The following is a 247,287-nucleotide window of genomic DNA, read 5'->3' on the forward strand; positions in this document are numbered from 1 at the left end:
AGGTTTCACTTAGAAAATGTCCGTATGATCAAATAATCCATAACATTTTTTTATACTTTTGTCTACAGAATTAATAGGTAAATATACTTGCATGTTTTATTGGTCCAATAATTGAGTTGAGGTTGTATTGCCAATAATAACCCTTCTTGCAGCAGAATCCTAGCTGATAATGGTAAAGGGATCAGGTAGATAGGTCAGGGTTTGCACCTTGCATAAGAATGGGATTATATTAACTACGTGTACCAAGGAATAGTTCTACAATTAGAGACGTACAGAGAGAACAAGTTAAGACTTGGATCTCATGATGCATGATAACACTAATACCTTGGGAATATTGTGGGTTTGATTCCAGATCACTGCAATAAAGTGAATATTTCAATGAAGAAAGCCACATGATTTTTTGGTTTCTCAGTGCATTTAAAAATAATGTTTATAGTATACAATATTTTATTAAGTGTGTAATAGCAATATTTCTAAAAAAAGTTATACCTTTGTTTTAAACTATTTCATTATTAAAAAATGCTAGTCAACATCTGTATATTTAGCAAATAATAATCTTTATGCTGTTGGGATGTCTTGCCTTCATGCTAATGCCTGCTAACTGATCAGTGTTGTGGTTGCTGAGGGTGGCTATGGGAATTCTTTAAAATAAGACAACACAGAAGTTAGCCACATTGATCAGCTTTTCCTTTTACAAAAATTTTCTCTGTGTCATGCAATGATACTTGACGGTATTTTACCCACAATAAAATTTCTTTCAAAACTGGTGTCAATCTTCTCAAAACCTGCTGCTGCTTTATCAACTAAGTTTATATAATATTCTAAATCATTTGTTGTCATTCCAATCATCTTCACAGCATCTTTATCAGGAGAAAATAACATCTCAAGAAACCACTTTCTTTGTTCACCCATAAGACATCACTCCTCATCCATTAAAGTTTTACCATAAGACTACAAAATTTCACTCACTTCTTCAGGCCTCACTTCTTCTTTTTTTTTTTCTCTTCTATGGCCACACCCATGGTATATGGAAGTTCCCAGTCTAGGGGGTCTAATTGGAGTTGTAGCTGCCAGCCTATGCCAGAGCCACAACAACATAGGATCTGAGTGTGTCTGCAACCTACACCACAGCCCATGGCAAAGCCAGATCCTTAACCTACTGAGCAAGGCCAGGGATCAAACCCACAACCTCATGGTTTCTTGTCAGATTTGTTAACCACCGAGCCATGATGAGAACTCCCCAGGCCTCACTTCTAATTCTAGTTCTCTTGCTATTTCCTCCACGTCTGCAGTTATTGCATCCACTGACATCTTTAATTTCTCAACATCATCTATGAAGTTTAGAATCAACTTCTTTCAGACTCCTGTTAATGTTGATGTTTTGACCTCTTCATGTGAATCACAAATATCCTTAATGGTATCAAGAACAATGAATCCTTTCCAGAGTTTTTCAATTTATTTTGTACATATCCATCAGATGAATCACTGTCTATGGAGCTATAGCCTTACCAAAATTTAAAGTAATAAGACCTGAAATTCTAAATGACTCCTTAATCTCTGGGCTACAGAATAGATATTGCATTAGCAGGCATGGAGACAACATGAATCTCATTGTCAATCTCCATAAAAGCTTTTGGATGACCAGGTGCATTATCAATTAACAGTAATATTTTGAAGGGAATCTTTGTTTTTGAGCAATGTCTCAACACTATCCTTAAAATATTCAGTAAACCATTACGTAAATTTTAAAATGTGCTGTCATCGTTTCTGTGTATAGAGCAAAGTTGGTTTAGCATAATAATTCTTAAGGGCCATAGGATTTTCAGAATGGTAAAGAAGCCTTGGCTTCAACCTAAAGTCACCATCTACATTATCTTCCAACAAAGAGTCAACTTGTCCTTTGAAGCTTTGAAGTCAGACATTTGATTTCTCCTCTCTACCTATGAAAATCCTATATGCCATATTCACTATCTTCTTCCAGTATAAAACTGTTTTGTCTACATTAAAAATATGTTAGAGTAGCCACATTTATTAATTATCTTCTGGGGAACTTGATGCAACTTCACACACACACACACACACACACACACACACACACACACATATGTATATATGTATACACACATATATATATAATGATTTCTAATTTTTTTCCATTATAGCTGGTTTACAGTGTTCTGTCAATTTTCTAATGTACAGCATGGTGACACAGTTACACATACATGTATACATTCTTTTTTCTCACATTATCATGCTCCATCAAAAGTGGCCACACATAGTTCCCCGTGCTACACAACGGGATCTCATTGCTGCTTCACCTTGCACTGTTAATGATTATGGAGATGGATTCTTTCCTTAAACTTTAAATCTGAAACTTCCTCACCTATCTCACCTTCATAGAATTGAAGAGAGTTAGGGCCTTGTTCTGAATTACATTTTGGTTTAAGAGAATATTGTGTCTGGTTTAGAACACTAAAACTTTTTTCTTATCAGCAACAAGGCTGTTTCATTTTCTTATCACTCATTGTTCACTGGAGTATCACTTTCACATTCCTTCAAGAACTTCTCCTTTGCATTCATGACTTGGCTAACTTTTTGGCACAAGAGGTTAGCTTCCATCCTATCTCAACTTTCAATATCCCTTTCTCAATAAACAATGTTTTCTAGCTTAAAATGAGAGATATGTGACTCTTCCCTCCACTTAAACACTTAGAGACCATCATAGGCTTAATACCTAACCTAATCTTAATATTTTTGTGCCTCAGGGGATAGGGAGAGCCAAGGAGAGGGAGAGAGGAGGGGAGGGCTGGTCAGTAGAGCAATCAGAACAGATTGATTGTTTGTCCTCTTATATGGGTGCAGTTTATGGCACCCTAAATCGCAACATAACATCAAAGGTCACTAATCACAGATCACCATAAGTATAACAACGAAAATTTTTGAAATATTTTGAGAATTACAAAAATGTGAGACAAAGTGAGCAAATGTTGTTGGGAAAATGGCTGATAGACTTGATCAAAGTAGGATTGCCACAAACCTGCAATTTGTAAAAAATGCAATATCTGTGAAGTGCAATAAAATAAGATATGCCTATATATCACTGAGCATTTAGTTGGACATGGCTGGGTTGTTACATAGGGGAGGAGTTTGAGAAGAGGATCTTGACCAAACACTATGAAAAACCAGTGACAAATGTGTTGATGTAGACTCTTTATAAAAAGTCTCACTTGTTTGGCAGGAAAAAGAAAATGTGTTTTAACCAAGCAGGACCCTGTGGCTCCCTCCCAGAACAGATCTCACCCATCACCACCATGGCCTCCACCTGCGTCTTGTCTATATGAAAACTTTAGCCTCTTAGGCCTTACTGGGTTCCAGAGGGTAAATTTAATCAGAGAAATGAGAAAATTCGGAAAGAAGAAAAATTCAAGCAGGACAAAATAATAGTATAGCTATTAAAGAAAGCTAAGGACCATTAGTTCTTCCTCAAGGGCTATAGTTAGTATTCTGAACCATACCCTTTAAACTTTTTCAGATACAGAAATCCCTACCAGGTGGAAGAAGTTAACCTTCCACCCACAGTCACTTAGACCCCAGAAATGTTAGAACCAGAAGGTTGGTGATGTTGACTCCAGATTGCCCCACTGCCAACCAATCAGAAGAGCACCCAAAAGTTGATCATGCACTGTATACACACACCCCACCTCCTTCACTCTGATCTTTAAAAAAGATCTTTCCCTGAACAATCTTTTCCTGCAAAACTTCAGGGAGGTTGGACCTTTTAAGCACTAGCTACATGGACTCCTTGCTTGGTGTCCTGCAATAAAGACTATATTTTTCTTCACAACAATGTAGTGTCAGCAGATTGGCTTTACTTCCTGTAGGTAAATAGACCCAAGTTTGGTTTGGTAACAGTGTGACTCTCTTACCATTATTGACTAGGTATAGTAGCATAATCACTGGGATACTTAGAAACTAATTAACCCCCTTACAACTATTCTATCTCCCAGAGTTATTAGGTGATGTTTCCCTTGGATTGGTATTCCATAAAGGTAGGAGAGCCATAGACCACAATGATTATAGGCTGTTATTTGGAGAGGTTTTACTGGCTAAGACTCTCACACTTACCTTGATCTTGGCTGGTACCTACCTACTGGCTGATCCAGCCCAGATGAAATATGTATCAATTTTATAAGTGATCAGTAATATTCTTCCTACCTGTAAACCAGTGACTATTAGTAAGATGGCTATAAAACCCTTCTATTTCTTGGCAATATTCTATTTCTTTATTTGAAAATTATCAGCGTAATATGGTAGAAATGTATACTCACAAAAAGAAAAGCCAATGCTACATTATAGTGAGTGTGTGTGTGTGTGTGTGTGTGTGTTTACAATTTCCATTCCTTTAACAAAGATAGGAGTAAAAGGTACTGGTGCTCTAAAAAAATAAGAATCTGCAATGCCCAATGCAATAGTCAAGATTTAGATGAAATTTCAGCCACTCAAGATGAGACAGGAAACCAGCAAAACATCAATGTTTAAGAGGAAATAGGAAAACATGAACAGTTTAAAATGACATTTAAAGACCCAAATGCAACACCATCACAAGTACTTTGAAGAACTCTGTGATATTCAGATACTAAGAATAAACACACCAAAGAGGCAAGTAAACAGAACTCAAAATAAACATTCACCTCAAAATCCAATTTTGTTGTGAGGAATTGAAATTTCAGAAGAAAATAAAGTGACCGGACACAGAGAACCATTTTTTATGCATTACTCAAGTGCTAAAGATGACAAGAATTCTTATTTACACAATTTATGAAAATATTCAACATTTAAATGCCAGTACCACATTATTCCTTACCTTCAAATGACACTAACACAGTTATTTACAGTGCATGGTATACTGGGTTATATTATGTCATTGTTTTATGTAATAGCAATAGAAAGGCAAGAAGGCACTTATTGATGTACCAATTTCCACAGTAAAGAAATTGTGACATTAATTCTTCATTGTGAAAGATAGATTTTGAGATTGCAAATATGAATGCACTTTCAAAATGTAATTTGATTTTCCTACCAAATGCACAGGTAAAAAGATACTTTTCACAATCATTTTGAAGAAAAAAATCTTCTTTGGGTGTAACACATGAGTATATGACAGTGGAAAGTAACATTGCTTGTGTGTTCTCATGTTGTTCATATTTCCTTTTGTTTCTTTGGAAGACATAAATGAAATTTTTGAATACATTGTGAAGAACACAGAAGATTTAGATGATCTGATGGATTACGTTAAGAAAGCGTATATCCATGGGAGGCATGGCAGAGGGAGAAGACCAGAAACTTCAAGATTTCCACCAGAAATTTGCAATGTTTTCCATCAGTACTTAAACAATGATCACAGGATGAATGATGTGGTGGAAGACTAGAATAGCAAATTTCAAAAGCTTATTACCCCTCAATTTGGAGATTTACTGAGGTGTTAAAATGTGAATAACAAAGTGATGAATAAGTTATCACCAATATTCTTGGTGGTCACATTCAAATACAGCCATCAACTTCAGAGATATCAACAGAATCAAATATGTATAACCAAAAATTTTGTCATTTATGACAAAGCCAATAATTACGTTGACATAAAATTGAGAACACCTCCATATCAACTTAAGACTAACGCTGAGGAACTTCATGATGAGAAGGAACAAGAATACATGTGATTTCCAAGATTCAACATTTATTACAATAAAATTTACAGTGTAAATATAATTTCAACAAAGTTAAAGATTTGTCTTATTTAATGAATAATGGACAAAATATCTCAATAGGTGTTTTGGACAGGACTAAAATTTCAAAGACCTTTCTGGTGTAAAAAAAAGGTCTTAGGACTAAATTTCAAGGACCACTTGTCATGGGCCAAATGTCTCAATGGATGTTTTGAATAAGACCAAATGTTCTCCAAGACTGCATGTGAAAGAATGAAATTGTACTCTTATACCATGAGCAAATTTTAACTCAAAATGGGCAAAGACCTAAAAGTAAAACCTTAATTTATAAAAACTTTAGAAACATAGGGAACAACTTAATAACATTTGATTTGGAGATTATTTTATTGGATATGACACCAACAGCACAGGTAACAAAACAAATAGATAAATTTGACTACATCAAAATTTAAAAATTTTGTGCATCGAAGTAAACTACCAATAAATCCAAGCTACAGAATGGGAGAGAGTATTTGCAAACATGAATCTGATTATTGGTTAATAGTTATAACATAAAAGAAGTCATCCAGCTCAACAAAAAGCAAAAAAATATAATTGAAAATGGCCAAAGGACTTGACTAGGTATTTCTCCAAGAAGATATGCAAATCTCCAACAAGCATATAAAAAGACATTTCAATATCACTACTTAATTAAGGGAAAGCAAGTAAAACCACAATGAGATATCACTTTACACCCATTGGGATGGCTATTATAAAAAGTACAGAAAATAACAAACCTTAGTGAGGATATGGAGAAATTAGAACAATTTTCCCCTATTGGTGGAAATGCAAAATGGTGCAGACACTAAGGAAAACAGCATGGTGAATCCTCAAAAAACTGACTAGAACAACCATATAGTTTTGCAATTCTACTTCTGGATATATACCCAAAATAACTGAAAATAGGGACACAAACAGATACAGCAATATTTATAGCAGTAGTGTTCACAAAGCCAAGAAGTAGAAGGAACCCTAATGTCTATGATGGATGAATGGATAAACACAATGTGGTCTACATGTACCATGGAATATTATTCAACCTTAAAAAAATATTCTGACACATGCTACAACATGAATGAAATGTGAAGACATTATGATAACTAAAATAAGCCAGTAACAACATGATTAATATGGTATGATTTCACTTATATGAGGTACCTAGAGTGGTCAAATTCATGAAGACAGAAAGTGGCATGGTGTTTTCCAAGAGGTGAGATGGCAGAGAACAGGAAGTTAGTGTTTAACAGTTAAAGAGTTTCAGTTGTTGAAGATGAAAAATTTCTAGAGATGGATAGTGTTGATGGTTGCACAACAATGTGAATGTACTTAAGTCTACCGGATTTTACACTAATAAATAATCAAAATTGTAAATTTTATGTTATGCACATTTTATTGGGGTGCAAGTTTGGAATTTGCTCACTCGAAGATGGTACTACCAGAAAACAGATCTCAAGAAGCACCTAGATAAATTTGAAGAGTCCATAACTAGTTACTTAGTGAAATTAAGAAGAGTTGAAACTGTTAGCAGCAGACTGAAGCTGATACTCTATAAGACATTTTACTGCCAAGGCTGCCATAATGGAATACCACAGACTAGGTGACTTAAGCAACAGAAATATATTTTCTGTTTTGGAAGCTAGAAATCCAAGATCAGGTGTATATATATATATATATAATTATATATATATATATATACAGAGTTGGTTCATGATGAGACTTCTCTCCCTGATGTGCAGACAACTCCCTTCTCACTGTGTCCTTACATGGCTTTTCCTTTTTGCATGCATATTCCTGGTATCTCTTTTTATAAGACCACAGTCCTACTGGATTAGGTCCCCATCCATATGACCTTGTTTATCCCTAATTAGCTCCTTAAAGGCCCTTTCTCAAATAAGTCAAATTGAGGTTAGTGTTTCCACACATGAATTTTGAGAGAACATAACAAACCCGTATATATTTAATAAACCACTCCATGGCACCATCTTCCCAAATTGCTGACAATTCTATATAACAATTCTTATGCTATCAACCTTACAAAATAATTTCTTATTAGGTAATATCCATGATACGTTGCCAACTAAATAGAAGTTTTCAAGATAGAAAATTAATTGAAAATTCAGTGTATGGTTGTTCTCTTGGGAAAATGCAAATTCAATTTTTTTTTGTAAGAAATCAAGGAGCATCCTACACTTTGCATAGTACCACACCCATCAGACCAGATAAATGCATTTTCATCTATCATTTAGTAAGTCAAAATAAAATTGACATAACAAAAATAGCAATGTGGAGTGCTTTCAAACAAAATAGTTCATTTCAATAAATGTCTTGTCTGCTATGATTTTATCTTACAATGCAATAACTTTTTCTGTTACATATTCTATCCCTTTTACATTATCTGTTAATTCATATTTAAGAACAATTGATTAGATAGACAAAATAGAGCTTCTTAAACCCATAGACTGTATGCTTCAAGCCTAATTTTAGTCTTTGTCAGTTTTTTATTGTTCTGTTTCCAAAAAAATTTAGGTCATAAATCATTGCTATTTATTGTACTTCATCTAAGGTTCATAGAAACTATTTCACTCTTGTCACTTAGGGCCTATTCAGGATTTTTAAGTCCATTCCAAATAGTCAAAGATCCTAAAGCTATTAGTCATCATATCTGAAATGAAAATCTGGATTTTATAGTTGAAGTTAGCCAAACATTTATATTACTATAGCTAAATTTTTAAAATGCATTAAGGGGAGTAAATACAGAAAATAATACATTTCACAATTGACTTCTAATTACTGCATCAAAATAAAGATAATTCTTTCTGGATGATTAAATTTTTTAGGAAATTTTTTAATGTTTTACGTGTTTATCTTATTTAAGATTACTTTGCAAATAAAATTGACATTACAACTAATAAAATATTGTTCTTTTATTGAATTTTAGAGTACTGATAACAGGTGCTTATTGGTGAAATAGTTCATTCACTTGGTTCATAATAATACATGCCTATTACAATAGTGAGGGAATTAAAATTTTATAGATAATAATAATTATAATAAAAATAATTATTATATTTCTCTGTGATTAAAATCCAAGTAAAAATTATTTTTATATAAAAATGGATCCAGGAACCCCCTAGTGGCACAGCAGGTTAAAGAGTTGGCATTGTCACTGTTGTGGCTCTGGTCACTGCTGAGTGCATGTTCAACCCCAAGCCCAGGAACTTCCATATGCCATAGGCATGGCAAAAAAGAAAAAAAAAAGGATACAATTACTGTTTTCAATCAGCAATCCCTCAACATACAATTATTGACTGCCTGCTATGTGCAGCTCTCAGCAATAATCTCTGATAATGAATAGTGCATCAAACAAAAGCTTTGGAAATGGTTAATACAAAAACAAGAATTTTTTTTCTGTTGGAACCCTATTTGCCCACATACAACGTAAATCCAATTTGTATGATTTATAGCATAATACTTTGAGTAGGATTTTTTCCTTCAGTACCACTGCCAACATAAAATTATTACTAATATTTTTTCTTTCTCATGTTGTTTCATCAGTGTTAGAAAATGCTAAAGACATGAAGAGATCTTTCCTTGATTTCTTGAAAGTTCTTGAATCTGGTTCACTATTTTTCATCTATTCTTCCAGCACTTCCTAAAAGAGAAAAATAGAATATAAAGTTAGGAAAATGTTGTGTTCATTTGACTCTTTTTAGCACACTGCCATTTCACATACATTAAAATAAAAAAAGAAGAAGGAGAAAGAGAAACACAGAGAAAAGAAAAATGATGAGATAAAGAAAGAAAACCCACTGTGGTAGCTCAGTTTTAAAAGTATAAGATCAGTCAGCTCTGTCATAGTTTTTCTTTGAGAAATTGCAGTGGGAAAAAGGAATGTCCAAATGGAAAAACTCTCCACTTAATTTTATGTTTTGTAAATGGATCTCCTTAAAGATTTTTCAACTTTCCTATAGGAAAGAATCAGAGTTCATTGATTCAAATAATCATGTCTTCCCATGGGAATAAAAATCAGATAAATCTAGATCTTTATCTTGTCTAAAAAACTCAAAAAAAGGAGAAGAGGTATGATGGTGGTTGACTACAGATGAAAGTTTGATTCACAGCTTTTCGGTAGTTCAATGAAGAAAAAAATTTTTTTTCTGTTATGATTCCTTCAAACCCAGCACTGTATCATATTAACAGGCTAAAAATATCTTCAGGCATGCTAAAATATATAAATGAATGTTTCTATTAGAATCAAAATGCTCTGTTTTAAATTATTTGATGTCAATGTACTTGGCTATAATTATATACATCAATTTATCAATTTGGAGATTAATTAATTTCAAGTAAAATAAAATATCATTAAATTACTAAAAAATATTTCTTTGGTTGGTTGAAGTGAACAATACAACATAATTTGAAAATGAAATACAGAGGCTGTCTTATGCAATTTCATACAAACCAACTTAAGAGTTTTGTTTTGAGTATTATAAAACTGACTAAATCAGGAAGCTACAAATTTTTCTATGAACAATTGTGTCTATGTACTTGAATCTATTATTGTTAATCTTTGAAAAATGAATATGAAGCTTAATTCAGGTGATTGTACATACCAACTTTGAAGTTGATAATCCTAAGTATATTCAGTATGAAACCTTTGCCTCAAGACTTGGCTAAGTCTCCACTGGATGGCTTCTCATTAATTTCAATCTTGCATTACAGTGCCCAGGAACCCATGCTCTAAAGATCTTATTTTGTTTTATTCCCACTTATCTTTTTCACTTATATTTTTGACAAATTCTATGAATTGACTTATTTATACCTTCTATAAAACAGAAACAATATTTGTTCCTTTCTTTGTTCCCAAAGCATAAAACTGAAGCATAAATGTGGAAAGTCCCCACAAATACTTTAAAAAAATCAATAAGACTTTTCCCTGGGCACAAAAATTATCCCCCTTTAAAATAGTAAACATAAATTTTATTTAGCAAGGAAAAAGTTGAAGTAGAAGGACCTGAGCATGCCTCTTCTTATGAAAACACCAAAATCACAACTAACGGCTGAACAACCATTGACAAAATAGACTGGAAACTACCCAAAAAGATATTCTACACACAAAAATCAAAGAAGAAACCACAACAACACAGTATAAGGGGCACTACACAATATAAGTAAATCTCATCCCTGCCTGGGTGGGCAGCCCACAAACTGGAAAATAACATCACAGAGGATCTCCCAAAGGAGGGAGAGCTCCAAAACTCATGTCAGGTCCCCAGTTACACCTCTGGGAAAAGGAGCCTCCAGAGCATTTGCAGGATTTTATCTGTATTTTCTACTTTTCATTGATATGCATATATACAATAGTTTTTTGGTTTTAATGAAGTATAGTTGATTTATAGTGTGATCTTTTCTGCTCGAAAACCAAGTGATACAGTTATACATACACAAACATCTTTTTCAGAATTTTTTCTCATACAGATTTTCACAGAATATTGGTCAGACTTCGCTGTGCTATGTAGCAGTACCCCATTGGCCAATCATCCCATATACTACAATGTGCATAAGCCAATCCCAAACCCCCAGTCCTTCCCCCTCTCCACCTGTCCCCTTTGGTAACCATCAGTTTGTTTTCAAAGTCTGTGAATCTGTTTCTGCTCTGCAAGTAAGCTAATTTTACTCTTTTTTATGTTCTACATATAAGTGATATATGATATTTGTCTTTCTCTGAATCACTTCACTCAATATGATAATCCCTAGGACTATTTATGTTGCTGAAAATGGCATTATCTCATTCTTTTTATGGCTTAGTAATATTCCATCACATATATGTACCCTGTACATTATCCATTCCTTATCCATTCCTCTGTTGATGGACATTTAGGTTTCTCCCAAGGCTTGGACCTTATAAATAACCCTGAAATTGACACTGAGATACATCTAGCTTTTTGATTTATAGCTTCCTCTGTATAGATGCCTGTGAGTAGTGTTGCTGGATCATATGATAGTTCTATTTTTAATTTTCTGAGGAATCTCCATACTGTTTTCCATAGTGGTCAAACCAATTTGCACTCCAACAAAAAGTGTAGGAGGATTCCCTTTGCTCTCACCCTCTATAGCATTTGTTTTTGGTAAACTTTTTTTTTTGGTCTTTTTGCCTTTTTCTAGGGCTGCTTCCCACAGCATATGGAGGTTTGCAGGTTATGGGTCTAATTGGAGTTATAGATGCTGGTCTATGCCAGAACTACAGCAACATGGGACCTGAGCTGCATCTGTGACCTACACCACAGCTCATGGCAATGCCAGATCCTTAACCCAATGAGCAAGGCCAGGGATCAAACCCACAACCTCATGGTTCCTAATCAGATTCGTTAACCACTGCACCACCACAGGAACTTCCATATTTTTGGTAAACTTTTTGATGATGGCCATTCTGGCTGGTGTAAGGTGACACCTTGTTGTAATTTTAATTTGCATTTCTCTAATAATTTGAGACATTGAACTTTTTTCATGTGTTTTTGGGCCATCTGTATTCTTTGGGAAAAAATGTCAATTTAGATCTGCCTATTGCTTAATTGGGTTGTACAGCTCCCAGGGCATTTGGCATTGAAGGCCAGTGGGGCTTGAGCATGGGAGCTCCACAGGACTTGGGGAAACAGAGACCCTACTCTTTAAGGCTGCACACAAGTATTCATGTGAGCTGGGTCCCAGGGAAAAGCAGGGACTCCATAAGAATATGGGTCAAAATTACCTGCAGGTCTTGGAGGGTCTGCTGGGAAAGCAGGAGTTGGCTGTGGATCACTGTGTGGACAAAGCACTGGAGGCAGACATCCCAGAGAATAATCATCAGTGTGAACTCCCCTGAAGGCTGTCATTTTGGAAAAATTGGGTCCCTCCCAACAAAAGCCTGCTGACAAGAGTACTCAGAAGCCCTAAGCCAAACAACCAACAGGGTGGGAATACAATCCCACCCATCAGAAGACGGGGTTCATAAAGTCTTTTCCTAGGCACACAGCTGCCTTTAATCATACTCTTAGACTTGGCACTGCCCCCAAGAAGGAGGAGACTCAGCTCACCCACCAGTGAGCAGGTACCAGTTCCTCCCATAGGAAGCTTTCACAAACCCTAATATCAAATTCACCTACCAAGAAGCAATCACCAGAAGAGGAGCTACAACCCTGCCACATGTAGAAAGGAGACCTAGAATGCAGAGAGCTGAACAAAATGAAATAGCAGAGAAATATACTCAACAAGAAAGAACAAGACAAAAACCCTAACAACTAAGTGAAGTGGAGATACGCAACTTTCATGTAGGTGAAAGTTGAAAAACACTTCATTCTATAAGTTATCTTTTTGTTTTCTTTTTGGTTTCCTTTGCTGTGCAAAAGCTTATCAGTGTGAGTAGGTCCCAGTGATTTATTTTTGCTCTGATTTCTGTTGCTTCGGGAGACTGACCTGAGAAAATATTCATAAGGTTGATGTCAGAGAATATTTTGCTTATGTTCTCTTCCAGGAGTTTGATGGTGTCTTCACTTATATTTAAATCTTTCAGCCATTTTGAGTTTATTTTCATGCATGGTGGGACGGCATGTTCTAGTTTCATTGATTTGCATGCAGCTGTCCAGGTTTCCAAGCAATGCTTGCTGAAAAGACTCTTTTTCCCATTTTATGTTCTTGCCTCCCTTGTCAAAGATTAATTGACCATAGATGTCTGAGTTTATTTATGTGTTCTCTGTTCTGTTCCATTGCTCTATATGTCTGTTTTGGTACAAGTACCACACTGTCTTAATGACTGTGGCTTTGTAATATTTTTTTAAGTCTGGGAGAGTTATGCCTCCAGCTTGGTTTTTGTTTCTCAGGATTGCTTTGGCGATTCTGGGTCTTTTGTTGTTCCATATAAATGTTTGGATTGTTTGTTCTAGTTCTGTGAAGAATGTCATGGGTAATTTGATAGGGATTGCATTGAATCTGTAGATTGCTTTGGGAGTATGGCCACTTTTATAATATTGATTTTTCCAATCCAGGAGCATGGAATATCTTTCCTCTTCTTTATGTCTTCTTTAATTTCCTTGATTAATGTTTTATAATTCTCAGCATATACATCCTTTGCCTCCTTGGTGAGGTGTATTCCCAGGTATTTTATTTTTTGAGGTGCAATTTTAAAAGGTATTGTATTTTGGTATTCCTTTTCTCATATATCATTGTTAGTATTCAGAAATGTGACTGATTTCTGAATGTGCATCTTATATCCTGCTACTTTGCTGAATTTTTTGATCAGTTCAAGTAGTTTAGGGGTTGAGTCCTTAGGGTTTTCTATATAGAGTATCATGTCATCTGCATAGAGCAATGATTTTTACCTCTTCTCTTCCTATTTGGATGCCTTTTATGTTTTGTGTGTCTGATTACTGTGGCTAGGACTTCCAGTACTATACTGAATAACAGTGGTGAGAGTGGACTTCCTTGCCTTACAGAATGCGAGAAAATAGTTCAAATGATGCAATTGACAAGGGCTTAATCTCTAGAATATACAAGCAACTTATACAACTCAATAGCAAAAAAGCCAACAACCCAATTCAAAAAATGGGCAAAAGTCCTGAATAGACATTTCTCCAAGGAAGATGTACAAATGGCCAATAAGCACATGAAAAAATGCTCAACAGCCCTGATTATTAGAGAAATGCAAATCAAAACTACCATGAGATACCACCTCACACCAGTCAGAATGGCCATCATTAATAAGTCCACAAAGAACAAATGCTGAAGAAGGTGTGGAGAAGAGGGAACCCTCCTGTACTGTTGGTGGGAATGTAAGCTGGTACAACTACTATAGAGATCAGTATGGAGATACCTTAGAAAACTATACATAGAACTATCATATGGCAAAGCATTCCCACTCTTGGGCACATATCCAGACAAACTTTCCTTAAAAAAAGACACATGCACCCGCATGTTCATTGCAGCTCTATTCACAATAGCCAAGACATAGATACAACCCAAATGTCCATCAACAGATGACTGGATTAGGAAGAAGTGGTATATATACACAAGGGAATACTACTCAGCCATAAAAAAGAACAAAATAATGCCATTTTTAGCAACATGGATGGAACCAGAGACTCTTGCAGTGAGTGAAGTAAGTCAGAAAGAGAAGGACAAATATCATATGATATCGCTTATATCTGGAATCTAATAAAAAGTGCAAATGAACTTTTCCAAAGAAAAGAAAATCAGACTTGCAGAATAGACTTGTGGTTTCCAAGGAGGAGGCAGAGGGAGTGGGTTGGATTGGGAGCTTGGGGTTAATAGATGCAAACTATTACCTTTAAAATGATTAGCAATGAGATCCTGCTGTGTAGCACTGGGAACTATGTCTAGTCACTTATGATGGAGCATGATAATGTGTGAAAATAGAATGTGTACATGTATGTGTAACTGGGTCACCATGCTGTATAACAGAAAAAAATATTGGGGAAGTAACTACTAAAAAATAATAATAATAATAATAATAATCAAAACACTTCAAAATAATGATAGTAAGGAAGATACAAGTTCTCAGGGGGAAAAATGGGGCAAAGATCAAGAAACTAAAAGAAATATTTAAGAAAGTAATAGAAGTTTTAAAAAACAGAGATTGGAGTCCCCTTTGTGGCTCAGCAGTTAATGATCCCAACTAGGATCCATGAGAATGCAGGTTCAATCCCTGGCATTGCTCAGTAGGTTAAGGATCTGGCACTACTGTGAACTGTGGTATAGGTTGCAGACACAGCTCAGATCCCATGTTGCTGTGGCTGTGGCATAGGCCAGCAGCTGTAGCTCTGATTCAACCTCTTGCCTGGGAACCTTAATATGCTGCTGGTGTGGCCCTACAAAGCAAAAAAAAAAAGTAATAATAAAGTGAAAAGAAAGAACAAACAGAGATAAGTAACTGAAATGAAAATACATTTGAAGGAATCAATAGCAGAATACATGAGGCAGAGGAACAAATAAGTGAGATGAAGACAGACTGAAGTCACTGATGCAGAACAGAATAAAGAAAAAAAAAGAGATAAGGACAGTGTAAGAGGACTTTGGGACAACATTAAATGCGGTAATATTTGCATCACAGCAGTCCCAGAAGGAGAAGAGAGAGAGAAAGCACCAGAGAAAATTCTGAAGATATGATAACTGAAGACTTCCCTAACATGGGAAGTACAAGTGCATGGGAATTGCAAGTACAGGAAGCATAGTGAATACCATATAGGATAAACCCAAGAAGGAACATACTGTGACACATATTAATCAAATTTACCAAAATTAAAGACAAAGAGAAATATTAAAAGAAAATAGGCAAAAACAACAAAGAACATATAAGGGAACCTCCACAGAATTACCAGCAGATTCTTCAGCAAAAACACTTCAGGCCAGATAGGAATGACATGATAATCTTAAATTTATGAAAAGCAAAAATCTACAACCAAAAATAATCTACCTATGAATATTCTTTAGTTCAGATTCAATGGAGAAATCAAAAGCTTGACAGACAAACAAAAGTTTAGGGGCCTCTGAACCACCAAACCAACTTTGCAAAAATGCTAAATAAATTTCTCAAGGCAGAAAAGAAGATTCCACAACTAAAAACAATAAAATTACAAATGATAAAGCTCACCAGTAAAGCCAAACATATAGTTAAGGTATGAAATCATCCACAAAAAAAATATGATATCAAAACCAGCAATCATGAGAAGAGGAGAGTGTCAAAGACAAATATTGGAAAGGACTAACAATCTTGTATAGGAGGTTGCTCTGTGGCAGAGTGGGTTAATAATATGGCTTGTCTCTGGTAGCATCAGTTTGGTCCCCAGCCCAGTGCAGTGAGATAAGGATCCAGAGTTGCTACAGCTATGGTGTAAATTGCAGATCTGGTTGAGATTCAATCCCTGACCCAGGAACTTCCATATGCCATGAGTGCAGCCGAAAATGGAAAAATAAATAAATAACAACTTTTAAAATCTTCAATATAAATAAGTACCGCTATATTAAAACCTCAGGATAATCACAAAGCAAAATTTAAATAGATATACAAAAGAAAAAGCAATTTAAACACAACACTAAAGATAATCATTGGACCACGAAAGAAGACTACAAAAGAGGAAGGGAAAAAAAGGACTAAAATAATAAATTCAAAACAATTAACAAAATAACAGTAAGTACATATACATTGACAATTACACTGAATGTAAATGGGTTAAATGCTCCAAACAAAAGACATGGACATTTGTCTGCATATGAAAACAATGCTATCTACAAAAGACCCACTTCAGACCTAAGGACACATATGGACTGTAAAAAGGTATTACATGCAAATGGAAATTAAAAGAAAGCTATAGTAGAAATACTCACAACAGACAAAATAAACTTTAAGATATAGTTGCAATAGAGAAAGAAGGACACTACATAATAACAAAAGGATCAATTCGAGAAGAAGATAAAACAATTGCAAATATATATGCACCCAACATAGGAGGAGCTCAATAGACAAGATAACTGTTAACAACCAAAAAAGGAAAAATTAACAATAACACAATAATAGTGGGGGACTTTAACACCCCACTTATATGTATGGGAAGATCATCCAGACAGAAAAGCAGTAAGGAAATACAGGTCTAAAATGATGAATTAAACCACTTGTACTTAATTGATGTTTATGAAACAGTCCACCTGAAAGCAGCAGAATACACATTTTTTTCAAGTGCACATGGAATATTCTACAGGATAGAACACAGCTTAAGCCACAAATCTTAGGTCTCAGTAAATTTAAGAAACTTCAAATCCCATTGAGCATATTTTCTGGACCACAATGCTATAAGACTAGAAATCAACTGCAGGAATAAAAAAAACTGCAAAAAACACTAACTCACATGAAGACCAAAAATATGCTACTAAGGAAGCGATGGTTCAATGAGGAAATCAAATAATACCTAGAGACAAATGAAAATGAAAACAAAATGATTCAGCAAAAGCAGTACTAGAGGGAAGTTTATGGCAATAAAATATTGTCCCAGGAAATAAGAAAAATCTCAAAAAACAGCCTAAACTTATACCTAGAGAAGAACAAAGAAAATTCAAAATTAATGTTAAGTAAGGGAATCATAAAGATCAGAGCAGGAAGAAATGAAAGACAAAACAATATAAAAGATAAATGAAACTAATAGGTGGTACTTTGAGAAGATCAAGAAAATTTATAAACCTTAATGTTCATCAAGAAAAAAAGAGAGGACTCAAATCAATAAAATTAGAAATGAAAAAGAAGTTAAATCTGATGCTATGGAAACACAAAAGATCATAAGAAACTACTACAAGCAACTATAAAGCAATAAAACGAACAACCAGAAGAAATGGTCAAAGTCTTATAAAAGTACAATCTTCTAAGACTGAATAAGTAAAAATAGAAAAATATGAACAGACCTATCACAAGAACTGAAATTGAAACTGCTGTTTAAAAACCTTCCAACAAACAAAAGTCCAGGACCAGATGGCTTCACAAGTGAATTCTAGCAAATATTCAGAGTAGAGTTAATATCTATGTTTCTCAAACCATTCCAATAAGTTGCAGATGAAGGAATACTCCCAAGCTCATTCTATAAGGCCACCATCATCCTAATTACCGAAACCAAAGATACCACAAAAAAGAAATAAAGTCCAATATCACTGATGAATATAGATGCAATAATCCTCACCAAAATACTAGCAAACTGAATACACCAATACACTAAAAGGATAATATACTATGATCAAGTGGGATTTATCTGTTATGCAAGGATTTTTCAATATCTGCAAATTAACCAGTGTGATACACTACATTAACAAATTGAAGAACAAAAACCATATGATCATCTTAATAGAGGCAGAAAAATTTTTGACAAAATCCAATCCCCATTTCTGATAAAAATCCTCCAGAAAAATGAGCATAGAAAGAACCTACCTTAATATAATAAAGGCTATGTATGACAAACCCAGTACTAACATAATTCTCAATGGTGAAAAGCTGAAAGAATTTCCACTAAGACAAGGAACAAGACAAGGATATCTATCCTCAGCCCTTTTATTCCACATAGTTTTGGAAGTCCTAGCTATGGCAATCAGAGAAGAAAAACAAAATAAAAGTAATCCCAATTGGAAAAGAAGTCAAACTGTCACTATTTGCAGATGACATGATAGTATACATAGAAAATCCTAAAGATACTATTGGAAAAACCACTATAGCTAATCAATGAATTCAAAAAAGTTGCAGGATACAAAATTAATACACATGGAGTTCCCATTGTGGCTCAGTGGTTAACAAATCCAACTAGGAACCATGAAGTTGAGGGTTCGATCCCTGGCCTTGCTCAGTGGGTTAAGGATCTGGCATTGCCATGACCTGTGGTGTAGGTTTCATTTGCATACATGGCTCAGATCCCATGTTGCTGTGGCTCTGGCATAGGCCAGTGGCTACAGCTCTGATTGGAACCCTAGCCTGGGAACCTCCATATGCCTCAAGTGTGGCCCTATAAAGAAAATAATAATAATAAAATTACTACACAGGAATCTCTCCCATTTCTAGACGTTATCAACAAAATCTCAGAAAAAGAAATTAAGGAAGCAATCCCATTTACCATCACAACAAAAATAATAAAATACCTAGGTATAAACTTACCTAATGAGGCAAAAATCTTTACTTTGAAAACTGTAAGATGCTGGAGAACAAAATTGAAGATGACACTAACAGATGGAAAGATATACCATGTTCTTGGATTGGAAGAATCAATATTGTCAAAATGACTACAGACTCAAAGCAGTCTATAGATTCAATACAATCACTATCAAATCACCAATGGCATTTTTCAAAGAACTTGAACAGAAAAATAAAAAATTTGTATGGAAACACAAAAGTCCCCTAAAAGCCAAGCACTTATAAGAAAGAAAAATGGAGCTGGAGGAATCATGCTCCCTAACTTCAGACTATACTACAAAGCTACAATCTTCAAAATAATATAGTACTGGCACAAAAACAGAAACATAGCTCAGGAGAACAGGATAGACAGCCCAGAAATAAACTCATGCACCTATGGTCAACAAATCTAATACAAAGGATGCAAGAATATAAAATGGAGAAAAACAGTCTCTTCAATAAGTCATTCTGGGAAAACTTGACAGCTACATATAAAGAATGAAATTAAAACACTCTCTAATACCATACACAAAAGTAAATCAAAATGAATTAAAGACCTAAATTTAAGACCAGATACTGTAAAACTCTTAGAGGAAACGATAGGCAGAACACTCTTTGACATAAATTGCAGCAATGTTTTCACATCTACCTCCTGGAATAATGAAAATATTTAAAAAGGGACCTAAAGTTTTTGCAAGCAAAGGAAACCATATGAAAAGATGACCCACTGAATGGGAGGAAAACCTTTGTAAAAGAAGCAGCTCTCAAGGGATTAATCCTAAAAATATAGAAACAACTCACAGACCTCAATATCAAATAAACAACACAATAAAAAAATAACAGAAGATCTAAACTGTTATTTCTCCAAAAACCCCGATGGCCAAAAAACACATGATAATATGCTTAATATCACTAATTATCAGAGAAATGCAAATCAAAAATACAAGGAGGGTCCCACCTTATACCAGTCAGAATGGCCATCATCAAAATGACTGCAAACAGTAAATGCTGGAGAGTGTGTGGAGAAAATGGAACCCTCTTATATTACTGGTAGGGACGTAAGTTGGTACAAGTACAATGGAAAACGATAGGGAGATTCCTCAAAAAACTAAAAATAGAACTACAATAGATCCAGCAATCCCACTCCTGGACATCTGTCCAGAGAAAACCATATTTCTAAATGATACATGCAGCCCAATGTTCACTGCAGCACAATTTACAACAGCCAAAACATGTAAGCAATCTAAATGTCTATCAGAAGGAATGGATAAAGAAGATGTGGTGCATATATACAATAGAATCAATATCACTTAGCCATTTTTATGAAATAATGGCATTTGCAACAACATACATGGCTCTGGAAACTATCACACTAAGTTAATCAGATAGTTAAAGACAAACATCATATAATATCACTTATATGTGGAATCTAAAAAGAAAAGTATACAAACGAACTTATTTGCAGACCAGAAACAGACTCACAGACTTCAAAAACAAAATTATGGTTACAAAGGAGAAAGGTAGAGGGAGAAGTGATGTAGTGAGGGTTTGAGATTGGCATATGCACACTATTGTATAAGGAATGGGAATGGGAATCTGCTGTAAAGCACAGGAAACCTTACTCAATATTTTAATAACCTATATGGGAAAAGAAACTAAAACAATGAATATATGTATATCTATAACTGAATCACTTTGTTGTATAGGAGAAATTACCTCAACATTGTGAATTAACTATAATTCATTAAAACTTACAAAAAACTGTAAGCATAAATTGTAAAATCGCCCATCATAAAACAAATATTAATTGAGCACTTTATCTCAGGCATTGTGATCAAAGACATAAAAATGAATAAGGCAGGGAGGTCTTTTCTCAAAATTTTACCACTTAGCAATGGAAATCTACAAATGTAAAGTGGTAAAAATTTTTTATCTACAGTAAGGCCCTCAAAGTGATATTGTCAGCTTAATCTGACCTTACTGAGAAAGAATTTGGTAAGAACTATGTTTAAGTAGGGTCTTGAAGGACAGTTCTTCAAGCTCATTCACAAAAATATGAGGAGGAATGCCGTGTGCAAAGACACAGTGACATGGAGTGGAGTGTGTGAATGTGGTGCTCTACAGCTGAACATGAAATGCTACTGCTCAATCAATATTTGTTAAATAAGTGAATGAGAGAATGGCAAGCCAGCATCTTAAATGATTGCTCTATAGCCCAACTCAACTATGTGGATCAGAGTTGGAGGATTTTAAGTGTTTTCAAAGAAGAATCTTTTGAAACTTAGGGAGTGGAATGAAAAGGCATAAGCAATTTTAGTCTCTTTATTGCTTTAGAAACATTTTTCAAACATCTTTATGAAGACAATTCTCACAAAATTTTTTCAGGTTTTAATAATACTGTTCCCTGTTACATAGTTCTCAGAAAGAGGCACTGAACCAGAATATGGTTTTAGCCATTGTAGGGCACAAGGCACCCTCTCTAAGTTCTGTGGACTCTGATCTCTTGTGAATTGTTCGGTAAAGTCATGGACTTAAGGATTAGGTCCACTTAGGTGTAGATGTTCCCCTAAGTTTTCATGTGAGGGTTGAATGATTTCTACTTTTAAAAAAGTTTATTCTTTTCATTTTTATCCTACACAAATATTATTGGTTGTCATTTATTTGTCCAAAACATGTCCTTTAAAGTATTTACCCTGGCTCTTCAATATATTTCAATGTAATATCAGGCTATATCTTTGTTTAGACAAAATGACCCACTTACTGATTTTCTTTAGGTATCATGACCATGGACAAGAGAATTTCTTATTTAATTTTTAAAAATAACAATATAAAACAGTAGTTTCTTGATATAATCTATTTAATATCTATAATCTTCAATACAAAACCAACATTAACTAAAATTATGAATATATTTTCCAACTTTAGGGAAAAACTCATGTACGCATTTTAGAAATATTGGTCAATTTGGATTAAATGAAATTTATAGACCAGGCTATCTAAATATCTCATTTAGTTAGTGTATGCAAAGTAAGTTGATTCAGTTGAATTAACCACAAGCTCAAGCTAACTCTTTTTGCATCCTTATTAATCAGGTTAGGATTCCTGTTTTATGAATACAAGCAAAAAAATTGAGCAATTTTGCTAGAGGCTTGTTTCAGGGCATGAGAATTAAGTGGAAAGTCATCCTTCATTCCCTTGATGGACTAAAAACAGCCTGCAGTCCTCAATACTGAGTTTTAGATAATGTGGAATTGCTGTATTCACAGAGCATATACTTTCTGAGGAAAAATGAAGGTCATTTATTATAGGATTGTCAGCCAAGTGCACAATGTTTCTTTGATTAGAGAAAAGTGGTTTTGCATGTTACGCCTTGGGATATTTCTTTACTTTTTTTTTTTTTCCCTCCAAGAGGATTTTGTGGATTGTTGCTAATACTTCACATGCTGATTTTCAGTATGAAATTTGTTACATGATGTTCCAAAGGTGATGCACAAGATAGCTTAAGTTAATTTAGAAAGTTTGTATTTTTCTCTAATGGAGAAAATACTACATAACTTTAGAAGCCCTTGTAAAAGATAGCAGTGAGGAAATAGCCAAAAGCAAAGTTCTTTACTCCTAAGGTTTTAGAATGTAACCATTTTGAAAAAAATGCAATATAGTGGGTGAGGTTTTGCATTTTAAATGTCTGCTACCCCAGTCCCTATATACCACAAACCCATCTTGCTCTTAGATACATCAAGATACCCATGATTGCCTCTTCACTGTGGTGAATATAAGACTTTCTATGAACCAACCAAAAGGATTTCAGGTGAAAACACTCCTCGGCTCTAAATCTGTACAATAGGTTTAGACAATTTATTTCACTGGGTCAAATAATTAAGTGCAGCAACTAAGAAATAATGGAATGTGGTTCACTTCTAATTTCTACAACTTTATCCAATTTTCTGATATTCTGGTTATTTGGCAGATCATGGGATGGAGAAACTATACCTAAGCTTGAAGTACTTGAAGTACTCATTAGTTCATTATTTTACTTGTTCTACCACTGAACAAATGTGCATTGGGCCCTTCTTTAAGCTAGTCCTATACTAGTGAACATATTTTTCCCAAAGGCCTCAGGGATGATCTTTTCTGGGAGCTCTCAGCTCCCTCTATTTTTACCAAAGCAAGCCTCTCTGGTATTCTCGACAGTATAAGGACAACCCAGCAGGGACAGTTTCCTCTCTTTAGTGGCAATGGACTGTCTTATCACTACGGATATATTGGTCACCCATTTGCCCTTCTAGATCCCAGAATAACTCCCACAACTGAACAAAAAGACATCCCCCTTGCCTAAAGAAATCTGTGGAGTCTTATGTATTTACATGGACTATCCCATGAAGCCAACGATGTGTTCAACAAAAGTTAGATCCTTTCCCTTCACCACCTTCTAAAGAACATTTATTTGCTAACACTCTAGCTTATGCTAGAACACACCACCAGCAAACAACTATTGGCCTCCGAGGATGGAACTGCCACTGTTGAGATAACAAAGACAGAAAGTAAAACTTCTGCCCTAGAGGGGGTTTTTGGATGGCTCAGCTGCTGCTATGCTAGCTACTATTGTCACTGCTGCTACGCCACCTATCACTGCCACTGCTTTACACCCTCTCACAGACGTAGTTCTAGCGCCTCCTAATGTTCTGACTGGCACTGCCACTTGGGATTTTTTAAGCTCAACTGATCACTGGAATTTGGACGCTTTATTCCGAGGGGAGCAGATCTGATCCCAGACACTTTGGCACACATATTGGCTATACAAGGGAGATCCCTGCATGACTGGCACTAAGGAACCTGGATAACTGGCTTGATTTTCATGGACCCTAGGAGTGGCAGGTAATACGAGGCTGAGGATGGGTCATCTGTATCAACCTTCTATCAGAGCAAGTCTGGACTACCCACTTATTCAGTGCTTACCAGGAGCCAGACTCGGTACCAGGAATTTAGTATTCATTAGTACTAATCTACACTAACAAATTCTTTTACAGCATAGGGACAGAGAAGATTTCATCACCCAAGGACCCAAAGCCAAAATTCCAACCTCTTCAGCTTTTTAGCTTTGGTACTAATTCCCTGATGGGGTTGATGTGCTAGCCTGAAAACAGCCCATTCAATTAGTACTGTTTTAATACGCCTGGTTCTTTCCAATACCTTTTTTCAAGACATAAACCTGTTTGCCAATATCCCAAGACATTCTCAAAGACTGTTTTATTTGGTAGATTTTATTTGGACAGACTCTGTGGGCCCTGTTGCTAAAATTTAGCTGGCTGAAAACATCATCATCATCTGGAAACTGCTGCTAACTCCACCCACCAGGTCTAATTCCTTGGATGATGGTGTGAGTGATATGGCAACTATCCGTTTTTAAAGTATCAGACTCTTTGCATTTAGTAAGTAATTTATTGCTCACAAAAATTCTACGGTATTGAATTTTCATCTTTGGTTTACAAATGAGGCCCAGAAAATTTAAGCCATTTACCCAAGATCTGTTACTAGAAACCAGATTAAAGCTCAGTGTAGCTTATTCCAAATTCCATATTCAGACCCTTAGAAAATATTGTGATATAGGATTCCATTTAGAGGATCAACTTCTCTGATTTAGGGTGACCAATCATCCTAATTCTCCTGGGACTATCCTAGTTTTAACTGAGACTTGCCTCTTGCAAAAACCCCTAGTCTTGGGAAAGCCAGTGGTATTGGTCCCTAGCCTGTGTCAGAAGGCTTAACTCTGGCTCCTCCTCTCTTCTTTATGATACAATATGGCCAGGCCTGCAATAGACCCAGTGTACCTGCAGATGCTTTGTAGTGAAGGCCAAAGAGACTCCTTGCTGGTATAACCAGGAAAGATTAGAGTCTTCCAGCCCTCTGACCTTGAGAGTTACCCAGTTTTGAGACTGCTTTTTTTTTTTTTTTTTTAATTTTTTTTTTTTGTCTTTTTGCTATTTCTTTGGGCCGTTCCCACGGCATTTGGAGGTACCCAGGCTAGGGGTTGAATCGGAGCTGTAGCCACTGGCCTACGCCAGAGCCATAGCAACGCGGGATCCGAGCTGCGTCTGCAACCAGCTCACGGCAACGCAGGATCGTTAACCCACTGAGCAAGGGCAGGGACCGAACCCGCAACCTCATGGTTCCTAGTCGGATTCGTTAACCACTGCGCCACGACGGGAACTCCGAGACTGCTTTTGAGGTATCCTGGTAAAAAAGTAGGGGGGCATTGGGAAACATGTCCTTTACTCATGCTTTTTTTTTTCTTTGCACTGCAGGTTTGTTTCTCAGTAGTGAACAAAAGAGACAATCATCTTCAGGTGAGCCTAAGTCATCACTCTTGCCAGTCTTCAAATCTGAACAAGTCTTTGGTAAAATGGCCTAACTTACCTTCCCTGGCCTCTCTCCCTGGCCTCTCTCCCTGCCCCATACAAGGCTGAGGTTTGGGAATGTTTCGCCATGGAAGCCATCTACAGCTTCAGAGTCCACGTGCTCTTGGGATTGCTCATGGTTGGATTCCTCAAGTGAGCATCAGAGGTCCATTTACTATGAAGATATTGAAGCTTAAGCTTGATATCTTTGAAAGAATTTTTTCAAAGTCCCTGAGAAAGACTACAACAATGTGTTCACATGATGGAACTTTTTTTTAAATAACAATTTCAAAAGTAGTATATTTTAATCTCAATTGATTAAAACTGGTATTGCTTTTCATTCCTACTATGCTTCCATACATTTTACCTTTGTGGTTGGCTTTAATATAGCTATGACTGTATTTTAGGATCTGGCTAAGGAAAAGGTAAGCTAGGACCACACCAAAGTATATGAAATTTAGAAGGATGTTTTAGAAAGTTGCAATTAAACAAATGGAAATTACAGATAATTGATTTGACTTTGTTTTAAAATTCTCCTATTAAGTATTTTTATAAATTTGGATGAAAAATTAACAAGGTAGGAAACAGAATCAAAAATATATACAAGGAAATCAAGAAAGCAGATCTACAATGAGAAGTAAATTGCAGCACAGTAAAGTCTTACATAATATCAAAATCAATAATTCTTCATATTAGGGGATCATTTCAAATAGAAATAATGAATAAGCACTTGGTTTATTTGACTATCCAATTAATGAAAAGAAGTAAATCATATTAACACATATGAAGAAAAGATTTAAATTACCTGCTGATTTAACCAATATTAACAATGAGAAAGATAATAAAATACTCAGAATACTACCTTACAACAAGAATATCAGTGACAAACTGATTAATGACAATTGTCAATTCAAAGACCATTTGAGAGTAGTCATTGCACAAAAAACCTTGAAATTCCCTGAAATGAGAGAACTAATATATTAAAGAAATTTTAATAGAGGTTTTCACAACTTTGGAAACCATCCCAAATGTCTACATGACATTACTAATACCCAATTATAAATCTAAAATGTTTTCCAAATTACCAACACAAGAATACAGATTTTAATTAACCATGATAAAGGAAATAATGAATTTTCTATGTTTAAAAATTTATATGACATGGAATTTCCAGTAGTGGCTCAGCAGGTTAAGAACTCAATGCTTTGTGAGGATGTGGATTCAATCTCTGGCCTCACTCCGCGGGTTAAGGATCTGGAGTTGCTACAAGCTGCAGTATAGGTCACAGATGAGGGTTGGATCTGGAATTGCTATAGCTGTGGCATATGGACCCCTGGCCCAGGAATTTCCATATGCGGCAGGTGTAGCCTATAAAAAGAAAAAAAAAATGCATAATTGCTGTCATTTTAAGTGGTGATTAAAGATATATGCAGGGGAAAATATTTTTTAAAATATTATGGAAGTGGATCTAGATGATAATTACTTTAAAATAATATTATTTTTCTAAGTTTCTGGGTATTTGTAGTATTTAGTTTTGTTATATTTTTAAAAAATGTGACTTTTAAATTATTTCCTCATTCTAAATAAATACTTATTTTTATAAATAATTTCTTAATCTTTTTCTGAATTTGAGAGGGCACTTCCAATAGTGTCAGCTCCACATCCCATGACGCATAGACCTGCTTGCTTGTTACTCACAATGCCTGAGGGCAGTTGATTCAATCAAGCATGCCACCCGGCTATTTCTGCATGCAGAGTCAAAACCCAATTAACATAACTAGAACTTCTACTTCTTTCTTTAGGCACTAGCTTGAGAACTGAAACTTCTCAAAACTTTCCCATCTTAAGCACAGAAGCTAGTGATTCTCCAAAAAACATCTTAGGAGTATTTTTAATAGGATACAAGAGTGTCCACAACACTTATTTCCTCTAGTACACTTTAGAGTCTGTTTTTTTACTTCATAAAATTTTGGTCTAAATACTACGGAGCACAAAAAATGTTCAATCATGTATTAATCATTTGTGTGCAGTTAGAAGATTTGACAATAAATAGTTTTATAAATTTAGTCAGAAAAACTTAGTAGAATCAGTTGGTTTTGCTTTATTTATTGTCACTATGTTATTGTAGTTGATCCAGCCAACAGCACTAGAACTGAAAAAAAACCTAAACAAAAGATATCAAATATGCTCAACAGGACTACTCCACCCTATCCACCTCAGACCATCTGGTCCTTCACATAGTTTTGATTCTACTCATTTACCTTTAGCATCAAGGAATCTGGCAAAACTAGATCCTATCATATAAAAATGTAAGGCAAATTAAATGCACCATAAACCAATTTACCTAAAATAATGTGAGAAAATAGAATGTATGTGTAACTGGGTCACCACGCTGTACAGTAGAAAAAAAATGTATTGAGGAAATAACAATTAAAAAAAATAATGATTTTGACCTTTTAAGGACTTTGTAGTTATTTACTACTCATGTGAACAATCAAGTTTATTTGAAATATCTTACCTTATGTATTAGAAACAGCACAGGTCCCATGACAGAAGTTTGCTCAAATTATGATTAAAATCCTGATTTTATTCCAAATGTATAACTTATGATTACGGAATATCAGAGCAATAGAATAAAAACAGTACAAGAGTCACAACAGAGCTTCTGAGAATAAATATCTTGGCCCATAAAATGTTTACCAGGAAATAAGACTAAAATAAAATATTTAAAGCAATCATTGGTCTTAAGGCAGCTGAATTTAGACTTTGTGAACACTGGGTTAGGCGTCAGACAGAATTGGGTTTAAAAGCTATCTGACATGAGTAAGTTATTAAATTAACAGAGAAGCCTAACTTCTCTGGTGTGTAAACACAGCACAATAATACTGACCTTCCGAGGCTATTGAGATAAAAGAGAAAGATGTAAATAATAGACAACAATAAAAGGGTGATTATCTTTAACCCTGTTTTAAAATTAGGCAATAAAAAATAAAATAAAATAAAAACAAATAAAATTTAGATAGTGATTTTTTTAAAAATAAGAGTATTGTCCATATGCAAAATATCTTCAATGTTTATTATACTTTGTTTGCCAATGTACAATATTTAAATAATTAGGAACAAAATTCATGTGAGGGGGATATTTCAAAATATATTTGTCAAGGAGGAATCTCAATCTTCTAGAAGAAGGAAGGGAACAAATTTGCTACCATTCCAAAGATGTCAAATGCAGATGAAAAAATTTATCACTCTCAGCAGAGCACACAGCAGAGACATCAGCATAGCAGTGCCAGATCCCGGGTCCCCAAGTCCCATGGGCAATATTATGGACTCAGATGGATGCCTAGAGCCAAGGGACCTGCAATCCTTGTGCAAGCAGCAAACAAGTCGGCCCACCTCCACTAGGGAATGAGGTCATCATATGGTCATCTGGATCTGCTTAGTGTCCCATGTGGCTAACTATGAATCAGGAGATGAATACACCTTGCAGTTTATTCATGTGGCAAGAATATGTAGGGACACTCAGGGCCCCTGGCAATTACTTCCCCTGCAAAGTTATTTTCAAGAAACAACTATCTTCCTTTGACATTAAACACTAATTGGAGATGCTATTGTTTACAGAATCTGATTCTGATTCAAGGATTTTAACTGCTCCAAAATCTAAGACATTTAATATTTTTTACAAATTAAAGTTTTGTAAAATGATGAACTTATTTCTTTGGTGCCTACCTATCTAGATGATTAGATTTACAAATTTGTGCAATATTTCAAACTAGCATGACATTATAAAATGCTCTTGTAAAATAAACCAACCATTTCATTTTGGCTATTAATGTTACTCTTTCTCATCTACACATGTCTTTCCCAGGTCAGTTTCTGCCTCCATCTTCTGCTCAGCCAAAAGAGGATGTGGTTAACAGATAATATAAAAACGCAAAAATACAACAACAACCCACAAAGCATTAGCAGTTAAAAAACAAATAGGTTGATTTTAGATTCTCTCATTGTCCCTCATTCTATACCTTGTTACTGGAAGTCTCTGAACAATTTTAACTTCTACAAAGCAAAAGACGAAAAGGGTATGTAAGATTATGATAAATACCATTTAACACCATAGATTTTCAAATGATCAACTGCCTGATATGATGTTAAATATAGTTGAATGTGGTCCCACATCTCTGCACCACTTTGCCAAGTTTCCGTCGGATGTGATTTGCAACAAGCAACATATTAAACCCCCATAAATAGTCATTATAATGTAAACACTGAACATTCCTTATTGTAGCAGTGAAAGCAGCCTCTCCAAAATATATAAAACAGAAAACAAATCCTTGAATTTCATCTCAGGGCAGAAGGTGGATTTGAATTTGAAGACATGCCAAATGTTAATTTTGGGCACAAATATTTCAGACAAAGCTGATCTATTATGAGTAATAACAGCATATGTTAGTTTCTAAGTCAGTTCGCATATGTCAGCGGAAGCACACCCAATTAGTGCATGAGGCCATTTACACTTTATCAAAGTTATTAACAGTAAATCATAACGAAGTAGGTATAATCAAATTATACATTCTGTTCTAAATATACATAAAATATGACACAAAAGTACCAATACAGAGAAAAATTGAATCTTAAGTAAATTAACTTTCTTTCTTTCTTTCTTTTTCTTTCTTTCTTTCTTTCTTTCTTTCTTTCTTTCTTTCTTTCTTTCTTTCTTTCTTTCTTATTATTAGTATTATTATTTTATTTTCAAATAACCAGCTGCTATGGCTCTTGACAGTTTCTTTTTAGCTGGCTAAGCCTCAGAGGATTAAAGAAGACATTTGGCCTTTATGGTTTTCTGTGTCTGAATGTGTATGTCCCGAGGAGAAAAGGAGCTGTGTGAGAAGCTATTAAGCCCCAATGAGCAAGCACGGATGTGGAAGATCTGAGTTATGTTCACTGAAACAGATGGCGTGTCCCAGAATTCCCTGAGGTGCCTCAGGCTTTTGCTGGTGTCAACCCTGTGGTAAATGGGTTTTCATAATGAATTTACTGTTAATTTTCACACACACACAACCATTAGAATCACATTAAAGGACTGACTAAATGCCACCAAGACTCCAAGCATGACTGTCATTTGTGCATTTGGAAGAAGCTCTAAAGAATCCAGAATCTCAAATCAATCATTCATCCTAGTTTGTGGAGATTAGCAGGCCTTGCTGTGGCTGGAGAGGGACAAATCCTTTTGAGGAGGTTCCTGAATCCCACCCACTAGAGCAAGGCTCCTACTTTTTTCAAAATAATCACAGTAATGATTATTGCTCTTAATACCAAATATAGGGTGTTTTTTCTTTAAGTGTTTTGGTAAATAAATAAAGCAAAAAACTTTGATTGGAGTAAACAATGCAACTGCATTTAACAAATTTATATTCCAAAGGGCCTACCAACTGTGTATGGACTATCTAGAAGGTATAACAGCTTAATATTGATGCTCTGAAGGTAAGAATAAAAAACAACTGGGGGAGTCACAGAGACTGGCTGACAGAAAGACAGACAGGTAAGGGCATTATCAAAAGGAGACTCAAAATGAGATCTGTTTTTCAGAAAATGGCAAAGTTATTAGTACTGCTAAAAATAATAACTATAACAACAATCTCTTCTGTTGAGTACCCATTATCTTTCAAACAATAGTCTAGATGGTTTTCATATGCATCGTATTTCTTCCTCAGAAAAATGTCAAGAATAGAAACTAAAAGCATTTGTAAATGCTTTTTCCATGCCAAGCTCTGTTCTCAACCCCACACCACCAACCCCCATGCCATACTGTTGTCCTTTAAGCATTTTAACACTTGAGGTCATTCTTGCTGTTGAGTTTTCCACTTTTGGAGTCCTTTTATGTCAGTTTTCCCTGTCCTAACCTTGCTTTATGTTTGGGTGTCTTCCTCTTCTCCATAACTTCTCACTTAAAAATCATCTCCTCTGACTGTCTCACCCAATCCTTCCTCTCCCCTCCTCCTTCCTAATTGTATTTTTCTCTACCATGATGCTGTCTTGTTTAGTTTTTCAGGGTACTTTCTCAATGTATAAGTATTTATTTGAGTTTTTATTTGCCTTATTTTTGCCTTTTCCTTACTACAATAAAGCATCACAATGTCAGGTTCTAACTCTTTCTCAGTCACCAATCAATACACTGTATAAAACAAGGAACTGGTGCATTAAACATTCATTAAATTAAAGAAGGTTCTAAATATCTTGCATTAATTCTCTCATTTAATGAATGATCTTTCTGTGAGCTTACTGAGGACTTGTTTTTGTTGCTCTTTTTTCTTCTCTTCTTCTCTTGTTCTCTCCTTTTGTGGTTTGATGACTATCTTTAGTGTTGTATTTGTGTTGATTTTTCTTCTTTGTGTGTGTATCAATTGTAGATTTTTGGTTTGCAGTTACCCTGAAGTTTTGATATAGGCGCCTACATACACAAGATTGTTTCAAGGTGTCGATCTCTTAATTGCAAGTGCATCTCCAGTGTCCTGCATTTGTACCCACCTCTTCTCACGATTTCTGATTTTGGTAGCACATTTGTGCATGGATGATTTCCTACCTTTTCTGTATATATGCCTTTACTGTTGAGCCTTGTCATTTGTGGAATTTTTGTTTCTAGTTGTGGCCTTTTCTTTTCTGCCTAGAGAAATTCCTTTAGTATTTGTTGTAAAGCTGGTTAAGTGGTGCTGAATTCTCTTAGCTTTTGCTTGTCTGTAAAGCTTTTGATTTCTCCTCCAAATCTGAATGAGAGCCTTGCTGGGTAAAGGAATCTTGGTTGGAGGTTTTTTCCTTTCATCACATTAAGTATATCATGCCACTGCCTTCTGACCTGCAGAGGTCCTGCTGAATAATCTTCCCATAACCATATTGGGGTTCCCTTGTATGTTATTTGTTTCTTTCCCCTAGCTGCTTTCAATATTTTCTCTGTCTTTAATTTTGATCAGTTTGATTAATATGTGTCTCAGGATGTTCCTCCTTGGGTTTATTTTATATGGTACTCATTGTGCTTCCTGGATTTGAGTGAGTGGTTCCTTTCCCATGTTAGGGAAGTTTTCATCTATTATCTCTTTGAATATTTTTTCTGTCTCTTTCTGTCTCTCTTCTCCTTCTGGAACCCCTATATATGGTGCGTTTAACCTTGTTCCAAAGATCTCTTAGATTGTCTTCATTTCTTTTCAATCTTTTTTCTCTTTTCTGTTCCACATCAGTGATTTCCACTAGTGTGGTCTCCACCTCACTTATTCATTCTTCTGCCTCTGTATTCTGCTGTTGGCTGCTTCTAATGATTTTTTTAATTTCAGTTATTATATTTTATATTGCTGCTTGCTTAATCCTTAAATCTTATATTTCTTTGTTCAGTGTTTCCTGTTGATTATCCATCTTTGCCTCCAGTTTATTTCCAGTGTTTAGCATCATCTTCACCATCATCAGTCTAAAGTCTTTTCCTAGAGGCTGATAATCTCGAGATCAATTAACTGTTTTTTTCTAGCATTTTTTCTTGCTCCCCTATCTGAGTTATATAGTTCTCTGCCTTTTCATTTTTATAGATTTTTGGTGTGGCCTCCTTTTTCAGACAATAGAGTTGTAGCCTCTCTTACTTCTGATGTCTGCCCCCTTTGTGGCTGAAGTTGGTATGGGGGCTTGTTGTAGGCTTTCTGATAGGACGGACCAGTGCCTGCTCACTGGTAGTGGGGCTGATTCCTATCCCTCTGGTAGGTGGGACATTGTCTCTGTGTGACATTAGAGGCAGCTGTTGGTCTCGGGGGTCTTTTGGCAGCCTGTTTACTTGGTAGGTGGGGCTGATCCCATCTGAGTTATTGTTTTGTCTGGGGCTTCTCAGTGTTGATGTGTGGGACTAGATTTTCCCAAAATGGCCACCTTTTGAGGCACCATGCAGATGAATATTCCTGAGATATTTGCCTCCAATGTCTTTACATCACAATGAGCCACAGTCACCCCCTGTTTTTCCAGGATGGCCTCCAAAAATTGCAGTCATGTCCAATTCAGAGTCTCATGGAAACTCTGCTTTGCCCTGGTGCCCAGCACACATGAAATCCTGTGTGCACCTTTCAAGAATGGGATCTTCATTTCCCCCACTCCTGTGGTGCGCCTACATACAAGCCCCACTGTCCTTCAATGCCAGATGCTCTGGGCACTCTTTATCCCAATTCCAGTCCTATGCATGGGGACCTAGTGTGGGGTTCAGAACTCTCACTCCTGTATGTGACTCTCTGGGATACAGTTACTTTCTAGTCTGTGGGCTTCCCACAAGGCAGGCATGGGGTTGCTTATATCACATACTCGCCCTTCCTACCCTCTTGATGTGTCCTCCTTTGTCTTCTGGAGTAGATCTTTTTGAAATTTTCCATCCCATTTGCTTTAAGGTTTTTAAGCAATTGTAATTCTGTTGTTTTTATGAGAGATGGTCCATATCAGGTAGTCTTGAAAGTGCCATTTGGTTTTGTTTTTAGCTCTATCTTGTAAGATGCAGGAAGCAAGAGGTGAGGAAGAGAGAAATTTCCAATTTGAAATCAGAATGTAAAGGAAATACAGAAAAGCTAAGAGTTTCTTGGTTGAAATATAAAACGGATTTTCATTACCACCCTGTAGAAGATTCTCAGTGTAAGAAATGATCTTAAACAAATATCTATTTTAATATATTTAAATATATAAAATCCTTTGCTAAGATCCCAGAAAGACTTCAGATGATGGTTAGTTGACCTCTACTCAGTCAAAAAGGCCTCCAGGGGGAGGGAGTGGTATGGACTGGGATTCTGGGGTTAATAGATGCAAACTATTGCATTTGGAGTGGATAAGCAATGAGATCCTGCTGTATAGCACAGGGAACTATATCTGGTCACTTATGATGGAGGATAATGTGAGAAAAATTATACATATATATATATATATATATATATCTCACTGGGTCACTTTGCTGTACACTAGAAATTGACAGAACACTGTAAACCAACTATACTGGAAAAAATAAAAATCATTAAATAAACAAATAAGTAAAACCTGAAAAAAAATGCTTCCAAAAAATCAAAAGTGTGTTTTCTCTTATATGTTCAAAATAGTTATCTGTTCAAAAAAGAATTATGTTTATTACTTTGGGGGCAATGGCATCAACCCCAACTAAAATTCATAACAATTTGAAGAGAATGGTACTGATGCAAACACTGCCTTCTTGGACCAAAGAAACAAGAGATTTGGGAAAAAACAGCCTCTGGGACTTCCAGAAAGCAGGCTGAGACAGTAACTTAACTACAAAATCAGTTATTTCTATTAAAAAAAGAAGACTTCTTGGAGAGCAGGAAAAAAAGCCCCAAGCTGAAGCCAAGGTCCAAGAGCAATGGATTCCAGAATCATTCCCAGACTGCAGAACTTGACCCTGTTAAGGAAACTGCCTTGCCCCCAGAGGAGGGAAAGCTGGCAACATGTACCAAATTGTTTTTCAAAATTACTATAAAATCATGACTGTTGTGTGCTTACCACTCTTAGTCTTTTTTTTTAATTTAAATTTTTTTTTTAATTTTTGAGTAGTTTCTTATATTGTTTATTTGGGTTCTTTCTCTCCTCTTCTTGATGAGTCTAGCCAGAGGTTTGTCAATTTTGTTTATCCTTTCAAAAAACAAGCTACTGGTTTTATTGATTTTTTTCTATCATTTTTTGAATCTCTATGTTATTGATTTCCTCTCTGATCTTTATGATTTCCTTCCTTCTCCTGACTTTACATTTTGTTTGTTCTTCTTTTTCTAATTCTTTGAGGTGGTGGGTTGTCAATCTGAGATTTTTCTTCTTATTTGAGGAAGGCCTATATTGCTATGAACTTCCCAATAAGCACTGCTTTTGCAGCAACCTGCTGTATAGCATAGGGAATTATATCTAGTCACTTGTGATGGAACATGATGGAGGATAATGTGAGAAGATTATATGACTGGGTCACTTTGCTATACAGTACAAATTGACAGATCACTGAAAATAAACTCTAATGGAAAAATTAAAAATCATAAAAAATAAGAAACAAAAATATTTAGTTTTATATTAACTGAAAAGATGAAAAATTAATAAAGTTCCAATATACTCCACTTTCACTTTCCCAAACTATTATTATACACTACCATGAAGCATTTGTCACAAGTAATGAACCAATATTGTAATTATAATATTGTAATTATATTACTAGTAATCAAACTTCACTGTTTATTTAGATTTCACTATTTCTCCTTAATGTCCTAATGTTTGTTTCAGAATATTCTGCAACATACCACAGTGCATTCAGTCATTCTCTCTCTTTAGTTTCCTCTGATAGTATCTTAATCTTGTCATTTGATGATCTTGACAATGTTGAGGTGTGCTGACCAGGAATTTTGAAGACAAGCTAGAGGTCTTTGACCATCAGCTTAAGTTTTTCAGTTGTTTTAATGGTTATTCTGCTCCAGCCCTAGAACTCGCCATTTCTTCATGGAGCTCTGGTTCTTTCTATTGTTTAATGGTTTTAGAAAGCAAGATCTGGGTGTTGGATGTGCTCATTGCTCCATTTTTGCGTTTTTTAATGGGAATGTCTATTTCAGTTATTCTGCCCCTCTCTCACCATTGTATACTGACTGTGTTACTGGAAGATCACTTGTGTTTTCTAGTTCCTGTCTCTTAGTATCAAAAGCTACACCTAAGGAACTGGCCCTGAAGAGCTTAATTCATACTGAACCAGACACTGGTCAAGAAATCCTGGACTCAAAGCCTAATGTTATAATTGAGGTGAGAAATTGGAGTCCTTGGATGGGAATGAGCATATTTTTCACGCCAAATGAATGCAAATAATTTGTGTGACCAGAAGTAGGCTCTGATGGATTGTGTGATGGCTAAAACACTATGCATAATGCTTTGCAATGTGCCCCTACTACTTCTTCCATGCAGAGATGGAGTGTATTTCTCCATTCCCTAAAAACTGGGCTAGACTTATTGTGGAAGAAATGTAGGGGAAGTGACATTTTTAGAATTCCTGAGCATCAGCCTCAAGAGGTTTCACAGCTCCTGCCTTCAATCTCTTGGAATCCTAGGACTTCCAGAATGTAAAGAAGCCAAATTTAAAGCCCAGCCTTCTACCCAATCCCAGAGGCGTCCAGGCCCAAGCTATGTCACCAGCTGATTACAGCAAAATGAGTGAACTCAGGGGAGACCAGCAGAATCATGAGAAATGATAAATCACTATGTTTAAAAACATTTTTAAGAAGAAATGAATAATTAACACTACAACTAACAGCTAAAAATATTATTTTCCTACTGATCCAAAATCTATTGCCCTATAAGTTCCATTTACTCAAGTCAGAGTTTCCTAAAGGCAGTAAAATATAGTCAGTTGTAATGGTGAGTTAATAGCTTGATTTTCTCTTTTCATATTACAGTATTTTTTACTGATGATATATGGATTTCATACTTTACTGAAAAAGTGAGTTTTATCAGTAGAAATTTTGAGAGCTGTCACAAATTGGCAAGGTATTTGGAGATTGAAACTTAAGATTCCCTCTTAGATGGCATCTTTCAGATACCTCCTTACTCCACCTGAAAGTACAGATTAGTTATCTGAGAGTCAAGGTTAGGACACTGCAGTATAATTATGACTGGAAATGGCAAGCTTACATTGTTCAATAGAGACAGCAAATTTTTCATGAAGAAAGTTTTATTTACCTCTACAGGTTTACTTCAAGTCACTGGTCTTGTTTATTCTGTCCAAAACACTCAGGCTTCTGGAGGCCCTTGAAGATAGATGACAATCTGTTTTCTTTAGTTGGTTCCTAGGTTTTTAATACCTTTAATAGTTTGGATTTTGACTGACTGATCATTTTACTCATCCATTCAATAAACACATATTAAACATAACATTTAGTGATCCAGGAATACAACAATGATTACTGTTACCTTTAAAAGCATATAAATGAATAATTATGATGAAATGTTGTCAGTTTAACCTTAGAGGAAGGAATGGGTAGGCGTCTAATGTAAACTGGTGAATTGTAATAAAGACACTAACTCCGTTTTTTGACTCACAGCTTTTAAGTCAAACTCCTCTCTTTTCACCTTCTGTATGACATCTGGCTCAACTGATAAGAAAGCTTGGGGAGTATCTCCTCCTTTGTTGTGGGACGTTCAAACCATTTCAAGAACACTTTCCTAGAACACACCCCTTAGCCACCACAGAAATCTCAAGCTAGCCTCCCCTTGATCTCTCAAATCATTTTTTTTACCAGCTTAGGAAGCCTGCTCTGCTCTCCCCAGAATGCTATTTAAGCAGCAAATCTTTTCAAATCTTCTTGGTGCCTATGTGGCATCATCAGTCGCAAGCCAAATTTCGAGTAAGGGTAGCCACCTTGATTCTAAAGAGAGACCATAAAACAAGCGATCACAAAAGTATCTGAATGACATCTTAAACTGTGGGTACTTAGAATGTAGGATTATAATTCTCTTTCTACCTACCTCGCCCAGAAGTATCTGTAATCCTTGAAGGCAAGAAATAATTCTTGTATCCAGATTAAACAGCATGGTACCTGGAATGTACCATGAATGATTTTCAGATGCTAAGAGAAAGTATGATTTTAAGAAAGAGAGAGAAGGCAAAAGGGATCAATAAGACGAATATTAAAAGGTAACCACTGAGTTTGGGAATTTGGAAGTGATCAATTGCCTGTTCCAGAGTGTTATGGGGTCAAAATCAGACTGCAAGGGCCTGAGATGGCCAAGATGAGACTTCAAATATTGAGTATACTTTCAACAAATTCGAATAGAGATTATTCAGGTGAGACTGAGGATAAGCAGAAAGCAGAGCTAGAAAAGAAAGCATGGCCAGATGAGGATTTTTTTTTTTTTTTTTGAGGGAAGTGAATAAGATAACAGAAGACTCAAGTGTTTTTTTTTTTTTAAATAAATTACGGTTACATACAGCCAAGTAACAGAGATTAAGACACTAGAAGGAAGAATTAATTGATAGAGCAGTGCCTCGAAAGGCATGATGGGAATTGTGGATTTAAAAAATGAAGCTAAACTAACAAAGGAAGGTGGTGAGGGGAAAACTCCACATGGCAGATTTGATCTTTCTTGATTAGAATAAAGTACAATTCAACCTATGAGGTTCAAATACCACAAGTACATACTGATTTGAATGTGTATAATTTTAAGTGGCTAGAATCAGTAGGAAATTGAGGGAGAAAATACATAAGAGTTTCCTAAAGGTGCAGGCAAGGTTATCTGTGGAAGACCCCAAGGAATGGGATTTAGAAGTGCAATTAAGGGTGTGGGATGGTTTAAAATATGGAAAAGTAGGAATGACAGAATCATTGAGCACAAAGAAATGAAAGCATTGACAAACATCACTAAAGACCCACCTTGAGGCAGGGACTAGGAATTTTCAGGGTCACTAATCTGCAGAAATGTGATCATCCTCAAGCCACCTCATTTGGATACCAAACAATCTAGCAGTCTGTATGTATCACAAGAGTTGGGATCCAGGATCTCAAGACCATGCATATCAGGTACCCCTCCATTTTTACTGAGACTGCAAGTAATTTTTCTAACAATTATTATGTCCTATTTTGCTTTACCCTCTCTCTTCTTCACCTTGGTATTAACCTGGATGGTTTGCCCTGGGCAAGCAAGGCATGTGAAGATGTGTAGTGAGATGCCCCTCATAGCTCCTGTGGGACTTGCATTGCAGAGCATTGCTGTATAACATTCACTTTAGAACAATTTCTGACTTCTTAAAAAAAGAAATTTAAAAAAGGATTGTGAGATAAAGTTCAAATATATATTTTATTAATTTTTGGATCTTCTTAAAATTTAATGCAATTAAATCCATTACCCATAGAAGGAGATCACTTAAAAATGGGTGGAGAATATACTACAGTATTCCAGAAAAATGAAACCCGAAGGCATATATACATTCATACATATGGCAGCGATTCAGAATTAAATATTATTTTCTCTGTGGTTATGATGGCTTACATCAGCCTCAATCCCCAAACTAAAAGTAGCTGAGTAATATTACTGGCACTATCACTGTATCCTGCTACATTCATGTGGAATAAAAGGTTTTAACTATAATTCACTCTGGTGGCATTACACAAGGAATTTCAATAAAGGTGCTGAAAGAAAATAATTATCACTGGAACCTTAGGGTGGAAAGGAAATCTCTCTCTCTCCTTCTCTCCCCCCACTCTCTCTCTTATATTGTTTCTGATATGTGTGAGGAGCAACTAGAAGATGAGACCTTTTCCTCATATGACTACATTAGTATCTTTCAGGAAAAATGTAAATTCGTGAAACAAGGAGACTGAAATTTCCCATATTTAAAGATATTAAATACAAATTCCAATCTTAGGGAATTCACCAAGGCATATTTGAATAGGGATAGTATGTTTCAGATACTTTCTGACTATGACAAACTCATACTGGTCAAAAGGTGTGCTGAGTTTGACATGGCCCTTTGCCATGTTACACTCACAGTTATACATCCAGTTTTGGTTACTGGAGAATAACAGTGTAGATCCTCTATATATATATATACACACTATATATATATATATATATATACACTATATACACACTGTGACTGAGATACAAGCCCAAATAAAGCAAGTAATGAACATATACTAAGAATGAGAGTATAGGGCTTTTTTCAAATACTAGACTGAAAAAAATGGTGACTATGATTCCAAACTTCAGGGCATAAAACTAAAGGGTTTAAAAATTATTTAAAAATCCTTTTTCACAAGTTCATCCCAAAGAAATTCTGACCCGCTAGGTTTGGGTAGGGTGCTTGAATCTGCATATTTAGAAAATATGCATGGTGATTCTGGTGCAGATATTATAAGAATCACATCTTAACTAAGATTTAGGAGAGAGCTGACACCATCATTTGATTGGTTTTAATTGATTAAGCTTCTACTATCACTACTTCAATCTTTTCATTGGCAGAGCGAGGGGAAAAATAGAAAAAAATAAGGTTTACACAAGACAAGAATTGTATGTCAATCCCAGCTTTGGCTGTTCACATTGCTATTCTCAAATTTTAATACCAGAGCCAAAGCAAAAAAGCATAAGTCCAAGCACCAGGAAAAGCTGATGTGTGGGAAGAATTGTGTTAGGCTTCATAAATACCAGTTCCACTATGTCTGTGTCTTTGGGGTAGGGGAGTGAGGAGACCCTGGTTATCCAAGCCTGCCTGAGGCACACCACTCAGCCTACCTCCCAAAACCACACCACACCACCATTCTCATCCCTAACCTTAACAGCACACTGGACTCCAAAAGAGATTTCTAACCAGGCTTCCTCACCAAAATTTATTTTGTGCTTTGTTTTCTTTGATCCTTGATGGCAATGTCATAAGCTGATGAGATAACTAGTTCTTCTTAACACAGTGCAAGGCAATGGCTTACATGTATTCTTTCTTTCTTATAATATTTACTCCAGCCTAAATAAGCAGATTATGCTGAGAACCTCAGGCCCTTTGGAAGACTAATGAAGTATATATTTGGATTCAGGAGACTTCTTGATATTCCTAAAATCAGATCATGATAGAGTAAATCATACCAACCAAGCTCTTCCTCATCTACTCACTACCTTCTGTAAAACTGCCCTTATCTTCAGTCTTTCTTCTGCCTCCCAAAACCATCCAGTGCCCAGGCACTTTCTCAGGCTCCATTAGCTTAAGAAAAGGCACTTTTATGTAAACAAGAGATCCCTTACTACAAATTTAAATAAAAAATAGGGAGTGTATAAGCTTGGGAGCTCTCCAGGATATAAATTAAGGTTTAAGGAAATGTAGAAGCAAAGATGTTAAATACAAAGTTGATTTGGAAAATTCTTTGCAATCTAAAAGAGTCTTGTCTTTCCTCACTTTTCTGATCTCACAAAGCCAGAAAATACTTCAAAACCAAGAAAATAAGGCAGCTCTATAAATAAAAGAAATAAAGACACAATTCTAGTTTCATTTTATTTTATTACTGAAGTATTTTATTTTTTAATGCAACAACCATTTTTATGGTATAAATTCTTACCAGACTTATTCATGAGCCAATTTCTAAATGTGGCCATAAAATCAAGAGGCTCCAAGAAGAAAAAAATACTACGCAGGTTTCTATACTTAGTAGAGAGAGTGATCTTTATTATTTAGGACAGAAAAGAAATGTTTGACCAAAATGACCTTCCCATTGATGAATCAACATAAAATGAGTGAAGATGTTTATATAATGAACACTCTGAAAGACATAATTTCAGCCCACTTAGCTAATTTGTAGTAACCTAGTATTGTCCTTAAAAAACAACCAACCAAAAAGAAACCAAAAATGTAGAAAGCTTTCACTACAGTTAGCATTAGGACTCTGTTTTGCACCTGTCTCTGTGACAATTGGTAGAATTAAGCATGTCTCTGTGTTATTTTCTTTAAAACAATCAGATAAAGGAAAGCAAACTATCCTCTTAACTGGATGACTAATCATTAGAACCTATCACTGGAATATGATGTCTCAGCTTCTGAATAACTATGGTATACTGCAAACCCATTCCTGACCACTTCACTATGTGTCATGGCCAGAATTTCAACTGAGTAGCCAGGTATGGCTGGTAATGTCTATGCTAACCTACTGTCCCTAGAGAGGTCACAATTAAAATGTCTTTTTTTTGTCTTTTTGCCATTTCTTGGGCCGCTCCCACATCATATGGAGGTTCCCAGTCTAGGGGTCGAATCCAAACTGTAACCGCTTGCCTACACCAGAGCCACAGCAAAGCCGGATCCTTAACCCATTGAGCAAGGCCAGGGATCAAATCCACAACCTCATGGTTCCTAGTTGGATTCATTAACCACTAAGCCATGACAGGAACTCCTATCAAGTTTTTGATGCAAAATATGTGTTAAACATAAATAAAATTATTTATTATGTTAAATATAAATAAAATTCCAGTAAACCTATTTTTCAGAAATAAAAAAGGCACTTTTTTAGTGTATAAGAAATTTGTGACCCCCTACTACAGACTTGTGGCTCCCTAAAATTCATTCACTAAAGCCCTAACACCCCAATGTGTCTGTATTTGGAGACTGAGTGTATAGGGAAGAAATTAAAGTTAAATAAGGTCATAAAGGTGAAGCCCTAAGCTTATAGGATTATAGGATCCTTTAGAAGAGATACCAGAATGCACTCTCACTCTTTGCACCATGTGAAGACACAGGAAGAAAGCAACTGTCTACAAGCTGGAAAAAAGCTCTCAACAGAAACTGAATCAGCTGCCACCTTGATTTCCCAGCCTATAAAACTTTGAGAAACATAAATGTCTATTGTGTAAGCTCTCCAGTCAGTGGTATTTTATTAGGGTAGCCTGAACTTACTAAGACATCCTCATTGGCCACCATTCCTGCCATCCTTTCTTGGGACACAACACCTAATTTCTTCCATATTTTTATCCTCTTTCCTTAATTTATTCCTATTCTTAGCACATATTATCATTTAACTTATAATAAATATATTTAAAATTTATCCCATTTATTTTGTCTTCCCTTGCTAGAACGTAAGCTCCATGAGGGCAGAGACTTTTTTTTCTTTATTCACTGCTATACCTCCAACACCTAGAAGAGCACCTTGTGTTCTTGTCCCTGGAGCAGTAACCTTTTAAATGCTGGAGAAAGTTGAACTCAGCCTAGAAACTCAGGGAAGACAAACCACAGTGTATAAATGAAGAACCCATATAAAAAACTTAAATTACATATTAAGATTAGAACAAAAAGTATTTAAACCTGATGAAAAGGGACTGCAAATGTAGTCTTTCAAGCACAAAGTCCCCTTATTAACCTCCCATAAATTGAAAACAATACCTCACAATTTTATGTTGAAATTTTGTAAAAACAGGTTACAAAGAGTATTAGACACTTCCAGGAATTTTCATCACATAATATTCTGTGGCCAATCTAAAAAGTAGTGTTATTTGCTTTATATGAGAGTAAATACTTTGAAATAATGGACACAAATCCATTTAAACATAGTAGTTATCATACTTCAGTTTATTTCCATGTAAATTGGTTGTTATATGCTGAGTCAATACAAAGGATTACTTAAAAGATAATTAAAAGCATTGAAAAGTATAAAAATATAAGTGTGGCCTCTTAGACTATATAATTTTTAAATAAAAGTCTTTGGATTGTGCAAGCCTCACTTAAGTCCCTATTTAAAATCTGGCATCAAAATCATTGACAAAGAAAAATTCTGTACTGAATTAGACCATCATCTCACAGAATCCAGAATGTGCATTTTTAGGCATTTCAAAAACATACTAATATATTTTGGGAACTACTAAATGTCAAACATCATCCATACAGGGTATTAACATATTAGTGTTTTCACTGAAATAGAGAGATCTCTTTCCTCATTACATTATGTATTTATACAACAGACATCTGCCAAATAAATTATTACAAAGTAGTTCAAGTTAGACTTCATAACACTTGCATATAATCAGGGACAAATAACCTTTAAAATGAAAGACAAATGGTAAAATTTAAGGACATTTAATTTGAATAAATGTAATGTTAACAGTATTTTCCTGGAGATTTATTGTTAATGATCTATGGTTAATTTGTATATGCCACTCTATTAAGTCCTTAACACTCTTATAGGTCAGTTTTAATAATTCCCAATTTTATTTTACCATAGTAACATGGAAATAGTTTATCATATACAAAAATAAGGTAATCTCATTAAAATAATTCATCATGACTAGAAACATTCTACCATCAGGACTCTGTTATAGTTTTGTGTTAATATCTGCTTTGAAATAAACATTCGTGCTTTAGAATTTGTGTATCTGAAACGCATATTCAGCTATTGAGCCCCTCAGAACTCAATTCCAGGGAGCTCCTCCAGATCAACAATCATTGCAACCTTAGTATTCAGAATAAAGGGAGGAAACCCTAGAACTGAGGATTACTTTGGTACATGTTTTGGTCTTCCTTTACATTGAAAATAATGGTAGCATTTGACGTTAAATTTATTGGCTTTGAAGTTTTATCCATTAAACTTCTACTATAAACACTGAAATGCATTTAAATACATCTTCTTAGACAACTGTGTCAGCTTTGATAATAAAATCAAAGAAACTATCCATTTATTAACTGTAGTGATTTTAATGCCATCTACAGTTCATAATCTCTAACAAATTAGAAAATGTCTACAGTGCATGAATTTAACAATAGGCCAAAGCTGTGCAGTGATACACAAATTTATACATAGCAAAATATATATTCTCTTTCTTAACTTCCCTTGACTCATGTTTATGTGCCAATGGCCGGTGGATTAGAGATGATAAATGTTGCCCCATCCACCATGGGAATAATTTAATCAGACAAGGTAGAGTTAAATTCCTTTCTTTAAGGAAATTTTACTTCCAATTATTACCTCTGCCTTTTCTTGGAACAGTATTTGATGGGAATGAAGGTTGGCCTCACTCATTTTAATACAAATTAATGATGAAGAGCTTGAGGCCTCCTGTGAAAAAAACACTTTTTTTTTTTTTTTGAGTTCATACAATCGAAATCGAAATGACTAAATAAGTTGTGAGAATTTGAAATATTTCTTATTCCCCTTTCATTTTATTACACTGTTTAGCTAAAATTTAATGGTAAAAATAAAGGTTATATGAATGTCTACCACACATTTGCTAGGGACTCTTACATCACTTGGCAAACATTAGAATTTACTCATACAGATGTCCAAAAAACACATAAATTACCAGTCTTTTAATTTTGTTTTCAAACTATTCCTAAACTCACTTTAAAGTACTTGGCTTTTTGTTAACTGGTAATTTCTAGAACAGTTAAAATGCCTTAAAACAAAACATGTATCTATACCTAAATGGGATTTGATCATAGGTTTGTTTGAGATTTTCAAATTGCTAGATGAAAATATGAAACTGCATAATCATATGCGATTGAAAATATATGTAAAAACATGAAAACAATAACTTACACAAGTCAGCCTGCCTGTGGAGCTTGCCAAATACCATGTTGTTTCATGGATTTACAGATAATCACTTATCCAAGATCTCCTCTAACAAAAGAAAAATTAAAGCATACTATGGAGATCTATCTATCTATAGAGATCTATCTATCTATATAGAGATAAATATGCTATATTAACTATCTGTCTGAAATAGGAAAGTATCAAACTACTACAGTTAATCCTATATTTGAATATCACAAAGCTCTTCTGCTGGTGATATTTTTTCATGTAAATATCATATTTCTGAAAAATTATAAAATGTGCAACTTCCACATTCTCTGGTTCCAACAAAACTTAAGCTGAAAACAGAGATTTCTATAGGATGGTGATGTGGAAATTAGGGTTACAAGATCTGAAGATCCTAAGCATTTTTAGTATTCACACCAAAGCAGACTAATGTCAAAATCTTGGTTTCTCTGGGGATACCTTAAAAACATTCCTGAAGACTTCCATACATGGAAAGGTATGGAGAACAATGGTTTCTAGTTTATCATTTGTTTTTGACTTATTTTCTGTAAATTACTTATCTTATTGCATGAAATAACATTTAATCTTATTGATGTTTAATGGCTTTCTTGGTAGAGGACTGGCACACTTGCTAAGTTGTTTTTATATATTAGTTACAGATGATTCTGGATTTTTACAAGTGGCTTGCAAATGTTCTAAATATCTTATTACATGATAAAGTATTTCTCAGTTTTACAAATTAACTTACAAAAAAACTGAATCAAAACAACAGAAGATAAAGTGGTATTAAAAAGGAAATAAATTCATGTTTAACTTTCAGTACGCTAAAACTAAATGATACTGATTTTTATAAAATAACAATGTAATAACCTATAAAGTGAATGTGCTCACTAACGAAGATTAGATAAAATTGTTGGCAAACCTTGACCAGTGATTATGTGTTTACTAAATTGCATCACACTTGTCATAGAGGTCATTTGTAGAATTTAAACAACAAAAAAGGTTGTTATGCAAAATGCTTGGGTGTGGCCTCTTCTGGGCAGTTGCTAAAGAAAATAGCTGTACTGCAGCAAAAGAGTCTCAGATTTCACTGTGGTCACTGAATTTGCTCAAATTCTGAAATAGAAGGGGAAGAAATTAGCACTGACTTGACTCTTAAGTTGATACCATAGTCAGAGAACAGTAGTAACTGAAGCACGCTGTCCAGCCAAGCCAAGAAAATGGACACTATCTGAGTCATCAAGCATAGAAGTTTAAAACTCTACATCCAAGGTCAGACTGCTGACTTTGGCTCTACCGCTTACAAATGGTGTAACTCCCCTGGACCTCAGTTTCCTCATTTCTAAAAATAGGTTAAATGATACCCTCTACCTCATAATGTTGTAGCAAATTTAGTGAAGTAATATACGTAAAGCTCTTAGCATATTCTTGGAACAAAATGAGCACTCAATGAATGTTAGGTATATAATAGTGGTAGTAATAATAAAAATAGTATCATTATTATTATTCTATAAATACATACTGTTCTGATTGCACATTTTAGGGGTGACCTAGGGAAGCAACAAATGCTGTGGTGGATATAAGGAAAGGTGAAACAATTCAAAGTCCAAGAAAAATTGCGGGAAATAAAAGCTCTAGGAACAGTTCTCAAACTAAAAGTATTGGAAGATAACTCTGACACTTCAGATCATGGGAGTGCTTGGCTCTGCAAATAGCATTTCCAAAGATGTCAATATGAGCTTAGAGTATCCATCAAAACAGAAAAAAACTCTAAAGTTTGATGTAGAGTTTTTGCATTTGACAGAGGTAGATTCGAATTCCCAAGATACTGGATCCTCTAAGACATATTTATTTTATAAGCAACCAGTTTGCACCTAATAGTTGATCACCAAATCCTCTAAGCAGTGATATTGTTAGAAGATCCAAATTATTAAACAATATTCATAACTTGTCCAAAAAAAAGGAGTGGAAAAATTCTTTACTTGTAGTAGGGGCCCCATTTTAATAGGTTTTTAGATGTCAGTGGCTAATATAAAAAATGCAAAGCCCTTGATTCTACATTCCAATTTTCTTATAATTCCTGCAGGCCAAATTGTTCAACTCACCTTATTTGAGCAAATGTTACTTACTGCAGTAGATACTGATTCAAAAAAAATTGGTTTCTCTGAATCTAGGTTTCCACAGTATTTCATTGCTTTAATCAAGGAAGCTACAAGAAAGCAAGCACATGTGATATAAGGATACATGGAACAGCAGAAGGATCATGTTCAATGTTAGCCAACGATACTTCCTTACCTGTGCAATGGACTAATAATACATCCACACTCTTGCTCTTACAGTCCATATAAACCTGAAAGAATGAAAACAGTAGACCCGTAGTTATTTCAGGGTAGCTGACAGGAAGACAGAATTTTTATTAAAAAAAAAAAAAAAAAAGCTAATGATTATGATGTCAGACCACCAGGGGGAGGCATTGTAACACAGTCAGGAATACTCCTGCCTGCTTCTAAAAGTGAAGGTCTTAGCAAAGGAAGATGAAAGCAGCAGGGCATTTACATTTTTATGTAACTAAGTTTGGCTGCTTCTTACATTTTTCACTTAATTTAATAAAAATAACAACATCACCTTCCCTTCCGTATAAGAATGATATAAAATTGCTCAAAAGTCTTTTATTGGAAGTCAATTTGTGAATATGATGAAATTTGCAAACCTATTGCTTACTTTAATATTTGGCAACAATTTGTATGTATTCACAGATTCTCTAAACCCCATCCATGGGCCTTATAAGAACTTCACTAAATTGAAGACAATCCATCTTTCATTTTTAAAGTCCATCAAGATGAGAGATCCTAACTAATTTTCTTGGTTTACGCAAGGTCTTGCCTGGTTTAAATTCTAGAAAATCGCAAATGGTAACAACCATACTGAAGGCCCTCATCTTAAATTTGCCCAGACCAAGGTGAGTAAAAGCAAATCTAGAAGTTTTAGTAATAATAGGATAGATTTGGTTACATAATAGTTATTCATCTTACACATAAAGTTGAGAAAGCTGCATTTTCAAACATTCTAAGAGTATGCATTGCTGTATCCAAAAATGTCCCTTACATTTTTTCCAGCAATGAGGAGTTCTCTCTATGGTAGAAGAACTATGGAATAATAGAAGATGTATCACTCTGGACATAAATAAACAAGCAAATCAATAAACAGAATAACTAATACATGGACTGAGACTTTGCCATTGAATAAATGGTTCCTGTTTTTGTAAGTCAAGATGACAATTCAAAATAATCTGTCAGTGCTTTACTTTTTAAGCTCTGTGAAGCATAAACATATTGCTAAAGGTGGTTTGTTGATGCTGATAAACATGTTCTATATCCCTGACCTCTCCAGTGTCCTAAGTAGACGAATAAATAGAACTCACTCCTTTTTCTTCAACATATAAGTCTTAGGAGAGTGTTCCTTATACCAAAGGGACTAAGAAAATAACCCAGGTGTTACTAGGAAGCAGGAAGACATTCATGGCCGAAGAGACTCTGTGACTCTTTACTCTGGTCCTCTTTCATGGTGACAGGAACTAAGAAATAGTATTCTTTACAATGATATTATTTTAAGAAATGACTTTCACAAAATGAGAATAATATAAGCTAGCATTATTGACTACTTACTAACTTCTAAAAACTCAGTAATGTGCTTCACAACAACTTGATGGACTATTTCTGCTCCCAATTTATAGGAAAACAAACAAATACTTAAGTCCAGATCCCAGAGTTAGTTATATAGCTAAGATTTAGATCCAGGTTTGGTTTATCTTTAAAGTCTATGTTCTTAACATATCATTTACTGTAACCAAGATGAAATAAATGAAATAGTAATAAGGAAATTAAAAGAGCAAATTGATACAAAACAACTACTTTGTATATACAGATGAAAAACACCAGGGCAAAGGCAAACGCCACTTTCTACTAAATTAAAAATAAAATGCAGGAGTTCCCATCATAGCTCAGCAAAAATGAATCTGACTAGTAGTCGCGAAGACACAGGTTTGATCCCTGGCCTTGCTCAGTGGGTTTAAGAATCCAGAGTTATGAACTTATTAATGATAGCTATTCTGACTGGTGTGAGGTGGTATCTCATGGTAGTTTCGATTTGCATTTCTCTAACAATCAGTGATGCTGAGCATTTTTTCATGTGCTTGTTGGCCATCTGTACATCTTCCTTAGAAAAATGTCTATTTGCCCATTTTTCAATTTGGTTGTTGGCTTTTTTGCTGTTGAGTTGTATAAGTTGCTTGTATATTCTAGAGATTAAGCCCTTGTCCATTGCATAATTTGAAACTATTTTCTCCCATTCTGTAAATTGTCTTTTTGTTTTCTTTTTGGTTTCCTTTGCTGTGCAAAAGCTTGTCAGTTTGATGAGGTCCCATGGGTTTATTTTTGCTCTAATTTCTATTGCTTTGGGAGACTGACCTGAGAAAATATTCATAAGGTTGATGTTAGAGAATGTTTTGCATATGTTCTCTTGCAGAAGTTTGATGGTGTCTTGTCTTATATTTAAGTCTTCCAGCCATTTTGAGTTTATTTTCGTGCATAGTGTGAGGGTGTGTTCTAGTTTCTTTGATTTGCATGCAGTTGTCCAGGTTTCCCAGCAATTCTTGCTGAATAAAGTGTCTTTTTCACATTTTATGCTCTCGCCTCCTTTGTCAAGGATTAATTGACCATAAGTGTCTGGGTTTATTTCTGGGTTCTTTATTCTGTTCCATTGGTCTATGTGTCTGTTTTGGTACCAGTACCACACTGTCTTGATGACTGTGGCTTTGTAATATTGCCTAAAGTCTGGGAGAGTTATGCCTCCTGCTTGGTTTTTGTTCTTCAGAATTATTTTGGTAATTCTGGGTCTTTTGTGGTTCCATATAAATTTTTAATAAGTCCACAAATAGCAAATGCTGAAGAAGATGTGGAGAAAAGGGAACTCTCCTGCACTGTTGGTGGGAATGTAAGCTGGTACAACCACTATGGAGAACGGTATGGAGGTACATTAGAAATCTATACATATAACTACCATATGACCCAGCAGTCCCACTCTTGGGCATATATCCAGAAAAAACTTTCCTTAAAAAAAGACACATGCACCCGCATGTTCATTGCAGCACTATTCACAATGGCCAAGACATGGAAACAACCCAAATGTCCATCGACAGATGACTGGATTAGGAAGAAGTGGTATATGTACACAATGGAATACTACTCAGCCATAACAGAGCACAAAATAATGCCATTTTTAACAACAAGGATGGAACTAGAGACTCTCACAGTGAGTGAAGTAAGTCAGAAAGAGAAAGACAAATACCATATGATACCACTTATATCTGGAATCTAATAAAAGGCACAAAGGAATATTTGCACAGAAAAGAAAATCATGCACTTGGAGAATAGACCTGTGGTTGCCAAGGGGGAGGGAGAGGTGGAGGGAGTGGGGTAGATTGGGAGCTTGTGGTTAATAGATGCAAACTATTACCTTTGGAATGGATTAGCAATGAGATCCTACTGTAGCCCTGGGAACTATGTCTACTCACTTATGATGGAGCATGATAACGTGAGAAAATGGAATGTGTACATGTATGTGTAACTGGGTCACCATGCTGTACAGTAGAACAAAAAATTGTATTGGGGAAATAACGATTAAAAAAATAAAATAATGGTATACACAGAGTACAAACAAGTACATGGGAAATAAGTCCTAATATGTTAAAAAAATACCTCTTAAATATTATTTGTAATGATTTAACTTTACAAATATTTGTTTTTTAAAAATCTCTAAAATAACATATGCAAGATTTTAAAATAATGTTTTGTAGTTATTAAATAGTAGTTTATCTACTTACGTGTTCACTGTTCACTGTAATTATTTTTGAGACAAAGCACATTTATTTAATAAAATATTACAGAAAAAATAATTTTTATTAAAAAAAAAAATCCAGCATTGCCATGAGCTGTGGTATAGGTCTTAGACATGGCTCTGATCCAGCATTGCTGTGGCTCTGCCATATAGGTTAGCGGCTATAGCTCTGAATGGACCCCTAGCCTGGGAACTTCAATATGCCACAGGTGTGGCCATAAAAAGACGAAAGTAAAAACTAAATTAAAATAAAAAATAAAAATAAAATGCACCATCTGACATATTCCTTCATTCTATTGCAGAGTATTTTAAGACCATTAAGATGAATTTTTTAAAGTTCTTTTACAGCATTCCCAATACCTAAATTATTTGAATTCCTCAGACTTTTCAACCTTAAGTCCTAAACTTAGTGGGAATAGGTAAACACTTCCTCCTCTTTGCTAACTCTAAGTCCTGTCTTGCAATAGCTAGAGAGTGCAGCTAATAAATACCAGAGTATGTTCAAAAACAAAATTTAACTACAATTAAATAAAAATATGCATGCTGGCTTTTCTCAGTAAAAGGGCACTCCTAGTATAGTGTTTCTCAAAACATGATTCTTGGACAATCTATGGTTGTCTAAAATGAAGATTCCTGGGCCAGAACCAGGACTCAGAAGACTGCATTTTTTTTCTTCCAGTTTTAGTGAGTTATAATTGAGAGTACTGTACAATTTCTCAGTTTACAGCATAAGGATTTGACTTACATGCATCATGAAATGGATATCACAATAAGTTTGGTGAAAATCTATCATCTAATATAGATACAAAATTAAAGAAGTAAAAAAAAGTTATTTATTTATCTTACAAACAGAAGTTTATGCATTTTGACTGCCTTCATCTATTTCCCCCTCCCCTCAGCTCCCCCACCAGCCCCCCATCTCTATAACCATAAATCTGATTTATTTTGATATGAGGTTTTTTCTTTGTTTCGTTTTGGAGTATAATTGACCTACAACACTATGTTCCTATTACACAACATAGTGGTTCAATATTTCTATACATTTCAAAATGATCACCATAAGTCTAGTTACCATCAAAAGACTGCATTTTAAATAAGCTCCAGGGAAGCGGGGAGTGAGTGGGATGGACTGGGAGTTTGGGGTTGGTAAATGCAAACTATTATATTTAGAATGGATAAGCGATGAGGTCCTGTTGTATAGCACAGGGAACTATATCCATTCTCTTGGGGTAGAACATGATGGAAGACAGTATGAGAAAAGGAATGTATGTAGGTATGACTGGATCACTATAACACAACACTGTAAATTAACTACACTCTAATTTTTAAAGAAAACCCTAAATTAAAAAAATAAATAAATAAACAAATGAATAACTAAGCAAGCTCCCCAGGTAATCCTTATATACACAAATTTAATAGCACTCTTCGAGATCTCCACAATATGGTCAATAACAGTGTCAACACAAGAATTGTTCTATTTCTTGTGGAGACCTCATGGAGATCATGATATAGAGATGTAAACACCATCATAGGAGAGATTGGAGAAAAGCCCCCACACTGGGCATTACTTCAGAGACAGAAAATGGTTTCAGATCTAATTATACCCATCCATGATGTGAAAGAAAATGTCTTGCTATCACCAGGCCACTTGCTCATGGAAGGGACTTTTCTCCCTTTTTCTAGAAGCCCAGGAACTGACTGCCCAGCATGTGCTATGCCCACTGCACCTCAAGTCTATGTTTTGTTCTAGCTACCCATGGGACTACCCTCTCCTACTGCCCACCCCCCTACATACCCAGAAACTTGATCTCATGGGATCTCCTGAAAACAAATCTACCATAGTGGGAGGCATAAAGTTCCACGTCCTTTGGGGAGAATGGGTACAATGAGTACTGAAGATAGCAGGGTTAAGACCCCAGAGCTGAGAGAGAGCCTTCCCTGCTACAAACAAAAACGGAAGGAATTAGTCCAAACACAAGTATTGCAAATACCTCAACAAGCATGGAAACTCCAGAATAGTCAGAAAAGGTCAATCCACTGCAATCCAGGATTAAAGAACACTTATTCAGGCAGGGCTGTGTAGTTTCTTCTGTAGGAGAAACAGAAAGTTGAGTTAGGGAGAATTCTTAGAGATTATCACTGCTAATTTTGTTGAACTTTGAGAAGATTAACAGTGGCCTCATGTTTAACCAATTCTAAAGATTTTCTAATTTTTACATTTTTCACTTAATTACTAATTATTTTTGAACTCTGATTTTTGACTATTCACAGTTATTTCAGGTAATTATTACATAACTCAGATAGGAAGAAGTATAGGTTAATTACCAGTATTGTGTCATGGATAAACAAACTGGAGCTCAGCAAGTTTAGATGATCCTGAAAGGATACCTGGCAAGTTAGCACCAACCATGGATTAGACTCAAGGCCTCTAGAAAGTACTCTTCTATATCACAGTTTCCCTCTGGGGTATGCCCAGAGGTAGAGTCCTGTATTGTGGTGCCTGAAGTTTGTACAATTTTTGAGTCCTATGAAGGAAAAGATTCATGCCTGGAGCTTATCCCTCTGACTTAGAAGGGTTCTGTGTGAGCAGCCCTAAAAATTAAGCTTATTTAGTTCATGGTAAATCTGCCTCTGAATGTACCTGACAGGTTGTTTTTTTTTTTGTTGTTGTTGTTGTTGTTTTTCTTAGGAGTTCATGACTTCTTTTTCACTGTTGTTCTCAGGGCCACAGTTCCCTAGGATGAAATGACATATTTCTAAACAGTGACAGGCCACCACATCTGAGTTCCCCCTAAGGAGTGGTATGGCTCTGAGAGTAGATCATGTGGGCTAAGATTCCCCACAATTAGTAGAGGAATTCAAATAAATATCAATTCATTAATTATTATGAAATTGTCTGAAAATATACATTTTTATATTTAAATTTAGTTTTGCCTTTTAAAAATGTCCATGGTGTTCCTCTCTAGTGGCTATAGAAAAATGGAAATATGGTTGTATCTCAATTAGCATTGAAGGGAAGTATGAGGGAAAATTGAATATTTTAAAAAACTACTGCTTAGAGTTAAAAATACAGAATATTTGTTGTTAGGAAAAGGAGAAAATACAGAATAAATGTTGTTAGTAAAAGGAGAAATGCTACAAAGTAAATTTTTAATGTACTTTAAAAGTGGTATTCAGGTATAGGATTTGTATCCAAGTTTCATCTTTTGATCTATATTCATATTTATTAATTGAAATAATAACTGTAGCACATGAGTACATTCAAGAAATTTTTGAAATGTAGTGAATGATATAAATGTGCAAGATCCTATTCCTTTCTTCTAGGAGCCTATCCTTAATTACCAAGGATGGGACTGGTAAATAACATATGATTAAAGATGAAAAAGAATGGAGATTTATAAGAAAGAAGTCTCTATGGAACAATTAGGGGTGGCTTCATGCAAAAGTAGTCTTAAAAGATATATGTAATCCCAAAAGACAGAAATGATACAGGTTGTTAGCATTCCAATCATATGGATAGCTTTACTTAAAACACTAATGATAGTTTGAGATCTCAAACCCCTCCTGCTCCCATTCAACCAATATTTATTGAATGCTAGGTACTCCAGTAGTGTCATCTGTTTCCCTTTTTCTCCCATGAGAAGGAGGACTAAGATTCAAGATAGAACCTACCTCAATCTATGAAGGGCTTTTATTTTTAGCCTTAGATAAAAATGTGTCCTTGCTAATTGTCAGAGATTGTGGGAGAGGGTTTAAGGTAACAGGAAAAATAAAAATATGTATCCTGAGCAAAGATGAACAGTGGAATGTTGATTGATATTTATTCCTTTTATCTCATATTCTTATTAACACACACACACAGAGGTTGGCACTACATTAATAAGTTTATAGATCTTTTCATTCCATTTTGTTTTGAGTTACAGAGACTGAATTACTAGGTCAATATTAAAAGAGTTGCCAAGACATTTGGCTCATTATTTGTTTGTGGCAGGTATTTCCTTGAAAAGCTTTTATGACACTTCAGCACATTTTAATACGGTTTTGGAAACATCTTATTGAATGTTCAGAGTATAAGAATCTCTCTAAAAAATATCAGATAAGCTTTCTTACAAAAGTTTAATAATTCATACATAAAAATATAATGGATTAGATATTTTCTTACAAAGTTGTACATAAAAAGTTTTAGTAGGACCCTAATCATATTTGCAATGTGCTATTGAGTTCAAAATTGGAAGGTTCCTATGCAGATGTTTTTGAATATATCTGTTTTATAAAATAAAATGTATATAATGTTTTAAAAAGACAGCTCAGACCAGTTCTTTTGACACCTTTTTGGCATGTCAACTGTGTATGTATAAGCCTTATTCTTTATTCCCTAGGAAACATAATTGTCATTAGTAATAGTCAATATAGTTCAATATATATTCAGAACAATTTGAAAATATTAGCAATTGTCCTATTTATAAAGCGTCAATGCACTGCTTTTTATGAAAGAATCTACATAAATTATTACCTATGACTATGACTTTATGGCATGAGTTCTATCATCCCCATTCCTTAGTCAGCCAGACATGGCTAAAAAAATCATGGTCCTTTTTTCACTTAGGTTAAAGAAGACCTTACAGTTTTTATCGATTCAGCACTTCAGGAAAGCCACTCCTAGTTCATAAGAAACTTAATTGTTGATCTGAGCTTACTTCCAGTGAAAAAACAATTGTATGTTTTTAATCAAAGAGATTGATAATTGGGTCATTTAGGAAATGATAGTAAAAGGGTACAGAACATTATTTACAAAACAAGTTATTTTTTTTCCATCCTATCGCACATTTATTTCACTTGTAAGTTATACTTGCCATTCTCTATATTTTCTTGTCATTATTTTATAATTTGTGATAATATATTGTTAACTACGAAAATATTTGGGTTTAATCAATAGCAAAACAAAAATTTTCTTCCATTGTTTCAGAGTGTGCTTGTTTTGTCTTTCATTTTTACATCCGAGTTTCCTCTTTTCTGTTTCTTTAATCAAAATATATGCACATTTTCAGACCAAAATACAATAAAGCAAAACAAAAGAATTGTGCCATGCAGTTATGGAAAATAATATAAGTAACCTTTTTGAAGAGAAGCAATTCATGATGCTTTTGTAATTTAAAAAAGACGTCCTTAATGATAAAGTTGTCAATTCGCTCAAATGAAAATTTAAATACCATGGACATTTCTAAAATCTATCCAAAAATAAGAAGTTTTCTTTCATATAGTCTCTTCTCAGTTCTGCCATTGTACTGATTTTATGGTTATAACCTTGTTTCTAAGCTTCTAAGTAAATCAACCAGTGCAATAAAAATCACTTTGTTGTAGAAAAGAGTGAAGTGAATTCACAGCTAATATCTTGCCTTAAGCAAAATGAGGTAAGCTTGGAACATGTGCAAAGGAGACAACTAATCTATACCCATGTGGAATGTGGTAAATGATAGGCTTTATCTACAAAAAAAAAACATTTCAGAAAGAAATTAACCATCAGGTGTGGGTGGGCAATTAACTCCAGACTGTGCAAGCCAGTTCCTTCCTGTGGAATATTCATTAACTCCTTTAATTAAAAAGTATTCATAGTTGCATAATTTAGGAGTGCTTCTTTTACACTTCAAAAGGTTCTTGACAGTCTATGAGTCACTCATAATTTTTTAAAAGAAGGCACTTTCTGTTGATATGAAGTAACTATTGAGAGACAGATTTATATCTCTAACTTCTCATGAAGACAAGGAGATTAGAAATACTTAGGCAAACCAAAACACGATCTTTGAAAAATATGTGCATATATCATTGAGCATCTCTCTCATTCATTCACTCATTCAAGCGGTCAGTCAATATAGACATATTGGGTGCTTACTCTAAGCACTGCCCTAAGAAACACAGGTAGAATGATGAACAAAAGAGATAATGATCCCTATCTTCAACAGACTCACAATCAAACTGGGAAACCAGTCACTTGAACTGGTAGTCTTAAGTATTACAGAGACTAGAAAAGTTATGCAGAAAGTGCTATGGTGGTACAGGAGTGACCTGGTATGGTAGACAGAAAAATGGCCCCCAATCATGTCCATGTCGTAATCCTTATAATCTGTGGAATATGTTGCCTTGCATGGCAAAAGGAATTTTTTGTATTTGATTGAATTAAGGATTTTGAGATGGAGTGATTACCCTGGTTTTTTGGTGCTGGTGGAGGATGTCTCCCTCTTTATGGGAGGGAGACAGGAGAGTCAGAGTCAGAGAAGGAAATGTGGGGATGGAAGAAGATGTCAGAGAGAGATTTGAAAATGCCATCACTGCTGGTCTGACAATGGAGGAAGGGGCCATGAGCCGCAGAATGTGGATGGCCCCTTTTAGAAACTGAAAATGGCGAGGAATACAAAGGGTCTACCATAGAGCCTCCAGGAAAAAAATACAGCCCTGCCAAAACCTTGATCTTCTCCTGCAAGTTTCATTTCAGTCTTTGTCCTCCAAAACTATAAGATAATAAATCTGTATTGTTTTCAACCACTAAGTTTGCACCAGTTTGTTATAGCAGCAATAGGAAACCAATACACTTGCTTATTTAGGGAATGGGATGGAGGTGGGAAGAGGTGAAGGTGAGGAGTGTATTTTAGACTTCAAGATCCATGCTGACAGAAACTATGCCTGCTTTCTTCATCCTTGAATATACTACACCTGTCATTGCACCTAGGACTTATTAGATTTTCAGCAAATATAAGAAATGTTTGCTGAATTGAACAAGAACATTCATTGATTAATACACAAATGAAAGGAACAAAAGGACATGTAAGCTGAGATCTAGAAGATAATTTGAATTTAAGCAGATGAGACAGTGGTGGAGATGAATCTGAAAAATTGTAACACTAAGAGAGACATTGACTAAAGTGTTCTGGAACACAACCTACTAAATATGGTAATGGAATATTTCTTCACATTTGAGCAGTTTTTGTTTTCATTCAGAGAAATATGATTACTTCTATCTTATTATTTGTACAGTGTATACACATATTTTGATTTTTAATCAAATATTCCTCTTCTGTTAAGACCGTTGGGGAGGAGGTATTTTTCTAGTTCTCTTTCCTCTTTCTTATTCCGTGGCTTAGCTAATATCTCTCCTTGCTGTAGGGACTTCCAGATCTATTCAGTGGTTCCTAAAACCCATAGAAGTCTCCTGGATGGTCTCTCAGTATCTTTTTTCTTTCTTTTTATGGCCGCCCTGTGATATATGGAAGTTCCAGGACTAGGGGTGAAATCGGAGCTATAGCTGCAGGCCTGCATCACAGTCACAGCAACACTGGATCTAAGCGATATCTACAAACTACATCACAGGTAATGGCAACACCAGATCCTTAACCCACTAAGTGAGGCCAGGGATCAAACCCATATCCTCACAGATACTATGTTGGGTTCTTAACCCACTGTGCCACAACAGGAATGCCTGTCTCTCAGTATCTTAAATTCATCATCCTTCATAATAAACTTCCCTTTCCTTTCGGCAACCCACTGGATTCCCTATTATCCCAATTTGAGAGTTTTAAAGCTTCAAATCATTGTTTATATTTCTCTCTCCATTCCCTCAACACTCAAACAGTGCTAGCTGTGTTAATTACATGCTGAAACCTCTTTTAAGTCCATCTTCTGTCTCCATTTTCAGAAGCTTGCAACCAAAGCAGAGGAAGGTGGCACTGTCTCTCACCTCCTTTTCTCTGGGTTAGCACCAATCCACCCTCTTGCCTGTCTCTTTGCAGACTATATCTGGCTCAGAATTCCCAAATCATGGCATTAAGTATACCTTCCTGTATATGTCTGCCTTCAACAGGGATTCAAGTTCCTCTTCTGTCCCTAACTAACTGCGAGATCTTGAGCAAGTTACTTATCTATGGCCACAACTTCTTCTTCAATAGACTATCTTATTACCTATTTGAAAATGGAAGTAGAGGTACCAATTATCTATTTCAGTTATTGAGAAGAATGTCCTTCGAAAACTTGGAAGTGCTATACAAATATTAGCACTGTAATTTTCATTCATTGAACAAATGTTCACTGGACAATGACGGATAATACAATGGAAATGAAAAGCACTTGCTTCTCTTAAAAATCTAGTTGTGAAGAAAATATACACAAATAAAACAACTTTATAACCATATGAGGCAACGTGTGATGGAGTGAAGCCGGTGGTAGTCTCTCCATGTTACTGAGATTTCCATTCTACAGCTGAAGATGCTAAATTCGAGGCAGAACTTGAGTGTATATTCTACCACCTGGATCTGGTTGTCTTCTGTTTCTACCTAATGAGATTGCCAAAGAGTGTTATCCCTTCAACTTACCTTATTCTCTATTAAACCTTAAATAAAGTATAATATTTGGATTGGCAAAAAAAGAAAAAGATGGTTCTAGAAGGAAGAATAAAACTAAAGACTCATAGTCAAGGATGATTAAGTCAGATGAAGGGGGCCATGAACTGATTCATCTGACTTGGATAGAGAACTTGTGGTGAAATGTGTAGTAAAAGGAAAATTAGTTTTGAGAATAAAGGATTTTAGATGCCAAGCTGAGAAGTGGGCACTGGATCCTTTGAAATGAGTCTTTATAATCTTTTAAGCATATGAAAGGGGTTTTTTTTGGGGGTGATTTAAGATTAATTTGTCATTACATCAGAGAATAGAATAAAGCTGGGATGGTAAATACATCTCAGCTTGTGTGTCAACACCAACCATTCACAGTAGTTTCTTGCAGCCCCCTCTGAAGAAGATTCTCAGGTTACTTTGGCTAAGAATGGCAGCAAGTGACTTGATGGATTAGTTCTGTCTGATGTAAGCACAGGAAACAGTATTTTTCTATCTATGGAGTAAGACTATAATGTAGCAATGTCTCATAGCAGAAAAAAAACATGAAAGTCATACTAATTCATTTTGAATACAGTTAGAGACAGAATCAGAATCACAAAAGTGAAAATGTAAAGGCAATAAAACCAATAATTATTGGTCTTAGTAATTAAATTGAGAGAAGGAAATAAAGAACATGAGCAGTAAGCATAACCTTAGTATTTAAAACATAGGGAGGTGAGACCAGGATGGTGACCCTGGACAAGAGGGAGAGATAAGAGAACCCAAGACCCTTTGAGCATTAAAAGAGAGAAGAGAAAGAGGATGCCAGAAAAATATTCTGGTCAAACAGTCCTGACTACTATAAAAAGGCCACTGGGTGCCAAAGTTTTCACAAGGATATAGCAAAGGTGACCACACCCATCAGCTACTCTTCTGGACATAGCAGGCCTGATCTAGTGATGTAGTAGTGAGAACGCCCATAAAAGTTTCCAGATTAGCAGAAGAGTAAGACCCTCAAGAAATGATCTTTAAATAAGTACTATACCAGCATTATACTAATGTTCTTTGGGACCGCAAGGTAGGAGGAAGTAAATTTGCCACAAAAAAATCAGGTAAGACCAGAGGAGCTAATATCTGAAGTGCATCCATGTTGGCATGGGTCATGCAATTAATTCATATATTTATATAGCATTTATTTTATTCTATCATATAATTCTATATGTTGTGCATTTATTTAGAATACATTACATAAAATAACATAATAGATTTAACATGTATTTATTATAATACATATCTATATAAACACTCCACATGTTCTTTATCCACTCTACTGTTGTTCTTGTTTTGTTTTGTTTTTTTCTTTGTAGGGCTGCACCTGCAGCATATGGAAGCTTCTAGGCAAAGGCTCAAATTAGAGCTGCAGATTTCTGCCTATGACACAGCCACAGCAAGGCAGGATCCAAGCTGCATCTATGACCTACACCACAGTTCATAGCAATGCAGGATCCCTAACCCAGTGAGCTGAAGCCAGGGATTGAACTAGCATCCTCATGGATACTAGCTGGGTCCATAACCCTCTGAACCACAAGGGGAACTCCTCCACTCTACTGTTAATAGATATTTTAGTGGTTTCTGCATTTGGGGGAGTTATAAATAAAGCTACTATGAACAATCTTGTATATGTTTCCAAATACAAATATTGAGAGATTCTTTTTAATTGTCTTTAGAAGTAAAAAAATAAATATGTCAGCTTTTGCTGTGTTTTTATGTTTATATAATGGAATCTGAATTTTACAATATGTTTTCCTTTTTCTTTTTATTTTTGCCCAATTATGTTTATGACTCATCTAATTTTTATTATTGTATAAGTATCCATATAATAAATATATCAAATAAAAATTTAAACGTATAAATATGCCAAAGTTATACTTACCTGCTACTTGTCTTTTGAAATATGAGCTGTTTCTAGGTTTAAATAGCTACAAACAATTTTATGTGAACATGATTGTTTACGTAACTTGCTAGGATGTATAACTAGGTGTGGAATTGCTGTCCATAGGGTATAGGTAGCTTCAACTTTATACAATATTGCCAAACTGTTTTCCAAGGTGCTTGTAACAGTTTTCACTCCAACTAGTATTGTGAGAGACTTCTCCTTGCTGTATATCCTCACCAACCCTTGGTATTGTCACACTTTAAAAAGTATCAATTTATATATATATATATATATATATATATATATATATATATAAATTATATATACACACACACATTATATTTTGTTATTTATTTTGGATTTAATCTACCTTTTACCAATAATTATTATGAATAACAGCAGTGAATTTAGCCATATTCTCATATGTTTGAAAAATGTCTCTATTTGTTCATGTCTTTTGACCATTTTTCTAAAGTGATTTTCCTTTTTTCAATCCTTGATGTGCTTAGGAGTACTATTCTTTCTCTATTTTATATGCCACATCTGTCTTCTTTTACTCTGGCTTATCTTTTCATGCTTTATATGCTGCCTTTTGGTAAACAAAAACTCTTGATAATAATCTAGTAAGGTTGAATCTTAATTTTCTGCATTTCTTGTACATATTATCCTATATTCTTTTCTAAATTTGTATTTTGTCTAACACCCTTAGAACTTTGATCTACCTGGTATTGATTTAGGGTATGGTATGGGATAGAGATCTAATTTCATTTATTATAGATACATGATTGTCTCATCATTGTATATTAACAAGACTAGTTTTTCCTCATTGCTCTGCAGTACCACATTTCTCACAAATCAAATACCAATGTATATATTTTTTCCTCACCTCTGTGCTCTCTACTCTGTCTGTTGATCTGTTCATTTATCTCTGGACCAGTACCACACTGCACTGAATATTAGAGCTTTATAATACATTAATATATACATAAGAAAACATGCTCTCCCTCTGTTCATATATTTCAGTTTTGCCTATTCTTGGACACTTGAGTTTCTGTACAAAATTTAAAATGAACTTGTCAATTGCTGTTAAGATGTACCATTGGAATTTTAATTGTGATTAAATTTATATCTATAAATAAATTTGAGAACTGATATCTTTTCAATGTGCATCTAATCAATGTACATTATTTCCTTCTATTTTAAATACATATCATTAATCTAAGTGTTTCAGGTATTTGTAATGCCTCATAGTAAAGTTTTACAACTTCCTTTGTAGTTTATACACCTTAAATTCACATCTGAAAGAGATTAGGAGGATGAGGGGGAGCAAGAAGAGAAGAAGGAGGAGGAGAGAGTAACAGGGAAAAGAGAGAAAAAAAGGAGGAAGAGAGGGGAAAGAGGAGAGGAGAATGAGGCAGGGAAGGGAGGAGGGGGACGAGGGGAAAGAGTTGGAGGAGGGAGGAAGAAGAGTTGGAGAACAGAGGGAGAGGTAGATGAGGGAGGGGGAGGAAGGCAGAGGTAGGAGGTAGAGAGGGAGAAGAAGGAGAAGGAAGATTCATTCGCAAGTCTATACTCAAGCCAGAACACTTAAATTATTTTTTTTTTAAATCTAACTCACCATTGCAATTGCCATTGGATAAAGAATTGAGCAATGTGTTTTGTTCACACTGAAATGAAAACAAATACAGAATAGCATTATAAACATTCATTTCTGTCCCTGAAAAAACCACATCATTCTTTTCTTTTAAAGAGCAAAAACTAGTCTTCAATAATTATTTTACCCTAGATTTTTTTCATAATGATAAATACAAATTTAAATAATAATAAAATGATAAATTGTTCTAAATGTATATTAACTCAGTAGATACTTTAAGTTATCGAGTCAGACTATCTGTAGAAAATTTTCTACAAAGCTAAGCTTATTTTCATTTTTGATTGGAAATTAAACATTTGCATGTGTTTTTCATGTAGCATATCCATAGCATATCCAATCAAAAATTAACCTAATTAACACAGCACCTTCAAAGAGAAAGCACCAACCATACATTTCATATTACACAAAAGTTAGTTGTTCATCTGAAGCTCCATGAAAACATCTGAGAATGTTCTTGATTTATGGAAATGCTGGAGAATGAAAATGACCCTATATATTACAATTACATTTATTGAAATTAAAAATAGTTGATGCTACTAAAATTATAACATGTTATTTAATTTCCCCAAAAATTATCATAGTTATTATTTTAAATGGTGATGACAATTGCTATTTCTTGAATATTTACTATATACCAAGAACTTTGCATTAATTACTTAATACCTAGACTACTCCTGTGAAGCTACTGATCTCATTTTTCATGTGAAAACTGAACAATTTCTAAATTTGGATGACTTCTAAAGACTGAAATGGTTACAAACTTTGACCAAAGTCACAAAGCTAGTAAGAACCTGAGTTAAAACCTGAGCTTATGCCTTTCCACTCAGTACATTATGTTTCAAACTGCTACCTTATACTGATTCTCCCATGAAATCAGCTTTCAACTAGGATGCCTACAGAACATCTATTTTCCCTTCTTAATACCCAGTTGTGTAGCGTATATACTTTGTCTGATTCTTACAATTATCAAATAATTTCCACCAGGTTATTTTACATTTCTAAGTCTCAACCTTCCTTTTTTGTAACATTCAGGTAATGACTCGTATCATGGGGCTGACAACAATTAAGTTATATAGCCTAACTAAGGGGACAGGCCCCTGAGAGACATTCAATGAATGCGAGTTTTCTTTCCCTCCTCTTAAAAAATATCTTTTCTGAAATCTCCCATGCAGAAGAATTTCACATCATTTACGTAGATACTCCACTCTAGAGTAAGCGGAGCATGACTCCACACTACTTAAGTATGGGCCGTACCTAGTGAATTGCTTCCAAAGAGTACAGCATGGAAAGGTGGGAAGTAGATAACTTTACCGTGAAAAAACTGGCAAATACTCCCTCATCCAGGTGAGCAAGTTTAATACAAACAGTGATAAATCATGTTGATATTATGTACACTTGATATGATGTGATGAAAATGGCACTTCACTTCTACAATTTTCCTCCTGTATCCCCAGTCCTATCATGAGAAAAAGAATAGCTAATTCCACTAGCAGGGCATTCTACAATGTAACTGACCAATACTACTCAAAACTGTTAAGGTCATCAAAAAAGGAAAGTCTGTGAAACTCTCACAGCAAGAGGAACATAAGGAAACAACTAAATGTAATGTGATATCCTGGATGGTATTCTGGAGCAGAAAATGGACATTAGGTAAAACACCTAAGTAAATCTGAATAAAGATAGACTTTAATCAATAATAATGTATCCATATTGGTTGATTGATTATAATAAATATGTCACACTGAGGCAAGATGTTAATAATGGAGGAAACTGTGTGTGGTGTGGGGTATATGGGAACTTGCTATATTAACTTGCATTTTTTTTCCTGTAAATCTAATTCTGTTCCCCCCCAAAAAAATAAAGTCTCTTTAAAAAAAAAAATCCTTGCCTGAGTAAAATAAATTTTTTGATAAGTAACAGATTGAAACTTCTCTTACAAAATGAGACCACAAAATGGTGATTAATATCATTCATGACATCTGTAGCCTATACAATAATGAGCATGAATCCATCAAACACTAGCAGCCTAAGATCCTTCTAAGTTTCTGCATTCAGGGATATATTTAATGGTGATATACAGGAAGTATATCATCACAGAAGTATACCATCACATAACGTAATGGTTTATGTTTTGAATAGGATGTGAATCTCCTTGCTCTGGAGTGTTTTAAATGCCCTTACATCACCACCATCTGTTGAAAATGCGGCTGTCAGAGGAAAGAAAATCGAGGCCCTGGCAGAGTACTCAGTTCAAGGCAAAACTATCCACTATCACTGTACTATGTGCAGCCCAATAAAAGGAGGCAAAGCAGCAGTAAAAGTTAATTGATGTGGACTTATAACTCTAAAACTGAATTTAGAATCTAAGTACATAGTCCTTAAAACAAGAGGTAAATATCCTAGAAAGATAGTGTGAGATGATAATATGAGATGCCCAAAAGGGCATCCATACTCAGAACTATCCTTTTAACCATTCTGAACAAAGGTTTAGCCCAGGGCTTCCAAATTGTTATCTGAATCCTTGGTGTGTCTTTTAAAATTCACAGTATATGGATATACATTGATATTTGCATTATTGTCATTATAGTGGAACTCAGATTCAACAAACGTCTTCTCACCATCATAAAGTTCTGAGAATCCTTTTGGGTGTTATTATCTATCAATAACTTAGATCAATTAACTCTATTTGATTTTTAGACTCGAATTTCTTAAGTCGGAAGTAGGTAAAGTCATACATGTTGGAATCTCATCACAGAAGGCTGTGTTAATATTTGTTTCTAAGATATGCTACAATATAAACATATGCTTATTCACAATTTCTGAAAACAAGTTAGAGCAACCTTAAAACTGCAGGAAAAATATTTTAAAGAAAACACTACTGACTGTGGATAAATAATTAGTTATAAGAATTCCCATTTCAGATACTCTACTACATATGATAAAGCCCACCAAGTAGGATATTATTTCAAGAAATAAATTTCCATTTTTGTTAAAATAAGACCATAAATTTCTTGTGGGTTAATTAGGTTATTTGAAGTTCTAGACAGATTTTTCCCACAATACTGTTATGCAAGGTGGTTGAGTGTAACATCAGTCACAAGAACCTATTTCTCTCATAATACAATTTAACACCGCTACAAAATATAGAATGGCTCTGTGAGTAAAATAGGCCTCACATACAACTCAAACAATGAGGAATACATCACCCTCTTTGGCATAAGAGCAAGTTCTTCTTGACCCAAAATCACTGGTGGTATTTCCTAACATTCCAGTGAAAGTGACAACCTAAAGAGGACAGCGGCGGGTAAGAAGGTCTGGAGATATATAGACAGAGCCAGCTTCATGAATTTGAGCCCTATGTAGTCACAGAGCAACTCATGCTTAGATAGGTCTCCCTTTTAGTTTAATGCTCTGTTGTCAACATCTTGAAATGCTTAACAGTTATTGAAAAGGAAATTCACATTTTCGTTTTGAACTGCCCATGCTTTTAACATTGCAGAGGGCTGAAGGATTCAAATGACTGAAGACAGCTCATTTGCATCGAATCAGCCTGATGTACATCTGATTTGCTATCTCTGTTGAGATAATTTATGGAGATAAAGAATGATGGCATTTTAAAATAACATTATCCTAGAGTTCCCATTGTGGCTCAGTGGGTTTGTGAGCCTGTCCACATAGTGGGTCCATGAGCCTGTCCACATAGTGTCCATGAAGATGTGGGGCTGATCCCTGGCCTTGCTCAGTGGGTTAAGCATCCGGTGTTGCCTAGAGCTGTGGTGCCAGTTACAGATGTGGCTTAGATCTGGTGTTGCTCTGGCTGTGGTGTAGGCTGGCAGCTGCAGCTCTGATTTTACCCCTAGCCCAGGAACTTCCATATGCTGCAGGTGCAGCCATAAAATTAAAATAAAATGAAATGAAATAAAATGAAATAAGATAAAATAAAATAAAATAAAATAAAATAAAATAAAATAAAATAAAATATCCTATGACAGCAATGGTTTATGCTTCTCTGAGTCATTGGCCATATTCTCTTTTGGATATAGATTTAATTCTTCTTTCTCTTGGTAAAATGATCCTTTAAATGATTTGTCTTATTTATTTTTCTTTGGGTTAGAACACCTAACACATGTCTATTAGATATATGCTGAATGAATGAATGATAGTGATTACCTAAAAGCTAACTTTAAGACCCAAAAAAGAGTTAAATACAATATAAGGTTTTACTGAGGGAAGAAGTCTCTAAACACTTTATAAGGTATTTTATTTACATGATACTTTTGCTGAATATCATGATAAAGTTACCTGTAGCATGACATAATAATCATGAAAGAGTTGATTCTACCTTGCTGATTTCATCAAGTGGCTGATTGCTGGCATTTTCCTTTTCGATTATGTTCATTAGATCAGTATAAAACTTCTTTGCATTCAGGAAAACAAGTGGGTTGTTTATTGAGATAATTTTCACTTGCTGCAGGGTTTCCTTTTGGAGGAAAAAAAAGGAAGAAATTCAGAGTTCTGAATGCAAGAAAAGAGGTTAATTCTATCCAATGAATCTAAATCCTACAAGTCCAAATATTACTCAATCATGGAAGCAATCTCCTGGCTGATATTTTCATTATTAAAGTCTATTTGGAGAACTTAATATACTATAACACTCCTCAGGGATATTATGTACTTACTTTTTATTAAGAAATATTAATAACCATGAGATAAGTCTGCAGCTTTCCAGAAAATGGCCCTTAGTTCTGCTAATTGGGTTTTGGGGAGGCACCAGCCTATGATATCCAAAGAGTACCATGAAGACTTATTCTCCTAAAAGTATCTCTTTCACTTAATCTATAAATTTAAAGTTCCTTTACCTAGGCATCAGTATTTTTAAAAATGAAAATATGTCTTAAAGTGTCAACTGTCAGTCATTTACCTCATAATGACTTAGCTTTCCTTAGGCTGGAATATAACTTTACAAGTGACTAGTGATAGTTCTAACTTTACTGGTGAGAGTTCTAGTTGGGAGAAAGAAACAAAGAGGTGTTATAAGGAATGTAATTTCACTTTGGGCAGGTCTAGATTACACTGGATTGCCAGGATGTAGGCAAGACATGAAGAAATGGTGAAGGAAAAACTTGAATAATGAAAGGTGTTTGCTTTGGTCATTTGCCCAGGTCTTCCTGGCCATATCATCTTCTCCATGATCTTTGGGGCAGGAGTTTGTCTTAGAAACTGAGATAATGATAAGTTGTATGAAAGGATAACTCCTACCAACTCAGTAAAGGAATACTCCTTCAGACATTAGTACTCAGAGGAGGAGATGCATACAGGCAAATATAGAAAGATAAAAAGAAAATATTAGGTATGTGAATTTGGACAATTCATTTAACCTCTCTTAGTTTCCTCATTTTTTAAAGTTGGTAAATTTTTAAACTATATAATCTCAAAAAGTTTCTATAGCTATACAACTGTTAAACTCTATAAAGGGAGGGGATTTGCTACAAATAAACTATTCAAGAAAACAAAAACGTTTTAGTTACCAAATTAACTTCTAATCAAAAAGAAGTCTCTTACAGCCAAAAATAAAACAATTATTCGCTCATCCTATTTAATTATGACAAAGCCCCATCTCTTAGTCTGACTCACCAATCACACCACGTGTGCCAATAGGCTTTAAGTTAAAATAATATACTATTTAAAGATAGATATTTATTGAGAAATAGAGATTCAAATTGGTCTGGAAAACATATTTTCAATAGAGTTGAATTCACTGAGTTCACTGAACGAGAACTTCCAAATCACGAATGAATGTTTAGCAGGAGAAGGGGTGGGAGAATAAATGCATGGAGAAGAGGAAGACTTTACGTTGGTCAAAAATTCCTTCTCATATTCAAATCTTTGTCTTAGTTTTTTTTTTCTCTCTCTTATCTTTGATACAAAAACTTAAGGAACTAGTGGGGTGTTATATTTTGATAAAATTAAGATTCCCATGTGGTAACACAGTTACTGTTCAGGTAGGTGACTAGACTGGAACCAATTAAGTTTTAAAGACATGGAAAAAATCTGGCATTTTCATCTTCCTACAAATCCCCTCATTCACTTCCTCACATATTTAGCCTGAGAAGAAGGACAGATTAGGTGAGAATTTATTAACCAGTAATCTTTTTTTTTTTTTTTTCTTTTTAGGGCCACACCTGCAGCATATGGAAATTCTCAGGCTAGAGGGGCGAATCGGAGCTACATCTTCCAGCCTAAACTTCAGCCACAGCAACACTGGATCCAACCCACGTCTGTGACCTACACCACAGCTCAGGGCAATGCCAGATTGAGCGGGCCAAGAATTAAACCTGCATCCTCACGGTCCTAGTCAGATTCATTTCCCATGCACCACATACGGAACTCATATTAACCAGTAATCTTGAAACTGAAAAATAGTCAAACTCAATTTCTGTATCAAAGCTAAGCATGCCAAGGCTACTGTATGCAGCTGTATGTGTCAGGTGGATACACAGAGGACTTTGGGAGCCCAAGAGTCAGTCTGGGATTTTGTACAAGCACTAAATTCCCATGGAAAATTTAAAGGAAAAAAAAAGAAATAAATATGAAAAAAAAGAAAAGAAAAGAAAAAGATATATGAAAGAAAAGAACAGTAGGGCTTGTGAAAAACTTGAACTTGAGCCTGGAACACCTTTAATGTCTTTGAGCTCAGGGAGCTTTCTATGAACCAAATCTTTCCATATTTATTAAACACACAAGCCGTTTCCCTGAGTATCACAGAAGGACTTCTGGTGCTACTTCCTATTGCCAGTCTACTCAGCAATACCCTGACACTGACCAATTCTTTGTGAGGGCAATCATGAGGTACTAAAATGAGATGAAAATAATAAAAAAAAAAAAGGCTTAGCCAAACAAAGCAGGTTTAAAACGAGGCGAATTTTTTTAATTGGCAAATTTTTTTTCCTTTACCTTAAACTTGATTTGGTCATCATTCAGAACAAGAAACTAGGACTCAAACACAATTCGTCTGCCTAAACATGGATTGGGAAAGATAATTTATATAATTCGTTTCTTTAAAAAAAAAGTATTCACTGTGCAAGAAAGCTATCCTATTGGTACAAATTACCCTCTGCTAATAACACAGACTCATCAATTGTGTTAAAAAATACCATGAATTCATGGTATTAGTTTTATTCCCCTCCCTAGCACCCCCACCATCATTTAATTTGGAATTAATTATTATTTTAGTTTGACTGTTTTATGTCAACTTAGTAATGGAAAAGAGGTTTCCAAATGCTTGAACTAATCTGAACCATGATTCTACCACAAACTGTACTTGTATGACCCATGTTACCCTCTTATCTGAATGCTGATACAAGATTTCTGTTGTTCTATTGATTTACTGCATGTTGATTGCCATATATATGGTAGTCATATATGTCATTGAAAGTTCACACTAATCAAAAATAGAATTATCATTTTAAAGTAGTAATTTATCTGCTTCTTGTAATGTCTTAAAACTATCTGACAAAAATTATTAATTGCACAAAGGAAAAGGAAACTAAACTTACGTCATCCATTTCTGTCTTCACTTTAAATTCGGTTTCTTTCATATTTTTAATACTCAGAGTCTTTTCTCTAGAATTAAGGCAGATATAAAAGAAAATCTCATTTCCTAATTACATTACATTAAGAAGTAAAAAACATAAGTCATTTTAATGTAACAAAATTTGTTCATAAGACACTGGTTAAGTGTGTATCTCTCCTGGATCCTCAGAAATAGAGTAAAAACAAAAACATCTAAATAGAGATTTTAAAATGCAATTTATCTCATCTGGGCCCCCAGCTACCAAATCTTCAATCTATAAAGGAGAGCAATAAAGGAGAAGGCTAGTATTTGAGAAAATGCTTTTTTAGGGGAAAGGAAGTAAAGAGGGAATGAATGGAGAGATAGGACAAGATAACAATGAATCTACATATATATGTAGATTCACATTCATATATGAATTATAATATATACACTTTGTATATATACTTCATAAAGATAAAATATACTTCATAAAGGTAGTATACATATATATACTTCATAAAGATAGAATCTATAGAGGTAAAACTTAAAATTTTTAAGAACATGTTGTCTCACAAGGAGTTTCAAGGAAAGGATGAGTCATGAATAGAATCATTATCAGAGGATAAATACTGGGAAAACAGGAAAAAAATTGATCAAAATAGGGGAATGGTTTCAGATGTTCAGAAAGAAAGAAGGAAAGAAGGAGGGAGGGAAGGAAGGAAGGAAGGGAGGGAGGGAGGGAGGAAGGAAGGAAGGAAAGAAAGAAAGAAAGAAAAAGAAAGAAAGAAACAAAGAAAGAAAGAAAGAAAGAGAGTGAGAGAAAAAGAGAGAAAGAAAGAAGGAATTCTTTATCTACGAAAAACTAGAGAGATTAACTCAACTTCTGAAAAATTAAATTTGTGGAGGGTATTTGACTTTTCAAGTGATTACATCATTTATTTTGTGCCTTATTGGATACTATGTCCCTTCACTTAACTTTTATTTTTGTCTCTAATTCAAAATAAAACATGAGGTTGTAGTACTATCTATTCCACAGAAATAAAAGTAACTGACAACAGTATATTCTTTGCTGCTGGGCCAGGATAAACAGCATTTAAATAAGATCTTACCTTGGGAAGCGACCAATCACAATAGCTATAGTACACACAACACCAAACAGTAGCCCCACATTGGCAGCAAAACATATTGTAAATATGTATGTACTGACCCATATGCCCTGAAAGAGAAACAGGAAACAGATGATGTGGGGCCTTTGGTTTTCTCATCTCTTTTGTGATAGCTAAATTCCTCACAATCTTGTTCTACATTCCTGTGAAGAAATCGCTCAGCAAGAATATATTATTCAAGAAGTGGTAAACAAAAGCCCAGGAACATAGAAACAAATCCAGGCCCCATCAGACTTCCAGTGGCAGAGGTAAAGGGAAAGACACACTCTTTTATATGTACATGCTGTCAACCCTTAGTTCAGTCCCCAACAAACACTCTATTTAAGATCTGTAAATAGTTGGTTGATGTGTTCAGTTCAAAAGCATGCCATTATTTCCCACTTTCTCCCATTTAATGTTGTAATATTATTATTACAACAATTCTACAGTTGTTTCTTATAGAAAGAAAACAATATATAGAAAGACTGCTATAGAAAGAAAACAGACTGCTATAGAAAGAAAACAGACTGCTATAGAAAGGACTAAGCTAGCTTATTACTACATAAGACTCTCAAAGCCTAAAATTAAATGACAGCTCTTATGACACAACCAAAGCCACTTTTAGAATAACCACTATAAATATGGTTATAATTTTATTTGTAAGGAGTCACTTCTTGTGAAATTGTGGAAGCTAAAATTCAAGACCAACTTAGTTCTTGGGAATATTTCAAATGATTGTGAGAAAATTCTATTTCTCCTTTAGTTGGGATTCCGACGTTATTGCAGTTTTGTCTACCACCTGAAATTACAATTTGCAATAAGATACTGTGTTATAGTTGGCAATTCTAAGTTTATTACTGGGGGACAAAAAGCTTTAAAAGCAAAATAATTTGTGGAAATTAGAAGGTTATATTTTCTAAACATAAAAATTCTGCATTTGGAGTTCCCACTGTGGCACAGTGAGATTGACAGCATCTTGGGAGCACTGGGACACAAGTTTGACCCTTGGCCTAGCACAGTGGGTTAAGGATCCAGCATTGCTGCAGCTATAGCTGATGCTTAGGTTGTGACTGCAGGTTGGATCTGATTCCTGGCCCAGGAACTCCATATGCTGTGGGCCAGCCAAAAACAAACAAACAAACAAACAAACAAACAAACAAAAAATAAATTCTGCATTCATCAAATAGTAGACCAACAAACCAACAAAAATTTCAAACTCTCTCTTTTCACCCAAATCATCTGCATCACATTATCTAGGCATGTAGTTCCTAGTTCATTTCTTTCTTTGCCAATAGCTCTATTACCACTTTAAAACAGCATCAGCAATATAATTCAATTCCATTCACCAATGAAAGGGTTAAAAACTTCTTCATAATCTGAAAACAGCACATATTCTTGCAGGAGCATAGCTGTTTTATTTGTTTGTTTTTTCCAGACAAGTTTGAAACAAATGTTTCTAAAGGGTATTTTTTACTTAAAATTCTCCTTTGTATTATTTACCTACACTGAGCATGAGTGCCTCTGAACACTGGATTACTTTCAAAAGCTAAACTCTTAGAAGCAAGTAGATTTTTATCTGTAAAATTCCTTTTTTATATAGAATAAACAAAATTCAAGAATAAAGGATAAAATATATTTTAAGTGTTCTCATGTTAAGATCCACCACCTACAAATGTCATACTAAATTAGTACTTATTATTAAATTATCCTAAACCTATTATCTAATAGGTTAGACATTGAGATGTTTTTCCTCTATTTAGATGAATGAACAGTCATTTGAATCTTCTACTTACACACAGTATGTTTTTTCCTTCCTAATGTATTATACCAAACTTGATCTTATACAAGATAAGGCTGCAAGTTTTTGATCATTACTTAAAATTGCCATGATTGCTGTTTCTCTCTCATCCCCTAATGCTTGCTGAACCTGCCTGGGTATGGCAGAATATGACCTCACCAAAAGTTCTATAAGTCCTATTCCTCCTGGCCAACCTCCATCATTCAGTATGCATCAGGAACTGAAGATCCTAATCCTGCCATTTAAAAACTACAGAGTTTAGAGGCCATAATTCATCAGAGTAACCAAAAACATTACTACCTGGTTCTATTTTTAAAGCATATTTATTCTCCCACAACATCATCTATTGTAAATTGGGTTTACAATGCTTAGTTATTTCCCAGTGATACATTTATTACTTTGAAAAAAATATCAAATGGAAATTAGTAACATAGACATGCAAATAGTTCCATTGGTTAGATAAACCCTGACAATATTCTGTAACAATTCCTAGTAAGGATCCAAACGCTGGATGTCACAGCTATAAGGAATGAGCTTTGAACCCCTATTTTTTGCATTATATGCTCTTACTTGATCCCTTTCCTATTTGGAACTCATAGCCCTTAAACTCAAGATAACCCAAAGTTAACCTAAAGTAGGCAACACATAAACCCTTGTTCCTTATAGAAAATGTATCAGTGTAAGAGTTCCCCAAATGGCTTCAGCAGTGATGAACCCGACTAGTATATATGAGGACGAGGGTTCAATTCCTGGCCTCTCTCAATGGGTTCAGGATCCGGGGTTGCTGTGAGCTGCAGTGCATGTCACAGATGAGGCTCAGATCTGGTATTGCTGTGGCTGTGGCATAAGTGAGCAGCTACAGCTCCAATTGGACCCCTAGCCTGGGAACTTCCATATGCCACTGTGTGGCCCTAAAAAGACAAAAAGAAAAAGAAAAAGAAAGAAAAGAAAAATAAAATGTATCAGAGTAAAGCACAGTAAAGCACAGTTTAGCAGCTACCCAGTCACTTCACTTCTTTCTTCTCCATCTGTTATTCCATCTTTTTTGGTGACTAATCCATATTTTTAAATTTCTGTATATCTGAATTCTATCTCTACTGTTCTGTTACTTAAACTCAGTTCCAAGCCCATGAGACAGGCTTCTATTTTGGATCCTTATTTCTCATTACCTCAAAAAAGGTTTTGACCTACAACTCAAAGTAGAATCATTATTAAACTGCAAAAAATTTAAAGAAACAAAAAATTATTTTATCTCAAGTGATTGCATGTTTTCTTAAACTTTAAGCTTTCAAATTATTTTACACATACATATAGCTTTGGTAACTTTACTTCCATGACTATCTATTGAGTTATCTGGACATATTCTATCTACTGGGTAATCTAGCCTATATCCACAGTCTATGCAATATTATTACTATAGATACTATGCCCAGATCACATCCCAATAACCCATGGCTTATCGCTGTTGAATTAGAAGCTAGGAATACCTGCCTACTTCAACCATAGAAGGCCATTGTCAAGCTAAATACAATATCCCATATAGTTACCATGCATCTGCTATATTCATGTCACTTTTCTCAACCTTATTTTTTTCCCAAACCACACTGCCTACTTAGTTCACGTTTTCAACTACCACCTCTAAACAGGAGACTCTCAATTCTGAGCCATTAAAACAGTTTTTGAACTAAATAATGCATCCAAATGTAAACTCATTAACTTCAAACCCTAAGTCTGCCCTTATTCCAATGTTCTTTTTCATTTATACCACTAATATTCTTCAAGAAACTACAAACAAAAATCTTGGAATAACATATTTACTATATCTCCTTTTCCATCTACTTGTCCAATCATTTCCAAGTTCTATCAATTACTAATAACAAAAAAGTCTCATATAATATCCTCTTCTCAATTAACTGGTAACACCCAAGTTCACAGTTTGCTATTGTTTCCTATCGTCCCATTAAACTATTCTGTCTCCTACTTAAGTACCAGCTTTTGTTATCTTCATTGTAAAGCATCTGCCATACTGCTGCATACTACCCTTACCTTTCTAAGTGTAGATTTGGATATCAGATTTAGGTTGTACATTAAAATCATTTTTACTTTATTCTTCTCTATTAAAATCCACTCAAAAATAACACAAAAATGGGTATTTTAAGAGGAAAATCATTCTTCAATGAAAGAACATAGTCACAACTTCTAACTATAAAATATGATGTAGACTTGCAAAATTTGTGAGATATCAAGGAGGACACTGGAACCAACAGATTTATCTTAAAGTTCAATAAATTACAGATTTCTCCATGAATGCCATAGCTTTGAAAATTCTACACAGCAACGTTCTGAGAAGAGCTTTAAGTTCTAGGGTCAATGGTGGACCACCTGAGAAGGAAGAAATGTACCCATACGGTATCTATTTGATACCACAGAAAGAAGATTAGTAAGATGAAATGCCATTCGTATCACTTACAACATAGCTTTCTAACCACAGAGAGACTCATGGAGGTGAAGCAAGGTGAAGAAAGTAGAGAAGATATCCAGTATCAGATCACCAGAGAGTCTGTGATTTGTGAGGTTTTATTTCAACCAGGAACAAATCTTCAGATGACATCCCTAAATCAGAGCTGTGGGGTGGGTTCTCCACCTCACTTACTAACTCCTGCCCTCCTCATATTATTTTTCAGCAAATGGCTAGGTCCACTAAAAATACCTCATAATCAACAGATAATTGGATTAGGAAGATGTCGTATACATACACAAAGGAATACCACTCAGCCATAAAAAAAGAACAAACTAATGACATTTGCAGCAACATGGCTGGAACTAGAGACTCTCATACTGAGTGAAGTAAGTCAGAAAGAGAAAGACAAATACCATATGATATCACTTATATGTGGAATCTAACATATGGCACAAATGAACCTTTACACAGAAAAGAAAATCAGGGACTTGGAGAAAAGATTTGTGGTTGCCAAGGGGGAGGGAGTGGGATGGATGGGGTGCTTGAGGTTAATTGATGCAGACTGTTGCCTTTGGAATGGATTAGCAATGAGATCCTGCTGTGTAGCACTGGGAACTATGTCTAGTCACTTATGATGGAGCATGATAATATGAGATAAAAGAATGTATACGTGTATGTGTAACTGGGTCACCAGGCTGTACAGTAGTAAACTGACAGAACACTGTAAACCAGCTATAAATGGAAAAAATAAAAATCTTTATATATGAGGAAAAAAATACATTATAACCATAAAGGAACCATCAAGGAACCAATTTGAAAAAGAAATAAAGTAATTAAATAGAGACAGAGGGTAAGTTTAGAAAGGTAATAGGCAATATAACCTCAGGGGAAAAACCTTCAAAAATAGATATGAAGAGTCAGAAGAAAAAGTACATTTAAAAAAAAGAAAAACAAGGTGATAAAAAATGGAAAATAATTGGATGGAAGTAAAAATATTACAGAGACAAAAGCTATATTTAAAATTTAAAAACAGGATAATAACAACTAGAAATACATAATCAGAGAGCTATACATGCACATACATGCATACTTCAAAATAATCATGGAAAATGTACATATTTTAAGACAAAATAAAATTAAAAATACACAATTAATTATGATAATTGAATATATATATTTGAAAAAATATTAAAATACTTATTAGAGGAAAAATTTTGTATATCATCCTTGATTCTGAGATCACAAAGAAATGTCACTTTCAAATGAATTTGGTACTGGGTGTTCAACCACTAGAAATATTCTGATAATATTACCAAAATTTATGGGCAAGAAAGAACCTCACTGAGCATCCATTTAGGAAAATAAACTCACATAAAATACCAAAAAATTATTTTGCCCTGTGATTTCTCTGCCTTATTTCTCAATACCTGAAGATAATTCAAGTTTTAGAAGTCTTGGGAGAAAACGTTTTAGACTCAGCCAAAAACTCCTGGTATTTAAAAAAAAAAAAAAAAAGTAGATATTTTCATCATGCAATAACTTTGGAAATATAAAATATGTGAGCCCTTCTTGGAAAAGTGCTTGGTGATAACATACAGAATACAAAGGGAGGAACTGGAATAAAGAACTCAGGAATGAGAATCTGCATTTTTTAAAAGACTAAAGGCAAACACTAAATGCATTTAAATAATCTTCCATGTTCTATAACTCAATGAATGACATCTTCCTCAAGTGACGTTCCTAACTGGAGACTTAGAAGCCACTCCAGATTGATACACTTCATGTAAATAATTGCTGTTGACAGCTAACTAATGAAACCTCTGTACAATTTTTCAACTCTATTCCTTCTTTTTGAATCTTGAGTCTTAGTTGTGGTCTAGGCCTTCCTCATTTACTTGCCTGAAATACTGAAGGAGTGTCCCAATTGCTGCATACTACGTAAGTTCAATTCATCTTCCTCAAATTACTCAAATGACCTTTCTAATACATAAATCTTGTTCCTATTTCTCCATTTGGTGATACCTCACTGCTTTCATGATGAAGCTCAATCTTTGTACAACATGAGCAGCCTTTCCCAGTCCAACCCATTCTTAATATTTCCAAGCCCATCTGTTACTACTCCCAACTGCACATTACATTTTCTACCCATCATTTATTGGAAGAAACTTTCCCTGACATCTTTTCCCTTCCAACATGGTAATGAGATCCCCCTTTGGTGATTAATGAGTTAACAATAATTTGTTAGCTAAGTTTGCATTGCCTCATTTTTTCTATTTCCACATGCCACCTCACATATATCACCTTAAAAAAGTCATGACCCTACATCAGCCTGGTTAACTTTGGCCTTTTGGACTGCCCACCATATCCTCACATTCCAGGTATAAGTTTTCCATATTAACCCAGTTAAAATTAAATGCCCTGCTTCTATTTCTCCAGTGATAAGTTTTTACTTTTGCTTCCAGGTTATGCTTTACCATACACAACATAATAAGTTACTATTTCTGTGTCTGCATCCTGAATAAACATTAGTGTCTGAAAAGGACAAGTACTTCTTTATTCATCTCTGCATTCCACATAGCACTCAGTACTGTACTTCAGTAGAAGCTCAGTAATATTGAGACTTAGGAGGATTCTCAGTAAAGTATTCACCAGCATAAATAACCACCCCAAGCCTCTCAGAGCAAAGGATCTGAAGGCAGAGGATGTATAGATAATTGAACTTCAATATGGTGAATGCCATAAAAAGTAGAACAGTGGGTACTCATGAAATAGTTCATCCATGAAGGAAAGGGAGAGAATTTTGGGTGTTCTTGCATAGATACACTTCTTTAGAACAAGTATGCTAAACATTTATCTTAGCAGAAGCCATGCTTTATTATTGTTCAGATTTATTCAATCTGTTCCTAGCAATATATCCTATTAACATAATGCTCCTCTCAATGTAACCCAGTCAAAAAACAATTCATGAAGCTTTTTGTATTTTCCCTATTAATATGTTTACTATTATGGTCACTACTAATATGCTTAACCCATATTAATTCAGCACATATTTCTTAGAAATTAATGCTGGCTTTTCAAATATGTTATATTTCTATTAGTCATATTTCTATTAGTTATTCTTTGATGAGCTTCACTTTCAGAATCAATTCATAATGCAAACTGGGAATCCGCAATCCTCTCAAGTTAAATAGCATTTCTTTAAAAGGTCTTAAACACATCAATCAAAATTTGACAAAATTCCATTTCTGTTTCTTATAAAGACATTTTACATTATAACACTCCTATTAACAGTTGAAAAAATAAATAATAGTTCATAATGTGTAAATCTTAAATGGCTACAACTATTTTCTGCAAATAGAACTATTAAAACTTATTTTGTAACATGTGTTTAAGCCAATGAGGGTAATTTTAGGTTAAATGTCTACTTACCCAATCAATTTTATCCACATTCCAATATTTCTTTAAATCCCGAAACTGAATTAGCATTCCCTTAAGTCCCACGACAATAATACTTGCAAGAACACACTAAAAATAAGACACAAGTTGAGGAAAAAATAAGATAAAGATTTTAACATAAATTTAAAAGAATCAAGATTTTTTATTCCTTTCTTCGTTTTTGAAGTACTTACTAGAGAAAACCAATCACCATTTAGAGACTAAAGTAATATATAGTTTGTTTATAAATAATCTAGTATGGTGCTTTAGGAATAAAATATCAATTCTAGAAAACCACAGGGTAAATATTATGCCATTCTAAAAAAGAAAGAAAGAAAAAGTCGTGAATTATAAGGGTGAATATTATAAGGCCAAATGACCTCTTAACTTTATAATAACTATTCACTGACATTTGTTTGAAATTTGTTTGTTGTAAACATTAAATATTTATATCATTTCTGTATAATTATCTTGAGTATCAATCATCTGGTTTCATCTGCAGATATTTATAACTTCTCTTGAAAAGTGAACTTGATTATTCAAACATCCTCTTATGAAAATGATTTATTCTTACTATATGAATAAAGAATTAGAACAAGAAAGGACCAAGACTGTCTCTGGATCTTTGCACACTACGATCTTACTCGCATCTCTTCACTTGCCCCAAGCTTGTAAAAAGCAAGATAAACATGGATACTAATAGTCTGAGTCATCTTGTATAAAGAAGAACCAAGGGTAGCAAGATGTATTTTGTTCCCTACTTTCTTGCCCAGCATTCATTTTCTAAGAAACCAAGTTTTGATAAAAAATTCTTCCCAAGTCTACTTCTTATAACAGAAATTGGCTAGTTCCACCTTCCAAGTGAGTTCAGAATTAGTCTAATTCCACAACTGCATTCTTTTTTTTTTTTCCTTTTTTTTTCACAACTGCATTCTTATACAAAAACTTAAGAATTAGATAACAGCCATGGTAATCCTCCCATACTCTCCCCATCAAATGTGGTCTTTTTCCACTTCTCCTCATTCAACTATAGCTTACGTCATAGGTTCAGATTTAGGATCACTGAGGTTTTCTTAGAAGAAAATTTAAAATACAATGATTCTCACTAAGAGTAAAGTTTAGAAGTTCCTGTCATGGTTCAGGAGTAACGAAACTAACTAGTATCCATGAGGACGTGGGTTTGATCCCTGGCCTTGCTCAGCGGGTTAAGGATCTAGTGTTGCTGTAAGCTGTGATGTAGGTTGCAGACACAGTTCAGATCCTGCATTGCTGTGGCTGTGATGTAGGCTGGCAGCTACAGCCCTGATTCAACCCCTGGCTTGGGAACTTCCATATGCTGTGGTTGCAGCCATAAAAAAAAAAGGCAAAAAAAGAGTAAAGTTTAAAAGTAAATATTAAAAAGCATTACATACCATGGGGAGCCAGTAAAGCAAAGGTCCTATTACATAGATGACTATCAGGACGAAAATGCAAGATATTAGACAAGCCACCTATAAGATACAAGACAGACAGAAAAGAAAACCTTAAACTTTCTAATTATTCCAAAACTATAAGGGGAAAAAGATAATTCATAGTCTTTCTTGATTAGAAGAAACAAATGTTGGCACATGATTGTTAAATTACAGACTGTCATTATCTATATTTCATAGCTGAAGGAATTCAAATGTGACAGCCAACAAACTGGTGCAATCAAATTAAGTCAATGATGAGAGAAAAGCAATTCTACACAAAGAAATAAGACACCATCAGCATTTATCACACATCAGAACAATAGCTTTCTTTGTTCAATAGTAAAAATGACATTTCAATTAAAAGTCCTTTAGTTATTGTGTTCAGCCTGACTCCTATCCTCATTTTCCAGGGAGTTGTTTGGGTAATAACAGAATATGCAGCTTAAGGTTTCTCTGTGCTGATGACAAATTTCTATGCAGTCCTTTACTCTCCTCTTTGGAATCCTCTGTTACCATAAAACAGTTACATGGGATTAGAGAAGTCTCTGCAGTGAAACAGACTTAATTGTATTAATTCTGAAAAGTCATTACTATTGTGTTCTAACCAACACAACTTGCTGACAAAAGGCAATTCAAACCACCTCACTCCACTGTGCTCCACTTGATAGAGAATCTGATTTCACATAAGCAAACATTCATGTCTTAATAGAAATAGTTAGCCTAACTGTTAACCTAACAAGAAGAAAGAGGGTTTTCACAGGACCGAAAAGATACCTAAAATATTATTATGGAAAAATAAAACAGAATAAAAATAAATACATAAACAAATAACAAATAGCAAGGGCTGGCAAGGGCTCAGAGTAACTAGAGTTTTCAGACATTGCTAGTGGGAATTCAATATGGTACAACCACTGTAAAAATAGTTTGGAAGTTTCTTATGAAGTTATGTAAGATCCAGTACTACCTAAGAGAAATGAAAACATATGACTATGCAAATATATGTAAATATCAATAGCAGTTTTATTTGTAAATATAAAAAAGCAAAAATAACTGCATTGTCCATCAATTGGTGAATAACAAATTTTGGTACTTCCAAATACAATAGAATACTACTCAGTAATAAAAAAGAACAGACTATTGATACATGAAACAGCATGGATTAAACTCAAAACCATTAAATTAAGTAAAAGAAGCTAGATACAAGTTCCTTCCATATTTAGTGGAACTCATCTATAACATCCCCCATAGTATAAAGGGGAAAAAGTCATTCTGAGGGAAATAAGTCACTAGAGAACCAAAGAGTGCCCATAAAGGACATTGTAGTTCACCAAATTGTCACTAAAATGATCATTTAAGAGTAACTGTGGAGAAACAAGATGGCAGAAAAGGAGGAAGTGAATTTCACCTCTTCCCACAAATACATAATAAATATTTCTACAAATGGACTAATCCTCACAGAACATCTACTGAGCACTAGCAGAAAAAACTCCACACCAGAAAGGAGGGATCTCCACAAAACTGGGTATTTCTTCAAAAAAAAAAAAAAGAAAAAAAAGAAAGAAAGAAAAAGGTAGAAGCAGGTTGGGCCCTGTGCCCTAGGGAGGGAGCTAAAGGAAAGGAGAGGTTGCCATACCTGGGAGTCACTAGTGGGGAGACCAGCTGGGACAGGAAAGGAGCTTTGGAAGCTTGGAGGAAAACACAGTTGCTGGTCTGTGGCAAGCAGAACAGAATGAGACATACACAGAGGACTCACAGAACTGCCCTGTGCCCCCAAGCCTGAGACATGAGTCTGAAGATAAGAGCAGGGGCTCAGTGCTGGATCATGGGGTTTAGAGAGCATTCCTAAGGATAGGATGGCTGTTGGCTGTTTGAGACATCCTGGGGGAGTAGAAGGGTGGAGTGCCATAACCAGGAATATTCAGAAAGATGGCCCAGGCCATGGAGGCTAAGCATCTTGTTAGGTGGCCTGCAAGGGACAGGGCCACCATTACAACCTCCTTTCCCACCCAGGCCCCACCTCTGCAAGCTCTTGAAAAGGCTTCCACCTGAGCTGGGCTACACCCCCATCACAGCCCCACACACCTCTCACCTAGGGAAGGCCTTTGCCTCCCTGATCTCAGCCTCACCCCATCTCCCTGCAAGAATCCACTGCTACTCCATCCTCTGCCTCCAAAGTAGTTGCAGGCTCCCTGGAGCCCTATATGCCTGATGCCTTTGGAGCAATCACACATAAAATTGGGTTGCTCACACATAAAAGTGGAGCTGAAACCATAACTGAGACTCAGGGAACCTGCCACTAAGGAAGAAGAGCTGAAACATTTCATCCGAGCTATACAAAGTTCAGGATTACACCTCCACTGCTAACCTTATAAAGTAAATGCTGATGAAACATCTGAATGATGAGTGCTCCTACAGCTGAAAGGGGTCTGGCTTTAGTAGTTGTGGGCTTTGTGGATGACTACACATGAGGCTTGGACCTTTCCAGAGTCTGAGCTGACTCCATAGCATCCACAGTGGGCCTAGAAGCACAAGTACTGCAGCCCTGGGTCCTGATCTTAGTGGATCAGCATTGGTGGCCAGATGTAAACAACACCTGAGAGGCACCAGGACCAAAAACCAACATACCCATGGGAAAGGTGGGACTGAAGGCAGTACCCACCAACGGTGTACTTTGTGAGCCCACCAATGGGTGAAAAGTGACACAACAGAGCACACTCAAAGATGAATAGTTCCAGTGGAAGAATACTGCAATACTTTCCCAGTGGAAATGTTACAATCTTTCCTACCTCGTAACACCACAAATCAGAAACATAGCTCACGAATAGATCTGAACAAGTAGGGAGCAGACAGTATGCCTTATAGGACTGTGATAACAATAGAGCAAATGGAAGGCCCTGCTCGAAATCTAGTGAGGGCTGTAGTCACTACAACATCCATCACATCTCCTACCAAGAGGCTAATGACAAGCATACACTAAGGAAAGAGGTAGCAAGCATGCAAATTAAAAACACCAAAACAATATTGAACCCAGATAGGCTGCCTAGAGTCATACTGAGCCAAAAGCCACCTGATCTAGCTCCACACACAGGTGGGAAGACACCAGTTCCTCCAACCAGGAAGCCTGCACAAATGCCTCAACCAATGGTAAACAGCAGGTGGCAGACACCAGAAGCAAGAGAAACTAAAACCCTGCAGGCAGGAGACCATGAACACAGAAAAATAGACAAAGTGAGATGACACAGAAATATGTTTCAAAATAACAATATAAAAACAACTAAAACAACAAAAACAACTAAATAAAGAGGAAAGGGGAACTCTACCTGAAAAAGAATTCGGAGTAATGAGTAAGGATGATCCAAGATCTTGGAAAAGGAATGTATGGAAAGATTGAGAAGTTACAAGAAATGTTTAATAAAAGGCTAGAATATTTAAAGAGTAAACATGCAAAGATGAATAACATAATATCCAAAATGAAAAACATATTAGAAGGAATCAACAGCCAAATAACTGAGGTAGAAGAATGAATTAGTGAGGTGAAAGACAGAGTAGGAAAATCACTGCCATGGAAAAGAATAAAGAAAAAAGAATGAAAAGAAATTAAGACAGTCGAAGAGACCTGGGGGACAGTATCAAACATAACAACATTCACATCATTGGGATACCAGAAGGAGAGAGAGGGAAATGACCTGAGAAAATATGCAAAAAGATTATAGCTGGAGTTCCCATTGTGGCTCAGTGGTTAACGAATCCGACTAGTAACCATAAGGTTGTGGGTTCAATCCCTGGCCTTGCTCAGTGGATTAAGGATCCAGCATTGCCATTAGCTGTGGTGTAGGTTGCAATGTGGCTTGGATCTGGGGTTGCTGTGGCTCTGGTGTGGGCCAGTGGCTACAGCTCCGATTAGACCCCAGCCTGGGAACCTCCATATGCTGTGGGAGTTGCCCTAGAAAAGGCAAAAAGAAAAAAATAGATTATAGCTGAAACCTTTCCTATTACAGGAAAGGAAAAAAGTAGAAGAAGCATAAAGAGTACTACACAGTATAAACCCAAGGACAAACATGTCAAGACACATATTAATAAAATTTTTAAAAGTTTCTCTACAAAGAAAAAATATTGACAGCCAAAGGGATAACCAACAAATAACATACAAGGGAACCCCAATAAGGTTACCAGCTGATTTTTCAGCAGAAATTCTACAGGCAAAAAAGGAGAAGCAAGATATATTTAAAGTGATGAAAGAGAAGTTCCCATTGTGGCTCAGTGGTTAATGAACACAAGTAGTACCCATGAGGATGTGGGTTTGATCCCTAGCCTTGCTCAGTGGGTTAAGGATCTGGCATTGCCATGAGCTGTGGTGTAGGTCACAGATGCAGCTTGGATCCCACATTGCCGTGCCTGTGGTGTAGGCCAGTGGCTATAGCTCTGATTTGATCCCTAGCCTGGGAACCTCCATATGCCACCTGTGCAGCTCTAAATAGACAAAAAAAAAGTGATGAAAGAAAAAAACCTTCAATGAAGAATATTCTACCCAATGAGATTCTCATTCAGATTTGATGTAGAAATCAAAAGCTTTACAGACAAGCAAAACTAAGAGAGTTTGGCAACACCAAACCAGTTCTTCAACAAATGCTAAAGGAACTTCCCCAGACTGGAAAGAAAAGCTACAATGAAAAACAAGAAAATTACAAATGGGAAAGCTCAGTAATAAAGGCAAACATAAAATAAAAATAGGAAATAATCCATAGCCAAATATGATATCTAAACTAGCAATCATGGGAAAAGGAGAGGACAAATGCAGAATATTGAAAAATGCATTTCTTTTTTTTTAATTTTTTTTTGGTCTTTTTGCCATTTCTTGGGCCACTCCTGTGGCATATGGAGGTTCCCAGGCTAGGGGTCTAATCGGAGCTGAGCTGCCAGCCTATGCCAGAGCCACAGCAACATGGGATCCGAGCCGCGTCTGCAACCCACACCACAGCTCACGGCAATGCCAGATCATTAACCCACTGAGCAAGGGCAGGGATCGAACCCACAACCTCATGGTTCCTAGTCGGATTCGTTAACCACTGTGCCATGATGGGAACTCCTGAAAAATGCATTTCAAATTGAGACTAGCAAATTAAAACAATATATATATTTTTGTCTTTTTAGGGCCATACCCACAGCATATGGAGGTTTCCAGGCAAGGGGTCGAATAGGAGCTATAGCTGTCAGCCTACACCACAGCCACAGCAATGTGGGATCCAAGTCACCTCTGTGACCTACACCACAGATCACAGCAACGCCAGGTCCTTAATCCACTGATTGAGCCCAGGGACCGAACCTGCATCCTCATGGATACTAGTCAGATTCACTTCCACTGACCCATGACAGTAACTCCAAAACACTATTTTATATACATAGATTATTATATCAAAACCTTGTGGGAACAACAAACCAAAAAATAATAGGTACATACATAGAAAAGAAAAGCCAATTCGTATACAACCAAAAGGATAGTCATCAAATCACAAGAAAGAAGAAAAAAAGAAAGAAAAAAGCCCAACAGTAACAAATCTAAAACAATTAAGAAAATGGCAGTAAGTAAATAATATCAACAATTACCTTTTTATAAATCAATGAATTTTATTATATTTATAGTTGCACAGAAATCATCACAAACTAATTTTAGAACATTTACATCCCAAATCCCCAGTACACCCCTCTCTATCCCCCACCTGTCCCATTTGGTAAAACCATAAGATTTTCAAAATCTGTGAGCCTATTTGTGTTCTGTAAATCAGTTCATTTGCATACCTTTTTTTAGATTCAACATCTAACTGATATAGGATGTTTGTCCCTCACTGTCTAATGTCACTTAGTATGATAATTTCTGGGTCTATCCATGTTGCTGCAAATGCCATTATTTTATTGTTTTTATGACTGAGTAATATTCCATTGTATACATGTACCACATCTTCTTTATTTATTCCTCTGTCAATGGACATTTTGTTGCTTCCATGTTTTCGCTATTGTATATGGGGCTCTTATGAATATTTCTGTACATATACATTTTAGAATCACGTTTTTCTTCAGATAAATGCCCAGGAATGGAATTTCTGTATCTTGTGGTAGTTCTATTGTTAGTTGAGGAACCTCCATACTGTTTTCCACAGTGGTTGTACAAAATCACATTCCCACCAACAGTGTAAGTGGGTTCCCTTTTCTCCAAACCCTCTCCAACGTTGACAGTGTGTAGATTTTTTGATGATGACCATTATAGTTGGTGTAAGTTTATACCTGAAGGTAGCTTTGATTTGCATTTATCTAATATTCAGCGATGTTGAGCATCATGTGTCTTTTGGCCATCTGTATTTCTTCTTTGAAAAAATGTCTACTCAGATCTGCTCTTTTTTTTTGATGGGATTGTTTGTTTTCTTGATATTGAGCTTCAGGAGGTGTTTATATATTCTGGAGATTAATACCTTGGTAGTCACTTCATTTGCAAATATCTTCTCCCATTCTTTGGCTTGTCTTTTCCTTTTTTTTAGGGCTTCCTTTGCCATGGTAAAAAATTAAAGTTTAATTATGTCCCATTTTCTAATTTTTGTTTTAATTTTTATAACTCTAGGAGGTAGACTTAGTAAGATATTGCTGAGGTTTATGTCAGAGAGAGTTCAGCCTATGTTTTCCTCTAAGAGCTTTACAGTATCTGGTCTTATATTTGGGTCTTTAATCCATTTTGAGTTTATTTTTGTGTATAGTGTTAGAGAGTGATCTAATTTCATTCTTTTACAGGTAGCTGTCCAGTTTTCTCATCACAGTTTATTGAAAAGGGGATCTTTTCCCTATGTATATTCTTGCCTCCTTTGCCATAGATTATTTGACCATAGGTGTGTGGGTTTATTTCTGGGCTTTCTATGCTATTTCACTGATCTATATTTCTGTTTTGTGCCAGTGCCATGTTGTTATAATGATTTTAGCTTTGTCGGAAGTCAGGGAGCCTGATTCCTCTGGCTTTGTTTTTCTTTCTCAGGATTGCTTTGGCTATTTGAGGACTTTTGTGCTTCCATACAAATTTTTAAAAATTATTTTGTTCTATTTCTGTGAAAAATGCCATTGGAAATTTGATAGGAATTGCACTGAATCCGTAGATTGCCTTGGATAGTACATTTACTTTGACAGTATTGATTTGTCCAAGCCAAGAGCATGGTATACCTTTCCATCTATTTATATCATCTTTGATTTCTTTCATCAGTGTCTTACAGTATTCAAAGTACAGGTCTTTTGTCTCTTTAAATAGGTTCATTCGTAGATATTTTATCCTTTTTGATGTGATGGTAAATGGAATTATTTCCCTAATTTTTCTTTCTAAACTTCTATTGTTAGTATATAGAAATAGTTGATTTCTGTGTACTAATTTTGTATCCTGCAACTGTACCAAATTCACTGATGAGATCTAACTGTTACCTGATAGCTTTAGGATTTTCTATGTATAATATCATGTCATCTGCAAAAAGTGATTGTTGTACTTCTTCCTTTCCAATTTGGATTCCATTTATTTATTTTACTTCTCTGATTGTCATGCCTAGGACCTCCAAAACTATGTTGAACAAAAGTGGCTGTAGAGGACATCCTTGTTTTATTCCTGATCTTAGCAGGAATTATTTAAGAATATCACTATTGGGGATGATGTTAGCTGTGGGTTTGTCATATAAGGCCTTTATTATGTTGAGGTTGGTTACCTTTATGCCTAGTTTCTGGAGGGTTTTTATCAGGAATCAGTGTTGGGTTTTGTCAAAAGCTTTTCCTGCACCTATTGAACTGATCATATGTTTTTTATTCTTCAGTTTGTTCATGTGATATATCACACTGACTGATTTAAGAATATTGAAAAATCCTTACATCCCTAGGATAAACCCAACTTTAACATGATATATTATCCCTTTCATGTATTGCTAGATTTGGTTTGCTAATATTTTGCTGAGTATTTTTGCATCTATGTTCATCTGTTGTATTGGCCTATAATTTTCTTTTTTATGTTATCATTGTCTGGTTTTGTTAACAGGGTGATGGTGGCCTCAAGAATGAGTTTGGGTGTGTTCCTTCCTCTGCAATTTTTTTGGAAAAATTTCATAAGGATACATGTTAACTCTTAAAATGTTTGATAGAATTCACCTGTGACACCATCTGGTCTTAAACTTTTGTTTTTTGATGTCTTTAAATCACAATTTCAATTTCAGTACTTATGATTAGTCCATGAATATTCTCTATTTTTTTCGATGGACGAGTGTATCTTTCTTGATTTTTTTTTTCATTTCGTCAAGGTGTTCCATTTCATTGACATAGAGTTGCTTGTAATAGTCTTTTATGATCCTTTGCAGGTCTGTGATGTCTGCTGTAACTTCTCTTCTTCATTTATAATTTTATTGATTTGAACCCTCTCCCTTTTTTTCTTGATGAGTCTGCCTAAGAGTTTATCATTTTTGTTGATATTTTCAAAGAAGCAGCTCTTAGTTTCATTGGTTTTTCTACCGTTTTCTTTGTATCTGTTTCATTTATTTCTACTCTGATCTTTATGATTTCTCTCCTTCTATTCACTTTGAGTTTTGTTTGTTCTTTGTCTAGTTGCTTTAGGTGTAAAGTTAGGTTGTTTATTTGAGCTTTTTCTTGTTTCCTGAGGTAGGCTTGTATTGCTATAATTTTCTCTCTTAGAACTGCTTTTGCTGTATCCCATAGGTTTTGGATCATTTTGTCTTCATTGTCATTTGTCACTAGGAATAAACCAACATAAAGACCTCTGCTCTGAAAAGTAGAAGACACTGATGAAGGAAATAAAAGATGTTACAAAAATGGAAAAATTTAACATGCTCTTGGATTGAAAGAATGAACATTGTCAAAATGACTGTACTACCCAAGGAAAATGATAGATTTAGTAAAATCCCTATCAAACTACCAATGGCATTTTTCACAGAACTAGAATAAAACATTTTAAAATATTTTTGGAGAGGAGAGGACAAGATGGTGGAGGAGTAGGGGGACACATTCGCCCTCTCCCACAAACACAACAAAAAAAGCACATCTACAGAATAAATGACTCGCACAGAACAGCAACCAATCGCTGGCAGCGGAACCTAAACTCCAATAACGGCAAGAAGTTCGTGACATTATTGGGCAGAACGGGAGAAAAGAGGAGAGTGAGAGAAGGTGAATCCGAGCGGGACGGGCGCTCCCGAAAGGGAATTGCGGAGGAGAAAGGGATCCCACACCCTGGAAAGTCACCTACCGGGGGAAAGATCAAACGAACCGGAGGAATCCCCAGACGCAGAAAAGAGTGTAGCAGTAAGTCAGAATACGGAAAAACCGATCAAGAACCCAGCGGACCATCTGAACTATGGGCACAGTCACCAAAAATTGAGATGCCTGGGTGGGGGCTGGGCACCGAATTCTCGGCTCCAGAGGTTAGTCCCCGGGAAAGGGCCGGGGGACGCCTGGGTGGGGGCTGGGCACCGAGACCTTGCCTCTGAAGGTTGATCCCTGAGAAAGGGCCGGGGGACGCCTGGGTGGGGGCTGGGCACCGAGACCTCACCTCCGAAGGTTAGTCCCCAAGAAAGGGCCGGGGGACGCCTGGGGGGGGGCTGGGCACCGAGACCTCGGCTCCAGAGATTAGTCCCCAGGCTAGGGGGGCGGGGCAGAGAGGAAACTGCTTGGGAGGTCTCTAAACCATTTGACGGGGCAGAGACTGCCTGGGAGATTAGAAAACAAAGCTGTCGCAGAGGAAGGGAGCAATACTCTAGGGGCCGGGAAGTGGAAAGCCGCCTCAGAGGGAACCTGGGAGAAGAGCCTGGTCTGCGCCCTGCTGGGGAGGGGAGAGAAGAAGCGGTGGGTCCCCATAGAATACCCCCCACGCCACAGCAAGCTTACAGGCCCGCTAGCTAGCTGAAAGCTGTGCTTCCCAGTGCATCCCCCTCCCCCCACCCCCGCCACCCCCTACGCTCTCGCCAAACCTGGGGCTGCCTGCCATCCAGGAGGGCTGGCCTCAACAATTGCCTGAAGCCTACCACCGCAGGGGCTCTCCCTGCACAGGCCTGCTTGCCCTTTGGAGGGGCTACACTTCCGCAGAGCAGCACCAAACACCACCAGTCCCCTAGAAAAGGCCTGCAGCCCAGAAAAGCTAGAACAAGCCTAGCCAGGCCGTGAATAGATTGGCCTAATTCTCCAACAGTTTTTCTGAGACGGGCTGCCCCGGGGAGGAGCCTCTTGAGTCTCCAAGGGCCCTGCTACCCGCCCAAGCCCCCAGGGGGTGCTGAGAACTAGTGGACCAGCTGCATAGGACTGCCAGCTCCAGGCAGGACCCCCTGCAGCCCAGAAAAGCTGCAACAAGCCTGGCCGAGTCGGGAAAAGATCTCAGACGGTGTTTCTGAGTCAGGCTGCCCTGGGGAGGAGCCTTTTGGGTCTCCAAGGGCCCTGCTACCCGCCCAAGCTCCCAGGGGGTGCTCCACTCCCGTGAAATAACTGCTCAGCACCACCAGCCCCCTGGAAGAGCCCCTGCAGCCCAGAGAAGCTGCAACAAGCTCGGCCAGACTGTGAAAAGATCAGCCTACATTCTCAGGCTGTCCTTCTGAGTTGGGCTGCCCTAGGGAAGAGCCTCTTAGGTTCTCAGTGACCCAGATAGCTGCTCCAGCCCCCAGGGGGTGATGCACCCCTGAAGAGCAGCTGCCCAACACCACCAACTCCCTGCAAGAACCCCACAGCCTAAAAACACCAGAGCAAGCTCTGCATGACCAAGTGAAATCTGCTACCATCGTGGGGTGGACCTCCCAGTCCTGTCTGCCCTCAGGAAGTCCTCCTTTGCTTCAAAGAAACACTGTTAGTTCCATCAACACTCCAGAAAAGCCACACTGCCTCAAAAAAGACTGACCAACAACGCCAGCCCTCAGGAAATATTCCACGGCAGTGACAAGGCAAACACTACCCGATAACGGAGAGTACAACTCCCTCAGGAGAAAGGAAACAACAAGCAAGATGAAGAAGCTGAGAAACCACCCCCAGTCAAACCAACAGGAGAACTCACCTAAAACAGTCAACAATGAAACAGATCTCTGTAGTCAGACAGACCTGGAGTTCAAAAGAGAAATACTGAAAAGACTGAAGGAATTAAGAGAAGATATGAACAGTAATGCAGATACCCACAGAAAGGAGCTAGAAAATATAAGGAGGAGCCAAGAAAAACTAGAACATTCATTTGCAGAGATGCAAACTGAACTAGGGGCAGTAAAAACCAGAATGAATAATCCAGAAGAACGAATCAGTGATATGGAAGATAGAATAATGGAAATCACTCAATCTGGTCAACAGACAGAAAACCGAATCAAAAAACTGGAAAGCAATATAAGAGACCTATGGGATAATATAAAGCGGGCCAATCTACGCATAATAGGAATTCCAGAAGGAGTAGAAAAAGATAAGGGAATGGAAAATATAGTTGAAGAAATTATCGATGGAAACTTCCCAAATCTAAAGGATACTGGATTCAAGATACAAGAAGCACAGAGGGCCCCAAACAAACTGAACCCAAACAGACCCACACCAAGACACATCATAATAAAAATGGCAAAAGTTAGTGATAAGGGTAGGATCCTGAAGGCAGCAAGAGAAAAACAGAATGTTACCTACAAGGGAACCCCCATAAGAATATCAGCTGATTTTTCTACAGAAACACTACAGGCCAGGAGGGAATGGCAAAAGATATTTAAAGTGCTAAAAGGAAAAAATATGCAACCTAGAATACTTTATCCAGCAAGAATATCATTTAAAATAGAAGGGGAAATAAAAATTTATCCCAACAAACAAAAACTTAAAGAATACAGCAACACAAAACCCAGGTTAAAGGAAATATTGAAAGGGCTTCTCTAAACCAAAAAGAAAGGAAGGAAAGGGAAGAAAAAAGAAAAGAAAAAAAAAAGAAGAAGAAGAAGAAGAGGAAGAACTAGGACTGAGGAAACTGCAATCAGAGAGCAGTCACTCAAATAAGCCAGCATACAGATTTAATCATGAACATGCTTCAAACAAAATAAAATTAAAAAGAAAAAAATAAAAGAGTCATCAAAACCATAAAATGTGGGCAAGGGATGTTAGGAGGTAAATAACCCTTTTTGTTTGTATGTATGTCTCTCTTCTTAATTTTAATATAATAATGAAGTGTTTGAACTTACAGGACCATCAGGCTAAAACACACAATTATGGGAAGGGGTTAGCATACTTAAAAAACAGGGCAACCACAAGCCAAAACCAAATATTGCATTTGCAAAAAATGAAAAAAAAGAAAGACACTCAAGCAGATAATAACATGAGACCATCCAACCAAAAAAAAAAAAAAAAAGAAAGGAAGAATGGAGAACCATAGAATCAACTGGAACACGAGGTTCAAATGGCAATAAATAATCATCTAGCAATTATCACCTTAAATGTCAATGGACTGAATGCCCCAATCAAAAGACACAGAATGGCTGAGTGGATAAAAAGGCAAAAACCTTCAATATGCTGCCTACAAGAAACTCACCTCAGGACAAAAGATACATATAGATTGAAAGTGAAAGGGTGGGGAAAAGTATTTCACGCCATAGACATGACAGAAAAGCAGGAGTCCCAACGCTCATATCAGACAAAATAGACTTTAAAACAAAAGACATAAAGAAAGACAAAGAAGGACACTATTTAATGATTAAGGGATCCATCCAAGGAGAGGATGTTACTATCATCATCATATATGCCCCAAACATAGGAGCACCCAGATACATACAACAAATATTAACAGACATAAAGGGAGATATTGATGAGAATACAATCATAGTAGGAGACCTAAATACCCCCCTCACATCAATGGACAGATCCTCTAGACAGAAAACCAATAAAGCAACAGAGATCCTAAAGGAAACAATAGAAAAGTTAGACTTAATTGATATCTTCAGGACACTACATCCAAAAAACTCAGAATACACATTCTTCTCAAATGCTCATGGAACATTCTCAAGAATCGACCACATATTGGGACACTAAGCTAACCTCAATAAATTTAGGAGCATAGAAATTATCTCAAGTATCTTCTCTGACCACAATGCCATGAAATAAGAAATCAACCATGGGAAAAGCAAAGAGAAAAAACCTACTACAGGGAGACTAAAAAACATGCTACTAAAAAACCAATGGGTCAATGAGGAAATCAAGAAGGAAATTAAAAACTACCTTGAAACAAATGATAATGAAGACACAACCTCTCAAAATCTATGCGATGCTGCGAAAGCAGTGCTCAGAGGGAAATTTATAGCAATACAGGCCTTTCTCAAAAAAGAAGAAAGATCCCAAATTGACAACTTAACCCTCCACCTAAACGAAATAGAAAAAGAAGAACAAAAAAGACCTAAAGTCAGTAGATGGAAGGAAATTATAAAGATCAAAGAAGAAATCAATAAAATAGAGACTCAAAAAACAATAGAGAAAATTAATAAAACCAAGAGCTGGTTCTTTGAAAACGTAAACAAAATTGACAAGCCCCTGGCCAGACTCACTAAAAAGAGGAGAGAAAGAACCCAAATAACCAAAATTATAAATGAAAAAGGAGACATCACAAAGGATACAGCAGAAATACAAAAAACCATAAAAGAATACTATGAACAACTATACAGCAACAAGTTTGACAATCTGGAAGAAATGGATGATTTTCTAGAATCTTACAGCCTGTCAAAACTGAATCAAGCAGAAACAGACCAACTGAACAGACCAATCATTACAAATGAAATTGAAGAGGTCATAAAATCACTCCCTACAAACAAAAGTCCAGGACCAGATGGCTTCACAGGTGAATTCTATCAAACATATAAAGAGGAATTGGTGCCCGTCCTCCTTAAACTCTTTCAAAAGGTTGAAGAAGAAGGAATACTCCCAAAGACATTCTATGAGGCCACCATCACGCTCACTCCAAAACCAGACAGAGACACCACCAAAAAAGAAAACTATTGGCCAATATCATTGATGAATATAGATGCAAAAATTCTCATCAAAATCTTAGCCAACCGAATCCAACAACATACCAAAAAAATTATACACCATGACCAGGTTGGGTTCATCCCAGGTTCACAAGGATGGTTCAACATACACAAATCAATCAGCATCATACACCACATTAACAAAAAAAAAGTCAAAAATCATATGATCACCTCCATAGATGCAGAAAAAGCATTTGACAAAGTTCAACATCCATTCATGATCAAGACCCTCGCCAAAGTGGGTATAGAGGGAACATTCCTGAACATAATCAAAGCCATTTATGATAAACCCACAGCAAATATAATCCTCAATGGGGAAAAACTGAAAGCCTTCTCACTCAAATCTGGAACAAGACAGGGATGCCCACTCTCACCACTGCTCTTCAACATCGTTTTGGAAGTCCTGGCCACAGCAATTAGACAAACAAAAGAAATAAAAGGCATCCATATAGGAAGAGAAGAGATCAAACTGTCACTGTATGCAGATGACATGATACTATACATAGAAAACCCTAAGGACTCAACCCCAAAACTACTTGAACCGATCAACAAATTAAGCAAAGTAGCAGGATATAAGATTAACATTCAGAAGTCAGTTGCATTTCTGTATACCAGCAATGAAACATTAGAAAAGGAATACAAAAATACGATACCTTTTAAAATTGTACCACACAAAATCAAATACCTCGGAATACACCTGACCAAAGAGGTAAAGGACCTATATGCCGAGAACTATAAAACCTTAATCAAAGAGATCAAAGAAGATGTAAAGAAATGGAAAGATATTCCATGTTCCTGGATTGGAAAAATCAATATTGTAAAAATGGCCATACTACCCAAAGCAATCTACAGATTCAATGCAATCCCTATCAAATTACCCATGACATTTTTCACAGAACTAGAACAAACAATCCAAACATTTATATGGAACCACAAAAGACCCAGAATCGCCAAAGCAATCCTGAGAAACAAAAACCAAGCAGGAGGCATAACTCTCCCAGACTTCAAGAAATACTACAAAGCCACAGTCATCAAAACAGTGTGGTACTGGTATCAAAACAGACAGACAGACCAATGGAACAGAATAGAGAATCCGGAAATTAACCCTGACACCTATGGTCAATTAATCTTTGACAAGGGAGGCAAGAATATAAAATGGGAAAAGGAAAGTCTATTCAGCAAGCATTGCTGGGAAACCTGGACAGCTGCATGCAAAGCAATGAAACTAGAACACACCCTCACACCATGCACAAAAATAAACTCCAAATGGCTGAAAGACTTAAATATACGACAGGACACCATCAAACTCCTAGAAGAAAACATAGGCAAAACACTCTCTGACATCAACATCATGAATATTTTCTCAGGTCAGTCTCCCAAAGCAATAGAAATTAGAGCAAAAATAAACCCATGGGACCTCATCAAACTGACAAGCTTTTGCACAGCAAAGGAAACCAAAAAGAAAACAAAAAGACAACTTACAGAATGGGAGAAAAGAATTTCAAATGACGCAACCGACTAGGGCTTAATCTCTAGAATATATAAACAACTTATACAACCCAACAGCAAAAAAGCCAATCAATCAATGGAAAAATGGGCAAAAGACCTGAATAGACATTTCTCCAAAGAAGATACACAGATGGCCAACAAACACATGAGAAAATGCTCAACATTGCTGATTATAAGAGAAATGCAAATCAAAACTACCATGAGATACCACCTCACACCAGTCAGAATGGCCATCATTAATAAATCCACTAATAACAAGTGCTGGAGGGGCTGTGGAGAAAAGGGAACCCTCCTGCACTGCTGGTGGGAATGTAAACTGGTACAGCCACTATGGAGAATAGTTTGGAGATACCTTAGAAGTCTATACATAGAACTTCCATATGACCCTGCAATCCCACTCTTGGGTATCTATCAGGAGAAAGCTCTACTTAAAAGAGACACATGCACCCGCATGTTCATTGCAGCACTCTTCACAATAGCCAAGACATGGAAACAACCCAAATGTCCATCGACAGATGATTGGATTCAGAAGAAGTGGTATATATACACAATGGAATATTACTCAGCCATAAAAAAGGATGACATAGTGCCATTTGCAGCAACATGGATGGAACTACAGAATCTCACCCTGAGTGAAATGAGCCAGAAAGACAAAGACAAACACCATATGATATCACTTATAACTGGAATCTAATATCCAGCACAAATGAACATCTCCTCAGAAAAGAAAATCATGGACTTGGAGAAGAGTCTTGTGGTTGCCTGATGGGAGGGGGAGGGAGTGGGAGGGATCGGGAGCTTGGGCTTATCAGACACAACCTAGAATAGATTTACAAGGAGATCCCGCTGAATAGCATTGAGAACTTTGTCTGGATACTCATGTTGCAACAGAAGAATGGGTGGGGGAAAAACTGTAATTGCAATGTATACATGTAAGGATAACCTGACCCTCTTGCTGTACAGTGGGAAAATTAAAAAAAATATATTTTTGGAAGTTCAAAAGACCCAGAATAGCCAAAGCCATCCTAAGAAAGAAAAGTGGAGCTGGAGGAATCAGGATCCCTGACTTCAGACCATACTACAAAATCATAGTCATCAAAAAAGTATGATTCTGGAACAAAAACAGAAATATAAGTGAGTGGAACAGCATAGAAAGCCCAGAAATAAACCCACACATCTATGGTTAATTAATCTACAACAAAAGAGGCAAGAATATATAATGGAGAAAACATAGCCTCTTCAATAAGTGGTGCTGGGAAAACTGGACAGCTACGTGTAAAAGTGAAGCTAGAACGCTCTTTAACACCAAACACAAAAACATAAACTCAAAATGGATTAAAGATCTAAATAAAAGACCAGATACTATTCTTAGAGGAAAACAAAGGCAGAACACTCTTTGACATAAATTGCAGCAATACCTTTTTTGGCCTACTTGCTAGATTAATGAAAATAAAAGCAAAAATAAACAAATGGGATATAATTAAGCTTAAAAGCTTTTGCATAGCAAAGAAAATAATAAAACAAAAAGACAACACACAGAATGGAGAAGATCTTTGCAAATGACATGACCAACAAAGGACTGATCTCCAAAATATAAAATATCTCATATAGATTTATACCAAAAAGAAACCAGATAACCCAATTAAAAAATGGCAACAGACATTTCTCCAAAAAAAACCACATAAAAGACACTCAATATCACTAAATATTAGAGAAAAACAAATCAAAACTATAATGAAGTATCACTTCACAACAGACAGAATAGCCATCATCAAAAAGTATACAACAATAAATGCTAGAGATGTTATAGAGAACCCTCCTACAATGTTGGTGGAAATATAAGATGTTGCATCCACTATGGAGAACAGTATGGAGGTTCCTGAAAGAAATGAAATATAAAACTACCATATGATCCAGTAATCCCATTCCTGGGCATATATCTGGAGAAAACCATAATTCAAAAATATACATATACTCCAATTTTCATCACAGCACTATTTCAAATAGTTAAGACATGGAAGCAAAATAAATGTCCATCAACAGAGGACAGGATAAAGAAGATGTTGTACATATATAAATGGAATATTACTCAGCCATAACATGAATTAAATAATGGCATTTGCAGCAAGATGGATAGATCTAGAAATGATCATACTAAAGGAAGTGAGTCAGACAGAGAAAGGCAAATATCATGAGGTTACTAATATTTGGAATCAAATAATATGCACACTGTGGTATACAGAATGATTGGCCAATGGGAAACTGCTGTTTAACATAGGGAGCTATACCCAATATTCTGTGATAATATATATGGGGAAAGAATCTGAAAAAGATTAGATCTATGTATAACTGAACCACTTTGTTTTACAGCAGAAATTATCACAATATTGTAAATCAACTATACTTCAATAAAACTTTTGAAACTAAAAAAAAAAAAAGATACAAAAGAACTTACCAAAGAGAAATAGACTCAAAAGATTTTGAGGAGTTCCCATTGAGGCTCAGTGGTTAACGAATCCGACTAAGAACCATGAGGTTGCAGATTCGATCCCTGGCCTTGCTCAGTGGATTAAGGATCCGGCATTGCTGTGAGCTGTGGTGTAGGTCGCAGACATAGCTCAGATCCCACGGTGATGTGGCTCTAGCGTAGGCCAGTGGCTACAGTTCCGATTCAACCCCTAGCCTGGGAACCTCCATATGCCGCAGGAGCGGCCCAAGAAATGGCAAAAAAGACAAAAAAAAAAAAAAAAAAGATTTTGAAACCAAATTTATGATTACCAAAGAGGAAATGTGGATGGGGAGGAGTTTAGGGTTGACACATACACGCTATTATATGCATATTATAGGTAAGCAATAAGGACCCTCTGTATAGCACAGGGTAATCTGTTCAATTAATCTGTCAATAACCTATATGGGAGAAGAATCTGAAAAGGAATGGATATATGTATATTTAAAACTAATATACTTTGCTGTACACATCAATCTTAACCTAACATATATTCAGGTATTATAATTTCAATGTATAATCAATATATAAATCACTCAAGAGTTTTTCTTCCTTTCATTTTTTTAAGTTAATAGTTTTTTAACTGAAGTATAGTTGATTTACCATATTTTAATTTCTTCTGTACAGCAAATGATTCTTTTTTTATATATGCACACACAAACACACACAATTTTTTTACAGTCACACCTGCAGCATATGAAAATTCTTGCGCCAGGCATTGAATGTGAGCTACAGCTACAACCTACTCTGCAGCTGCAGCAATGCCAGATCCTTTAATCCACTGGGACAAGCTGGGGATTGATACTGCGCCTCTGTAGCAAACTGAGCCACTACAGTCAGATTCTTAACCCACTGTGCCATAGCATGAACTCCTTTTTTAATGTTCTTTGCCATGATGATTTATCATAGGGCACTGAATATAGTTCTCTGTGCTACACAGTAGGAACTTTTTGTTTATCCTTTCCATGCATAATAGCTTACATCTACAAACCCCAACCTCCCACTCCATCCCTCCCTCAACTTTCCTTCCCTTGGCAACCACAAGTTTGTTCTCTATGTCAGGGAGTCTGTTTCTCTTTCATAGATAGTTTCATTTATATCATATTTTTAGATTCCACATATAAGTGATGGTATTACTCTTTTGGACTTACTTCACTGAGTATGAGGATCTCTAGTTGCAGTGAATGGCATTATTTCATTCTTTTCATGGCTTAGTTGTATTCCATTGAATGTATGTATGATATCTTCTTTATCTATTAATCTGTCAATGGACATTTAAGTTGTTGCCCTGTCTTGGCTATTGTGAATAGAGATGCAGTGAACATAAGGGTGCATGTATGTTTTTGAATTATAGTTTTGTCCGGATATGTGTCCAGGAGTGGGATTACCAAATCATATGGTAGTTCTATATTTAGTTTCCTGAGGAACCTCCATATTGTTTTCCATAGTAGCTGTACCAACTTACATTCCCACCAACAATGTGGGAGGGTTCCCCTGCCTACACAGCCTCTCCAGGATAACAAATCCTGAATATCCTTTGTTGTCTTCAGGATAGCAAATAACAAAGGGAACCATTCTGACTGGTGTGATCAAATCATTATAGTTTTGATTTGTATTTCTCTAAAAAGTTGAGCATTTTTTTCATGGGCCTATGGCCATCTGTATATCTTCTTTGAAGAAATGTCTATTTAGGTCTTCCGTCCATTTTTCAGTTTGGTTGTTTGTTGTTTGTTGTTGTTTTATTTTTGTTTTTGTTTCCATTGCCTTGGAGGACTGACCAAGAAAACATTTGTATGATTTATGTCAGAGAATATTTTGTCTATGATCTCTTCTAGGTGCTTTCTGGTGTCATTGCTTATTTTCAAGTCTTCAAGCCATTTTGAGTTTATTTTTGTGGATGGTGAGAGGATGTGTTCTAACTTCATTGCTTTTCATGTAGCTGTCCAATCTTTCCCAACACCACTTGCTGGAAAGACTTTCCCATTGTATATTCTTGCCTCCTTTGTGGAAGATTAATTGACTGAGGTGTCTGGATTTATTTCTGGGATCTTTCTTCAGTTCCATTGATCCATATGTCTGTTTTTGTGACAATACCACACTGTTTTGATTAGTGTAGTTTTGTAGGATTGTCTGAAGTCAAGGAGGGTTATGTGCCTCCTTCTTTGTTCTTTTTCCTCAGGATAGTTTTTGTATATCTGGGTCTTTTATGGTTTAATATAAACTTTAAGATTATTTGTTCTAGTTCCATGAAAAATTTATTGGGTGATTTGATAGGGATAGCATTAAATCTATAGATTGCTCTGAGTAGTATGGCTATTTTAAAAATATTAATTCTTCCAATCAAGGAGCATGACGTATCTTTCCATTCTTTAAAATCATCTTAAATTTCCTTTACTAAAGTTTTTTATTTCTCAGCATATAAGCATTTCACCTGCTTGGTCACGTTTATTCCTAATTATTTTCTTTTTGGGAGGTGCAATTTTAAAAGGTATTATTTTTTTACATTCCCTTTCTGATATTTCATTGTTACTATAAAGAAATATGACTGATTTCTGTATGTGAATTTTGTATCCTGCTACCTTGCTGAATTCATTTATCTCTTCTGTGCAGAGTCTTTTGGTTTTCTATATATATATCATCTACGTGTAATGAGAATTTTACCTCTTCTCTTCCAATCTGGATATATTTTATTTCTTTCTCTTGTCTGATTGCTGTGGCTAAGACTTCCAGTACTATGTTGAATAGAAGAGGTGAGAGTGAGCATCCTTGCCTTGTTCTGGAATTTAGCAGGAAGGTTTTCAGCTTTTCTCATAGCTATATTGGCTGTGAGTTTTTCACAAATATCATTTATTATGTTGAGATATGTTCCCTCTATACCCACTTTGGTAAGAGTTTTTTGTGATAAATGAATGTTGGATTTTGTCAAATGTTTTTTTCTTCATCTATTGAGATGATCATTTGTTTTTTTTGTCTTTTAATTATGTGATGTATCAAACTGATGGATTTGCATATGTTGAACCATCCTTGTGAACTTGGGATGAATCCTACTTGATCATGGTGTATGATCTTTTTTATTTATTGTTGGACTTGGTTCGCTAATATTTTGTTGAGAATTTTTGCATCTATATTCATTAAAGATATTGGCCTATAATTTTCTTTTTTGGTAGTCGTTTTGGTCTTGAAATCAGGATTATGATGGCTTCATAGAATGTCATTGGGAATGTTATTACCATTTTAGTCTTATTGTCAAAATAAATCAAGAGTTAAACTTGACTTACTTGCAAAAGGAGACAAACGATGGGTGAAAAGGATCATTTGTTTACTTTAGATGGTAAGTCATATAATGAGATAGCAAATGGTTTATATAAGCTCCTTTAATGCATTACCTCATTGTTATTGATGATGCTCTAGGTTAAAAGACAAGTGCATCTAATTATACAAGAAATCCTTATGAGTTCTGCTCAGTGTATCCACTCTGCAGGCATAGAAATTAATAATATAATAGTTTCTTCCTTCAAAACTCTCAAAATACTTACAGTCTTTGTCTCTATAAATAAGAGATCCAGATGCTAACATTTGAATTTGGAAAAAAAATCTCTGAAAGCATTCAGTCCCAGCCATCACTCCATAGATGACCAGATCATAACTACACAAAGAAGTAAAACAAAGATCAGATATTTCTAGTGCTACAACAGTCTTCTCTGACTTCAGGTTTATAAAATAGCTCGGTTAAGCTACATTTTCAAGTATCACACACATTCTGAATATCTATAAATTCGTATATGAAGTGCTAGTTTCTTATATTTCTGATTTACCTAGAGGAAAAAAATTATCCTGCTGTATAGCACTGAGAACTATATCTAGTCACTTACGATGGAGCATGATGGAGGATAATGTGAGAAAAAGAATGTATATATGTATATGTGACTGGGTCACTTTGCTTTACAGTAGAAAACTGACAAAACTCTGTAAACCACCTATAATGGAAAAAGTAAAAATCATTTTAAAAAATAAAAGAAATAAAAGAGAAAAATTAAAGGCAAGTTACAACCATAAGAGATAAACTTATTTCCCTTTTTTAAACTTAGAAAACAAGCAAAGTGCCCACCTTCTTAGTAAGTTTCAGGTTAGCTTGCATTGTAACTAGCAAAGAAAAATGTTCACACCCCTTAAATTAACCAAATATGTTCTAGGTATTTTACTTTTATTCAACTCTTTCCATTTCGTACTAACTAAATGTCCAAAGATATTTTTTCTAAAATCATAACTACTCACATATGCATTAACTCTGCATACAGGATAATGAAATAATCTGTATTTTCTTTTTGTTATACCTCAATCAAATATGTGTGTTACAGGTTGCTTACAGAGAGGACTTTGCTAATATTAGTGTAACCCATACCTATTGATATGGCTGGAGAGAGAGTGAGATGTCAGCCATTTTCTTCCAAAGCATTTGTCAAGGAATGAAGAAAAGGTCAAGACCTCACTCTTTGAGCAGCTTTGTGGAAAGCAATGGACTGGCGAAAAGAGACTGGAAGGGAAAGAAAGAGACAAAGAAAGAGAGGATACTGGGTAACTAAGGCTAGATTAAAAAGGATTTAAACAAAGTTGGGAGCAATAAGCCAAATTCTGAAGGAATAAAGGAATGTAGTTTGGCAAATTAAAACCTAGAGGCAATCTCAGTGTCACAGAAAAACATGCCAGCTGTTGTTTTCACTATGGCTGAGCTTTGCCTTCAGCACATGCTGTCTCTCATCCTTCATGGTTCAGTTGTGCCTCCCAAACTGCCCAAGAGCAGTAGTGTAGCTACTCTGTTGGAAGCAAAAAGTAACATGCAAGGGAAAGAGCAGGGGCCGTGGTGGGGGGTTGGTACAGTGCTTCCTCCATAATTAACATTCTTTAAAGGTAAGGATCTACAAGACCCACAGCACTTATTCATGCTATATGTTTAAGCAGACCCACAACTTTCTTATTCTTAGACAACCATGCTCTGCATGTCATATTTGAAGGAATTTACTGCAAAAAAATTTCCTGACATGTGGAGAATAGAAATGTCTTCAAGCCTTACTTGGTATTCGATGATGAGTATCTTTGGTTATTTCAATTCAAACATTTGAATTTGAATTTATAAAGAACTGAAAGGCTTTACCATCAACTGATTTGTATGTAAAAGGGTCCTTAATGTACCGTCTAATACAGCTACACATAGACCTTAAGCATTTGAAATCTAGCTTGTGGGTATTAATATATGCTGTAAATGTAAAATACACAGCAGATTTTGAAGCCTTAAAAAAAAGAATATAAAAACATCACTAATAGTTTTCATATAGTCTACTTGTTGAAATAATATTTGCATATATTAAGCAAATTAAAATATAGTATTCAAATTAATATTACCCATTTCTTCTACATTTAAAAATATCACTACTAGAAAATTTCAGTTACCTATGTCGCTCACATTATGTTTCTATTAAATTGCTTCTAGGAGTTCCCATCATGGCTCAGCAGTAGCAAATATGACTGGGATCCATGAGGATGTGGGTTTGATCCCTGGCCTTGCTCAGTGGGTTAAGGACCCAACGTTGCTGTGAACTGTGGTGTAGGTCGCAGACAGAGCTCAGATCCTGCGTTGCTGTGGCTGAGGCCAGCAACTGTAGCTCTGATTTGACCCCTAGCCTGGGAACCTCCATATGCTCATATGCTGATGGGAGCCCCAAAAAGCAAAAAAAAAAAAAAAGTCTTTCTCTAAAGTCTATCATCCTAAGTCTACTTTCAAATGGAACTTTCCTAACTTCAAATGTGCCATATTAAGTCACAATGAAAGCTCTTGCCTGGCTGGACCTGTTCCTTCTTCCCTATCAGGAAAATTGACTAGTTTTATAATTGTAAGATACTTTCATTTTTCATTCATTCTTTCCACACATAGTTATTGAACATGTTCTATGTGCTAGGTCTTGGGCTGGACACTGAGGATATGCTGAACCACAACAGACAAGGGCCTTATTCTGTAGAAACCTAAGAATAGAAAACAAAAAGACAACTTACAGAATGGGAGAAAAGAGATTCAAATGATGCAGCTGACAAGGGCTTAATCTCTAGAATATACAAGCAACTTATATGACTCAACAGCAAAAAAGCCAACCACCCAATTGAAAAATGGGCAAAGAGCTGAATAGCTATCTCCAAGGAAGATATACATTTGGCCAACAAGCACATGAAAAAATGCTCAACATCCCTCATTATTAGAGAAATAAATGCAAATCAAAACTACAATGAAATACCACCTCACACCAGTCAGAAGGGCCATCACTAATAAATCCACAAATAACAAATACTGAAGAAGGTGTGGAGAAAAGGGAACCCTCCTGCACTGTTGGTGGGAATGTAAGCTGGTACAACCACTATGGAGAATGGTATGGAGGTACCTTAGAAATCTATACATAGAACTACCATATGACCCAGAAATCCCACTCTTGGGCATATATCCAGAAAAAACTTTCCTTAAAAAAGACACATGTACCCACATGTTCATTGCAGCACTATTCACAATAGCCAAGACATGGAAACAACCCAAATGTCCATCAGCAGATGATTGGATGAGGAAGATGTGGTATATATACACAATGGAATACTACTCAGCCATAACAAAGAACAAAATAATGCCATTTTTAGCAACATGGATGGAACTAGAGACTCTCATAGTGAGTGAAGTAAATCAGAAAGAGAAAGACAAATACCATATGATATCACTTATATGTGGAATCTAACATATGGCACAAATGAACCTTTCCACAGAAAAGAAAATCATGGACTTGGAGAATAGACTTGTGGTTGCAAGGGGGAGGAGGAGGGAGTGAGATGGATGGGGTGCTTGGGGTTATTAGATACAAACTATTGCCTTTGGAATGGATAAGCAATGAGATCCTGCTGTGTAGCACTGGGAAATATGTCTGGTCACTTACCATGGAGAATGATAATGTGAGAAAAAAGAATGTATACATATATATGTAAGTGAGTCACCATGCTGTACAGTAGAAAACTGACAAAGCACTGTAAACCAGATATAATGGAAAAAAAATAAAAATCACTACATATAAAAAAAAAGGAATAGAAGGCAGACATCAATAATATAATCACACTGATGAGTGTTTAATGTCCAATAGGGCTAAGATCTCTGAAGAAAAGAGTACAGTTGACCCAGAAGTGTCAGTGAGATCTGAAGGATGGAAGGAGCTAACATAGAGGGGAGAGAAGGCAGCCAGAGACAAAAGGAACAGGCACTGGAGCCCAGGAGGAAGGCAGAGCTGTGACTGAAGAGCTGAGAATAAGGTGGAAAACAGTCCAAGATGAGGCTGTAGAGGGAAACACTCGGTTTTGGCAGCATAAAGATTTGAATCCTTTATGTTTCTAAAAGTTGAGAGGTTTTAAGTCTTCTAAATTAATATACTGGGTTTAAGTCTAGTACCTAAGAGAGACAGAGCTATTTAAGGGATTTCTTTGTGAAGTTTTGTCACATAGAGAACTGGTTTCACAAATAACCTATTTAGAACAAAACTTTTAAGACATGGCTACATCCAAAAAAAATCAGAATACACATTCTTCTCAAATGCTTATGGAACATTCTCAAGAATCGACCACATATGGGGACACAAAGCTAACCTCAATAAATTTAGGAGCACAGAAATTATTTCAAGTATCTTCTCTGATCACAATGCCATGAAATTAGAAATCAACCATGGGAAAAGCAAAGAGAAAAAACCTACTACAGGGAGACTAAACAACATGCTACTAAAAAACCAATGGGTCAATGAGGAAATCAAGAAGGAAATTACAAACTACCTTGAAACAAATGATAATGAAGACACAACCTCTCAAAATCTATGGGATGCTGCGAAAGCAGTGCTCAGAGGGAAATTTATAGCAATACAGGCCTTTCTCAAAAAAGAAGAAAGATCCCAAATTGACAACTTAACCCTCCACCTAAACGAAATAGAAAAAGAAGAACAAAAAAGACCTAAAGTCAGTAGATGGAAGGAAATTATAAAGATCAAAGAAGAAATCAATAAAATAGAGACTCAAAAAACAATAGAGAAAATTAATAAAACCAAGAGCTGGTTCTTTGAAAACGTAAACAAAATTGACAAGCCCCTGGCCAGACTCACTAAAAAGAGGAGAGAAAGAACCCAAATAACCAAAATTATAAATGAAAAAGGAGACATCACAAAGGATACAGCAGAAATACAAAAAACCATAAAAGAATACTATGAACAACTATACAGCAACAAGTTTGACAATCTGGAAGAAATGGATGATTTTCTAGAATCTTACAGCCTGTCAAAACTGAATCAAGCAGAAACAGACCAACTGAACAGACCAATCACTACAAATGAAATTGAAGAGGTCATAAAATCACTCCCTACAAACAAAAGTCCAGGACCAGATGGCTTCACAGGTGAATTCTATCAAACATATAAAGAGGAATTGGTGCCCGTCCTCCTTAAACTCTTTCAAAAGGTTGAAGAAGAAGGAATACTCCCAAAGACATTCTATGAGGCCACCATCACGCTCATTCCAAAACCAGACAGAGACACCACCAAAAAAGAAAACTATTGGCCAATATCATTGATGAATATAGATGCAAAAATTCTCATCAAAATCTTAGCCAACCGAATCCAACAACATACCAAAAAAATTATACACCATGACCAGGTTGGGTTCATCCCAGGTTCACAAGGATGGTTCAACATACACAAATCAATCAGCATCATACACCACATTAACAAAAAAAAAGTCAAAAATCATATGATCACCTCCATAGATGCAGAAAAAGCATTTGACAAAGTTCAACATCCATTCATGATCAAGACCCTCGCCAAAGTGGGTATAGAGGGAACATTCCTGAACATAATCAAAGCCATTTATGATAAACCCACAGCAAATATAATCCTCAATGGGGAAAAACTGAAAGCCTTCTCACTCAAATCTGGAACAAGACAGGGATGCCCACTCTCACCACTGCTCTTCAACATCGTTTTGGAAGTCCTGGCCACAGCAATTAGACAAACAAAAGAAATAAAAGGCATCCATATAGGAAGAGAAGAGATCAAACTGTCACTGTATGCAGATGACATGATTCTATACCTAGAAAACCCTAAGGACTCAACCCCAAAACTACTTGAACCGATCAACAAATTAAGCAAAGTAGCAGGATATAAGATTAACATTCAGAAGTCAGTTGCATTTCTGTATACCAGCAATGAAACATTAGAAAAGGAATACAAAAATACGATACCTTTTAAAATTGTACCACACAAAATCAAATACCTCGGAATACACCTGACCAAAGAGGTAAAGGACCTATATGCCGAGAACTATAAAACCTTAATCAAAGAGATCAAAGAAGATGTAAAGAAATGGAAAGATATTCCATGTTCCTGGATTGGAAAAATCAATATTGTAAAAATGGCCATACTACCCAAAGCAATCTACAGATTCAATGCAATCCCTATCAAATTACCCATGACATTTTTCACAGAACTAGAACAAACAATCCAAACATTTATATGGAACCACAAAAGACCCAGAATCGCCAAAGCATCCTGAGAAACAAAAGCCAAGCTGGAGGCATAACTCTCCCAGACTTCAAGAAATACTACAAAGCCACAGTCATCAAAACAGTGTGGTGCTGGTATCAAAACAGGTAGACAGACCAATGGAACAGAATAGGGAACCCGGAAATAAACCCTGACACCTATGGTCAATTAATCTTTGACAAGGGAGGCAAGAACATCAAATGGGAAAAAGAAAGTCTATTCAGCAAGCATTGCTGGGAAACCTGGACAGCTGCATGCAAAGCAATGAAACTAGAACACACCCTCACACCATGCACAAAAATAAACTCCAAATGGCTGAAAGACTTAAATATACGACAGGACACCATCAAACTCCTAGAAGAAAACATAGGCAAAACACTCTCTGACATCAACATCATGAATATTTTCTCAGGTCAGTCTCCCAAAGCAATAGAAATTAGAGCAAAAATAAACCCATGGGACCTCATCAAACTGACAAGCTTTTGCACAGCAAAGGAAACCAAAAAGAAAACAAAAAGACAACTTACAGAATGGGAGAAAAGAATTTCAAATGACGCAACCGACTAGGGCTTAATCTCTAGAATATATAAACAACTTATACAACCCAACAGCAAAAAAGCCAATCAATCAATGGAAAAATGGGCAAAAGACCTGAATAGACATTTCTCCAAAGAAGATACACAGTTGTCCGGCAAACACATGAGAAAATGCTCAACATCGCTGATTATAAGAGAAATGTAAATCAAAACTACCGTGAGATACCACCTCACACCAGTCAGAATGGCCATCATTAATAAATCCACTAATAACAAGTGCTGGAGGGGGTGTGGAGAAAAGGGAACCCTCCTGCACTGTTGGTGGGAATGTAAACTGGTACACCCATTATGGAGAACAGTTTGGAGATACCTTAGAAATCTATACATAGAACTTCCATATGACCCTGCAATCCCACTCTTGGGCATCTATCCGGACATAACTCTACTTAAAAGAGACACATGCACCCGCATGTTCATTGCAGCACTCTTCACAATAGCCAAGACATGGAAACAACCCAAATGTCCATCGACAGATGATTGGATTCAGAAGAAGTGGTATATATACACAATGGAATATTACTCAGCCATAAAAAAGGATGACATAGTGCCATTTGCAGCAACATGGATGGAACTACAGAATCTCACCCTGAGTGAAATGAGCCAGAAAGACAAAGACAAACACCATATGATATCACTTATAACTGGAATCTAATATCCAGCACAAATGAACATCTCCTCAGAAGAGAAAATCATGGACTTGGAGAAGAGACTTGTGGCTGCCTGATGGGAGGGAGAGGGAGTGGGAGGGATCGGGAGCTTGGGCATATCAGACACAACTTAGAATAGGTTTACAAGGAGATCCTGCTGAGTAGCATTGAGAACTTTGTCTGGATACTCATGTTGCAACAGAACAAAGGGTGGGGGAAAAAATGTAATTGTAATGTATACATGTAAGGATAACTTGATCCCCTTGCTGTACAGTGGGAAAATAAATAAATAAATAAATAAATAAATAAATAAAAGACATGGCTTACACAATGTCTTCTTCAAATCATATCAGCTCTAAGTTATGCCCACATAAACCTAATTCTTGCAATGCTACAATGACTACCATGGGAAATCATCCTCGATTTGGGTATGCACATTAATCAGATTCCTTCTCTGTGCAATTTAGTGGGAATTGAACAGATCTGCAACAATCTCAACAAGCAGGAGCTTTGGTTCCCTGATCTAGTGTTTTGTTAGCTACCTTTCATTTCTTCTGAAGTCTGACGAATAGAATACCATAAAGAAAATAACTCTTAAATGAAAAGTTCTTAGAAAAGACCTGTTCTAATCATTCAAACAAGCACGTAGCCTCCAGAGTAGAGAAAAGAAGGGTGCCTTTCCATATCTACCCTATTAGGTGAAGAAATTTATAATCAGCACAAATGAAAAAAATCTCAGATTTAAAAATAACTGTGTGTTTCCTCAATGTATTCTCTCTTTTAGATAGTCAAGAGTGAACATTAAAAAGCTAAATCAGATGGTTTTGTTATTACTAAAATAGTATTAGCAGTGATTAGATGAGCCCAAGGAAACACCACAGATGAACAACATTCAAGATGAAACACCTCATGGATTCTATTCCAAATTTCTCAGTCCATGTTATAGATGAAGACACTACCTTGCTGAAGATCACCAACAAGTTAGAAAGTCATCTTGGACTAGAAACTGCCTTGCTGCATCCCAATCAAGCCAGGATGTTTTAAAATTAAATGTTAACCAGAAAGTTCTGAAAATAATTAATTATGAAAATGCTTAATAAAATCTGTAAGCATTATCATTGGAGATACATTTATGGTGTTCAGACATTGTGCTAAATAAGCAGGTATCAATTCAATCTTTATAACAAATACTTTAATAGCCAAGTCCATTTAGGCTAGAAAGGTCAAGTTACTTGTGAAAAGTCACCCAATCACTAGTGTTGGAGCTAGAACAAAAATCCAGGCTCTGAATCCATGCCCTTAAGACTCATTATCCTTATCTGGCCTGAACATGATGAGAGGACATCTAATACACTCATCTTTGTAAGAAACTAAATGGAAACTACTATAGAATCCTAGATTTTTATAGATAGAAGAGTCTTCAGATTAAAGGATGATGCTTGAGTACACTATGAATTAAACATTTAGATTTAGATTGCAACTATTTGAGTTTGCAAAAATGTTTCTGCCAATACACATGATGAATCTATACTTTAAATCACTGAGGAAAAATCAATCAAACTGCCATGTAAAATGATGCTGAATGAAAATTTCACATCTTAGCTAATGAGTTGTGGCAATTTTTTGTCAAATTATTATACATTCAAAATTCCATGGTACACTCATGAATAGTTTTATTAGTTAGTTTTATGCTATATTTTAATGGCTATTTGCCCATCTTTCTGTTGCCACTTTCCCCCAAGGTCAAGAACTATATCTTTTTCAAATTTATTCTTCTGCAACACCTGCGCCAAAAGGACATAATACAAGGTAGTCTCCTTATAAATGTTTAATTATCACATAAAATGTCTTACGAATTTTCATTCAATTCTAATTTTAAATAAATGTGAATTGTTTTAATTTCTTAAATTGATATATACATAAATTTTCTTGTATAGAACAGTGGTTAAGACTGCAAGATTTGGAATAAATTTATCTGGGTTCAAATCCCAGCTCTGCCTCTCATTAGCTCTGTGGCCTAAGTAAGTTAGTTTAACCCACTCTTCCTCAATTTTGTCATGTGGGAATTTAGGGTAATAATTATATCTGCTTCATAGAATTGTCTAAAAGATTAAATGAGTACATTTATATAAAAAATATGACAGACAATGTGTGGCTATAACTCAATATATGCTTCCACCAATACCACCACCATCACCATCATCACGGAGACATCTTCATTACCATCATTATCATCTTTCAAGTACCTAGCATAATACTTGGTATACAGCAGGCTCTCAAAAGTCAAATTGCTTTCAGTTCCTAAAAATATATAATTGTGTCTTTAAACCAAAATGTGCACAGATATCTCATTATTCATTTACATACCTGTAAATTTATGTAGACATAAATGTCAGTGCCAAGGACTGATTTTGCATATAGCTGATTTCATTTTATTTAAAGGAAGCAAATAAAAATTTTTAAATTTCAAATTGTCTGGTTAGAGTAGCAAAAAGTGCAGAGGTACCACTAGAGGGAGCTTCGGTTCAAAGCTTTACAATAAAGCTGCCATTAATACCAGATTTTTTTTTTTTTTTTTTTTTTTTTTTTTTTTTTTTTTTTTTTTTTTTTTTTGTCATTCAGCTTCTGGAAGGATCATTCATAAGAAAGAAAAGAGATACACTCCTTGAAACTAGTTTAAAAAACTGTAGAAGCAGGAATATTCTCAGGACTTTAGAGAGTAACTTATTCTTCCAATTCTTCAAGACGGAGCGCAAAGGCCCATCAATTCTTTTGATCCTGCTGAATAGCAAAGTTACCTGTGTCTTTGCTCCCGTGCTATACAGGCCAGCAGTCCTTCCCATGGCAGCAGCACTCGGTATGCAGAAGAAAAATGAAGGAATCACATTGCTGAGACCATGAGCCAAAAACTCCTACAGGATTGATAACAGGAGAATATATGATTTCTTAAGCAAAATTAACTTTTAGAGACCAAGGTAAAATGTCATAGGATGAGACTTATTTGTATTCTATTTCAGTTCTCTCCATTGGTTGTAATTTAATCATTATTTTTAAAATAGCTAGTATTTATTGAGGGCTTACAATGAGCCAGAAATTGTTCTAGGCACTTTATTCATTTAATCCTTATAACAACCTTATAGGGAAGTACAAGGTATTTATTGTATCTGTTGCCAAATTCCCTTTTAAATCACTACAATCAAGGCTTTTGTTCCCACCATTCCACCAATGACCTCCGAAATGCTAAATCCAATTACCTGAACTGAAAGTGGCATTTGACACAGTTGCTCATTTCCTCTTCCTTAAAGGCTCTTTCTAGCCCCTGCTAGGTCCTCTCACCCTTTTGGTATTCTCCTGCCTCCCTAGCCACCACTTCCCACTATCCTTTGTGGCTCCTCCTCAAACAACACAAATATTGGACCACTTCTCCCTCTAATCTTGGCTACCCAAATACACCCTGACAGCTCCCGAATTAATGTCTCCAGCCTAGACCACTCTTCTGAGCTTCAGACTGAACCTGCTACTCAGCATTTTCATTTGGATGGTTAACAAGTATCCCAAACTTAACTAATCAGGTTATTGCTTTACACATTCTCACCTTGGTCCTCCTACATCCTTCCCCATCTCAAGTTCCTGTTGTTTTGGCTGCAAGTTTTAGAGATGGTCTTAACTTCCCCTTTTCCCGTATGGCATTCACATCCAATCCAGAATCTATCCACTTCTCAACTCCTTCATTACTGCATCCTGGTCCAAGTCATCAACTGTCACTTGGATTATTAAAAAGCCTCCTAGTATTTTTCTGCTTCTGCTATTACCAGTAAATAACAGACAAATATCCCTGCCTTCACAGACTGGTGTTCTAGGGAGATAATGCTGACAATAAACAAGAGTAATATGGAAAGTAAAGCAGAGAAGGCAGTGGAAAATTTTGGAGTTTAGGATTTTAGCTTACCAAGCCTCTCTGAGAAGGGAACATCTGAATAAAGAAGGCATGGAGCTACCTAGGGGTACAAATTTCCTGGAAAAGGGAACAGCAAGTGTAAATATTCTGAGCCAGAACCACAGTTAGGTGGCTCAAGGAAAAACAAAGCAGTAAGTTCAGCCACAACAAAATATAAAATAAATATAAGAACATAGAGGAAAAGGGCTGGTGCCAAGGTGGGGTAGGGCCTTACAAGCCTTTGTAAAAGGATTTTAACCTGTGTATTTTGGGAAGACAGTGGGAGGATGTGAGATAAGGAAAGACATGTCTAGCATATAGTATTGTATCTATTGTTCCTAGACCAGTGCCTGGTATACAGTAGGGCTCAGTACATATCTGTTGAGTGAATAAATCTGCCTTTTTACAGAACTCAAAACTGGGGCAAATAAATAATTTTAGATATAAAAAATATATTATATCTAATAATATATTTATTTAGATATAAATAATTATATATTATATAATTATATCTAATAATATATTTATTTAGATATAAATAATTTGGCATTCTGTTTTTTTTGTTTGTTTGATGTTTATTTTGTTTTTGTTTTTGTTTTTTTAGGGCTGCACCTGTAGCATATGGAGGTTCCCAGTCTAGGGGTTGGATCAGAGCTGTAGCTGCCATCCTACACCACAGACACAGCAACGCAGGATCCAGGGTGCATTTGCGACCTACACCATGGCTCACAGTAATGCTGGATCCTTAACCTATAAGCGAGACCAGGGACTGAACACACATCTTCATGGAATGGGAACTCCTACTTTTGCATCCTTTCATTTTTCTAAGAGTAACATTAGAATTCCTTGTATTTTGAAATCCATAATTTTTAAACGTCAGCATTCAGTGATAAATATATTTAGATTCTCTCCTAAAAACAAATCAAAGAGAACAAGATGTCCTCCTCTAAAAATAAGTGTATTATAAACTAATTCATGAAATTCAGATTTCCACATTTCTATGAATGACTTGTAGACTTTGTTTTGTTCTACCCATTCTTGTTATATACCTAGGAAAGTTTTATTTATCATAATTTCAACACTTTTGGGATCTGAGAGTACACTATACAATTACGCAATAGCTGTGGAGAAGTGTGGAGAGGGGTTGGGGTATACTCTACCTGATTGTCATCAATTGAATATTTGAATTTTTTGGCAGATCCTTGGGCAAGAGCCAGTGAGGCCACATAACCTACAAGTGCCACTCCAAAAGCTTCAGTGATTACTGCAGAGAGGACATTCATTGGAGGAGCTTTAGGTGGAGGAATTCTATGGAAAGAAAGACCATACTGAAGTCATCAAATTTCATGTAATTTTTGTGAAAACTTGCAGTGAATTCAATTGTGGTAACTACAAGAGTTTACACAGAATATGTGAAACACCCCCGAGAAAACCAAGTTGCCTTGTCTTTAGAAGCCTTTTGTTTTCAATGTTATTTGGCAGAACAGCAAATCAAAGAATACCACAGGGATAGCTCCATGCATTTAACTGGTATTTACTCCCAGGGAATTCAGGTTACAGCACAGAAACTCTGACTCAACAAAAATGTCCTGTATCAGAATAAAAGCAAATCTGGAGCATTCTGTCATTTGAATCTTTTCCAAACGTTTATTTGGCTGGTATTAAAAACTGTGTTTCCTGCCTTGAATACCACAGTATTGTATGCAAACACTAGTTTATTGTGAGCTACAATTCCCGAGCTAATCCTGAAACTTGCCATTAAGTCCATAATCTTAATTATGTTTTTACTTGATCCTTTCACAGTACACTTAACTATTGTTAAAACAGAGACAACAGGAGTTCCCGTCGTGGCACAGTGGAAATGAATCCAACTAGGAATCGTGAGGTTGCGGGTTCAATCCCTGGCCTTGATAAGTGGGTTAAGGATCCAGAGTTGCTGTGAGCTGTGGTGTGGGTCACAGACATGGCTTGGATCTGTGGGTGTGGAGTAGGCTGGCAGCTGTAGTTCTGATTAGACCCCTGGCCTGGAAACCTCCATATACAGCAGGTGCAGCCCTCAAAGGACAAAAGTCAAAAAAAAAAAAAAAAAAAAAAAAAAGAGAGACAACAGACCCTAAATGGAGTCATTTGTGCTAAGCCTCATGTAAGCAAATAAGCAAATGAAAATTAACACCTAATTACTGTAGTTTCAACCTCCCCCAGGAATGTAACTTTAACCAATCAATCTAGAATTACCTGGTCAGCACTAGTGACGTAATTTGCCCTTCTGTCCCCCATAGGAAGATGACGTTGCCTGAAACAATCCACTCTTTGTTGAAAACTTCCTTTTCCTGCCCTCTTCTGACCATAAAAGCCTTTTATTTTCTACAGCTCTTCAGAACTCCATTTGATCTGCTAAGTGGGATGCTGCTCAATTCAGGATTCATTGAAGAAAGCCAATAAGACCTTAAAAAATGGGAATTCCCATTGGCTCAGCAGTAATGAACCCAACTATGTCTATGAGGAGGCAGGTGTGATCCCTTGCTTCATTCAGTGGGTTAAGAACCCGGCATTGCTGTGAGCTGTGGTGTATGTCACAGATGCTCTCAGACCCCACATTGCTGTGGCTGGGGCATAGGACAACAGCTGCAGCTCAAATTTGACCCCTGGCCTGGGAACCTCTATTTTGGGCTTTGACCCTATTCATCATATGTTAGGAAATAGATATATAAAGGCTCCATCTACCCTCTGTTGTGAAAATAGGACCACAGTTAGCTGTCTCTCAATTTAAAATATTTCTTTCAACTAATATCAGCCATTGTCTTATTATCTGTTGAAAACCACTTGAGCCAAAGTACCATTTTTATTTATTCCTGATGATGCTTTGTGACACTGAAACTCCCATCTTAAAAAAACCTTTCTGGGCAAAAATGGGAAGACAATTCATGTTGATTTAATATTGAGCATATAAATTGAATGCTCAGCACTTTCACTGTTGTAGTATTATTTAATTCTCCCCACAATCCCCATACCAAGGGCCATTAATGCATTGTACGGAAGAGAAAACATTTTGAGAAAGTTACATAATGTATCTAAATCACAAACTGAGTATCTAAAAGTAATATTATATATATATAAATATATATATATATATTTGACTTAACTTTGCTGTTTGCCTAAAATTAACACAGATTTGTAAGTCAACTATATTCCAATAATTTTTAAAAAATAACAAAGTAAGTGGTAGAGCTGGAATTCTACCTCAGCTCCATTTCTTTTCAGTGCTATGCTCTTTCTATAATTCTTTAAGAGGATGAATCTGGAAAGGTTACTCAAAATAAAGAGGAATTAGACTGGATGGAGGAGAAACATGATTTTCTTTACCCACTTACCTAAGTTTATCCTCAAGTCAAATTGATTTGTACCATTACAAGCTCTAAGATATATGATATATAAAAGTGCTACCATTTCAAAGGATAAGAACTTTTGTTTCATGAAATTGAGCATGTCTAATTATTAATAATGATCAACTAACCTAGAGAAAAAACAACAATAACAACAGACTTTCAAAGGTGGGAAAGTAGACAAAGCTTTAGAAAACTCAAGTTGATTCAGGTAATCACTCTTACCCTATATCTGCATTAAAGGCTAAAGATAGGATTTTTTTTTTTTTTTTCCTATTTCTTTGGGCCGCTCCCGCGGCATATGGAGGTTCCCAGGCTAGGGGTCAAATCGGAGCTGTAGCCACTGGCCTACGCCAGAGCCACAGCAATGCAGGATCCGAGCCGTGTCTGCAACCTACACCACAGCTCACGGCAACGCCAGATCATTAACCCACTGAGCAAGGGCAGGGACCGAACCCGCAACCTCATGCTTCCTAGTCGGATTCGTTAACCACTGCACCACGACGGGAACTCCCGAGATAGGAATTTTTTAAATTATCTTTTCAATTATCTGAGAATTTTTCAAACCTTGGGACAGGAAGATAAAAATATATAGGACTCAACAGCTCTAAATTTGCTCCAAATTTATAAATATTGATGTATAGTACAGGCCATTAAAAGGGAATAACCCGGAGTTCCTGTTGCGGCTCAGTGGTTAATGAACCTGACTAGGATCCATTAGAATACAGGTTTGATCCCTGGTCTCACTCAATGTGTTAGGTATCTGGCGTTGCTATGAGCTGTGGTGTAGGCTGCAGAGGTGGCTTGGATCCAGCATTGCTGTGGCTGTGGCATAGGCCAGAAGCTACAGCTCTGATTCAACACCTAGCTGCAGGTGAGGCCCCCAAAAAGAAAAAAAAAGTCCTAAAGGAGTTTCCATTGTGGCTCAACAGGTTAAGAACCCCACTGTTGTCTCTGTGAGGATGCAGGTTTGATCCCTGTCCTTGCTCAGTGTCAAGGATTCAGCATTGCCACAAGTTGCAATGTAGGTCAACCCCTGGCCTGGGAACTTCCAAATACTGCAGGTGTGGCTGTAAAAAGAAAGAAAAAAAAAATAGTCCCAAGAATATGTGAGTATAATAGGGAAGACTAAATCCTAGAGCATGACTCTAATTTGGAAATCCAAACTCTCCTTTGTTTTTCAAATAATATACATGTAGTTTCCAAATCTTTTGCCTGAGGCTATGCTAGATAAAATAGTTACCAACATCCAAGTAATAGGTATGCAGGGTTTTTTTATCGTAAATTGTTTGTTCCTATCATTGTAAAATAGAAATTAATTGGAATTTTGTCCCATACAGAGACTTTGGAAGAAATGAAATCCATACCCATCTACCCCCAGTCACTTTCTTCATCAAAAACAAACACACAAGAAGGAAGGAAGGAAGGAAGGAAGGAAGGAAACAAGTCAATAAGAAATCAGAAAAACAAGAAATCAGAAAAACAAGAAATCAGAAAGAAAGAAAGAAAGAGAGAGAGAGGGAGGGAGGGAGGGAGGGAGGAAGGAAGAGAGAGAGAGAAAGAGAGGGAGGGAGAAAAGGAAGAAAGACGAAAAAAGAAAGGACTACATTACCCTTTTGGAATATGACCAACTACTTCTAATCCATATATGTTTTCCATATTGGTACAATAACAAGTAAATGATGCAGTGATAATCTGTGTGGTTCCATTTAAAAAAAGAAAAAAGAAAAAAGAAAATTATTCCTGGTCTTTCAAACATCTTAAAACTATTTTTAAAAGTAAACATTGTTCACATGTCCCATTATTATCGAGTAATATAGCAACTGACAGATTTCTTTTAAACTAAGAAAATTTTTAGAATAAAAATCTCTCTGAGATTTGAGAGCACTTAATTTGCAGTCTCAAAAATTAAATGGCATTCCAATAATATGACTTTCTTTATATCCTTCCCAATTGTGTCAACCCAATTATGTTTGATTTTGAAAGGGAGCAGAACAGACGTGTGTGTGTGTGTGTGTTTGTACAGATACCACAGTCCAATCTAAATACTTTTATCTTGTGACATAAAAGAATGTTTTATAACACAGCAGGTTTTCCCTCCATGGCAGCAACCACCCAAGAGTTTAAGATATTGCATCAATATTCCTAATGTAGGTTAGTGATCAATGATGATTTATAGTTTCCTTGAATAATTTTGAATTTTGAGGTTTTACTATTTCTTGAAGTAAAATACTCTAGTTAATAACATGCTAAACTCAATACTTTTGAAATTACCGTCCTGAACTCTCAGGTGCCTGATCCTCTTTTTTATATGATACATAAATGTTATATATAACAACAAGACCATGTGTTCTATGCAAGTATCTTTAAAATGTATGTTCAGAATTCAGCTTAGCATTTGTTTTATTAGCCAAACCATCTTCATGTTTTCCATCCATTTTCACATTCTCTTTTCACTCTTCTGATAATTTAATAGGTACTGGAAATTTCACACAGTTATTGTATCAGTTTGGAACTGTTTATATACTATAATTTTTGTTAAAAAGGGACATACTAAACACCTATTTAAAGTAAAGTTTTACCATATACATGGTCAGAAAAAAGATATGACAAAATAACACTAGCAAAATAAGGAATAGCTAACAATTAGTGCCCAATAATCCTATTTTGAATGGATTTTTTCCTGTGATTTCTGTTCTCTGTGATGATATTTAACTGAATTTATAGATTTTTTTAAACATCAAATAGACTTAAAAGGCAAAAGAGCCTTTGAGGATTTTTTAAGGCAACAAAACTGTTAAAATTTATGAGTATTATTATATAATATTATTTTCTAGACAGCAGTAGTTAGAATTTTCAGAAGTATTAATGTATTCAAAAATTTCTAAGTCTCTCTCTCTCTCTCTCTCTCTCTCTCTCTCTCTCTATATATATATATATATATATATATATATATATATATTTGCCTTCTCAGGGCCACAGCCACAGCATATGGAAGTTCCCAGGCGAGGGGTCGAATCAGAGCTATAGTCGCTGTCTAGCCCACAGACACAGCAACGAAAGATCTGAGCCGCATCTATGACCTATACCGCAGCTCACGCAATGTCAGGTACCTAAACCACCCATGTCAAACCTGCGTCCTCATGGATACTAGTCAGGTTCCTTACTGTTGAGCCACAATAGGCACCCCAATAAATTTTAATTGTTAACAATTTTCATGACACATTTTTTAATCAGTCAGAAAAAAAACTGTGAGCTATAAAAGGTAAAATACTATAGCCAGAAGATGCTAGATCCTCTTTGAAAATGAAAGAATTTGTGTTGTTCAGTATACATGGCCAATATTAAAATTATGTAACCTAAGTCACTACCCTGGTCTTTCAGAAGGTGTCTTACTTCCTCATTGTATTTCTGTCACATAATTAAGCTTCCTTTATCAGTCAAAAAGATTAGTCCCACTTCAATATTATTTCAATACTATATGTGTATTATGCTGGCACTGCCCCTAGCCTTGGGAGAGGAGACCCAGGCTCAGACAAGCCCAGGGCATTAGAGGGTTATAATCTGGCCCTCATCCAACAGTAACTCTCCCCACAAAATGAGTTTGGTACCCAACTCAAACCTGTGCCCTTATTTCTGGACCACACCCTGAACCCTTAAGAATCTATAATTTCCTGCCCAAATGGCTCCAAATCCACTTCCAGAATACATCCTTCCAATGTGACACAAGGGAAGGCCAAAGGACAGTTATGTTGGTAGAAAAGTGGGGATGTGTTTGGAGCTTGGACACTGGGACAAGGGTATTCACATATATACATATGAATCCTTTTGTAGGTGGGATAGTGCTGGAGTAGGACAAGACAAGTCAGGCCCAGGGACCAGCTTTCCCCTTACTGCCACATTCTGGCAGAACTCAAAGGAACAAGAGAATTCTCTATTTCAACCTGCCTTTCAAGGTTATCACTAAGGTGTTTTAGTCAATCTAGGGAAAACGGAACCTGTTTTATTTAACATTTTTGATCTATAACTCTTAAGTATTTGGGCCCACATTAGTACTTTTGCCTTGGGTCTTGCAAATATCAGGGAAACACTCCATATCCCTTTTGGAGTTTCCATTATGGCTCAGTGGTTAATGAACCTGACAAGTATCCATGAGGATGCAGGTTCAATCCCTGGCCTCACTCAGTGTGTTAAGTATCTGGCATTGCCATGAGCTGTGGTATAGGTCACAGATATGCCTCAAATCCTGTGTTGCTGTGGCTCTGGTGCAGTCCTAACCCCTAGCCTGGCAATTTCCATATGCTGCAGGTGTGGCCCTTAAAAAAAAAGAAGAAGAAGGACTACCTTTTATTTTTTGGTACGGGCAATTTTCACTATTTTTGCACTGAATAAGTAACTTTTATTCAGTATTGAATAAAACAAGTTCAAGTTCAAACACAAACACACATATTATATAAATCACGTTATATCTATCTATATATAGATATGGATATCTATTATGCAGAAACAATTCATATACCTCAGAGACAGTTTTCAATATGCTAGCCTTGTACATCTATATAAACCTACACTATTTCAACAGTAGGAAGGGATATTTCACTAGGTGAAATTATTTGGATACAACTTGTCATATACATGTATAACCTAAAGACCATTAAAAACTAAAGCTAATTAATAATAAGTTAGTTAGTAGACTGTGGTTGTCTTAACATTTCACTTTCAATATAAGGCTTTGTTTAGTTAAGAGTTCTCAATTGAGCCTCTTAAAATTTCAAAATGCATTTATTAATTCCATAAGCCTTAGGAGCAAAGTACAATTTATTGCTTTGCCAACTATGACAACAACAAAATTTCTTAAAAGAATCAGCCCTGGTCAGTGAAAATCATGAGTTTCCTTTCAGTAAAAGCAAAATTAGGTCAGTAAAAAAATGTTAATAAATCTACCAATTAGGACATTTGTCAATTGATAATATTTCTATGCATCATACAGATGCCATATCAGTAAGATGTGGTATCAATTTTTTTTGCTTTAAGGAGAATCATGCCAGGTATCTTTTGAGACTCATCCTTAGAAATGTCTCTTATTTAAAATCTTAGTCTATATGTTCTTTTATATAGCTAAAAAAAAATACAAGCATATGAGAAATGTTGTGAAAACTGAAAACACGTGTGCCTCCTTTTTTAAATTATTGACTCAAAATATTTCCTGTTTTTACATTAGTGTATAGCCACGCAAATTAGCCCTGCTTTAATGAGAGACAGAAACAGCTGTGGGTTACTGTAGACAACATAGCCTCTGCAGGTTACCCACAACTGCAAGAGTTGCAGGGCAGAATGCTATATGCTGATTTCAAACTTACCAAAACTAAGTCAACAGGAAGGACAATTTTAATTTTTCTTTTAAACTGTTCATTCAGCTCTTTAACCAGAACAAGCACCACGATGCTCAGCAAGGATAAGAGCAGTGCTTCCAGTCTCACAGATTTGATGTTTTCAAAGACATATGCATAAATCTATAGTAATGAGGAAAAATAAAAACAAAATTCAGGGTCACCCAAAATCAAAATCTGGCCCACAGATGAACTCAGTGATGTTTTGCAAAATATAGCTGAAGGGGTGGGAAATGGAATGGTGGGATGTAGAAGGGCATTTAGGTGCAAGCTATAATCCATTTACACTAGTACAAAATTGCTTTGCCCTTGATTCTGACATCAAACTTGATGTTTTCTCTGCCCTATGTAAGGATACTACTACACTTCCAGTTCCTTCTCAGACGCTTCAGTGGGCAGAGATGCTAAAACTCATTAGCTCCATGCAAAGTCATGATTAAGAGCAGTGAAGGAACCACAGATTCCCCTGAACCCTACTCTTCCTCAAACCCCAGAATCAAATGTATACACATACTTTAAATACCTATGGCTATATCTGGAAGTTAACAGATCTGGGTAAAGGGATGTTTGTGTTTATCTGTATCTTTCAAATTTTCTTTTCCAAAGATATATCATTTGTGTAATTTTAAAAGATCTTAAATAGGCCTTAAATGCTTATCTTCAAAATGTCCCTTAAGTCCTCCATCTCTTGGAACATCTGATTTTTATAAACTCATTTCTATTTATCCACAGCAAATTTATTAAGTCTAGTTTCAAGTGATAAAAACTAGTTTTTACTTTAGCACACAGGCTATTGTTGCAGTAGCTAAACTTGTTGACATTCTTTGTCCTCTCTTTTAGCACCTCAAAGATAATTTGACCACAACTAAATAACTAGGTTAAAATACTATAAGACAATGGATCAAAATAACTTATATAGATTATGTTCCTTATCATCTTGTAAAATTCTGCTCAGTAAGTTTTCCTCAGGGATCAGATGCATATTTGGTATAGATAAGGTGCATCAGGCTTTCCAAACATGGATTCTATATGGTGAACATTATCATCAGCTCTGTAACTCTTTTAAACAAAGGCACCATACTCAGTTTAAAACGCAGCCTTGTTGGGTGAAAGGGATCAGGGTAATGTAAAATTCAGAATCTCCTCTGTACACAGAGTTTAGGAAAAAAAAAAAAACTGGTTGTGTAATCAGACACATTAAGGAATAATTGGGGTCAGATAGCTTTATTTGTTACCTTTTTCACAGCATTCTATTTTGTTCCACACTACCTGGAAAGAAAACCAGATACCACAATATTGTGGTTATCTGAGGTGCAGACATTTTTCCTCTCTGTCTCTCTCTGTTATGGATAATAGGTTTTCACAGAATTCCTGGAGCAAGTTAGGAAGCAGGTTCTACTTTTCATAGCTATGCTCTCAAGGCCCAGGACAAAAATCCAAAATGCTACTCAATGAAATATATTCCATAGGGGATAAGGTTAGAGGGATGTCAAGAAAACTTTGTCCAAATACATAGCTTTCTGATGATTTATCATACTTCCAAATAAAATTGAGAATACCACTCAGATTTGTCAAGAACAACAACAACAACAACAAATCCAAACATTTTAAAACATTTAGAGGATTATTTCTTCTGTTTTATCCATGGTATTGAAAGTATGCCAGGACAGAGGCCACTCCCTAGTGCCTCATAGTTGCTGCTGCCATGGCTAGTCAGTCACAGGGCATCCAGCAGCTGCTCCAGGCAGAGAAGCCAGCTGCCAAGAAGGTGTCCGAGGCCCGCAAGCGAAATAACCGAAGGCTGAAGTAGGCCAAAGAAGAAGCCCAGGCTAAAATTGAACAGTACTGCCTGCAGTGGGAGAAGGAGTTCAAGGCCATGGAAGCTGCGGCTCTGGGATCCCACAGTAGCTGCAGCACCAAAGTGGAGAAGGATACCCAGGAAAAGACGACCATCCTCCAGACCTAATTCCAGCAGAACAGGGATGAAGTCCTTGATAACCTCTTGGCCTTTGTCTGTGGCATTCTGCTGGAAATCCATGAAAACTACCATATAAATGGATAGGGGAAGAAGGAAAAAGCCTGTTCCATGAATTGGCATTTTAGATGCCTTCATGGAATATGAGGCTTTCATAAGGCTTGAGTTATATTCTTGTGAAAAGGCATTAAATTATTTCTGTATAATATATCATAGGGCACTTCACTTTTTGCAGATAACAAATCTAACTTCTTCATACAAACTTAGAGCTTATCCAAATATTTATCATTTTACTCCATATTTTTAGGAAATTTAATGTGTATACGCTGTCTGTTTTCATATGCCTTTTCACTCAAGCAGCATATATATATCAATACTGACTTTTTCTTTCTTATAGTTTTTTTTTTAATTTTCTTAAGAAAGGAAGGGATTTAAAATTTTCCCCCTAAATCTTCCTTGAAGGTCAGGGGCTTTTATCTATGAAAAAGTAGGAAATAGTTATTTGCAACCTATGTGAAGCAGCAGCCAGCCTTAAAATTGTCTTTTCTGGCTAAGGGTTAGAACAATGGGTACTAGTATAATTGGGCTGCTTTTGGTTTTTCTTAATCAAAATTACTAGATAATAGAATTAAAGAACTTGTTACATACTATTACTTGGTGTACCAATACTATACTGATAAAAGTAGTCACTTATGATGGAGCATGATGATGTGAGAAAAAAGAATGTATACATGCATATGTAACTGGGTCACCATGTTGTACAGCAGAAAAAAATGTACTGCAGAAATAATAATTGATTACAATTTAAAAATTAATAAATAAAATTAGTAATATTAAAAAAAAGTAAAAAGAAAAAGTATGCCATGACAGTGTCTATATAAGAAAGGGGAGAAATATGAAAAATTCCCAAGCCATACCAAATTTGCTGTCATGTGCATTTTGAGAACATGTGTTTTTAGTAATAAAAATGACCACCCCAGAATGAAAGGAATGAGAAATGCCCCCAGGGTTTTTATTAAACTGTCTGTATTAAACTACAATTTGTAGAGCAAAGTATGTCTCACAAGACGCTCCAGAAGAACATGGGAGTGGGCAGGGGCTTGTTACAACAGCATGAAGAACACAATAGAAAAGTTGGTTGATGGGGAGTCATCCTAATGACTATCATGTGGACCCACGTGGAGAAGTCACAGCTAAAGCTGGCTTGTAGATGGGTGGCATATGGAAACAGAGACAGGGATAGGGACGTGAACACACACATGCACACATTTACATATGCTCACTTAATGTAGGTCTAGGCATCCTAAACACACTTTGACATTTCTCATTTCTAGTATAAATCCAGTCATTTGAGTATGCTATCACACACTGCACTTCAGTAGGTAAAAATTCCTGTTGAAGATCATCATTCACTTCCCAGACCTCAGAGAACCAAAGATGGTTTACATGGGTACAGATAAATAAGTCAACTATTACACCAGAACTGACCAATCTCTTTAATAGAATAGGAATCTAGCTCTTTTTGAGACTATACCGTTAATAATTCTTTAAACTGACTATTTTTATAATGATATAAAATGAAAAAATCAATGTGTATAAACAAATCCATTGTAAGATATTTCAAGGAATGAAAATAGCCTTTCTATCATATACATATATTACTTTTTATACATTTCTTTAGAGAGGATACTTTTTCTTAAAGGTGTAATTAAGTTAAAACGAGAGCCATTAGGGTGAGCCCTAATCCGATCTGACTGGTATCTTTACAAAAAGAAGAAATTAAAACATACAGGGAGACACCAGGGACGCGCATGCACAGGGCCTACCATGTAAAGAGGCACGAGGATGGTTACCTAGAAGCCAAGCAGAAAGGCCTCAGAGGAAACCCTCCTGCTGGCACTTTGATCTTTGACTTTCAGCCTTCAGAACTGAGAAAATAAATTTCTGTTTCTTAAGCCACCCAATCTAGAGCAGTTTGTCATGGCAATCCTAGCAATACAGAGGATGAAGGGACTCAGAGCTTTTGCCTTTGAAATTCCCCATATACTCTAGTACATTCCTTCTTCTTCAAGTTAACCAAGGTAGAAATATTTTTAAAACACAAAATGAAACTAAAAAGAAAGCTTTTAGAAACAGTGGCTAAATAAGTAGTACCATTAAGATACCAACTGATTAAGCATCCATCACAGATAAATAGGCAATATGGATAGCTATGCTAAGAATTTCAACTACAATGCCTAATGAAGGCAATATTTATTTATTCATTTATTTATTTTGTCTTTTTAGGACCACATTCGTGGCATATGGAGGTTCCCATGCCTTCATAGGGGTCGAATCAGAGCTGTAGCTGTTGGCCTACACCAGAGTCACAGCAATGCTGGATCCTTAGTCCACTGAGCGAGGCCAGGGATCAAACCTGCATCCTCATGGATACTAATCAGATTTGTTTCTTCTGAGCCATAACAGGAACTCTGAAGGCAATACCTAGAAGACATTTGTCAGAGCTAGAAAGGCCTTAGAAATCAACCAGTTGAATGTACTCATTCTATAGATGTCTAAACCAAGGCTCCACAGATTAGTAACTTATCTTAGGTGACCTGGCTTGTGAGTGACAGAGTCAAGACTGTGACACAGATTCTCTGAACCCTAGACTAACACATTCACCATTTTACCAGTACGTCACACAATATTCTCTTCTTTCAGTCCAGCAAATGATTTTCCCAAATTTCCCTGATGTTTCCTTTTCCACTTGGGATATATGGAGGGAAGATGCCACCGCTTTGAAGGGGAGACTATCATGGAGGATGGATTCTTTGATTTTGGTTGTTGGTGGGATTTGATGGCATCTGACTGCTTTTCAGACAAACAAGTTCTTTTCCCACACTCAGCCTTGGTCTATTTAACATCAGCAGCAGAATCACATCAATCCAAGGGAAGCAATAAAGCCTCCCAACTTGATTATAAAAAAACTGTGAGAACAGGGACCATGACTGTTCTCACAGTTTGGTAAAATTCTACTTGTATCTACACAGTATATTCATCCTAATTCCTTCTTTTCACCTCAAACGGAAAGGAATTTTTAAACTGTTCCTACCACAAACATATGGCAGGAGGGCAGACTGTGGTGGAAAAAGTGGTGGCGGTTGTTTAAACTTCATCATTTCCTAGAAGAGTGGAGGACTTAATATTTATGGGCACTCGGCTAGCCATCTTGTATGCGTGACTCATTTAATTTCCCAGTTACTGCAGGGTGAGCATTATCACTTCTCTTTCACTCTATCATACAAACTGCCTTCGATCACACTGACCAGTTTCCTTCATTAACACTGAGATTATACTCTTCACTAATTTGTTTGTCTCCTCCCATCCTACTTCACATCCCTCCTCAGCATTTCAGTAAAACTCCGTGGGAACAAGGATGTTATTTCTCAACTACAGGCTCAATGCCTATGAAGTAATTAAGTAATATTTGTTGAGTAAATCCATCATAGTGATTCTTGAATCAAGGATGTGTACTGATCTTTTCCCATTCAAATGCAGATTATTCTGTTGAATATTTCTCATTTTGAAACCTCATGTTTAGTTCAACTCACTCACTTTGCAGGTGAGGAGATAAAGTCTGCTGTGGGCCCGGCCTTTTGTTTTTAAGATAGCTTTCACATCCTTGGAGACTTTAAATAGGACCGCAATTGCCCAGGCATACACTTTCCCTGCCCCCGCATACAATTTCCCTGCCCCAACTTGCTTTCAACTTGATTATATTTGAATTCTGCCTCTAAGCAGATCTATATTCCTGCTTAGGGACTGCTAATAACATCTCTGATAATTCAAAAATTGATACTGATGCAAGTTCTCTCACATTTATAATATAATGATATGTACAGGTATGTCTCCTATAAACTTTGCCTACATATCATTATACCATTAAACATTTTAGAATGAGTACTGTTAAGACCAAGCTCCCCTAATCCTTTTACATTCCAAAGTAGCACACACAACCAGAAAAACAAGACTTCTATTAAATTTAAAGTTCAATCCAAGTCTGTTGGGCTCATGAGTACAGACACAGCCCCAAAAGGAAGAAAAAATTACATTCTATTATTTTTACATCATTATATGCAAATTTCTGAGCAATAACTACTTCTCACACTGAAATTTTTCTTTACTTTAAGGGATAAATTAAGTCTCCAACCAAAATGGGATCAAGGGGAAGTGCAGTAAGCTAACTTGCTAGAGTCAACATGGGTGCACAAAACTCACTTGGACTAAACTTACAACCAAGCATGCCAAGGCCCAAGTGGCATCCAGCCATCCCTTGTTTAGAAAACCAAGTTGAATTTGAGTTACTTCAGCAACTGGATTTTGTGGTGATGCATTTTTCAGTGAATTGTGGGGGACAGAGAGCTTGGCCCATGATAATTGAGTTGCTAAAATATTTGCCCTCTGATTTAGAATATTAAAATAACCTTTATTACAAATTCCCATATAATTGTTCTGTATCCAAATTAAACCCTCCACATTTTCTATCCCCTGTATCACTGATTGATTCCAGCTGCAGATGAACATTCCTTTTTTCTCCCCTTCAATTTATTCTGTCCATTTTTTAGGGTGTATTGAATGTCCCTACAATTCACAATAGAAATGTCAAAATAAATGCGGAGAAAATGTGGGCTTTCATAAACCACTAAAGCATGTTCTTGATTCAGAAATCTCAGAGGACCTATGCCTTCAGAGTGGATATGTTCTCCACATAGAAACCTTATTTGCACTTATTTAATTGTGATCTCATTCTCTATAAAAGAAAATGTTTCATTGGCTCTGACTTCCTTCTGACGTTTCTATCCCATTTTATTAACATTCTTGGTTCCTACTTCATAGCCTTCAGGGCTGTCCAAACTAGAAAAGTGCTGTGCTGGTACTTTAGGGATGTGAGTGGTAATGAAATTTCTTTAGAGTTCTGAAACTCAATTTTAAGGAAGGAAAGAAAAACTTCTGCAAAAGGTAGTTGAATATATTGCCAAACTTGCCTTGTGCTCTTGGGTTTAATGTATATCACTAGACATAATTATTTAGAAGAGTACTCATATAAAGCCATGCCAGTGAAAATAGCTTTGCCAAATTTATCATAGGCTGCTACAGGCTGAGACACTGGCACCATCTCAAAGAAACCCACATGTGCTAATATGAACTAGGAATTTTTGTAAGTTTTATTGTGCCTTTTGAAGAAAACATCCTTTCTAATAAAAAGATACATCATCATTTCTCAATGTTAAATACCATTTTTTTTTTTTTTTTGGTCTTTTTGCCTTTTCTAGGGCTGCTCTCACGGCATATGGAGGTTCCCAGGCTAGAGGTCTAATTGGAGCTGTAGCTGCTGCTGGTCTATGCCAGAGCCACAGCAATGCAGGATATGAGCTGCGTCTGCAACCTACACCACAGCTCATGTCAAGGCCAGATCCTTAATCTACTGAGCAAGGCCAGGGACCGAACCCACAACCTCATGGTTCCTCATCGGATTCATTAACCACTGCACCATGAAGGGAACTCCAAATACCAGTTTTTAATTGTGGAAAAGAATTAGCCTTTTCCCTCTTATCTGTGTGGGGAAGCAACTATCAGTCAAAAATGTCAGTTAGATAAAAGCTTTATTTGGTCTTGACCTGCTATCTTCCTTCTCTCTGGCTGCCCTCTCCAGCAGCTTTTAGGCCTCAAAAATTCTCGTAGTTAGACTTTTTCTCTAAATTTTGGTTTTATCAATCAGAGAATTTGCCATCTAATGAGTATTACAATAAATTTCAAGCTTTTTTTTTTTCTTTTTAAAAAAAATCTCTCAAAAAGGAACCCTTATACAGTGTTGGTGGGAATGTAAATTGATGCAGCCATAATGAAAAATAGTATGTAGGTTTCTCAAAAAACTAAAAATATAGCTACCATATGACCCAGCAATTCTAATCCTGGGTATTTATCCAAAAAAAAAAATGAAAATACTAATTTGAAAAGATACACCTACTTCAATTTCACAGAAGCACAGTTTAAATAGCCAAGATATGAAAGCAACCTACGTGTTCACCAATTTAGGTTGAATGGATAAAAGAAGATGTGATACCGTGGAATACTACTCAGCCATAAAAAATAACAAAAATTTGCCATTTGCAACAACATGGATTGACTTTGAGGATATTGTACTAAGTGAAATAAGTCAGAGAAAGACAAATACTGTATGATACCACTTATATATGGCATCTTAAAAAAAAAGCTAGTTAATATAACAAAATAGAAAAAAATTAATTTAAGAACAAGGGATAAAATGATTTGGAGTTCACTTTGTGGCTCAGCGGGTTAAGGACCCAACTAGGGTCCATGAGGATGAGGTTCCATTCCTGTCCTCACTCAGTGGGTTAAGGATCTGGTGTTGCCTTTAGCTATGGTGTATGTTCCAAACGTGGCTCAGATCCTGTGTGGCTATGACTGTGGCATCACAGGCAAACAGCTGCAGCTCTGATTCAACCCCTAGCCTGGGAACTTCCATATGCAGTAGGTTCAACTCCAAAAAGCAAAAAAATAATTATTTAACTAGTGAGCCAGGGTCCCAAGACAGAAGTGACTTGTAATATTATTGCTTCTGCTTATTTTTAAATTTATTTCAGAACTGTTTATAATTTATTAAATGAGTTGTATAACTGCTGGGAGGAGCAACTGAGCTGAATAGATGGACATATCTTAAAATAATCTAAAAAACATAGCATTTCTTTATTTCTGGTGACTAATCCTTACATTTATTTTTTAAAGTTTTATAAATTTTGGAATCATCTTTATTTATACTTTGTAAAACATATTTATACTTATTTATACATCTTTATTTATACTTTGTAAAAAGAGATATAACTTTGTTTTATTATTTAGATTTAATTGATTAAGTCCTCTAGAGAGGAAAAGCATTAGTATGTATTACTTACACAGTACTTGTTTAAAAACTCTTTAATTTGTTATATCCAACTATTCATTAGTAGTACAAAGATGATCACTTCTATTAAATGAACACTTATTATGTTCTAGGCATTTCATTTGGGGAAAGAATCCCAATACATATTTTTTATTTATAATGATTTTTATTTTTTCCATTAAAGCTGGTTTACAGTGTTCTGTCAATTTTCTACTTTACAGTAAGGTGACCCAGTTACACATACATGTATACATTCTTTTTTCTCAGTTATCATATTATTATAACCACTTTATAGAGCAGGTCACATAAAGATATTTGATTATTTAGTCTGAATTTGGGCATCTCTGATTCTAAAGTTCCTTTCTCTGTTGCCTCTTTCTAGGGAAAAAAAGAAGACAGAAAAATTGTCTACCTGATTGCATGGGCTATAATAAAATCACTAGAGCTAAAATTTCACTGAGAAAAAACTAATATTTACCCAATATATAACAGAAGAAGAATGTGCACAGAATATTCTGTGATAATATATATGGGAAAAGAATCTGAAAAAGAATGGATGTGTGTACACATATAACTGAATCACTTGTATAGCAGAAATTATCACAACACTTTAAATTAATAATAAAACTTTTTTAAAAAGAATGTGCAATACTTTGAATGCATTATGAAATATCCATAATTTTAAAAGAAATTTTTATTCAAAGTATATGAATTTAGAGACAAAATTTGAAGAACAAAGGGAAAAGTAAAACATTATATGTAAAGGAATTTAGGAAGACTAAATAAAAAGATGTATTAGACCTAATTCTATTCACTTTTTTTTTTAGAAATATAGGGAAGGTCGGGCATGATAGTATTCCAGCAGCTCCCTTTGCATATGAAGATCCCAGAAATGCTGGGGAAGACACTCAAAAGACCAGCAGAAAGCTTTAGTAGAGTTTAAAACTTCTAGGAGAACACCTCACACGAGGAAACTGGTTAATGGTTTTCAGCAAGAAGAGGAAGGGTGGCCTAAACACCTGTGCCTACTGGAGTTGGTAGCATGTGCTCTGCATTTCAGATGTAGAAAAGAGAGAAGTCTTTTTACCACTCAAAAAGTACGAAGAAAGACAAATATCACATGATAGTGGATATTAGTCTTTGGAATCTTATAAAATGACACAAATGAACTTATTTACAAACATAGAAAACAAACTTGTGGTTACCAAAGAGGGAAGGGAGCTGCCTTTACTTTGTCTTGTTCTGTCTCTATGCTGCCTTCAGCTCTCCTCTTTCACTTCCCACATAAATGACCCAGGGGAAAGTTCAGATTTACACTATCATCATCAGATTCTTTTTCAGCCTAGCTATACCAAAACACACCTTGCAAATGCCCCAGTGTAACCTATGCATGATGCAAAATTATTTCTTAATCTAATGCTCAGATTGCAATTTTTGACTTTGCAATATCAGCATTAATTTTGAAACCTTGGCAAAGAACCAACACACCATTCCAATCCAGGGACCAAACAGTACAGGGCTTTGTGATGTTGAAAAGCAAGGCGAGGTGTTCCTGTTGTTGCTCAGTGGTGATGAATCTGAGTGGTATCCATGGAGATACAAGTTCATCTCTGGCCTTGCTCGGTGGGTTGGGGATTCATCGCTGCAATGATGATGTGTGTGTTGCAGATCTGGCATTGCTATGGCTGTGGCATGGGCCAGGAGCAGTAGCTCCAATTCGACTCCTAGCATGGGAATTTCCATGTGCCATAGGTGCAGCCCTAAAAAGCAAAAAAAAGAAAAAAAGAAAAGTAAGGACAACTTTTCTTTGTTTTCCATCTCTATAAAGCACAGCAACTTCTACCCAGTAATGTGAATTCAGTCAACCATCTAAAAATATTTCTAAATCTGATTCCACTTCAGTATGAAAACTTACAAAAGATCCCTCCCCCAAAAAACAGTGTCCGACCTACAAGGCAAAGAAAAAGTAGCTTGCAATTTATCTTCCAGGAAAACAAAATTAAAAAAAATCATACACAAAGCACTTCTATGTAGCTTCTTATGCATATTGACATCAGAGAAACAGGCTGAAAGACCAAATGTCATTCCCATATCAGATAACCCAGCTTTTTTTTTTTTTTAACACAACTAGTGAAAGAAAGAATGATTATTTGCGTAACATGAATGTGACTGAAGTGGCTGATTTGTAAACTGCACGCATTTCTTTACACTGCACTTGTACAGACAAGCATGTTGTTCCCAGCCACAGAGGTCAAGACAGAATCCAGTACTGATCTGGTTCCATTGGTGCACACCTGGCATCACGAAAAGTCTTAACTCAGCCAGTCACCTGATAATTTACAGCTACTTTGGTCAGCTTTTGTTTTATCTGGAGCTTGGAATTAAGTTGCTTCCATTTCCAGTAGCTGAAGTGTTCTTGTTTTAGTTTAAGCTTTCTCATGATGAATCAATAGCTGGGTATGATATTACTTAAATAACAAAAATTCAGAACCAACTTCCAGCTCCATGTTGCCTATTACTATTGTTATTAACTCCTTAACCAACTAATCAGATAAACCCACATTTAAACAGATGAGTTATATTATTTTTATATATCAAAATGGCAAATTTTTAAAATGGTAATAGAATTGACAATGATAAGAATAAATTATTTGATACTTTTCTGACAAAAATATTACTCACTTTTGATCTAGTGATTCCATAACTAAGAATTTATCTTTTTAAATTTTTTATTATAGTTGATTTACAATGTCCTGTCAAATTCTTCTGTACAGCAAAGTGACCTTTTTTCTCTTTTTCTCACATTACTCTCCATCATGTTCCATCACAAGTGATTAAATATAGTTCCCTGTACTATACGGCAGGATCTCATTGCTTATCCACTCCGAATGCAATGGTTTTGCATTTACTAACGCCAAACTCCTAGTCCATCCCACTCCCTTCTGAAGGGAACCACAAGTCTGTTCTCCATGCCCATGAGTTTGTCTCTTTTCTATAGATCGGTTCATTTGTGCCATATATTAGATTCCACATATAAGTGATATCATATAGGCCAGTATCTTTGTTGTGAGCCACTCGGGAAGTCCAAAATATAAGCCAATATCTTTGATGAATATAGATGCAAAAATTGTCAACAAATTTTAGCCAACTTAAGCCAACAACGTATAAAAAATATCATACATCACAACTAAGTGAGATTCATCCTAGGTTCACAGGGATGGTTCAACATACACAAATCAACTGTCATACACTACATTAACAAAATAAAAGTCAAAAACCACATGATCATCTCAATAGATACAGGAATTTATTTTAGTGAAGTCATCAGGGATGCAAACAACAACATACAAATAAAACTTCATCGAGGTGAAACACCATTAATCACCTCAATAACAGGAATTAGATGAATAAGTTATTGAACTTCCAAAGCTTGAGCTACTATTCAGCCATTTCTTAAGAGTAAGAAAATTAAGAATAGGAATACTCTCATTATAAAACCTTAATGTTATTTAATATATAGCATTACACTGTAGGAGACCAGCATATGCCACTCCAAAGTATGTCTCTTTGGTATAAAAATTATTCTTAGCTTATTATTTTGAGAAACAGCAGACACAGGGAAGCTCTGAAAACAGTATTAATTATCCTTTTGTAAGGGAAATTTATTTTTATAAAGGAAATCTCTTTTTGCAAGGGTGTCTTCCTCTCACCACCAGGAAGAAAAAGATGACTGTAAATCACAATGGAGATTGTCACCCACCCATGTTTACTATACTTTTCATGATCACATTATCATAACTTGCTTCCCCCACACTTTTATATCTTTATTTTAACTGAAGATGGTATTTAAGTTCAATATCTAGCCACTTCTTTTGAGTTACTTATCCCTGAGTTTCTTCCATGTGTATATGAAATATACATGCTAATAGATTTGGGGTTGTTTTTCTCTTATTAATTTGTCTTTTGCTACAGGGCTCCCAACTCCTCAAGGGTAGAAGGAAAAGTAAACTTTCCTCCTCTATAAATCAAATTAAATAAAATGAAGTTTGGTTGCCCTCAACTTCATTAACAAAACATTATTTTCTTATTTAGTGCCAATAGGATGTGACTTCTTGAGCAGTAACAGGTTTTGGATCAGCTCCAGAAAGAGATCAAGGATGTTATGGATAATACATTGAAACCAGACAGATGTTCCATTCTCAGGTTCAAGTGACTTTTAATAACCGATTGTCTGCTGTTGGGTCTCCAGGTTCCAATTTTGACCAGACCTCTGATTTCATCTATTACAGAGTTCACAATACTGGAAGAATGTGGTAGGGTGTATTGCTAAACTGGGCCACATAAGTGGTCAAAAAATTCAAGTTATTTGTTTCTAACTATGTCCCTAAATTACATTTAATTATTTCTTAAAAAGAATTACTTCCCAAATTAGTAGGTTTCGCTCAATAAACTAGTTTCTTGCACTCAATAACATTTAAAAATCCTAAAAGATTTTATTTAAGCCCAAGTTGCTTTAATATAGAAAAATCTCAGGATTACAATTAATTAAATTGTACTTTGTGAAACATACATGCACAAGATATATGAGCAAAGACATGGAAGACTCACGTAAAAGAATCCAAGTGGTCCAGATATATATGGCATTTTTATTCCCAAGAGATATTTGACTTGTGAAGTCACAACGTGGGTGGCAGCCCCAGTTGTCATTGCACTGATCACAGGCTCAGTAAGCAGGAACGTGGCACTGCCCAGTTGTAGCACAAACATGGCCACCTAAGAAGACAAAGGATGATGTAATTTCCCAATATTTCTAGAGGGGTTAATATTTGACACAATTTCATTTTCACTGCACAGACAGAGGGAACTGATATGAAATGTGCTTCTTAAATTGTATATATTTAATAGCTAGAGTTTTCTTGAGAACATTACTAGGTTCTACAACTTTCCAAATGTTTTTGGGCACAATTATAAGTTCTCCAATTAAAGTCAAAAAAATTTTTTCTGAATATTGACTTTTCTTTTTTTTCTCTTTTCTTAATCATACATGTTACAAAAAAAGGAAATATATTCAAATCAGTTAATATATGGGACTCTGTGGGAGAAAATCAAATTTACATTATCATATCTATATCTTCTAAAATCCAAAAGACATGATTCAGTAATTTACAGCCAGTAAGCTTAAAACCACAAAAGTGTTGAGGAGAAAAAGCCATTTCTTAAGTTTTCTCAGGTTCTGTGCAATGGAAACACCCTGTTTTGGCTAGATATTCTGTCAAAAACTGTGAAGGGCCAATATTAAGAAGACATCAGGTTGGATGTGTATATGGAGAAGAGAAAAAGGGAGATAGTTTACAGGGATATGTCTTAAGAAACCCTGGAATCAGTAGGAAAGTCATTTTATTTAAATATTTCCTTTCTGCTCCTAACATCATGTTGCACTGGAAAACTATTCCATGGCCAGACAAAATCATCTCATCTAAATAGAAGCTGTGCATTGAGCTCTGCTGGGCAAAAGATGACATCAAAAATCAAATGTCCTTTCTCAGTTAATACTGCAATGATTATTTCTGAGAGAAAAATTTGAGGAAATGGCAACTCTCTGACTAAATACAACTATATAAACTCAGTCACAGAAATTAACATAGAAATTTTGAAAGTAATATTAAATTACATTCACAAGTATCCACACTGGAAAAGGAACACAAAGTGGGGCATGCTGATATATCTTCTCAATGTGTTAATTATAATATTTAGGCCAGTTCTTAAAATTCTTGTTGAAAAGTAAGATTAATTATTAAAGAAATCAAAGGAAAGAATAGCAATGAGATATCCTTTGATCAAGAGGTCACAGTGATTAAAACAGGAAATATGAAGTGCTAAGTACCACCAGAGTATAACACTGCAAAACATTTCCATCATATCACAATGCCCCTTGGCCAAAAGCAATAATACTCCAAATTAATATTAGCGCTGAGTTTCCTAGGCTTAAATCTGAATACTTAAGTTCTGATCCTGGTGACATAGGTGTAAGTGGAACACAATGACTTGGCAACACTTGATTCACAGTCTGTTGAATTTTCATCCTGAAAACACAATCGTTAAGAAAAAACCTTGAATCTATGTTTCTGAAGCATCTATCTACTAGTTAGTTCCAATTTGTGACTCTTATAGGCCATGATGATGAAATTAGCATATTATTGGGGTAAGATGAACATGAGCATAGAAGGAGGTCTAAGGTGGCAGAGTAGCAGGATGTAAATCTCATCTACTCTCACAAATACATTGAAAATACAACAATATGTGGAACAAATCACACAGAAAAATTGCCCAAAAACTGACAAAAAACCTCAAGATAATGATAGAAAAAGAAAAACATTCCAAACCAGATAGGACATAAGAAAGAAGAAAGAAGAACAAGAGAAAAAGGAGTGAAAGGGACCTGCTCTCCCAGGAGGGAGCTGGAAAGGGGAACAGCTCCTGCATCTCAGGAAGTTCCCCCACCAGCCATGATATCATCCAAAAATGGAGGCAGAGCATCTGAAGCAGTTAAAAAGGAGACCGTCCTCCATAAACAGTCAGTGTGACAGGCAACTATAGGCAGGTGCCAGCAGGTGTTAGGAACTAAAGCTTTGACCTTAGAGATAAGACCAAAAGAGGGAACTGGGGCCCGCTACGTGGGGGAAAAAGCAAGGTTAGCCATGCAGAAACAGCCTGGAGGGACTAGAGTATAGGATGATCACAATGGAGAGCATCTAAGCGGAGGCATCCCAGTTGGGCTTAGAGACCAGATGTCATTGTTTGGAGGTGCTGGAAGGAAGGGGCAGGATCCACCACTACAGCCTTGTTCCCTATGCCCACTTTCTCAAGCTTCAGGACACTTCCTGCCTCAGCTCAGGAACCACTTGGCCTTAGCAGCTGCCTAGCAATGCCTGGGAAGTAGCCGGACCCTTAAGGCTACAAACTTCTTGGAGCAGGTGAAATAACTGCCTGGAGGAGCAAAACAAGTTCCAGGTTCCTGCCAGCAGGGTGCCCAAGCTAGTGGAGCCCAACCTGTTCCGAAAGAGCTGCCAGCAGTGGTGGTGCACATTCCCCCCCCAACTCCCAGAGATCAGGGAAAACACAGGTGTTTTGGCACCATCTGGAGAATCTGCAGAGGCTCTGACCAGCAGGGCATGCTCCATAAAAGCTGCTGGCAGCGGTGCCCACTTCCTGCAAAAGCAGTGACCTACTTGAGCAGGGAAAACACAGGTGTCTCAGCTCCACCCAGAGAGCGTGCCCATTCCTGTGAGAGGGACACCAGTGCCTGCTCCCTACCAATCCAGGAAAACAGAGGTGCCTTGGATCTAGCCAGAGAATCTACAGTGGTTCATGCCAGCAGAGGAGCACCATAAAAACTGCTGGGGGCAGCACCCACTTCCTGCAAAAGCAGTGACCTACCTGAGCAGAGAAAACACAGGCAAATACTGGCATCTCAGCTCTGCCCAGAGAATCTGCAAAGGCTCGTGCCAGCACAAGAGCACCCATTCCCATAAGAGGGCTGTAGACACCCACTCTCCGTCAATGAAGGTAAACACAGGTGCCTTGACTCTGCCCAGAGAATCTGCAGAAGCTCATGACAGCAAAGCAGTGCCCAGAAAACTTCTGGTGGTAGTGCCCATTCCCACGAGAGGGCTGCGAGTGCCTGCTCTCTGACCAAGCTATAGGCTGCCTAACTAGCAAATAGCATAAGATACAGTACCCCTGCCAGTGGCCCTGTAAAGGCTCATGTCAGTGGCACTCTTCCCACACCAGGAGAGCCAGGGGAAGCCCATTAACCCACATTCCAATCTGCAGGGCTACGGAGAGCACTGCTACCAGCAGCAAGGCAGGGGGATGGACTGCCAGAAACACACATCCTGCAGTTACAGAGCGAGCCCATGTGCCCCTGAAGATTTAGAGAGAGATCTCTAGAGTGGCCAAGCAAGGAGAGTGCTGGCAGAAGAGCAGCACCTGCTCCTAAATCTACAGTGAGCAGTCCCTAGAGCCAATCCAGCAAAAAGGTATACATGAACCACTACCACCCCCGAGAACTCCAGGACTGGGCACCTGCTTCAACATCTACATCTGTCAGGGGGATGATAAACAGAAACAACCAATAAGCAGCTTTCAGACAAGGGAGCAAGACAAAAACACACAAAACCACTAAATGATGATAAGATAGGCAATTTACCTGAAAATTCAGAGTAATGATAGTAAAGATGATCCAAGATCTTAAAAAAGAATGGAGACAAATATTGAAAATTAAAAAGTATGTTTAACAAAGAGATAGAGGATTTAAAGAGCAAAATAAATAGTGCAATAGCTGAAACGAAAAATAATCTAGATGGACCAATAGCAGGTTAACAGAGGCAGAACGAATAAGTGAGGTGGAAGACAGAGTAGTATAAATCACTGCTTCAGAAAAGAATAAAGAAAAGAAATGAAAAAAAAAAACAGAGGATGGATTCAGAGACTTCTGGAACAACATTAAATGTACCAAAATTCGCATAATAGGGGTTCCAGAAGGAGAAGAGAGAGATAAAGGACCAAAGAAAATATTTGAAGAGATTATAACTGAAAATATGGAAAAGGAAACACTCAAGTGAAAAAAGCACAGAGAATTTCATACAAAATAAACCCAAGAATAAATACAGCAAGACACATACTAATCAGACTGACAAAAATTAAGTTCAAAGAAAAAATATTAGAGCCACAAGGGAGAAGCAACGAATCACATATAAGGGAATTCCCATAATGATAACAGCTGATTTTTCACTAGAAACTCTACAAGCCAGAAGGGAGTGGCAAAATGTATTTGAGGTTATGAAGAGGAGGAGCCTAGAGCCAAGAATACTCTACCTAGCCAAGTTCTCATTCAGATTTGATGGAGAGATCAGAAGCTTCACAGACAAGCAAAAGCTAAGTATTCAGAACTCCCAAATCAGTTCTACATCAACTACTAAAGGAACTTCTCTAAGCAAAGAAGGAAAAGCCACAATTGGAAACAAGAATATTAAAAATGAAGAAGCCCACTGGAAAAAGGAAAGATAATTTAAAAGCAGGAAATTACCCACTGATAAATATGATATTGAAACTAGCAAGTAAGAGAAGAGGAAAGAACAAATGCAGAACATTGAAAATGCATTTGAAATTAAGGAGATCACCAAGACAAAACAATTCTGCACTTAGATAGATGGATATATCAAAATAGAAGGGCACCCGCTAATCAAATAACTATAATGGTCACACACATAAAAAAGAAAAAGCAAGCTAAACATAACATGGTCAGCAAATCGCAAGGGAAAAAAAAAAGAGGAAGGGAAGAAACAAATACCCAAAATAGAAACTCCCCCAAAATTAAATAAATAACAATAAATACATATGAATCCATAATTACATTGAATTAAATGGATTAAATGCTCCAACTAAAAGAAAAATACTAGCTAAATGGATTCAAAACCAAGACCCATATAATGCTGTCTACAGGAGACCCACTTCAGATCTAAGGACACATATAGACTTAAAATGAGGGGATGGAATAAAATATTACATGGAAATGGAAATTGTAGGCAAGTTGGAGTAGCAATACTCATATCAGACAAAATAGGTTTTAAAATAAAGAAGACAAGAGACAAAGAAGGACATTACATAATGATCAAAGTATCAATACAAGAAGAAATAACAATTTTAAAAATATATGCACCCAACATAGGAGCAACACAATAAATAAGGCATGAAAGGGTAAATTAACAGTAACACAATAATAGGGGGGAATTTAACACCCTACTTACAGCAATGGACAGATCATCCAAACAGAAAATCAGCAAGGAAACACAAGCCTTAAAAGATAACACTAGACCAAATACACTTGACTGATATCTATAGAACTTTTCACCCCAAAGCAGCAGAATATTCTTCCTTCCGAAGTGCACACAGAGAATTCTCCAGGTTAGATCACATCCTGGGACAGAGATCAAGCCTTGATAAATTTTTAAAAATTGAAATTATTTCAAGCATTTTCTCTGATCATAATGATATGACTAGAAATAAACTACAAGAAAAAAAAGCAAAAAACACAAACTCTTGGAAGTTAAAACAATATGCTACCAAACAACAAAAGGATAATTGAAGAAATCAAAGAGGAAATTAAAAGACCCCTGCATGTAAGAGAATGAAATTAGAACACTGCCTAACACCATACACAAAAACAAACTCAAAATGGATTCAATACCTAATGCATGACCAGACACCATAAAATTCCTAGAGGAAAATATAGACAGAATGCTCTTTGATCTAAATCACAGCAACATCTTGTTTGACCCACCTCCTAGAATAATGACAATGAAGACAAATAAACCAATGGGACATAATTAACCTTCTGTACAGCAAAGAAAACCATTAAAACAACAAAAATACAACCCAGAGAATGGGAGAAAGTTTTTTCAAATGACTCAACTGACAAAATATATAAACAACTCATACAACCCAACAACAAGAAAATGACTCAATTGAAAAATGGCAGAAAATCTAAATAGACATTTCTCCAAAGAAAACATGCAGATGGCCAGCAGGCACATGAAAAAATGCTCAACATCACTAATTATTAGAGAAATGAAAATCAAACTACAATGATGTATCACCTCAAACCAGTTAGAGTTGCCATCATTAACAAGTCAACAAATAACAAATGCTGCAGAGGATGTGGAGAAAGGGGAACCCTCCTCCATTGTTGGTAGGAATGGCACTGGCACAATCCCTATGGAAACAGTACGGAAATACCTCAGAAAACTAAATATAGAAGTACCATATGACTCAGCAATCCCACTCCTGGGCATACATCCAGACAAAAATTTCATTGAAAAAGATACATGCACCTATATGTTCATCGCAGCATTACTCACAATAGCCAAGACATGGAAACAACCTAATGCCCATCAGGAAGATGTGGTATATATAAACAATGGAATAGTACTCAGCCATAAAAAGGGATGAAACCATGCCATTTGCAGCAACATGGATGGAACTAGAGACTTTCATACTGAGTAAAGTAAGTCAGAAAGAGAAAGATACCATATGATATCACATACGTGGAGTCTAAAATATGTCACAAACTATAGATCACAGACATGGTCGACAGACTTTTCTTTGCCAGGGGAGGGGAGGGAGTGGGATGGACTGGGAGTTTGGCATTAGTAGATGAAAACTATGATATTTGGAGTGGATAAGCAATGAAATCCTGCCGTATAACACAAGAAACTATATCCAATCACTTATGATGGCAGATGCTGGAGCATAATGTGATAAAAAAGAATGTGTATGTATGATAGCTGTGTCACTTCTCTGTACAGCAGAAATTAAGAGAACAGTGTAAATCAATCATAATAATTTTTTTAAAAAGATTAACATGAACACCAGAGATGTGGATTTTTTTTCTTTTTCTGACCACACCCGTGGCATATGGAAGTTCTTAGGAGGGATCAAATCCAACTTATGCCACAGCTGCAGCAAAGCCAGATCCTTAAACCAGTGTGCCAGGCTGGGGATTGAACCAGAGCCTCCAGAGAGACAAGTCAGATCATTAACCCTCTGTGCCAAAGTGGGAAGTCCAGAGAAGTGGATTTTCATTTGAGCTAAAGGGATCATACGAGCAGTTCACTCTTTGAAATTGTGAAAATTTTTTGTATATATGGAATTTTATCCATACATTGAATGTTAGAAACTTCTTATCTATGTACCAAGAAATTTTATCTTCATTTATTTTGAGAAGCAAACTGCTTTGTGAGGCCTTGTATATATCATCACCATTTTACCTTCCGGTTTTTATTTGTTTCCTAATTTCCAGCACCTAATAGAGGGGTTAATGATTTTTCATGCATGAGAAGCAAAGGTCACCTAACCTGAAGTGATTCACCAACGACTGCCAACTAATCAACATCTTCTAGTAGCAGTTTCTTTGTCATTTCCACAACCTGGATATTAGACCCACAACCTGAGTGTTATAGATGGAAGAATACAGGAAAAGTATAAGATATAAAAAGAGTTTATACATTTCAAATGTTGAAAATATATGTTCCTACCATATAATATAAACCATAAAAGATGGGATATCTTCCTTTAAAACTTATCCAAAGCCTCAAGGTATTTATGTAACACTCTACTTGTACATATTTTCTTTTTCTTTTTTGGCCATACCCATGGCATATGGAAGTTCCCTGGTGAGGGATCAAATCTGAGCCCCAGCTGCAACCTGTGCCCTAGCTGCAGCAATGCACTGGGCCAACGATCAAAACTGTACCTCAGCAACAATCCAAGCTGCCACAGAGACAATGTCAGATCCTTAACCTGCTTTGCCACAGAGGTAACTCTTACTTGTACATATTTTTATGCTTAAAAAAAAATCTTCCCAGCAAGGGATAAATCCCAAAAATGGAGAATTCTTGACTGTGAAAGTTCAATAAGCCCCTTAATACTGCATTTCTCAACAACCCATTATGTATGTAAGTGATGATTGCAAATATATAAGATTTAACTAAAGAGAATTACTTTTTTCTAGAAGATGACATTCTCTATAACTCGGATGGCAGACATTTTAAGAAGGACAGACAGGAAGAGGAGGAGGAGGGATTAGACAAGGAGGAGAAAGAGAAGGAAAAATTTAAGGACTTCCCTTTCCCTACCACCCAAACTTCAACAGTTAATTCACATCAAAATTAGGGATCTAGCATACAGAGGCCAAAGTACACATCTTAAAGGCAGCAAGTACCTGGGCAACAGGGTCTCTTTAAGAGGTATCCACAGATGGAACAGTGCTTTCCAAGATTATCCTGGAACTTAAGTATGTAAAATGAGGAACCTTTTAGAATGTTTCAATTTTAAACAAATATTTTAAAAACTTTAAGCCAATGATTTAATAAACAGTCACATCAGCTCCTTTTACTAATCATGTGGATACTGATAATTCTAATCTGGCTAGCCATCTCCCAAAATTTGCTCATGCAACATTTTAGAAGAAAATAAATTTCATGCAATATGTTTCAGTTATTACAGTAATGTCGATGTTCTGGGTTAATGCTGAAAGCCTCTGACACACTCATTAAGGTTCACTAGCATGATACTCTTTGATAATACTTTTATAAACACCATTTTTCTACATATATTGAATATATCTCAGATTTTACACCATTTTTTGTAAGTGGACTTTAAGTGATGAAAAAAGAAGAGTGCATGGCCAACAACTATACTACCAAGTGGGTGGAATATTGCACACAGCTCAGGATTTATCAGTTTGTCTACAATCTGGCTCTTACATTATACCAAATCACTTGTTTGTTCAATGAATATTTATTTAACACCTACTAGGTGCAAGGCACAATATTGTTGCAGAACACAGAGATAAAGATACACTTCATACTTTAAAAGATCTCAGGAAGAGCAACAAAATGTTGATGTTGAGAGCAGGGAATGTTAACCAGGAGCTTAAAGAACTTGTAAGGTAGGTGTTTCTAAGATGGTAAAGTCTGAGAAGTTGTCTTAGTGGAGCTTAAAACCTAAAAGCCCTTTATTCTCTACTGAGCATAGCATGCAGGCTTGGGGAAGAGAGCTAAATTGCTCATGATAATAGAACAATTGAGCACTGCATATGTATATAGCAGAAAAATCCTCTGTGTGATCAGATTACCTGAGAGAATAAAATGTCGAATGGATAACTACGAAGTTGTTATATGCTGTGGAATTCAGAATATAAAGCCCTTTTCCATATTATTCAGTAATCAAAAGCAATAGTCTATCAAGCCATGCAAAGACATGGGTGAATATTAAATCAATATTGGAAGTAAATGAAGACAGTTTGAAAAAGCTACATACTATATTTTTCCATTTATATGACATTCTAGAAAAAGCAAAACTATAGAGAGTAAGCTGATCAGAAGTTGCCAGGGGCTTGAGAATGGAAGAGTATGTAACAGGTGAAACACAGGGAATTTTTTTTAGGATGGTGAAATTATTGCATATACTACTGTAATGGTGGATACATGACACTAAGCATTTGCCAAAACCCATAGATCTTTACAGCACAAGAGTAAACCTTAATGTCTACAAATTTTTTAAAAATTCATTTGGAGGTCAGGAGACCCCAGGATGAAAGGCAGAATGTGATAAAGAATATAACTGACAGCTACTGCTGTATTTACCTTCTCTATATGTTCTGCCTTTTCCAGAGTGTCATTTAAATGGAAGCATACACTATATAGATTTTTCAGACTGGCTAAATGTATGGGGGAAAAAAAACTACTGAAAGAAGTGCAAAAAAATGTGTTCATGTGAATTAGTAAATGATGTAAAACAAAAACCAGTGAATGTTCATGTGAATGAGTAAAGTATGTAAAACAAAAACCAAAATAAAACACTGTACTTGAGTTGATAAAGTTATTCCCATGGGAGTAGAGGTTAATAATTCTGAAACCACTATAAATTGAACCCTGGAATTGAAAAATTAAGTAAATGGATAGTGGATGGTGGGAGTCTGGTTTCTCACCATTGAAAAAGTTACAGACAAACAAGGGGAAAAGGCTAAATGTTCAATATGGGAAGGGATAAGAGTTGGAAACATCTGTAGGAAACCATTTTCAGTTTAATATAAATATGGATCGATGCATATAGAAATATATAGAGAGACATGTTTACATACATTGGTTGATATGCACTCATAATTTCCTTGTTGTGTCTGATGAAACTGGCTTAAAAGCAATAACGTCCCAGTGGCAATGAGTACACCTAGCACCCAGATCTTGACCTGTAATACCATTCTCCAGTAAAAGAAACCAGGTGTTCTAAGAAAAATGACTGATTTTAGGACTAGAGTAGGATATATATGCTATAAACCTGGATAATCTTGTAGTGCCAAAAAGTAAGAAGGTGCTCCAAAGATAAGTAACAAACGAATAAATAAATGGGAGTATGTCACAAAAAACAGAGAAGCCAACTATAAAATCTTCCAATACTCAAAGCTAGAACAATATGAAGAACAATATAAAGTAGTACTGAATTATAACACAAAGGCTAAAATAAATATCCTTGAGTCCATACTGATATAAAAGAAAATCATGGACTTGGAGAATAGACCTGTGGTGGCCAAGGGGGATGGAGAGGGAGTGGGATGGATTGGCAGCTTGGGGTTAATAGATGCAAACTATTGCTTTTGGAATGGATTAGCAATGATATCCTGCTGTGTAGCACTGGGAACTATGTCTAGCCACTTATGACGGAGCATGATAATGTGAGAAAAAAGAATGCATACATGTATGTGTAACTGGGTCACCATGCTGTACAGTAGAAAAAAATTGTATTGGGGAAATAACAATTCAAAAAAATAAAAAATAAATAAAATCCAATATTTTTCTTAAAAAATTGATTAAATTTTAAAATGAGGAGTTCCCATTGAGGCTCAGCAGGTTAAGAAACTAACATAATCTCTGTGAGGATAAGGGTTCTATCCTTGGCCTTGCTCAGTGGGTTAAGGATCCATCCAGCACTTCTGCAAGCTGCCACGTAAATCACAGATGCAGCTTGGATCCAGTGTTGCTGTGGCTGTGGCATAGACCACAGCTAAAGCTCTGATTTGACCCCTAGCTTAGGAACTACCATATGCCACAGATGTGGCCATCAAAAGAGAAAAAAATTAACTTCAAAATGAGAGGTTGAAAAATCTCCTATTCAGAAAAATTTCAATAATTTCTGTAGATACTCCCCACTCTGTATCGTAATTCCTCCTTTACACATCCCCTACACCTTAAGAATGAGCTGTGTATATTGAATTCTTTCCAAAGAATACAGTACAGAAAAAGGGGAAAATAGAGTAACTTAGAGAAACCTGACAAACAAACACTAGTACAACTAGGTGATCCAGGTTAATATCAAGATTGGTAAGCTATATTGTTAGTCTATACTCTTAATAAAATATGATAAGAATATCACTCTATCTCCCTCCCCAAAACCCACAACCCCAGTTTAACCATGAGAAAAGTATCAGACAAATCCTAGTTTAGGGATATTCTAGACAATGTTGACCAGTAGTCCTCAAAACTGTCAAGATCATCAAAAACAAGAAAAGCCTCAGACATTTTCATAGTTAAAAGAAGCCTACAGGGAGACAAGACAACCAAATGTAATGTATTATACCATATGGGATCCTGGAACAGAAAAAGAACATTAGGTAAAATTTAAGGAAATCTGAAGGTAACATATGGACTTTACTTAACTGCAATATATCAATTGGATTTATTGTGACTAATATACTGTACAACAGGGGAAACTCATGGTTGGTGGGGTATGTGGCAGCTCTATGTACTATCTTTGCAAGTTTATTGAAAATCTAAAATTATTCTAAAGTAAGTTTTTTAAGAATGAAGTTTCTGTGTTTTATTTTTGTTTTTGTTTTTGTTTTTGTTTTTTGTCTTTTTAGGACCACACCCACAGCATGTGGAGGTTTCCAGGCTAAGGGTTGAATCAGAGATGTACCTGCCAGCCTACGCCAGAGCCAAGCAATGCAGGATCCAAGGCGCATCTGTGACCTACACCACAGCTCATGGCAACACTGGATCCTTAACCCACTGAATGAGGCCAGGGATCAAACCCATGAACTCATGAATCCTACTCAGGATCATTAACCATTGAGCCACGAAGGGAACTCCAAGAAAGAAGTTTAGGAAGGGGTTCTTTGAGTACATTCTAAATTAAGAGATCATTAACTTTTTATATATGAACCTCATGGTGACCACAAAACCAAAACATATACACACTCAATAAAAGAAAGGAATCCAACAGTTACACTAAAAATAGTCATCAAATCACAAGGGAAAAGAACGAAAGAAGAAAGGAACAAAAAAAGCCTACAGTCAGAAAACAATTAGCAAAATGGAAATAAGTAGATAACTATCAACAATTACTTTAAAAGTTAACAGACTGAATGCTCCAGTCAAAACTCTACTCCACATAGAGTGGTTGAACAGATAAAAAACAAAAGACTCTATACAGCAGAAATTGGCACAACATTTTAAATCAACCATACTTTAATAAAAAATTTAAAAAACAAAAGATTCATCTCAGAAATAGACACCCACAAGCTGAAAGTGAGGGGGTAAAAATGAAAATGTAAAGTGAGGTGTCCATATTTACAGGACAAAATATACTTTAAAACAAAGACTATAATGAGAGACAAAGATGGACATTACATAATGATCAAGGAATTAATCCAAGAAGAAGATATAACAATTGCAAATATATAAGTACCTAATGAGAAACACCTAAATATATAAAGCAAATATTAACAGACATAAAGGGAGAGATTAACAGAAACACAATAATAGTGGGAGACTTTAACACCCCCCTTTATCTCAATGGACAGATGATTCAAACAGGAAATTAATAAACATTGGCCTTAAATAACATATTAGACTATATGAATTTAGTAGATGCATATAAAACGTTCCATCCAAAAGTAGAAGAATATACACTCTTTTCAAGTGCACATGGAACATTCTCCAAAATAGATCACATGCTAAGCCACAAAATATATCTTGTTAAATTTAAGATTGAAATCATATCAAATATCTTTTCTGGTCACAATGGTATGAGACATCAACAACAAGAAAAACATGCAAAAATACAAACATGTGGAGGCTAAACAATATGCTACTAAAAAATCAATTAGTCAAAAAATAAATCAAAGAGGTGATTATAAAATACATGGACATAAATTTAAAAGGAAAAACATTGGTTCAAAATCTATGGAATACCACAAAAACAGCTTTTATAAGGTTGTTTATAGAAATAAAAGCCTACCTCAGGAAACAAGGAAAATATCCAAAAGAAAAAAGAAAAAATCTTATCTATACCTAAAGGAACTAGAAAAAGAAAAAACCATGCCCAAAATTAGTAGAAAGGAAAAGAATCATAAAATGTCAAAGCAGAAATAAATGAAACAGGATAAACAAAACAAAAACTTTTAGCCAGACTCACCAAGAAAAAAGAGAAATGGCTTAAATAAAAATAGTGAGAAAAGAGGTGAAGTTACAATCAACACTACAGAAATACGAAAGATTGTAAGAGACTACCATGAACCATAGATTACTATGCCCATAAAATGGACAACCTAGAAGAAATGAATAAGTTCTATAAATGTACAATCTACCAACTCTGAATCAGGAAGAAATGGAAAATACCCATTACCAGTATTGAAATGGAATCAGTAATTTAAAAAAAAAAGCAAAAGTCCAGAATCAGAGAGCTTCATAGGTGAATTTTATCAAACATTTAAAGAAGCGTTAACACCTATAATTCCGAAACTATTCCAAAAAATTGTAGAGGAATGTATGCTTCCAAACTCATTCTACAAAGCCAAGCTTACCTTGATACAAAATCTATACAAAGAAGGTTTTTACATCATAAAAAAAATTTACGGGATGATATCACTAGTGAGCAATGATGTAAAAATTCTCAACAAAATAATAGAAAAGCAAATTCAACAATACAGTAAAATAATTATATACCACGATTAAGTGGGATTTGTCCCACAGATGTAAGGATGGTTCAATATCCACAAATAAATCAATGTAATACACCACATTAACAAAGTGAAGAACAAAGATCATACGATCATCTCAGTAGATGCAAAGAAAGCTTTTCACAAAATGCAACATCCATTTATAAAAACACTCAACAAATTGGGTATAGAGGGAACATACTTCAACATAATGAAGACCATGTATACCCTACAGCTAACATCATATTCAATGGTGAAAAGCTGAAAGCACTTACTCTAAGATCAGAAATAACACATGGATTCCCACTCTTGCCACTATTATTCAACATGGTATAGAAAGGCCTAGGAGAGCAGTCAGACAAGAAATAAAAGCAATACAAATTAGAATGGAAGAAGTTGCAAATTACATGACACTACATATAGAAAATCCTAAAGACACCACCAAAAACTGTTAGAACTAATATAGGAATTCAGTAAAGTTACTAGTAGAAAATTAATATATAGAAATCTGCTATTCTTATACACTAAAAATTGAACAATCAACAAGAGAAATTAACAAACAATCCCATTTACAATCACATCAAAAAACAATATAATACCTGGGAGTATATCTAACCAAAGTGGTGAAAGAACTGTTCTCTCAAAGCTATAAGACTAAGATGAAAAAATTGAAGATGGCACATAAAATTGGAGAGACATACTGCATTCATATATTGGAAGAACTAATATCATTAAAATGATCAAACTACCAAAAACAATCTACAAATTCAGTGTAATACTTATCAAAGCACTAATGGCATTTTTCAGAGAGCAGGAACAACTAATTCTAAAAATTTCACAAAAACATGAACGACCCCAATTTTGATAAGGAAAAACAAAGCTGGAGGTATTTTGATCCCTGATTTGAAATTATACCACAAAGCTGTAGAATCAAAACAGTATTATATTGACACAAAAACAACACATATAGATCAATGAAATAGAATAGAGAACCCAGGACCACATACTTACATGGTCAATTAATCTACAACAAAGGAAGGAAGACCATATAATAGGGAAAAGCTTCTTCAATAAATGATGAGAAAAATTGCATAGCTAAATGCAAAAGAATCAATCTGGACAGCTTTCTCACAGCATACACAAAATGGAATTGTGTAAAGATTTTTTTTTTTGTCTTTTTGTCTTTTTGCTATTTCTTTGGGCCACTCCCACGGCATATGGAGGTTCCCAGGCTAGGGGTCCAATCGGAGCTATAGCCATTGGCCTACGCCAGAGCCACAGCAACGCAGGATCCGAGCCGCATCTGCAACCTACACCACAGCTCACGGCAACGCCAGATCATTAACCCACTGAGCAAGGGCAGGGACTGAACCCGCAACCTCATGGTTCCTAGTCGGATTCGTTAACCACTGCGCCACGACGGGAACTCCGGAATTGTGTAAAGATTTAAATGTAAAACTTGAAACCACAAAACTCCTAGAAGAGAACATAGGCAGTATGTTCTCTAACATAAGTGAGCAGCATTTTTTTTAATATGTCACCACAAGCAAGGGAAATACAAAAGCAAAAATGAACAGACGAGACTACATCAAATTAAAGGCTTTCGCATAGTGAAATAAACTATCAACGAAGCAAAAAGACAGCTTATTTAATGGGAAATGATACATCTGATAAGGGTTAATATCCAAAACACATAAAGAACTCATACAACTCAACAGCAATAAACAAACCACCCAATTAAAAAAGTGGGCAGATGATCTGAAACGGTATTTTTCCAAAGATGACAAATATGTCTCCAATACATGAAAAGATGTTCAACATCACATCATTGATCATCAGGAAAATGGAAAGCAAAACTACAATGAGATATCACCCCACACCTATCAGAGTGACTACCACCAAAAAGACAACAAATAACAAGTATTTCCCAGGGTGTGGAGAAAAGAGATCCATGTGAAATGGTTGGAAGTTAATTGGTGCAGCTACCATGGAAAGCATTAGGGATGATACTTAAAAAATTAAAAATAAATTACTACATAGTCCATCAATTTCACCTCTGGGTATTTACCTGAAGAAAACAAAAATGCTAATTCCAAAATATATATTCACATTAATGTACTTTGCAATATTGTTTAAAATAGCCAAGATGGGGGAGGATCAAGATAACAGAAGAGTAAGACGTCACACTCACCTGCTCCCAAACACATCAAAAAAATACATCTACATGTAGAATGATTTGCCCAGAACATCTACTGAACACTGGCAGAAGAACTTAAATCTCCAAAAAGGGCAAGAAACTCTCAACATAACTGGGCAGAACAAAAGAAAAAAGAGAGAGAGAGAGGCAGGGAAAAAAAAGGAATCAGAACAGGACTAACATTCATGAGAGGGAGCTGTGAAAGAGAAAAGGAACCCACACCCTGGGAAGCCACCTAACTGATGGGGAGATTAGTCGAGATGGAGGGACCTCAAAGTTGCTGAGAAAATTGCAGCAACTGGACTGATGAGGGCAAAGTAGAGTAAGAGCCACACAAATCATCTGTACCACCACCCCAGACACCACAGCCATGGGCTGTGCAACTCAGGCATGGGCTGGGCACTGAGACTCAGGCTTCAGAGGTCAGCTTTGGGGAGAGGACTAGGATTGGCCATGTGGAAACATCCTGAGGGAATAAGAAGTGGTGTGCCATAGGCTAGGGAGAAAAATGCCACAGCTGAGGTAACCTGGGAGGAGGTCTGGGCCCACAAGGCACCACTGTTGGGGAGAGCAAAAGGAGGAAGGACAGACTGCCATAGGAATCTCTTTCCCTGCACTGGCTCAGGCTATCTGAGGGTGGGGCACCTCTGGAGCAGACTATGGGTGGTGAAAGCCCACTTTCTCCATCTATGGGAGACCAGGCGCTTCTTGTGTTGGCTACGGGTGGCCAGGCACTTCTTGTGTGGGCTAATGGCAGTGGGAGGCTAGTGCAACATGGTGCCTCTTGCATGGTCCACAGGTGGCAGGGACAAACCACAGCAGTCATCTTAGAAACCAGAGTGAAGCTTGGCCTGCCACTACTAGGGGTCTGGGAAGAGGCTCCACCTGTGGCCCCAGTCACCTCAGAGGTCAGCAAAAATAGGGCACTATAACGGACCACCATCCATTGCTGCTCTCACTCCACTGGTGACACATCCACCCTGCTGCTGCCACCACTGCCAAATGTTCTGGGTAGCATGCACATGTTCGATCACTGTTGTTCACAGGACCCTGCAACTAGGAGCAGCCTGTACAGCACCTCCTGTGTGGGCTCAGTGGGACAGAGTGTTTCTTGTATGGTCTATAGGTGGTGGGGCCAAGCTGCTGCAGTTATCTCTAGCTCCAGAGGTGGGTATGGCCTGCCACCACTGGGAGTCTGTGAACAGGCAATACTTGTGGCCCAAATCATCTCAGAGGGTGTTGCAACTAAACACCACTTGTTGTTGCTCTCAGTCCTCTGGGAACTCACAAACCCAGCTCCTGCACTGCCAAATGTTCTGGGCACCTCCTAAATCTTCCTGAGGCTCATTACCACTTCCCAGAGCCCTGCAACCAGGAGGAGCCTGCACCACCTTCCTGCAGGTCATTGTTACTATCAAGAGACCAGCAAACAGGCACTGACTACTAGCCCTACCCATTGCCTCCTTCTCCCTGGAAACACACTCAGTACTCTGGAGATAAAAGCCTGCTCATGCTGAAGAAAGAGACAGCAAATATCCAAACTCCCATGCCAAAAATAAATAGTAACCACCCACAAAATACAAAAGGGTGCTCTTGCATAGAAGTAACCCTCCAAGACTAGTTTGCTTTCCCTAAACTCACAGAAAAATAAAAACAAAAGCAAGATGAAGATGCTCAGAAACCATTCCCAGTTAAAAGAACAGGAGAATTCACCTGAAGCAGCAAACAATGAAACAGACCTCTGGATTCTGAGAGACACTGAGTTCAAAAGGGAGATGCTGAAGGAATTAAGAGTGAATATGCTGAAGGAATTAAGAGTGAACATGCAGGAATTACGAGCAGATATAAACAGTAATGCAGATTGTGTTACAAAAGAACTAGAAAATATAAGGAGGGACCAAGAAAAATTAGAAAATTCATTTGAAGAGATGCAAACTGAGCTAAAGCACTAAAGAGCACAACTAATAATGCAGAGGAATGAATTAGTGACTTAGAGGATAGAATAATGGAAATCACCTAATCAGAACAGCAGACAGAAATCCAAATGAAAAAAAACATAGAGCATGGGATAATGTATGTGGGTAAATTGATTCATAATAGGGATTCAATAAGGAGAAGAAAAAGAAAATGGTATCAAATATATTTGAAAAAATTGTGGCTGAAAACTTTCCAAATCTAGGAAAGGAAACAGATATCAAGCACACAGAGTCCCAAACATGTTGAACCCAAACAAGTCCACATCAGGATGTAATATAATAAAAACTGCAAAATTTAAAGATAGAGCATTCTAAAGGCAGCAAGAGAAAAACAATGATCTAATTATATATAAGGGTACCCCCATAAATCTCTCAGCTGATTTATTTACAGAAACACTATAGAACAGAAGAAGGTGGCAAGATATATTCAAAGTTCTAAAAAGGGAAAAATTCACAGCCTAGAATAATCTACCCAGCAAGAATATCATTTAAAATAGAAGAATTAAAGAATTTTTCTAACAAACAAATACTAAAATCATATAGCAATACTAAACACATTCTAAAAGAAATGCTGAAAGAGCTTCTCTAAATAAAAAAGTAAGAAGAAATAGGATGGAGGAAATCAAAACTGGAAAGCAATCACTTAAATAAGCCAATATACAGATCTAAAAAGAGGAAAACAATTCCATTGTAAAAGTGTCAAAAAACACAGGGAACAGCAAAAGGACAAACATTAAGATGTTGAAAAAGGACTTCAAAATCATAAAATGTGTGGAAGGGACATAGGAAAATACAGACTTTTTTCTTAGAATATTTTGGAACCTACGTGTCTTACCAGGCTAAATGAAGCAGATATAGCAAGGGGTTAACATACTTAAAAAAAAAAAAAAAAGCGGGGCAACCACAAATCAAAACCAAACATTACATTCACAAAAACTAAAAAGAAAAGGACACAAGCATAAAATAAATGGAAATCATCCAACAAAAAAAAAGAACAAAGGAAAAATACAGAATCAACTGGAAAACAAGGTTTAAAATGGCAATAAATACATATCTATCAATAATCACCTTAAATGTCAATGGACTGAATGCTCCAATCAAAAGATAAAGAGTGGCAGATTGGATAACAAAGCAAAAGCCTATTATATGCTGTCTACAAGAGACTCACATGAGGGCAAAGGACGCATATAGACTGAAAGTGAAAAGGCAATAAAAGATAATTCATGCCAATGGACAAGACAGGAAAGCAGGAGTTGCAATACTCATATCAGACAAAATAGACTTTAAAACAAAGGCCATAAAGAAAGACAAATAAAGACACTATTTAAGGTAACAGGATCCATTCAGAAGAGGATATTACAATTGTCAACACACATGCCCCTTATATAGGAGCATACAGATACATAAAACAAATACTAACAGACATAAAAGGAGAAATTGATGGGAATACAGTAATAGTAGAAGAATTTAACACCCCACACACATCAATGGACAGATCCTCTAGACAGAAAGCCAATAAAGTAACAGAGATCCTAAATGACATAATAGAAAAGTTAGTCCAGGACACTCCAAATTGGAATATACCTTCTTCTAAAGTGCACATGGAATATTTTCAAGGATTGACCACATACTGGGGCACAAAGCTAACATCAACAAATTTAAGAGTGCAGAAATTACTTCAAGTATCTTCTCTGACTACAATGGCACAAAACTAAAAATCAGTCACAGGAAAAGAAATGAGAAAAAACTAACTACATGGAGACTAAACAACATGCTACTAAAAAACCAAGGGGTCAATGAGGAAATCAGAAAGGAAATTAAAAAATACCTTGAGACAAATGATAATGAAGACACAGCCTCTCAAAATCTATGGGATGCCACAAACGCAGTGCTCAGAGGGAAATTCATAGCAATACAGGCCTTCCTCAAAAAAGAAGAAAAATCTCAAATCAAAAAATTAACCCATCACCTAAGTGAATTAGAAAAAAAAAGAACAAACAAAACCTAATGTCAGCAGAAGAAAGGAAATAATAAAGATCAAAGAAGAAATCAATAAAATAGAGATTAAAAAACCATAGAAAAAAATCAATAAAACAAAGAGCTGGTTCTTTGAAAAGGTAAACAAAATTGACAAACCTCTGGCCAGACTCTCCAAGAAGAGGAGAGAAAAAAACCCAAAATAAACTAAATAAGAAATGAAAAAGGAGAAATCACAATGGATACAGCAGAAATACAAAAAAGAATAAGAGAATACTATGAACAAATAAATATACCAACAAATATACCAACAATATATACCAACAAATATATACTAACAAATATACCAACAAATTCAACAATCTAGAAGAGATGGACAACTTTCTAGAGAATTAACAGCCTGCCAAAACTGAACCAAGAAGAAATAGATCAAATGAACAAACCAATCACTAAAAATGAAATTGAATATGTCATAGAAGAACTCTCTACAAATAAAAGTCCAGGACCAGATGGCTTCACAAGCAAATTCTACCAAACATACAAAGAAGGTCTTATACAAAGATCCTCTCAACAAAATTTTAGCCAACCAAATCCAACAATATATAAAAAAGATCATACACCACAACCAAGTGGAATTCATCCTAAGTTCACAAGGATGGCTTGACATACACACACCACATTAACAAAAGAAAAGTCAAAAACCACATGATCATCTCAATAATGCAGAAAAAGCATTTGACAAAGACCAACATCTATTCATGATAAAAAAAAAAAAAACTCTTACCAGGAGTTCCTGTCATGACTCAGGAGTTAACAACCCGACTAGTAACCATGAGGTAGTGGATTCGATCCCCAGCCCCACTCAGTGGGTTAGGGATCTGGTATTGCCATGAGCTGCGGTGTAGATCACAGATGTGGCTCAGAATCTGTGTCGCTGTGGCTGTGACATAGCCTGGCAGCTGTAGCTCCGATTCAGTTGCTAGCCTGGGCACCTCCATATGCCACAGGTGCAGCCCTAAAAAGACAAAAGACAAAAAAAAAAATTCATACCAAAGTTGGTATAGAGGGAAAATACCTTAACTTAATAAAAGGCATTTATGACAAACCCACAGCAAATGTTAATACTCAATGGAGGAAAAGTAAAAGCCTTCCCACTAAAATCTGGAACTAGAATGCCCACTCTCACTACTGTTATTCAACATAGGATTGGAAGTCCTAGCCACAGCAATCAGATAAACAAAAGAAATAAAAGCTATCCAAATGGAAGCAAAGGGGTAAAACTGTCACTGTATGCAGATGACATGATATTATATATGTAAAACCCTTAGGACTCAACCCAAAAAACTACCTGAACTGGTCAACAAATTCAGCAAAGTAGCTGGATAGAAGACTAACATTCAGAAATCAGTCGCATTTCTGTATACTAACAATGAAATATTAGAAAAGGAATTCAAAAATACAAAACCTTTTAAAATTGCTCACAAAAAATTAAATACCTGGGAATAAACCTGACCAAGGAGGTGAAAGACTTATATGTCAAGAACTATAAAACATTAATCAAGGAAATTAAAGAGGATTCAAAGAAATAGAAAGATATTCCATGCTCCTAGGTTAGAAAAACTAATATCATAAAAATGGCCATACTACCCAAAGCAATCTACAGATTCAAAGCAATCCCTATCAAATTACCAATGACATTTTTCACAGAACTACAACAAACAATCTGATTATTTATATGGATCCATCAAAGACCCAGAAGTGCCAAAATAATCCTGAGGAACAAAAACCAAGCAGGAGGCATAACTCTCCCACACTTCAAGCAATATTACAAAGCTACAGTAATCAAGACAGTGTGGTACCAGTACCAAAACAGACAAATAGACAAATGGAACAGAACAGAGAACCCAGAAATAAACTCAGTCACCTAGTCAATTAATCTTTGACAAAGGAGGGAAGAGCATATAATATGGGAAAAACGAGACAGTCTTTTCAGCAAGTTGTGCTGGAAAAACTGTACAGCCACATGTAAATCAGTGAAACTAGAACACACCCTCACACCATCCACCAAAATAAACTCAAAATGGCTTAAAAATTTAAGCATAAGACAAGACACCATCAAACTCCTGGAAGAGAAGATAGGCAAAACATTCTATTACATCAACCTTACAAATGTTTTCTCAGGTCAGTCCCCCAAAGCATCAGAAATAAGAGCAAAAATAAACCTATGGGACGTAATCAAACTGACAAGCTTTTGCACAGCAAAGGAAACCATAAAAAAAAAAAACTTACAGAATGGGAGAAAATAATTTCAAATGATTCAACCGACAAGGGCTTAATCTCTAAAATACACAAACAACTTATACAACTCAACAGCAAAAAAAAAACAACAATCCAATTTCAAAATGGGCAAAAGACCTGAATAGACATTTTTCAAAGAAGACATATGGATGGTGTACAAGCACACAAAAAAACGCTCAACATCACTGATTGTTACAATAACGCAAATCAAAACTACTGTGAGGTAACACCTCACACCAGTCAGAATGGCCATCATCAGTAAGTCCACAAATAACAATTGCTGGAGAGGGTGTGGAGAAAACGGAGCTCTCCTGCACTGTTGGTGGGAATGTAAACTGGTACAGCCACTATGGAAAACAGTATGGAGATATGTCAGAAAACTAAATATAGAACTTCCATATGACCCAGCAATCCCACTCTTGGGCATATATCTGGACAAAACTTTCCTTGAAAGAGACGCATGCACCGGTTTGTTCATCACAGCACTCTTCACAATAGTTAAGACATGGAAACAACACAAATGTCCATTCACAGATGAATGGATTAAGAAGATGTGGTATATATACACAATGGAATACTACTCAGCCATAAAAAAGAATGACATAATGCCATTTGCAGCAACATGGATGGAACCAGAGACTCTCATACTGAGTGAAGTAAGTCAGGAAGAGAAAGACAAATACCACATGATGTCACTTATATCTGGAATCTAATCAACCTTTCCACAGCAAAGAAACCCAAGGACTTGGAGAATAGACTTTTGGTTGCCAAGGGAGAGGGGGAGGGAGTGGGATGGACTGGGAGTCTGAGTTTAATAAATGCAGACTATTGCCTTTGGAATATATAAGCAATGAGATCCTGCTGTATAGCACTGGGAACTATATCTAGTCACTTACAATGGAGCATGATGGAGTATAATGTGAGAAAAAGAATGTATATATGTTTGTGTGACTGGGTCACTTTGCTGTACAGGAGAAAACTGACAGAACAGTGTAAACCAACTATAATGGAAAAAATAAAAATCATTTTAAAAAAAGAAAATAAAATAGCCAAGATATGAAAGTAACTTGAGTATCCATCAACAGATGAATGAATAAAGAAGAAGATGATGATGATGATGATGATGATGATGATGATAGATAGATAGATAGATAGATAGATAGATAGATAGATAGATAGATAGATAATAGATGGACATACATATATGCATACATACATACATACAATGGAATATTACTAAGCCATAAAAGAATTATGTCTGCCATTTGTGACAACATAGATGGATCTAGCGGGTATAACTCTACGTGAAATAAGTCAGAGAAAGACACATATTGCAAGGTCTCACTTATATGTGGAATCTCCAAAACAAAACAAACAAAATTAAAACAGACTTATAAATACAGAGAACATATGTATAGTTGCTAGAATTAAGGTGGGGTAAGAGATAGGGGCAAAATAGTTTAAGGTGATTAAGAGGTACTAACCTCCAGTTATACATTAAATAAGTCACAGGGATACTATGTAAGAAACCTTGTTAATAATACTGCAATAACTTTGCATGGGGACAGATGGACTAGACTAATGGTGTTATCGTTTCATAATGGATACATATGTCAAATCATATATACAAAGATTTGATGTTTTATGTCAACTATGCTTTGATTTTAAAAAAGAATAAGATACACCATTACCAAATAGGATTTATCTGAGGAATATAAGGTTGGTTTGATATTAAGGAATCCATTAAAATATTAGAGCATATAAGAGATTTAAGAAATTCTAGATCTAATTTCTATTAAAACCCGCAAATATAAGACAATAAATAATTTCTTAATAAAAAATATAGACATTATTTTTAAGGCCAGCACTTTTTTTCATATTTTTACTTTGTTTTGTTCATGTTTACCTGAAGCAAGAGTAAAATCAGATTGAAGTGGTGTAAAACACTTGGATTCTCTTTGACCCTACCTTTAATTGGTTTAGTGACCCAAAACAATTCAGTAAGTTGAATTGGAAGTTTTAGCTAATGACTATTAGATCTTTTCACCCTCTAAAATAGTATAGGCTTATGAAGAGTATCTGGGGGGATAAAATGGCTAGCAGAAAAATCTGGGGTGAGTTCTTTCCACCAATGAGTACTCCTGACTTCCCTCATGTCTGAATTTGCCCCATTCCACCATGACCACTTCTTCAGTAACTTCCGATTCTTATTTCTCTACTGCAAGGCCAGCATCTTAACTGGGATGCTAATGGCACTTTGAGCAAGCTTAAGAAAAACACAAGAATGCCCACTGTTTCCACGATTATTTAACATAATAATAACAGTATCACCTAAGGCAATTGGACAAGGGAAATTACAAATTATATGAAATTGTAAAAACATAAAAACATCTCTATAAAAAACTAGAAAATCAATGAACAATAAAATAAATTTAAAGAATGAACTCAATAAGGTATTAAGATATATAACATACAAAAATAATTAGCTTTCAGAGACATAAACGATAACTAGCTAGATCACGAAATGATAAAGAAAGCCCCATTTATAGTAGCAACAAAGATAATTAAACACCTAGGAGTAATCCTGACAAAAATGTGTAAAGACTATAAGAGGAAACACTACTGAAAGAGAATTAGAGTTGAACAAAAGGAAAGACACCCCTGTTATTGGATAAGACAACTCAACATCATAAATATACTAACATTATTCCAATAAAAATATCAACAAACTTTTTTAATGGAGCTAGACAAGTTGATGCTAAAGTTTATAAGGAAAAACTAACATAGGAATAGCTAGGAGCACACTAAGAAATTAGAACTACAAAGGTGGATTAGTGCTATAAGATGTTAAACCATACTATGTCTCCATATCTAACACAGGGTAGTACTGCCACAAGAATTAGAGGTGCAAACCACTAGAATAGAAAGTCCTGAGCTAAGTCCAAATAAAAGGTGACATCTTAAAACACAGAAGCAAAGATAAGCTTCATAATAAATGCTGCTGGCACAACTGGACAGCAACTTAGAAAAAAGAAATGGCTAGATCCATATCTCACACCATACACAAGAATAAACTCCACACTTAGCATGTAACTAAATGTAAAAGAAAATTAGATATAAACATACATATCATGGAAAATAATTTAATAAATTAATGTAAAAAAATGGTGAATTCCTCCACAAACTCAATGTAGGAAAAAGACTTCTCATGCTGATTCAAAACATTTGTAGCATATATCACAGATAAAGAATTAATATACATAATATACAAAGATCTTTCAGATTTGAGAGATAAAAGACCAAAACTTTGATAGAAAAATGGAAAAGATATGTGAACAAACAATTCACAAAACTGATATAAATTGTCTTAAACAAATGAAAATTGTCAAATGTCTTATAATTTAAGAAACACAAATTACCTTCGAATATGATTTCTCACCTACCTTACTGGCTATAATTAAAAAGCCTGTGAGTTCCCGTGTGGCTCAGTGGTAATGAATCCGACTAGTATCCATAAGGACGTGGGTTCCATCCCTGGCCCTGCTCAGTGTGTTAAAGGATCCGGCCTTTCTGTGAGCTGTGGTGGCTCAGATCTGGCATTGCTGGGGTTACAGCATACACCAGCGGCTATAGCTCTGATTCAACCCCTAACCTGGGAACTTACATATGCCCAACTGTAGCCCTGAAAAAGGAAAAAAAAAAGTCTGATAAAACATTCTGTTGGTGAGGCTAAGGGTCCTCTCATACACATCTGTGGAAATGCCAACTGCCACAACACCTCTGGAAGGGAATTTGACTAATATCTAACAAAAGAACACACAACTGATTTTTGGATCCAGAAATTCCATTCTAGGAATTAACTTTGAACTGACACCGTGAATAATATGAAAATTCATATGCACATACACACTAGCATTGTTTACAATTGAAAAATATTAGAATCAATAAAAATTCCCAAATATATGGAGTTCCCGTCGTGGCACAGTGGTTAACGAATCCAACTGGGAACCATGAGGTTGCGGGTTCGGTCCCTGCCCTTGCTCAGTGGGTTAAGGATCTGGCGTTGCCCTGAGCTGGGGTGTAGGTCGCAGACGCGGCTCGGATCCCACATTGCTATGGCTCTGGCATAGGCCGGTGGCTACAGCTCCGATTAGACCCCTAGCCTGGGAACCTCCATATGCCACGAGAGTGGCCCTAGAAAAAGCAAAAAGACAAAAAAAAATCCCAAATATAGATGTGTTAAATCACTTATGATATAGCCACATAATTAAGCATTATGAAGCAATATAAAAGCATAAAGGACCTTTCTATGAGCTAACATGGAATGTTGTAAAATAGGTATATTGTTAAATAAAGCAAAATATAAATGAATACTACCTTTCATAAAAACAAAAAGTGACAAACAAGAAAATATGCAGTATTTTCTCATTTTTCAATAAGAAATACTGTAAGTATAAACCAGGAATGAATGAGATGGGTTACCCCAATAAAGTGGGTGAGACATGGGTAGAAACAATGAGGATATGAGTGGAGAAGGGTGGGAAGAGTGACAATATGGGTGCGCTTTTTTTTAAGTGCCCCCTTCATAAAATAATCATTAAAATCAACAAATGTCAGGCTCAATTATTTTTTTAATCACAAAATTATTACCTGGCATAATATTCGCTATTCCTTGGGTTTTAGTTTCCTGAAATAGGCATATTTTGTTTTACTGCACTTTGCAAATACTGTTTTTGTTTTGTTTTGCTTTGTTTTTCACAAATTGAAGGTTTGTGGCAAGCCTTTAATTACAAGAGCATTTTGCTCACTTGTCTCTGTGTCAAATTTTGATAATTCTCTCAATATTTCAAATTATTTCATTATTATTATATATGCTATGGTGACCTATGATCAGGGATCTTTGATGTTACTGTTACAAGTCACTGAAAGCCCAGATGATGGTTAGTATTATTTAATTAAGGTGTCTACATTGTTTTCCTAGACATAATACTATAGAATACTTAATGGATTACAATATGCTGTAAACATAACATATATGCACTTAGAAACCAAAACTTTATGACTTGTTTTATTGCAATATTCACTTGAGAAGCTGGACCCAAAAGATCTAACAGACCATAGGGTTTTGGTTGACAGTGGACAGATGAGTTTGGAGGTCAAATAAAGTCCAGCCATCTGTTTAAAAATTGGCTAAAACATAGGTCACATGTCCAGGATCAGAACTAATGACAAAGGAAAGCAGATGTTTGATGAAGTTATGAGGCAAAATATATAACTCTCTGGATCAGATCTTACATGTCATAAAAGACCGTGAAAACCAAATTATTTTTATTATCTTTGATAATATCTTGTTTTAATCTTGTGATTCTAGGGAGTTTCATTCTGGGAAATGAGATACTTATTTTTACATTATTCGAATTCTGGCTTTTACTTTTATAGTTTATTATCATTTAAATTCTTAATCCAAATATTCCTGATAATAACAAATACCTGGTAATTAAATTGATGGACAATGATTAAAATAAGGATAAGCAAAAGTTGCTAGATCTTATTGCTAGTTATATATGCTCTTACACTTTTAAAAAATACTAATATACACCTAAAACTTTGCTCCATGCTGAATTGAATAAGAGAAGCTTCAAACCTAGGAAAAATCATAAATTTGAAGAGAAATATGAATGGAAAATATTGGGGACCAGGAAAAGTGTGTTAAAAAGCTATGCTAACCCAAAGATTTTTCTTTTAATGGAACAGAACTAAGGAATATCTGTACCAAATCTATGGCAACATATCCAAGTCTGAATCACCAGTTCATCTGGCTGATTACTTCTGAGATGGACACAGATGATAGACTCACGAGAAAACCTCACACAGGCTAAGCTAGGAGGAAAAGGCCACTAACCCTGCTTCTGCAATTCTCAGGATAGCTGACATTATTCATGTTAAAAATATATAGCAAAGGTTATAAGGTATCCAGGCAACAGGTTTGTACTTCATGAAAGCACAGATTCAGCCATAGAAAACACCTATTGGCCTTCTAGTCTGATATTCTCCTAGGTAAAGCTGCCACTCAGATGATGTGTTTTCTGAGGAAATGTGAACACTGGAGTTCTTATTCATCTTACACCCTTAATTTTCCATCCTTTTTACATAGCTAGAAGGCAATAAAACTCTAAGAATTTTAAAGTTTCCTGCCCTCTAGGTTATATCTTTTCTTCCTACCATCCAATTACAAGCAGTCATCAACTATTTTTCTCCCTTCTTGGCATTTACCATCGTTGACAATGTAAATACTATTATACTGTAAAAGAGCCTCGACCAACACAGAAAACAACCACCAAGGATGTTAATGTATTCCTAAGTCAGTTTCAAATGAGAGAGTAAGCCAAAATGGTTATCAAATAGGCATCCCATATCAAATAGTTAGTACTTGTCTACATTTATTTTATTTTCACTTCTGAGTTATCTAATTTTTACAACTGATTAGAAACAGCAAATTACATAGTCTGATATTTTGAAGAAACAGACAGACTAAAGCAAATCTGGCAACACCACACATGCCTGATGCTGAAAGGGGCAAAGACTGATATAGATCTGAATAGTAAGCCTTCACACCAGCCAAGGATATGGCACAAACTAAATACCATTTGCTACTGATGTAGAAAATAAAATCTTAAAATTGGGAAGGATTCTAGAAATGTAGTCTTGTGTCCTTCCCATTGTAGGAATCCTATAGTTATGATCTTATTTCTGTGTGACTACAAGAACTACCTCATTGCCCTACAAGGAAGCCCACTGCCTTTTCTGAAACACTTTTTAGAAAGCTTGTTCTTGAAAAGTCAAGAACTACTTCCCTCTATTTCTATTTATTTATTCTAGTTCATTTATTTAATCATCACTTATAAAGTAACTATTCTATATAGTAGACAGTATTTTCAAAAAGATAAAACACATCTGCTCTTTTTCCATCTGGAGAGACAAACCCATACAAGAATAAAAATAAAGCACCAGAGGGAGTAGGCAAGATGGGGGAGTAGGGAGACCCTAAGCTCACCTCCTCTCATGGGTACACCAAAATCACAACTAATTACGGAACAACTATTGATGAGAAAGACTGGAAGACTATCAGAAAAAATCTTCTACAACAAAAGCTATAACGAAGGAACCACAATGAGATGGGAAGGAGGGGAAGAGACACAGTACAGTTAAGACTCATAACCCCCACTGAGCAGCCCACAGATGAAGAGGACAAGTAAAACTGGAGATATCCTCCCCAAGGAGTGAAGGGTCTGAGCCTCCTATCAGGTTCCCCAGCCTGGGTGTCCTGCACCAGAAAGAAGAGCACCCTGAATGGGTGGCTTTGAAGGATAGGGGAGCCTACTTTCAGGAGAGTCAGCAGACTGTGGAAATAGAGTCTCCACTCTTAAAGGACACACACAAAATCCCACATGCTCTGGAACCTATGGCAGAAGCAGTAGTCCGAATGAAGTCTGACCCTGGAGAGCCTCCTGGAGAGGCAGGAAGTAATAGGAGCTGACCCTGGGGAGCTTGCCTGTAGCAATTTTAGGGAACTTTGGTACAAGGACACTGGTGCTGACAAAGGCCATTTTGGAATCCTCCCTCTAGCTTATTAGCACTGGGACTCAGTTCAACCCAGAAGCTTACAGGCACCAGTACTGGGATGTCTCAAGCAAATAGTAAGGCATGGATACAGTACCAACCACCAGGAGCTCTGCTGTGTTAAGATCCCCCATGGTCACCTTGGGACCAGGCCCTATCCACCAAAGGGCTCACACTCCAGTGAACCCATACAAGCCTGAGATCCCTCAGGGCCCCACAGTCAGAGATAGGAACACAGCCCCACCCACCAACTCTGGAACTATCAGGATCCTGAAGCCAGAGATGCTGGGACCCAGCTCTACCTACCACTGGGCTGGTACTAGCCTTAGGACAGCCTCACTCCCCAGTGGGAAGGCACCAGCCCCAGGACCAACACAACCCTGGCACCAATGATAAGTGGGCCAGTGCATCAATGTAGATACCAGGAATCCTGCCACCAGAGACCCTGGGACACAGCTCCACCTACCAGTGGGCCCACACTAACCTCAGGAGTTGGCCTCACCCACCAGTGAGTAGACACTAGCCCAAGGACCACTATGACCCTTATCAGGACCCAGTCCACCCACCATAAGACCAACACTAGCATTGAAACACCATGAGCCCTCAGCTTTGGAACACCCTGGACTCCTAGCCAGCTGTGTCAGGAACAAGCCCTGCCTAGTAGTAAGAAAACTCCATCTACAGGACCCCCAAGGCTCTGCAGCTAGAGACCCTAGGACCTGATTTCACCCACCAGAAGGCTAACACCAGTCCTGGGAACCCCCAAGCCTAGCCCCTCATGCCAACAAACCAACACCAGCACTGAGATTCCCTGGACTCCTCAGCCAGAAGCCCTGGTCCCAGTCCGACTCACCAACAGACACCAACTTTGGGAAACTCTAGACACTGACCCCATTCATCAGCAGGAAACACTACATATGGGATTACTGAGCACACAACCACCCACCCTAGAACACACCTCCATACGCCAGTAGGCCAGCACTAGCCCTGGGACCACCCAGGACTCTGCAAACTGATATATCATGACCAGGCCCTGCCCACATGTAGCAGGCAATTTTCTCATAAAGCAAAGCCTAGCAACCAACTGGACTAGGGGCCAGCCTAGTAGACCACTTACAGTAGTCAACCCCCCAAAATAGAACGACATATACAGCCCCAATAGGGGGAAACCTAGAGTGTGTTGCTGGAATGGATAGGACATTTCCTATGAAAGGCAACTTCTCCAAAGTCAGGAAATACAGCCAACCTATCAAATAATAGAAATAAAAACAACAAATTAGGAAAATAGAACAGAGGAATATATTCCAAATGAAGGAAAAAGTGGGGGGGGGAAGCAGGAGAAAAACAATGTGGAGATAGTCAATCTACCCAATAAAGGTTCAAGGTAATTATCATAAAGGTGCTCAGAAAATGCAGGAGAAGACTGGATGAGCAGAGCAAGAAGGCAGAAGTTTTCTTAACAAAGATTTAGAAAACATAAAGAACTAGACAGAGATGAAGAATACTGTAACTTAAATATAAAATACATTAGAAGAAATCAACAGTAATTAGAGGGATGGATTAGCAAATTGGATGACAGAATAGTGGAATTCATGGAAGATGAACTGAAAAAAGAAAATAGTAAAAAGAAATGAGGGCAGTTTGAGAGACCTCTGAGACAACATCAAGCATATTAACATTTGCATTTTAAGGTTCTCAAAAGTGAAAGAAAGGGGCAGATAACATATCTGAAGAAATAAAAGGCTGAAATTTTCCTTAATTTGGGAAAGAAAACAGATATCCAGGTCCAGGAAACAGAGTTCCAAGCAACAATGGCAAAAATTAAAGAGAAAGAGATAAATTATTATAGACTTACTATAGTGATCATTTTGAAATGTATAGAAATTTTAAATCACTATATTATGTAATTTTAAAATAAGTAAGTATAACATGATAAATATAATTAACATTGCTATATGTTATATAAGGAAGTTGTTAAGAGAGTAAATCCTAAGAGTTCTCAACACAAGAAAAATACTTTTTTTCTATTTAATTTTATATCTATATGAGATAATGGATATAAATTAAACTTACTGTAATAACAATTTCATGATGTTTGTATGTCAAATCATACTGTATACCTTAAACTTACATAGTGCAGTGTGACATTTATATCTCAATAAAACTGGAATAAAAATTCAATTGATAAAAAAGTTTAATATAATAAAGCACCAATTTTCTTTCCTTTACCACATCCCCCTTTCTTTATTCCCAAGATTCAGATACTTACCTGAATCACACCTCCCAAGAAGGAAACAGCTGCAGCAATACCAATTCTTTGCATCTCAAAGTCAGATAAGCCCAGCACACTTGTGTTACTCTGTGTGGTAAGATTCCGGCTGCTCATAGGGACAAGCCGTTCTACTGCATTAGCAGATATTAAGGATGTCAAAGCAAAGGTGCCTAAAAGGGATGATGGAATCTTCTATTAATAACAGATTCAATAAACATTCTTGGGTTCCACCATGAAAGTTGAATCCATGATGTAAAACCAAAACAGATCTATTAGAAGCACGGTCCCTTGCACCCCATTCCTCCACTCTTCACTCTACGCCATGGAATAAACAGAAATTCACCTATACATACAATATTTCTTCCACATACAGCCACACCATCCACTTGCTGTTCCCTCCCATATATTTTCCACCTCTCTGCAGATCTACATAGAGAATGTCTCAGGACAGGTATTAAGATAATGGTCTGGACTTGAATCCAGTTCCTCCATTTATCACTATCACAAATTAAAGCACATTACTCTGGATCTAAATTGCCTCATCCAAAGTGAGGGTAATAATGTCTACATTTTAGAGTTTGAAGAGGATATAAATGAGATGATGGCTATGAAGACCTCAATAGGTTCAGTGGATATGTGTGACTCATTGCTGAATCTGGGGCTCTTTGCCTGAAACACTTGTTCCTCTAAACTACCTGTGAAACACTCTTGTCTTTCCGGTCTGGTTCAAATGCCATATTCAACAGAGATCCATCTCCGATCCTCCAGGCCAGGTTTAATATTTCTACTCCCTGTGTTCTCATAGCAGAGTACCTTTATCATAGTATAACAATACTATGCTGTGTCCCATAAAATGAATAAACATATCATTTCTGTCTACTGTACCTGGATAAGATTCAAAGGTGTTTCCTGGCTTCACACAAATGCAGGACCATTTTCAGTGTGTTCCCCTTTTCTTGCAAAGAGTTCTGAGGCCTCTCATCTTGGCACAGTATGTCTGAGGATGCAGCCACACTGGCAGGGAAATGCCAGTTCCCACAGGGAGAGTTCAGCAATTTTGGATTAAAGGGACAAACTGCAGTATTGTGAAACATTCCCCCAACTCATTACTTAAAGACATTACTTTGCCCCAGGTCATAAGTGACATGATCTGTCAAACATATAGAGATATTTGTCATCTCTATTTGTGAAAAAGGGGCTGCAGCAAGATGTAAACATCTCAACAAATGGTATGTGGCCTCAGAGGTCAAGAGAGACAAGTCAAATAGGAACAGGTATCAGTGGGAACCCAACACAGACAATCCTTTGGTTTTACAGAATAAGTGAAGCAGTGTGTGCTGTGATTCAGAACAGTGTGGTGTTTGTAGCCTCCAATAAATCTCACCTTCAATCCCAGCACTGCCATCTCAATCCTATCAACAGATAATATGCCTCACCCATTTGGCTTAAATGAAATAATGTAATATAATCATATTTCACAGTATATGTCATGTAGTTACCACCTGAAAAAGATAACTCTTAATACAATTAAAATCCAAATGCTCTGTTATGGTCTGTTAGTCCATGTTCACTGTTCTATTGAATTGATGGTACATAAATACATAGAAGAAATTGAATATAGGTCGCTTAGGGAGCTAAGTCATTCTCAATAAATCATCAATAAATATCAATCATCACTGTTCTCATCCTAAGGTACTAAATTAAGAACACATCAAGGAATAAATATATCTAATAATTAAAAATAAGATTCTGTCACGCAGGATGGCAATATCAAATAAAGAACATTTGCCATGGAATCTGCTCTTGATAAGACTTTTTTCAAGATATGTTACAATAGAGTTTTTCAGTCTGATATTCCTGAGAGTAATAAAGAAGTGTGTCTTCTGGTCTTTAAACCTCCTAGTGCATAGAGCAAAACGATTTCTACAAAAGCCACTGAACAAATGACTACAGAGACTATCTAGAGTTAATTTTTTAGTTTAGGCCTACCTTTCCTGGGATTTGGAGAAAAATAAGAAGGGATTGAATAGTTTCTTGAGAAAGGCCATCTAAAAGGTTTTGTTGAAAATGCTGGAGAGGGTGTAGAGAAGAAGGAACCCTCCTGCACTGTTGGTGGGAATGTAAACTGGTGCAGCCAGTTACTGTGGAAAACAGTATGGAGGTTCCCCATAAAACTAAAAATGGAATTACCATATGATTCAGCAATCCCACCCCTGGGCGTATATCTGGACAAAACTAAAACAAAACTTCAGAAAGATATGTGCTCCCCTATGTTCACAGCAGCACTATTCACAATGGCCAAGAAATGGAAACAACCTAAATGTCCACTGACAGATGAATAGATAAAAAATATGTGATATATATATATATATATACAATGGAACACTATTTGGCCATAAAAAAGAATTAAATAATGCCATTCACAGCAACATGGATTCAACTAGAGATTATCATACCAAATGAGGTAAGTCAGAAAGAGAAAAACAAATACCATATGATGTCACTTACATGTGGAATCTAAAATATGGCACAAATGAACAAATATACCAAAGAGCAAAAGCAACACACTCACAGACATAGAAAACAGACTTTTGGTTGCCAAAGGGTCCTACTGTATAACAGGAGGAACTATATTCAATATCCTGAGATAAACCATAATGAAAAAGAATGTAAATGTGGGTATAACTGAGTCATTTTGCTGCAGAGCAAAAATTAACACGTTGTAAATCAACTATACTTCAACTATATTTCAATAAAAATAAATTTAAAGATTTTTTTAAAGATTTTGTTGAAATGGGAGTTCCTATCGTGGTGCAGTGGTTAACGAATCTGACTAGAAACCACGACGTTGCAGGTTCAATCCCTGGCCTTGCTCAGTGGGTTAAGGATCCAGCGTTGCCATGAGCTGTGGTGGAGGTTGCAGACGCCGCTCAGATCCTGCGTTGCTGTGGCTCTGGTGTAGACTGGTGGCTACAGCTCCAATTAGACCCCTAGCCTGGGAACCTCCATATGCCGCGAGAGTGGCCCTAGAAAAGGCAAAAAGAAAAAAAAAAAAAAAGATTTTGTTGAAATAAGAGTGATCCTCACCTGTGTATGAGTCATATCCCAAGAACTTCTCCAGGGAGAGACCAAGCCAGCAATGGATATGTGGAAATCCACTATGCCAACAGTAATGGGAGTATTACATCTTTTGAAAGGATGATGCTTTTCTGTTTCTTAAGAACAGTCAAGGATTTTGAGGCTGCTTGTGGCCATGTGAGGCTATTGTGAATGATATTTTTATCTTCTCTATCTTGCTTTCATCTTTACCTCCTCCCTACTACTTCTCTGATCTCTCCCTCACATTCTCAACTTTTACTCTGGTTAGTCTTTAAGCCTACTAGTGGCACCCTTAAACACCACTAAATCCATCTAAGTAACTTAACAACACTGTGGATGGCAGGGTCTAATAGAAAGTAATTTGGGGCCTCAGAAATGGACAGACCCAAGTTTAAATTCCTGATCAAGTTATGTAACCTCTCTCAGCTTCTTTATTTGTAAGATGATGCTAAAATATCTATTACAAAATTTAGGTAGAGATTAAATGAGATTTCTTATTAAAAAAATCTGTCAGGTCCAATCATATTTGGTACATAACTGTTTGCTTATTTTTGTTTCTTTTGAAGAGTATCTTCTATGGTCTCCCTAAGCTTTTCTTTAAATTGCTGAACAGACTTTTTTGTCTAATTTATAAGATAATTATATCCTACAAATTATGACATATGGATTATCTTCAACACTTTTGTTCCCATGGGATTCATACTCAAATTTCTGCTCTTTTCCTTTTTATTCCAAGACATGTTCTTTGCAAGTAATCAGTGATTGCAAGTTCTTGGAAATACTCAATGCTTTATTCCTTCTTAAAATATATATGTATTTTAAATTAAAACAAGAAAATTCCTATTAAGAAAAACAACACATTTAGTGTCTTTATATTCTGGCTTTTGAAATATTTACTTTTAAAGACGTATCAAGCATGATTTATTATTGCATTCTGACTACCTGAGTTGGAAGTAAATCCCAGGTAAAATGATTTTGTCTTTTTTCTTTATAAAGGCAACATCAATCTCTTAATAATAAAATTGAATTAGGAATTCTCACACATGTATATACACACTAAAATAAAGTAAAACTATTTAAAAGATAAATATATTCTCCATACTAAATGTTTGTAGGAACTTTAGATGAGATTCAGTTTGTTTCTATATTTAAGATCATAATAAGATCAAAAATAATTATTTTGTATATTTCTCTTTATATATATCTTATGCAAATAATAATGTTATAATATTAATATTTGTTAAATATAGTCTTATATTAATGGTTTATATGTATATATTTGTGTGTGTATACATAAATAATACCATGAGGTAATAGGATGATTTCTTCTTTACTGATTCTAAAGAATTCTAAATCTATTAGGGTAAAAAAAGAAATGAGAAGTTCCAACTAAAGCTCTATCCTTTGGAGACAGATATTTTCAGAAATAAAATGCTTACGTATTTATTGTGTTATACAGTGACTATAGTAAAGTCTGTAAATTACACATATTTGAAATGTATGTTATTTACCTAGTAGATTACAAGATTCCTATAGCTGATAATAATATTTTTAAACACAGAGTTTTATATAAATGGTAATTTCAAAACCATGCCACCAGTAAAATGATTCCTATAATGATTCCTTTGGAAATAAAGTGGTTTATGTAAATGTACACTTAGGTATATGAGTTAAGTATTTTTAACTTTTTTAAATAATTATGGTTTATTGCAAAAAAAATTTTTTAGCTTTTTCTTTTATTCTTTGTATAACAGAGGAAATGCTTTGAGGTCAGCTCTAAAATAATCTGATTTTTCTTGCTAATGACAAATTTAAAATTTTTGAAAAAAGAAAACAAAATTGTTAAGAAATTAGAAAGCAGGAAAATTTGAATATAATAGCATTCAAGAAGTTCCGATCCACTATTGTGCTTTTCTTCTTTTGCATCAACACAAAAGGAAATTGCATTCTTGAGCAGGTGGTTGTAAAGAAGAAAACCTTGGGCTTCAGATTTTGCCACAGCCACTTGTAATCCATACACCTACAACTTAATCTGTGCTTTAATGGAAACTTCTCTGAAATTCAGGGGGGCATTTTTTAACTTAAATACGCAAATAATAATCTCTATTTAAAATAACTGTATTGAGATAAAATATAGAAAGCTCTTAATAAAGCATCTCATGTATAATACACCTAAGGTTCTCAAATTGAAGCATATATATATTCACATATACATACATATAGATAGATAAATAGATAGATTTTTAAAAACCTGAAGATTGTGTGAAAATGCTGATTCTAATTGAATAGATCTGAAGTGGGAACCAGGATTTTGCATTTCTAGTTTGTGGACAACACTTTCGGTAGCAGTGTTATAAGCGTCCGATAACTGTTGAACTTATCCTCCATGACAAAGTTCATTGACATAAGAAGCCAAATTTACATAAGTAAAACATTTTGTGGTTTAATTTCTGCATGAGAAAATGCATGTGCCAATGTGGTAGGCAGAATTATGGCCTTCCAAATGTGTTCATAGCCTATAAATACATTATGCTACATGGCAAAGAGTGAAAAACATTGCAGATGAAATTAAGGTTGCCAATAACCTTTCAAACAAGCAAATTATCCTAGATTGTCCAGATGTGCCTGATGTAGTCACAGGGTCCTTTAAATATGATAGATGGAAGCAAAAGAGCAGAATCAGAAAGAAATTTGAAGATGCTACCCTGTTGGCTTTGAAGATGAAGGAAGGTCCTTGAGCCAAGAATTCAGGAAACCTCTAGCAACTGGAGCAGTTAAGAAAATGAATTGTTCCCTAAAACCTCCAGAAAGCAATGCAGCCCTACTGACACCTCAGTTTTAGCCCCAAGAGCCTCATTTCAGATTTTTGACCTCTAAAACTGTAGGATAATAAATTTTTCTTGTAGGAATAACATTTCCTTCAATAACACAAACTAACCACTGAAAAAATAGACACAAAATTGTATTATTTACAGATTGAGATCTTACATACACAAAATGGATAGAAATACCTCTATGGATATTTCCTCAAGTCTTTTTTATTACTATTACCTAATGTTTTGTAACGATAACAGCTTTTATTAATTCTTAGGTAGCAAGTACTAAATTAGACATCAATTATCTCATCTAATGTTCACTATAGTCATATTTTTTTGATATTTTACCATCAAGAAGCAGCAAATAGCCCTCTGAAATGTTGTCCAAGGTCATTCAGATAACAAGGAACAAATGAGTCATACACCCTGTTCTAACTCCCAAACCTTGTTTTTAGCCAGGCTGCTCTATTATCAGATTACTGTGGCAGTTCACATTTCATTTGGTAATGCAAAGATAGGCACATAAGAGATATACTAATTATAGGACATTATAGAATCTAGCTTGGAATAAACCTAAAAGATTATTTAACCCAAATATTAATTACATGGTAAATAATTTTCAATATTTGAATAACTAAATTTCACAGTCTTTTCCTCAAAGTGCTTACCTTTATTTCATTATAAATTCAGAACATTTATCTTTCTTTTAGTCTTTTTACAAATTAAAAATGCATATAATCTTTAATAATAACCTTGGTTACATAGCAATAGAGCAATAAATCAAAGTATGTATTGAGGCACAGAAATTTAAATATCTTGCCCTAATATTTGCTGATATTATTTGCTGATAATATTTGCTCTAATATTTCAGCAGTAAAGTTTGAATTGCTTTGGAAATGCAATCAATATCAAATGATCACCTCTGAGTTCTTTTCATTAGTAGCATGAGAAGCATTAGCATAGACAGAAATTATTACCTGTGGCAACATGACGCCCCATTCCAAATATGGCATAAATGATGGCAGGAAATAGAGACCCATACAAACCAAACACTGGGTGCACAGATGAGAGAACAGCAAAGGCCAACCCTGTGAAGAAGACCAGAGTACATAGGAATATCTTATAACTCCAAGATACATTTATTACACAGTAGAATGGATATTGGTTTATTTAATGACGGAAGGAACCATAATTTAATTTTTCTACTTGTTCAGTTCATCATTGTCCTAAGTAACAGAAAATTCACTCATTAACTCTTATTTACATTTCAATTCTAAAACCATTCTTTTTGGCCTACTACTTTTCCCCTTGATTACAAAGATGTCTACAAGAAGACATTAGCTCAGAGTGTTTTCCAGGTAAGGTGATAGCATCATAGCAAAATATCTCTACACACACACTTACAGAATCATTTTCACATGTTCATTCTATTCACACGATAGCATCTGTGAACTAGGCAGAACTAGTTGCAAAATCTCTGAAAGATAAGAAGGCTGACATGAATTATGACTAAAGCTGGGGCAAAAAGGATGCACACAATCAGATTTGTCTGGTTGGGTGGCTAGCTGGCTGGCCAAAGATTGTGTATCACAGTCAGTGGTCAGGCCAGTGTATAAATCCATGCATGTTTTATAACTGAATCCTAGCCTATATTCAAATAAAACTTAGAGTGAAAAAAATTATTTATGTTTATTTAAAGAATAAGTAAGGAGTAATTCATAACTATTCATTTTTATTCTTCTTAGATATTACTGCCTGCATAGTTTGTTTGCTACAGGCACATAGAAAATTTTCCTAGACATGTCTAAATTACCACTAGCCATTTAGGTTAAAGATGTGGCTCAGATCTGGCATTGCTGTGGCTGTGGCATAGCAGCTATAGCTCTGATTCAGCCCCTAGCCTGGGAACTTCCATATGCTGTGGGTGAAGCCCTAAAAAGCAAATAAAAAAAAAATCTTTTTTTGTGATTGATCCTTAGAATCAAACAGCTATTTCAGCTAGGTTCTGAAAAATACATTCAAGTAGTTTGTACAATTAATGATAACCATTTGAATGAGCAAAATGGATTTAACAAGCTACAAAATGATTTAAGGAAGGAAATGGCATTAGAATCTAGATTACCTGAATATTAGTCCAGTTAATTATTCATATCATGGAGCCTGGCAATCTGGTTCCTATATCAGTACTTTTTACTGTTTAACTTCTTTTAAAATAAATAAACTCTACTTTTACATCAAATAATTTTTCAAGCTGTATAAGACACTTCAGTTATGATCAAAACGCATTATAGATCTACCAATGACCAGTAGTCCCTTCTTTATTTTTAAAAACCCACTTGGGTTGCTTGTTTATTGACAATGTATTCCTAAAGTTTGATGAAAATAAATAAAAAGTGGTTATAAAAGAGTCAATGGCAGAGGCTGCTCTAGACTTCCATACAAGCAGGATGAGAAGCAGCAATCTTGTCATTGAGAAACGTGGTATGAAGGTACAGATCTCATTGTAAAGCTAAATATTCCCCCACCTCCGTAACAAACACCTCCTGGCATTTCTAGCATAAGTAACTTTGTAGAAACATTGTGTGTATTACATCAGTCAAATGGAAATCTAGAAAGCAACTTTGTCTCTTCCATTTTCAGAATGAGCTTCCTGATAAAAAATACCTATCAAGAATACCTGTCAAATACAGAATGCTTCCAAGTAAGAAAAAATGTTGCCCACATTTCAGAAGATCACTCAGATCTATTAAATCGGTGATGGAGGGAAAGGGAAATATGCATGTGGCATATTTATCAAAAGCACCTTGGCAGAATCACACAGACATTAAATTCTGATATATGTGGCAAATATCAATAGGATCAGGTTTGCCAGAGGTAGACTACCTGGCTACATTGGTACTCTACCTGCAACAGCAAATGCAAATACAAAACTGGAAGCAGCTTGATTCTTTTCTCTTGCCTTGTGAATAGTTACCTCATGTTTATCTGTTTGCTTTATTATAATTACACTCACCTCTCAGTCTCTCAGTTTATTCCAAGTAAAAACTATAAAAAATTAGTTCAAAAAGAGAATTTCTTTGGATCTCATAGTCCTATCAAAATAAAATAAGAATAATCATGGAAAAAGGAGAAATCACAACGGATACAGCAGAAATACAAAAAAACCATAAGAGAATACTATGAAAAACTATACGGCAACAAGTTTGACAACCTGGAAGAAATGGACAATTTTCTAGAATCTTACAGCCTGCCAAAACTGAATCAAGTAGAAACAGACCAACTGAACAGACCAATCACTAGAAATGAAATTGAAGAGGTCATAAAATCACTCCCTACAAATAAAAGTCCAGGACCAGATGGCTTCACAGGTGAATTCCATCAAACATATAAAGAGGAATTGGTGCCCATCCTCCTTAAACTCTTTCAAAAGGTTGAAGAAGAAGGAATACTCCCAAAGACATTCTATGAGGCCACCATCACCCTCATTCCAAAACCAGACAGAGATACCACCAAAAAGGAAAAATATCACCCAATATCATTGATGAATATAGATGCAAAAATTCTCAACAAAATCTTAGCCAACCGAATCCAACAACATACCAAAAAAATTATACACCATGACCAGGTTGGGTTCATCCCAGGTTCACAAGGATGGTTCAACATACGCAAATCAATCAGCATCATACACCACATTAACAAAAAAAAAGTCAAAAATCATATGATCACCTCCATAGATGCAGAAAAAGCATTTGACAAAGTTCAACATCCATTCATGATCAAGACCCTCGCCAAAGTGGGTATAGAGGGAACATTCCTGAATATAATCAAAGCCATTTATGATAAACCCACAGCAAATATAATCCTCAATGGGGAAAAACTGAAAGCCTTCTCACTCAAATCTGGAACAAGACAGGGATGCCCACTCTCACCACTGCTCTTCAACATCGTTTTGGAAGTCCTGGCCACAGCAATTAGACAAACAAAAGAAATAAAAGGCATCCATATAGGAAGAGAAGAGATCAAACTGTCACTGTATGCAGATGACATGATACTATACCTAGAAAACCCTAAGGACTCAACCCCAAAACTACTTGAACTGATTAATAAATTCAGCAAAGTAGCAGGATATAAGATTAACATTCAGAAGTCAGTGGCATTTCTGTATATCAGCAATGAAACATTAGAAAAGGAATACAAAAATACGATACCTTTTAAAATTGTACCTCACAAAATCAAATACCTCGGAATACACCTGACCAAAGAGGTAAAGGACCTATATGCCGAGAACTATAAAACTTTAATCAAAGAAATCAAAGAAGATGTAAAGAAATGGAAAGATATTCCATGTTCCTGGACTGGAAAAATCAATGTTGTAAAAATGGCCATACTACCCAAAGCAATCTACAGATTCAATGCAATCCCTATCAAATTACCCATGACATTTTTCACAGAACTAGAACAAACAATCCAAACATTTATATGGAACCACAAAAGACCCAGAATCGCCAAAGCAATCCAGAGAAACAAAAACCAAGCAGGAGGCATAACTCTCCCAGACTTCAAGAAATACTACAAAGCCACAGTCATCAAAACAGTGTGGTACTGGTGTCAAAACAGGTAGACAGACAAATGGAACAGAATAGAGAACCCGGAAATAAACCCTGACACCTATGGTCAATTAATCTTTGACAAGGGAGGCAAGAACATACAATGGGAAAGAGAAAGTCTATTCAGCAAGCATTGCTGGGAAACCTGGACAGCTGCATGCAAATCAACGACACTAGAACACACCCTCATACCATGCACAAAAATAAACTCAAAATGGCTGAAAGACTTAAATATACGACAGGACACCATCAAACTCCTAGAAGAAAACATAGGCAAAACACTCTCTGACATCAACATCATGAATATTTTCTCAGGTCAGTCTCCCAAAGCAATAGAAATTAGAGCAAAAATAAACCCATGGGACCTCATCAAACTGACAAGCTTTTGCACAGCAAAGGAAACCAAAAAGAAAACAAAAAGACAACTTACAGAATGGGAGAAAAGAGTTTCAAATGATGCAACCAACAAGGGCTTAATCTCTAGAATATATAAACAACTTATACAACCCAACAGCAAACAAGCCAATCAATCAATGGAAAAATGGGCAAAAGACCTGAATAGACATTTCTCCAAAGAAGATATACACATGGCCAACAAACACATGAGAAAATGCTCAACATCGCTGATTATAAGAGAAATGCAAATCAAAACTACCATGAGATACCACCTCACACCAGTCAGAATGGCCATCATTAATAAATCCACAAATAACAAGTGCTGGAGGGGCTGTGGAGAAAAGGGAACCCTCCTGCACTGCTGGTGGGAATGTAAACTGGTACAGCCACTATGGAGAACAGTTTGGAGATACCTTAGAAATCTATACATAGAACTTCCATATGACCCCGCAATCCCACTCTTGGGCATCTATCCGGACAAAACTCTACTTAATAGAGACACGTGCACCCGCATGTTCATTGCAGCACTCTTCACAATAGCCAAGACATGGAAACAACCCAAATGTCCATCGACAGATGATTGGATTGGGAAGAAGTGGTATATATACACAATGGAATACTACTCAGCCATAAAAAAGAATGACATAATGCCATTTGCAGCAACATGGATGGAACTAGAGAATCTCATACTGAGTGACATGAGCCAGAAAGACAAAGACAAATACCATATGATATCACTTATAACTGGAATCTAATATCCAGCACAAATGAACATTCCTCAGAAAAGAAAATCATGGACTTGGAGAAGAGACTTGTGGCTGCCTGATGGGAGGGGGAGGGAGTGGGAGGGATCGGGAGCTTGGGCATATCAGACACAACTTAGAATAGATTTACAAGGAGATCCTGCTGAATAGCATTGAGAACTATGTCTAGATACTCATGTTGCAACAGAAGAAAGGGTGGGGGAAAAACTGTAATTGTAATGTATACATGTGAGGATAACCTGACCCCCTTGCTGTACAGTGGGAAAATAAAAAAAAAATATTAAAGAAAAATAAAATAAAATACTCTTTTGAAAAAAAATAAAATAAAATAAAATATTAACTGAAGTCACCCACAAATTAGCAGAAGTATATACCCTTTTCTCCATGTTTAATAAAATAGGGTTTTCATTTCAATCAGAGTAGAATTAGAACTCTCTAACTGTAATATTTTAGGGGAAAATTGCTGCAATTAACTGACAGATATTTGTATTACTTTATCTCTCTTGGATAAGAGTGAAAACAACACAGCAAACAAAAGTAACAAGGATAAAAACAAAATAGGTATATTTGGGCCAAATGGTGACAAAAGAGTCCAGAAGAGGAAGTACAGAAGGAAGAGGGTTGGGGACAGGAGAGAGGGAAAGGGAAATTGGAGGAGAACACTCGTAACTTGAGGTCTTCAGATGGATGATTAATTTTAAAAACCAAAAATCATATACTGGTAGTGCAAGTCATATACATCCACAAAAGAATGGTCACTAGAGGGCCTTGAAAGGTGCAATTTTTAAGAAAATATGGTTTGTAGGTGTAGTAATGGTTATTTTAGTGGAAGAGACTCCATATCCCCACGTCAATATCATAAGTAGTTTCAGGGCCCCCCATATTTTGAGAAGTCCTGAGTGTGAAGCTGGACCACCAGCACCCCTCACCCCTTCTACCCAGGCTGCAGTGAAAATGGCTTCCCTGGACAGAGTGCCTTACTCCTGACCTAAGAAAAACACAAGAGCAAATAGGTAGCTCACTTTCTGCCTCTTCTCCTACTATAATCTCTCAGCTGAGATTGCTATAAAGTGACAATCACTGCTGATGAGAAAGAGAACTATTTACCACAGAGAAGATGATGTTTTATATTTTAATATATAGGGTTTTAGCTCAGCTTTAGACCAGTTTGATCTGGATTTGTATGATAGCAATTTTTTTAGAAAATGAAAGAAAACTAAAACTGCAAAAGATCATGTCTGGAAATTGAATAATGTATCTGAAGTTGTGAATTGGTACTATAATTATATATAGAGAGCCATTCTATTGGGAACTTTATATTTTCTTGGCTTCATCAACTCATTTCTTTATTGTGAATTCAGGCATCTAAGATTCAGAGGCACTGGTTTTATTCCCCTCAAGCATGAATACAGAAGAACAGCTTATCTCTGGAATCTAATACATAGCACAAGTGAACCTTTCCACAGAAAAGAAAATCGTGGACATGGAGAAGAGACTTGTGGTTGCCAGGAGGGAGAGGGATGGATTGGTAACTTGGGGTTAATAGATGCAAACTATTGCCTTTGGAATGGATAAGCAATGAGATCCTGCTGTATAGCACTGGGAACTATATCTAGGCCCTTATGATGGAGCATGATAATGTGAGAATAAAGAATGCATACATGTATGTGTAACTGGGTCACTGATGTACAGTAGAAAATTGATGGAACACTGTAAACCAGCTATAATGGAAAAAAATCATTATTAAAAAAATATAACAACAGTATTTCATAGACTGTAGCACTTAGTTATGGCACTTCAAATACTACCCAGAAAACTACAGTTTCCACAACTCAATGAAACAACTATTCCAGTAGAATTCAATGCTCCAAGAATATCATTTCTTTTCATAAAATAACTTTGGGCTTTCTTATGGGATGAACTGCGTACCACCACCATTCATATGTTGAAATCGTAACTCCTAGCACCTCAGAATATGACCTTATTTGGAAATAAGGTCATTTCAGATGAAATTTATTAAGATATAGCCTTTCTTGAATAGATGGGCTCATAATTCAATATGATTGATAAAAAGAATCCCATGTGAAGAAACAGAGAAGTGCACAGGGAGAATGCCATGCAAAGATGAAAGCAGAAATAAAGACAAAAATTCTATATGCCCAAAACATCAAAGATTGCCAGCAAACCACCAGAAGCTAGGGAAATGGCACATACAAATTTTCCTTCATGGCTCTCAGAAGGAATCAACTCTGCTCACACCTTGATTTTGGATTTCTATCCTCCAGCACTTTGAGACAACAAATTTCCTGTTTCAGTCACCTAGCTTGTGATATTTTGCTATAGGACCCCTGGAAAACATACAAGTGTTAGTTTTTGGAAGGGGCAGAAAGTGAGAGATCATTTGATGCTGGGACGTTTAACAAGATTGAAACTCTTGTCCTTAAAAAACGCTAAATAATATTACAAACTTTGAATTTATAATTCATAATCTCTAAATCTATATAATATCATTAAAATTTTGTATTTTTAGTCATCTAAAATAGCATCTAAGTTCCTAAATAATGTGTCTAAAAATTAAGTTGATAAATGTTAATCTTCTACAGACTGCTTACTTAAAACTCATATTAAGAAGTTAAAGCCCTATGCAACCTCTGCTATACATGGCACCATCACTGGAAGTTGTATTGGCAGGAGTCTCAAGAGTACTATTCTTAGGACTCGGGTTCTATAACTTTAAGGAAGTGGAGCCTATGGAATATTTAAAAGCAAAAGTGACTAAATTGGTACCAAACACATTTGGAACTCTGGTCAGGCTTTGCAGAACTGAGTTTCCATAAGAGGTAATACAATTTAACTGTCTCATTAGTCTCCCCAATTTCTAGCACACAAGAAAGAAAATATTTGTAAAAATTCTAAGATGAACCCATGTTGACCTGATCAGGCAAAGCCCTCAGAGGCTCTTGGCCTCTACTGCCAGCCTGCATCTAACCCCACCTGCTGCTAAATCATTCAACACCCTTGTGTAAATTAGAAAAAGGGACCCCCAATAAATGATGTCATCAACCTTATTTGAGAAAAATGATTGACAAAATGCAATTCATAAAATCATTGATAGCTTCCCCCTATCGTATGCAAAACTGGAAAGTTTGAGCCAATTCTGAAAATACTCATTTCTCAAAGTCAGGTTGAAGTGCTGTATTTAATTTTTTAAAGCTGCCAAGCAGAAGCCAAACAATGATTTTCAATTTTAAATACTGGGCTCACTGGTGAATTGCTGCATTTGGCTATGATAAAAGAGGGGATATTTATTTTAAAACCAAAGCTAAGATTCTTATCCTAATAATTCATATCACAAAATAAGTCACAGCACTATCCCTCAAGAGTGCACCCCTGTGCACACTCAGAAGAGAGCAAAGATGGATTCAGGACAGAGACTGTAATCACTGGAAAGTGTCCAGCACATCCCTGTGCACATTTGGGAAGGCGCAGCTCAGTAGTGTAGCACCACCCTCTCCGACTCATCTAGCCTCTAACCAAGGTGTGTACACTGGATAAAAACTGAAATTAGCATAGAAGTGACGCTCCAAGCAATTAGGCCCTAGCCATCTCCCAAACCATGGTAGAGGCTTCCATCACACTCCAAACAAACCAAACTCTGCACTGTTTCAGCCCCTCAGGCCCCAAATATAATAGGGCAGTGATGACTACTGAGCATTGAAGAAACCCAACTTGCAATTGGCTCTGGTTCCAGCCACTCCAATTCCAGACCACCCACCAAAGTGGTAGCTCCCAGCACACCCCAGGGGAAGAGGAATTCATGATCACTTCAGACACAGCTTCTCCACCAAAGCCAAAGGCACATGTAGACTAGATTTTGATGCTCCCACATAAGGAAACCAGGAACACACAGACTACATAGGGATGACTTTAAATTTTTCGCCTCATTTCATAGAGACAGAGAAAGTTAAGGAAATTGAGAAGAGAAAAGAATAGTTTTGAAATTAAAGAATCAGAAAGAAGTCCTGAAAAAAAAAATCCTAATGAAACAGATAATTTATGTGATAAGGAATTCAAAGCAATAGTAATAAGAATGCTAACTGAACAGAGGGAAAGAACAGATTAACACATGAGAATTTTAATGAAGAACTAGGAAATATAATAAAGAACCAGTCAGAGATGAAGAATACAGTAACTGAAATTAAAAATATACTAGAAGGAGAGTTCCCATTGTGGAGCAGGAGTAATGAATCCAACTCATATCCATGAGGATGCAGGGTTGATCCCTGGCCTTGTTCAGTGGGTTAAGCATTCTGGCATTGCTATGAGCTGTGGTATAGGTCACAGACATGGCTCAGATCGTGCATTTCTCTGGCTATGGCATAGGCCAGCAGCTGCAGCTCTGATTTGATCCATAGCCTGGGAACTTCTATATGACACAGGTACAACCATAAAAAGCAGAAAAAAATTACACTAGAAGGAATTAACAGCAGATTAGGTTATACAGAAAAATCCAGAAGTAATATGCAAGAATAATGAAAATCACCCAGTCAGAACAGGAAAAAAAAGAAAAGAAAAGAAAAGAAAATTTAAAATAATTAGGATAGTTTAAGAGATCTCTGGGACAACTTCAAACATACTAATATTCTCATTATAGGGATCCCATAAGGAGAAGAGAGAAAAGAGTTGAAAAAATATGTGATGAAATTATGACTGCAAAATTTTCAAGCCTGAAGACTAAAACAGATATCCAGGTAAAAGGAGCACAGAGAGTCCTGAATCAGAGGACTCTAAAGAGACTCACATCAATACATGTCATAACTAAAATGGCAGATGTTAAAGATAATTTTAAAAATAACAAGAGAAAAAAAAAGAGTCAGATACAAGGGAAACCCCATAAAGGGGAGACAGGATTAAGACAGTGGAGTGGAAGGACTGGAGCTCACCTTCTCTCACAAAAGCAACAAAATTACAACCAACTGCTGAACAACCATCAACAAAATAGACTGAAAACTATGAAAAAAAGATATCCTATTCCAGAAGACAAAGTGGAGGCCACATTGAGATGGTAGGGGGGCAATATAAGAAACCCAATGCCCTCTGGGTGGGTGGCCCACATACTGGAAGGTAACTATATCACAGAGGCCCACTCATGGGAGTAAGAGTTCTGAGCCCTATGTCAGGTTCCCCTACCTGGGGATCCTGCATTGAGAGGAGGAGCCCTTGGAGCATTTGGCATTGAGGGTCAGCAGGGCTTGTTTTCAGGGGCTCCATGGGACTGGGGGAAATGGACACTCCACTCTTGAAAGGTGCACATGGGCTTTCATGTGTACAAAGCAGGGATTCCATAGGAATTTGAGTCAGACCTGCCTGCAGTTCTTGGAGGATCTCCTGGGGAAATGGGCGGTGACTGAAGCTTGTTGTGAGGGCATTGGAAGGAAAGTTCTCAGGGATAATCATCAGTATGAGCTCCTCTAGAAGGGGCCATTTTGGAAAACTCTGGCCACAACCATCAGGGGTAAGAATCTCCAGGCCAAACAATAATCCAGTTGGAATCACAGCCCTACCCATCAGCAAACAGGCCACCTAAAGATCCCCCCAGACACACAGCCACCTCTAATCACACCCAGAAACATAGACCAACCCACCAGAGAGATAAGAATCAGCTCCACCTACCATTGGGAAGGCACCAGTCCCTCCCATCAGGAAGACTGCAACAAGCCCCCATAACAACTTCAGCCACAAAGGAGCAGACATCAGAAGCAAGAGAGGCTACAAGCCTATTGTCTGCAAAAATAAGACCACACCAAAAATCTACACAATATGAAAAGGTAGAGAATTATAATTCAGATAAGAGAACAAGAAAAAAATCCATAAAAACAGCTAACTGATCTAGAAATTATCAACCTCCATGAAAAAGACCTTAGATTTATGATAGTAAAGATGATTCAAAATCTTGGAAATAAACTGGAGGCAAAGATTGATAAATGACAAGAAACAGTGAGCAAAGAAATAGAATATTTAGGGATCAAGCAAGCAGAGATACAAAATAACAGAAAAATAACTGAAATAAACGATTCACTAGAAGCAACCAACAACCCAATACAGGAGGCAGAAGAACGAATAAGCTAGGTGGAAGATAAGACTAGTTGAAATCATTGATGTGAAACAGAAAAGAGAAAAAAGATTGGAGTTCCTATCATGGCTCAGTGGTTGGTGAACCTGACTAGCATCCATGAGGACATGGGTTCAATCCCTGGCTTTGCTCAGTGGGTAATGACCTGGTGTTGCTGTGAGCTGTAGTAGAGGTCACAGACATGGCTCAGATCCCACATTGCTGTGGCTGTGGCATAGGCTGGCGGCTGCAGCTCCAATTCAACCCCTAGCCTGGGAACCTCCATGTGCCACCGGTGTGGCTATAAAAGACAAAAAGACCAAAAAAAAGAGAGAGAGATAAAAAAGATTGAAAAGAAATGAAAACAGTCTCAGAGAACTCTGGGACAACATTAAATACACCAACATCCATATTATAGGGGTGCCAGAAGGAGAAAAGAGAGAGAAACGCCAGAGAAATTATTTGAAGATATAATAGCTGAAAACCTCCCTAACATGGGAAAGAAATCACTCAAATCCAAGAGGCAAAACAAGTATCATATAAAATAAACCCAAGGAGGAATACCCCAAGACATATATTAATCGATCTGACCAAAAATTAAAGACAAAGAGAAAATATTGAAAGCAGCTAGGGAAAAGAAATAAATAACATACAAAGGAACCCTGATAAGGTTATCAATAAAGTTATCAATAATTTTTCAGCAGAAACTCTGCAAGTCAGGAGGGAGTGGCATGATATACTTAAAGTGATAAAAGGGAAAAAACTTCCAACCAAGATTACTCTACTCAGCAAGGCTCTCTTTTAGATTTGAAGGAGAAATCAAAAGCTTTACAGGCAAGCAAAATCTAAGAGAATTCAGTACTACTAAACCAGATTTACAACAAATACTAAAGGAACTTCTCTAGGTAGAAAAGAAAAGGCCACAAATAGAAACATTACAAATGACAAAGCTCACCAGGAAAGGCATACATATAGTAATGGTAGGAAATCATCCACACACAAAAAAGTTACCAAAACCAGAAATCATTAAAAGAGAGTACAAACGCAGGATACTGGAGATGCACTTGCAATTAAGAGACCAACAACTTAAAACAATATTGTGTGTGTGTATATATGCACATACACACACATATACAGTCATCAAAACAGTATGGTACTGGCACAAAAACAGAAATATAGATCAGTGGAACAGGATAGAAAACCCACAGTTAAAGGCACACACCTACGGTCAACTGATCTGTGAAAAAGGAGGCAAGAATATACAATGGAGAAAAAATAGCTTGTTCAATAAGTGGTGCTGGGAAAACTGGACAGCCACATGTGAAAGGATGAAATTAGAACACTCCCTAATACCATACACAAAAATAAACTTAAAATGAATTAAAGACCTAAATATAAGACTAGATACTATAAAACTTTTAGAGAAAAACATAGGCCAAAGACTCTCCAACATAAACCACAGCAATATCTTCCCAGATCCACCTCTTAAGAGTAATGACAGTAAAAACAAAAATAAACAAATGGGACCTAATTAAACTTAAAACTATTTGCACAGCAAAGGAAACCTTAAACAAAATGGAAAGACAACACACAGAATGGGAGAAAATATTTGGAAATGGAGCTACTGACAAGGTGTTAATCTCCAAAATTTATAAACACCTCCTGCAGCTCAATACCAAAAGAACAAACAATCGCATCCAAAAATGGGCAGATCTAAACAGAAAATTCTCCAAAGACATACACATGAAAAGATGTTCATCATCACTAATTATTAGAGAAATGCAAATCAAAACTACTATGAGGTATCACCTTACACCAGCCAGAATGGCCATCATCAAAAAGTCTACAAGCAATAAATGCTGGAAAGGGTTTGGAAAAGGGAACCCTCTCACACTGTTGGTGAGAATGTAAATTGGTTGGTGCAACCACTATGGAAAACATATGGAGATGTCTAAAAACTAAAAATAGAATTACTATTTGATCCACAATCTCACTCCTGAGCATCTATCCAGAGAAAACCATGACTCAAAAAGATACCTGTACCCCAGTGCTCATTGCAGCACTATATACAATACCAAGACATGGAAGCAACTTAAATGTCTATTGACAGAGCAATGGATAAAGAAGATGTGGATATTGGAATATTACTTAACCATAAAAAAGATGAAATAATGGCATTTGCAACAACATGGATGAACCTAGAAATTATAATGCTAAGTGAAGTTAGTTAGACAGTGAGACACAAATGTCATATGCTATCACTTATATGTGGAATCTAAAAAAAGGATACATTGAACTAATTTGTAGAACAGAAACTGACTCACAGACTGAAAAAACTTATGGTTACCAAAGGAAACAAATTGCAGGGGAGGGATGGGCTGTATTGTTTGGATGTAAATGCTGTAAGATTAGTTTGTAATGATGGTTGTACAACTATAAATAGAATAAAATTACTTGAGTTTTTAAAACACTGGCAATATGTGAACGGTACTCATCAACAATAATTTAGAAAAAGTGTTGCCAAAGGCCAATAAATGTTTATGGCTAAAAAAAAATGTAGATATGGTTATAGGTTAACATTTTTGAGCTCCGTGATAACCACAAATCAAAAACCTAAAATAGATATACAAATTTAGAGAGAGAAAAAAAACATAACACTAAAAAAATAATCAAACCATAAGAGAAGAGACTAAAAGATGAAGAACATAACAGAGAAGAATGACAAAGAAAAATAAGAAAACAAATTAGAAAATGGCAATAAGTACATAGCTAACACAATCAATTTAAGTATCAGTGGATTAAATGTACCAAACAAAAGACACAAAGTATCTGATTAAATTTTTTAAAAAAAGACTCATCTATATGGTGCCTACAAGAGACTTACTTCAGAGCTAAAAATAAACACACTGAAAGAGAGGGGATAGAAAATGATATTCCATGAAATAGAAAATAAAAAGAAAGCTCTGGGGTAGCAATATTCATACCAAAAAAAAGTAAACTTTAAAACAAAATTGATAGGAGTTCCTGTCATGGCGCAGTGGAAATGAATCCAACTAGAAACCATGAGGTTGCAGGTTCAACCCTGGCCTTGCTCAGTGGGTTAAGGATCCGGTGTTACTGTGAGTTGCGGTGTAGGTCGCAGATGTGGTTCGGATCTGGTGTTGCAGTGGCTGTGGCGTAGGCTGACAGCTATAGCTCCAATTAGACCCCTAGCCTGGGAACTTCCATATGCCATGGGTGCAGCCCTAAAAAGCCAAAAGTAAGTGAATAAATAAATAAATAAATAAAATTTATTTAAAAAGACAAGGACATTACACAATGATAAACAAATCACTACAAAATATGAATGATACAGTATTTAAAAATCTATCTGCACCTAAAATAAGAGTGCCTAACTATATAAAGCAATTATTAACAGAAATAAAGTGAGAAATTGACAGTAACATGGTAATAGTAGGATAATTTACCTATAGACATCAATGGACATATCATCCAGACATAAAAATCAATAAGGAAACAGTGGCCTTAAATGATGTACTAGACTGTTTAGATTTAGTAGATATCCACAGGACATTCAATCCAAAAATAAAAAAAAAAATACACATTCTTTTCAAGTGCACATGGCAAGCTTTCCAGGATATACCATAGGATATGCTGCAGAATAAGTTTCAACAAATTTAAGAGGATAGAAATTATATCAAGCATCTTTCAAACTACAATTGTATGAAACTAGATATCAATTACAGGAAGAAAAAGGAGAAAAACACAAAGAGAGGGAGACTAAACGACTTGCTAAAAAAACAAAAAAACAAAAAAACAGCAGAACAATGAAGAAATCAAAGAGGGAATCAGAAAATACCGTGAGACAAATGAAAATGAAAATGCAAATTTCCAAAATCTCTAGGACACAGCAAAAGCCATACTAAGAGAAGTTTCCAGTGATACAGCCCTACCTCAAGAAACAAGGAAAATTGTGGCTCAGAGGTAATGAACCTGACTAGTATCCGTGAGGATGCTGGTTCAATCAATCCCTGGCTCCACTCAGTGGGTTAAGGATCTGGCATTGCCATAAGCTGTAGTGTAGGCTGCAGATGCTGCTCGGATCATGTGTTGCTGTAGCTGTGGTGTAGGCTGGCAGCTGCAGCTTGGATTTGACCCCTGGTAACTTCCATATGCCTCAGATGTAGCCTTAAAAAGCAAAAAAGAAGAAGGGAGGGGAAAAAAAAACAATAAAAATCTCAAATAATCAACCTAATCTACCATCTAAAGGAATTAAGAAAAGAAGAACAAAGCCTAAAAGTCAGCAGAAGGAAGGAAATAGTAAAGATCAGAGAGGAAATAAAAGAGTTCAAAACAGAAAAAAGAAAAAAAAATCAATGAAACCAAGGGATAATTTTATGAAACTATAAACAAAATTTGTAAGTATTTAGCCAGGCTCAGTACTTGAGAGATAAAAAAAGAGAGGATTCAAACATAGTAAGATATGAAAGAAGAGAAATTACAATTAACATCACAGAAAGACAAACTATTGTAAGAGAATTCTATGAACAGTTTCATGCCAATAAATTAGACAACATAAAACAAATGGCTATATTCCTAGAAATATAAACTTCCAAGACTGAATCAGGAAGAAATAGATAATCTGACAGACCAATTACTAGTACTGTAATTCAATTAAAAAACTCCAAACAAGGAAAAGTCCAAAACAGATGGCTTTAACAGAGGAATTCTACAAAACAAATAGAGAAGACTAAATAACTATTCTTCTCAAACTATTCTAAAAAATTTGAGAAAAAGGAATACCCACAAATCCATTCTGCAAGACACCACTATATTGACACCACACCAAAAAACACCACAAAAAATAAAAAAAAATCACAGGACAATATCACTGATGAATATAGATGTTAAAATCTTCAACAAAATATTGGCAAATCAAATTCAACAATGTGAAAAGATCATGAACCATGATCAAGCTGGATTTACTGCAAGGACATCAAGATGTTCTGACATCTGCAGATCAATCAATGTGATATACTACCTTAATAAAAGGAAGGATAAATATCACATGATCATCTGAAATCTCAATAGAAAGAAAAAAAGCATTTGACAAAATTCAACATAAAGTCACAATAAAAATTCTCATCAAAGCAGGTATAGAGGAACATACGTCAATATGGTAAAGGCCATTTATGAAAAACCCACACCAAACATCATATTCAGTAGTGGAAAACTTAGTCTTTCTTCAGTCTTCAGAAATAAGACAAGGATACCCATTCTCTCCACTTTTATTTAACATAGTATTGGAATTTATAGCCACAACAATCAGATAAGAAAAAGAAAATGCAACCAAACTGGAAAGGAAGGAGTAAAACTGTCACTATTTGCAGAAGACATAATGCTTTATAATGAAAACCCTAACATCTCCACCAATATCTATTAGACTTAATAAAGGAATAAAAAAAATTTCAGGGTACAGTATTAAAGAAATCCATTGCTTTTATATATGCTGATAATGAACTTACAGAAAGAGAAATTAAGAAAACAATCCCGTGTTGAGTTTATTTTTGTGCATGGTGTGAGGATGTATGCTAATTTCATTGCTTTGCATGCAGCTGTCCAGTTTTCCCAGCAATACTTACTGAAAAGACTGTCTTTTTCCCATTTTATGCTCTGGCTTCCTTTGTCAAAGATTAATTGACCATAGGTGTCAGGGTTTATTTCTGGGTTCTCTATTCTGTTCCATTGGTCTATATGTCTGTTTTGGTAGCAGTACCATACTGTTTTAATGACTGTGAGTTTGTAATATGGCTTGAAGTCTGGGAGAGTTATGCCTCCTGCTTGGTTTTCATTGTTCAGGATTTCTTTGGCAATTTTGGGTCTTTCGTGGTTCCATATAAATTTTTGGATTGTACTTATACAACTCAACAGCAAAAAAGCCAACAACCCCATGGAAAAATGGGCAAAAGACCTGAAGAGACATTTTTCCCAAGGCAGAGGTACAGATGGCCAAAAGCACATGAAAAAATGCTCAACATCCCTCATTATTAGAGAAATGCAAATCAAAAATACCATGAGATACCACCTCACACCAGTCAGAATGGCCATCATTAATAAATCCACAAATAACAAGTGCTGAAGTATGGAAAAAAGGGAACCCTCCTGCACTGTTGGTGGGAATGTAAGCTGGTACAACCACTATGGGGAACAGTATGGAGTTACCTTAGAAATCTATACATAGAACTTCCATATGACCCAGAAATCCCACTCTTGGGCATATATCCAGACAAAACTCTACTTAAAAGAGACACATGCACCCGCATGTTTATTGCAGCATTATTCACAATAGCCAACAGCTGGAAACAACCCAAATATCCATCAACAGACAATTGGATTAGGAAGACATGGTACATATACACAATGGAATACTACTCAGCCATAAAAAAAGAATGACATAATGCCATTTGCAGCAACATGGATGAAATACTGAGTGAAATAAGTGAGAAAATAAGTCAGAAAGAGAAAGACAAATACCATATGGTATCCCTTATAACTGAAATCTAATATACAGCACAAATGAACTTTTCCACAGAAAAGAAAATCATAGACTTGGAGAATAGACTTGTGGCTGCCCAGGGGGAGAGGGAGGGAGTAGGAGATATCAGGAGCTTAGGGTTAACAGATGCAAACTATTGCTCTCAGAATGGATTTACAATGAGATCCTGCTGTGTAGCATTGAGAACTATGTCTAGATACTTACATCGCAACACAACAGGAGGAAAAACTATGTATACGTATATGTGTAACTTGGTCCCCATGCTGTACAGTGGGAAAAAAATAAATAAATTTTAAAAAAGAAAAATAATACAATCTCATTTAAAATCACATCAAAATAATAAAATTCCTAAGAATAAGCAATGAGGTAAAAGACCTGTATGCTGAAAACTATAAAACATTGATGAATGAGATGATACAAATAAATGGAAAGATGATTTTGGATTGAAAACATTTAATATTGCTAAAATGGCCATACTAAACAAAACAATTTACAGATTTTTTTCCAGCCACACTCACAGTATATGGAAGTCCCAGGCCAGAGACCTAACGTGAGCCAGAGCTGTGACCTGCACCACAGCTACAAAAACACTGAATCCTTAATCCAATGCAACAGGCTAGGGATCGAATAGGCACTTCCATAGATATAAGCCCAATCATTAACCCACTGGACCACAGTGGGAACTCCAGCAATATACAGATTTAATGTAATCCCTATCAAATACCCATGATCTTTTTCACAAAACTAGAACAAATTATCCTAAAATTTGTATGTAACCACCAATGACCACAAATAGCCAAAGCAATCTTGAAGAAACAGAAAAAGCTGGAAGTATCATGCACCCTGATTTCAGAATATACAAAAAAAGCCACAATAAAATCAAAACAGTATATTACTGGCACAAAAACAGATACACATATCAATGGAACTGAATAGAGAGCCCAGAAATAAACCCACACACATATATTCAATTAATCTTTGACAAAGAGGTCAAAATATACAATGGAGGAAAGACAGTCTCTTCAATAATTGGTAATGGGGAAAATGGACACCTAAATGTTAAAGAATGATGTTAGAATATCTTCTCACATTCTGTAAAAAATAAACTCAAATTGGATTAAAGACCTACTTGTAAGACTGGAAACCATAAAATTCCTAGAAGAACATAGGCAGTACACTCTTTGACAAAAATCTTAGCAATATTTGCTTGGATCTGTCACCTCAGGTAAGGGAAATAAAAGCAAAATAAACAAATGTGATCTAGTTAAAGTTAAAAGTTTTTGTACAGCAAAGAAAACTATTGACAAACTGAAAATATATTTTCAGACATATGCCTGATAAGGAGTTAATATTCAAAATGCATAAAGAGAGAGGACAAGATGGCGGAGGAGTAGGGGGACACGCTCGCCCTCTCCCACAAACACAACAAAAAAAGCACATCTACAGAAGAAATGACTCGCACAGAACAGCAACCAATCGCTGGCAGAGGAACCTAAACTCCAATAATGGCAAGAAGTTCGTGACATTATTGGGCAGAACGGGAGAAAAGAGGAGAGTGAGAGAAGGTGAATCCGAGCGGGACGGGCGCTCCCGAAAGGGAACTGCGGAGGAGAAAGGGATCCTGCACCCTGGAAAGTCTCCTACCGGGCGAAAGATCAAATGAACCGGAGGAATCCCCAGATGCAGAGAAGAGTGTAGCAGTAAGTCGGAGTACGGAAAAACGGATCAAGAACCCAACGGACCATCTGAACTACGGGCACAGTCACCAAAAATTGAGACGCCTGGGTGGGGGCTGGGCACCGAATCCTCGGCTCCAGAGGTTAGTCCCCGGGAAAGGGCCGGGGTACGCCTGGGTGGGGGCTGGGAACCGAGACCTCGCCTCTGAAGGTTGGTCCCCGAGAGGGGGCCAGGGGGACGCCTGGGTGGGGGCTGGGCACCGAGACCTCACCTCCGAAGGTTAGTCCCCAAGAAAGGGCCGGGGGACGCCTGGGTGGGGGCTGGGCACCGAGACCTCGGCTCCAGAGATTAGTCCCCCGGCTAGGGGGGCGGGGCAGAGCGGAAACTGCTTGGGAGGTCTAGAAACCAGTTGACGGGGCAGAGACTGCCTGGGAGACTAGAAAACAAAGCTGTCGCAGAGGAAGGGAGCAATACTCTAGGGGCGGGGAAGTGGAAAGCCGCCTCAGAGGGAACCTGGGAGAAGAGCCTGGTCTGTGCCCGTGCTGGGGAGCGGAGAGAAGAAGGGGTGGGTTCCCATAGAATACCCCCCACGCCACAGCAAGCTTACAGGCCCGCTAGCTAGCAGAAAGCTGTGCTTCCCAGTGCATTCCCTCCCCCCACCCCCGCCACCCCCTACGCTCTCGCCGAACCTGGGGCTGCCTGCCATCCAGGAGGGCTGGCCTCAACAATTGCCTGAAGCCTACCACCGCAGGGGCTCTCCCTGCACAGGCCTGCTTGCCCTTTGGAGGGGCTACACTTCCGCAGAGCAGCACCAAACACCACCAGCCCCCGAGAAAAGGCCTGCAGCCCAGTAAAGCTAGAACAAGCCTAGCCAGGCCGTGAATAGATCGACCTAATTCTCCGACGGTTTTTCTGAGACGGGCTCCCCCGGTGAGGAGCCTCTTGGGTCTCCAAGGGCCTTGCTACCCGCCCAAGACCCCAGGGGGTGCTAAGACCTAGTGGACCAGCTGCATAGGACTGCCAGCTCCAGGCAGGAACCCCTGCAGCCCAGAAAAGCTGCAACAAGCCTGGCCGACTTAGGAAAAGATCTCAGACGGTCTTTCTGAGTCGGGCTGCCCTGGGGAGGAGCCTCTTGAGTCTCCAAGGGCCCTGCTACCCGCCCAAGACCCCAAGGGGTGCTGAGACCTAGTGGACCAGCTGCATAGGACTGCCAGCTCCAGGCAGGAACCCCTGCAGCCCAGAAAAGCTGCAACAAGCCTGGCCAAATCGGGAAAAGATCTCAGACGGTCTTTCTGAGTCGGGCTGCCCTGGGGAGGAGCCTCTTGAGTCTCCAAGGGCCCTGCTACCCGCCCAAGACCCCAAGGGGTGCTGAGACCTAGTGGACCAGCTGCATAGGACTGCCAGCTCCAGGCAGGACCCCCTGCAGCCCAGAAAAGCTGCAACAAGCCTGGCCAAATCGGGAAAAGATCTCAGACGGTCTTTCTGAGTCGGGCTGCCCTGGGGAGGAGCCTCTTGAGTCTCCAAGGGCCCTGCTACCCGCCCAAGACCCCAGGGGGTGCTGAGAACCAAGTGAAATCTGCTACCATCGTGGGGTGGACCTCCCAATCCTGTCTGCCCTCAGGAAGTCCTCCTTTGCTTCAAAGAAACACTGTTAGTTCCATCAACACTCCAGAAAAGCCACACTGCCTCAAAAAAGATTGACCAACAACGACAGCCCTCAGGAAATATTCCACGGCAGTGACAAGGCAAACACTACCCGATAACGGAGAGTACAACTCCCTCAGGAGAAAGAAGACAACAAGCAAGATGAAGAAGCTGAGAAACCACCCCCAGTCAAACCAACAGGAGAACTCACCTAAAACAGTCAACAATGAAACAGATCTCTGCAGTCAGACAGACCTAGAATTCAAAAGAGAAATACTGAAAATACTGAAGGAATTAAGAGAAGATATGAACAGTAATGCAGATACCCTCAGAAAGGAGCTAGAAAATATAAGGAGGAGCCAAGAAAAACTAGAACATTCATTTGCAGAGATGCAAACTGAACTAGGGGCAGTAAAAACCAGAATGAATAATGCAGAAGAACGAATCAGTGATGTGGAAGATAGAATAATGGAAATCACTCAATCTGGTCAACAGACAGAAAACCGAATCAAAAAACTGGAAAGCAATATAAGAGACCTATGGGATAATATAAAACGGGCCAATCTACGCATAATAGGAATTCCAGAAGGAGTAGAAAAAGATAAGGGAATGGAAAATATATTTGAAGAAATTATCGCTGGAAACATCCCAAATCTAAAGGATACTGGATTCAAGATACAAGAAGCACAGAGGGCCCCAAACAAACTGAACCCAAACAGACCCACACCAAGACACATCATAATAAAAATGGCAAAAGTTAGTGATAAAGAGAGGATCCTAAAGGCAGCAAGAGAAAAACAGAATGTTACCTACAAGGGAACCCCCATAAGAATATCAGCTGATTTCTCTACAGAAACACTACAGGCCAGGAGGGAATGGCAAGTTATTTAAAGTGCTCAAAGGAAAAAATATGCAACCTAGAATACTTTATCCAGCAAGAATATCATTTAAAATAGAAGGGGAAATAAAAATTTTTTCCAACAAACAAAAACTTAAAGAATACAGCAGCACAAAACCCAGGTTAAAGGAAATATTGAAAGGGCTTCTCTAAACCAAAAAGAAAGGAAGGAAAGGGAAGAAAAAAGAAAAGAAAAAAAAAAAAGAAGAAGAAGAAGAGGAAGAACTAGGACTGAGGAAACCGTAATCAGAGAGCAGTCACTCAAATAAGCCAGCATACAGATTTAATCATGAACATGCTTCAAACAAAATAAAATTAAAAAGAAAAAAATAAAAGAGTCATCAAAACCATAAAATGTGGGCAAGGGATGTTAGGAGGTAAATAATCCTTTTTGTTTGTATGTATGTCTCTCTTCTTAATTTTAATATAATAATGAAGTGTTTGAACTTACAGGACCATCAGGCTAAAACACACAATTATGGGAAGGGGTTAGCATACTTAAAAAACAGGGCAACCACAAGCCAAAACCAAATATTGCATTTGCAAAAAATGAAAAAAAAAATACACTCAAGCAGATAATAACAGGAGACCATCCAACCAAAAAAAAAAAAAAAAAAAAAAAGAAGAATGGAGAACCATAGAATCAACTGGAACACGAGGATCAAATGGCAATAAATAATCATCTATCAATTATCACCTTAAATGTCAATGGACTGAATGCCCCAATCAAAAGACACAGAATGGCTGAGTGGATAAAAAGGCAAAAACCTTCAATATGCTGCCTACAAGAAACTCACCTTAGGACAAAAGATACATATAGATTGAAAGTGAAAGGCTGGGGAAAAGTATTTCATGCCAATAGACATGACAGAAAAGCAGGAGTTGCAACGCTCATATCAGACAAAATAGACTTTAAAACAAACGACATAAAGAAAGACAAAGAAGGACACTATTTAATGATTAAGGGATCCATCCAAGGAGAGGATGTTACTATCATCAACATATATGCCCCAAACATAGGAGCACCCAGATACATACAACAAATATTAACAGACATAAAGGGAGATATTGATGAGAATACAATCATAGTAGGAGACCTAAATAACCCCCTCACATCAATGGACAGATCCTCTAGACAGAAAACCAATAAAGCAACAGAGATCCTAAAGGAAACAATAGAAAAGTTAGACTTAATTGATATCTTCAGGACACTACATCCAAAAAAAGCAGAATACACATTCTTCTCAAATGCTCATGGAACATTCTCAAGAATAGACCACATATTGGGACATAAAGTGAATCTCAATAAATTTAGGAGCATAGAAATTATCTCAAGTATCTTCTCTGACCACAATGCCATGAAATTAGAAATCAACCATGGGAAAAGCAAAGAGAAAAAACCTACTCCATGGAGACTAAACAACATGCTACTAAAAAACCAATGGGTCAATGAGGAAATCAAAAAGGAAATTAAAAACTACCTTGAAACAAATGATAATGAAGACACAACCTCTCAAAATCTATGGGATGCTGCGAAAACAGTGCTCAGAGGGAAATTTATAGCAATCCAGGCCTTTCTCAAAAAAGAAGAAAGATCCCAAATTGACAACTTAACCCTCCACCTAAATAAATTAGAAAAAGAAGAACAAAAAAGTCCTAAAGTCAGCAGAAGGAAGGAAATTATAAAGATCAAAGAAGAAATCAATAAAATAGAGACTCAAAAAACAATAGAGAAAATTAATAAAACCAAGAGCTGGTTCTTTGAAAAGGTGAACAAAATTGATAAACCCCTGGCCAGACTCACTAAAAAGAGGAGAGAAAGAACCCAAATCACCAAAATTATAAATGAAAAAGGAGAAATCACAACGGATACAGCAGAAATACAAAAAACCATAAGAGAATACTATGAACAACTATATGGCAATAAGTTTGACAATCTGGAAGAAATGGACAATTTTCTAGAATCTTACAGCCTGCCAAAACTGAATCAAGCAGAAACAGACCAACTGAACAGACCAATCACTAGAAATGAAATTGAAGAGGTCATAAAATCACTCCCTACAAATAAAAGCCCAGGACCAGATGGCTTCACAGGTGAATTCTATCAAACATATAAAGAGGAATTGGTGCCCATCCTCCTTAAACTCTTTCAAAAGGTTGAAGAAGAAGGAATACTCCCAAAGACATTCTATGAGGCCACCATCACCCTCATTCCAAAACCAGGCAGAGATACCACCAAAAAAGAAAACTATCAGCCAATATCATTGATGAATATAGATGCAAAACTTCTCGACAAAATCTTAGCCAACCGAATCCAACAACATATCAAAAAAATTATACACCATGACCAGGTTGGGTTCATCCCAGGTTCACAAGGATGGTTCAACATACGCAAATCAATCAGCATCATACACCACATTAACAAAAAAAAAGTCAAAAATCATATGATCATCTCAATAGACGCAGAAAAAGCATTTGACAAAGTTCAACATCCATTCATGATCAAGACCCTCGCCAAAGTGGGTATAGAGGGAACATTCCTGAATATAATCAAAGCCATTTATGATAAACCCACAGCAAATATAATCCTCAATGGGGAAAAACTGAAAGCCTTCTCACTCAAATCTGGAACAAGACAGGGATGCCCACTCTCACCACTGCTCTTCAACATCGTTTTGGAAGTCCTGGCCACAGCAATTAGACAAACAAAAGAAATAAAAGGCATCCATATAGGAAGAGAAGAGATCAAACTGTCACTGTATGCAGATGACATGATTCTATACCTAGAAAACCCTAAGGACTCAACCCCAAAACTCCTTGAACTGATTAATAAATTCAGCAAAGTGGCAGGATATAAGATTAACATTCGGAAGTCAGTTGCATTTCTGTATACCATCAATGAAACATTAGAAAAGGAATACAAAAATACGATACCTTTTAAAATTGTACCACACAAAATCAAATACCTCGGAATACACCTGACCAAAGAGGTAAAGGACCTATACGCCGAGAACTATAAAACCTTAAAGAAATCAAAGAAGATGTAAAGAAATGGAAAGATATTCCATGTTCCTGGATTGGAAAAATCAATATTGTGAAAATGGCCATCCTACCCAAAGCAATCTACAGATTCAATGCAATCCCTATCAAATTACCCATGACATTGTTCACAGAACTAGAACAAACAATCCAAACATTTATATGGAACAACAAAAGACCCAGAATCGCCAAAGCAATCCTGAGAAACAAAAACCAAGCAGGAGGCATAACTCTCCCAGACTTCAAGAAATACTACAAAGCCACAGTCATCAAAACAGTGTGGTACTGGTATCAAAACAGACAGACAGACCAATGGAACAGAATAGAGAACCCGGAAATAAACCCTGACACCTATTGTTAATTAATCTTTGACAAGGGAGGCAAGAACATAAAATGGGAAAAGGAAAGTCTATTCAGCAACCATTGCTGGAAACCTGGACAGCTGCATGCAAAGCAATGAAACTAGAACACACCCTCACACCATGCACAAAAATCAACTCCAAATGGCTGAAAGACTTAAATATACGACAGGACACCATCAAACTCCTAGAAGAAAACATAGGCAAAACACTCTCTGACATCAACATCATGAATATTTTCTCAGGGCAGTCTCCCAAAGCAATAGAAATTAGAGCAAAAATAAACCCATGGGACCTCATCAAACTGAAAAGCTTTTGCACAGCAAAGGAAACCCAAAAGAAAACAAAAAGACAACTTACGGAATGGGAGAAAATAGTTTCAAATGATGCAACTGACAAGTGCTTAATCTCTAGAATATATAAGCAACTTATACAACTCAACAGCAAAAAAACCAATCAATCAATGGAAAAATGGGCAAAAGACCTGAATAGACATTTCTCCAAAGAAGATATACACATGGCCAACAAACACATGAAAAAATGCTCCACATCGCTGATTATAAGAGAAATGCAAATCAAAACTACCATGAGATACCACCTCACACCAGTCAGAATGGCCATCATTAATAAATCCACAAATAACAAGTGCTGGAGGGGCTGTGGAGAAAAGGGAACCCTCCTGCACTGCTGGTGGGAATGTAAACGGGTACAGCCACTATGGAGAACAGTTTGGAGATACCTTAGAAATCTATACATAGACCTTCCATATGACCCCGCAATCCCACTCTTGGGCATCTATCCGGACAAAGCTCTACTTAAAAGAGACACATGCACCCGCATGTTCATTGCAGCCCTATTCACAATAGCCAGGACATGGAAACAATCCAAATGTCCATCGACAGAGGATTAGATTCGGAAGATGTGGTATATATACACGATGGAATACTACTCAGCCATAAAAAAGGATGACATCATGCCATTTGCAGCAACATGGATGGAACTAGAGAATCTCATACTGAGTGACATGAGCCAGAAAGACAAAGACAAATACCATATGATATCACTTATAACTGGAATCTAATATCCAGCACAAATGAACATTCCTCAGAAAAGAAAATCATGGACTTGGAGAAGAGACTTGTGGCTGCCTGATGGGAGGGGGAGGGAGTGGGAGGGATCGGGAGCTTGGGCTTATCAGTCACAACCTAGAATAGATTTACAAGGAGATCCCGCTGAATAGCATTGAGAACTATGTCTAGATACTCATGTTGCAACAGAAGAAATGGTGGGGGAAAAACTGTAATTGTAATGTATACATGTAAGGATAACCTGACCCCCTTGCTGTACAGTGGGAAAATAAAATTTAAAAAAAAATGCATAAAGAGCTCATATCACTCAACCACAAAAAATAAACAACCCAATTAAAGAATAGGTAGAAGACCTGAATAGACATTATTCCATAAGGGAAATACAAATGGCCAAAGGCACATTAAAAGATGCTCAGCATCTCTAAGCATCAGGAAAATGTAAATCAAAACAACCATGAGCTATCACCTCACACCTATCATAATAGCTATAGTCAAAAAACAACAAATAATAAATGTTAGCGAGGATATGGAGAAAAGAGAACCATAGTTCACTGTTAGTAGGAACATAAATTGGTATAGCCACTATGGAAACCAATATAGAGGTTCTTTAAAATTTTTTAAATAGAACTACCATTGATTCAGCAATTTCACTCCTTGGTATGTATCCAAAGAAATGAAAACATTAATTAGAACATACATATAAACCCCAATGTTCATAGCAGCATTATTTACAATAGCCACGATCCAGAAGCAAATTAAGTGTACAACAGATGAATGCATAAAGAAGTGGTATATATACAGGATGAAATACTATTCACTGATAAAAAAGAATGAAATATGGTCACTTGTGGCAACATGAATGGACCTTGAGGGTATTATTGTGCTTAGTGAAGTTAAGTCAGATAGAGAAAGACAAACATTGCATGATCTCTTATATGTAGAATCTAAAAAATAAAATGAATGAATACAACAAAACAGAAACAGACCCATAGATGCAGAGAAAAAAAGCAGTGGTTACCAGTGGGGAGAGGAGTGAGGTGTGGGGCAAAATAGGGGAAGTGGATTAAGAGATACAAACTAGTAGGTATTGTGGACAAAGAATGTCATCTGCCCTGTCAATAAACAAAGGATGGTACAACCATCAAGCCAGTAGCCACTGCAGCTGCCATCTCCCAAACGTGCACCCTGGAGAAAAAGAATAGGATCCTGGCTCTGAATATTTAAGGTGCCTATCAAAGGAATAATTTCATAAAGTCCATACTCTTGCACCCTCCCATATATAGAAAAGTGCTAAATTCATCGACTTGAGATGTCTAATTTTTTTTAATTAGCAGTAATCTTTTGAGGTCTGACTACCTGTTTTTTATTTTATTTTATTTTATTTTATTTTCTTGCAAAAATTCCTATATATCATCTCCTCATATACTTCTTTGGAACATCTCTCAGAGCTATCTAAGAGGCTGTCTCCTTGGACTTAATTAAGTCCTCAGTAAGTCTGCCAAATAAAACATAATTCTCAACTTTTAGGTTGTGCATTTCTTTCAGTTAACTATACAAAATAAATATAATACAAGGATATAATGTACAGCACATGGAATATAACAAATATTTTATAACTTTAAATTAAGTATAATCTATAAAAAAAAATCAAAGCATTATGTTGGACACCTGAAACAAATATAACATTGTAAATCAACTATACTTCAATAAATAAATAAATTTTTAAATCATCCATAAAACATGCCCTCAATAAAAATATTTCATATGAGTAAAACTTAGACATTGACAAAAATTAATTTCTTTAAAAATGCCTGGTAGTAGAAACGACAGAGTGATATATTGAGTATTGATCATCACAGGTGTTTTTTTTCTTTTTACAGTTGCATATGCAGCATAGGAAAGTTCCTGGGCCAGGGGTCAAATCAGAGCTGAGCTGCAGGCCTCTGCCACAGTCACAGCAATGCCAGATCCTTAACCCACTGAGTGAGGCCAGGGATCAAACCCACATTCACGGACACAGCGTTAGGTTCTTAACCTTCTGAACAACAATGGGAACTCCATCAGAGGTATTTTTGCATGCATTTCAGAATTTATTCTAAAACTAGAACTGGTAAAAGTAGATGCACTTAAAAGTTCTCATTGCAAGGAATAAGGGCTAAGTACCAATAACTCCATTAGTAAAAGAAAGAGTTTAGAACTGGAGAAAATACTAACAATGAGACCCAACAAAAAGAAATGAAAAAAAAATGTAATTGTAATGTATACACGTAAGGATAACTTGATCCCCTTGCTGTACAGTGGGAAAATTTAAAAAAAAATTTAAAAAAATAAAAAAAAGAAATGAAAGATTCAATCCTGGGCTGCATTTCTTGATCACTGACTTAAGGTTCTTATGAGTAGCCTTTCCACTGAAAATGAAAGAGCAGCCTATATAAACAAAGGATATGGAAGGCAAAGTGAACCTGAGGCAATTTTCTAGCCTAATAATTATAAAGAAGAATAGCTGCTTAATGAAATATGAAGGCATTACACAATTCTCTTCTCCCTCCCTCCAACTCTCTCTCCCCGCATTTTTCCTTCTGAACTTTTCTATTTCTCTATTTTTAAACTAATTTTATGTTTTCTCTGATTCATAAAGATGGTGGAACTATCTGGAGCCTCTGAACATTGGGACAACGGGAAAATAATAATCTTGAGTTGCCGCAAATGGCCTATCAGCTATACATACATTTTTTCTTCAAATAAAGAGTCATTTGTCCAAGGAATAAAGGCAAACCTGATATATTTTTAAATCTAATAATGAAAGCTATTATGCATATGTGTGCACACACACAAAGTCAGGACTCACATACGATGTGAATGTTTCTGGATGCATGACTGGCAGACTAAACAATGGGAATTCCATATTTTCCATAGACTTTTAGCTTCTCTAGAGAAGTAGGCCTAGACCTATCCTCACTCCATACCTGGATTCTGTTCAGACAAACCTCTAAGTTCTTAGAAATCAAAGTTGATTAGTTACTACTTACTCCTATATACTGCTAAGAATATTCACTTCTCAATTCTAGATGGGGTATATAAGCTTCATAGGGTAAACAAAATGGACAAGCACTCCAAGTTGATCGAGTTGCCCACCACCACTCTAGGCTAACTGAACTTTTCCTGAGTCAGATTTTACTAATAAGGTGATACATGTTTAAAACTTCAAAGCCTCAGTGTTTCTGTTCCTCTAATGCTCCCATTGGATGAAATCCTTGTCTGCAACATGGGAACATCATCACCCACTTGCCTCCTAGATGAAGAGGCAATTAGTTCCTATTGCTGTAAAACATTTGCATGTTTTAACCACCCAACTCCATTCTCCCTTCTTTCAGTAGCAGCACTCCAATTTCCCTCAGGAAGCCACTCCTTCCATAGTACATGGGATGAGAATGAGGTAATTAATCTCTACCCCAAACTATAGGCAAGGCCACATGGCCTAGCCCAACCAATAGGACGTTTGTATTCCCCTCACCATAATAACTGGTTTAGAGAAGGGCACAGGGTGCATGTATGTTCAATAAAATCTCTTTACACTTTTATAGGATTTTTGGATGAATACATAGTCACATAAGAATTACATAAGAATCTATTCTTAATACTGTGTATTAAAATACTTTATGTGGCAGTTAAACATGGAAATGACCTGAATGCCCACCAATATAGAGAAGATTAGTCAATTTTTGTACAAGGCTGCTATGGAATAGTATGCACCTGTTTAAAAAAATCTGAGTTAGAACCATATCCATTAATCTGGAGACGTGTTCAGTGTACATTGTTAGACGCAATAAATTTCAGGCTCTTTTTTTTTTTTCTGTCTTTTTCCCCTTTTCTAGGGCCGCTCCCGCGGCATATGGAGGTTCCCAGGCTAGGGGTTGAATCGGAGCTGTAGCCACCGGCCTACGCCAGAGCCACAGCAACACCAGATCTGAACCGCGTCTGCAGCCTACACCACAGCTCACGGCAATGCCAGATCCTTAACCCACTGAGCAAGGCCAGGGATCAAACCCACAACCACATGGTTCCTAGTCGGATTCGTTAACCACTGTGCCACAACGGGAACTCCCCTCAGGCTTATTTTTTTTTTTTTGTATGATAATTTACATAAAAATCCAAGAACAAGGCTACTGATATGTTTTATACATCTTGAAAGATTTTTTTCACCTTGTACAACAAGTTCATAAAACCTATACAATTTAATTTTTTATAGAGACTTTTTAAAGAAATCTGAACATTATCATGAATATTATAGAAGCCTTTTAGGAATTTCAGGAGCAAGGTGACAAGGTTTGCATTTTAAGTGATTGACAAAAAGTTATATGGAACTAGATTCGTGGAAAAAAGAACAGTTAGAAAGCCACTGCTGATATTCAGGTAGTGGCATGAGAGAAAAGGACAGCATTTATCATGGAAATATAGTTCCATCATATATAAATAGATGTTAGATACATTTAAAAAAGAAATTATTTCCATGTCCTGTGGCTTTAGCACAGAACACTTTCTTCCTAGAACATGCCACAGAGCCAAAGTTGACTGATTGGATGTGAGTGGGAAATGACAGAAACCACATAAAAGACTGCTGAAGTCCTGGATTAGGTCAACTCAAAGAGACCGGTCAGATTAGAGTAAAATAAACAGAAGGCTGAGAGCCTTGGTCAACACCAGAATTCGAGGAGTAAAGGAACTGCCTGACGCACGGCGAGGGGGAGAAACTAGGTGAAAAGAGAATAAAGAAACCAGGGACAATTGTCTGCAGCATTTCCACAGAAATGGTATTCATTAAAAAGAACAGAAACGCCTGTGGAATGTAATGATACAGGTGTCATGGTGACCTTAAGAAGAGCACTTCTTGGGAAATCAAGGGTATAGGAACTAAGTGGGAAAAGTTTAAGAAATAGATATAAGTGGAGGAAGAAGAGTCAGGAAACATGAATTAATCTGAAAAATCTTGTTTTCAAAAAGAAGAAAAAGGCTTGGTGCCAAATGAGGACGTGGTTTAAAAAAATTAAGTTTGTGGAGTTCCCGTCGTGGCGCAGTGGTTAACGAATCCAACTAGGAACCATGAGGTTGCGGGTTCGGTCCCTGCCCTTGCTCAGTGGGTTAACGATCCGGCGTTGCCATGAGCTGTGGTGTAGGTTGCAGACGCGGCTTGGATCCCGCGTTGCTGTGGCTCTGGCGTAGGCCGGTGGCTACAGCTCCGATTCGACCCCTAGCCTGGGAACCTCCATGTGCCGCGAGAGTGGCCCAAGAAATAGCAACAACAACAACAACAACAACAATAACAACAACAACAAAAAAGACAAAAAAAAAATTAAGTTTGTTTACTTGCTTATTAGTTTTCGGATAGGATGGATAAACTTGCGTGCAGGAGTGACCCAAGTTTTGTGAAAGCTAAATCTTACACATTTGGGGACCTTCCTTAAAATTACAGCATAAAATTACTTAAAAAGGTGAATATTTATTTAGAATGAGCAATCACACAAAATTATAAATTTTAAAAAGCTGACCAACTCCATGATCAACTAGCCAAAAAAAAAGCTATAATATTTTTATTAATTATTTGCCTTATATACCTCTATAATACCTTTTTCCCTTAGAATTTTAAGCGTATATTCTTTGAACACTTCTTCCTATTACAGTGATTTTTGCAATATTTTCTAAAGGGAGAATGAAAAGGTAAATTTGATTTTCCTCTTGCATATTAGACATTACTAATACATCACTTCAGTGTTGTTGGCCTTGCCAACAACTTCATCAAGTCAGCTTTTTGTGGCAACTTACTCTTAGCCAGACTCCCAAAATATCTGCAGCCACTCCAATGCCACCAGACATAAGAAGCATGACTCAAGGGAGGTTGAATTGGGAAAAGATAGTGTTCTTAATTTCATTTAAAATATCTTTGGAAATTTTACAAAAATATATGACCATGTGAAGACAACTGGCCTTGGAAGAGGCTGATGCAAATGGAGATGCAGTACTGAACAGGACATTTACTGAGCATATAAATGAAAGTGTGGTGTTTTATACATGAATTATCAAGGGCAGTGGGAGAATGACTTGCCTCCACTTGAGAGGGGATGTTCAGGAGATAAAGCGTTTGAGAGAGTCAGCTCTTAAGAAAGGCAAACATGCAAAGAGATGTCTTGTGAAGATTCTGCAAGTGCAGAGTCTGTACCTATGGAAGAGTGGTTCCTGAAGGTACGTTGGTAAAGGCTGGCCATGAAGCTGTCATTGAAAGTACAGCCAGGGAGAAAGACACACATGGCAGTGTAAGAGGAAGAGAATGGAGAGGCAGGATGATTAAGAAAGGGCAAAAGTGTGACGACGAACGATGACATCAACCAGAGACAGGAGTGTAAAGTATAAATGCAATTATACATGACAAATGCCATTTTACTGTCTCTTCTTATCATATTTACATTGGACTCTGAGACTCTCTGATTAGGAAAAGAAAGAGGTTACCAAATTGGTCCCTGGCTTTCTTGGTCTTAAAGTAGGTCAATTTGAAGGATTTATTTTAATTCCTGTGTGGCTCAGTGGTTTGAGGATCCAGGGTTATCACTGTTGCAGCTCAGGTCACTGCTGTGGCACAAGTTCAGTTCCTGGCCTGGGAACTTCTGCATGCCACAGGTGCTGCCAAAATATGAGGACTTTTTCCTTGTCACATTTATCTTTTAATATTATCAGTGAAAGAGATGTTACTTAAGCATATTAAAAATTGCAATTTTTCAGAGGAAAAAACAAGTAATCTCTTAGCTTTAGTGACAGAGAATTTTATAAGTGAACCTCAGACCATGAATGTGAAATTATATCACTTTCCAGGTTTTGATGGCTTAATTTTCTGTTTAAAGATGATCTAGCTACTTCTAGAGAGGATTTGTTAGCTCACCAGCTTCAAGTGACTAAGTGTGCAAGAGCAAACACCAAGACCCACATGAAAATAGGGAAATACTGAGCAGAGGAAAGGCATACATAGATAATCTCTCACTCTAAAGAAAACTGTCCGGGCAGACCTGCGCAGAGAGCTGCAGTCAACCTGGCACTGCCTTCGTACACAATATAGCAGTAGAGGAGGAGGCAGCTTGGCCACACAGATAGTACCAGGACAATAATACTGATGCTTCTCTCTGCACAGTGCCATCCTCCAGCAATACCCCAGTTTAACAAAAATTATCATGGACCCCCAGGATACAAATAACTGTTAAAATGTTCTTTTACTTAGTCATGGATATGAATATTGGTTCACATGCCTAGAGACTGAAACAGAATGACACAATGAACCTAAAAATGCCTATTAGTTTATTTACCATCTCTTCCCTTTCCCTTTAAGAATTGTTTATTTTCATTTCTGTTTCTAATTTTAACTGGGAAGACAGGGGGTGGGGGAGGAAAGAGAAATGAGGTAGAGATGTGCACATTCATACACAGAGTACCTGCAAATGTTAAATGATATCTGTCTAGCACTTGACATCAGTAATAGCGAAGATTTGAAGAAAAAGGATCCAAGTTCTTATCTTTCGTAAATCTGGAGGGTGCCCTTGGAATTTTGTAAGATGCTTAGACTTTCTCTAATTTATTTGTTTTGAAAGATTTCTTGAAAAACTGATATTCTGCATTTTCTTACCTTCCTCTTATCTTCAAGTATCAAAGTAAAAAATCTAGAGGTAGAAAAACATATACCTAGAAATAAACAGCTATTATGTGCCAGGCACTTGAGATACATCAATTAACAACTGAAATAAAAAGGTCCAACTCTGTGGCATTTCTTTCTTATGGGAAATAGAAAATGATAATAATAATATTAAAATAGCATTTATTGAACACTTCTTCATAGTATAGTTTGCCTTGGGCACCTTATTTTCTCTCTTTAGACTCTCCAAAGTAACTCTATGTACTAGGCACTATTATTCCCATTATACATATAGAAGGTTTAGTCTTCAAGAAGCTAAAGAACTTGTCCAAGTGATGTATCTGGAATTCAAAACTGAGGTCTTCCTCACTTTTCCTACAAATACTCATAAAGCTCTTACTATGTTTCCAACCTAAATTAAATTCCATGATTGACATAAAGGAACATGAAATACTAACTCTAAGATACTTGCCTAAAACAAACATTATCCAACATTAAAAATTATATGTGCAGTTTACAGAACAATCAGTATAGTCATGGTTCAGAGAAGATAAATTATGAGAGACATACAGAAAATTTTTTTGGAAAATTATAATTTAAGTGTGGGTTGAATGATGAACAGAATTTTTACAAGTTTTTTCCTACAAATTGCCCACATTCCTGAAGAGTTGTAAAGCACTTTGTTCAGGTACAACTGATTTTGTCATTAAGAATATTTTCTAGGGCTCTCATTGAATTTTACTCGTTTTGGTTTCTAAGCATTATTCCTTTTGTCCTAGGTACCCATTTCATAATATACATTTTACCCTGTTAAACACACCTTTTTAAAGTTCTTGTCTGTTGGTTCCCAGATCACCATAATGTTCATGGATCATGTCTTCTCATTCCCCTTTGCTAGCTACTCAGCCACTTAAACATCAGTGTTTCTCAAGGCTTCTCCAATTCTGATTCCTCTTTTTATTCTATAAATTAACTGATGTCATCAGACTAGATGAGATAATCATGGCTAATGCTAATATACCTTAATATATCTCCTAAACTCCAGACCCAAGTGGACTTCAGTGATCCCACCCACAGGCACTCACATAAAAAATTAAAAATGGAAATTATTTATGAATTATTTATTTTGATCCTTCCCACCATCAATCCTGCCATAACAACAAAACAATATGCATTTAAAACAAAACAAACAGGAAGTTCCCATGTGGCACAGCAGATTAAGGTCCAGCATTGCCACAGCTGTGGCACATGTTGCCATTCTGGTGCAGGTTCAATCCCTGGACTGGAAACTTGCACATGCCATAAATGTAGCCAAAACCAAACAAACAAACAAAAACCACTGGTGGTTCCTTGTTTATTTATGCCCTATCTCAGCAAATGACATTGTAACACATCTAGTCACCCAATTAGAAAAACCTAGAAGTTATCAAAAATGTTCTCTCGGAGTTCCTGTTGTGGCTCAGCACAAACAAATCTGACTAGCATCCAAGGGGACACAGGTTCGATCCCTGGCCTTGCTCAGCGTATTAAAGGATCCCGCATTGCTGTGAGCTGTGGTGTAGGTCACAGACACAGCTTGGATCTGGCGTTGCTGTGGCAGTGGCATAGGCCAGCGGCTACAGCTCTGATTTGACCTCTAGGTTGGGAACCTCCATATGCCTTGGGTGTGGCCCTAAAAAGACAGAAAAAAAATAATGTTCTCTCTTTTTCACCTCACATTGCAGAGCACACCAATCACCTTATGTATTCCATTAATACTGGAGGATTCTGTTCCTCCTACTGCTACCACTTCTGCTTTTCTCTGTTCAGACCACAGTGTTTTCTTTCCTAAATAGAATTTCTCCTAACTAGTCTTTTCTAACTAGTTTCTTGCCTCTGTCAAATATGTAACACAAGCCTCTGCCAGAGTGATTACATATAATACAAACCTTTGCCACTCCCTGCCATCCCTCAAGATCCACCTATGCTCTCCATCACCTTGGAAAATAAGCCCAAACACTTTTTCCATGTTATTCAAGAATGCTTTTATTATCTGGACTCTGCTAAATTTTCAGCTACAACTCTCACCAAAGTAGATTAATGATGAATATTTATACAAACTATGTTTTTTTTAACTCTTCTAATCATTGCATATTTTTCTTCTTTCTGTAGTGCCCTTTATCTGGGAAACTCTTTTTTTTTTTTTTTTTTATTAGGGCTGCACCTGAGGCATATGGAGGTTTCCAGGCTGGGGGTTGAACTGCAGCTACATGAAGCTGCCAGCCTATGCCACAACCACAGCAATGCCAGATCTGAGCTGAGTCTGCGACCTACATCACAGCTCATGGTAATGCAGGATCCTTTAACCCACTGAACAGGGGCAGGGATTGTTCTGTTTCACTCCAGCTTCGTCAGATCTATGTGTTAAACACTAACTCAACTAATAAAGTGGGACAGATTCCCTAAATGTTACCTGTGTTTATAGTTCCCTTGAGATCCTCTCCAGAGAAGCAGTAATTAGCAGGACATGATTTCTTAAAACTCCATTTCATATAATACAGTGTATACGTAGCTAATGAAATCTCACCAGCTTTTTAAGACTATCACTTTTTCTCTATGTTGATACAGTTTTTACCACCAAATATCCATTTTATGCCATGTTATATAGGTAGGATTGTATTACTCTTCATGTTTCTAAATAAAAACAGAATTTTTTGGCAGCTCCCTAGGTTATACAATCTACCCAGAGAGGCTGAAGCCAATACTCTCAAAACTTTCATTAAGAAAATGTTCCCATCCTACATACCCACATAAGGATGACTTCAAGATTGAAATAACAAGATCATTTTTGTGCATTTTTGTACAAATTTCTGAGGAAGGAAAAAATAATAAGGCCCTTGTGGGCTGGACTATTGTCTTACACTTACCTCTTTCCAAGAACATAGCAAAAGACTGTATTTTTTTTCAAATATTTTTAAAATAGAAATGAATAAAGGACCCTAGGAACACAGACTAGTATTCTTGAAAACAAAATAATTAGGTGGTAGTAGGCACTTCCAAGAATTACATATAAGAAACTAAACACAAACTGTGTGGGTAATGATGAAAGTTGTTTCCTTCTGGCAACTGGTTTTTGGTGGTCTTAGCACTGTTATTAGCAAACTACAGTATAATCAGCTGTCTGGTTCACAGCATCAGTGAGCTCAATGTTAAGCAATATACAACTGTATGAAAACAAAATTCCTATAGTCACGCATACTCTTGGTTCACAGACAAATATTGTTAATGAATGATCATTGGTTCTAATCACTAGAGGGGTTAAGACAAATCACCTCATGCTTTCATACTGTAGCTTTATTACACAGGTGAGATCTCACCAGAGTGAAAATAAAGAATTACCATGATAACAAAGTTTGATGAGGAGTTACCGTCATGGCTCAGTGGTTAACGAACCTAACTAGTGTCCTTAAAGACTCGGGTTCTATCCATGGCATCCCTCAGTGGGTTAAGGATTCGGCACTGTCGTGAGCTGTGGTGTAGGTCACAGATGTGGCTTGGATCCAGCATTGCTGTGGCCATGGCTGTGACCAGCAGCTGTAGCTCCAATTCGACCCCTAGCCTGGGAACGTCATATGCTGCAGGTAATGCCCTAAAAAGACCAAAAAAAAAAAAAAAAAAAAAAAAAAAACTTCCTAATCAATAGACCTATAAGCTTAAATATGAAAACCAGTAAGAGATTAAAAGTTTCCATGGGGAGAGCAGCCACTGAAAGGAGGGGCACAGGAAAGCTCTATCCCAACAACTCAAGTATTTTTTTTTTTTTTTTTTTACTGTTAAGATACAGTTAAGCACCTACTATTTGATAGGAGCTGAAAGGATTTCCTAGGACTCAGGACATTTGCTGCTAAAATTAGGGTGGTTGGTCACCCTAAACTTTTAATAGTCCCTGCCCTCAAGGAGCTTACAGCTTAGAAGAGAAATTAAATATAAATCAAAAACAAATATGATAGAGTGAGTTAAGTGGATAAGTGAGGGTACTATGGGGAAACAAGACAGAGGTAGTAAGCACTTTCTGAAAGCCATAGTTCTCAACCCTAGGGGCTCATTGTACTTAATTTTTTTTATCATTAGTTGAAGCAGCTGAGGCATAGAACAGTAAATTATTTGCCATAAATTCCTGATAGATATTGATTTAATTTGCCTAGGATTTGGGCATGAGCATTTTTTTGAAGCACCAAAAGAGACTATAACATGCAAGCAATGTTGAGAGCTACTGAATTAAATCCAGGCTGAGATGTGCTAAGATATAATTAGATGAAAGGGACCAGAAGAGAAAGATTATCCATTTTAGAGGGAGCAGTATGTGCAAATGTCTTGAGGCAAAACAAGCACGATACTTTAGAACACTAAGCACCATTTAGTATAACCAGAACATGGAATGAACATAAGAGATGTGAGATTCAGATTTTTAAGGGCCTTGAAAACCATTTTCAGAAGTTTGAGCCTGTGTAAAGAGAGAAAAGTGATCTCTTTAAGCCACAACTACCTTCTAAATAGTGTTTGCTTTTTATATAAAATACCTTTTCTGTCGGCTTTCATGGATTTGGACCATCAAGGCCTCCTTGTTCTGAGTTTGAGAACTTTCTGCTCTAGATCTGAAGAAGATGAATAACAGGAGTGAAGTGGCATTAATGTAAAAGGTAGGAAGTGTTAGGGAATATTACAAATTACAAAGTCCATGCCAACATAGAGGGTGCAAGCACCAGTCAACCTCAGCCTTTCCAATCAAGAATATTATCCTTTTGCTGCTGGATGATTAGCTTTAAATGAAGGAATAAATTTGATTTTAAAATGAAGTCTTCTAATATTTATACATTGGCTCCCAACATTATGCAAGCCAATAAAAACATACTTGCAGTTTCAGTTCCAAGTAAGTATTTGGAGTTCTAGGGCAAGTTCTAGGCAGCCAAGAGGGGAGGGGTGAGAAAAAAGATAGCAAGGGAAAGTGAGAGAGATCAGTAGATGGTGGGAAGCAAAGATGCTATAAAGAGTGAAAAAACAAACTAAAAAGCCATTTGCAATGGTGGTAGCTGAAGAAATTTAAGACAAAGGCACCAATATCTATGTCAATTTTTTGTTGCAGTTTGTAAATAGATGATAGAGGGACAAAACTATAAATGAGAAAACATTCTAACTGGCAAGAAATGAAGAATAGCTCTCAATTAAGATAGGAGCATGGACTCGAGCTTAGAAAGACATTTAAACACCATCTCTGCTTTACAGAAACAGTACTACCGTGTACTACAAGCAAACTAATCAGCATTCCTTCATCTGTAAAATATAAATAATAACAGTATCAAACTCTTAGGTTGTTATGAAAATTCAATAACTTAGAATGCAATGAATATTTAGCACAGCTTGTGACACATTTTAAGCATTTAGCAAATGCTGAAATATCTACTACTACCAAGGAGGTTGTCACAAGGACAATGAGTATGAGATATATTTGAGAAACATTAAGAGGAAAGAATTTGTAGAACTTGATTAATTAAATACAGCTGAAAGGGGAAAAGGCAGTAAAGATCCCCACCAGACTTCTGGCATAGACAACTGAATAGATGGGGGTGACTTTCAGTATAATAAAAAATAGAAGATAAGGACGATTTTTCCCTTTTATTGCTCCTTAGCTTTTAGTAAGCTATGTCACCTCTGCCACATAGAAAAAGCTACTGTTCACTGATGCTCAGGCCAGCATTAAAGCACATCTCCCCTCCCTCCGTCACCCTTAACTAGTCTTTCAGGGGGAATGAGAGGCTCTCAAGGGAAAGAACAGGATCTCTAAGTACTTCTTCCCACTGGCACAGCCCTCTTCCCCTCCCAACCCAGAATTTGGGTTTTACTTTATCAAGGAAGGTGACATGTTATTACAGGAAAGGGCAGCCTGAGAGGATGATGTGAAAGGAGACTTAGGCGTTGTGCTGCCCGGTGTCAGTCTTAGTCCCACTCAGGTAATGTCTGTTATAATCAAAGCAAACTGGAGAACAGAAGGCAGCGAGGGATGAGGGATAGAGCCCCACAGATTTCCATTTCAACGCCTCTTAGCAGTGCTAGAAATGGGGACAAATCACCCAGTACGCTAAACTTTAAACTCCTATTCTCACAAAAAAAGGAGTATACATACAAAGTATAGTAATATCCATTTTGCTTGATTTTACAAAATTAGAAATAATTTGTATAACATTTAAATTGTAGTAACACTCAAATGTGTAGTTAAGGTAATTAGAAGTAACCCAACATAAACCTAATTAACAAAAAAAAAAGTGTTTGCACATGCAAGTGAGAAGTTAGAAGTGAATTAGCTATCATCAGAACTCTGCTACTCTCTGCAGTGCCCTTTGACGGGGTAGCTTCATTTTCAGGCTTTGAAAGCCCTGGGAAGCTGTAGAGGCATATCATCATTACTGTCAATAGTTCCAGCACAAAAGGACGTCTTCTCTTCTTCCTGAAAAGTTCCCAGGGTCTGGGATGATTGGACCACTCAGGTCTTTTGTAGTACCGTCACTATTTTAAAATAAGAAATAACTGGTTTGTTGTGTGGTAAACCCATAGCCTTGTGCCTGGGGGAATATATCATCATTGAACCAGTCACTAGCCAGGTGTATGGAATTGTGCTAATTATCAAGAGGAGCCACAAGTCTTCACCTGGAATAATAATTCTGGATGCAGCTCAAAACACTGTTACACATTAGAATTGGGGACAATTGGACAAAGAAGAAACACAGAGCCTCAGTGTCTGGGAACCACTCCCTGGAAATCCAATTTAATTGCTTGAGAAGGGACCGAGGTACCAGTGTTCTTCTAGGTCCCAAGGTGGTTCTAATGGCCCCTCAAAGTTGAGAATACTTGTGAAGGGCGATGGTTTACTTATCAGCCTAGAAGCAAAATTAGAACCCCACCTAGACCATGTATACTAAAAATGGAAGAGGGGTTGTTCCTCAAAACAAATCCAAGGCATAGCTATTAAAAGAAGCAGAGATAGATCCTAGCTGTCAAAAAGAAAAGTCTCCTACTATATAAGCCACATGCCTTATCCTCACAACCACTGCCAATCTTTTGTTGCAAACTTTGCTAAGTTCTTAGTACCCTAAAATGGAAGGTCATCATTTGTCCCTGTGAATAGATATAGATATATATAGGGAGAATTATTCAAAATGCAGAAGCACATAAATAATACTTTAATATACAAATTAACATTATTTTATGTTTAAGGGGGAAAAAAGGAAATCAGAAGTGCTGAATGAAGACTAGAATTATAGGTGAGAGCATGGGTCACAGGATGAGGTGATATGGAGAAGTGAAAAGCCATCAGTGTTCCTAGCTCCTGGGTACACTTTTACAGAGGTCAGACAAGTGTACTTTAGATTTATTTAGCAATATTTAGCTGCCATTGTTCCCAAAGAAAAGTTACTAGATATAATAAATTATGATCTCTCTAGATTATAATCTATATCTGTATAGTGAGTAAGAGGCTTGGGTTAGAGATATACAGCTAATGCTATAGTTCTGAATCTTCAAGACTGAGACCATGCAGAGAAAAATTCTCAGATAAGCTTTAAGCTTCACAGTGCAGTATGCTTCAGTAATTTCCACTTACTGTTCAACATGTCACCAAGCTGCCCTCAAGAGTTCAATGAAGATCAGCCATCACACGTTTTGGTGCCAGTAATGCCACAAGTTCTACATAATTATAAGGAACATATACATCTTTCGTCTGTGACCCAAAACCTGTGGTTTGAACAGCAGGCAGCCCTATGGCAGCATAAAATTTTCATGGTTGGCAACAAAAATTCTAGGTGATCCCCTGGAATGCGAGTCAAAACATTCTCAGATTCCTCCTCAGTGGACTGGATTTTTATATGGCAAGTCATGCATTTTAAGTTTCCACCCTGTCTCAAAGCTTGAGTTTTCAGAATGAAAACAAAGAAAATATTCCCCCCAAGTAGTCATCCAGGCAATTGTGTGAACGAAATACTCTAGAGATGAGAGTTTTATACTGTTTAGCTTGCCAACCATGTTGGTGACTGTTTAAGTCAATGATATTCTCTAGAATGTTTGCTCATCTTCAAACTGTCTTCTGTAGTGAGGCCCTACAAGATGTCAATTGAAGAATATTGTGGGAGATGCCAGCTATAAAGTTTCTTTGCTGATGTAAAGAATGTGAGCTCCCAAATTTCTTTAATATTTTTGTAAATATAAATAATTTCTAAGAAATATTTGAACACGATGAAAGGATGATCTAAAGTTCCTTTTCTTCTCTAAAATGAGCACACCTACATTTCTATTTATTTACTCTGAGGACCCCTTTAGCAGTCTGGTACAGCCTGTGGACTCCTTTCCAGAAAATTTTCTTAAAATAAGTAACAGAAAATACATAGGATTATAAAGAAATGAAATATATTAGACTATGTTAACACAGGTTCACAGACCTGAAGGTTCTATGGATATAAATTAGGAAGTTAATCTTATGTAATCTCTTTTAAAGGTTGTATTGAACAGTAAGCAAGTTCAAGGCATTTCAACAAAACATGTTAGAAAGCGTCTTGGCAGGGGAAAATAATTCAGACCCTAACAGGGCTAGGCAAAGATGAGGATACCAGGAGGAAGTTGTGGCACTAGATGTGTGAAAGTGGGAATTGTGACAAAATGCAAAGTGCATGCCCTGTCTGCAGGGAAGCCAGCAGACTTTTGCCACAAGGAGACTCGAGCCCTGTAAGGCCAAGTTTTCTCCTTTTTCAAGAGAGGCCAGGCATCCAGATTTTCACATGACCTATATGAATGTGTTAATAATGTTGGCTGGAGAAAAAATCAAACACTGAGACAAAGGAAATACATTCAAATCTTTTACCAGGTTTATCTGGAGGGCTGCAAGTTTAGAACTTCAGGAAAGTAAGATAAATCGGAAGAAATTATTCTCTATTATCAATTTTTTAAATTTGTTATCAATTTTTATTTTGTTATTATCAAAATCTTTATTACATTTATTTTGAAAACATAATAAATAATTTAAATTTAATGTATTTCATAGAGCAGGAGGAAGGACATGCATGTTACCATAGAATAATCAAAGGCTTCAGAGTTAAATTGCGTATTTAATGATTCCAAGAAGCATATTTGTTGAAAAACCTACATCTGCGCACCAAGCAATAAACAAGTCAGCAAGAATACAAAGATTAAGACATTGTATCCAAAGGTTAAATACAAGTGTGTGAAGAGTTGAACCAAAAGATTACAATACAATCTGTTAAGGCCTATCAGAGAGATATGTAAAAAGTACAAAGGGAGTAGGAGGTAAGCAAACATACAATCTCCCAGGAGATTTGGAGGGATTCTCAGAGCAATGAACTCTTCGAATATTCCTTTGTATCAGGGGGCCCAGATTATTAATGATCTAATAGGTTATTCTGAAGAATGCAGCTTTTATCCTAGAGGGAACTGAGGGTCATTGAAGAATTCTGAACAGGGAAGTGATATGTTTAGATTTTCAGGATCATTTCAGCAGCATTAAGGAATGGCCTACAGGAGGAGACAGTGGAGAGTGAAGACCCACAAGTTTAGACCCACATAGTTTAGTCAGCTAGGGCAGTAGCAGGGGGCATGAAGTAAGATTACTTGGAAAGAATCTGTTTAGGGAATAAAAACAACAGAAACTGGTGGCTGATGGTACCCTATTGGAAAAGTTAAGAATGGCTCAAGAATTTCTAGGAGAGGTAGTCTGGTATAAGTGTGAAAGCATAGGCCATGTTTGGTCCATAATTAGGTTCAAGTCCTATCTCTTCTAATTCATTTACTGTTCATCTTTAAGAGTTATTTATCCGCTCTGAGCCTCAGTTTTGTAAGTCAAGCGTTCTTTCAAGTGTTCACATCTGCACCTAAAAATTACTGATTTTGTTATTATAATTCTGGTTAGGATGGTGGTTTCATTCAGTTTATTTGTTTTTGAAGACTAATGTTGCATTTGAAATGCTTTTAGAAGATTTTAGGTTTGTAGAGTTGAATATGTGGATCTTTGTGCTAAAAAGAAAATCTCATTAGGACAGTTACAGTTATAGATGAAATAATCTAAGGTATTTTCAGAAAAGAAGATCCAGGGTTTGGATCTCCAGGACACTAATGCAATGGATAGATAGAGTAGGAGGTAAAATTTGCAAAGTCTCATAATAAGAAAAGACTGGAAAGGTGATGCAAAAGGTAAATAAAGAGCAGTGTCTAAAACTCGAGAAGAAAGGGTTTTAGAAAGAGTGTAGTCAACATAGAAAACACCATTGTGGGGGAGTTCCCGTTGTGGTGCAGTGGTTAACAAATCGACTAGGAACCATGAGGTTGCGGGTTCCATCCCCACCCTTGCTCAGTGGGTTAACGATCACGGCATTGCCGTGAGCTGTGGTGTAGGTTGCAGAGGTTGTTGTAGCTCTGGCGTAGGCCGGTGGCTATAGCTCTGATTAGACCCCTAGCCTGGGAACCTCCCATATGCCGCGGGAGCGGCCCAAGAAATGGCAAAAAGACAAAAAAAAAAAAAAGAAAACACCATTGTGGAATCAATTATGGTGATGACTGAAACTATTTTTAACAACTGGGAAATCTTTAATAAATTAATTTAAAATAGCTTCTTGGTATTTTATAGAGAAAACATTAAAATGTTGTTTTCCATTATCATTAATTTTAAATATATTTCTAGAGAGAGAAGAATTAAAAATGACTACTAGATTGAACTATATAATTTTCTGTATTTATAAGGGTAAAAAAACCATTGAATTCAACAATATCCTATAATTTAACTATGCTAAGTAACTGAAAAGTTGCTTCCAAGATTAGTAGGGTAAAAACAGGTATTTATTTCTATTGTTTGTGTTATGATGCAAAAGTAAGAAGTAATTTTTTACCTCTTACTTCTAACTTTTCCTTAAAAACTGGAATTAATAAAGATTGCCAGAGTTCCCGTTGTGGGAACAAACCTGGCTAGGAACCATGAGGTTTCAGGTTCAGTCCCTGGCCTTGCTCAGTGGGTTAAGGATCCGGCATTGCCATGAGCTGTGGTGTAGGTCACAGATGCAGCTCGGATCCTGCATTGCTGTGGATGTGGTATAGGCTGGCAGCTGTAGCTCCGATTGGACCCCTGGCCTGGGAACATCCATATGTCACAGGTGTGGCCCTAAAAAGAAAAATATATATGAAATAAAAAATAAAATAAAATAAAATAAAAATGATTGCCAATACTGTATTCACAGATATAGAAGGTAATGATATCTAAACATTTTCCTTATTCTATATTCTCCTGCAATTATTTTTCTGGTCATGCTGGCTTTGAGTCTAAAAACTACAGGGGTGAAACCTAAATGCAAAAAAAAGGTAATTTGAAGGAAAAGATATTCGCACCTTTCCAAAGAAATGCCTTCTATTACTAACAATATTAGTATTATGAAAAAATTTAGTTATTTTGGCAGTGTAGAGTGTTATGCATAAGATGTTGAGTGTTGGCTTTGGAAAAAGTCCTGACTCTACCACTTATCAGGTATGAGGTCTAGGGAAAATTTTACTTTTCTAAGCTTCTACTTTCTCATGTGGTAAATGAAGGACTGCTATCTTTTGGAATTTTGTTGGAATAGGGAAAAATAATGTATATAAGGGTTTAGCACAGTGCCCATTACAACAAATGGCAGCTTATGACATTTACCCATAGAGGGTAAGAATGAGAAAAACAATTCAACAGAATTGTTTTTTTAAAAAATAGGTACTTTTAAAAGAATAGGTACTTTTTTTAGAAGGATTAGTATTTCTGTACACCAACAAAAATCTTTCAGTTCTTTCTTTTCTCCTTGCCCAATCACTGGGAGCCTTCTAAAAGAACCAATAGCCAGATCCATAACTTTCAAGATGCAAGGGCTGAGTAAGCTTTGTACTTTTCATAAGTTGGTGGCTAGCCAATGTATTTCTTCATAACCAATGAAATACATGACTCAAAACAAAACCTCTCAAGTATCTATTCCCAAAGAAAAGCCATAATATTAACCGCCAAAAGATGCAAGAATGGTAACACTAATGATTTATCACAGGTATCTTTATCATATCCCCTAATTTTCTTATTAACATAATATTTTACAAAGATGAAAAGACAAATAACTTTTAAAAATATATTTCTTTCACTTTACATTAAAGTAAAATAAATTTGTAAAGTGTACTGAAACTATCTAGTGAAAAAGCCCTTGTAAGTTCTTCACCTTAGTTTCAAAGTACAAGGCAGTATCTCATTTTGAATTTAAAATTGAATAAAAACAATCCCAAAAATGTCCTAACCTGTAATTTACTTTGCATTTTTATGAGAAACTACTATTTGCTGTTGGTAAATTGGTCATTAAAAATATAATAGAAGGTATTCATAGAAATAGAATCCCACAAAGTATGATAGTATTATGGATTTAAAAAAAAAAAGTGCAGATGTTCCTAATCAGATGAAAAACACAAACATACAAACCAGTTTGTTCCAGCTACAGAATAATTCAATTAGAAAATTGCTTTATAATTTAAGTATATGAATAACAGTTCGAGACAGGGAGTTAGTGAAACTGCAAAGAAATATAAATCTACATAGTCTATGCCAAGGAACATTTTACAAATTCTCAAGGCTGAGAAACCAGTTCCTTTTCTTGCTACAGGTAGGAAATTACTACTTGAAGCAGTTTTTTTAAAAATACAGTGAACATACCTTTAAGGAAAATACACACACACACAAATCACACACATGCCCACACATTGCAAGCATACCTAACAGCTTTCAGAAAGAGAAACACCTATCTAAATCCAGAATATTACACATAATCTGCTTTGGGAAAGCTAAAATCAGACTTCTCACCAGTTTAAATTTCTTACTGAGAAACACAGTATGTAATGTGATACAGAATTGAATTGGCTTTCACAGTAAAACATAAGCTCTAAGTACATCCAGGATTCTCTTTGCAAATAGTGATCTTGGCAACGAGCCTCCTTTATGTACAGAAAACTGTTCCTTGCCTATAGGAACTCTCAAGGCTACAACAGGTAATCGTGTGCTGCCAATTAGGTTTACAAATGATATGTTCAAGCCAGAAGATATATTATTACTTGATTCAGCTTAGGTAAATTATATCAGCAAGGTCAAACTATAAAAACTCATTCTCCCACAACTATTGATATTTTATCATATAGTATTCAATTTTAACATTGCAAGTATATAAACCCACTCAAAGATTGGCTCAATGCTTAATAGCTATCAAATATAGCAAAAAACAAAGACAACTAGGAACATTTTTGTATACAAATATTCAATGTGCTTATTCCCCCCAAGTTATTTAAAATCCATTTCATTAACTAAACTGTAGATCTTAGGTCACAACACTTCCAAGAATGCAAAGTGACATCAAGGCTGAAAAAAAAAAATAGGAAAATCAAATGCAGTACATTACCTTGCGTCACCTGTTGAACTGCCAACATTATCCCAGATACAGTGTCTGGAAGCAAGTTTTCTTTCAGATTGTAATGAGTTGCCCATTCCAAAATAGGTAGTCGCCTTCTACACCACTGTTTAAAGTCTTCACAATGGGGGGTAAGCATCTTGCTCCAAAGCACACTTTTCTTTTTTCTCTTTGCCCCTTTCATTTTTCTGATTCCCTCTTGTAGAAGCAAACTTCTTTAAACAAGGAAAGGATTGTTGCTGAACGCCTCCTTTCAATGCCAGGCTCCAACTCGTCTGTGGTTTACAATATCAAAGCTATCCAGAAAATAAATCAATAAAAGAGAGAGAGAGAGGGAGGGAGAGAGATTAACAGAAGCACAAAATATATTCAGCCAGGCTGTATGTCTTACTACAGTACAACTAATTATTACAGATAAAAGATATAGATTAAAACCTCGAATTCTTATCTGATGGATAAATGGTTCCTGTTATTTGTAATATTTTTCAGATCTTGGAAAAGTAATGGGTTCAGTGTTAAGTTGGTCTGGAGCTCTCTCACCAGTAATTCTCCTTATATTCACTGTAGTCTCATGTTTTGGCTCAAATCCCAATAGCTAATGAGGTAGTTCTGGGCGTGTGTTGGAAGAGGGCTGGATTATGCTAATGAAACCAGGAAGCATTCAGCTAGTCAAGTCTCTCCCTACAGGCTATGCAAAATCATAAAACTGCCAGAGAGTTTTGTCATGCAAAATACTTCATAGAATCTAGATTTACTTCTTTGAGAAGTGTATACTTTCAATATATCAAACGACTGCCCGACTGCCCGTTCTAAAAAAACTGAGAAACATAAACGGCTTTGCTAAACGTCCTTATCTTTTCTTTTCCCTGGGAGATGAGATTTTCATTAATACAAAAACATTCACACAACCACTGCCCAGTCTACAATCAGAATAGCCAGTTCTCATAAACAAACTGAAATTTCATCTCATGGGCTAAGAAAAAAACCATACAATGAACAATTAATTGTTGCAACATTTCTTCCCTGGCTCTGAATTGTTCATTCAGTTTTCCCTATTTTTCTAAGTTGTATAATTCTCACACTCTTGCTAGTTAATTTCTGAGGAACAACATATAGTTCATACTATTTATTGTTTGAAGTGTCCCCAAATTTTTGTATGACGCTACCCACTTTTCACATGACTTTTTTCTTTACTGTAGAAAAGACGTTACATTTTATAATATTGAAGACAGGCTGTCCAAAGCCTTTATTTTATGATTGTAATGCCCAGCCCCCAGAAGAAGCCTGCATATATGAGCTATGCCATTGGAATTAAACCAAAAAGCCAACATATTAACTAAAATTGTGAAGCCAAGAAAAAGAACAGCATGTATATAGTGTGCTGCAGCACTTTTAATGCCTATTTGTCCAGAGAGGAGAAAGCTGGTTTCTGGAAGCCTTTGGAATAATAAAATACTTGGATTCCTTGGCTACTTCCAAAGCCCCCTGCTGTACCTTTTCCCATTGTTTTTAAATTAAGGTGAAGAGCCACTCTCAGTTTTCCAAAAATGACATCACTGGCTTTCTATCTCTGCCAAAATCTTTCTTTTTAAATCCAGTGAATCCCAAATATGTAGTGATATATGTACACTTTATTCACATGTACAGAATAGAATTTGCTATGTATTTTTCCAATTTTTTTACATAGTTACATTTACAAACCTTTCTTTAGTTTAGATTTGGGGTCCCACCAGTGACTCAGTTGTAACATTTTAGCCCTATTTTTTTGGTATGAGAGGTAGATTCATGAGATAAGTAAATCCACTTTTAATAGAGGTACTATCCTGCTTTTCTTCACAAAAAAAAAATACCATCTAACCTTATTTTATAAACTCTCCTCATTGCATAAACAAAGGAATTCAGAAGCTACATAGAAACTGGGTATTATTACTTTCATAACAAAAATTAACACTAAAGATATTTTTTCAAAACATATCTGGGCCAAAAATTCAAATCCATCTTAACAAAAAGAGAAAAATAATTGAAAGTTTGAGTGAAATCATCAATCAACAGCTATGATTTGTGTAAGTTCAATCATGAAAAAAAAACCTTTGTATTAAATGTTAGTAGCAAAGAATTCACATGAATAATATTTTTATAACTGAAGATGAATCTATATAGAAGTACCTAAGCCTATTAGTGCCAGCAATTGCTTTAAAACATCCTAAAATCGGGAGGGAAAGAAATTAGCTTGATAAAATAGTTCTGTAGTCTCTCATTAAAACAAACAAACAAACATAACAACTCCTAAAATTTAGAGTAAGTCTCTCCTAAAAATATTTTAAGTATAAACCTGGAATTCCAATTTCATGTTTTCTTCCAACTCCATGCGCTTACACAATATTTAAAACATGCCAAAATCTCACTCCAAAATATAGCATCAAGTGCAGGATTGATTGATTATAACACACAATAACAAAAAACCTTTATGAAGAAATTTATTCACACACCATGAGACTCTCAGAGTACTTTACTGGTCCATAAAATTTAAGACTAAATGTATTTATTCAAAAGATTCGATGACTAAAATTAGCTTAAATTTCATCTACATGAGACATCTCTATCCAAATGTCCAGGCAACAACTATATAAAGAAAAAGATGAACTTAATACCTTCCACCTTCCATGAGGAACAACAGAAAAATTCTTTTTCCTCAAATATTTTGATCACCTCCCTGACATGTCCAAACTTCCAGTGATTTCCAATATTGCACTTAACTCATTAGCACTCATTAGTGGACCCTTGCTCCACTTCCCTAACCCTACTCTGACTAGCTACCCATCAACTCTATTTAATTCAGCAAGTTTTAATTGATCAATCACATTTTGTTAGACTGTGTGAAATGCTGTGAAAGGATAGGGGAGGGGAAAATGTCTCTATTTTCCAGGGGTTATTTAATGAAGAAAATAGAAAAAGGCAGAATGGGGTAAATTAATCAAGTCACACAACAGCACCTCAGAGGATGGAGAGTTGCATTCCTACTTAGAAAAAAAAGGCTTCCCACCTTGCCCAGACCCTATATTCTAGCAGTTAAGTATATCTCACTATCTATGGCACTCAGATTCTTCAGTTTATCTTGATACTAATTTCTTGATACTAATTTCCATGGCTTTTTCCCTTGTCTAAACATTTACTCAGTGCTTACCTCTTCCATGGAAATTTCCCTGGCTTCCCCACAGTTCTGTTCTTGCTGTACCCCTAACATCCAGGTAACCTTGAGGCTATTCATGGGTGAACAGCTACAGTAATTTTCACCATCTATTGATTTTCTTCCTTGAAATCTATTGCATGTGATCTTATCAAATCTGGCTCATGAGACTGCAAATTCCTTGTGAGTAGGGATTAATCACATAACTTCCTCAGGATCTAGTAGAAGGTTCTGCAGACAGAGAATCCCCTCAAAAAAGTATTAACATATGAATGCTCCTACTCCTGAAATTACCAAAGAATCATTTAGTCTACCTCAGCCTCACTTCAAGGCTGTGCCACTTAAGAATCAGGAAAATAGGTAGAGATAGAAAGACAGTTAGAGGTAGCAGTGGGAAAATAAGGAGAGATTTTTATTTTTACCAGCTCAATTTCTTCCCATTCTTTTACAATCTAAGAAAAATTATTTTTCAATACAATTCTTTTTTTCTAATATCATAGAACCTGAAGAATGTAGAGAGGAAAACTAGAGTAAATGTAGAAGAAAGAGAGGAGACAAAAGAGGGAAAACCTCATGGACTGGAGTTTCACAGACAATTTTAGAGGGTTATTGTGTGAAAGCAAAATTGCTCTGGAGCAGTTCTGAAAAATGAGGGAACTGAGTCAGGAACAAAAATGAAGAGAAAGTCTTTTAAGAAATGTGCACTATAAGCTGGATCACATTTAGTAGTTTTAGAGAGACACTAGTAAGACTGAAATTCTTCTCACACTATTTTTGATTGTGACATTATGCTTCTTTGAATGTGATCTATGTGCAGACCAGCAGTGATTTATATTCAGGTTACCCTTGGAAATGGAGACATAAATCTCAGAGGACATTAACTCCAGAGTCAAGCCTACTTCAAGAAGTGGATCTATAGCACTTCTAATAAGAGGACATTGCAAAATGTTCCCTTCTGAATAGGAAAGTAGCAGCCGAAACCAAATCCATGTTCTACTGAGTCACATAACTGGCATGATGACACATCAACACAGAGGGAGAGACTTTTATTGTCATCCATGAGAGAGGGTACCTTTTTCCCAATTTAACCAAAATGTTGGCACAGCCCTGAATTTAATCTCTGTTTTAATACTTATAAATAACTGTAATTAATAAACTTAGAAAAATAGTCTATTCCAATTTTCAGATGCTCTAATTGTGAGAACATTTTTCCCAATTATTAGGCCAAGCTCCGCTATTTAAAATGTCCATTCTATAGTCTTTATCCTAATCCCTGTGACACATAAAAATCCTTCAGCTTGAGGACGAATTCATTTAGTGCTATTCCCTAAATGCTCTGATTCTTATGGTGTTGTTCATTTCAGAAATACTGTTACACTTAAATGTGGATGCACATATATATATATATATATATATCAATTACAATCCTAAACAGTGCAGTTAATATTTTACTCATGACAGGCCAACCAGTAGAGCAGAACAAGCAAAATCCTGTGTTCCCAGTGCAGGATTGTTAATGTGAGTTACTGTGCTTTCTTTGTATTAAATAACAATTTCCAGTCTGTTTCTTCTCCATGTTTTTTCCTTCTGCCATTATTTTATGTTCTGTAGCTTATTTTGACTCATAATAGGGGTCAAAGGAGATAGATCTAGCGAAGAAAAAAAAAACGCCTAGGGAGAATCACTCGTACTTTCAAATGCATGTTTTATAAGGATCCAAGGCATTTTCAAAGAAAAAGGAGGGAAGAAATGAGAGAAGTGGGGAGGAGGGATGGAGGGAAATAGGTGGGGCTGACAGAAAGTGTTAGGACTGCAGGTTTGTGTCCCCCTAAAATTCTTAATGTTGAAACCCTAACAGAGATGGTATTAGGAGGTAGGGCGTTTTGAAGTAATTAGGTTTACAGGAGGTCATGAGGGTGGAGACAATGATGGATTAGTGAGGATACAGCAAGGTGGTTGTCTACATGCCAGAAGAGGGTCCTCATCAGACATAGAATCTCCCAGTGTCTTGGTCTTTAGTTCCAGTAATGTGAGAAATAATTTGCAGTTTAAGCCACCCCATCTTTGGTGGTTTTGCTATGGCAGCCTGAACAGAAAGAGAAAGGAGGGAGGGGGGGAGGGGAGAAGAGGAAAGATGAAAAAAGGAAGGAAAGAAACAATAAAGAATAGCAGTTCACGGAGGACTACTAAAAGCCCCTTCTTATTTCTGACCAACAGTTGATAAACTATGGCTAGGGATCTGATGATACCAAAAGAGGAAATTACACAGTACAGGGGTAGAAATTCACTTCCTATGAACTGCATTATCGTGGATCTATAACTGCTGCTTCAGCTGACCTATTTCTAGGAACAATAACAGTCATTTTAAAGGATAAATGTGTAAATTGGAAGATTATGATTGTTCTCTATTTCCCAGTTATTCTGTTTCTTCATTTATTGACCATATATACCTTTCATCTTTTTAGTTTTAATCTATTTATGTCTTTATATTTAACATGGATTTCTTGAAGGCAGCATAGAGTTGGGTCTTGCTTTTGTAACCCAGTGTAACAATCTCTCCCTTATTTGGAGTATTTAGACCATGTGATTATTAATATGGTTGGGTTTAAATCTATCATTCTGTTATTATTTTCCTATCAGATTTTTTTATTTTTCCTTTTATGATAATCTTTATTACTTTTTATGATTCTATGTATCTCCTTTATTGGTTTATTAACTATAATTTATTTTGATGATCACTTTAGAGTTGATAGTGTACATCTTTAACTATCACAGTCTATCTTCAAATGATAGCAAACCACTTCACATTTAGTGCAAGGACCTTACGACTTCATACTTGCATTTTCTTTGTACTACAGTTATCATACATTTATGTCTACATGCGTTATAACCCCCAAAATATATTATTACTTTTTGCCTTAAAGTTGATTATTTTTGAAGACATTAAAATGATTTCAAATGTATTTTATATTTACCCACAGTTATCATTCTGCTGCTCTTCATTTTTCCTTGAAATAGTTCCAGATTTTCATTTGGTATGATTCTCCTGCTTGTAGTACTTCCTTTAACATTTCTACTAGTGCAGTTTTGCTGGATGAATTCTTCATATGTATGAAAAATGTTTTATCTTGCCATTGTTTTGAAAGATATTTCATTAGGTGTAGAAAACTAGGTTGGTAGGATTTGGGAGCATTGTTTGTTTGTTTTATTTTTGCTGTTGTTGTTTTTCGTTTTAGTACTTTAAAGGCATTGCTCCACTGTCACCTAGCTTGCATTGTTTCCAATAAATTTTTTTGTATTTATTGTTCTTTTGTAGAGGTTTTTTTAAGATATTCCCTTTACTACTGATTTTAAGCAATTTTTTTATGCTGTACCTTGGTGCTTCTTCTAACATATTTTGCTCTTTTTTGTGTGTGTGCTTGCTGTTTATTGAGCTTCTTCGATCTGTGAGTTTACAGTTTTATCACATTTGGAAAATGTCTGGCAATTATCCAAAATTTTGTTTTTCTCTTACATCCTTTAGAGATTCCAAATAAATGTATATTAGGCTATTTCTTGTCGTGCTGTTTGATGACATTTTGTATATTTTTTCAGGTATTTTTATCTTTCATTTTGTGTAGTTTCTACAATTATGTGCCCAAGTTCACTAATTTTTTATTCTGTAATATCTAATTTGCTGTTAATTCTATACAGCTTTTATTTTAAATCTCAAAAATTAAAAGCCAAACCTGAAAGAAGTATACCAATAGGTGGGACAAGAGCAACATTTATTCCCACTATTGGGACAAAACTCATTGCTTACATGATGTTCTGTGGATTATGGAACCTTTACTCTGGCTAATTGAAACATGAACCTTGTGTGAATCTCTAGGCTTGCTCCTTCTAATCACTTCCCCAGTGTCTGTATATTCTTTATACTTATGTGCTGATCTTTACTTAGCTTAACACTCTGCACATGTGCAGATATCTGGGGCTCTCTCTCTCTGTACAGCTCTCTTCTCTCTGGTGCTCTGCCACATGAAATCTAGCTGCTTCAGCCTGTCTTCAGACCCTTCTTCTCTTCAACTTAGACTACCTGTCTCCTCCTGGGTTCTCCCCCAGCCTCATACTCTTCTGCACAATGGCCTGGAAGCTCTCCTAGCAGTAAACTGATACATTCATTGAGCTCACTTCATTTGGTCCAACCTTTCCAAGATTACCGTCTTTTCTTGTTTGATATCCAAAATCTTAACAATATTGTTTTGTGTATTTTGTCAGGTTCTTATTGGTTTCAGGTAGGAGAGTAAATGTCTCTATCATTCCATTCTAGCTGAAAATTAAAGTTATTCATCATACAATATGGCTTTCCATCCATCCACCATAATGATGACTCTCCTCATGATTTTCTGCAGTTTGCCAATTTTCCTTTTAGATTGTGATACCAAAATTTAACAGTGCTCAGCTGTATTATGACTTGAAAAGTATAAATAATACCATACAATTAAATTCTAACTTTTTCCAAACCCACTCTGTTAAGTGATACATTCTCCATTCTTTATTATGTAGGAGACTTTTTATAAAAATCTAAGCACCAAGTTTTATATTAACTTATCAGACATATTGAATCTGATCAATTAATTCATTGTGACAAAATCTTTCTGAATCTTATCCAATCATCATCAATACTAATAATTATGTACTTTACTTAAACATATTAACTGTTCCTGCAAACATTATTTTAATATTGATTAATACTTAATATTACCTGTATTACTAGTCAGCTCAGACTGCCATAACAAAATACCATAGAATGGATATATTAAACCACAGAAATTTATTTCTCACAGTTCTGGAGACTGGGAAATCCAAGATCAAGGTACTTGTTAATTTGGTTCCCAGTGAGGGCCTTCTCTCAGGCTGGCAAAGAGCTACCTTCCCATTTTGTTTGCACAACAGACAAAGAGAAGGAAGAAGCAAGCTCTCTGGTATGTCTTCTTATATGTGCAGTAATCCCATCATAAAGGTCTCATCCTCATGAGACCTTTAGATGACCTAAACCTAATCATCTCCTGAAGGCCCCATCTCCAAATACCATCATATTTGGAGTTACAACTTTAAAACAAACAAACAACAGCAGCTCCCTCATACTCAATGGGATAAGGACACAGTGTTGTCACTGCTGTGGCGCTGGTTACAGCTATGGCTCAGGTTCAATCCCTAGCCTGGGAACTTCTGCATGCTGCAACATGTGCTTAAAAAAAAAAAACTTTAAAATATGAATTTTGGAGGGACATAACACAGTCCATAACAATATTCAAAAACTGATTAACACGTCACATAAGCCCTGATTCAAATCAACAAATAAGAAAACACATATATACTTTAATAATAAAAAACTAAATATTTTTAAAAGATGACATGGAAACAATAAAAAAAAAAGAAAACACATATCCATCTACCTGACTCTGTCTTTCAGATTAAAATTTATTCTTTAGTAGGAATTGAGAACAGCCAAATAGATTTTTTTTCATTTTGTCCACAAAGGTATCTTAAGAATTCATATCAAACTTATTACTAAAATAAAATATACTATGTCTTCAGCAGTCATATAATTTTTAAATCTAATACTTTCATTAAAATAGATAATAGGGCTTGTCTAATAACTTCATTAGGCTCTCCCTCTGGGTACAGAGTCCTCACCTAGAATGTGTCATAATAACAGAGAAAAAAATGGCCTCTGGAATAGTATTACTCAGAAGAAAAATATCTAAAATACTCTATACGGCCTGTATTGCTGCAAAGTGATCAGTCAAAAAAGTTTCCCCAAAACTACCAGTGTTTCATTTATGAAGTTACTTTTAGTTTAAATATAATGCTCAATGGATCTTCTTACTTCATTAAGTATTAAGTCTTAAAGTTGAAATAATACCTAGAGGTGACTCCTAATGAGGAGGATTCAAGCAGTGCGATCATTTTTATCGCATTTCTGAGAAACAGTCACTCAGCTTTTTATGCATGAAATAAGGGTCTAGTCTAAGATTCAAGACTAATAATTACTCTTAGGATCTCACTTATTTGTAACAAGAAGTGTTTTTATCAAAAGTAATTATTGTGAACATGAAATATGAGTAAACTTACAAAACTGAAAAATAAAATACACTCATATATAGATACATATTAAAATATTAAAACATAAAACTCAAGTTCTTACTATTCCATTGCTTTAACTTTCAATGGTCAACTTGCATGTTTTTGTAAACTTTGTGTCAAATAACTACGGCAAAATGCAGAACAGTTGCACTTTGATAATAATTCAGAAGCTATTTTTCCCAATATTTTTCCTTTTTTTTTAAGTAAAGGATTTTATTATAGCATAATTTATAATTTTTTTTTCATTTCCCCAATACAACCACTATGGAGAACAGTATGGAGGTACCTTAGAAAACTATACATAGAACTACCATATGACCCAGCAATCCCACTCTTGGGCATATATCCAGACAAAACTTTCCTTTAAAAAGATACATGCACCCGCATGTTCATTGCAGCACTATTCACAATAGACAAGACATGGAAGCAACCCAAATGTCCTTCAACAGATGATTGGATTAAGAAGATGTGGAATATTTTTTCCCAATATTTTTCATTTCTCTGGTTATTACATAAGCAAAATACTATTATAAAAAGAAGCTTTGTAAAGTATAGAAAAGGTGTTTTTTAAAAAGAAAGACATGTTGCATAATTACATTGTTAAAATTTTAGTATAGTTTGTTCATTTTTTTGTTTGAAATATTTTTCTTTACATAGTAGAGACAACACTGTACACATAATTTTTATTTAACTGATCATTATACTATAAGCTTTTGCCATCTCATGAAAAACTCTTAGAGAACTTCATTTTTTTTAATGACTGCAAGATAATTCTCATAAATAATGTACCAAAGTTCAGATAACCATTTTCCTAAGGATAGATACTTTGGTTCTTCCAATTATATGGAGGTTACTTGGGGGGGGGGGGTGTTTGGTTTTTTTATTATTTTCAGATAACACTGGGGTACACATCTTGCTAATAAGGTCATTTTATTGGAGGCTATTGTTCTCATGCTCTAATGAGGCTTTTTTGGTTAATATCTTACATCAGCCATGATACATAATAAATTCATCTTTTGAGTGATTTTATTGGGATGTTCTTTAACATGTTACATGTGAACTTCCACAGCACTTAATGTTCAGTTTTCTGGAACAACTAACTTCCCAATGGAAATTTAGAGTACTCATACTTAGAATTTCCTGGGATCTTGAAGCTGTGAAACACATCTTTCTTTGGAGCTAGTTTTTCCTGTTGGTTTACATTCCATATGTGACAATGTAATTCAAATATGAGCTGCTACCACTAATGTCTTATTACAAAATGCACATAATAGTATTCAGAAACTCTCAGTACTCAAGCTTATTTGTCCTTAGGAAGTCAAATTGGGTGGCCTACCATAAATCAGACAGTGGAGTCAAATAAAAAAAGAAACATTTATCATTTATTGGAAGATGGAGACAAATAGTTGAATCACTTTATCAAAAATTCAAATTTTTAAGGTATTTTTAGGCCTTTCAAGAGTAGCATAGAGTGAATAGTACCAGAGTTCTCATTCTCCCAATTAATTAGTGGCATAACTGAAATTTATACCATGCATTGCAAGATCGACATTGCACATGGATTACAGTGATATTCTGTACCATTTTCACTACATTTTTGGCAGTAAAAAAAATACATATCCTGGAGCAGATAAACTAAGCCCCAAGGGAACATGACTTTTTATTCATGTCAAAAGGCGAACTAGAAAAAATAAATATTTGACATGTTGTATTATGAAGCCAGATAATCAACAACCATTAGCGAGCAAAGCTGAAATTCCGTGCCAACTTTTCAAGGTCTTTGAGGGGAAGATTTAGATAAGTAGAGTACCAAGGACAATGTCTGCAGTATGGGAAAGGCACTGATAAATGCTGGTTGTTACCTCCTTAAATTTATTTAATTAGTTGCTAAGTTGATTTGAACAATATATTTCAATAGTTTTGAACTGCGTTTTTAATGTCTTAATGCCTGAAAGCATAAAGAAATAAAACTTATTTCCCATCATTGTTCAGTTAGAATGGAGTGCTTTTTTCTTCTCCTGAATGGACTATCATCCAGTTTATAGTTTTTTGCAAACCAATTTACTTGAATAACAACTCAAATCTATTTCCATCTGCCTTGCTTGAACACAAAAATCTGATTTGGAGTACAGCATTATTTATCCTTAAAAAATGATCAAATATCCCTGTTTGGTTTAAAGATCCACATGTCAACTCCATTCTTTTTCAAACCAGAGCATGTTCCCAAGGTGGCCCTGAAAATTCCTAGACTCTTAACTATCTTCTGGTATTTACCTTCTACATTCCAAAAATGGTTAACAAAAAAGCCATCCATATCCTGTGTCAATACAGATGAATTATTCCTTCCAGCTGAATTATCAAAATAAGAAGAATTCTGAAGCAGTACATCCATGCTCAGCAAGAAAGCCTGCATAGATCTCTTAAGGATCTGCCATGGTTATCAGTAGGAGTGTCAATTTACCATTATTGCTCTAACAGTTTTTAATCTAAAGCAATTCTTTATGAGAGCCAGTAGAACTATTTTCTCATATTTTCATCTATGAATTGCTTTTAAAAAGTTGACTGTGGGTCTCAACATAATCTATAACAACAAGGTTTTACTGTCCCTAGAAATTAAAAACTAGTTTGAAGGAAGAAACACTTAGTAGCACATAGAATTGATAGTATTTATTACTATCAATTCTTTTAGCTGCCTATACAGAAGGGATTACTTTTGGTGGGCAGTCTATTAACCTGTACTTAAAAGAAATATTCCACTTAATATATACCCCCTAGCACTTGCGTTTCTTTTTTTTTTTTTTTTTCATTGGTGGACAAATACTTAGCAAAAATAAATTCTCTTTTGCAACTCAGAATTCATTGTTCAATATGAGTTTTGATACAGATAAAAAGGAACATGATGAAAAAATATATATACTCCAAAAGTCTCCAATTCAATGAACATTATTATTTGAAGCCACTGTTTTAATGGGTTACTTGAAAAATTACAACGGAAAGCACTTCTCTAAATTAAAAAAAAAAAGTAATAAGAATTACAATGGAGGAAACTGCAATTGGAAAGCAATCACTTACATAAGCCAGCATACAGATATAAATATGAAAATGCTAAAAAAAAAAAAGACATCAAAATCACACAGTGTGGGGAAGGAAAGTAAAAAAAATATAGATCCTTTTTTTATTTTAAGGATGTGTTTGAGTATATCACTATTGGGCAAAAGCAAGCAGATATAGGAAGGTTAATGTACTTAAAAAACAAGGCAACCACAAATCAAAACCAAACATTACATTCCCAAAAACTGAAAAAAAAATACTCAAGCATAAAATAAATTGAAACCATCCAACCAAAAAAAGAAAAGAAGAAAAGAGAAACATAGAATCAACTGGAAAACAAGGTTTAAAACGGCAATAAATAATCATCTATCAATTATCACCTTAAATGTCAATAGACTGAAGGCTCCAGTCAAAAGACACAGAGTGACAGATTGGATAAAAACACAAAAACCTTTAATCTGCTGTCTACAAGAAATTCACCTTAGGACAAAGGACATATACAGATTCAAAGTGAGGGTATGGGAAAAGATATTTGATGCCAATGGACAAGACAGGAAAGCATGAGTTGCAATACTCATATCAGACAAAATAGACTTTAAAACAAAGGCCATAAAGAAAGACAAAAAGGACACTATTTAATGGTTAAAGGATCCATTCAAAAGGATATTACAGTCATCAATACATATGCCCCTAATATAGGAGCACCCAGATACCTACAATAAATACTAACAGACATAAAAGGAGAAATTGATGGGAATACAATCATAGTGGGATACTTTAACACCCCACTCACATCCATGGACAGATCCTTTAGACAGAAAATCAATAAAGCAACAGAGATCCTAAAGAACACAATAGAAAATTTAGTCTTAATAGACATTTTCAGGACAGTGCATCCAAAAAAATCAGAATATACATTCTTCTCAAGGGCACATGGAACATTCTCAAGAATTGATCCCATATGGGGCACAAAGCTAACATCAACAAATTTAAGAGTATAGAAATTATTTCAAGTATCTTCTCTGACCATGATGGCATGTAACTAGCAACCACAGGAAAAGAAATGAGAGAAAAACCTATTACATGGAGACTAAACAACATGCTACTAAAAAAACCAATGGGTCAATGAGGAAATCAAAAAGGAAATTAAAAAGTATGTACAGAAAAATGATAATGAAGATACAACCTCTCAAAATCTATGGGATGCCTCAAAAGCAGTGCTCAGAGGGAAGTTCATAGCAATACAGGCCTTCCTCAAAAAAGAAGGAAAATCTCAAATTGACAATTTAACCCACCACTTAAATGAATTAGAAAAAGAAGAACAAACAAAACCTAAAGTCAGCATAAGGAAATCATAAAGATTAAAGAGGAAATCAATAAAATAGAGATTCAAAAAGTGATAGAAGAACTCAATAAAACCAAGAGCTGGTTCTTTGAAAAGGTAAACAAAATTGACAAATCTCTGGCTAGACTCACCAAGAAGAGGAGAGAAAAAAACTCAAATAAACAAAATAAGAAATGAAAAAGGAAAAGTCACAACAGATACTGCAGAAATACAAAAAAAAAAAAATACAAGAATACTATGAACAATTATATGCCAGCAAATTTGATAACTAGGAGAAATGGACAACTTTCTAGAGACTTGCAGCCTGCCAAAAATGAATCAAGAAGAAAGAGATCAACTGAACAAACCAATCACTAGAAATGAAATTGAATCATGTCATAAAAACACTCCCTACAAATAAAAGTCCAGGACCAGATGGCATCACAGGTGAATTCTACCAAACATACAAAGAGGAATGTATACCCATCCTCCTTAAACTTTCTCAAAAAGTTGAAGAAGGAACACCCCCAAAGATATTCTATGACACCACCATCACACTAATTCCAAAACCAAAGATACCACCAAAAAATAATATCTTTGAGGAATATAGACACAAAAATTCTCAATAAAATTTTAGCCAACCAAATCCAACAACATATAAAAAATATCATACACTATGACCAGGTGGGATTCATCCCAGGTTCACAAGGATCATTCCACATACGCAAATCAAACACCATATACCACATTAACAAAAGAGAAGTCAAAAACCAAATGATCATCTCAATAGCTGCAGAAAAAGCATTTGATAAAGTCTAACATTCATTCATGATCAAAAATCTTACCAAAGTGGGTGCAGAGGGAACATTCCTTAACATAATAAAAGCATAATAAACATTCCTTAACATAATATAACAAACCCACAGCAAATATAATACTCAATGGGGAAAAGCTGAAAGCCTTCCTACTAAAATCTGGAACAAGACAAGGATATCCACTCTCACCACTCTTATTCAACCTAGTACTGGAAGTCCTAGCCACAGCAATCAGACAAACGAAAGAAATAAAAGGCATCCAAATAGGAAGAGAAGAGGTGAAACTGTCACTCTATGTAGATGACACGATACTATATACAGAAGACCCTAAGGACTCAACCCATAAACTCCTTGAACTGATCAACAAATTCAGCAAAGTAGCAGAATGTTTTCTGATGCATCTCCACAGATTACTCATTACCAAGAATGAGGAAGCATTATACTTTAGGAGATGTAACTTAATTAGGATTGTAAACCCAAGAACAATAGATGCAAAAGTTCAAGGTTAAACTTCCCTTCTGGAACTGCTTTCTGAGATTGAGAATAAGGAAAATTGTAAGTATGATCTTTTCCACATTTTAACTAATATCTTGAGCAGATAATGCCCAAAACAGTGAATACAGTGAAAGTGCCTATATCACATTCATCAATAAAGAAATTTCTGAATATGATGATCCACTTTAGGAACAGGATAAAAGAATTATTTTCATATTCCACCTCCATTCTTATGGACTAGAAGATCATTGTCAAATAGCAACCAGTTCAAGGCAGAGAGTTTATCACTTATTCATAAGTCAAAAAGAAAAAAAAGAATCTCATCACAAGAATATGTATTTTATTCCTAACCGCACCAGTAAAATCTTCAGTTAAGGAGACTATCATGCGAAAGATGAAATATAATTCCTTTCCTGTCAATCTTAAGTCTTTTTGAAAAATCTTCTTCCTTTTGGTGATAATATAATCAGATTGAAAACCAAAACGAATGAGTATAAATACAAGAAGGTAGTAGAGGTAGAAGCCACAAAATACACCCAAAAAAATGCGAGCCAAAAAATGTCAAAGAGGAATGTTTTTTATGAGACTGAATATATGGTGATGCCATTATTACAATGGAGAGAGAATCTCAGAATGTACAACAAGAAGGTTATGATTCATCCAAGAGAAAAAATACAGAGAGATTAAAAGAATTACACATGGCACACCATCAAACACAGAGGAAAAAAGAAAGATGAGGGCTTAGAAAAGAATGGAATTCAGAAATTTAAAAATTGCTGAATGAGTTTTGGGAGAGAAGTTTTATTACAATGTTAGGTACAGAAACTAGATTGCAGTTGTTTGAAGAGTAAATGGGTGATAAGAAAACAGGGGATACTCTTTGAAGAAGTATAACTAAATAGGATGCAAAAGAAGCTTGACGTTTTTGAGGTAGAAATCTCTAAATATTTTCAAATGGGAAAAAAGACATGGTAGTGAGAAAAAGAGTAAAAATGAGATAAGCTTGATGATACCAAATGGAGCAAATCTGGAAAGCAGCTGCAAGCAAGAGAATAAAGGATATAGATCACAGGATCATCCTCTAAAAGGACAAATATATATTACTTACATATTGGGAATGGAGGAAGAGATAGAGAAGGAGGAAAGTCCAAGACAGAGAGGAAGAAAATTGAGTGAGTTCTGTTAAACTGCCCCAAATTAACTAAAATGACAGGTAAAGTAATATTGACAGATTTAGCAAATTAAAATACGGGACATACCTAGTTAAATTTGCACTTCAGATAAAGAAAAAAGTGTTTGTTTTAAATATAGATATGTCCTATGCAATATCTGAGACATACTTATACAAAAATAAATATATTTATTATTTATCAGAAATAAATATTTTTTCATGGAACATACTTATGCTAAGAAGTTCTTTATCTAAAGCACAAATTTAAATGGACATCCTGCATTTTACCTAACAATCCTAAGTTAAGGTCTTCTGCTGTAAATAAAGACTGAATTTCAGCCCTGCCACTTAGTTCTGTAATCTTTCACAAGTTTTACTGACAGAAATAAATAATTTACCTAAAGTAAAAAGCACAAAGGTCATCACAGACCTGACAAATATTAGACATTGGTTCATCAGTGAATGGAACTAAGAGCGGCAGCAGTAGTAGTACTTAGTGGTTTGTTTTATTATAAGCATGCGTAAATTTTATATAATAAATCGTACTCTCAGAACTGTTTGTAATAATGTTGACAATCAGTATTAGTTCAGTTTCAAGCTAATATAAACAGTAAGTGCTTCCTGTGTAACTTCTATGTAGTTAAATCGATCTTCCTATACTAACTTAGCTAAGCAACAGTGTCACCTAGTGGCTGTTAAGTAAATAATGAACAATTAAGAACATTTCCATAAAGGCTTGTATCTGCACAGAACCTAATGAATTTATGTCAGTAATAATTTTTTCTAGTAATTAATATTTTCCATAATATATTATATCAATTCATCTCATTCTGCATAAAATGCACACTCTACCTACAGAAGGGTATTGGTTATCTGCTGCCTTTACTTACCTGACAGTCTAACATACTTGATACTTTGTTAAAGAAACATATTACTGCCGTCCAGGTTGTTTTAATTATAAAATTACTAAAATATATTTTAAACCTCTCACAGCTTCCTAACTACTACTCCCTGAAAACCTTAGAAGAAGGGGAGGTTGAGGTGGGGAGAGCTGGAAATATGAAGCTTGAGGCCTACTCAATTACCAGCTTCAAATTTTTTTTACCTTCTATTCAGATTAGAGGTTTCTATTTTCTTTCTCATGCAATCTAGAGGATCTACGATTTTCTTTGGGAAAAGAAAAGATGTTACTTTCCTGAAACTCAAATTGAGATATATTTGATTAAAATTTTTGTTTCTGTATTAGTTGGGGACCAGTGCCTACTCCAGTTATATTTTATAGCTTTTGTCCTGGAGGCCTATCAAGGAGATAAGAGGTTTGTAGCTCTTAGGGTTATTCATGAGAGTGAAAAAAAATTTTAAACTAATGAATAACACAATTTTTGTTCACTTCCAATAATGTCAAGACAAATTAAGAACCCCAAGTAGGAGTTCCTGCCATGGCACAATGGATTAAGAATCCTGCAGTGGCTCAGGTCACTCACTACAGAAGCTTCAATTCCTGATGTCACACAGTGGGTTAAAAGGATCTGGCATTGCCATATCTGCAGAGGAGGTCACAGCTGCAGCTCCAGTTCAACTTCTGGCCCAGGGTACTCCCATATGCCATGGCGGGGGTGCTGCCATAAAAAATAAAATTAATACCAAGCAGCCTTTAGGGGAGACGTTACTCTGATCCTACTAAATCTATTTCTTACATGAGAATATTATAAAGTAAACATGGCATTAAAACTGGTAATATATCAACTCAGAAATGACTCAAGAGTTATTAATCAATGACTGGTAGAAATATTTCCTGAGTTTGTGAAAAATAAATAAATAACTATACACATATATAGTTTAAAGATCCATTAGGAATCATTCCTTTTAAGGAACCAACCTTTTTTTAAGATATATTTTTAAATTCCCAATGATTCCCAATTATCAAAATATTTCTGTGGCTCCCAGAACTTTCACAGCTCTTTCTTCCCTGGGCTCTCCTTTAAAGCTTTCATAAATACTTCATAGCTGACTTGTTTCACAATGTTCCTAGACTGGTGGGAATTATGATTTCTTTTTCTTCTGATAAGAATGAGTAAAAATATGTACATGGATAATATATTAGAAAGCCATGCCAGAGTCCATAAAATCAATTCTAAACATGCAAAAATATATCTCCTCTAAGATTTCTTTCCACCTCCTCTAGTTGCTCCTTCTCTTAATGGTTATTTTTAGGACTTAGGAGTACTAAGCCATCAATGCCCAGAAGTAGACAGCTTAGGTAAAATTCTACCATGCAGAAATCCCAGTCACAGCAACAAAGACTGAGTACTTCATCCTATAAAAACCTCCAAATCCAGCACACCTGGAAAACTAGTTCACTAATTCATGTCATGTCTATTCACAGGGCATCAATGACTGCTACAAGAAGAAAAGCTAAATTTGAAGTAACAGGAGATATCGCACAACCCACTTGACCTTATTTATGTCAGTCAAGGAAAAGAATGACATGCTCTCCTTGACTGTACTGCTTATCTGAATGACTATAAAAAACCAAGTAGCAAACAAGACAGTTTGTCCGTAACATGTATTCATTGAATGAGAAAACTGTTTTCAATCATAATCATTTCTCATCTGAAAAAAATATAGGATCTTGGAATTCCCGTCATGGTGCAGCAGAAACAAATCCGACTAGGAATCATGAGGTTGTGGGTTCAATCCCTAGCCTCACTCAGTGGGTTAAGGATCCAGTGTTGCCGTGAGCTGATGTGTAGGTCACAGATGCAGCTCAGATATGGCATTGCTCTGACTGTGGAGTAGGCCAACAGCTATAGCTCCAATTCGACCCCTGGCCTGGGAACCTCATATTCCACTGGTGCAGCCCTAAAATAGCAGAAATATATAAATATATATATATATGGGATCTCATTCAACTTAGGTTATCTTATTTGAGAGCATCAATTACCTAAAAGTTAATTTCTTAATTCCCTCATTAGAATTGAGAATTGGCTGGGTATTTTATGCAGATGAAAAGAAGGCAAAAATATGTACCCTTCAAGGCTAAGGCTCTCTGCAACATTTTTGTAAATAATAGAGGAGGCACCCAATTTTAATTCATGCAAGAAATATGACATATGTGTGTATATACATACGTATATACCTGCTTTAGTAATGATTTAATGGTAAGCAACTATTATACTATATAATCTACTTCTTAAGAGAACTATAAGAATTTCCTAATACACAAACCAACTAATGAAGCTTTTGAAGAGCCACTCTGAAAAAATAATAGTTTCGACACTTTCACCAAGAATTTTTTTTTAATTTTATTATAAGGCCAATTAACTTATAAAGCTAGTGATCACCAAAATATATTCTCGACCAATAATCCACACCTATAGGGATGTTTAGAAGAAAAGAGATAAAAGGGCAGAGTAAAGGAGGGTCACAGGGCTGGGAGGCAAAAACTGCATTTCAGTGTTAAAGATAGCAACAAGGAAAACTATAAAGAAATGCATAGCAATTATAAAGATATGTTGTAGAAATTCTGGTTCCCTAGAAGACTATGGGCAAGGTACAGGGATAGTTGAAATAAAACGCATTGAATTAAGCAGGGAGCTAAGAGTTTAGGCTTTTCCTCTGACACACTCTATAATTTTGAACAAGTTCCTTTATCTTTTCAGGTTTCCAAAACATTTGTTTGAAAAGCAAAACATCAGGTTAAATGATCCTTGCCATGTTTTCTGCTGCCACACTGTCCCTTCAGTGACCAATTTCTTGATCCTTTTTTCACTTCACATTTCCTCTTCCCTCCTTCTGGGGCTCACTCAGCTTTGCATTAATATAAGGGTAAATCTGGAGTTCCCGTCATGGCGCAGTGGTTAAAGAATCTGACTAGGAACCATGAGGTTGCAGGTTCGATCCCTAGCCTTGCTCAGTGGGTTAAGGATCCAGCGTTGCCGTGGGCTGTGGTGTAGGTTTCAGACGCAGCTCGGATCCCGCGTTGCTGTGGCTCTGGAGTAGGCTGGAGGCTACAGTTACAATTAGACCCCTAGCCTGGGAACCTCCATATGCCACGGGAGCAGCCCAAGAAATGGCAAAAAGACCACAAAAAAAAAAAATATATATATATATATACACACACATATACATATATATGTATATATACATATATATATGGGTAAACCTGAGGAGTCTTAACTAGGCTTAAATAAATTATCCTCTGTTTCAGGGGTTGCTTCTTCATCAGGTGCTCAAAAGCATACCAAAAAAAAGTATCATTTAAATAAAATCATTCATGATGGCATCTTGCAAATCCAGGGCGTTCTCCACCAACTCGGGAATATTGCCAATATACTTCAGTTCTCCCATTGAACATTGAGCAGCTTTCTTCACCAGAGCTGCCAAACCTTAATTTATCAGTAGTCACCAGTTCAGAAATGCATAGCCTTTCTTGGAATCACAGGAGTAGAAAGAATCCCAAGAGATCACCTCATTCATTGTGTTGTCTAAATGTTTTCCCCCTAGAAAAATCAACATAGTGCCTGATTTTTTTATACAATACCTAGAGTCCTGGGGTTGTTAATTCATCAAACACTACACCATGAAATAGACCAAGTCAGCATGCCTGGCAACACCTTCACTAGTTTTCTCCCTCCTTGTCACCTGCTCAAGGATCCTGGCTTTCTGGTTTCCCCATGCCAAACAGCTGTGATTTCCTTAGATGCTTCTGAAATTCAGCAGGATATGTTCAACCACAATTGATTATGGGACATGTTCCCTGGGAAATCTATCAGTACTAAGCAAATGGTAATAATACCCTTAGCACTGTAAGAAACATAGTGCAGTAGAAAAATATATTTCTAACTAAATAATTCACTTTATGAAACCAGAAGCTTGGACTCAGTGGTAAGATACCTGGTGTCTGTTACATTCTCTCACTTTCTCTAAATATCTCCCTAAAAACATAATTAATCCAAATTATATATATATATATATATACACAAAATATATATACAAATTATAATACAGATCCTCATATGAACAAAAATACAAATAACATTTTACGAACAGATTCACTTGGTTAGATAACCTCTGAAAATACTTAGATAGAAATAATTTAATTCCATGAATATTTCTATCAGATACGTACTCACATATACATTTTTTTTCCTTTTCTTAGTTTTTTGTAATGATTTTCATTTTTTCTATTATACCTGGTTTACAGTGTTCTGTCAATTTTCTACTGTACAGCAAGATGACCCAGTTATATATATATACACATTATTTTTTCTCACAGTAATGTCACATATACTTTTAAAATACATCCAGAGAAAAATCCAGAGAAACTTCAGATCAGTTTTTTTTCTTTTTAGGGCCACGTTTGTGGCATATGGAAGTTCCCAGGCTAGAGGGCAAATCAGAGCTATAGCTGCCAGCCTACACTACAACCAGAGCAAAGGGGGATCCAAGCTATGTCTGCAACCTACACCACAGCCCACGGCAACTCTGGATCCTTAACCCACTGAGTGAGGCCAGAGATAGAACCCATATCCTCATGGATACTAGTGGGGCTCATTACCACTGAGCCACAAAGGGAACTTCCAGTTTCTTTTTTCTTAACAAGTAATTCTGTCCTAAAAGGACTCCTTGGCTTGTAAATCCTAGGTAACTTTTGTTACATTACACTCTATTATACAGTATAATAGATGAATATTACATGCACCTATTATTCTACTATTATTCTATGCCACAGAAAGAGAGGTTAGCGATAGAGGCCTGGAGAAGTTAACAAATTTGCCTACAGTCACACTGCAGTAAGTAGAGGAACATGAGCAAAATGCCTCAGGCAACCAGTAGAACGAAATAGTGTTGCAATTGGAGGGAGCTAATATAAAAGGCTGAAAGTGGAAGTAGCATGGAAGGTTCAGGGCAATGAAAGGAAGATGGCTGGGGAGTAGTGAGCTTAAGCAGCAAGAGGTGAAACCAGGGGAGAATTAAAAAAACTAAATTGCAGAGTGAGCCATGATAAGGAGTTTGAACCTTATCTAGCACATAACTGGCAGCCATTGAATGTTTCTAAGAATGTTTTGGTTGATTAACAACTCATTCCTAATAGACAGAAACTGGGAAAAGCCCAAGGCAAAGAAGGGATGAATAAACAGTATCAGTTATATTGTAGAACACTATTCAACAATAAAAAGGAACAGATTCATGATATATATATATAAACAATATGGATGAATCTCAAACCATTAGTCTGAGTGAAAAAGTTTTACAGAAAAAAAATATATAGTATGATTCCTTCTATATGAAGTTCTGAAATAGGCAAAATCTATGGTGGAAAAATATCAGAATAGTTGACTCTGGGAGATGAGGCAAGAATTTACTAGAAAGTAGAGTTGCTGGATAAATTACAGAATTCCCAGTTAAACGTGAATTTCAGATAAACAGCAAAGAATTTTTTGTATAATTATATCTTATGGAATATTTGAGACATTTTTATATTAAAAATGTATTAATTATTTCACTGAAATTCAAGTTTAACTGGGTGTTGTGCATTTTTATTTATGAAATCTGGCAATCTTATGAAGAAGGGATATGAGAGGCTTTTCTGGGATGATGGTAATGTAATGCTCCATATCTTGATAAGGGTTTATAAATGCATTTGCTGAAACCATGTAAATTTGTGCATGTAAATGTGTAAATTTTACCCCAGAAGATAAAGAGAGATACAAATATTGAACTCTAGTTAGGGACATGCACACTGAAATATTACAACAGAAATCACAGATGTCTGAAACTTCAATATTTGTAAAAAATAAGATTAATGGCTGGAGGGATGAATAAAGCAAGTATAATAAAGTGTTAAGTTAATGTAGAATCTAGGTGATAGGCTTATGGTACTCACTGTAAAATTCTTCTCAATTTTCAATACATTTGAGAATTTTTATAATAAAATGTTGGGCGGGGGGAAGCCCTGCCCTGCTTTCAGGGAATTTATATTATAGTGGAGGGAGACGGACAATAAATAAAATTAGTAGGTAAATTATAGAATGAAGTAGAAGGTGAGAAGACATGGAAGGAACAAGCAAAAGGAAAGAGGTTAGTGAAGGCTGGGGGTGAAACTTAAATTTTAAATTCAGTGACCGGGAGGCACTGCCTGCAGGATGTCGGGGGAATGAAGAGCAATCAGATAAGAGAATGAGAAAAATGAGAGTGAGATTGGTGAGTTTGATATGATTTATTTTAAAGGAATTCTCTGCTCATTGTATTAGGAATGGACAGAAGCTCTCTAAGGTTTTGTCCATTCCTAGGTTTAGAATGTCTTCTCTTTTGGAGGTATCAAGAAATATCCCATTGTGGCATAGCAGAAACTAATCTGACTAGTATCCATGAGGACGCAGGTTAGATCCCTGGCCTCACTCAATGGGTCGGAGCTCCAAAGTTGCCCTGAGCTGTGGTATAGGTCGCAGATGTGGCTCAGATCACAAGTTGCTCTGGCTGTGGTGTGGGCCAGCAGCTGTAGCTCCAATTAGACCCCTAGCCTGGGAACGTCCATATGCCACAAGTGTGGCCCTAAAAAGCAAAAAAAAAAAGATATGTTGGATAAACAATTATAAACATAAAATGGACGCTTTCAATGGAACAAGTATATTTTATTTTTTAAGTACTTTTTTCTTTGAAGCCAATATTAGTTATTTGAGACATTTTAAATAGTAAGTATTTAAACATTATTGTCTTCTATTTGGAAAGATAAAATAATAAATCACATGCCATCCCTGATTTATACTGGAAATCAAAGCCTTTGGAGATTTTTCTAATATACTAGGAGAGTGGTGGCTATATATCATCTTTTTCCCCTGCACCCAGCTTTCCCATCCACCAATACACTTGCCTTTTTCCTCTCTCCAAATTTTTATCAACATATTTAAGGGAATAAAAGAAAGAGATTTCCCATAAGACAGC

General features: G+C 36.2%; 1 protein-coding gene, 1 long non-coding RNA gene, 1 other non-coding gene and 1 pseudogene across 12 annotated transcripts; 2 read left to right on the top strand and 2 right to left on the bottom strand.

The window, feature by feature from the left end:
• Positions 1 to 6,088: 6,088 nt before the first annotated feature.
• LOC146403793 (uncharacterized) lies at positions 6,089 to 40,961 on the bottom strand. The gene is made up of 2 exons (XR_014843006.1): positions 37,554 to 40,961; positions 6,089 to 9,414 (listed from the first exon to the last, which is right to left on the bottom strand). It is a non-coding gene; the product is annotated as an uncharacterized LOC146403793 (long non-coding RNA).
• A 2,918-nt stretch (positions 40,962 to 43,879) lies between these two features.
• Positions 43,880 to 223,741, bottom strand: SLC26A7 (solute carrier family 26 member 7). 10 transcript variants are annotated; one of them, XM_085021074.1, is made up of 19 exons: positions 223,709 to 223,741; positions 223,160 to 223,464; positions 175,853 to 175,963; positions 168,958 to 169,130; positions 136,673 to 136,837; positions 123,117 to 123,269; positions 119,369 to 119,451; positions 115,534 to 115,681; positions 113,235 to 113,348; positions 81,520 to 81,597; positions 80,102 to 80,197; positions 72,378 to 72,484; positions 71,270 to 71,336; positions 68,056 to 68,193; positions 63,678 to 63,726; positions 53,755 to 53,852; positions 48,164 to 48,218; positions 47,974 to 48,077; positions 43,880 to 46,984 (listed from the first exon to the last, which is right to left on the bottom strand). In XM_085021074.1, the coding sequence occupies exons 2-19, from the start codon at positions 223,350 to 223,352 to the stop codon at positions 46,949 to 46,951; spliced, it is 1,968 nt and encodes a 655-aa protein (XP_084877200.1). In that variant the 5' UTR covers positions 223,353 to 223,464; positions 223,709 to 223,741; the 3' UTR covers positions 43,880 to 46,948. The 10 variants fall into 10 exon arrangements, with proteins under 10 accessions (XP_084877200.1, XP_013852070.3, XP_084877204.1 ...); XM_013996616.3 differs by having other exon boundaries at positions 223,604 to 223,741; XM_085021078.1 differs by lacking the exon at positions 123,117 to 123,269.
• On the top strand, positions 124,852 to 125,208 carry LOC146403794 (V-type proton ATPase subunit G 1 pseudogene; annotated as a pseudogene).
• An 11,534-nt stretch (positions 223,742 to 235,275) lies between the features above and the next one.
• LOC146403795 (small nucleolar RNA SNORA40) lies at positions 235,276 to 235,383 on the top strand. Its single transcript, XR_014845030.1, has one exon. It is a non-coding gene; the product is annotated as a small nucleolar RNA SNORA40 (small nucleolar RNA).
• Positions 235,384 to 247,287: the final 11,904 nt, after the last annotated feature.

Source organism: Sus scrofa, chromosome 4, assembly GCF_054392235.1.
Source record: "Sus scrofa isolate SSC_HxYL_T2T_F1_AM1 chromosome 4, Sscrofa_HxYL_maternal_Yorkshire_Landrace_v2.0, whole genome shotgun sequence".
Lineage (NCBI taxonomy): Eukaryota > Metazoa > Chordata > Mammalia > Artiodactyla > Suidae > Sus > Sus scrofa.

Excerpts from the sequence above, each read along its gene's own strand:
- SLC26A7 (XM_085021074.1), bottom strand. The coding sequence starts at position 223,352 with ATGAAAGGGGCAAAGAGAAAAAAGAAAAGTGTGCTTTGGAGCAAGATG. Across the intron at positions 81,598-113,234 it reads GCACGGGAGCAAAGACACAG|GTGGCTTGTCTAATATCTTG; the intron begins GTAACTTTGCTA and ends TGTATCTTATAG. Across the intron at positions 80,198-81,519 it reads TGCTTTACTGGCTCCCCATG|TGTGTTCTTGCAAGTATTAT; the intron begins GTATGTAATGCT and ends TCTTATTTTTAG.